The 288,358-nt window shown below is 45.0% G+C and overlaps 4 protein-coding genes, 2 long non-coding RNA genes and 1 pseudogene across 12 annotated transcripts; 4 read left to right on the forward strand and 3 right to left on the reverse strand.

Moving 5' to 3' along the window:
* Positions 1-444: 444 nt before the first annotated feature.
* Positions 445-25,434, reverse strand: ALKBH1 (alkB homolog 1, histone H2A dioxygenase). Of its 2 annotated transcripts, none has more exons than XM_001493933.5 (6): positions 25,219-25,434; positions 22,603-22,711; positions 18,635-18,797; positions 5,946-6,036; positions 2,669-2,862; positions 445-1,631 (listed from the first exon to the last, which is right to left on the reverse strand). In XM_001493933.5, the coding sequence occupies exons 1-6, from the start codon at positions 25,399-25,401 to the stop codon at positions 1,202-1,204; spliced, it is 1,170 nt and encodes a 389-aa protein (XP_001493983.2). In that variant the 5' UTR covers positions 25,402-25,434; the 3' UTR covers positions 445-1,201. The 2 variants fall into 2 exon arrangements, with proteins under 2 accessions (XP_001493983.2, XP_014591230.2); XM_014735744.3 differs by having other exon boundaries at positions 24,639-25,421.
* A 39-nt stretch (positions 25,435-25,473) lies between these two features.
* On the forward strand, positions 25,474-31,643 carry SLIRP (SRA stem-loop interacting RNA binding protein). The gene is made up of 4 exons (XM_001493951.5): positions 25,474-25,603; positions 28,214-28,272; positions 30,938-31,045; positions 31,531-31,643. Exons 1-4 carry the CDS (start codon positions 25,507-25,509, stop codon positions 31,600-31,602), a joined length of 336 nt encoding a protein of 111 aa, XP_001494001.1. The 5' UTR covers positions 25,474-25,506; the 3' UTR covers positions 31,603-31,643.
* Positions 31,644-61,741, reverse strand: SNW1 (SNW domain containing 1). The gene is made up of 14 exons (XM_001492123.6): positions 61,214-61,741; positions 56,849-57,002; positions 54,610-54,771; positions 46,465-46,560; positions 46,264-46,370; positions 44,923-45,027; positions 44,067-44,136; positions 43,028-43,093; positions 41,612-41,728; positions 40,535-40,676; positions 38,157-38,253; positions 36,032-36,149; positions 32,407-32,570; positions 31,644-32,326 (listed from the first exon to the last, which is right to left on the reverse strand). Exons 1-14 carry the CDS (start codon positions 61,225-61,227, stop codon positions 32,128-32,130), a joined length of 1,611 nt encoding a protein of 536 aa, XP_001492173.2. The 5' UTR covers positions 61,228-61,741; the 3' UTR covers positions 31,644-32,127.
* On the forward strand, positions 60,546-75,531 carry LOC138920676 (uncharacterized). The gene is made up of 2 exons (XR_011432266.1): positions 60,546-61,163; positions 73,656-75,531. It is a non-coding gene; the product is annotated as an uncharacterized lncRNA (long non-coding RNA).
* A 12,856-nt stretch (positions 75,532-88,387) lies between these two features.
* Positions 88,388-226,936, forward strand: ADCK1 (aarF domain containing kinase 1). 6 transcript variants are annotated; one of them, XR_011432267.1, is made up of 12 exons: positions 88,388-88,516; positions 96,517-96,662; positions 98,708-98,791; positions 130,893-131,096; positions 159,711-159,869; positions 170,072-170,230; positions 176,898-177,014; positions 188,246-188,395; positions 189,614-189,811; positions 190,359-190,590; positions 223,760-223,912; positions 224,791-226,936. XR_011432267.1 is itself a non-coding variant. In XM_023628190.2 (12 exons), exons 3-12 carry the CDS (start codon positions 96,528-96,530, stop codon positions 196,813-196,815), a joined length of 1,572 nt encoding a protein of 523 aa, XP_023483958.1. In that variant the 5' UTR covers positions 88,401-88,516; positions 91,466-91,640; positions 96,517-96,527; the 3' UTR covers positions 196,816-200,104. The 6 variants fall into 6 exon arrangements, 5 of the variants coding, with proteins under 5 accessions (XP_070106365.1, XP_001494220.4, XP_023483958.1 ...); XM_023628190.2 differs by lacking the exons at positions 190,359-190,590; positions 223,760-223,912; positions 224,791-226,936 and adding exons at positions 91,466-91,640; positions 195,157-195,350; positions 196,644-200,104 and having other exon boundaries at positions 88,401-88,516; XM_001494170.7 differs by lacking the exons at positions 190,359-190,590; positions 223,760-223,912; positions 224,791-226,936 and adding exons at positions 195,157-195,350; positions 196,644-200,104 and having other exon boundaries at positions 88,398-88,516.
* On the forward strand, positions 182,787-183,239 carry LOC111770364 (uncharacterized). Its single transcript, XR_002803588.2, has 2 exons — positions 182,787-182,892; positions 183,122-183,239. It is a non-coding gene; the product is annotated as an uncharacterized lncRNA (long non-coding RNA).
* A 57,170-nt stretch (positions 226,937-284,106) lies between the features above and the next one.
* Positions 284,107-288,358, reverse strand: part of LOC100059614 (cyclin-dependent kinase 1-like) — a 9,129-nt pseudogene continuing 4,877 nt past the window's right edge.

Consider the following 288,358-nt stretch of genomic DNA (forward strand, 5'->3'; position numbering starts at 1 on the left):
CAGCCAATCATCCACACATAAAGCTGGGACGCCTCTAAGAGTACACGTAAGAAAATATTGGCACAAGTTTCTAGAAAGGAGCACTCAATTCTCTTTTATCATTTGAAATATCACTATTCCTCTAGGAAGATGGTAGTAAATATTATCTTCATTTTATGAATGAGGAAACCGAGGTCCAGAGAAATGTAATGTAACTTAGCCCCGGGGATAGTGGGTTGTCAGTGCTTCATGCAATTTCCAAGCTGTCTACCATCAAAGAAGACAGCAGTGACTGGAATATCAAGGAATATTCTCTCCTGGGAGATAGCCACAAATACTTAGGGCAGAGCAGGAGTCTGCAGGGCAGAGACAGCTTAGAGGGCTCCAATAGCATGAACAATACAGCAAGCAAAAATAGGAAAAAAACTAATCTCAGATACACTGACCCTCAGACAGATACAGATCTTTAATTTAAAATCAAGTAAGTTTATTCAGGGAGAAAACAGTTACAAAACACCCTTGGGGCTTTTTTACTCCAACAATTAAAACTGCATTAAAAAGTCAAAGGAAGAGTTTAGAGATCTAAAAAACATCTGGAGAAACTCCTCTTTCCCTTTCCTTGGGTTTTTATATACATTTACCTTTTAGGCAAGAGAGAGAGCTGGATTAATTTCTTTTCTAGGGGATGAGATTTCCAGTTCCATTGTTGTAATACGTATAGGATTCTTCTGTGAAGGCCAGAAAAGATGGAAGAGAAGATCAAGGAATTTGACGTTGACTGGAAGAATTAAGAAGGTGAGGCAAATGGTTGGCTCCTGGAACCAAAATTTTACCACAAATCACCAGATGGGGTGGAGGGAAGGGTATTCTGTTTCCCATTAATAAGATCTGAGGTATTTAAAGACTCCATGGACATGAAAACACTTCTGCCTGCCTCAGAGAAAATGGCAGAGGCTGAGAAGGCTGTTGTGGACGGTCACATCTCCTTGGTCTTCTCACATACATTAGTGCCATGACTGGACCATGTCAAACACTTCTTTGAGCAAGCTGGCTAATCAGTTTATTCTCCAGAATGGGTTCCAAGGCAACAGTGTGATCAATGATGAGTTTTTCCCCGTCTCTGTTTTTGGCTTGTATTGGTGCCAAAGTCTATGGCAATACAAAACAGCAAGGTCATTTACTTACAAGACCCGCTTGAGTCAAAGAATGGGTTCTCCGAGTCTCAGCTGTCAGGGTTTAACCTAGCTCGTTTTACTTGGCTATTCTCGTCATCCAAACGGCAGACACCTTCTGAGGTGATGTCTCTTTTATTCTCCTCCATGGGTTCCAAAGGGAAGTCCTGGTCTGTGGCCAGCACCTGTCGGACAGTCATGTTAACACGAGCGGTTTTCAAGTAGCTGGCGCACACCTGCCAGTCTTCCACAGAACAGGGCTCTACCACTGAATCTCTAGGGAGGTCAGCCGGGAGAGGTGTCTCTAGGCAGCAAGGCAGGCTTTCCCCTGTTGGACTTGGAAGGACCCTTGGGACTGCATGGTTCAACAGGCGGCTGAAACCTGACATTACCATGATGTCACCACTGTGCATAAACATGGCTGTGGGGGCTTCATCTCTTTTGAGGCCACCCAGGAGAAAGATGGCAGACTGTCCAAAGCTACAAAAAATAAGTAAAACAATATACAATTGTAAGTTTCTGTTACTAACCATGGTTGGGAAAGTATTGCCAACTGCATTATTTTCTAATTTCAGCTTAACACTCATTGCTCCCAAATCCTCCTTTTAAATTTTATTATTATTTAAAAATTACTATTATTTTCTGAGGAAGACTGTCCCTGAGCTAACATCTATGCCAATCTTCCTCTATTTTGTATGTGGGACACCACCACAGTGTGGCTTGATGAGTGGTGCTAGGTCTGTGCCTGGGATCCGAAGTTGTGAAACCTCGGCTGCTGAAGTGGAATGTGCAAACTCAACCACTATTCCACCGGGCCGGCCCCTCAAATCCTCCTTTTTAAACTATGCTAAGATCTTTCTCTTGTGGCTTGTGTCTATGAGTGACCAACCCACAATCAGCTACTTCAACTTATCAGAGCCCACGGGATTGCTGAAAAATAAAATCTGAAGCAGTTAAAATAAACCAATTAAAAACTCAGTTTCAACATTACCTATTTAAGTTTTACTGATGCATCTTTAAGACAAAGTCTTCCAATAAAATTATTTGAGTCCTTTACTATATTTATCATTCTTGTTCACTTTAAAGATAAAGCAATTAATAAAAGATTCTGCCACGCGCTTTCTTTGTGAGATACAGGTGCAGTACTTTGCACAAATTTAAAGTTATGGGTAGGGAGGCGAGGACAGTAAACTATTCAGGCTTCTGTGCTGTGTTCTTCTCTATCCCAAAAAGCCTGCTCACTTTGCCTGTGGCCTCCCACTTGTCTCTTCCACAGACACTGACAAGACCTCTCATCACAAAAGGCAGACTCCATGCAATTTAAACAGAAATATTAACTATAATTTGGCCATTACTCTTAAAAGACTTGGATACTTTTACTTACAATACATTGTTAAGATGCCTAGAAGTCCAACATTTTTGAAAGTTTAATGTTTTTACTTTCTCATTTTAGCTTGAAAATGATTTAGAAACAGGAATGAAGCGATAAACAGTAATCCCAAACCCCTAGAACTTACCTGAACGACAGCAGCGGTCTGGAGTGATCCAGCTCAGATCTGTCGACGTGGATCCCCAGCGTGGAGTCTAATCGGTAGTAATTCAGGATCCCTGCTTCGGCTCGGAAACCCTGAAACCCACAGGCAGCAGCCACTTGCTCTGAGAGGAAAGCCAGGTCAGAAGGGAAAGGTGTATAGTGATCTGCTGAGTATTTCTTTGATAAAAGTAGGGAAAATAAGAAAAATAAACAATGATCTCAGGAAAACAGGAAACTGTGGCATAAGATTAATTACCACTTTAAATCATCTAATTTACATGTCATATTAACATAACATGATTTATCCACCCGTTTTCGAGGCATCCAGTAATCTAATCATGAGCCATTCAAAATCCCGGCACCTGTTATACGGCAGCACTGGGCTATGCAGCGATGAATTAGACAGACTCACCCTGCAAGGAGCCTACACCCGAAGCAATTACTACACCTCTCTCCAGTGTACTTTAATCCCAAACAGCATAGTTCTCCTAGGTAAAAAGGCAACTCAAAACTGTCTAAGGAGGACCAGCCCCGTGGCTGAGTGGTTAAGTTTGTGCGCTCTGCTTTGGCGGCCCAGGGTTTCACTGTTTCGGATCCTGGGCGTGGACATGGTACTGCTCATCAGGCCATGCTGAGGCAGCGCCCCACATGCCACAACTAGAAGGACCCACAACTAAAATATACAACTATGTACTGGGGGAATTTGGGGAGAAAAAGCAGAAAAAAAAACTGCCTAAGGAAACACGACACCTAAATGTAACGTGGTGCCCTGGAAAAGGACAGTAGTTAAAACCTAAGGAGATCTGAATCAAGTATGGACTCCACTCCTACGATAATGTATTACTACCAGTTCACTAATTGAGACAAAGGTACCATACCAATGCAAGATGGTAACAACAGGGAGAACTGGGTGTGGGGTATATGGGAACTCTCTGCACTGTTTTTTAAACTTTTCTGTAAACCTAAAACTATTCTAAAATACAAAGTTTATTTTTTAAAAGAAAGGCAACTCAAATACTATAGCCACTTTGGTTTTCAACCCCTCAGCCTGCAACATGGCCTCGTGCCTATTTCACTGGTCAATCTGATGGGATGACGCTCAAAATATCTGAATTGAAACTTATACCATGGTCAAGGTAGGACCTTAAAATGGAAGTAATTTTCAGCACTTACCTCCCTGAACTGCCTCTATTTTTAGCACCTGAGAATCACAAATCTCCTTTTTCTCTAAACAAACAAACAAAAATGCCCAAAGGCCAGAACACCTACTCTTCAAAATGTATACAATTCCTGAGAAGAACAAGGCGCAGCCTTCTCTGCAGAGGAGTCCGAGGGCTCGCTGGCTGTGGAGGCCTGCAGCACCGGACATCCTCCCCTGTCTGGAGGCTCCTCTCTCACTGCTCCCTTTGCTCAGTCAGCCTCCAATGTGACTGGAAAATCCACTTTTGTCTCCTGTCTCTACTCCTGTCCTGATGTACTCCAGCTGGAGCAACAGCCACAGCTGTGGAGAGAACGCGTTTACTTTGGCTGAAGTGAACTTTCACTTCAGGTGTCTGTGAAAGGAAAAGTGAGAAGTCTTGAAGGCATGGTCAAGCCTTTTCAGTTGGAATCTTTATTTTTTTCTTCTCCTTTTCTTGAACTGCAAATAACAAGAGCTTATTTGATTTCTCAAAACTAAGGGTGCAGTTGGAGAACTTTGCAGTTTTCTCTACCATTTTACACTTAGTCTTTCAGAAGATCGACCACTCGGGGCCGCTGTTCCAGCACTAGATGGCCTCGCTGGGATGAATTAATTCCCTTTGCGGGCTTTCGATCCTATTTAAACTGTCCATGCACTACTCTTCTTTCACTTTTCTCTGATTACTCATTCAGAGTTTTTGATAATTTCCACTCCAGGTTTTTCTTAGTAAAAGAGGCTCTAACTTTGAGGTCCTTGAGGAACAATATCAACATTGAAAATAGTATCATAAAAAACGGTAAGCTAACATTTACTGTGTTAGTGTACTTAACTACTTAGGACAGCCAGGTACTGTTGTAATCACTTTGTAGGCATTAATCATTAAAGTGTCACAATCACTTTATGAGGTAGGCATGATCCTTATTGAAGGAGGATTCAAACCCAGGCTGCCTAACCCAAAGAAAATCACACGGCCATTTCCCCAAATACAGGTATCCAGATTTCCATTAAGTCTGTACTGCTGAAAAGAAGAATCACATCATGACTACTTTTGAGCACTATTTATCATTACTTTGAGCAGTTAATATGTTTGTTAATAGCTGAGTTGACTGAAACGATAGAGCTTTTAAAGATTTTATTGTTTCTCCTTTTTCTCCCCAAGCCCCCGGTACACAGTTGTGTAGTTTTTAGTTGTGGGTCCTTCTAGTTGTGGCATGTGGGACAACGCCTCAGCATGGCTTGATGAGCAATGCCATGTCTGCGCCCAGGATTTGAACCGGCGAAACCCTGGGCCACTGAAGCAGAGCGCACGAACTTAACCGCTCGGCCAAGCGACTGGCCCCGATAGAGCTTTTAGAAAGTAAACTGCTTAGGAGGAGGATGGTCTCTACCAATCTGTTAAATTCCATTTTCTCTTAGGATTAGTCCTTCCGCTTGGCAGCAAACACCTCACTGAGACAAGAGGCACTGTGCTGCCAGTGACAAAAGAGGCATTTCCTGAAGCTTAGAGCTCAGGAAAGAAGAAACTGTAGGAAAACATGGAACTTTGTTAACTGTAGGAAAACATGGAACTTTGTTAACTGTAGGACATTCTTTCCCAGCTCTCTCCTGCTCAGATCTTAGAGAGCAGGCAAAGGGATCTAGATCTTGAAAGTTCTTTTTTGAGTTGATGAAACAGAACATCAGAAGTATACGGAGGTTCTTTTACTCCAGGCAGACGTTAAGTAGAAAACAAATGCTCAACAAACACCAAACAATAATGGAAATAAAGATTATAATTGAGAACTGCTCTCAAATGCAGTTAAGAAAAATCTATATCCCTGAAAGCTACTTGGAGAAAGCACTGATGACTTCCGATGACATACGACCTGGGGGCACACGAAGAACTACTTTTCTCTTGCTAAATTATTCACTCCTCTTGAGAGACTGTATCACGAGGATTTTAGGAGGGAGTAAATGAACGAGAGCCTTCCACAAATGCATAATCTGATACTTTAAGTTTGGCCAGGAAGAAATCCAACTATGTGGGGCCCAAGAAGCATAAAAATGGAAAATAATGGAATTAGCAAGAAAATCTGAATACCTTACTGTCCCAGTTATAGTGGTAGCCTAGGGTCACCCAGCGCAGTTTCTCTAGTAAACTTCGGGGTCTCCGTTTATTCACTTCTTTACACCTGCAAAGATTGGAGACAAAGAGGACTTATTCATCTCAAATGGAAGCCATGGCCTTTTGAAGGACCTTGGCATCTAAATTTGGTATTCCATCGTATAAACTGTTAGCCAAGATCTTGATAAGGGAAATTAGAACAGATAAATGAGTTGACCAAGAATATAATAATACTAAAAAATATTTTAGCATTTCTAATTTCTAGTCCTTGGTTCTAAATCCTTTGCTAAATGTGATCAATTTTATTTATTTATTTATTTTTTTGAGGAAGATTAGCCCTGAGCTAACTGCTGCCAGTCCTCCTTTTTTTTGCTGAGGAAGACTGGCCCTCAGCTAACATCCACGCTCATCTTCCTCTACTTTATACATGGGATGTCTACTGCAGCATGGCGTGCCAAGCGGTGCCATGTCCGCACCCGGGATCCAAACCGGTGAACCCCGGGCTGCTGAAGGGGAATGTGCGCACTCAACCACTGTGCCACCGGGCTGGCCCCTAAATGTGATCAATTTTAAATGGCAAGTTTTCAGCATCTCAATAATGGTAAAACAAGAATGACAACAGAAATATCTTAACCCATTCATGGAAAATGGGACCAAGAGCACTATGGGTAATGGAAAATTTGGCTAACAGAACATGTTCGATTTGGTTTCCTAAAAGTAGGGTATCAATCACAGTTATCACTATGTCTATAACGATGGTGGCCTCCCAGAATTACAGGTTGGGGAAAAGTTTGGAAAAATACAGTATACAATCAAAAATAAATGGTTGAACACAACTTTTTTAATCCTGTATAACATAGTTTAGATAAGTGAGGTTTAGCTAACAATTAAGGACCTCTGTAATTGATGTGGTTACTGACATCCCCTTGTTCAAACCATAGGCAGTTTCTGTAAAATAGAGAGGTGCCCTTTCTGCAATTATGTGTTGTCTGAATAAATCTATGGGATTAACTACTCTGTTTCTAAACAGAATGCTTTTTTGATTTACCTCTAAATACCTAGAAATACAAGAATGCTAGGCCTAATCATTTTTTTCCATGTAATTTACATCACTAATCAAATTTTTTTTGGTCCAAGAACCACTGCTGTTTCAAAAAGAAAAGACTAGACTGCTTTAAGGAGTTTACATTCTGATGGGGGATAAGTATAAGAAGAAATGAGGGGGAAATTCAAGGCAGTAAAATCTAGTACTGAAATGAACAGCACAACACTTTGAGGGCCACCAGAAATAAAAAGGAGAACTCAAAGTCAGCTGTTTAATCAGCGCAGCCTTCATGGTGGAGTTGAGAGTTGAGCATGGCACTGAAGAATGGCCAGCATTTAAACAGAGAGTGACGCAGTAGGCAGTACAGGAAAACGGCATGAGCAGAAGCAAAGGATTTATTAAAGGCTCACACTGTAAGTGGCACTCATCTTGATGTCTGACTGAGTTTACAGAATAGATGCTTATCTGTCCTCACAGAGTTTACATTCTAAGGATATCATGACACAGACATACATCAAGACCTGTAGCTAAAAGGAATGGAACAAACCCTGCTTTATTCAGGGCGGCTGTGCAGAAAAGAGGCACAGCAGATCTGACTGCTATCCTTTGAAAGGCCCGCCTACAAGGCTGGCCCTTGGCAGGCAGCTGAAACTTGGATTTGGGGGAGGTTCACCCCACTCCCACACTGTAGCTCACTGTGCAAACAACATGGTTATGCTGAACACCTGCCTTCCTTCTGGGAGTCTGGGATTTTGGTACGTGTCAGGCAGAGACTGCTTATGTGACTAGCCGCTAGTAAAAACCTGGGCATTGAGCTTCCCTGGCAGATAACATTTCTCACATGCTGTCACAACTTGTTGCTGGGAAAATTAAGCACATCTTGTGTGACTTCACTGGAAGAGCACTCTGGAAGCTTGAGCCTGCTTTTCCCTAGGCTTTGTTCCATGCCCTTTCCCTTCGCTGATTTTGCTTTGTATTCTTTCACTGTAGTAACTCTGACCCGTGAGTACAACTCTCTGCTGCACCCTGGGAGTCCTCCTGGTGAATCACTGAACTTGGGTGTGGTCTTAGGCACAAAAGGCCACAGACAACTATCAACAATTTAGGAGAAAAAATATGTAGGAATGGCCAGTGACTGCAAATAGCTGATGTGAACAGTTACTATGTATAATTATCACTATTTAAATTTTCTGTGCGTAAAAACTAAAAAAAAAATGCAATCTAGTTATTAAGATAATCTGAGTTCTACCAACTGTTTCTTCAGCTAAAGGTACAAATAAAAGAACTCCCTGATATTCCTCTGGAGAACATATTCTATTTCAGTAGCCTTCAGACAGAAAAGTAAGTATGACCTCTTATTTCTGGACTCATATGAATCTTGTGGTTAACAGTAACATAAATGTAGTTCCAGAGTTACAAAACTACCCTACAGAGTGATCCATTCTATTTATTTCTCTTTCTAAGAGAGTATTTGGGACCCAAGTCCTTATTTAAAGACAATCTCAAAGACAGGAGAAAATGTTGCTGAAAAGGATGATAATTTCATGTATAATGGAGCTATGTATTTTCAAGGAGGGAAAAAAGGAAGATGCTGAAGTCAGTAGTGTATAAATGGAATCAAGAACTCAAAACAGATGGTGTCCTGAGTATTTAAGAGAAGGCAAAGAGCCGAGCAGAAAGCTTTTACAGAACCAGTGTACCCCACGTAGTTTTTGCCAAGTGGTTTTCAAACATTAATGCTCATCAGAATCACCTAGAGGGCTTGTTAAAACTCACATGGCTGGGCCTAGGCCTATAAATTCTGATCCAGTAAGTCTAGGGTGGGGCCTAAGAACCTGCATTTTGAATAAGTTCCCAAGTGATGCTGATGCTGCTTGTCTGGGGACTACAGTTTGAGAAACAGCATTGTAGGCAAAATTTAAAAACAAAACAAAACACCTCCATCTCTTTCTAGTGCAATAAGAGATCAATTTATTGTTGATGAAGAACTCATACTATTATATCAAACCCAGACCAATCTGAACAAATGCAGATAATAACAATGCAGCTCTGAAAATAATTCAGAAGGTGATGGTATTTCAGACACTTGATATGGCATCAACACGGTGCTTTTCAGGGGCTGGCCCTGTGGCTGAGTGGTTAAGTTTGCGTGCTCCACTTCGGCGGCCCAGGATTTCGCTGGTTTGGATCCTGGGCGTGGACATGGCACTGCTCACTGGGCCATGCTGAGGCGGCGTCTCAGATGCCACAACTGGAAGGACCCACAACTAAAAATAGACAACTATGTACTGGGGGCCTTTGGGGAGAACAAGGAAAAATAAAATCTTCAAACAAACAAACAAAACACAAAAAAACCAAGGCGCTTTTCCATCAAAAGATTCAGTCTAATGTTCTTTAAGAACAGGGCATACAGTATTACAAGTAACAGAGGTTTATGGTATTATTAAATAAAATCATCAAAATGACAGTAACAATCAAGCATGAACAGAACCACCCTATAATACACCTTTATTTATTTAAAAAGATTTTTATTTTTCCATCTTCTCTCCAAAGCCCCCCAGTACATAGTTGTATATTTTAGTTGTGGGTTCTTCTAGTTGTGGCATGTGGGATGCTGCCTCAGCATGACCTGATGAGCGGTGCTAGGTCCGCGCCCAGGATCTGAACCTGTAAAACCCTGGGGTGCCAAAGTGGAGTGCGCAAACTTAACCACTCGGCCATGGGGCCGGCCCCTATAATACACCTTTTAAAATTTAGTTCCTTCTTTCGGAATCCGAAAGAACATCTCTTTTCTAGTTTAACTATATCACTGCAAGAAAGGCTTTGGGCTTTGCCTTATATTACGGAGGGGGATTGGTCCAAGGATGTAAAAAGCCAGCAGAGTCTTACTTTCAAAAGCAGTAAGCCCAGTCTTAATAACAAAAAGAAAAGAAAAAGGCTTAAGATTTGCTTAGTGAAAGAGTTGTGATCATTGAGTGTTTGTGCCAATTTGAGGAGAATTTTTATATATACATTTGTGTAATGTGTTAGACTCACATAGGTATAAGATCACACCCCTCATTTCATATCCTCTTCTGAGAACTCGATTTCAATTCCTGCCTTTGTATAGAATTTCTGGAAGGAGAGCAGCAACAATTTTTATAACACTTGCCTCAAAATGTGAGAACAGGACTGGCCAACACTAAGACATTTCTTGTCTCAGTACTACTCAGGGACCCTTTTGGTCCCCAAATACCCACAGGCCTCTCGGGTAATAAAAACTCCAAAATATTCACTCTTGAACATTGTGAATACTGCAAGGCCAAAACCAAGTTTAACACTTTCCCAGAACACTTTCAAGCAGAAAATACTGAGGGATTAATGCAGGGGGTAGGCTGTCCTCTTTTTAAACCTGACTTGTGCAAAAAGAAGGCACTGACTAGTGCCAACGGAGCTGCGATATCCACCCTAAGGAATGCAGGGAGTATGCTGGCACCTTACCTAACTTGAAATTTTATCCAATTATCCAAAAGAATGTTTTCAAGCAAGTACGACCCTGATTATTGGTTCTCACTGCACACAGAAACACGCTCTGCTCCCTGCCCCTGCTGCTCCTCCAGGCACTGGCAGGAGGATGACAGATGGGTGTGCTGGCACCTTCTCCCCTGGCAAATGTGCCCACACAGCAGTTTGCTCACTTTCTGTCACAGTAAGTGCTTTATGTGAGTGCCGGCACTTCTCTCAGCAATCATGTTCTGTAGCACTTTTCAACTGAACCCTAACCAGGTGCAAATGAACTCCTGTCCTGCTTGTCCGCACTCTGTGCAGTGGGTAGTTACGGTGACATAACTAAGCAGGGGTATCTCCTTTTCTTTTTTGCCTTAAGGGACATTGGCAAATTATCGTGAAAGCAAAAATACTCAGGACAGAAAAATTCTGAAGATTGTTTATGATAAAAAAACCTTAAAAATCCTATTGCAGGTATTTGTTTTTTAATCATTTTTAAAGGCTTGGGAATTGTATCTTTCACAACTCTGAATACTTCCCTCCATGACCACAGCAAGTCCTTCTTCTTTCCCCATCTCTCATTTCCTTTAATGCTAAAGTTCCATCTCCTGACCTCAGAACTCCAATTTTTCAGAGTTTGAGTGATTCCAGGTTTGTCTTCCTTCTCAACCTGAACCCCCAAGTCAATCACTGCAAATGGGCATCCAATTCCACCTTAATCGCTAACATCCTTTTGCTGTCTGCAAGTATTTAAAGCCTTCTCTAATCCTCTACCGCCTGTTCTACACCTTAACTGTTCATCTCAAGTTCTCAGTCCTGCTCTTATTTCCTTCGAGGACAATGAGAATACAGAGGCCTCATCAAATGACCCACAACCATTTCAACTTCCCTCCCCTCCACCTCCTAAACCTTTCAAAATCTTCACCCGATCCTGCCCTCTGGGTTTCAGCAGTGGTCCTACTTCTTTCTACGAGGGCCAATTCTCCACCGATACCGTCTCCCACTTCCCCGACACAGCCTGTGAGGCCTTTCTCCATTGACTATCGTTCTTCTCATATTTTCAAGTCTTCCTCTGCACTTGTTTCTTCCTCTTGATCTGCAAAAATGTGTAACACTTCTCCCTAAGCTGACCTCTCTCTGAAGTACCCTGTCTATGTCCCGCCTAGATGTGCCCCATGTCTCCCGTCCCTTCACAATTAAACTTTCCTAAAAGGACTCAATATTTGTTGCCTTTACTCTCTCCCCTCACTGCAATTTGACTTTTGCTTATACCACTCTACCAAAACTAGTTTCTTAGTTTTAATTATATCACTTAATTGTCAAATTTTAGGTCTATCGACATGGCTGGCCCTTCTCTTATTCTGCAAACATGTTCCTGTCTTGGTTTCTAACAACGTATTTTTTTTAACCCAGAGCTGATGCTCCCCAGGGCCAATGGCCTTCTTTTCTCTGTATGTATTCTATTAAAAAAAAAAATCACATCCCTTCCCACTACTTCACTATGGCCTTTATGTGTAACTCCTATATCTCTCTCACTCTGATTTTGCTCCTAAGCTCAGTTCCATATTTCGAAAGGCATACTAAACATTTCCACCTGGATACTCCACAAGCATTTCAAAAACAGTAAGCCCCAAATTACACTTAGGATTGTCTCTGCTCATTCTGATCTTCCTCCAATACTCATTTCCATTAAAAATATCAGTATATAATGTTGCAACGAACATGAAGATGCAGATAACCTTCTGAGATAGTGATTTTGTTTCACTTGGATATGTACCCAAAAGTGGAACTCCTGGATCACATGGTAGTTCTAGTTTTAATTTTTTGAGGAAACATATACTGTTTTGCATAAATAAATATTGTAGCATTATTTACAACAGCCAAGACATGGAAACAACCTAAGTGTCCACTAATGAACGGATACACAAATGTGGCGTGTATATACACACACATAGTAGAATATTATTGAGCTATAAAAAGGAAATCCTGCCATTTGTGACAACATGGATGAACCTTGAGGGCATTACGCTAGGTGAAATAAGTCAGACAGAGAAAGACAAATACTGTATTGCTCTCACTTATATTTAGAATCCAAAAAATCTGAACTTGTAGAAACAGAATAGACTGGTGGTTGCCAGAGGCAGGTGGGGGTGGGTGAAATAGGTAAATGTGGTCAAATGGTAAAATCTTCCAGTTATAAGATAAATAAGTTCTGGGGATGTAATGTACAGCATGGTGACATGGTTAACAATACTGTACTGTATATTTGAAAGCTGCTAAGAGAGCAGATCTTAAAAGTTCTCATCAAAAGGAGAAAATTTGTAACTATGTGAGGTGCTTGATGCAAACTAAACCTACTGTGATAATCCTTTCGTAATATATGCATATATCAAATCGCTATGTTGTACACCTTGGACTAATACAATGTTATATGTCAATTACATCTCAATAAAACTGGAAAAAACAACAACAAGACCTCAGTATTACCCTAACTGCCACGTAGAAATCTGGGGATAATTCTAACTTCTTTCTCTCACTTCTCATAATCTCTTCGGGCCAAAGAGAAGCACGCGAACTCAACTCCCGCATCACTGGCTGGCCCTCTCAAACTCACTGCTGGCGGGGAATCTTTTTCCTAGCCTCAGTCTTGAAACCAGGGGCTAACTTGCTTTAACTATACTCAGTTAGTCGTCTGTTTGCAAAAGTAGTTAGATAACGCATTACTAAAAGCCACCCTATAGATAGTATCTCTGACCCCTGGGTTACCATGGTAACAGGTGCTTGAGTTTTTCAGGAGCTGAGAGTTGACTCCTTGTCCAGTTCAGGCTGGTTAAGACCACTGACTCATCAGCTGCGCCTGGGTCCAATAGGTGACCTTTTGACATCAAGGAGCTGAAAACTCCACCCTCAGATCACAGTAATGCTGCCATTTTGTGAACATGTGTCCATGAAGCTTTACTATGCTTGCTGATCATCAATTACTTCACTTATCTTTACCTCCAATCATCTATTCCCACTTCAGACCACCCTGCCTCTTTATCCCATAAATATCTCTAATCTCAGTTTTTGGGGAGGTGGCTTTGAGATTGATTCTCCTGTCTCCTTACTTGGCTGCCTTCTGATTAAACCCTTTCTCTCTGCAAACTCGTCATCTTGGTGATTGGCACATCGTGTGGTGGGCAAAACGAACTTAGTTTGGTAACAACCTCTCCCTCTATTGTGTCCCCATAGCACTTTGCAACTTCCTCTATCCAAAAATAAGGCTTTGGTCTTGTACATGCTTTACGTAACCTGAATTCCTCCTCCAACAGTCCCTTCCTCAAAGGCAGGGACTGAGTTTTAATCTCCATATTTGTCCTAGCATCAAACGTTTCCTAAAATACCAATGTGCATTATTTAATAAACTAATGAAAATAAGACAGAAAGGTACTATATAGTCTTTAATTGATCCTTCTCAAATTTAGCATATCAATTTAATGAAAATAATACTTACTAAGCACCTTTCTCATATATACAAAGAATTGCGCTTGGCATCAAGGCTGTAAAAATTTCAAGATCTGGGGGTGGGGGCAGGGGCATGTCAGGCAGTGGGAGGGAGAAGGGCCAGATGACTGGATTCACTATTATAAGTGCTAAAATAGCATCATAAACAAAGCCTTAAAGTAGAAAGTTGAGGGGATTAATTCTGCTTCCCCACTAAGGATATCAATGGAAAAAACTTTCCACATATACAAAAATGGATACAAAGCATTTCATGAGCTAATTTATGGAATAAATAAAGCTAAGCTACTTTATTTAAATTTATATTGCCCCTTGTCTTATTCTTTACAAAGTTATTTTTGAATAGATAATACATTCACAAAATTCAAAAGGCAAAAACGAAAGTATCCATTAACTAATTAATTACACAAATATATATTTGGTGACTACCACGCATTGAAGAATAAAAACACAGGGCAAGAAGATAAAGAGTGAGGGGAAACAGGGGACTATTTTTAATTGAAAGATAAGGGAATCATCTTTTATAAGATGATACTAGAATAAAGACCTAAAGGAAGCAAGCCATCATTATCTGAGGGAAGAGATTTCCAGGTAGAAAGAACAGCTCATACAAAGAATCTGAGCATGACTGATGTGTATAAGGAATAGCATGGAGACCAGGACGGCTGGAGAAGAATGAATGAAAAGGAATGGTAGATGAGGCTGGAAAGGCAGCTGGGGGCCAGATCATCTGGGCCATAGTAAAGACTTCTGATTTTATTCTAAGTCTGATGAGGTTGTATAACAAAGAATTTCACTGGCCTTTGTCCCTGGTTCTTGGAAGAGAGCTAAACTCTTGGAATTTCTGGGAGGGATAGGCGTGTCTTTGTTATTCACAGTGGACCTTAGGACCACACCTGAGTTTATGCTAAGCAGATGACTCTGGATGTAGGTTTGTCAAGCTAGAAAGACCAAACATGTGATTAGAGTCTTGAGGCTTTCCGGCAACTGATATTAGCTGGACTTCAGGGGACAGGTGGGGGGGGGGGGGCTAGAGATTGAATTCAATTATGTGGCTAATGATTCAATCAATTATGGCTAAGGAGTGAACGCCAATAAAAACTCTAAACACTAAGGCTTGGGAGAGCTTCTTGGGAGGATGACACGTCCTGATTCCATAAGAAGAGGACACGGAAGTTCTGCACTTTGGACCCTCTAAGACACGGCCCTATATGTCTCTTCATTGAATGGTCATGATATGTATCCTTTATAATAAAATTGTAATCATAAGTATAATGCTATCTTGAATTCTGTGAGACATTCTAGTGATTTACTAAGGGGGGTCATGGGAACTCACCTGAATTTGTAACCAGTGGGTCAGAAGTATAGGTAGCCTGGGGATCTCCCAAACTTGTGGCTGATGTCTGAAGTGAGGGCAGTTTGTTTGGGGACCATGCCCTTAACTTGTGATGTCTGTGCTAACTCTGGATGGTTTGCATTAGAATTGAATTGCAGTATGCAGATGAAAAACTCCAAGAGAAGTGACATGATTTCTATACTGTATGCAGAAAACAGACTGAAGAGGCACAAGAACAGACACAGGAAGACTGGTCAGGAGGCTACTGCAGTAAATGATGGTGGCTTAGACTAAGATGGTTGTGATGGAGTTGCTGAGAAATGATTTTATTTATTTATTTATTACCATATTTGCTAGAGGGGTAGATTTAAGATTTAAGATTGGCCCTGAGCTAATATCTGTTGCCAATCCTCCTCTTTTTGCTTGAGGAAGATTGTCACTGAACTAACACCTGTGCCAGTCCTCCTCCATTTTACGTGGGATGCCGCCTCAGCATGGGTTGACAAATGCCTGGGATCTGAACCTGCAAACCTGAGAGCTGCCGAAGTGGAATGTACAAACTTAAGCACTATACCACCAGGCCGGCCCCAGATTTCAGATTTTATAATGGCAGCATAGTGTCTATATTCTATTGTGGGGTATGTCATGCTTGATTTATCTGAACTCCGGCTTACAGACACTTAGGTTGTTTCTCATTTTTTCCCGTTACAAACAATGCTGCAATGAAGATGCTTGTACCTAACTATCGTACTCTTGTGCAAGAATCTCTAGCTATGCTTTTCACTGACAATAAACTTTGAACACAGCAGAGAATTGAGCTGCCCTAGTTTTGTGAACAGACCTATTTTTGCTTATAAGTATTTTTTCTTCATTTCCTACTTAGAGTTTCTTCTTCCCTGATAATAGAAACCTAGAAAGCTAAAATTGAAAAGATCTCAGAAGCCCTCTAGTTCAGCAGTTCTCAATGTGGAGGTTATGGTAGATAATCAGAATCTCCAGGGAATCTTTGTGAACCACAGACCCTCTCCCTTTCTCTTACACTCTGGGAAAGTGGCAAGAGCTGCGTGTACTGTCCAGGTGGCTCTAACTGACCATGATTCAACCACCTTGAATATCTTATTCAGTCCAATCCCTCTGTTTCCCAGATGAGGGAACTGAAACACTTATTACATAGTGACAGAAGGAGAACTAGGGCCCTAAGACATGTTCAATGTCACCAGCAATGTCTGAGCACATCAGTTTCTTCCAATCCTTGACCATCACATTTTTTATTTTTGCTAATTTATTAGACCAAAAAAAAAAAAATGTATCTCACCATTGTTTACAGGATGATTTATCAAAGAGATCCATCTGAGCTATCTTAGAAGATGACAACTGGGATTTCTGCAGTTATTTGTCAGAAGGAAAAAATTCAATTACTTGAAAATGCAGGCTGCTTTAATAACAAACCCTAAGCTCTCTTTGACTAATTTCACTCAACTATGATCTTCTTTTACTCTGCCCTCAATTCTAAGAAGACACTACAGTCATGTACTATATAATGAAGTTTCAGTCAACAACGGACTGCATATCCGATGGTGGTCTCATAAGATTAGTAGCATACAGCCTGGGAGGGTGGTAGGCTATACCATCTAGGTTTGTGTGAGTGTACTCTATGATGCTAGCACGGCGACAAAATCGCCTCAGGACACGTTCTCAGAATGTATCCCCATCATTAAGTGGTGCATGACTGCCCCCGCCTATACCATAACCCAAAGACCAAGAAGGCTTTAAAAGAAAAACAAGGAATTTTAGCTTTCCTTTCCCTTTTCAACTTAAGAAAATCTTCTATTTCTCCTGTTAGAATTAGCATGACAGTTTCTGAAAACTGCACCACTGGATCCACTTAAGTCCAAATAGAACACACAAAGCTGGTACAATGCTTTCAACAGGCTGTTCTAAGGATTTCTCACAGAATATCTTGTTTAATCCTCACACTACTAAATGAGGAAAGGACTATTATGAGGCATAGAAAGGTTAAGCAACTTGCTCAAGTTGACAGAGCTGGTAAGAGGCAGGGCTGGGATCCGAATCTAGGCAATCTGACTCTAAACTAGTGCTCTGCATCACCAAACCCTTCACAATCTGGCCCCAAACTACCTTTCCTGCTTCATCTCTGCCAATTCTATCCATGACTTTCAGGAAGCATTTTCCACAATCTACCTCCAATCCAGCCACCTAAGAAACCATTCCCACAGTATCTTATAAACTGTATCCCTCCACTTGCCAAATTGTATTTAATTCTATGTTTATATGTCTCTGTCCTCGACTAATCCACAAATTCCTTGAAGGCAGAAACTGTCTCTTCTCTGCCTTTGACTCTCTAATAGCCAAGCACAGTGGCTGAGACATAGCAGAAACTCGAGAGCACACCCTGTGCTCCCATCTCATGCAACAACTTACTGTCTTAAATATCACCTCTCTGCTTTCTCTACTCAAAACAGCCTTCTTACTTTTCTGACCAGCAAACTGCTCATCATTTTTGAAGACCCAGTTCAAATGGACAGAGAAAATAACAGGAAAATGAACCCAATTAAAAAATCATTTTTTCTTCTTTGACACCTCCTTCCTGCCTGGAAGAATTATTTCTTCCTCCGGCCCCTATGGCACTTTTCTAAACACCTATTGTAATACTTTCTGAACTCTATTACAATTATTCCTGTTGATACTGAGTTCCCAACAGACTTTGCACTCCTGAGTACAGGGACAGTGTCCTATTTATCTTTTTTTCTCCAATGCTTAGCATCATGCCTGGTACACAACTGACCCTCAATAAATACTTATGGAATGAATGAATGTTGAAACATTAAGGTACAAACATTAGTTCTTATGATGAAGAACAAGTGACCTACCATAAAACAGCTGGTAGCACTAACTTCATCTAGTAGAGCAGAAGTAAAGAGCTTTCAGTGTTACTTTTTTCCAGAATATCACAAGTCTTTAAAGGAACTCACTTGAAGTAGAAAAAAGGGCTGAAACTGAATGAAAACGGATCATCTGATGATTAATGAGGATGAACTCAACATCTAAGCTACAATAAGCAAATCTTTAAAATGGATCTCAATTTAATGTAACTGTCAAAGCATCTGTCCAAATGTTCCCGGGGGGAAAGAACGTAACTGTGCCATATTGATGTGGAAAGGAGGGAAAAATAAACAGGTCAGTCACTCTCACCGCACTGTTACAGAGTAGTTCCTTTAAAGATCTGGGATGGCCTGCACTGAAAACTACCACTTTATTGTGACTGAGAAGACTTACCTCAGAAACTCTTTGCTCTGTTCCCACAGATCTTGGGTCTGTTCTTCAGTCATGTGTTTGTCCAGGTTACAAACGTTGGGTTTCTGGGAATATAACTTAAGGCACTGCTTTACCCAGTGCCACTGGTAACCTGGGAGGAAGGGGTTTGGGATAAAAATAAATCCTATACAAAAGATGGGTGGGGAAAAAAGGAGAGGAGGAAATTCTCCATCAGTTATTCAGATAATTTATTTTTGTTGACACTCTTATGCCCACTACTTTATTATTTACTCCCCATCTCCCTTTGCTCTTGCTTCCAGCAGCTTCTTAAAGCAATGTTCACTTAAAAGCAAATGTTCTCATTCCTATCCTCGAATTTTAGAGGAAGAGGAGTATCTTTAAGTCAATGAAAAGCTAAGTTCTGATGATGAATATTAGACATCTATCACTAGGCAAATATCTGGCTTTGTGGGTTATTCCGAAGAGAAATATTCCACAATTATCAATTGTGTTACCCCAAAGCAAACTTTAGGATTGAGAGTACCAAAGTCATCCCTCAAATTTTCACCAGATATCATCCCTTCACGAGGTGGCAGCTGCTTCCTGCAGTGACTACCTTTGTGACATCTCAGTGCTCCCTTTTTGCCTTTTCTGTTTTCTACAATCTGGCTAACAATTCTTTATGTTAAGTTATCCCATTAAAATAATTGGTGTGATTTCTGCCTCCTGACTAACAGGGAAGAAAGACGGTCTGTACATCTGTTGAGTATGGCACGAAGTAAATAGCTGCAGCATGTGTGTTGAAAAGATCTTTCTGGTTTGAAAAGTAATCTAACCTGATTTTTCTCCTCTGTAAAAAAAGAATAAGAATATTTAACTGGAATCCTATGCACGGTAAGGATTCATTCATCAAACACTCAAGAAACACACACTATGTCATGTTCTCTCTTTTTTTTTTTTTTTGGTAAGATGGGCCCTGAGCTAACATCTGTGCCAATCTTCCTCTATTTTATGTGGGATGCCACCACAATGTGGCTTGACCAGCAGTGCTAGGAACGTGCCCAGGCCCCAAACCCACAAACCCCAGGCCACCAAAGCAGAGCGTGCAAACTTAATAACTACACCATTGGGCCAGCCCCACTATGTACTTTCTTAAGAATTAGAGAGATGAAAACCTTTGTCCTTGTGAAGTACCTGGAGACAGGACAGTAGAGACAGCTATACAGATAACGCCTTTTAGAAGCCCTGGCTATGGAAGGAAACAAAGGCTGAGGAGTAGTTGCAGAAGAACAAAGAATTACAGAGACTTTATGGTTTTTAGGGTTTGGAAAGACCTAACCACGCTTATAGATTATGAGAAAAGAGCCAGCAGAAAGGAACTGGCTGAAAACAGGTGAGAGGAAAAAAAGAGAGCATTGCCTGAAAGCTGGAGGAGGTGAAAGACGGTGGGATCAAAAAAGTGAAGGGACTGGCTTTGAACTAAAGGAACTCTTCTCCTCTAAAATTGGAGGACAGGAATGAGAACATTTGCTTATAAGTGTGGAGGCCACTTATGCATTTCATGTATCAGTAAAATTCTCCAAATAATTTAGGAGAGTGACAGGACTGCCAGTATTATGAAAGAAAAAAAAAGATACGAAGAAACCCCCAACAACTTACCATCTGCTATCATCATTATTTTACAAAATCTTATCAAGATTATAATACCCACTAAATATCAGATTAAAGGAAGAATACCTCTGATCTAGTCCAAGATTGAACAGTAACAGGAAATTTAATACCCTTTTAGGCAGTCCATTCCAGACAACTGTTGTCTTCCTTTTGTTGAGTTAAAAGTTTCCTCCTTTTAATTTTCATGCATTGGTCTTAGGTTCCAACACACAGAGCAACCCCAAATCAGTTCTTAATTCTTCCTGATAAATACCTCCAGCTTTACAGTTAACATTTACTGAGCATTTTCTATGTGCCAGGCTCTGACCTAAGCACTTTACATGTACACTTAGATTTAATCCTCATAACAACCTTATGAAGTCAATACTATTTTTATACGCATCTTACATATGGGGAAACTGAGGCCAAGGGAGATTAAAAAACCTGTCCAAGGTCATATAGTAGTAGATGGTAGAGCCAGGATGTGAACCCAGGTATCCTGGCGTCAGAACCTAGGTCTTAACTAGTATGCACTGTTTCCCATCCCTTCTAGTGTACGACAACATTTCAGATGTTTCATGCTATCACGTTCCCCCTCAACTATACTCTTCCCTAAACTGAATTTCTGGTCTTCAGACCCATCATCTTCCCACTCACTCTCATAAGGACGGGTTGTGGTATACTCAGGTTCCTTTAGAATAAACAGGATCCAGAAGTAAACACAATTCGACTGATCCAGCCAGAGTAAGGTGAGACTGTCATCTCCCATGTTTAGGACATGATGATTCTATTAAATGCAGCTTACAATGGCAGAGAAGACAGAATAAAGTCTCTAAGGACATAATGAGGTACCAACTCAAATGACGTGGCTTAAGTGTGAAATACTAGAAAACCTCAAAATGTACATCAACTTGGACAATAGAAAACCAAAGTGGGGCTGACAACTGTAGTCTGAACAATCTGTTAAGGGAAGAAGGCCTGGCAACAGAGAAACACAGCCTTGAAAACAGGAGCTAGGTCTGAAAGGTAAAGAGCAGCCTTCAAAAACAAAAAGTGCATGAAAGACTGCTGGTGATGCATGCTCCTCATTTACCCAAACTCATGGAGAGCAATGCTTTCATACACAAATTCCACCATTCAACTGTCTCCTTTGTGACTTCAGCCCCAAGATTGAAGTCTCTAGTTCTTCAAAACAGAACTAAAGTTCAAGAGGCCTTTTATAGGAAGTATTAAAGCTGTTACACCTTCCCATGTTATTAACAAATACATCAGTGGTCAAGATGTATTAAAAGCTATAACATAGATCTGGCCCTTTGCACAATGAAAACGAATATTTCTTTTTAGGGAATCCTATGTTTTTTTAATCTATATTTGAAATCACAAGTGCAGTGCTAACTTTACATCCTCTAGAAAGAAACAGGATGGCAGATATAAGATTATTTGGCCAAATAAAGCATTTCCGTATTTTCTAAATGGTTGATAATAATTAATCTACAATGACCCCATTATCCTAGAAAAAAGGTTAATAACATTACCCACTTCGCAGTATTATCTAAATTTCTTTATCTGTAAAGTGAGTTATCCAACATCACCAAAGTTCAAAGTTCTAGATTATATAGTTTATTAGGACTTTTGATCATATTAATTGTTCTCTTTTCAAATGTTCAGCCTTGCTGATAGCAACAATTTTTAAGCTATTGTCATGCCATTTGAGAATGCAGGGATTTTGTGAATGGAGTGACCGTTATGAATTATTCTGTCATTCAAAGCGGCTCTCCTGCCAGAATAGGGGTTCAGAGCTGTGGCAGGGAGCCCAGAGTCAATGTCCTAGTTTATTTTTTTCTTAAAGATTGGCACCTGTGCTAACATCTGTTGTAATCTTTCTTTGTTTTGTTTTCCTCCTTCTCCCCAAAGCCCCCAGTACATAGTTGTATCTTCTAGTTGTAGGTCCTTCTGTTGTGCTATGTAGGATGCCACCTCAGTATGGCTTGAAGAGCGGTGCCATGTCCATGCTGGGGATCCAAACCGGCAAAACCCTGGGCCGCCGAAGTGGAGGGTGCAAACTTAACCACTTGGCCATGGGGCCAGCCCCTCAATGTCCTACTTTTTGATTTGTACTTGGTGTGTCACTTTCTGCAATATAAGGCAGGCACTCCTGACTCCTGCTCTATCCTTTGGGAATGTTAAATAAACGGAAATCTTAGACCCCTTAGGAGGGGTATGGGAGTGGAACATTTCTGTTTAGTTTTCTCCTTTGTCTATTCACTTGCTTACTGCTCCTCCTCTGAAATTAGACAAATGATTTGGTGATTTCACCTTCTGAGGTCAGCTGCACTCACCAGGATAGCCTTCGAGTCCATAGGCTCGCCACTTGCTGACCGGCTGAAGTCCTGCTCTGTGTGCATCATGGTCACTCACTGAGGACAAACTTAGCTGAGATCTGACCACCTGGTAGGAAAGAAACAGAAGTCAGAGGGCTAAAGCTATTTTATAGGTCAACTCTGAGAACCTCAAACCTCTAAAGACATTTCTGGTATGGGGCAAAGTTAGGAGTCATAAGTCTAGAGTCCTAAACTTAGTTCTATTACTTAGGTGATGTAAGACTTAGATCTAAGTCACTTAACTTCTTAGAGCCTCAGCTTCCTCATCTATATCCTAACAAACACTAGAGAGCTACAGAAAGTTGAGATAAGAAATAATGAGAAGCAGGCTGATTTTGGCCTTCAAGACTACCTTTTCCTGTGATTCCACATCTTTGTGACTTATCATAGGACTCTGAATCATGAAAGGTGTTTGGTGTACTGAAATACCCTGAGTCACAATACCGCTTGCTTTGGTTAGGGCTAACAATAACGCTTCTGAGGCACTTGTGTACAGTTAAGTGTTTTAACAGAGGTATGAAGAATACCAGGGTGCGGAGGGTGAGAGTATGGAAAAAGAGTGCTCTGACCAGACAGAAAAAACGTTTCAATAAAACACTGGGAATCCTGTCTGCCAAAAGTACAATATTTGCTTTCTTTTAGATGAAACTTCAAACTAAAACTCAGAACTTTTTGTCTTTGTTGATTACTTAATTTGAAATTAAGTTTTTCAGGGGCTCATTAAGTTTTCTTGGCATCTAAGAGCATCTTATGGATGGTTCATTAAATTGGTTAAGAAACCAATATGCAGTCACTAAAGTAGGGACATTTAGGGAAAAAAACCTTATTCTTCCATGAATAATAAACTTAGAGTCTGGCTTGCCTGAGAATAAATCAAAAGTTTTCTTCCAAAGGGATATGACCCCTTATTCTGTTAACTTCCCCAATGTGAAGACTTCCAGAAAATACCAAGTGGCTGGTGTATAAACAGTCTCTATCATAAAATGGCTATTTGGAACTCTCTAGAGTCCTGACCAGCTAACTTTTCTGGGTACGTGGGGGCTGAGAAAATGTTTTTATTTTAAACATTTTGTAATGATTTCTTAAATAGATCATACTTAATACCACACTGTAATTCAGCAACATCCTCAGACCTGAAGTTTATGGACCTATTCTACCATATACTAAGCTGAACAAAACCTGTTTTGTTTTGTTTTTTGTGAGGAAGATTGGCCGTGAGCTAACATCTGTTGCCAATCCTCCTCTTTTTTTTTTCCTCCCCAAAGCCCCAGTACCTAGTTGTATATCCTAGTTGTAAGTCCTTCTAGTTCTATGTGGGATGCCACCACAGCATGGCTCGATGAGTGGTCTGTGCCCAGGATCCAAACTGGCGAACCCCAGACCTCTGAAGCGGAGTGCATGAACTTAACCACTATGCCACTGGCCAGCCCCAATCTCTTGAGTTTTTTTAAAAAAGTTTTTCTGCTTCCTCCTTCACCAGACCATTAGCCATCACTGTCTCCACTGCTTGCATCAGGTGTCTTGTAATAGCAACTTTCTTTCTAATTTGCTACTTTCAATCTGTTTTGAGCAGGGGAACTAAATACTCCAGTTTTTATGTACTCATATTTATTAAGTGCTTACTGTTTTAGGTACTGTGCTAGACATAACATCTCCTCCTCAGGTGGTTTACATTCTAACAGTGTTTAAGTATTAGGATAAAATACAGGCGAAAAGGGCTGAATGAGGGTCTGAGGGGCTGTCCCATGAGTCAAGTATATTATTCTTGGGGTGCAGACTTTCTCTGTTATTTTGACAATTCTAAGACCATTTCTGCTAACGAATGAAGTTTCTAAGAAGCTGAATTCTGGACAAATACAGCATTCCACTTTTATTGAGAGCTGTTACTAAGCTTGGAAAGAATGCCTCAAACAGCCACCTGTGAACAGCACCAAAGGCAAATTAAGGGATCAGGCATCCCGAGTTAAAGCGATTGTAAAAAAAATATACATTACGCTATACTTGTGATTCTTCCTGTTTTCCCGGTCCCCTCTTATGTTACTTTTCTTAATTTCCATGGGGAAAGGAAGAAATAACGATGCTGGATGGATTCGTTTGCCCTTTACTTTCCACTTGAAGAGATTATCTCAAAACCTTTCAACGCCCTCTGTCGAAAAGGCCGAGAGAAGACAAGCACCGGTTTTTCGGACAAAGGCTTAACAACATCCATCCCCCTCAATTCTGGGATTACTCGGGCGGTTGGTTTTCTCCAGCTGCAGAGCCGCTACCCTGACGTCTACGAATACGGTTTAGGGGTTTTTACACGGTTTGAAGTAGAAATGTAGACAGTTAATTGAAGGAATGAACCCCAATTCCCAGGCATTTTTTGACTGAGGCCGCAGCTGGGAATGGCCGCGTGGAGAAACGGGCAGCGGAATCTTCACCGCCATCGTGGCAGTTCAACGCCAGCCCATGGAGGGGGGGGATCGCTCAATAACAGTCAGTCTGGAAGCGAAAGAGGTGAAGTTGAATTGAAGCCCCTCCAACAAGCCAGGCGAGGCGACGGGGAGGCGCGCGCCGCTCTTGTCTCCGTACCTTGTGGGCCTCGGGGCCCGGGCCGCGGGCTGCGTGGGCCGCCGAGAAGTCGATAACCGCTCCCAGGTCTGCGGTCCCGGGGCGGCTCTGTCGGTAGAAGCGGAAAAGCTTCCGAAAGGCATCCTCCCCCGGCTCCGCCGCCAGCGTCGCCACTGAACCCACGGCCGCCGACATCTTCCCCATCTCGCCGCCCGGCCTCCTCTGACCTGGAAGCAGATTCCCGTGCTCCGGATCCGATAGGTTCTTCCGGGGTCGCGAAACAGGTCACGGACATCCCTCAATCTAAAGATGGCGGCTTCGGCGGTGAGGGGCGCTGTGGCTCTGCGTACGAGTGTTGGCCGGCCCGTTGCTTTTGTGAGGAAAATTCCCTGGACCGCGGCCTCGAGTGAGTGATGGAGATGTAGTAGGGGCGAAATTTTTAGGTCCGGGCGGTCCTCACAAGCTCTGCTCTCTGCGGAGCGCTTAAATCAACGTGGCGGCTGTCTTTAGACTGAGTTTGCTCCTGAGCAAGCCGGGCAGCAGAAATTTTGTTCACAGTTGACAATTTTGGGATGCCCTTCGAGCTTTTGGGGCACGTCTTCACGGTCTCCTGCCTTGTGGAATGATTTGGTGGAAAAGTCTATGACTTGGGAACTTTAAGATTTACGATGTAGAAGGAATTATTTTGACTGCCGTGTTGGAGAATGGATTCAAAGGGGCCAGATGGGAGACGAGGAGACGAACTAAAAGGCAGTTTCCGTAATTTAGGTCATAGAGGAGGACCTGAACTAGGGTCATGGTATGAAGAGGGGTCAGGTCGACTTAATGTTAACGACAAAATGGGCCGCATTTCGTGATGGCTTGAATGGGGAAAGAATAAAGAATGAAGGAAGGGGAGGAATGACTTCCAGGTTTTTAGCGTTGGTGAATTTCGTGGTTAGAATGTAGGAGAAGCGGGCCGAGAGAATATGAAGAGTAAAGTTTAGATGTGTTGAGTTTGAGAAACCTGTGAGGTCTCCCCAGGCACTTGGACAGAGGAGCTTGTGTGTCGTTGATTGAGAAGTGCGCTCTGAAGCCATACTGCTTGGGTTAGAATTCTGACTCGACCATTCAATCCTTGTGTAACCTGACTAACAGAAGATAATTTTGGAAAAATTCTCACCACTGTGCGTCAGTTTCATCATCTATAAAATGGAGTCAATGATACCTTCGCCGTAGGCTTGTTGATTGGATTGAATGAGTTTATATGTAAATTGCTTAGACTCGTGCTCGATACAGACTAAGTACTCAATAAATGAGATTGTTTTCATGATTACTGAAGTTGAAGCTCATGGGAGAGGCCTGTGCTGGACATAGAGGGTAGAGAGTAATCAGTACCGAACATGGATTTTTGTCAGCTGCAGGTTTGAGAGAAGGTTTTTACATTTGCTCACCAAAACTTAAAAATCCCCAGTCACCTTTGTAGATATGCATGTATCAGGTCAGCTCCCTTAAACAAAAGCATGGAACAGGGATGACTGTCCTCTTTTTTGTGGCTTCTATGTGAGTAGTAGAATGGGAAATAGATCGGTTTGTGCCCCACCTTCTCGGTACGTGGTGGCTGAAGACCAAGCCCTGTAAAATGTCTTTCTTGGGCTCTGTGAACTTTGTGGAAAAGCAAGGTTTTGCCAGCATCTTGCAGATGCAAGTTTCCAGACTATAATGGGCTAGTGTATAACCCTTGAAAAGAGTCTTTATAACATACAATTTTGAGACAGTCTCTCAGTTCATTCATTCATTCAGCAAATATTTAAGGAGTTATCTATTACGTGGTAGGCAGTTGTTCTTGGTGCTTGCAGCTGTTTTTCCCCAACAATTGTAGGTAATTTGGGAAAAGGGTTACCTTCCAGAGCTAGAATATTTAACACTATGTTATTTATCCTCGAGTAACATGTTCTGTGAGATCCTGATCTTGCTGACTCTTCTGACCAACTATTAGAGCTCTTCAGAAATTTAGTCCCTATGGTTGTTGAAGGATTACCAGACATTTATTCAGTCAGCAACTATTGCCCTACTGTGTATCAATCACTGTGGACATTGTGGACTCAACATTCAAGGAGCTTAGAGTGTATTGGTTGGGGTGAGGAGACTTACAACAAACATAGGCAGTTGTTGAACCAATGCAGTTTAGATGAACTAAGATAAATAAGAATATTTATTTGAAATGTAAATCAGCAAAAGTACAAGCACTGTAGTTCAGAAGAAAAAAGATCAAGTAGTTTTTGACCTTTAAGGTTATCCACTATTCATCTTTGAGGCCTCACAGGGCTAGTATGTTGTTTTGTGTTGCAGTAGGAGCCCAGTAAAATAATTTTCAGTGGATGTCTTTGGCCTGGGTCTTGAAGGATAGTTACAACTTAGGCAGGAGGAGACAAGATTACTGACATATCACAGGGAAAGAACGACATGCAAAGATGGGAATCCACAGGACAGACACAAAGCATTTTATTTGCTGTACTAGAGAGAAACCATAAGCCAGCAATGGGAAATACAGCAGGAATGGTAGGTAGGATCAATTGAACAAATTTTAAGAGTCCCATTTAATCTAGTAAACTTTAAATTATAAAAGCCCAGTAAATTGAGAATTTATTTGGATATCTCTAATATTGCTAGCAACACACTGTACTGCAATTGTTTGTCTTCTATGATCTTCTCACTGGGATTATAATCCATGCACCTAGCACAGTATCTGGTATGATAAAGACACTCAATATTTGCTGGGCGTGAAGACTACAGTCAACTCAGCAATGTATCTCTCCATTCTCCACCCCATCACCTCCCCACATCTGGTACATTACAGCTTTGTAGTCAGTACTGTAGTGCTTCCTAAATCTTAAGGATTTGAGGAAATGCAAAGTAGCTCCTGTTCACAAAAAGTTTGGGGACTCTAGGACCCCTTTTGGTTTCTATCTACAGTCTAGGATGGAGGATATAAAATACATTAATTACTTTTAATATATTTTCTTCTTCTATACAGGTGAGCTGAGAGAACACTTTGCACAATTTGGCCATGTTCGAAAGTGCATCGTACCTTTTGTGAGTATTATCTTTTAAAAAAAGTATTAATGTTATCCTCTAGTTCTTGATTTTTTTGTCAAAACATATCAACTCATGAATTTCTAATGGACTGAAGCTGTTCAGCGTCTTTATTGATAAAATTATGGGTGATACGATTAAACAGTAAAAAATTTTATCCTAGGTATTTGTGTTAGTTTTTTATTGTTGCATAACAAATTACTGCAAACTTAATAGCTCAGACAATGCACTTATATTATCAGTTTCTGCAAATCAGAAGTCTGGGCACAGCCTTGCTGGGTCCTCTGCTCAGGGTCTCCTGATAGTTGCAATCTAGGTGTCAGCTGAGGCTGTGGTCTCATGAGAGGCTCAGCTGGGAAAGACTCATTTCCCAGCTGCCTCAGGTTGTTGGAGAATTTGTTTTTCAACTGCAGGACTGAGGCATCTGCTTTCTTGGTGGCTTTTTGCTGGAGGCTGCTCCCAGCTCCTAGGAACTGCCTGCAGTTTGTTGTTACCTGGCTTCTCTGTAGGCTCTTTCCCAACGTGGCAGCTTAGTTCTTCAGAATCAGCAAGGAGTTTCGTTTTCCAGCCTGCTAAGACAGTCTTATAACTTGGTCTTGGGAGTGACACCCCATTACCCTTGCCATGTAACGTGATCACAGGAGCAGCATCCCATCACTTTTGTCCCGTTCTTTTGGTTAAAAGCATGTCATAGGTCCCATTCACTCAAGGGGAGGGGATTATACAAGGGGTAACAGGGTGGGACACAAGATCATGGGCCATCTCGTAATTCTAGTGCCTACTACAGTATTATAAGGACTTGACATAGTAGAGGATAATTTTCTCATAAAACTGAGGGGCAGAGAATACTTTAACTTTTATCCTCATTAAATTGAATGCCATTTTTTTTTGTTTTTATATTTAATACATTCCCTTTGCTTTCTCATGAAGGTTTAGGCTCAATCTATAAATTTGTTTTACTTTTTCATGGGGTGTATTTTTCTGTGGGCTTTCTAGAATTACTGGTTTTTTGGGGGTATGAATGTGAGCACATGTAGAGTTTACACATGCTTCACTAAAACCAGCCCTTTGTTCCTCATGGCACTGAAAGGCTGTGGTAAAATAGCAGCTTAAAGCAACTTAAACTCTTAACTCTTGATTTAACATTACTTGCCTTCTAGAAATCAAAGATTACTTCTATCTAGTGCTAGTGAAGGTATAGGGAAACTGGCACTGAAATTGTTGAGAAGTTTAACTGCTGTCTTCATTTGTGAAGGGTAGTTTGGCAAAATCTATCAAAATTAAGAATTTGCATTTGCTTTCATCTAGCAATTCCATTTCTAGGAGTTTATTATACAGAAATGTGTGGTCAAGAATGTTCAAAGCAGCATTGCTTAATATAGCTGAGAAGAACCTAAGTATTCATCAGTGGGATTGATTACATATTAACTCATGGTTACAGTGGAATTTGTACAGTTAGTTAAAAGAATGAGGCACATGTGTTACAGACGTGAAAATCTTTCTATAAGCTTAAAAACTACGATTTTACAAGGAGTATGAAATTTGTATTTATTGAAGAGCATTTAAAAATAAAGTTTTCCAAAAGAATGTAACATATTTCTTGGTTGCTGTTTCCCTCTTAAAAAATATAAACAAAATAATTTAGGACCTGGAGTTAACAGATCTTAGATTCAAACAAAAGGCAGCTTTGATTCTTGGTAAAACTAAATAAAATGTAGCAGGAAAAAATTAGTTTCTTATTAACAAATTGTACTCAAGTTAGAAATTCAGGTTTCTTAGATACATATTATGTAAGTTTAATAAACATAACATTTTTAAGGCCTTTACTCATGGAAATAGTAGTCTTGAGGTAGAGCAGAGTGCTTTAGAAATTGCCCTATTTGAGGTAGGGAGTGAATCTCTGGGACATGACCAGAAACTTCCTATCTTCTAGGTTAATATTTACAAAGTTACCTGTGAAGTATGGGGGCAATTTCTAGGAATTTGGTTTTTGGGCAGAGCACAACATAACTTTCTAACGAGATTGATGATGTATATTGAATGACTAGATGTCTTGGTATCTGTCCTTTACATAGGGCTGGTGGGGGAGGGGGCAGAGTGTGTCCAAGCACACTAGAATCATTTTGCTTGTGCACTGATGTAGAGGCTGAGTGATAAGCACTCTGCCTTTTGCACAGGGGAAGTAGCAAAATTGTTTACATTAACCAGAAGTCTGGAACTAGGTAGATAAGGGTAATTTTTCCCTATTTTTCATTAGAAGCTTGATGATAATGGTAGTGGTGGTATTGAGGGTGACTGGGTTCAGAAATCACCAGAAATGCAATTACGTTTTGAGGCTTAATTTTCTAGATTCTAGAAGTGAGGAAGTTAGAAACATGAAGACACTTCTTTATGTGATCAAAATCTCCTCGACTATTGCTGTTAGTGTGCTTTGTATCATTACCCATGTTTTGCTTGTCCAATGGCAGCAGAAAAGCAGAGAATGTTAACACAGGGATTAAGACTTGGGTAACTAGGAGCGTGAATATGTATTAAAGCAAGGTTTTTGACATTAAGATGCTTGTTATACCATTTTGGCAGATGAAAAAGTTGGTAGTTTGATTTGGAGCTCATGGAAACTTTCTCAAGTTCATGATTAATCTTTTCCTAAATTTTGAATTTTTAGGACAAAGACACTGGCTTTCACAGAGGTATGGGTTGGATTCAGTTTTCTTCAGAAGAAGAACTTCAGAATGCACTACAACAGGAAAATCACGTTATTGATGGAGTAAAGGTAAATTTTTTTCTATATCATATGAGCTTTCTGAATATCAATTAAATAAGTCAGAACTGTGGAATGATAGGGACTTTATGAGATTTGTAACTTAAGCAGCCTTACTGTTTGTTAAAGAACGGTGGGTGGTGGTGGTGGTGGTAGAGTGCCCAGTTCTAAAAGGTCTGGGGAGGGAAGTATAGGAAGACCCTTTGATGGTTAGCAAGGTATGTGCAACACGGAGCAGTGGAAACAGCAGTTCAGTTACAAGTCAGGCAGACTAGGGTTGAAATCCTGGCTTTTCTACTTACTATGTGACCTTGGGTCAAACTGATCTACAATTTTTCATTGAAGTTCAGGGAGTCTTAAGAACCGGGAACAAATAACATCCTCTTTACTTACTGACTTATCCTTAATAAAAAGGTAGTCTTAAAGTGGCAATTTTCAGTTTTAATGTTTTTAGAGATATCGTCGTTCCTTATAGTGCTTAATCTTATTTTTTTCAGCTCCATGTTCAAGCTCAAAGACCAAAAGTTTTGCAAGGGGATCAAACATCTGATGAAGAGAAAGATTTTTGAGACTATTACTGCTATTTAAATAAAGTAAACAAAACTGAAAATTTTGTCTAAATGTTTTTATTTGAAACAAATAGTTGCACCAAGCAAGAGCTTACTTTCCCCACTCCAGATTAAAACAGAGCACAACAGGGGCAAACATCATTTGGCTGAACAGTTCCAGTATGCGACCATCCTTCTACTCACTGTGGCTGGGGTAAGTGTGTTGGGGTAAGTTGTTCTTACACAAAATATTCACCCCAAAGTACTAATGTCACACAAAAGGAAGTGGTCTTAGTTTCACGTGTGGGGCAGTAGTTCTATAAATGCCAAAAGGTGGGAGAAGCACAAACACAGCCCACTCTTTAAAAAAACTAAATAGTTTAAAGTAGAATTTTCCATCCCCCCTTTCTCCCGTAATAAAAAGTAATGCTGGGGTCTGACACCCAGATTTGGTTTTTATCCTGGCCATTTACAAAATGTTCCCCCAGATGACTTGCATCATTAGGGTTACGGATAACAGTCCATTCCCTTGGAAGAGAGATGTGTCTATTCCTTCCTCCTCTTCTTGCCTTCATGCTCATGTTCCTTGGGGCGGCTGCTATCTGAGGGTCTTTTAGAGCCACCATGCTGTTTGGCTTCTTCCAAAAACTTGTCCAAACCAAAAGGATCTTCCTCAAACTGAACTGGTCCTTCTCGGCCTCTCTGCCTACGGTCTGAACCAGAAAACTCCTTATCGGGAACAAATCTAGAGAAAAAGAGAAAGGACTATGAACTACTTTGTTTTCACTGATGCAAACATTGAAACTGAGCTGTTTGTCTTGGTACCTGTTGGTCTTTATTCTGGCTTCTAGGTCATCACCGTACATGTCTTTGTCCAGATTTTTACTGGGCCTGTAAATATTCTGGGCCATATCTTTACCACCTCTCCAGGCTTGATCATAAACATTGTAAATTTCATCTTCTCCACCTGCAAAACCACTGTCCATACCCTATGAAAAAATAAATGACATTAAATAAAAATGTATATTATCATTAAAAATTGAACCTGATTATATTCATGTGAAGAATAAACCGCTCATTTATAGCTCACATTTTCAACAATCTGAACTGCAAATTAAAAATCATTAAGAAAAACTCACAAAGCCCATCAACTTGTTCATACCATCTTTTTAGATTAAATAAGGTATTCATTAATAAGTTTTACTACTGTGAAGTACTCATTAAAATTGGTTACTAGTATAAGCAGGCACTCGACAATTTCAATTTGTATAGTGGCAAAAAGATGAAAGAATTGTAAAGGATTTACCTGATGCCATTTAGAGTAATAATGTTATACCTGCTGCCTGAGAACACTTACAGCATGAGATAATAAGGCTCTCAACGAAAACCTAAAGTCAGTAACAAACAAACTTGTTTCATTTATTTGGATGGTTCACTAATACAGGGATGTGCCTTTTTAGAAAAATTTTCACCACAACTTTTAGATGATTTAAACTTAAGCTTGAAAGAGGTGATTGTGTTATAAATATTTACTTAGGTGTAAATTTCATCCCTAACCCCCTTTGCTCAGTGTTTAAGAACACAAGCTTTGGAATCAAGACAGCTTACATCTGAATCTTAGTTCCACCAGTTATTAGCTAAACCTCTGTGTGTCTCAATTTCCCCATTTGTAAACAGAGGTAATAACAGTATGACTTCACAGGGTTTTCATAAGGATTAAGTGAGATAGTACAAGTAAAAGATTTAGAACAATGCCAGGAATATAAAAAGCACCCAATAACTTATTAACTAGAACTTACTCACATGCTACCTTCAAATCTTCCTAAAAAACCTCTAAGTCATAATTAACTTTCCCCCTATATCCCAGTAGAACTTTATACTTCTATATTCTTACCACAGTTTGCCTTGTCTTTATTTATGTACATAATCGTCTTTTCCAGTGAACTTGAGGGCAAAGGGTTGTCTACCTTTGATCCACGGACTTACGCACAGTAAATAATCAATGCTGGGTGAATTAAAACATAAAGGCACTTTCCTCAAGCTTAACATGCTATAAATAGTTAATGAGAACTGGTACTAGAAATCAGATTTCCTGACAACTAGTCTAGTACTTTAATCAAGTTTTACAGCTTTGTTTTTTAAAAGATCCCAGTTTATGTGTCCTATGGCATTAAAATTTTTTCAAAGATCAACAAAAAATAGCCCAAGAAATACATTTGTAGGCCAGTAGCTCTATTTTAGAAATAAAAGATTGACATACCAGAACCAAGTTTTAGCACCTAATTTCTTTCATTTTCTACTAGTGTCGCAAATCTTAGCCAACCGTAAGAGGTCAACATCAGAACTGTTTCATCTTGTCTCTAAAGCTACAACACAACCTCCAATTTTTTTCTGTCACTGTGCCAGCATACCTTAGGCTGATCCAAATCTATGATATCTTTATTTTCTTTTCCCTCAGGACTGGTATTCGTATTAACACTTAAGACACACTATTTCCTTGAAACTCTCGCTGTTTGCAGACGACATGATCTTATATATAGAAAATCCCAAAGAATCCATTGGAAAACTGTTAGAAGTAATCAACAACTACAGCAAAGTTGCAGGGTATAAAATCAATTTGCATAAATCAGTAGCATTTCTATACGCCAGTAATGAACCAACAGAAAAAGAACTCAAGAATACAATACCATTCACAATCGCAACAAAAAGAATAAAATACCTTGGGGTAAATTTAACTAAGGAAGTGAAGGACCTATATAATGAAAATTACAAGGCCTTTCTGAGAGAATTGGATGACAACATAAGGAGATGGAAAGACATTCCATGTACATGGATTGGAAGAATAAACATAGTTAAAATGTCCGTTCTACCTAAAGCAATCTACAGATTCAACGCCATCCCAATCAGAATCCCAATGACATTCTTTACAGAATTAGAACAAAGAATCCTAAAATTCATATGGGGCAACGAAAGACCCCGAATTTCTAAAGCAATCCTGAGAAAAAAGAACAAAACGGGAGGCATCACAATCCCTGACTTCAAAACATACTACAAAGCTACAGTAATCAAAACAGCATGGTACTGGTACAAAAACAGGTGCACAGATCAATGGAACAGAATTCAAAGCCCAGAAATAAAATCACACATCTATGGACAGCTTATCTTTGACAAAGGAGCTGAGGGCATACAATGGAGAAAAGAAAGTCTTTTCAACAAATGGTGCTGGGAAAACTGGAAAGCCACATGTAAAAGAATGAAAATTGACCATTCTTTTTCACCATTCACCAAAATAAACTCAAAATGGATCAAAGACCTAAAGCTGAGACCTGAAACCATAAGGCTTCTAGAAGAAAATGTAGGCAGTACACTCTTTGACATCAGTATTAAAAGGATCTTTTCGGACACCATGCCTTCTCAGAGAAGGGAAACAATACAAAGAATAAACAAATGGGACTTCATCAGACTAAAGAGCTTCTTCAAGGCAAGGGAAAACAGGATTGAAACAAAAAAACAACCCACTAACTGGGAAAAAATATTTGCAAGTAATACATCCAACAAAGGCTTAATATCCATAATATATAAAGAACTCACACAACTCAACAACAAAAAATTAAACAACCCGATCCAAAAATGGGCAGGATACATGAACAGACATTTCTTCAAAGAAGATATACGGATGGCCAATAGGCACGTGAAAACATGCTCATCATCGCTGATCATCAGGGAAATGCAAATCAAAACTACACTAAGATATCACCTTACACCCGTTAGAATGACAAAAATATCTAAAACTAATAGCAACAAATGTTGGAGAGGTTGCGGAGAAAAAGGAACCCTCATACACTGCTTGTGGGAATGCAAACTGGTGCAGCCACTATGGAAAACAGTATGGAGATTCCTCAAAAAATTAAAAATAGAACTACCATACGATCCAGCCATCCCACTACTGGGTATTTATCCAAAGAGCTTGAAGTCAGCAATCCCAAAAGTCCTATGCACCCCAATGTTTATTGCAGCACTGTTTATAATCGCCAAGACGTGGAAGCAACCTAAGTGTCCAGCAACAGACGAATGGATAAAGAAGATGTGGTACATATATACAATGGAATACTACTCAGCTGCAAAACAGAACAAAATCATTCCATTTGCAATAACATGGATGGACCTTGAGAGAATTATGTTAAGTGAAATAAGCCAGCGAGAGAAGGATAATCTGTGTATGACTTCACTCATATGAGGAATTAAAAATTATGGACTAAGAACAGTTTAGTGGATACCAGGGGAAAGGTGGGGTGGGGGGTGGGGGGTGGGCACAAAGGGTGAAGTAGTGCACCTACAACATGACTGACAAACATTAATGTACAGCTGAAATTTCAGAAGATTGTAACCTATCAATAACTCAGCAACAACAACAACAACAAAAAAGACACTATTTCTTTACTCCTTGTACCTTGGATTGGTTGAAGAGCCTTTGGTCATACTGAACTTCGTTGGAAGTCCGAGGATTGGGCACACCAAGAGCAATGACTTCACTGATATCCCGATTTTCATTTCTCTGCAGTTTCGACCTATTTTGAAATACAGCGTTACTAAACTGAACACTCTTTACAGACAACTTGAATTTCAATTTAAATAGAACCAATCTCATGAAGGAAAGGAAATGAATATGTCCTGGTCACATCTTGTGAACATATATTCCCTGATAACGCATAATCGGGTTGGCAGCCCTTACAGCATTTCAGATACATGATCATTAGAAGAGGCAGGGTTTTACAATTAGGCCTTCCTGTTAGCTGAAAAGAACTGCCAAGAGACTTTCGTGTCATTCTTGATACCAAAGTCTTTAATATGAGCAAGCACCTTACAACGCATCCTGAGATATGAAATTGCTATGGTCTATGTTTGCTATTATATGAGGGTTGGAGGGGACTGGATGTAAATTAGATGTGCCACATTAATTATTTTCACTAAGCTAGAATCAGTTCCTTTACTTAACCACATTTAGTAATTTTTTTTTTTTTTGAGGAAGATTAGCCCTGAGCTAACATCTGCTGCCAATCCTCCTCTTTTTGCTGAGGAAGACTGGTCCTGAGCTAACATCCGTGCCCATCTACCCCTACTTTATATGTAGGACGCCTACCACTGCATGGCTTGCTGAGCGGTGCTATGTCCACACCTGGGATCTGAACTGGCGAGCCCCGGGCCACCAAAGTGGAACGTGCGCACTTAACCACTGCGCCACTGGGCCGGCCCTCACATTTAGTAATTTTATCTTACTAGAATTTTGAGGAAAACATGCCAATGACTGGATTACTCAGTATGATTTTCAATATTCAGATAAACTTAATTCCCCCACTGTTTCTGTACGTATGCAATCTATATTGCAATGAAACCACAGTAACTGTCATCATTTATTTTGCCAGAAGCTCAGGTATTAAAATGATTTTTATAGACAATCTGATTTTTATCCTATCACAAGTTTACAGCTTTTCTGTTATCAATTCCCAGAGCCACTTTACTGGTTTTAAGGGCCCAATTTACCTACAGAGCCATTTTGATTTTTACAGCTTAGGAATTTCAGACCAAGAGTGTCATTAACTGCACATTTCACACCTCATTCCTCTCTCTTCTACCCTGCATTTACCCACAACTCTAAATTCAGATTTTCTGCTTCTCCATGACTTCACTTACCTAGGGAGATGAAATATGCCATTAAACCACAAAGACCACCACCAGCAGGAAGCTTCTTTTTCATGTTTAAGATATGATTTGAAAAAAAATGGATTGCATCAGCTCATCGGATGATGAGGGCATGGAAAACTGCTCATTTGAAAGAAAATGTTTTATATTTGCATGTAACCCTCACTCAGAATGCCACTTCCATATTATAGCATGTTCTCAACTTTTCAGTAATTTCAGGCCTCAGCCTTTGGTGAACCACAAATTTCACCAATCTCCACTTTATCCCAAGTCCCCACACATCTATCTGGTTTGTCCTATACAAGTCTGTGTGTATTAAGAGTGCTCTGTCAAGTTTCCCAAGTCATTTTATATGATAGCCTTGTCTTTCTGAATTTTAAGTGAAGCTGCGTACGGGAAGAGGCCAATTTTCACTTCTTACAAAACCTGCTCTTCTCCCCCACTGTACTCAGTACAGTACTCTGCATATAAAAGGACCCCTATAAAGGTACAGCAGCTTATTTCCTGTCTAGAGGAATAGGCACATAATAAATTTGTCTCACCGTTTGAAATAGAAAAAGAACAGACCAGAACATTCCTATCCATTGCTTTCTTTTCGCAAACATAATCTTAATTCCCTTTTCTATCTCCCCATCATTCTCAATTCTGGCTGACTCTACTAGATGATGGAAGAAAAGATTACTTCCAGGGATAGTCAATTCTTCTACTAAGACACAGCACATAACTAAGTGTAAGAAAGTAAGTGCTGATTTAAGTTATCAAGCTAAAAAGGAAAGGCAGAGAAGCAAGACTGGTCATAGTGAACTAACCCTCCTCTCTAACAGGTTCACAAAGGCCACTCCTCACGATTCGCATCTCTCTCAAACAGCACCTACCTCTTATCAGGAGCTGCCCTGGAAAGATTCCGGTCATGCTGTCTCTCTTTTCGTCTGTCATGCCGGATTTCATCCCTCTCACGTGCCTCCCCATCCTCTGTGTGGACAGAGTTGAAAATTACTTCATCACTATATTACTCATTACTATTTTGAACAAGAGAATATTCTTTAGCCTTAGACAGAAAATTCCATGAACTTCTTTGTAGTCACATTCAGCGCTTTTAACCTCTCTTGCAATGACTTTAGATCCAACAGTACTGTGTTAATTTTTGAATGTGAATCCAGAACCATGCATGCAGCTGAAGTGTTTAGGGGTCAAGTGTACTGATGTCTTTAACTTACTTTGAAATGCATCAAAATAGTAAGGTGGATTGACAGATGGATAGAGAGATGGGTAGATATGTGATAAAGCAAATTTAGCAATGTTACTTGTTAAAAAAAAATGTTAGCTGTAGAATCTAGGTGGTGGAGATACAGGTGTTCATTGTACAATTCTTTCAACTTTTCTGTTTTAAAATCATCATAATAAAATGTCAGGAAAAAAGAATTATGCATAAGTGTACTCTTACGTTTTCAAAGACTGACTCTGAATAAAGAACCTTTTGCTTGTGGTCCATAGGGGCTGGCGGCATCTTGATCTCTACCCATTATGCTTATGTCCACCTTCATTTCGTCTACCTTCTCCAGTCTGAAGGGATATACTGTAGTTAAGAGTATGCGCTCTGGACCCAGCCTGTCTAGACTCGAATCCCGTTTCTATGACAGATTAGCAATGTGACCTTGTGAGGGTCTCTAAGCCTTGGTCTCCTGCTCTGTAAAACAGCGACAATAAGAGAACCACTGCAGGGGGCTGCTGTAGGGATTATATGAGGTAACACATGTAAAGTGCTCAGAGTGGTGCCTGCCATAAGAAACACTCAATAAATCTTAGTTTTTATTAATATCTGGCAACACATTTTTCAAAATTTTAATTAATTTCTCAAGAACCTTCTGTTGTTTTTTTCCTATCAGTTTAGAGGGTTTACATACAGGGAAGTTTTACTTTTAATTACCTTCAGAGTGTACAACAGGCAGGTTTTTATCTTTTCTCATTAAGTCACTGATATATGATTCGACGAAGTGGACCATTACTTATGGCCCTGCTTACTTCCCTACAGCTGAACTCTAGACTCCTACAACCAATTGCCTGCTCGACACCTCCATCTTACACTTAACACGTCCACTGATAAATGCCAATCTTTACCTTCTAAACTTGTTCCTCCTGCAGTCTTCCCAATACTGGTAAATGGCAACTAATCCTTCCCAACTGCTCAGGGCAAAAGTTCTGGAGTCATCCTTGACTCCAGTTCTTTCATACCTCTACCTAACCCATAAGCAAATTCTGACTCCTCATCTACTCCCCAGCTTTTGCACTCTAACTCAGCCATACTGGCCTTCCTGCTTTTTCTTGAACACAACAGGTATACACCCACCTCAGGGCCTTTGTACTTCCTGTTCCCGCTATCTGGGATGCTCTTCTAGACAGCCACACAGCTCTCTTCCTCACTTCCTTCAAGGCTTTGTGCTAATATTACCATCTCAGAAGTGAGGCCTCTTCTGACCACCCTGTCCTTCTGGCACTTTTATCTCCCTTTCCTATTTTATTTTTCTCCATAGTGATTATTACCTTCTAATAGACTACATGATTAATTTTTTTGGGGTCTGTCTATATTCATTAGAATGTTCACTACTATACCCCCCACCTGTCTAGGAGAAAACCTTGTATCTAGAAGAGAACTTGGCATAGTAGGTGCTCAGTGCGAACTGAATGAACCAAGAACTGTGCTAGTCTACGATTTACGATTGAAACAAAAACCACCCTCACAATTTTCATGAATGAGAATTAGTCTTCTCACTCTAATTGAATTAATACACCAATGTAAATCACTAAATAAAGCCAGAGGAGAAACACTGACAGCTCTAATGATGGGAGGTGTAATAGCTTAGAGGAACTCTGGATTATTTTACCATGTGGGGAGCTGAATTTTTCAGCTGGAGATCTCATTTCTCTTTCTAAGTTTCAAGAAAATTAAAGTAAGAGAAAAGTCTGTCACTTGAGTGATACATAATTTTTAAAAGTACATTGCTCAGAACTTTAAAAATTGCCAGTGTAGTCCCAAACTGAAGACCCACATTTAATATACTCTTTATTTTCTACTATTTCAGCTTAATAAGGCAGAAGTTACTCTTTCATTTCTACATTATTTCTGATATATCTACATTTTCTTTATATGTGTGTACTACTTTTGCATGCAGAAAAAACAACAGAATTTTATTTTCTAAAATAAAATTTATAGTGTCCACAAAGTAAATTCAATTCAGTAATGAGAAAGTCATACCTTTTTCCACATGGGTTTTGATCCCAGCCCTTCTCTCTCGGGCTTTCTGGGCCATTTCTCTAAGTTTCTCTTCATGTTTCTCCTTTTCTTTTTGAGCCATCTTTCTTTCTACTTGAGCACGCATTTCCACAGCTTCACGAGCCTGTTAGTAAAGTCAGATGTTAAATAAGACACTATCAGGAGATAAATAATTACAGCTATCATCTAACTCCTTGACTAAAGTCTGACTTGAAAGAGCAGTTGAATAGCATTCAGATTTGCCACTGCTGAGTAAAACAAAGATTCTTGTCCACTAAAAGACAGCTTGCCTGGAAGACATCACAAACTTAGCCTTTTCACCTGAGAAATGTTTTAGTGGTTGAAACTACAGTGACTCCAATCAATCTTGTAAGTCAGGGTTTCACTAATGCTTTCTCAGAAACAATCTAAAAAATAAAATTAAACAAGATTCCAATAAAACAATTTTCTATATCAATAACGTAACAGGAACTTGTTATATTTTCAAAATCAATCAAGCTGACACAAGATAAAGCCTTAGACTACATCTCCAAGAGATAATTTTTGTGAGGATGCTCACTGTGATACAGGAAATATACTTTTCTATGTTCCAAAGACCCATCACGATGTATGTGAACTTCAAAATCACATATCAATATCATAATAGACAGCCAATACTACAAACGCCACTTTTCTGTAGCATTCAATTCATCAGAATATTTAGTTGTCCTTCCCTGCTACTGACCTTTTGGGAGACATCTACATTTAAAATAGAGGAAAATTATGAAACCTAAAAACAGCAGCTGGCAATCTTCACAAAATGGGATCAGCCTACTGAACCATTATCCTGGAATGTTGTGAGGAAGGTGGGTCACCAGTGGAGGGGTGTGTGTACGAATCTACAAAGGCTGAGATCGGCTACGGAGCTGCAACTAGCACCTGCCGTCGCTGGCACAGACAGCACAGGCAAGAGCCTCCCTAGGTCCTTAGCGCTGTACTAAAATAACAGTATCTGAGGTGACGAGGAATGGATTTACAAACTACCAACAGCATCAGACAATTTGATTATAACAGACCAACCCTCCGATCAGCAATGTAGAGGGCTTCAGCCAATTTGGCAAAATTTTCGTTGATGTGAACTGTCTGCAGGCCTCTTCCATCAGCAGCCAGACGCTTGTCCAATGGAATTGTGTAACCCTAGTGTGAAAGCACACAGACGAGTCATAGAAGAGCGATAACAGATCCTTTAACATTAGATTTAAATATGTCCATTTTGACGACCAGTTAGTTGAAGTTCTTTTTCTTACATCTTTCTTCACAATTATGCAACAGCAGCAGCAGCTAACACTGAGTGTTTTGTGTAGGGCATTGTTTTAAGCACTTTATATCTATGGTCTCATTTAACCTTCACAATAACTCTGTAAGGCTGGTGCATTATTGTTTCCATTTCATGGATGGGGATACTGAAGCAGAGAGCTTAGGTAGTGTCCTCAAGGTCATACAGTTAATAAGTGGACGAGCCAGGATTTAAACTTGGGTAGTACAACTTTAGAGCCGAAGCTCTGGGAAAACAGATTCTCATGTTAATAATTGTGGATTATAATAAAAGGACATCACTAACATGGCTAAATAGTTGTTTCTCAAGTAAATATAACAGTCATACAAAGATGGAACCGATCACCAAAATCCTAATATCTATAGGTAGTTTGATATGCTGTACTGTTTTCATGACTTGTCAGATTCTTGGAACCCTCTAAGTTTTAGTAAATGGTAAAAAGATAAAGTTGGCTAGACGACTGAGATTCTACGTTCTGAAATTATGCATCCCATTTCAACAACTCAAGGAATATACTTAAACATCCATGTAACTTTCAGGCTTAGCTTTATTTTTCCAGATTTCTGACTAGACTCCCAAATGCTGACCTCTAGTCCACAGTCTTGATTCCTGATACAAGGGAATGTTACAAAATCAGCTCAAGATACCGCAAAGTTACACACACATTAATTAACCCAAATCAGACCACCCAACAATCTTGTTTTAGAATGAATACATGACTCCCTTTAAGGAATAACTTCTATTTACTCCATGGGTGAAAGTGGCCTTCCTCACCCATCAAAAATTGAATCACGAGAAATGATTAAGCGGAAAAGAGCAAACAGTGACTGGGAAATTTAGTCCACGTTATTTTAGATTCTTTAGGACTCTTGGAAGCTTTGGTGATCAGTACAGATAAACAGGATTTAGATAGCTTGTGTATGCATTGTTTCAAACAGAACAAAATAGTTTAAAAATTAAAGCACTGACTATATCCAAACATTGACTCTGTTTTGTCAGAGAAACATTTAAGTTAGTCTAATTTCTTTCAGAAATAATTTTAGATATAAATTTGAGTGAGACGTGAGGTTTCAACCACAGTTACCCAGGTGAAGCTCCTTCCTGCGTGTTTTCCAGTAGGTTCTAACACTAGGAGACTGACTTTACGGCGGCTTAGTTACCTTTGCATTTTTCCAGTTTGAAATACAAGGAGGAATCTTCCACTCTTGTTGTTCCTTCACGGTCATCTGAGTGCAGAAAGAGCGGCAGAAGAGACATTTTTAGATTTATAGTCTAGCTAAAAACCCAAGTGCAATCTTTCTCTTCAAAGACAGCGCAATATACTCTGACATAAGGACGGATTTAGTCAAAGGCTAAAATTCCACTTGTTTGGCAGCACTGTATACTATGTTTCCATATCATGGTTTCTAGCCATAACTTTAATATAAAAAATGGAAAATAATCTATAAATTATTTTTGACAGTTATGAATGCTGGTTAACACTTTTCCATTTTTAAAGTGATGTGACTTCTTTCAGATGTAACTTACTCTTTTAACTGGGTAATAAAACATACCTAAAAAAAAAAAACCACTCCAATTATCCGACTATCAGTCAAAGACCTAATGGTCCCAGGTACTCAGTTCCTTTAACTATGATAACATCCTTCTTATCAAACAGCAGACCCTGTTCATTCCATTAAAAGTAGGGGTTAGGTTAATAATAATAAAATGAACAGCTAACATTTTACATACATTCTCATAAGCACTCTGGAAGCACACATTATAATCTTGGGTAGGTCCCTATTTGATCTTCAAAAATAATTAAAAAAACAGTAACTGTGGTGAAATGTAGCTGTATAGGCATCTAGACTTTATTCTATGGGAGGTTATTTATAAAATGAGAAATCATGAGCACAAAAAAGGATTTTTTTTTTTTTTTTTTTTAATTGGGCTTTTATTTATTTATTTTTTTAAAGATTTTATTTTTTCCTTTTTCTCCCCAAAGCCCCCCAGTACATAGTTGTGTATTCTTCGTTGTGGGTTCCTCTAGTTGTGGCATGTGGGATGCTGCCTCAGCGTGGTCTGACGAGCAGTGCCATGTCCGCACCCAGGATTCGAACCGACGAAACACTGGGCCGCCCGCAGCGGAGCGCGCGAACTTAACCACTCGGCCACGGGGCCAGCCCACAAAAAAGGATTTTAGACTATAGCAAAGATTACCTTTCGGCTAGGAGAATGCATAACAGGCGCAGGAGGAGAAGGTGGTCCCCGGGGAATTTTCTTATTAATCCTGAAGGATAAATCAAAGCATGACCAGAGAGTGATAGACATTTTTCTCTTTTAGTTAATATGTCTCAAGTCTCCCCTCCTCATTTTTTATTATGTAAAGCTTCAAACATACACAAAAACAGAGAGTGTATAATGAATGCCCATCTATCATACACCAATCATTCAGCTTCAACCATTATGAAAACACGACCAACCTTGTCATCATCACTACCCACCTCTCCTCCACAGTATCATTATCATTTCATACAGTAATATACTCTTTTCCTTTTTAAAAAAGTTTTATTGAGGTACAACTGACAAAATTAACTATATATTTATAAAGTATACAATTTGATTAAGTTTTGACACAAGCATATACCCAAGAACCCATCGTCACAATCAAGATAGTGAACACAGCCATCACCTCCAAAAGCTTCTGCATGCCCCTTGCCCATCCCTCTCGTTCCTCTCATCTCCTCTCTGTCCTCCCCTCTTTCTCCACAGGCAATTGCTGATTTACTTCCTGTCACCACGGATTAGTTTGCATTTTCTAGTTTTATACAAATGGACTCATACAGTATGTATTTTTTTTTGTCTGGCTTCTTTCACTCAGCATAATCATTCTGAGATTCATCCACGTTATTGTGTATAATAAAAGTTCATTCTTTTTTGTTGCTCAATAGTATTCCATGTATAAATGCCCCACAATCTGTTTATCCATTTACCTGGTGATGGACACTTGGGACAGTTTTCTCCTTAGATATTTTTTAAAGAACCATGGTTCATTCTCATGAAGCCACCTACTTACTTGAACCTTGGAGGCTCCATTGGATCTTTCTGCATTTCCACCATCCGAATAACTCTCTGTTTAGCTCCAGAGTTGAAAGCCACTCCTTGTTGAGACGGTGTGTATCTGAAGAAAGCAGATGAAACTAAAGGTGTAACTAGTTCAAGCTTTCAATAGGTATTTTTCTTCTATTATAACTCTAAGTGAGACAATGTTGTCAATTCCTTTCACAAAGTGTTAATAGAAAACTGCAAAATATTTAGGCAGAGCAGATAGCCACGGAGATAAAAGAACTAAGAGCAATTATGAGTTACAAGCAAAATGTAAATTTGAGTTGTATTAGTTTGCAAATAATTCATCCCTGTACATTTCCGTCATGGAAGGCATAGTGTTCAATTTCACAGATAAGAGATCTAGAAAATAGTAGTACCTATTCTTTTTTTTTTTGGAGGAAGACTGACCCTGAGCTAACATCTGTTGCCAATCTTCCTCCTTTTTTTTCCTCCCCAAAGCCCCAGTACATAGTTGTATATCCTAGTTGCAAGTCCTTCTGGTTCTTCTACGTGGGATGCCACCACAGTATGGCTTGATGAGTGGTACGTAGGTCCACACCTGGGATCCGAACCAGTGAACCCTGGGCTGCCAAAGTAGAGCATGTGAACTTAACCACTACACCTCTGGGCCAGCCTCTGTACCTATTTTGTAACTCTGCGTTTGAGGAAAAAAACCACCCCAAAATATTCTCAGCAGGTAACTTATAGTCAGTTTCTGACTAATCATAGGTTGTAAAATAGAGAAAGAATAATGGTAGCAGCCCTACCAGCTCTAATTTTATATCTAAATGTGAGTCATCTGTCCGCACAAAGATGTGGCTGAGTGAAAACCCTCAAAATTTAGTATTATAAGGATGACTATTATTATATAAATAATATCAATATATTATTAATCATTAACATTCTATATTATTATATAATTATTATAGTAGTATACATTGCTAATATATTAACTTTATATTATATAAATATGTATTACATAATGTCTACTATATATAAATGAAAAACTATAAATAAATAATAAATAATTTAAATAAATAACTGTGGTTTGGATTATATACTATAAGTAATTGCTAATTTCTAAAAAAAATACGTATTTTGAAAATAGCATAACAGCTAATACCTTAAAAGTGGATACCTTAAGAAATTCTTCTGCTTTCAATTGTCTGCACAACTGTCAATAGGTTTCAAGTTATTATTCAAAAACTGCATTTACAATTGTGACTAAGTAGGATAGTGAAAGAATACCAGGACCCCCAACCCTAACCAAGTTCGACATGAAGCTAAGACTTCCAGCTATAACTCGTACCGGATATACTGAGCAGGAGCCAGTTTATCAGCTGCTCGAACTGGCATGGCTGCAGCAACCTTCTGCGATACAGATTTCTCTAAGGCTACCCTTGTCTTTTCTGTTATCTGAAATAAGAAACACCGCATTGAGTGGTTTGGAAGTTAATAAAGATATATAAAGTCATCTAAAACAATTATTTATATGTCAACGCCCAGTTACCTCTTTAATGGCTTCTTCATCAGGTCTTTGCAGGTCTGGGTCATCTGCATTCATGACTTCCTTGGGAACCAGGTCAGTGTACTTGCTATAAATGACCTAAAATGTTCAAACACAAGCAGGCTTAAGAAAAACAGAGAAGGAAAAGAAGCAACCTCATTAAGTCATTTCAGAAGTCAACATGTCCTCTCAGCACACTTATAAATTTAGGACACAGATTTTGTCTTTTAGATCTTAAAACCAAGGAAGCTTAAAATATATACACAAATCACTGCCCTGGCTATATAAGTTAATAATTTTCCTTTGACCTCATGCATTTAAATTATTTGAGATCTTTTAATCAAGTCGGTATCCAAATAAATTGTGCCAACAAAATCTTATGCATCAGTGACCCCTATTTTTGAGGCTCACTAGGACTTGAAATTAATGATGATATAAATTGCCTATAGCACCATTATCTTGGATTACAAGCTCATTAGAATTTAAGTCAGGTTACCAAACAATTTCCAAATTCACTGGGTCTGGAAAACTTCACTGACCTTACCCTACTTATAATGTTTGTCTTTTCTGGCATCAACTCTACTCATAGACTAAGAAAATGAACACGTGCCATGGTCAAAAACCCAGAACAGTTTCTTCTGTGAAAAAAAAAGAAGAAAAAACAAAATATATTCTACATACACAACTTAATTTTTACATTCATTATCCAAACTTAGGACTGCTATTTGATGTCTGCTAGGCTCAACACAATTTCTATTAGGCTCACACCAATGTGGTAGGCCCCTGACAAACAGAATATTACTTACTTTAATGTCCATCTATATTTCTCGAATACTTTCATAAAAATTTACATAGCAGATTTTACAGAAAAAAAGAGGTACTAGAGATTTAACAAATAAACAACATTCTAGATTTTGCTGCCTGAGTCAGGAATTCTTTGACACAAATACAAAGAAAGGACAATTTATGAATATGAAAGAAAACCAAATACTTAGATATTTGAGATTTTCAAGTTTTCTGAGAAGGAAACTATTTGCTACTATAAGCCAAAGTCTTATATCAAGAATTGCATTCTACCACAACATTCCTCAAAATAGCTTAAAGGAAACGCATGCTATTCTTAATTTCTTACTCCGAACAACAGAGCAAAAAACACTTTAAGGCCTGTAAAACTTGACGTGGCTTTGCCTACAGCTTCAGTCTCCCCCTGTACCTCTTGCTCCCTCATTCATTATACTTCAGTCACATGGGCTCTTCTGTTATTTGAACACAATAAGTGTCACGACACTCTGTTTACTGAGTCAAAGGACTCCTCACGTTATGAAATTATTTATCTGTTTTACTTACCTGTGTCCTCTGGTAAAGTTACAATAATTATAACAGCTAACATTTATTAAGCACTTATTTTGTGCCACGGTTCTTTTGCTCTATACATATTAACTAGTTTAGCTTCCGATCAACCTTGTGAGGCATGCACAGTGACTGTCCCCACATTACTGATGAGGAATCTCTCATTCATTAAAGCGTCTCCAGTGCCTGCAACAATGCCTGGTCCACAGGAGGCATTCAGTCAGAATTTTTTGCACACACGAGTGAATGTATGAATTTTAGAAATGCTCTGTTCCATGCTAAATATGATTATATTTTAGGCCTGCAGAAGGTGCTACATAAGCTGTTGATTTTCCAGAAAAAACCATCTCATGTCTATAGACTGAAATCTCTAGCATGTTTTTCTTAGGAATGAGTAAAAGGATCAGGTAAGAAAGTGTAGATGATTTACCACAAAACATGTCTTACTGCTACCTGAGCTACCAGTGTCCCTAAGCTCTCAGAGGATTCGTTTTGAAGGTCCCTAAAACTGACTCTAGTGAAAAGTGAGGCTCTGTGAGTTAAGATCACACAGCTTGTAACAGACCTCTGAAGCCTTTTCAGGATGGAAAAATCCACACCACGAGAATTTAAATTTCTAGAACATTACTCTAGAAAATAATACCAAGACTATGAAGAGTTAATTACTTTCACACAGCAATCATTACAGGAAGGGATTCTAAGTAAATGGCTCCTGGTAGTCATACATGCTCAACATAAACTCTCAATACTAATTTAGCATACAAGAGCCATTTGCTGTTTCGTATTTGGGTATTCCAAAGTTAATAATCCTTTAAATGAGCATCAATAAGATTCTAGCAGCTCACAAAGCTGAGTGAAGGACATCTGAAGAGCAAGATTCCTCCATGGTAATTAACTATAAAACTCCAATTTTTTATTGCCTGAGAACCAAATGTGCTGAAGAAACTCAGTATATCCCAGGAGGCAAAAAGGCTGGGGAGGGTTATCTGAAAAATATAATATACTCTCGAAGGTATCGGGAGCACAAATGAGCTCTGTGAACAAGATAAAGCAATAACTCATCTGTGAAACAGATTTTTTTATTACTAAAAACTGGCAAAGAACTGGACTGACTAAAAGGATAACCTGTCAACATGTTCACCATTTTAGAGGTAGAAAGAAAACACGATCTTCAGGCTTAGCTAGTTTTGGAATCATATGAAAAAGGTGATAACATTTATACAACTTATCTTGTGGTCAGTTTAAAGCTGTAGGAGTTTTTGGGGGGGGGTGTGTTTGAAGGCATTCTTTTAGGTAATAGTACGTATGTTACATTTCCTATGTAAAGATGTCAGACGGAAAAATGTAAACACCAAGGCTTTTTATTTCAAGATTTATCACTCAAGCGACAATTGGAAAAAAAAAAAACCATTTAGTTCTGTTAAGGTTTACTTCAAGAAATTCTTTTCCTCCCAATTTTGTATTACTGCTAAGTCTTGTACACAGTATTTACATGTAGAGAGATCAGTGGCCTTAGATTTATCCTAGAATATTATCCCTTGGAATCTTGCTTTGTCTTCACCTCTTATATCTAGGGCTAGCACTTTCTATTCCTGCTCTTTTATTACTGATATTTCAGTGAGATCTCCCCACTTCCTGAATACCAGATACCTCTGATTTAAATCAGAAATCTTTGCACTATAGTGCAAATTCAATAATCCAGTAAACTATTTTCATTCTATGTCAAGGACTCTGCATATCAGCCTCCTGAATGATAATGAATTTTTTAAATCCCATTTTGTACATTTAGTAGCCGATTCCTACTTTTAAAACAGGAAAATCAGTGGTTTTAAAAGAGGGCATGGCTGCCACTTCCAACTCCCCTCCTGGGGCCTTTGTAATATGTGAGGTGTTTTGGGCTAAGACACTGGAGGGGGCACTACTGACACTTAACAGATAACGCCACTTATGTTAAACACTATACAATGCTCAAAACAGTCCCAAACAATCAAGCAGTGTCCCCCCTTCCAAATGCCAATGCATAGCAGGCACTCAGTTAATGCTGAATTATCCAATGCATTCAAAAACTTCATGCATTAATCCAACCACTTAAAAAAAATTAAAGTGCACATTTATTACATTTGTGTAAGGAATTCAAATGGATATTCCAGGGTATAAAGTCCAGCAAGAAAATATATCCACTAGAAAAAGAAGATGTGGTGTATATATATTTAAAATGGAATACTACTCAATCACAAAATAAGACAAAATTGTCTCATTTGCAACAATGCGGATGGACCCTGAGGAAATTATGTTAAGTGAAATAAGCCAGACAGAGAAAGATCAACACAGCATGATTTCACTCATGTGTGGAAGATAAACTAATAATACATGGATAAAGAGAACAGATTAGTCGTTACCAGAGGGGAAGGGGGTTGAGGGGTGGGCATAAGTGGTAAAGGGGCACATTTATACGGTGACTGACAAATAATACTCTACAACTGAAATTTCATAATGTTATAAACTATTATGACCTCAATAAAATAAAGAAAAGAAAGAAAAGAAAATATATCTACTAGGAACAATGTTAGAACAGTTCAAGTAGTCACTCTACCACTATCCTCCTTTTCAATTCAGAGAGTACCCTGTACACTTTTTAAAAATCTTCATTGTGCTTACTTTTGTTTTAAGATTGTGTTTTTAGATGAAGAGGAAGGTAGAAAGATTTCTCACACACCTCCTGTCCCTACACATACATAGCTTCCCCCACTGGGGTTAGGGTTAGTATGAACCTGAGTGCGGTACCTCTGTAAACAACTAGTTGGGTTTATTTCTAGAGGTTACATTATAGATAAACATGTAAGGCTTTTACTGTACAAAGGAACAATACTTTAGAATCTTTATTTGGCCAGAATACTGAAATCTACTTTCAATACAAAATAATCACTAATACACATGGTTATTAGACATACACACACACAAAAATTCAGACATTCACTAGAAATCAGATAAAATTCATTGTTTCCAATCTTGAAATATAATGTAAAATGGGCTAAAACTGTATTTCATCCAAAATTATAAAACCTGCCAATGCCAAATTATTGTCCTAAAATGTTGCTTTTTCCTCACAAATGAGAGGAGAGGCAGCACATCCCAACAAAGAATTATGATTATTCCAAAGAAGGAGAGATGCACCAAATCAAAGAGAGCTGGAGCCAAGTGAAGGCCTCCATGGCACGGGAAATTTCAGTATATGTCCTGCATCCACAGGGGCCACCTTTCCTTTTGCAGGAGTGGACTATGCTTCCTTGCTGGCTTCAGGAGAAGTGGTTTTCTGTTATTCAATGAAAATTGCTATCATTCCTCCAATAAACGCTGGTGAAAATGGCTGTATGTCATGCTGTCAGGCACTAAGTTAGATGTCAAAGAGGAAAGAAAATACAAAGATATAATCTCTGTCCTCAAAGAACTTACGGGCAAATAACATAGATCATTGGTGAGAGAATAACTACAACAAAGGTGATGACTGCTACGAGAAAGTAAACATAGGAAACAGGGAGGAGGATGCCCAACCTAGCCAGAAGATCAGGGAGGGTATCTTAGAATAGCGAAGAGCAAGTTGCGATTTGAAAGCAATAGAACATAGTCAGACAAAGAATAGGGGGAGGGCTTCCCCAGGCATAGGAGGACACCCATGGGAAGTTCCTAAGGTTAGAGAATGTGCTACACTAAGGGACCAGCAAGTAATTCCTCACTGAAGACATATATAGGGAGTGTCTGAAAGTTCTTCTTCTCCAACGACCACCTACAATGGTGATTATTTTGTATTGAAAATAAACAGAATAGCTAAAACTAGACTTTTGTGGATTTCAGTATTCTGGTCATGAGAGCTGAGGCTAAGCTAGAAAGGTAAGCAAGGGGTCAAGTATGCCATAAGGAGCTTGGTTGGTTCTTATCCTAAAAGCCATGATTTTAAATGTGCACACTTGTGCATATATGAGAGGGAGAGAGACAGAAAGATAAACAGACAAACATGATGAATTTGTTTTTTTAGGCAGACAAGACAAACGCCAAGGAGATGTGTTCAGACGCTGCTATAGTCAATCAAGCAAGAAATGATGCGGTCCTGAACTAAGTATCAGAGAAGGGAATATACTTGAGCAGTGTTAAGTAAGAGATCACGGTGAATAAACAGATGCAGGGTCTGAGGGAAGCACCAAAGAACGGAAAGACTGCTAAGCAAAGGCTTTTTAGAGAACACGCTGGCAGTACGTGTCACAGCTGAAATCGGAATATCCTTTGACCCAAGAAGTCCATCAAGAATTCATTTTGCACGAATACTGATGTGCAAAAATGTTTGTACATGGATCTTGAATAAAGTACTGTTTACAAAACTAAAAAACTGGAAACCATCAATGCTTAAAAAAAATTAGGGCACAAGCACTTCATGGAATTCTGTGTAGATTTTTTTTAAATGAAGTAGACCTGTATGTATTAACAAAAACCTTCAAAACATATTAAGTAAAAAAAGCAAGTCTATGGAAGTTATGAATATTAAAATTTCATTCATCTAAAAAAAGATGTATACATTTGCACGTGTGTGTGGGGTGTGTTTACTGTATGTAAAGTAGGAATACATATACATAAATACCTAAATCCAGAACAAAAGTCTGGAAAGATATATATCAATGTAGCAACAGTAGTTACCTCTGGGAAGTAAAGTGGGAGAAGTAGGCAGGACTGCATATACTTTTGTACTGTTGATATCTTTGACCATATGAATATATTATTAATGCAATTTTTTTAAAGAAATCAATAAAATAAGGGGAAAAAAGGAGGACTCTCAGGCTTTTAGCAGTCATTTAGGAAGATATCATTACCAATCACTGAGTTAGAGAACATAAGAGGGAGATTAAGTGGAAAATTATGCGTTTAGGTTTGGATTTGATTGAGCAGTACTTTGGGGAAATCTAGATAGATGTACCCTTGTAGACAGTAAGATATAAGGAGCTAGAGCCCAGGAGACAAATTGGGCTGGAGACACAAATATGACAGTCATCGGCATATGAGTGGCAGTTTAAGCCAAGGAAATAAATTAGATTAGTCAGAGAGAATGTGTTCTGAGAAAACAGTCTTAGAGACCTTCACCAGAGAGCTACTTCAGCAGACTGGTTGAGGTGAGGCCACCTGACAGTGAAATGAGGGAAAGGGAAGTGAAGAAATAGAGAAAGCAGAAAACAACTCTTGCAAGAAGCCTGCAGGAAAGTGGAGAAAATTAGGTGGAAATCTGGACGTAGCTAGAGGGAGCCTTGAGAGTAGTCAGGGAAAACTTTTAAAAGATGAGAAAAGCACGCATGTTCAAATGCTACCAGAAGAAGCCAACAAAATAGAGGAGGTGAAAGATGCTGTTGAGAAGAATAACAAAAACATAGGTTATAAAGGAAACGGGAGGGATGAGGTCTGGGATACCCTAGAATACAATGGCAAGAATAGGTGTAGACAGGAGAAGAGATTTCTTATAGAGAAAAAAGGAAAAATCAAGACAAAAAGACAAGCATGGGATAAAGAAAGCCGACAGGGGCTGGCCCGGTGGCGCAGCGGTTAAGTTCACACGTTTTGATTCTCAGGCGGCCAGGGGTTCGCCGGTTCAGATCCCGGGTGCAGACATGGCACCACCTGGTAAAGCCATGCTGTGGTAGGCGTCCCACATATAAAGTAGAGGAAGATGGGGACGGATGTTAGCTCAGGGCTAACAGAGTCTTCCTCAGAAAAAAGAGGAGGATTGGCAGCAGTTAGCTCAGGGCTAATCTTCCTCAAAAAAGAAAAGAAAAGAAAAAAAAAGAAAGCCAACAATTTTCTTCCAGTATTCTTTATGCAAATATATGGGGAGTCACCTGTTAGCTGAGAGGGGCCAGAGAGGAGGAGCTAAGGCCTGGAGGAACACCAAAGGAGCCCAATTAAAACCTGAGATAGGAAGTTGCCTGACTGCATAATTGCTTTCCCCAAAACTCCGCAGCCAAGATGTAGGAGCAAGGGACGGGTTACCATTAGTGCTCTTTTAGAAAGTAAAATAAAAATATTTGGGAGAGAGAAGGGCAAAGCACAGGTACTGAAGGCTCACAAGTATTTTTCAATTCTAAAGAGATCTTTTAACTATTTGGAGTATTTATTTATAAGAAAGAAACTAAGTCTTAAAAACAGTTCCTTGGCTCTGAGTGTAGCTGCTCTGAGATGAGATTATTTTAAGTAAATTTTATTTTTGGTTTTGGATTACTTTTAAGCAGGTTTTTGGATTACTTTTAAGATTATCCTAAATTGAGCAAGTGCCAGTTTCGTACTTAATCAAGGCAGAAAGAAGTCTGTGTAATTTGTTATATTTAAATCAACTATTAAGTATATATGTAAGTAGTTTCAAGTACATGGATGAGAGTGAGAAAAGTTTTTATCTATTTTATAGATAAAACTAAATTTTGATTTTTTTAAGGTGCTAGGATTGGAGATTTTTAAAAATCTACTAGCTTTTAAAAAAATGTTAGTACTATAAAAGAACTGTTTTTAAAAGTAAAACAAATAAGTAAAAACCCTAAGTATATATACGCTATCATCAATTTGGAGAATTTTAAAGGAAAAGTTATCATGGTCATGAAGCCATAACATATTGTTCATATTGTTATGAAGTCACATCTTCATTTAGCCGAAGTATACTTTACTGCTATTTTTAACATAAACTGGCCAGAGATTTATCATTTCCACACAATTACAAAAAACTCTTCACAAAACATTTATCAATGAGAAAAAACAAATCCATGAGAGGATTACCTTGTCTTTTGACTGTCCCTGTCGGGCAATTGCATCATATTTAATTTTTCCTTCAGCATCCACCTGAATGGCCAACGCATTCGACATTTTTTTCTTTCGTCCCATATCCAGTGGATACTGGGCCACATGGATCTCTGGAAAAGCACCTCCATCTCCGAAATCCTATATATTAAAAAGATAAGAAATAAAAAGAACATTTAATAGTAATTTGAGATTCAAGATATATTCATTTATTCAACAAATAATTATGGAGCCCTTATTATGCCAGATGCTAGAGATAAGGCAGCAAACAAAACAGAGGTCCCTGATCTTGTGCAGAGTATATTCTAGTTGGCAAAGATATAAAAAGCTTAATCTCTGCCTTGTGATAAATGCCTGGAAAGTACTAAAGGGACTGGAAGAGGAGCATTTTTCAATAGTGTGCTTGGGATGGCCTCTGTGAACGGATAACATGTGAGCTAAAGCCCAGATGATGAGAAATCACTCATGGGAAGATCTGAGGGAAGCATTTTCTAGGCAGATCAACCAGCAAGTGTGAAGGCCCTGCTGCAAGAATGAACTTGGCATGTTCCAGGAAACGAGAGTCCAATAGGGCTGCAGCTTATAGAGGACAGAGAGAATTCACAAAGATCAGAGGATAGCTGAAGGGAAAAAACCGGGACTACATTAGGAGAAGACATGATCTAGTTGGGTGTCTGTCTTCTAGACTCTATAAAGAGTTCTGGCAGGCAGGGGGAATTCTTGTAGGGTGCTAAGCAACAAGTCGCAATCCAATAAGTACTCAGTTCACTAGGATCATCACTTGGAGATACATGAAAAAAGCTAAGGGCACAAGCCCTTCACATTTGTAAAGTAAAAATCATCACCATATAAAGAGAATACAACAAAATGACAAAATGAAAATAACTGCGCACAAAAATGAATGGTATAGGCATTTAAAGATTTTTAATAGGGCAGGTACATTCCTTGGGATGTGGAGGAGGAAAATTTGCAGGAGTCAGAATGAATACTGGGAGTAAAAGAAAAAGGCTTGATTAAACAGGAGGAGGTCTTGGGGAGGCAAAATAATTAAGTCTCAAACGTTTGCTTTTCTCCCTAGATAAAAAAGGTGGCCAAGCACGGGAAAGTCTGCCCTAGAATGAGGGAAAGGAATATGTGTTGAACTGATGTATGGAATCCTGAGTAATTAGGAGGATAGGTGCTGCCAAGAAGTTTGTTCTTTGGGAACAAGCCAGAGATTAAAAAAAAAAAACCCCATCATTCCAGATTCTTCCTTCTCCCTCACTGCCTCCAAATCAACCATCAAATTCTGTCTCTTATACCTCTTAAAAATTTATCTAATCTGGGGCTGGCCCCGTGGCTGAGCAGTTAAGTTTGCATGCTCTGCTTCGATAACCCAGGGTTTTGCTGGTTCAGACGCTGGGCACAGACATGGCACTGCTCCTTAAGCCATGCTGAGGCGGCGTCCCATGTAGCACAACCAGAAGGACCTACAACTAGAATATACAACTACGTACTGGGGGACTTTGGGGAGAAAGGAAAAAAAAAAAAAAAAAGACTGGCAACAGATGTTAGCTCACGTGCCTTCTAAAAAAAAAAATTTACCTAGTCTGTATATTAGACACGCATTAACATTCTCAAACTGAAGACAAGAAAACAGATCAAGAGAGATCAGGATTGGCCCAGGGTCACACAAATAGTAAGTAGCACAGCTATAATGCAAAACCAGTTATATTTTTTTAACTCCTTGTCAGTGCTCTTTCTACTATACCTAATGGGAAAAAAAATCAGGAAAGGAAATGCTGCTGAAGTTTTTCCTAGAGGTTGTCTCTTTAGGTTTATGTGGTACTGTGCATGTAGGGAGGAGGAGGGAAGGAAAGGCACTCAAACGTGAAATCATTCTTTCCTTTTTTCCCTCTTACTTCCCATTATTTTCCATATACTGTAATCCCTGGATTTATAAAGGGTATGTTAGTTTCTTTTGTACTTGTTTAATAGTTTGACATAAGAAGAGGTGTAAACAGGTACAATTCTCCAGTGATCACAAAGCAGTGACAATAAGCAAGAAGGAAAAGATTAATCTTCTAAGGGGAAGTATATGTCTTGAGAGCTCACAATCAGAATTTCTATCATATTGACATTCACGTGCGGATGTTCTAGGGCCTAAATTAATTTCATAAGGGTGCTATCACACATTTCAGCACAATTTAATAAATCCAGACTGAAGGTCCCTATTTACCTCTAGTAACCGGGGTATCCAGCCTTTCCGGTACCCGTACGGGGGAGGTTCTCTTCGGGAGGAGACCAGTGAAGTCTGTCGTGATCTCTGGGATCTTGCCTTTTCTTCAGCCTCAAGCTGGTCTTGAGATAGCTGAGTAGGTGCAGGTAAAAAGCTAAAGGCAAAGACAATAAAAGTCAGAATTTTTTACAATTCTTACATTTAATTTGATTATTGCAACGTGGCCATCAGACACTATTTTCCTATAATACCTTTTCCCTTTAGCAAAAGAGCAAACTTTTCAATGATTTATAGTAGTACTCAATATCAGTCATTTTGTCATGCCTGGAAAGAAATAAGTACCCAGAGACATACAGTAAAAACATTTGACTAGGATGTACGCAAATGGTGTCCAGAATAAAAAATTAACAGATATTTCACATAATAGACAACAACTGAGTTTTTATGCTTCCACACTTCCTTTCTTGTAACAAGCAAGTAAACATTCTCAATTATCCAGGGACCAAGTGTCCAGCATACGGTTTTCTTACCAACTTTTAAGTATGATAAATGTTGTTATAGACACAGACACTCCAAAGTACCACAAAAGGATTCCAGTAGATGAGTAATAAGTTTAACGGGAAAGTCAGGATTCCTTTGTGATTTCTGGCTCGTAAGCATATTTGAGTAAGCAGTAGAGCTTATTTATTAAAAATATTTATTGATCACTTGGGTGCAGGCGCCGTGCTAGGTAGGCAATGAGACTATAAACTGAGAAAGGCAGCTTACAATCTTGTGAGGCAGAGCAACAATCAAATAATCACACAAACCTATAATTACAAATTATATTAACTGATGAAGGAAAAGAATAGAGTGCTCTGACAGCACACACCAGAGGGATCTGATTAGTCTGGTGGTGGTGGGGGCGGGTCAGGTACTATGATGGCTAAGAGCTCAAAGTTCAAATCCTACCTCTGCCACTTACTAACCTGGGTAAGTTACTTACCTCCCTGAAGCTCAGTTTTCTCATCTGTAATGATGGATCAGAAGATTACCAACCACGTAGGGATGTTATAAATATTAAATGAGAAAATCCATAAGCCACTTGGCACAGTGTCTAAATACCATTCAATATATGTTCCATAAATATTTGAGTATTTGGAGCTGTTCAACGATTCCCCCAGTTTGGGTTAGCTGCCTCTCCTCCATGCTCCCACAAGACCCTCTGTGGACCTCTACTATAACACCTATTTTACTGTATTGCAATCATCTATTCATTTACCTTTCTTTCTGTCCCTAGACTGTGAGCAACCTGATGGCAGGAACCCCGCCTTCTGCTGCTTCCATCCCTAACTCTTCAGGCATTATCTAGCTCACAGCAGGGGCTACTTAAATGTTTGCAGGAGAAATAAATTCACTCTACCCTTCGCGCTCACCATCTTTATGTCACTATAGCTTTTTTGTCTTTCCTTAAACAAGCCATCTCAGGATCTTTACATTTACTATTCCCTTTGCCATAAAATATTCTATTTACTCATTAAGAATATTTTTTCCAGGGGCCGGCCCAGTGGTGTAATGGTTAAGTTTGCGCACCCTACTTTGGCAGCCTGAGGTTCATGGGTTCGGATCCCGAGTGTGGACCTACACACCGCTCATCAAGCCATACTGTGGTGGTGTCTCACGTACAAAACAGAGGAAGACAGGCACAGATGTTAGCGCAAGGACAATCTCCCTCAAGCAAAAAGAGGAAGACTGGCAAGAGATGTCAGCTCAGGGACAATCTTCCTCACCCCCCACCAAAAGAATATTTTTTTCCTTATAGTGCTTTTATAGAAAACTCTTGCCCAGATCTTTTAGTGCTTGCTTCTTAGCATTCATGCCTCTGCTCAATTATATCGCCCTAGAGCAGTTTTCTGACCACCTTGTCCAAAAGAGCACTCTACTGACACTTTCAGTAACTCTCTATCCCTTCCTCTTTATTTTATTCCTCCTACTCACCACCTAAAATTGCATTACTGATTTGTTCATTCATATACAGTCTGTCTCTCCTAGAACATAAGCTCTGTGAGGATAAGGAGTTTGCTTGACTGATTCAATACTGTAAAACCATCACTAGAATAGTGCCAGGCACACGGCAGACCTCCAACCAATATTTTCTAATGGAATGAATGAATGGATGGATGAATGGAGTCAAAAGTTTTGGGCTTCTACCACAGTTGTTTTCAGTAAACCATACATACCCAATACAAAGAAGCGACACAAAGTCAGTTACAAAGAAGCTAAAATATTTACTTATATTTCATTTCTCTTTTCTTTCCTTTACCTTCTGTTGGAAGAACCAGTCACTAAAATGATCAAAAGGCAGGCAGCCTGCCAAAGCAAAGAGTTTGGACAATCCAGTAAATAGGTAACCTGGCCTGGATTAAGGTCAGAACATACTTCAGACTTCCAGAGGGGCATAACTTTGTTGTTGCCTGTAAAGGATGACATTCCCACAAAGAGGCACACTCCTGGGGGTAGGGGGTACGTAAGAGGCAAACGCAAGGGTAAAGTCGACCTCAGAGGTTCTCAACTGGGGGCAAAATATCTACAATGCAGCTATTTGACAAGGTCTGGAGACATTTTGTCAGGACTTGGAGGAAGGGAGGAGAAGGGGAGGTGGTGCCACTGGTATTTAGTGGGAAGAGACCACAGATGCTGCCAACCATCTTACTGTGCACAAGACAGCTCCACACAATGAATTATCCAGTCCAAAATGTTAATAGTGACACGAGGACATCTTAGTCTACCCATTCCCCTTTACTAAAGTAAACATATTAAACGCAAGTGATATTATTAGATACATAACCTTAAAAATACTTGAATTTAGAAAATTAAATCCGTATGACTTTAAATCTTTAACAAGAATCACTGGTGACACCAAGACTGTAACACATCAATATGTCAAGTCCCTGCTGTTCAGAATCCCTGATAGATCTTGGAGATAATAATGCTTCACCTGGAAACTTGAGATCAAGTCTAAAAATCAAACTGGCTAGAACTCACGCAACAAAATCAGAAAGCTAGGATGTCACGAAGACTAGCCATTTAAAGATTGCACTCTGCCACAGCAATTTTAAGCACACAGTAACCGCAACATCTCTGGTATCTCTCCTGTGTGTCCTTTTCGAATTCTACCTTTTCCACAAAACCTTTCCTCCTAACTCTACTCATCTTTGTCACTGTGCCTCCCACCTGGAGGGCACTCAAATGTCTGCTGCCTGTAACATTTACTAAAGGAAACTCTCCAGTTCATTCAGCTCACTTCATCTATTTCTTTTTGCACTTAAGTTAGCACTACACAAATAAATGCAAATAAGCACTTTGTACTGTTCTTTGTTCCATATCTGTATGCCTCGTACCACATCTTCCCTGCAGCCAAGGACCGTCAGATTTTCTTTTGTATACACACAACCCGTGGGATAAAGCCAGGCACTCAAAAGTAATTCCCAAAAGAAATGTCTCATTAAAACATTTTTAGGATTCCTAACTATCGTCAACCAGGAAAAGTACACGAGAGGAGAATGAAATGTGTTTAGGGAGCTCAAGCGGATGTCCTAAAATGATCACTTTCTTTACAACCCGCTTCGACGCTCAACTTTTCCTGCCGCGTTCGCGTGGAAAGTTTTTCCACTTAGAGCAGCCGGGTCGCGGACTAGTAGGAGTTACGTAACTCCTTGGAATCTCCCACTTAAGCATCTTTTTCTCAAAGGCGGGGACCACTTTACGTGCAGTTACCAAGGCAACCGCGAACAGCAAAAAACTGACGTGGTTTCATCTACGGAAGAAATTCGAAGGTCCAAAGTTAAAGTGCGGAGCGGCGGCGCGAATTAGTAGACAGCGGCCACTACTGTGGCTACTTTGAAATCTCTGTTCCGCGCCGGGCCCCTTTTTCTCAGGAATCCTTATTTCGGGACAGAGACAGAAGACTTCGGCAGACAAACGGCCGTAAGCCCGCTTTCACTCCGGCCAAATAAGCCACTGCTCTCCCTGCCCCATCGCGCCCACCCGAGCCGCGGACCCGAGAGAGCGCTCTCCACACCCCCAAGATGCTTAAGCCCAAAACACGTGCGACTCCTCGGCATGTGAGGCCAGAGAACTCTTCCGCCACGCCTCTGCTTTCGGCCCCACCGAGGAGCGAACTCAACCCGGGAAGCCGCTCAGGAAAGACCCCAGCTTGGGCGAGGCCTAGTCGCCCCGGCGGCCGGCGGGAGGGCCTAGCCGTGATCTCGGCCCACGCTGCTCTGCGCCCCGGGCCGGGTCACTGCGCGGAGAGTGTGGGCAGAGAAAAGAAAAGGTGGGTACTCCTAGACCCTTCCGTATCGAGGACCCGAATCAACAACCCACCTGGTGAGCGCCATCTTCTTCCGCTTCTTCCAGCGCGAGCGACAGCGCCGCGGGGCGGGTCTTTCCCCGCGACAAGGAGGGGAAAGGAAGGAGCACGCAACGCGCAGGCGCCTGGCCGAAGGGCCTTCTGGGATTTGTAGTTCCTTGAACAGGCGTACAATCCGGTTCTGTTCTAACCGGACGGAACGGTTACAACGGGGTCAGCGCTTCAGTTAAGAAAAGCGAAGGCGTCGCTTGTACCCTATGACATGATGGGGCATTCTCTGGGCAAAATAAAGAAGTTGAGATGCCTTTTAAGCCGCTTTATTTTATTCCCCACTCAGTTTCATTCTCCTTGTAGGAGTCCCAAACACGAGAGCTTTCCGGGGACGGCAACGTTGTGTGAAAGGGTGATAGGGTTTTAAAACAATAGGAAATCGTGAGACTGGCGAATGGAGAGTTCTTGGACGCTCTGAAAACATTCTCACTCAAAACTTTTCTTTAAGCGCTGTCCCCTACCCTCCTACCCCACTCCCAAAACACTCTCCTGGGGAGGTATTGTGTGATCCTTAGCAAGTAACCTTTAGAACGCTCCTTATGTGTATTATGTATGTGCGTTTTTATGTATGTATGTGTTTTAGATAGATTATGCGTTTTACATAGATTATGTATTAAACATAATCTTTGATGAAGTGATAGGATAAGTTAAATCTGGTTCAAAACATTGGAGAGAAGTGGGTGGAGTATAGGTGAAAGGAGAGTAGCCATCAGTTTTGATCTTTGTTGAAGCTGGATAATGGAAAAATGGATGTTCATTATACTGTTCTCTCTACTTTTGTATGGGTTTGAAATTTTCCGTGATAAAGAGTAGAAACACACTTTTAATTGCAATATAGCACACGTGCAGAAAGGTGCATACACTCTAAGTGTAAAGCTCTTTGAATTTTCCCAAACCAAACACACTAGGTTGAGCAGCAGAAGCACCTCCAACACAGGATAACTCAGTTTCTGGTGTGACAAGATGTTCTAGGTTCATCTAGTACTTTCTCCGCCCCAGACCTGGAATCAGTCATTTCTCCAAGCAGCCCTCCTTTAAGTGGGAAAGTGATATTTTGAGAAAACAATCTGGATGCTGCAAATGTTCACTGTTACTGGGTTGATTATTGTTTGCCTTTTTGGTGGATAGAGCTAAAAAATTCACATACACATATTTTTTGAGAAAATGCATCATGCATTCATACTAATATTTTCAATGCAAATTTAGGATTACACAGTTTTTCTTAACTTTGATTTAAATGCATATCTCTTCTGAGACTCTTGGTCTAATGGCATTAACATAATTACACGTTTGCTTTATCCTATTATGTATAAACTAGTTTCAGAACAACATTACTCGTATGATTACTAAACATATGCTTAATTTTAATAGTTTCTGATTTTTTCAATTCTTTTTGTCCTTGAGTATATCTCTCTAGGCATGTATAGTCAAATTACATTGCTTTAAAGTGACTTAGAATAAGTCCTCTGTGTGATTATGGGGCTAACTTGATACCCTATTAGGCTTACTTATGTCACTCTGTTTTGGATTTTTAGTAGCTGCTTTTTTTAAAAAAATAGTTTTGTGAAACAGTTACATGGTTTCCAAGACAAAATTTACCAAACAGGTAGTACATTTAGAGAAGTCTAGATTCTTTCCCTGTCCCTTCCATCCTTTTCTCTTCCTCTCCCTATAGATAAACTTTAAAAGGTATTTTTTATGGTTTATCCTTCCATTTAAAAATATAAACAAATACATATATATATATATATCTATATATATTTGTATACTTCTCTTTCTTAGACTGGTGGTGGATACCACACACACTTTTCTACACCTTGCTTTTTTCTGTTTATAAATATATCTTGGAGATCACTCTTTTGCAGTATACAGAGATTACATTGGAGATTTTGAACAGAGAAGACACATGATCTGACTTATGTTTTAAAGAGATCATTATGAGTGCTGTGTTGAAAATGGACTCCAATAAGGAAGGAAGGCAACAGGGAGACCCTTGCGTGGCTTTTAGGGGAGAGATGCCGATGGCTTAGGCAGGGAGTTAGTGCTAGAGATGGTAAGAAGAGGTTGGAATCTGGATCTATTTTGAAGGTATAACCAACCGATTTTGATGATGGAATTGATGTGAGGTATAAAGGCGAGTAATCAAGGATGACTCCATGCGTTTTTGCCCGAGCAATTAGAAGGATAGAGTTGCCATTTACTGAGATGAGAAAATTGCAAGAAGGTCATTTTTTTTTTTAAAGATTTTATTTTTTTCCTTTTTCTCCCCAAAGCCCCCCAGTACATAGTTGTATATTCTTCATTGTGGGTCCTTCTAGTTGTGGCATGTGGGATGCTGCCTCAGCGTGGTTTGATGAGCAGTGCCATGTCCGCCCCCAGGATTTGAACCGACGAAACACTGGGCCTCCTGCAGTGGAGCTCGCGAACTTTAACCACTCGGCCACGAGGCCAGCCCCAAGAAGGTCATTTTTGTGAGGAAAGATCAGCAATTTGGTTTTGAACACATTACATTTGAAATACCTGTTACGTGGGGGCTGGCCCCGTGGCCGAGTGGTTAAGTTCGCGCGCTCTGCTGCAGGCGGCCCAGTGTTTCGTTAGTTCGAATCCTGGGCGCGGACATGGCACTGCTCATCAGACCACGCTGAGGCAGCTCCCACATGCCACAACTAGAAGAACCCACAACGAAGAATACACAACTATGTACCGGGGGGCTTTGGGGAGAAAAAGGAAAAAATAAAATCTTTAAAAAAAAAAAAAAAAAAAAAAAGAAATACCTGTTACGTGGCCAAGTAAAAATGCCAAGTAGGCAGTTTATATGCAAATTTGAAGTGTGGGGGAAAGGCTTGGGCTGGAGACCTTTGGTGGCAGATGGTGTGTAAATTCATGATACCAGGTGAGATTACCTAGAGAGTGAGTGTAGGTACACAAGAGAAGTGGTCCAAGGACAGACTTCTGGAGTGAAATCCAGTGTTTGAGGTTGGGAAGATGAGGAGGAACCAGCAAAGGAGACTGAAAGGAATTCCTGGAGGTTTGATCAATAGAACTAGGAGAGAAAGCATTAGTCTTTCTTTTGGATCAGAAGCTGTAAGTTTGTAGGCTTGAGTTACCAGTATCTCTCTTTCCTGGCATTATAGCAGGAACCTATAACAGGGAAGAATGAAGCCACTATGCAAAAAGGAGAGACCAGAAAGGTAAATAGAAGGAGAGTAAGAGATTGATAGATGTTGAGACCTCTGACAACATCATGCAAGTTCCTGGATCCAGCAGTGCCTGAAGACCACACCATCTGAATATTTTTTAATTAATTGAGCCAGTAAATGATTTTGGTGGGTTAAGCTGGTTTGAGTTGATTCTTTATGATTTGCAATGAAAAGGAATGTATACAATGTTTGTTTTCTGTGCTTCCATGAGATTTGTTCTTCCCCAAGTCTTAATATTTATCACACTTTATAGGTTTTGATGGTTTACATGACTGCAAGGAATACTGACTCTCTCTCATCCTTGTATCCATATCATCTGTGCCTGCACAGTTTTGGGCAAGTCCTCAACCCTCACTGGATTTCAGATTCCTCATGTGTAAAAGGACAGAGTGGGCCCAGATAATATCAAACATCCCTTCTAGGATCAACATCCTTTGATTCTCGGTACTTTCTTCTATTTTTAAACTTCTAAAATTAACTTAATAAACTTAAAAATTTGCTTTTGCACACACTAGTGATACACACAACAACTTAGATGAATCTCAAGGGCATCATGCTGAGTGAAAGAAGCCAGGCTCAAAGGATTACATGTGCTTTCATTTATGACATTCTTTTTTTTTTTTTTGAGGAAGGTTAGCCGTGAGATAAATGCTGCCAATCCTCCTCTTTTTGCTGAGGAAGCCTGGCCCTGAGCTAACATCCATGCCCATCTTCCTCTACTTTATACGTGGGACACCTGCCACAGCATGGCTTGACAAGCGGTGCCATGTTCACAGCTGGGATCCGAACTGGCGAACCTCAGGCCACCAAAGCGGAACGTGCAAACTCAACCGCTGCGCCACTGGGCCGGGCCTATGACGTTCTTGAAAAGATAAAACTAAAGTGACAGAGAACAGATCAGGGGTTGCCAGGGATTGGGATGGGGGAAAGATATGACTGCCACAAAGAAGTTTTTTGGGGTGATGGAATTGGTCTGTATCCTGATTGTGATGCTGGTTACGTGCAGCTATACATGTGTTAAAATGCATAGAGCTGTACACCAAAAAAGTCACTTTTACTGTATGGCAATTAAAAAAACAAAATTTAGGGGCCAGCCTGGTCGCACAGCAGTTAAGTTCGCACGTTCTGCTTCTGCGGCTCAGGGTTCGCTGGTTTGGATGCCGAACATGGACCTACACACCGCTTGTCAAGCCATGCTGTGGCAGGCGTCCCACATATAAAGTAGAGGAAGATGGACATGGATGTTCGCTCAGGGCCGCTCTTCCTCAGCAAAAAGAGGAGGATTGATAGCAGATGTTAGCTCAGGGCTAATCTTCCTCAAAATAAATAAATAAATAAGTAAAATTTACGAAATGCCTGGTCTAGCTCTTATTACACTGCTGTTGTTAGAGAGGTCTCCTTAGCCTCATTCAGCATCAGCAACGTTTACTCTACACTTGCTGTGATTCAGAGCACTCCTTGGGTTCCTAGAGCCAGAGAAGTGTTTCATAAAATGTGTATTTTTAAGAAGAGTAAGGGAATAGGAGATGTATTCATTTCTATTGCTGTGTAACAAATTATCACAAACTTAGTGACTTAAAACAACACCCATTTATTAGCTCACATTTTTGTAGGTTGGAAGGCTGGCACAGCGTGACTGGGTTCTCTGCTTAGGGTATCAGAAGGCTGAAATTACAGTGTTGGCCAGACTGAATTCTCTTCAGGCTGACAGTCTGAGAAAAATCCATCTCCAAGCTCATTCTTTTTTATTTATTTATTTTTGCTGAGGAAGATTGGCCCTGAGCTAACATCTGTTGGCAGTCTTCCTCTATTTTCTGTATGTGAGCTGCTGTCACAGCATGGCCACTAATAGACAAATGGTGTAGGACCCCACCTGGGAACTGAACCCTGGCCGCTGAAGTGGAGCTTGCCGAACTTAACCACTAGGTCACTGGGGCTGGCCCGTCCAAGCTCATTCTTGTTGTCAGAATTTAGTTCCTTGCAGTAGTAGGATTGAGGTTCCTGTTTTGTTGGATGCTGTCAGTGGGGCCACCCTCACCTCCTAAAGGCCATTCTCAGGTCCTTCCCACATGACTCCTGTAGGTATTTCACACCATGGATGTTTGCATTCTCCCAGGCCAGCAGAAGCACTTCTCTCTGACTTTCTCTTCTGCCACCAGCCAAAAGAACTCTCTGCTTTTAAAGGGCTTGTTGATTAGGTCAGGCCCACCCAGAGAATCTCCTTATCATCAACTCAGCCGTGCCATATAACATAACACAATCAGGGGACTGATATCTCAGCACGTTCACAGTCCCACAGATTATGCAGGGCAGGTACCCGGAGTTGGGGAGAGGGGAGGAGGAAATCTTGAGGGAGATCTTAGAATCCTGCCTGCCACAGGATGTAAGCCAAAGGAAAAAAAGCTATTTTGGTAAATGCAGGATTATTGATGACATTGTGTAGTGTAACAAGCACGGTCTGGGAGTGTAAAGATATAAATTTGAGCTGGGCTTCCCAACAAGCTATGTTATCATAGTAAGGCACTTAACTTCTTTGGGCCCCAATTTTATTAATTTTAGAATGCTGATCATGTTACTTGCTTTATGTGTATGTATCTTAGAGTGATTGTGAGACTTAATTGAGGTAATGCAGGTGAATATATTTTATTCAACTCTAAGGTACTGTGTAAATATATTGGTTATTAGAGTTAACATTTTGGTTGACAGTGATCTGCTTTCACCTCTGCTTCAGGAAAGTATTATTTCTAAAAAGGGAATAAAAGAGGAGCAAATTAGAGAAGGTCCCAGAAGCCAAGATCAAGGAGCTTAGATTTAATTCAGCAGGTGAATGGGAACTGAAGGAGGATTTAAATAGGGGGTCTGGGTCAAAAACTGGCAAGAAAGATGATTCTTAAGGCAGAATGGGTTTCTATGGTGATGAGAGAGAAAGGAGGCCGCTGAGGGCAAGGTTAAAATAATTAACATGGGAAATCAGTAAGATATAGACCAAGACCTGGGGTGAAAGAAGGGGATGGAGAAGAGTCTTTACAATCCTCTCATTTTTCAGAGAGGCATATGCGTGTGAAGCATTTCTACCAGTCATGGTCCCTTGCTGTCCTTGGGGTGTATAGAGAATAGCAACTGACTTTAATAGCAGTCTTAGCAAAACTTAATTAAGAAGGCAAATCTACTGCAAAAGTAATACGCTATTATACCCCAAGGCCAAGTACTTTATTCAGTTTCGTGGGGGAGGGGGTTTGTGTTCAGCTGTGCTGGATCTTCCTTGCAGCATCTATCCCTCATTATCACAGGCAATTAGCAGCTGCCTGCTCATAGCAGAGAGCCCAGTGCGGGCCAGAAGTGATGCTGCTACAGGTTGCAAGGAACAATGGACTCACTCCGCTGGTGCTATTCCAGATGGAGGGTGGGATTCATCCTCAGAGACCTAGGGCCTAACGTGATTCCTAACCAGCGGTGGCTCCAGAGCCACAAGTGACATAACTTGTGAGGTGGTGGGGTGGAGCTGTTGAACACACGTTCTGGAGTCAGCTTTCCTGGGTTCCCATGCCAAGCTCCTTTATTTACTAGCTGTGCATCCTGGGCAAGTCACTTACCTTCTCTGTCTCCGTTTTCTTACTGGCCAAAAAAATGAGGAAAGTAAATATAACCTATTTTCATAAAGTTTTCGGGATGAGTAAATGAGTTAACCATGTAAAGAGCTTAGAACTCTGTCCAGCATAGAGTGAGCACTCAAAAAATAGTATTTTTTCTGGCCTTAATAACATTTATTAAGCTTGAACTTCAGATTTTGCATCTGTAAAGTGAGGCAATTGAACTCAATTTTATTTCTAGGGTAGCTTCCAATTAATATTCTATTCTTCTATATGATGAATGTTTTTATTTACTGCAATGCCAGTATTTTATGCTCTGATGCCATTATACTTTAGTTATCGCTGCTTTATTTATATTCATTCTCTGGTGAAAAGTAGCATTACCTCACCTCACTTTCATATGCCTTCCCAATCTTTAAAATTTTTTTTTCTTAAAGATTGGCCCTGAGCTAACAGCTGTTGTCAATGTTCCTCTTTTCTTCTTCTTCTTCTTCTCCCCAACCTGCCCCCCAAGTAAATAGTTGTATATTCTAGTTACAGGTCCTTCTGGTTCTGCTATGTGGGATGCCACCACAGCATGGCTTGATGAGCGGTGCTAGGTCTGCACCCAGGATCCGAACTGGCAAAACCCTGGGCCCCAGAAGTGGAGTGCACGAACTTAACCACTCAGCCACAGGGCTGGCCCCTAAAAATTGTTTTAAATCAAAGCATTAGTTTGTATTATAGTTAAAAAGGCGAGACTTATGCGTTATTTAGTACCTGGAAAAGAAAAAGTGTACCTTTATAATGGCGAGATCTGGCCATCATAACTTTAGCATCACTAACAGATGGACAGTCTGACATTAGGTGCTTCCCCAATTGACTGATCAAGTCAGACCTAACTTCCATTTCATAAAAAATTCAGGAGATAGAGGAACAAGTTAAACAGCATGAGGAAACGACCAGAAAAGCCCAGAATGTGAGACATTCTACAGGACAACTGGCCTAGACGCCTCAAAATGTCAATGTTATAAAGAAAAAAAGTTATAGAATAGATGAAAAGAGACTAAAGAGACTTACCAAATGCAATGAGTAAAAGCCTCATTGGATTCTGGTTCAGTTGGGGAAAACTATAAAAGATATTCTTGGGACATTTGGACAAATTTGAATACAGACTCATAGTAGACTACATGATGGAATTTTTGCTAATTTTCTTCGCAGTATTAATGATATTGTGGTTAAGTAGGAGAATCTCCTTATTCTTAGGAGATGCATGCCAAAGGGTTTGGGGATGAAATGTGTGCAACTTGCTTTCAAACAATTCAACTCAACAACAGCAAAAAGTGTGTGTGTGTGTGCGCGTATGTGTTTACAGTGAAGGAGGGAGAGAGGGAAAGGGAGGGAGAGAGAGAAAAGCAAATATAACAAGATGTTAACAATTGGTGTCTAGTGAACCTAGATGGAGGGCTGTATAGGTGTTTATTGAACTATTATTTCAGCTTTTCTATACATGTATCAAAATTTATGTAATAAAAATTACGTAAGAAGAGCAAAGTTAGAAGACTAACATTTCCCAACTTCAAAACTTACTACAAAGCTATGGTAATCTGGAAGTGTAGTACTGGCATAGGGATAGACATGTAGATCAATGGAATAAAATGGAGAGTCCAGAAATAAACCTACATGTCTGTGGTCGACTGATTTTGGACAAAGGCGCTGCTATGGTATGAATGTGTCTCCCCCAAATTCATATGTTGAAACCTGACCCCCAGTGTGATGGTATTAGGAGAGGGGGACCTTTGGGAGGTGATTAGGTCATGAGGAAGAAGCCCTAATAAATGGGATTAGTGCCCTTATAAAAGGGACTCTAGAGAGCTCTCTTGTCCCTTCCACCATGTGAGGACACAGCAAGAAGGCACCATCTATGAGCCAAAGGTGGACCCTCACTGGACACCAAATCTGCAGGTGCCTTGATCTTGGACTTCTTGGCCTCCAAAGCTGTGAGAAATAAATTTCTGTTGTTTATAAACTACCTAGTTTATGCTATTTTGTTGTAGCACCCTGAATGGACTAAGACAGGTGCCAAGACCACTCAATGGGGAAAGAATAATCCTTTCAAGAAGTGGTGCTGGGAAACAATATCCACTTGCAAAAGAATGAAGTTAGATCCTTACTCTACACCATATATAAAATTAACTAAAAATAGATTAAAGACTAAAATATAAGAGCTAAAACTATAAAACTCTTAGAAGAAAATATAGGGGTAAATCTTCATGATCTTGGATTTGGCAAGGGATTCTTAGATATGACACCAAAAGCATGATCCGTTAACCAAAGAAAAAATAGATAAATTGGACTTCACAAAAATTAAAAACTTTTATGCTTCAAAGGACAGTATCAAGAAAATGAAAAGACAATCCACAGAATGGGAGACAATATTTGCAAATCACATATCTTATAAGAAACTTGTAACCAGAATATATAAAGAACTCTTACAAATCAACAACAAAAGGTAAATAATCCATTAAAAGAATGGGCAAAGGATTTGACTAGATGTTTCTTCAAAGAAGATATATGAATGGCCAATAATCACACATGAAAAGTTGCTTAACATCATTAGCAATTCAGGAAATGCAAATCAAAATTGTGATGTGATACCAATTCATATTTACTAGGGTGACTAAAATAAAAGTTAAGATGACAATAACAAGTATTGATAAGGATGTGGAGAAATTGGAACCCTCATGTATTGCTGGTGGGATTGTAAAATGGTGTAGCCACTTTGGAAAACAGTTTGGCAGCTCCTCAAAAATTAAACATGGCATTACTATATGAGCCAGCAATTCCACACCTAGGTATAAACCTAAGAGAATTGAAAACATATTCCACATAAAAACTTGTACACAAATGTTCAGAGCAGCCTTATTCATAATAACCCAAAAGTAGAAACAACCCAGATGTCCATCACTTGATCAATAGATGAACAAAAATGTGATATATGCATATAAGGGAATATTATTTGGCAATAAAAAGGAGTGTAGTACTTTTATATGCTAAAATATGAATGACCCTTGTATGAGTTTGGGCAACTTTTAAAGTTGGAGGGAGCAGTCCACAAGAGATTATTTTCACTTCTAACACCAATTGCAAGTTTGGGAGTTCCTAAAGCTACTCTTAGGTTTGATAATTCATTAGAAGGACACACAGAACTCCTGAAAGGTATTATACTCGTGATTTACTACAGGAAAAGGATATAGATTAAAATCAGCCAAAGGAAGAAGTGCACAGGGCAGAGTCCAGGAGGATTACAAACGTAGAGCATCCGGTTGTCCTCTCTCTGTGTAGCCAGGACAGCATCACTCTCCCAGCATTGATGTGTGACAATTCGCAAGGAGTACCGCCAGCCATGGAAATTCACCTGAGCCTCAGTGTCCAGGGTTTTCACTGGGCCTCCACCACGTGGGCATGACTGATTGCCCATGTGGCTGACCTCAGTCTCCAGCCCCTGCAGACATCCGCTAACTGCGTGACGTGAAGCCCCCACACTAAATCTCATTGCTGGCCTTTCTGGCCAGCCCCTACCCTGAAGCATATTTTCAACCATCTGGTGACCCAAGTCTCCGAGGCAGACAGACACTCCTATTAGACATGACATTTCAAGAGCTTAGAGATTACCTCCCAGAAGCTGAGGCCAAAGGCCAGATCTCTGTTTGGGCAAGGTTAAATTCTTTGCTACAGAAACCTTGAAAACATTATGCTAAGTGAAAGAAGCTAGTCACAAAAGGCCAGATGTCTTATAATTCCGTTTATATAAAATTTCCAGAATAGAAAAATACACAGAGACAAAAAGTAGATTAATAGGTACCTGGGGCTGGGTTGGGTGGGGATGGGGGATGGGAAAGATGAGTGTCTGCTAATGGGTACTGGATTTCTTTTTGGACTGTTGAAAAATTATATAGTGCTGATGGTGGCACAACTCTGTGAATATACTAAAAAGCACTGATCTGTACACTTCAAAAAGGTGAATTTTATGGAATGTGAAATATATCTCAATAACGCAGTGAAAGCAAATTCAAGTAAAGTGCAAAATTAATAAAATGAATAAATAAGTGAATAAAAAGTATGGTGTAATATCCCTTCATTTACTTGTTTTCCAAATGAAATTTAGAATTATTTTGTTGAATTCTTTTAAAGAAGCCTGTAAGGAATATCGATTGCCACTGAGTTGGCCATAAATTAACTTAGAGAGAACTCATATCTTTCCAATTTAATGTCTCAGGAATACTGTATAGGTTTTGCCTTATTAAAATCTTCTTTTATATCTTCTAATAACATTTTGAAGTTTTCTTTACATAGATTGCACACATCTCTCAGGATATTGATTCTTAGGTATTTCCTTTCTTTGTTATCATAAATACAATCTTTGTTTTTATATGATTACTGAATATACAGTAGTCCCCCCATATCCGCGGTTCCGCTTTCCATGGTTTCAGTTACCTGTGGTCAACCTAGGTCCAGAAGCTGATGATCCTTCTCCTGACATGTTGGAAGGTCGATAGTAGCCTAATGCTATGTCAGTCATAATGCCTACGTCATGCATCTCACTTCATCTCATCACGTGGGCATTGTGTCATCTCACATCATCACAAGAAGAAGGATGAATACAGTACAACAAGACATTTTGAGAGAGATCACATTCAAATAACTTTAATTACAGTATATTGTTATAATTGTTCTATTTTATTATTAGTTGTTATTAATGTCTTACTGTGCCTAATTTATAAATTAAACTTTATCATAGATATGTATGTGTACAGGAAAAAACATACTATATATAAAGTTCGGTGCTATCCGCGGTTCCAGGCATCCACTGGGAATCTTGGAACGAATCTCCTGCAGATAAAGGAGGACTATTATAACAGTAATTTTTATTAAATGAGCCAAAAATGTTCTGAAATGTGTCGCTTTATGAGTAGAATCAATATTTTGACTGTAGATGTCTTGAATTTAGGGTCAGCTTGTTTTTGGGGAGAGGTGCGCCTGTGTCTTCTTCCCGGGCCTGCGCAGCTCTTCGGATTGACGCCTGGGAAAGCCGCTTTGCTGTCAGCTTCTTCCCTCCTCGAGTCCTGAGACTTCCTGTTTAAAAGCACTGCGAGACCTGCTGACCCCAATTCTTTCCAGATTTAATTATTCTTTTTGAAAGTTGGCTCTAACCTTAAGGGGATTTGAAACATGAGGCTGCAGTGGGGACGAAGCTGTAGACCCAAGATAACTATTCCTTTTTCTATCGAACAGTCTGGGAAGGGAACAGTTTGCCCCTTGCCCTGAGCACTGTCATTTGTTTTGATCATTTTCATTCCTATCAAGCGTGCTGCCGCCTCAGAAGGCAGCCATCTGATATTTGAAGTGACTCCTTACCTTATTTCCTCATCATTTGTCTAGTAACAAGATAATCCACCAGAAGATGCCTGTTTGTGCATTGAGGAGTTGCAGCGGTGTGTGGCTGCTCTAAGGGGAAAATACTGGGACAATAAGAATAGTTATTGTTTGTTGATGAGCTCCTCTGTGCCAATCTATCTCATTTAACCCTTACAACAGCCTATGAGTAATTAACTCTTATTATCCCCATTTTACAGATTGGAAAATGGAGGCTTAGAGATGTTTTGTGAATTGCCCAAGACTACAAATGGAAAGTGACTAATCTGGACAGTGACTTAAACCTAAAGAATATCGTCTCACCCACTATTCTGTACTGGCTCCCAAGTGGAAGATTCTCTCTCTCTAAGAAATTTGGAGTCAGACCTAACTTTGAGTCCTGCCTTCCTTGCTTCCTGGCTCTGTGACCTTCAGCAAGTTTCCCTACCTCATAAGGCTGTGAGGATGACGTGAGATAATGAATGCAAAGAGCTTAAGTGCTTGGCTCACAGTATTAAATGAATATCAGGTGGTTTTCTTCAGAAATGTATCAAAAATGTATCAAGTGCTCTGTCCATACCAGACCCTCGCTAATTCTGGGGACTCAGAGGTAAATACTGCACAACCCACGTCCTGAAGACCAGGAGGCTGGTAGATCTGGGGCTTGTGGGCTGAAACTGGCCTTCAGAAGTGTTCTGTTTGTCCACACATGCTTTAAAACTTGTGAGTTAGTTGCAGACATTTAAAAATTGGGAGATTTTAATAAAAATCTGGATTTCCAGCTTCTTTTGAAAACCAGGAGAGCTGGCAATATTGGGCCTACGTTCTCACACGACAGCAAGCATCTAGACTGCAGTTTGCCAATGTGGGAATCTGGGCTATGGTCCCCACCACTCCCTGTTGCATCTGAGGGGGTCAGTGGCCATTCATCGTTGCTGTTGCACTGTTTTCCTTATGATAGAGAGAAGTGAAATGGTTCATATATGTATGGTGCTCTCGGAAGAAAAGAAAAGATAGATCAAGGGAACTGAGTGATTGAAGAAGAATGAACAAAGTGTTTGTTTTTGTTTAAAAGCCAGGATTATTATCTGAGAACTTTTTCTTTCAATTGAGGGTTTCCATCCAGGAAGGGAACTAACAGGCCTAGCTGCGACTGATGGAAAGGCCAACTGAAAGTGAAGGACTTGAGCCTATCCTCATTCACAGGTGGGAGCCTATTTCTACCAGGGGTCTGAGAGACCTGGCAGAGGCTGGGTGAAAGATGACGATGGAACAGACTTCCCTTGTGGAGTTCAAGGTCAAGTTCAACCTCCAGTCAAGAACTCTGCTCTAAACCATATTAAGATGCCACTCCATACCACTAAGATGGCTGTAATAAAAAAGACAATAACAAATACTGGTGAAGATGTAGAAAAATTGGAACACTCAAACATTGTCAGTGGAAATGTAAAATGGTGCAGTCACTTTGGAAAATAGTTTGGCAGTTCCTCTAAATATTAAACATAGAGTTTCCATATGACCCAGAAATTCCACTCCTAGGTATATACCCAAGAGAAATGAAAACATACGTTCACACAGAAGCTTGTATACAATGTTCATAGCAGCATCATTCATAGTAGGCAAAATGTAGAAGCAACCCAAATGTCCATCAAGTGATAAATAGATAAACAAAATGTGGTACATCCATACAGTAGAATATTATTTGGCAGTAAGAAGAAATGAAGCACCAATATATGTATCAAGATGTATGAACCTTGAAATATGCTAAGTGAAAGAAGCCAGTCACAAAAGACCAGATATTATATGATTCCATTTATGTGAAGTGTCCAGAATAGGCATATCTATACAGAATGTAGATTAGTGGTTGCCTGGGGCTAGGGCTAGGATGAGAGGAGAGAAAGGGGGACTGGGAAAGCGAGGCAACTGCTAATTGGTATGGATTTCTTTCTGGAGTGTTGAAAAAGTTCTAAAATTAGTTGGTGGTGATGGTTGTACAACTCTGTGAATGTAATCAAAGCCACCGAGTTGTACACTTTGAAAGGGTGAATTTTATGGTATGTGAATTATATCTCAATAAAGCTGTTATTAAAAAAAAAATCTCTGCTCCACGTTTCCTCTGACTCCGAGATAACTGGAAGCCACAATGGACTTTTGCCTGTCGCCCTCCCCAGCCCCACTTAAAAAAATATTCCTGAGCCTCCCTTTACTTCTGAACTCCTTATCTGATGGTTTTTCTTAAGGTTCATCCTTAGACCCTTTTCTAGTGGTCGTGCTCCATGAAGGCAGAATCCCAGCTTTCCCACTAACTAGTGTGATCTTGAGCAGGTTAGTTAACTGTTTGACCTCACTTTTCTCATTTGAAAAATGGGGATAATAATTGTACTTTCTTCACAGGTTAAGGGTGAAGATAAAATGACTACATATGAAGCCTGTTTAGAACAGTACCTGGTGCATGGCAGATTCTGATTAGTATTTGTAATGATTATTTATATATTAAAACCCTAAAACAGTATTTAGCACATGGTAAGTGCCCTAAAAGTATTAGCCATTATTATTATTATTAACTTAGTTTTATTAGAGAGAGTAATGGCGAACTTTCTAAGACTTTATCTGTTCTGCCGTTGATGACCATTTGATCTGTTTCCAATTTGGGGTTATTAATGAATAATGCAGCTGTGAATAATTGAGCATCAGTTTCTCTGGGGTATGCACTCAGGGATGGATTGCTGAGTTGTAGGCTATGTGGATCTTCCTATCTCCAGATAGGGCCAAACTGTTTCCGAAGTGGTTGATTTAGTTTATATTCCTATCTCCAACACTTCATATGCTCTTCCTGTAAAATTTTACATCTGGGATGTAAGAATGGCATTAATTTTAATTTGCATTTCCCTGACGACTAATAATGTCTTTGATTTTGTCTTTGTGAAGTTCCTGTTCAAGTCTCTCGTCCATTTCTTACTGGGTCATATGTCTTTTTCTTGTCAATTTGTGAGAATTCTTCCTATGGTTTGGAAACTAGTCCTTTGTCTATTGCAAGTACCTTCTACTGCTCTGCTTCTCTTTTTGATCCAACAATGCTATCTTTTGATGAACAGAAAATTTTAATTCTTAGGTAAGGCAATTTATGAATCTTTTCTATTATGGTGAGTGCTCTTTGGGCCTTGTTTAAGAATTCTCCCCTGTCCCAAGGTCTTGAACATGCTTTCCTGTATTATCTTTTAAAATTTTATAGTTTTTCCTTTTACACATAGGTCAATTCCACCTGGAATCGACTACTGTGTATGACGTGGGATAGGAGTGCGATTTCAATTGTTTCCACATGGATACTCGATTTTATCAGGAGGATTTATTAAAGTCTGTTCTTTCCTCACCGATCTGCAGGCCACATCCGTCATGTGGTAAGTGTCCACATGCATAGATCTGTTTGGGGCTTTTTATTCTGTTCCTCTTACAGCAAGTTCTCTCACCTTGTTCTCCTTAGTCAACAGTGTGTTTCATCTTGGCTGGTTACCTTGAGAATCGGCTTATTAAGTTCCACCAAAAAAGACAAAAAATGAAAAAAAATTAAATAGTTTTCCAAATCAGTATACATTGAATGGTCCACTTGGAGGGTAGAACGCAGGGACTCTTTCTTTTTCCACCTGGAAGTGAACAAATAAGCATGTTGCTTTAGTTGCATCTCTTTTAATTAACTGCCTTATTCTGGGGACATCAGTATGGGGTTGAAAACAATAGTCAGAGAAGGGCAGAGCCAAGGGAATTGCTAAGGAGACAGTCAGACCATGTCTTCTGAAGAGGTGCTGCAGCCTTATCCATCTGACTTGGGGTTTCTTTAGGATGCAACCAAAACCACCCTACCCTCTCCATTTGTTGTTTGTGCCATCCAGTTGATTCTGACTTCTGTTGGCCCCGAGTACAGCACAGCAGAACCCTGCCCCGTCTTTTTGCTCCATCCTCTCACCTTCTGGCACTCTATCAGACAATGCTTCTCTGCTATTCATCGGGTTTTCATGGCCAATTTTTTCAGAAGTGGGTGGCCAGGTCCTTCTTCCTAGTCTGTCTGAAGCTCCACTGAAACCTGTCCACCATGAGGGACCCTGCTGGTATTTGAAATAGTGGTGGCATAGCTTTCAGCGTCACAGCAACATGCAGCCGCCACAGTATGACAACCAACAGACAGGTGGTGTGGTTCCCAGATGGGGAAAGAAGCCCAGACCGTGGCAGTGAGAATGCCAAATCTTAACCACTAGACCATCAAACTTATCCATAAACTCTCTTAAATACAAACTTGAATGCAGAAGCAAGTAAAAAGGCCTCTTCATGAAAAAGAAAACAGCTGTCACAAAAACTATGAATTTTATTCTATAGGAAGGCAATGTGTAATAATAATAATGATAATGATGATAGTTACAGCTAACAGTTACCAAGGCAGGCACCGTGCTAAGAAATGTACAGATAATACATTATGTCATTAGGTTTATGATTTTATTTAATGGCCATGACCCGCCAGTGTTATTCTTTTCCCACATCCAGACATGTTGAGTAACTCTCACAAGGTCACAGAGCTAATAGGATTCAAAGATAGACCCGTCTGGCTCCCACACTTATCAACTCTTCTTTTGACCTGGAATTCTTTATTAAATAGGGAAAATTAAAAGCTTCCGGAAGAATAACGTTTTCGAAAAAGGGGAATTCTCCTTCCTACTGGCAGGAACACAAATGGATATAACCTTTCTAGGGAGCAGTTTAACAGTATGTATTAAATATCTAAAAATGTTTATATTCTTTCAACTACGAATTCTACTTTTTAAAAATGAGTAGTGCCCCCAAATAAAGATTTTCAAGGATATTCATTGCAGCAAATTTTTTGTTTTTGAGGAAGATTAGCCCTGAGCTAACTACTGCCAATCCTCCTCTTTTGTTTTGCTGAGGAAGACAGGCCCTGAGCTAACATCCATGCCCATCTCCCTCTACTTTATATGTGGGACGCCTACCACAGCATGGCTTTTGCCAAACGGTGCCGTGTCTGCCCCGGGGATCTGAACCAGCGAACCCCCGGCCGCTGAGTAGCGGAACATGCGAACTTAACTGCTGTGCCACCTGACTGGCCCCTGCAGCAAAATTTTTAGTAGCAAAAATAGAGTTTTGATTAAATAAATGTTAGGAACTAAAATACTACTGCAACAATTAAGAACAATGTTTTAGAATTTTTAATGACAAGGAAAATATACTATCTTAAGTGAAAGAAGCAGATTACAAAACAATATTCACAGCAGGATTTCTATTATATATTATTTAAAAGGCTAGAAGGATGTACTGTAAAGTGACAGTAATGATTATCTCTGTAGGGTGGGATTATGGATAACTTAAACTTTCTTCTTTTACTTTTCTGAAATTTTCAAGTTTCAACCGTGAACCTACAGAACATTTTATTTATGAAAATTTCAAACATTTTCAAAAGTAGAGAAAATAGAAAAATGAACCTGATGAATGCACCACTGGCTTTAACAATTTTCAACACAGGGCCAATCTTGTCCATCATAACCTTTCCCACTCCCTCCCCTGGATTATTGTGAAGCAAATCTCAAACATCCTATCTCATTTGTGAAAACTTCAGCATGTTCCTCTAAAAATAGGACTCCTTTTTAAAAACCACAACCACAGTACTGTTATCATACTTAAGTTTAAAAAAATAATTCTTTAATATCATCAAATATGCTGTCAGAGTTGGCATTTCCCTGATTGTCTTAAAATTTTTTGTGTTTTATATGTTTTTAATGTGTTCTTAGTTTTGCTTTTTGAATATATATATACAATAGAGAGAGAGAGAGAGTTTGCTCATTTGAATCAAGATCCAAATAAGGTTGATCCATTGTGATTGGTTGATATATCTCGTATCTCTTTTACTTAGAGGTTCCCTTTCCATCTCTTTGCTTTTTTAAATGCAATGTTTTGTTGAAGAAACCAGGTCATTTGCCTGGTAGAGTTTCCTACCGCCTCAACTTTGTGTCTTTGTAAGCTTGTTCCTCCTGTTTCCTAGGAATTCTTCATTAGCTCTAGAGGCTTGATCAGATGCAAGGTTTTGTTTTGCTTGGTTTTTGCAGTGGGGTGGGGGAGGGGCAAAGTAACTTCGCAGGTGGTGGTGTTTACTTCCGTCAGGAAGATCCAAGTTCTTGTGGTCTTTCTTGTGATGCTAGGAGCCATTTATGATCATTGCTACACCCATAAATCATTAGGAATTGCAAATTGGTGATGTTCTAATTCCATCATTCCTTTTCCATTTCTCAGCTGCAATAATTCCATAAAAGAGGATTGTCCCTTCATCAGCTATTTGCTTACTCTTTGGAACAGATCACAAAGGAAAGAGGGAATGACTGCCCGAGTCTTTCTCTTCAGAGACCAGTTTTAAAAATAACTAGTTTCCTAGCATTCTTCAGAGGTGACAATTTTTTTTTTTTGATTATCATTATAAACTCTTAGAGGTAAAGATACTTGATGTGCTTCAATCCATTGATGTTTTCAGCTGATTGATGGTCAAATTGTCCCACCTTTAGCAAGTGGGAGAGTCTTCATATAGACTTCTGAGCCCTTTTGACCCAACCGCAGTAGTCTTTGATAACGTCCATGCTTTCTGGTATGATAAGATGTTCCAGGATCATCTTATACATTTCCATCTCCAGATCTGGAATGAGTCATTTCTCTAAGGAGCCCTGGTTTCTTTAAGTGGCACAATCTGTGTACTAGGAGGTGGTAAATAAATGATTTTTTTATAACTCTCTTCAGCAAACTTATTTTGTAAGAATGTGTAAAACTTTTTAAAAAGTTATATATGTGGATGAGCCTTAGTTATCTGGAAAATTAGTGCAAATAGAATGCTTCATTTACCTTAATAGTAGTTCTCATGCTTATGGTGCAAAAAGGAATCATCTAGGGAGCTTGTCAAAATACAAATTTCTAGGCCCCCTCCGAACTGTGTGAATCCAGGGAGTAGGGCTTGGAACGTGTATTTTATTTGTTTAAAAGATTGGCACCTGAGCTGACAACTGTTGCCAATCTTTTTTTTTTTTTCCCTGCTTTTTCTCCCCAAATCCCCCCAGTACATAGTTGCATATTTCAGTTGTGGGTCCTTCTAGTTGTGGCATGTGGGATGCCGCCTCAGCATGGCCTGATGAGTGGTGCCATGTCTGCGCCCAGGATCCAAACTGGTGAAACCCTGGGCCGCCAAAGCAGAGGGCGCAAACTTAACCACTTGGCCACGGGGCCGGCCTCCGGAATGTGCATTTTAATAAAACTTCCAAATGATTTTGAAGCAGGTAGTCCTAAAAACTACCCTTTGACATAGATACATAGACTGCCAGATAGATACATAGACAGACAGATAAATAGGTAGATAAAGTGCGGAGGTGGGGGGAGGAGATATGCCTTAAAAGAGAGCACCTTGGAGCATGCTTCTGAGAATTAAACCACATTAAAAAAATTTACTTATTCTCTTTTTCTGATTTCAAAAGGATCTCATTCTCTGTGGAAAATTTTAAAAATAGAAAAGCAAACAGAAGAAAATAAAAACTACCTGCAATCCTATTACCCAGAGACAATGTCCATTAAGTTGATGTATTCTAAAGGGCATTTCAGTCGCTCTTTTTTGCCAGCACACACCATCGATGACACGCCTGGGGTCTCTCAGCTAATAAGTGGGAGGGTCCACACTGGAAACCAGCTGCTGAATCCTGAACTCCATTATGTTCCACTGCAACAGGAACAGAGGAGCTCTCCCCTCCCCCCAGTATTGCTTTACACACGTCCATAGAGCACTTTTAAAACTGATTGTAAAATTAAAAAAATAATAATCTGTCTCCCACCAGGCTATGGGCTTCTCAGCAGGGTAAGAACATCATCTTATTTATGTCAGTATCCTCAAAACAAGGCCTGGTGCTTAATAGTGGCTCAGTACCTGGAGCATAGCAGACACTATAGCTGTTCCTTCCAGGAAGGCAGTGGGAGACACCTAGGTCTCTGTGGCCTTCTCACAGAACTGAACTGCAGGTGTTCGAGACTTTCCAAGACTGACCTGGGTTTCTCCCAAAGAAACAGTTTGTAGCAACCCAGCATTTAGGAACAGAATACCTTGGGACCGGCTTGTGGCCCAGTGGTTAAGTGCACATGTTCTGCTTTGGCGGTCCGGGGTTCGCCGGTTTGGATCCCAGGTGCGGACATGGCACCACTTAGCAAGCCATGCTGTGGTAGGCGTCCCACATATGAAGTGGAGGATGATGGGCACAGATGTTAGCTCAGGGCCAGTCTTCCTCAGGAAAAAGAGGAGGATTGGCAGCAGATGTTAGCTCAGGGATAATCTTCCTCCAATAAATAAATAAATAAAACAAAAAAACAAGAACAGAATACCTTCCTGAAAGCATGATATGGGACTGTGTGAGGGTGTAACCTTCCAGACATTTCCTAATGAGGCAGCTCCCTTCAGCTCTGTCAATTTTCCAGAGAATGGGGCAGTTTCGAGCTGTTAGCAGCCAACACTCATAGTAGCAGAGTGATGGGGGTACTGGCCTGGTACGGGGGCCTCAGCAGGACAATAACTTGGTGTACTACGTCACCTAAAATTATCCACTGTACCTTCATGGGCACTTGTACCATAGTTTCAGTGTAGTCTCAGTCTCAGCATAGAGAATGGCATAGTGAATGGAGCGTTTGAGGTGGTGTTTTGAGGAATGTCTTTGAAGCGTAGGCTTCTGGAGGAAGGGGACCAGATGGAAGTCTGCAGAAAAGTCTAGATATGGGATGCGTGGGGAGCTTGACAGTGCTTGTGTGGTAGGAATGGGGAGGAAGGAAAAGATGGGAGTGTATGTAGAAGGAAGTATCAATAGGCTGAGTTAGCGATGAGGAACTGAGGAGAATGAAGAGAAAAAGGTGACCAGAGTTTGGAAGCTGGGGGCTTGGGAGAAGAGCAGGACCTGGGCAGGCATAGAGATGTGGGGCAAGGAATCTAGCTTGGTCCTTGTGTCAAGACCAAGAGAGCAATTCTGTAGCACTAAAGTTTGTGGGCATATCCTCTCCTTTGCTTTTGTCCAGAATATCCATTGTTAAAGATAAGAATTTGCTCCTCCTCACATTTTGGCAAAAGGGATGTGATAAGTGGATTTCAAACCCCTGTTCCTCCAAAAATGCCAACCCACCCACCTGCGCCATCAGCAGAGTAGGACCAGGGTGTCAGGAGCTCTGCGGGGAAGCTGTAAGACCCTTTCCTCTTTCAGGATTGAATTAGCCCTCGACATGAGTCACATTTCCAATTGCCTTTCTTTTCTGGTGAGAGGGTCCTCGCTGCCTCCTCTGCTCTTCTTTCTTGGCAACAGAAGGGTGGTGTGAAATTTAATTTCTCAAGAAAACTAAAAAAGACACAAAGATTCCCCAGTCTCCATCTCACATGAGCCAAGATCTTCTCTGGGTGTTGAGGGTCAGTGCAGACAAAGGCGCTCTGATCACTTGCGACAGTTTCTCTCTCTAATTATAGAAAGTATTTAGCTATTGTTCCCTAATTGCTTGCTGCAGTTGGGTTTGAGCATTGTTTTTTCTTTTTTCTTTCTGACAAAAGCCTGGTTTCTGATGAGTTGTTCTTTTCTTTTTTTTCTGCCTTGGTCCATTGTTATACCAGCCGGTGGCTACTCCACTGGAGAACTGAAGGAGGTGGTATGGCATTTCTGGAGAAGCCTCTTTACCTCTTCTAACTGTTCTCATAGCTTCTCCTCTCCTCCTGCCAGTTGCCTGATAGAGAAGGGAATTAACATTTACTGAGCATCTATTTAGGATGTGCCAGGCATGTACTAAGCCCTCGCATAGGTTGTCTTATTCAATCCTTACGGCAAGTGTGAGAGGCAGATATTACTATTCCACATTATTATTATTATTTATACATGAGGAATCTGAGGAACTGGAAGGTCTCACAGTCAGTAAGTAGCGGAGCCAGGATTCAAACCCAGGTCTGTCAGACTCCATGTTGCCTCTTTCAGAAGAGGCTGAGAGTTTTTAGAGATTTTGACTAATAGAACGTTGGTGTTGATGCTCCTACCATTAAGGGAAAACTGGAGAATCTGGCTCCCTCCGCTGCAAAGTGTCTATTTCTAGGTCCCCTGCTAGTTGTAGGGCTTGGTGGGGAGGACTGCAGGACTTTGAAAGGAGGTCTGGATTCCTGTGTTGGTTCATAATACGTGGAGAGATTTCCAATGTCATGGTAGCAGTGACAACGAGGAAAGCCACCTAACCACCAAGGTGGCTGCAGCAGTCAGGGTCCTGCGGGGAACAGATGTCACGTTCAAGGGTTTAAATGCAGAGTGTTGAATGAGTGGACTGTTTAGAGGAGGCGTGGGCAGTTAAGGGAACCAACAAGCAGTGGGGAAGGAGCTGGGCTCTAGCATAGCAGGAAGCCATTACCGCCCCAGGTCTAAAGGGGCCCAGTGTGGGAATGGTGTTCCTGCAGCCCAGTGAGAGCTGGGCTAGGGAGAAGTGCCCCAACAGCCCGCAAATGGATATGGTGTGTGCACTCGCCTGCAGATCCTCAGGCAAATGCGAAACTGCCCTCTGGGGTAGCTGGACCCTGACCTTCTGGCCCTGGATCTGGATTGATGCCTTCATCCTGCTGGAATAATCTGTCCTGGGCGAGTGCTAACACAGGCTTCAGCCCTCTAGCTGCTGCTTACTTCTGGGGCTGCTTGTGTGGATGGGATCCCTGCAGGGTGTTGCTCACCTTTAGGATGCTGCTTGGATCCAAATGTGGCTTTCCTGCTTCTACTACTACAGGCCCTAAGGCTTCTTGCTCCTGCACAGAACACAGTCTCCTTATTACTCCCTTTGCAGTGATCTTTTCTCATTGGCTTAAGGAAGAAGCTCGAGCTTTGGCTTCTCTTGCTTTTCCTCTGGTTGGCTGCTGTGTGATGATCCCCCCAGATGGTCCACTTATGGCACAAGGCACACAGCATCCGGCATGGAACCCCTTTTTGGACAGCATTTTAAATACTCAACTTATCAACCCCAGGCCTTGCTGCCCCAGAAATGCAACTGGGACACTGGCAGATTCTGAAATAATTTAGTTGCTTCCCTTTGTGGCTTTGGTTGCTCAGTGCCTTTTCTATTTAGCTTCTCCAGTCATATCCCACTTCAATTTAAAACTCTTCAATGGCTTCCTGGTGCACTCGGACTAAAATCTAAACCGCTGAGCCCTCCAACGGCTCAGTCCCGACTAGCTTCTCCTACCTCCTTCCACACCGTTCTCTCTGCTTCACTTACACTGGGTTCCTTTCTATTCCTCAAACACACTAAGTTCTTTCCTACCCCTGGGCTTTGCACTTGCTGTTCCCTCTGCTTGGAACATACTTCCTCATCTTCCCCTTGGCTCACTTCCTCACGCATCAGGTTGCAGCTAGCTCAAAGAAACCTTGTCTGATCACTCCATCCAAAGATGATATCTCCTACCTCTATCCAGTTACTCTTTACCACACCCCACTGCTTCTTCCCTTCACAGGGTTCATTACATCATGCAACTCTGCTGTTATTTCTTTGCTTGTCTCTTGCCTCTCTCTTCCCCCCATCCCAGCCAAATGACACTCTGCAAGGCCGGGGACCTCACCTGTTTTGTTCACCATTATATCCCCAGCACCTAATACCCACTGTGTGCCAGGTACTGTGGATCTAAACTCCTACTCTCACAGAGCTTATATTCTAGTGGAGGAGACAGATTAAAGCCATCTAAACAAGTGAAGGATACAATTTCAAGTATTAAAGAGTATTGTAACAAAGCAGTGTAAGGGAATAGAGGGTGTCTCAGGGAGGTGGTGGTGGTTAGATAAGGGTGACCAGGGGTGGCCTCTTTGGAGGGGTGACATTGGAACAGATTGCCAGGACAGAGCAGACCTTTGAAGTTATGGGAGAACAGCAAGTGTAAGGGCCTTAAAGCAGTGGCCAGCTTGGCAGGTTGAAGAACAGAAAGGAAGCTGGTATGGCTGGAGTGGAGTGAGAGAGGGGTGGGAAATTAGGCTGGAGACAGAAAGAGTGGGAACAGGCCATGGGAAGCTGGGGGGGTTGGGTAAAGAGTTTGGATTTTCTTCTCAGTGTGATGGGACACATCTGTACAGCAATATTCAGTTTCCAAAGCACACACACCATCTCACTCGATCCTCACAAGGTCCTCTGAGGAATGTAGGACAGATAATAGTTAATACCTTCCATCAAGAAGGAACCTACCATCTTACCAAGAAGGAAATTAAATCTTTGCCAAATTAGAAAACTCGCGTTTTTTTTTGGCTGAGAAAGATTTCCCTTGAAGCTAACGTCTGTTGCCAATCTTCCTCTTTTTGTATATGGGCTGCTGCCATAGCAGGGCCACTGACAGACAGATGGTGTAAGTCTACACCCAGGAACTGAACTCAGGCCGCTGAATTAGAGTGCGCTGAACTTAACCACTAGGCCACGGGGGCTGGCCTGGAAAACTTGCTTTAAGTCACAGAGTTCAAGTGGTGTTTAACCTTGGCTGTGCGTTGAAATCCTCTGGGGAGCTCTAGAAAAATACTTACATCTGGGTCCCGCCCCAGAAAATGGATTGAAGAAGTCCAGGGTGCAGCTGGGGAGGATTGTTAAAGCTCTCCAGGTGATTCTAACGCGGCTGAGAACCGCTGCTCTCAATCCACCCACTTTTTACTACACCAGCTGCTTCCTTGACAGCCTTGCCTCGAAGCTGCCCATGAAAATCACCGGGGGAGCTTTCTAAGAATTATGGCGATCCAGACCCCAGACTAGACTCTAACATCAGAATTTCTGGGGCTGACCTCATTTCCCTGTCTGCTTTGGAGCTTCCCACATTTATTTTTTGATTTCACCTATCTGCCATTTACTTGCTTGTTTTGGGTTTTATGCCTTTTTGATTCCTTTCCTGTCATTTTTGTGGGATTTCAGGAAGGAGTAGATTTAAGTGAGTATACTCAACATACCATATTGAATTGGAAGTCTTGCTAAATTAAAATTCAAAAAATTTTAAAATAATTATATTTTAGTGGGGCCAGCCCCATGGTGCAGTGGTTAAGTTCACATGTTCCACTTTGGTGGCCCGGGGTTCACCAGTTCAGATCCCGGGTGCAGACATGGCACCGCTTGTCAGGTCATGCTGTGGTAGGCGTCCCACATATAAAGTAGAGGAAGATGGGCATGGATGTTAGCTCAGGGCCAGTCTTCCTCAGAAAAAAGAGGAGGATTGGCAGCAGTTAGCTCAGGGCTAATCTTCCTCAAAAAAAATTTTTTTTTAAATTATAAAAGTTACACAAGCATTCATTATTAAAAACTTCAAGTATTACAAAAGGGCATAGAGTGTAAACTGAAAGTACTTTAGCCCCACCTCCCCCATTCCCATTCCCCAGGGTTAACTGCCAGCCTGCTAGTAACAATTTCATAGTTAAACTTGAGGTTCAATTAGAGTAACCATATTAAGTTTTTAATATATTTACTCTCTCTCGTGCTACATTTTCCATTTTTAACTTAAATATCTTTATATGTTTTACTGTATTCCATCGCATCTTTATGCTTTCTTATTTTACTTTTCCTGTGCCCAGGCTGCTCCCCAACACCATTCTCCTGAGGAGCCCCTATTCCACCTTTAATTGCCAGCCTACGAGTCAGTTCTTGGTTTACCGAGCATTTCAAAATCTCCCGGGCAAAACGAATGCTCCCTTCTTTGGGATCCTATACCTCTTTGTTCATATCTCTAACCTAACACTTCTCACATCACTTGGAAATTATACATTTTCTTACCTTAACACTTATACGTTGCAAACTTGAGATGGTGGGGGATGCATTATGCAACTCTATACTACTGCTCTCGCTATCCTACAATGGTCTACTCCCAGTTTGTGGCTTGTCTTTTCTCTTTCTTTATGCCTTTGGATGAGATGCTCTTAAATTTAATGTAGTCCAAATTTATCAAAGTTTTGTTCGTGCTTATGTCATTTAATAAACCCTACCCTGAGTTCCTGGGATGTTTTCCTTTATTTTTTTCGAAAGTTCTGATTTTGCTTTTTCCTTTTAATATCTTTAATCTACCTGGAATTAGTTTTTGTGTGTGGAGTGCTTAGGGTTCCAACAGATAACTATTGTGCTAACTTATCTACTGAATAATCTGTCTTTCCTGATTGGTCTATAGTGCCAGCTCTGTCATATATCAAGATTGCACTAACACCTGGATCTGTTTCTGGGCTTTCTAGGCTGTTTCATTTTCCCCTTCTGCCTATCCCTATACTAATACCACATGGTCTTAATTTTTATAGCTTTATAATAAATGTCGATATATGGAAGGGCAAGTCCTTGAAACATGTTACTCTTTTTCAAGAGTGTTTTGGCTCTGCTTTGTCTTTCGTTTTTGCATATTAATTTTAGATTAGCACGTGAAGGTCCAGAAAAAATCCTGTTGGAAATTTGATTGGAATTGTATTGAATTGTAGATGAATCCCCCACTCCATGTCTGTTCCCCGGGAAGTAGGTCAAGAGATGTTTGTAGAATGAATGAACATCTGATGAATGTCTCCGAAGAATATGGTATAAACAAACAGTCGATAAACAGAGGTCAATGCATGAGTGAAACGGGGCCAAAGATAACTAAGATTAATCAGCACGTTCTTACCATTCAGCAACTGTCAGTAAATTTCTTCCTTGTCTACTTGTCCTAATACCTTATTTAAAATACACAAACCCGCAACTCCATCCTCCACTGAAAGCGAAATCTATGACCTCTTGGAAAGCCTTTTGAAAACAAGTTTTCAGGAGGATTCTGTGTCCGCAGCCCGGGCCATCTGACAGGTAAAGCGTCTGTGATCCCTCTGTCTCCTGCCAGTGGAGCTGCCCAGGGGGACCGCGGTGGTTCTTTGGCCCGAGTCGTCTCAGCTTAGGGAACCAGGAAGGACTACAAGTCCCGGCAGGCCGCGCGGCGCCTCGGCTCAACTGAGCGCAATCAGAGGGTGGAGGAGAGCCAGGTTCCCTGCGAACCCAGGCCGCCCGGCTGCGGCAGGAAGCCCGGCGCCGCGGCTCTGCTTCCCTCGGGGTGAGTAGGGGCAGCCCCTCGGAGGCCGGCGCAGAGCCCGGGCACCCAGGGCCGCACGGCTTGTGGAGCGCAGGGGAGCCAGTGTGGACACTCTGGGCGCCCGCCTCTGCTCGGGCCGCTAGGAGAGAACCCCCCCCGCCAGTGACCTTGTCACCCGGGGCCCAGCGCGCGGTCACGTGGTTTGGGTGACTGGCAGTGCCCCGCCCCCCGGCGGTGACTCTCCAGCCTGGCTTGTGGGCGGAAGCGTGGACTGGCTACTTCGGTGGCGCGGAGCTGGAGGAGGGTTCACCCAGATGTCCTCACCCCCTAGGTGGTCTGTGGGCTCCAGACGCAGGCGGCTGGGGCTGGAGCATGGTCTGGGCAAGAGCTGGGGGCGACACAGATATCCCGGCCCTCGGCCTGGACGTGCGGCGTGCCCCAGAGCGGCCCTTAACTCCAGCGCCTTGTAGGGCCCTTAGTGCTGATGACAGCCCGTGTATGGGGAGCAGCCTTTAGAAGACACCTAGTACACCGCTATCCCCAGGTTCAGTGGCATTTACTTTCCATTAACTAGGAGGTCATGCAAGTCAACAAGTATTTATTGATCACCTCCATGATGCTTGGCGCTTAGTGGGCACTCAAGAAATATTTGAAAGTGAATTAGACTTTGTGTCTTCATACATTTTCTTTAAGCATTCTCTTACTGCGGTAGTTCTCAAACTTTAGCGTGCATCAGAATCATCTGGAGGGCTTGTTACAATACACAATGCTGGACCCCATCACCAAAGTGCCTGACTCAGTAGGTCTGTGGTGCGCAGCAAGAATTTGCATTCCTAGCATGTTCCCAGGAGGTGAGGATGCTACTGGTCTGGGGACATACTTTTGAGAACTACTGTTTTATAGGAAAAAATCCTGTGAATTAAAGCACCAACTCTTTACTCCTGCTTATGGGCCTTTCTGTCCTTGTTTGCCATTTTAACTTTTGGTGTTATTGTAAACATGTGCATCTTACTTTGTACACTGTTAATTCCCCCCACATTACTTTATATACAGATTTTCATGTCGTCTGCACTTGTGTCACTTTTCCTGGATTACATCATATTCTGTCTTATTGTGTCACTATTTGCTTGGCCATTTCTCAACAGCCCTCAGTCCTCACAGATGTAATATTTGACCTCTGCTGGGAGAGTTTACTTTTTATTCCCTTCTGATACACACTTATTTTCTTGTCAGACAAAGGGCCTGTAAAATAAGAACAGTGCTTGGTTCAGACATCCATTCCCTCCTGCTTCCCTCCCCCCCAGCTCACTGAATAAACCTCCTGGGTTTAGATTTCCATGTCAGAGGGACTCTAGTGACCCACCTCAGGGCCCAGCAAGCCTCTTCTCGCCCGCTCTGTGCTCTCTTGGTTGGAGCAGACACACTTGTATTCAAGTTCTGGCTCCATCACTTACTAGCTTCCTGGCCAAGTTTCTTACCTTTTCTGAAACTCGACTTCCTTATCTGTAGAATGAAGCTCTAAGAGTATGCACCTCAGAATGTCGCTGTGCCAGTTACATGAGATGTTTCCGCACTTGGCACTGTACCTCTCCTACTGGAAGCTCACTTACTTTTCTTCTCTTACTGCGGCTCGCTCTTTGCACTTGGCTTTCCATGTTCTCCCCGCGTCCCCCTCTCCCAGGACGCTGCGTGGAGAATTTCTCTTCCTTGCCTGAGTGAGATTTATTTTCCCCGTCTACTTTGGGATCTTGGCATCAGTCAGCTTCCTTTATTTAATCAATATTGATTCAAGCACCTTCTGTGCATCAAATACTAGGAAAAGGAGTGTGATTACATTTGGACTACATGGTTCTCTGTAGGGCAGGGCAGGTCCTAAGACTGCTCAGGCCAACTGGGTGGTCCCTAGGCATTGACTCAGCATCTTTCCAGACTTCAGACATGATGGTATCATTCATTGTGTTTGCTTTTTATCCACATCAGTAGCCGGGTTTCCTTGAACACCTGATCACTGTCTCCAAGGGCATTATTGGATCTTTTCCAGCCTTGGGAGCAGACCAGATGAAATAATGCTCATTTGTCTAATAGTCTCTCTAGGAAATGGGAGGAGGCTGTGGTCACTTTATGAGATTAGTGGAATTAGAGCCCTAAGTTCCTTTTGTAGGGGAGGAAGAAAATTCCTCTATCCACTCTAGGTCCTTTTGGCTGGGCTACAGATTAAATTGACATGAGACAGAATAACAGGAGAAAATCAAACAAAGCTTTGTAATGTGTGTACGTGGGAGAAACCCAGGAAAACTGGGTAACTTCTCAGAATGGCCGAGCTGCCAGCTTAAATATCATCTTCAGCTAAAGACAAAGGAGGATGTTGTGGTAGTGGTTTGGAACTTCAAAGGGGAGGAAGGCAATTCACATGGAGATGGAAAAACAAATGTTTGGTGAACAGAACTTTGATAAGAATGGGCTTAGTGAGGACCATCACAGTCTACGGATACCCAGAGTTATCTATGGTGATGGCCTGTCCTGGGGACAGACTTTCTATCTTAAATTCTTTTAGGCAGTTAGGAGGAAGATCAAAGTTTCTTTCAGTCTTTTGTTCTATCAAGGCAAAGAGACACATTTTGGGGTGGCCAATTTTGATCCCCCACACTTTCCTCTGTGGCCATTCTCATCTGTGTGCCAAGCTGGGAGAGCTGCTTCTAGGCTTATTGTCCTGGAATGTGGCATGGGGAGGAGGCTGCCAATGGGTGGTAACTGAGAAGGCGAAACCCTCTGTGAAGGGTATGTGCTTGGTTCCCCATTTAGTTGTATCCAGGGGATGGAACTTTTGTTTTACCATCAACTTCACATTTGTAGAACTTTCCAGACTCTCCTGTTGCCTTGTTTCATGACCTGCTGGGGTGTTTCCTGAGGTCCAGGGAGATGGATTTCAATTGACCTGACAATAACACAGCTCTCCTGAATGTTTCACAGACTGGAATCGGTTGTTTCTGGTGAGGTGCACTGGTTGATCTTGTGACACGCTGTTGATTTCCAGGACTCCAAGCAGCATCTTCTACATGCCTGGCACTCTTTGAGGTGGAGTGGGGAAAGGGTCAGAAATCTGGTCCCTGCCCACAGTGATTGATCTGGTTACTTGTAAATGGAGGTAAGAATGTTGGTGATCGGAGGTCTTTGAGTCCCTGTCAAGGAGAACGTGTACCGTAAAGAGAAGGGTCCTAGCTCTTATTCTGCCATTTATTATCTGGTCACCTGGGGCAAACCACTCACCCTCTCTGATCCTTGGTTCCTCCTTTATACCTGGGGATGGTAACAATATTTGTTTACTTCTCTGGGTTGTGTGGACCATCTAATGAGATGATGAGTGCAAAGGGCTTTGTAAAGGTTAGTTATTGCTAATATTATTACCTAATTATTAGGTTTTAGGATCTTGGTGGCCTCAGACACTACCTCCCCCCCCCCCCCAAATGTGCTCTTATGAGAGGTAACTCAGGTGAAAGTCAAAAAGACAAGTAAACAGAACAGGGCAGGTGATTCATTAGCAAAGGATTTAATAACGAAAGGTGTTTTTCATCGACAGACATATTTCACGGCTGGCAGGGTCTTTTAAAATACCCGGAGGGAAGCAACTCATTTGCATGTTAAAGACTCGGTGACACCTTATGGAAAACTCCGGCCTCCAGTCTATTTAGATACAGTTTGGCTCCTATATCAACTATTTGGTGTTTTTCAATTTCCACCTCTTTTATTATTGAGGACATTTGCATGAAAACTGGGTCTTGGGAGTTATGTCCGCTTCGCTGCTGCTTCCCGACTCAGAGGTGGTCTCAAGACTAGCGATGGTGCACCAGGAGGATGGGGTTTAGAGGAGGCAAGGGCTGGGAGGTGGTGCTGGGGGTGACTGGGCAGGATGGCTGTTGAATTGTCAGCCCTGGGTATGTGATTCTCCCCTGGAGACCTGTGCTGTTACTGGCTCTGCACAGGCCTCATGGGGTACAGTTTATCCATTCATTGATTCATTCATTCCATAAATACTTTTGGAGCACCTACTGTGTGCTAAGCCAGGGTTGGGTAAACTATGGCTTGAGGGCCAGACAGGCCAGGCCACACCGAAGACTTTATATCTTGTCTGTGGCTGCTATTTGCTTTGCGCAACAATACAGTTGAGTTGTTGCGACAGAGACGTTTGGCCTTTGAAGCCAAAAATATCTACTGTATGGCCCTTTACAGAAATAGTTTGCTGACCCATGTTATAAGTAGGGAGAACAGCAAGTGCAAAAGCTAGAGGCTGGACCGTGCCTGGCATGTTTGAGGAATAGCAAGGAGGCCAGTGCCACTGGAGAAAGTGGAAAGGCCTGAGAGCCTGGAGGGAATTGGGAGTCAGATCAGGTAGAGCCCCATAGGCCATGCCAAAGCCTTGGCTCTTCATCTGAGTGAGGTGGGAGCCTGGAGAGTTTAGAGCTGAGGGCTGCGTAGTTGGACTTAAGTTTCCATGTTGAGAATAGACTGGGGAAAATTCACTCATGCATTCATTCAATCATCTATTTATTAGCAGACTTATTTACTCATTTATTTATTAGCAAACTCGACCCTTTGCCTTTAGTGGAAGAGGCAAATGTAGGACCAGATCATTAGAGATAAAGGCAGTGCATAATAAGACCAAAGAGGAAAGAGCAACACATTCTGAGTGATCGGCTTCATAGAGAAATAATAATGGGTTTAGTGGGGAGGAATCTTTTGGGAGATGAAGTTAGACAGGTGGGTTGAGATGAGAATGTGGTGGGCCTTGAATGCCTTGGTGGAGAATTTGGGCTTTTTGATGGGTGGGGGGGAGGTAGGAGTGATATGAGTGCTCTTGTGGGTTAGGATGTTGTTAGCTCCAGTGGCAGAGTGAGGGTTGGATGGGATGTGGAAAAGTGTTTGGAATGGGGAATGGTTGAGTCATTCAGGCAAGGTATGATGGCCTCCCTCCCCTCCTTTATTAATTGTATAAGGTTATGCGAAATCCTGATCCTCTGGGTGCTAGGAGTTCTTTTCCATAAGCTCTTCAACTTTTCAGAGGAGAAGAAATGATGTTTAAAATAACAATAAAGAAGTCTGGTTTGGTGAGCAGGTTAGGCACTATGTTAAAGCAGCATTTCATTTAGTTCTCACAACGACCCTATGAGGTAGGTACTATCAGGCGCTCCCTTTTGTTGATATTACCCAGAGGCTCCAAGAGGTTGTGACTTGCTCAAGGTTACGCAGCTGGTGAGCAATAGAGCCAGGATTCTTCCTGTCTCCAGAGGCTGAGTTCTTAACCACCAGTCGCTCCGTACTACCTTCTTAACATGGCTTCTCTGCAGGCCCCACAGGAAGGTCCCTGGATCCCCCCTCGTAGACCTTCTTGCACTGATGATCTTGAAGAAGGAAGGTGTGGAATGAGCTGAGGGCTCTCAGCCTAATTTAAGGCCTGCTTCTGGGTCTGATCGGGAACCTATGTCTTGGCAGAAACAAGGTAGAGGGTGAACTGAGCATGCCACCCCTCTCGATAGAAAATACTAAAGGTCGAGGGTGGAGAGAGCAAGGTGAAAGGTGGAGTTAGGGGGCCTGCCAGGATTTTAGAAGTGGGGCATGCAGAAGTCCTCTGGGAGCTGACAGGCAGGGGACTAATAAGATCCTTTACCAAAACCTGGCATTGGGTGAAGAAATAATCATAATAAAAACAACAACAGTGTTGGTGATAATAGTAGTTGCTATTGTGTTCTTACTGTGTAGGTGGCACCTTGCTAAACATGTTGCATGATTTCCTCATTCCTTACCACCCCGCCAAGTAGGCACTGCTGTCGTCATCCCCGTTTTATAGGAGAGGTCACAGTCACGAGATTCAGAGAGAGTCAGCAGCTAGCCTGCTTGCCCAGTGTGTAAGTGACTGTGTCGGGACTCAAACCCAGGCCCGTTGGACTCTGGAATGCACGTTCTCAACCACCGTGCTCTCTTGTTGGAAAGGAATGAGGGATAGTGAAAGGAAGGTTTTCATAAAATAAAGAAGATATAAAGACGGTAAACAGCATGCTACAAAGCAAGGTTTTAATTTATTCTTTTTATTTATAAACCCCTTTCTGGCAGAGTTAGGAACTAATCCCAGGAGTTGGGCCAGAGCATTTGTGTTTAGGGAAAGAAATGAGTTTCTTAAATTATTTATTTAAAAATAATTGTTTGCAGTCACCCTTGTGGGATGAATGCAGTCACCTGGGGTTGGGGGTGGGTAGGATAAACTTAGAAGGCTTGTTTTTTGGGCATGATTTCACTGATGAATTTGAACACATGAAGCCTCTCCTTATTAAAAAGAAAATATTTAGAAGAGTAGTTGTCAAAGTTCAGCTTGCATAAAAATCACCCAGTATCTTATTAGAATGCGGATTCCTGAGCCCACCCCCAGAGTTGGTGATTCGGTGGGTCAGGGGGTGGACTTCAGAAAACTGCATTTTTGAAATGGCACCCAGGCTGATATTTTTTGCAGGTGTTCCTCTGACCATACTTTAGAAATGCTGGATTAGGAAAAGAAGACCACAAAGAGAAAAACACGAATTATAGAAAGTGTTAAGTCCAGAAAGAGTCAGGAAAGGAGAGAAAAAGAAACAGAACAGGTAGGAGACATAGAAAGCATGGAGGATGGCAAAATTAAATTCAAGTACATACGTTATTATATTAAATGCAAACAGAAAAAAAACAACTATATGCTGTTTAGAGAAACAGTATAAAATGTAAGTTGAAAGTAAAATAACGGAACAATCTATCTGTGGATACTTAGAAAAATCCGTGGCTATATTATGCAGCTTGAGTCAAAATAGACTTTAAAGAAAATGAAGACAAGGCTGTTTGTAGCAATAGCTTCCATACAAAGGGGAAACAGAGGCACAGAAAAGGGAGGTGATGGCCACAAACTGAGTCCTAGAGCACAAGCCAACGGAGTGATGACCTGAATTTTCCTGCCCTGTCTGTGCAGGGTTTGCACCTGTGGGTGGCCTGGTGGTGCACTTCTCCTGGGTGGGACTTCTCCCCTGGCAGCTGCAGCTGTAGCCAAGGATTTTCGTCGGATTCAGAATCCCCAGGAATTGAAGGGGAAGCAGTCCATTGGGTGCAAAGGCCCAAAAGAATGAATGAGCAGCCACCTGGTGGAGGGTGGGGAATGCCTTTAGGTATCAGGGAGCCAGGATCCCACTTGATCCCACTGACCAGGGGCATGAGTTTGGCTAAACAGATCAGATCAGCAGGTGAACACTGAATTCCTAACCTTAAAGCCCCCTGCAGGACTGTGAGTGGACAAAGAAGTCAGAGTCTTTGTCACTCTCTCAAGGAGCTCTGCCTAGACAAGGGCAGTCTACTCTAACCGAAATAAATATTTTGAAAACCAGCCAGATATGGAGGGCTTCCCTGGCTGCTTCTGACCAGCTGCCATTTTTGCTGTGGCCTGACCACTTCTGACCTGGGCAGAGAGGCCTAAGGACGCCTGTGTCTGCATCGTGGTATCATAATAGTTTCAAGTGACGATGGTTTGCATTCTCCTGCTTTACTAATCTGAAGTAGCATCCTTCGTCACATATTCCTCATCCTTCCTCTTTCCCTTTTTGATTTTCTTCTTGGCACTTAATAGCAGCTGCCATTCTAATATATTACATGTCCATGTGCTTATGATCTGTCACCCGCTCTAGAGTGTAAGCACCACATGAGCAAGAGCTTTGTCTCGTTCACTCTCCCCAGTGCCTTGAGCAGTGCCCAGCACTGTTGAAGGAAGAAGGGCTTTGAGAGTTGACTTGTGCCAGGTACTATGCTCAGTGTTTTATATACTTGATCTCATGTTATCCCAACAACTTTTGAGGTAGGTATCATCCTGTGTTACAGATGAGGAAACTGAGGCACAAGGCGATTAAAGAGATGACCCCAGGTCATACAGTCTCTTAAGTGCCAGAGCCTGGGTTTGGATCCTCGTCTGACTAAGTATGAAACTCAACTGTTCTTCTTTCCCTGCTTTCCTTCCGCAGGGTCCGGGGACATGGCCAGAAGGGCTCTCAGGCTTGCTTCATGGACCAGCATGGCTCTTGCCGCCTCGGGCTTCTACCTCTACAGCAACAAGTACTTGGACCCAAATGACTTTGGCGCTGTCAGGGTGGGCAGAGCAGTCGCTACGGTAGGTTTTTCTCATTTTAGGGATGGCAAAGGAACTACATTATTACTTGCAGGTGTTCATACACGTGGCAGATGGACACGCTGGGCACACGTGTGTGGAGGTCCATGTGTACCCTTGCATGTGCAAAGCTCCCTCTCCAGAGTTGCACAGGCATGGGTGTGCACCTTCATGCACCTCTATTTCTGTATGCACAACCTCTGCCATGAAGTTAAATGGAGCAGGATTGCTTGGGGTCTGTGTTCTGAAACCTTACATTTTAGGTTCCGTATCTTATTTTTGTGACAGATTCAGGACTGTGCTCCTCAGCAAATGCACGTGGAGGGAGGACATTGCAGGACTTTTCTACCGGAAAACTTGGTCTCTCCCCAGTCGGTGAATAGTTTCTGATACAGGGCTCATACTCGGAGCCTTTAGGTCTCGGAAAACTTTGGGCATCCCCTCTAATCCCCAAACTGGGAGTCTGAGTTGACTCGTGACCATTGGAGGTTTTCTCCAGTGGCTCAGGAAGAACCTTCTGGTGTGATCGTGTCCTCTTAACTCTGCGAAAGGAGGCTCCCCCAGACATGCCCATATAGTTGCCACGTTGGTGGGTAGATTGCCCCATGCTGCATGCTTTCTTTCCTCCTTGGTGTGCTGCAGGATGAGCTCGTCCTTTCCTCCCCCGGATGTAGATATTCTCTGATGCACAGCCTGTTTGAGTGGTTGTCTAACCATTTCCTTAGTAGTCAGCATTGTCAAGTCTTCTCCCTGGCCTGGCTCAGAGGGAGGCCATTGATGTGGTGCCTGTCCCCTGTGGTCAGCTGAGTCATAGCATCAAGACAGACAAATAGGTAACAGGCCATGGAATATGAAATGATTCCTGGGTGTTTACCGAGTGCCTTGCCCAGCATTGTCTTATCTGCTTTTAGGGGTAGAAACAAATTCTTCCATGTAGACTCAGCTTTGAAGGAGCTTTCAGTTGAGAAGTGTACACGTGAATGAGTCAAAAAAACCCTAAAGCTGTGTATGGGTCAAAATGAGTGACTCAGGTGACCACTGCTACGGGACCTCAGACACAGGAGCGAGCCCTGTGGCTTGGGAGTCAGGATGAGTGCCCTAGGGGATGCAGAGTTTGAGAACCTTAGAGATTTGAATAGTTGGCAAGGGAGGAGGAAGGTATTAACCAATGCTTTACAAATCATCCACTAGGCTGTGCTTTCTTTAAAGGTCAAGGGCTCTGGTCTTGATCAGCCTTTGTGCACGGCTCAGTGATGGGCTTGCTGGTGGTTGTGTTCAACAAGTACATGTCAAATGGAATGAAGCTTTGAGGGGTGCAGGCAAAGGAATGAACTCCTCTCCACATTAACCTTCTAAGCCCCTTGACTTCTAGGGGCCTCAGCTGCTCAATTCTAAAAATGAAGGTTTAGGCTGGGTAACCTCCAAGCTCCTCCATGCCTGAGATGTCTGACAGCCTGTAATTTTCTGATTCACTAAGGATGAGGGGCCCTCTCCTGGAGTTTTGGCTGAGGGACCCAGAATGAAAACTTAGTGCTATCAGAGCAAACATAAATATGAAAAGATGTTTATTTGTGATACAGAGAAGTAGGATAAGTTTATCCAACAGCATTCATTCAATGAGTATTTCCTGAGCATTTACCTGTGTGCCTGGCACTGTAAAAGGTGCAGAGGGTACGATGATGAACAGGAGGGACAAGCCCCTGTGCTTATGGAGCTGACCTTCTAGCAAAGTAGAGACAGTCCATATACAAGGAAACAAATGGGCAGGTAATTTTGGACGGTGGTTTGTTATGATAATAATTCAGTGTTCTTGGTGGGGGGGATCAACTTTAGATTGGGGATCTCTGCAGAGGAGGCTTTTGTGCAGAGCCCTGAATGCCAGGAAGATGCCAGCCTGGCTAAGATCTGGGGGCAGATTACCTTAGGAGTGGGACTGTCCACTCCCCAAGCCGTACCCACCTGTGTCAGGGGCCTGCAGCTGCAGGGCGTGGGCAGGGGAATAATATTTGATATCTGGGTGCTAAGCGTTTGTCTTCCTTGGTTAACAGACAGCTGTCATCAGTTATGACTATCTCACCTCCCTGAGGAGTGTCCCCTATGGCTCAGAGGAGTACTTGCAGCTTCGATCCAAGGTAAGGGACCTGTGGGACCCATCTGAGCCGGGCCAGGACTGGATAAGTCCTAAGTGGCTGCAAAGCCAGCAAGCTCCCTGTGTACAGCTGGAGGTGGGCAGGGGGCAATGTGGGGATTGAGGCTGGGGGCTTGGACAGAAGGAAGGGGACCATCTCCTCCTTCAGTTAGGGGTGTTTTAGTGCTGATCAGCTGGGCTGCCAAGCCGACATCAAGCTGGATCCTGTGGTACTGAAGTTATGAATCTACCAGGGGCTGCTGGGGAGGCTAGTGTGTGTTTCTGGGGAGCACGAGTGTCTGGGATGACTCAGGAACGATGTAGGCTCTGTCCCTGAGATAACTCAGCTGGCTCCCAAACTGCTTTGTCAGGCAAAACCCGACTGAAAGAGGTTCATTGCTGTCCTGTCCTCTGAAGGCTGCATGAGGGCCTCTTGTAGGCCTCTGAGTGGAGCTGTTGACCCCACACGTTCTGTCCTCACTTGGAACAGGCCAGTTGATCTTGATGCTATGTCTCAATGTCCCAGAGAATTGGGGGATCAGGCAAGAGGGCATTTTTGTGGATGTAAGTTGAGTTTGGGGTCAAATGTAGATACCTTTGGGTCTTCTAGAGAGAAGCTTGTGATAGATCTGTGTGTCTTTGCTCAGCCTGGAATGCCCTTTGCCTCTTAGAAAATTTCTAGTCATCCTTCTGGACTCAGCTCAAACATTTCCCTTCTGTGACACCTTCCTTCTCCATCTTCTAGGTAGATGGAATAATTAATTTTTAAATTTTTATTTAAACTTTTCATTATAGACATTTCAACCATTAAAAAGAGTAGAGAGAATAGTATCATGAACCCCTGTGTAACTATCATCCAGCTTCAGAAATGATGACGTTTGCCAATCTTGTTTCATCTACTCTCTCCTTTATTTATCTGTTTATTCATTTATTTATTCACTATTTTTTGCTGAAATATTTAAAAGCAGATCTCAGGCATTGTCTTATTTCATCTATAAATGCTTTAGTATGTATCTCTCATAGATAAGGACGTTAACAAAAACTGAACTATGATACCACGATCCAACCTAACAAAATTAAAAATAATTCCTTAATAACCTCTAATAACTAGTCCATATTCAAATTTCCCTTGTTGTCCCCAAAATGTCTTTTTTTTTTTTTTGAGGAAGACTAGCCCTGAGCTAACATCTGCCAATCCTCCTCTTTTTGCTGAGGAAGACTGGCCCTGAGCTAACATCCGAGCCCACCTTCCTCTACTTTATATGTGGGATGCCTACTACAGCATGGCTTGCCTTGCGGTGCCATGTCTGCACCTTGGATTCGAACCGGCGAATCCTGGGCTGCCAAAGCGGAACGTGCGCACTTAACCACTGCACCACCGGGCCGGCCCCCAAAATGTCTTTTTAAAGTTAGTTTGTTCAACTCTGGATCCAAACAAGGTACATGTGTTATGTTTGGTTGACATTTCCTAAATCTTTTAAAATCTCTAATGTTTCCCCTCCCTCCCCTCCTTTTTTTTTTTTAGCTGTTTGCTTGTTGATCATTTATCCTGTAGAGTTTTCCACATTCAGGATTTGGCTGATTGCATCCTCAAAGTGTCATTTAATGGGAAATAGATTTGCGTGGTATACAATTCAAAATAGATAACATTTGATTGTACAAAATGATCCTTCTGTCCCTGTTCCTCAGGTACCCCCTTTCCCTGCCTGGAGGCAATCCTTATGTCCCGTGTATCCTTCCAGAGGTATCTTCCTGTTTGAATTTAATCACTCCATCTTCTCTGTTCTGCACCTGATGATAGTTGGTTACATGTCTTTCTCTCTCTAGACTATAGATTCCTTTAGATCACGAATTGGGTCTTCTTTGTCGTATTTTCTACCTCTAGCGATGATGCCTAGGACTGAGCTGATTTAATGTCTGTTTCAGTGCCAGGCTGCGCCCTGCTAGCTCCTTGCCTTGGGAGAGGCCCCAGAACGAGTGCAGGGTTTGTAGTTAGAAGACCTGAATTTGTGCCTTGACTTTGGGAAGGTCATTTAATCTTTTGGAGCTGCCGTTTTCCTTATCTGTAGACTAGAGACGGTGATACCACCTACTGAGGATGATATAGCTAATATCTGAGTTAGTGCCTTGTGAAATGTAAATGTAAGGCAGGGATCAAAAATAAGTCAGATGTCTGCTAGAAGGTGTGCTCCATGAGGACAGAGACTTGGTCTGTGTTGTATATTTCCATGTCTGCAGCACCTACAGCAGTGCCCAGGACCCAGTAGGTCCTGAATAAAGGCTTGTTGAGTGAATGAATGAATGAAATGTTAGTATTTATTGGAAGATCTCAAAGCCTCTGCCTATGAGACTTAATGCCCCCCTGCTTTTCCCTTGTCATACTGTGGCGGCTGTGTGTTGTTGTGATGCTGAAAGCTATGCCACTGGTCTTTCAAGTAGCATCAGGGTCACCCATGGTGGACAGGTTTCAGCAGAGCTTCTATACTAGATAGACTGGGAAGAAGGACATGGCCACCCACTGCTGAAAAATTGGCCCTGAAAACCCTATGAGTAACAGCAGAGCGTCGTCTGATAGAGTGCCAGAAGGTGAGAGGATGGTGCAGAAAGACCGGGCAGGGTTCCGCTCTGCTGTCCACAGGGTCGCTAGGAGTTGAAATTGATCGGATGGCATTAACAACAACAACAAAAACTTTTCCCTTCCCCCTTTCTCCGTCTAACTAGTGCTGTGGGCTTTGGAACTCACCACAGTGACATTCTGCAGAGAGGCCCAGGCCAGGGCAGGGGGGCAAGGCCCCTGCAGAGGAGGCAGGGAGATGGGCGTTTTGCAGACAATTGCCCTTCGTATGTAAGTCAGCTGAAAGGCGATGGTGCAGCGGCTCCTGGAAAAGTCGACAGCTTTGGGGGATGCAGTAAGGAAAGTGCAGCCTGGCATTTGAGAAGAGGGCAGCACGAGGTGGCTGGCACCCGATAACAGGGTGAAGGCTGCTCCCTGGATCATGCTTGGGAAGTGGGAGCCGGCTGGCACTAAAGAGCACGAGTAAATACCGTAGGAGTGTTTTCCTCCATCGGAATGCTTATCCATTCTCATCCGCGTGACTGATAAAGGAGTGAGTGAAGGGTAAGACATAATTATCTCACTTGTCAAGCCAGTGTCTCCAGGTCCCAGAGTATGCGAGAGCTGGGAGATGAGTTCGGCAGGCAGTGACTTAGAGGAGCACTTTCAAGGTTGGTGCGCAGCTGGCTGGGCTCTTGGTGACTCAGCTCCTCAGGAGCGGGTGGGAGCTAACGTGAAGGAGTGTTTTCTAGGGGTCCAGTGGCACTTTGCTAGGCACCTGAGATGCTTTGGAGAATCAGACACCTGGTGCTCAGGATGCTTATAAACAGAGACGACAGGTGTGAACTGGTCTGTTCATAAAGCAGAAAGAAGTGGTGGCTGGTACAGACATCCAGGCAGTGGGCTGGGGGAGGCAGGACTGAGTTGATTCTGACCAAGGGGTTGGGAAGTAGTGGACATATGTTAATTTTGCAGCTCAGGAGCCATTCTTGTTTTGGGGAGCAACGTCCGAACTTTTCTTTGGGGAACTGCCCATATCTCAGGTCCTCACCATGAGGTGTGAGTGGGGCTCACTCCATCCTCAGCTCTATGTGACTTAGGCGATCAGTGGAGTCCATTCTTCTGGCCCTAGAGATTGATTCAGGGATGGGCATCTGAGCCAGTGCTGGCCAGTAAGCATGCGGTCCAGGACTTTTTAAGGAATAATAACTCTGTCCTTTCTGCTGGGTTCACTGACAGTATAGGATGTTGGCTTAGAGCTGCTGGCAGCCATCTTGCCACCATGAGAGGAAAGCTCATCTGTGAATGGAGCTAGTGTTGTGGAGAGATGTATCATTTGAATCCCTAGGTCAAGCTGAGCCGACTAATGGACTTTTTACTTATGTGTGCCAGGAAGTTATCTTTTTGCTTGAGATAGTTTGAGTTCAGTTTTCTGTTACCTGCAACCAAATGAGTCCTGATACCCTGGAGACTCTTGGAGAAGCCTGCTGGATCTTAAAGCATAATTAGTGTTTTGATAGTTCACAGAGGGACCAGTAACTTATGGGTAGAAGTGAAATTCAGAAATTCCAAAGCCTAGAGAGAGTGAGGAGAGGTTGGGTTGGTGCTGGCTAGAATTCCAGCCATTTAGCGCCTGGAGCAAGATCCTTTGGCTGCTGGTCCCTCACCAAGGACCTCTGCTTCCCTGTTCGTCAAGTGGTGGCAGTGGGCTTTGCCCCAGAAGAGTTTGTAAGAACAGAGACGAGAAGCTTTACCAAATTAAACATTGGATTATTTAATCCAGCCAGACAGGAGATCCAGAAGCACAGTTTGCCTCGATGGCTCCTAATCGTTTTAATGAACAAGTTAATGATTTTCCGTATTCCTTATTTCTACATTTATTAATTGGAATTCTTCTGTTACAAAGAGCTGTCCCGTCTCCCTCAGTTGTTTAATTATTTTTATCTGTGTGAACTCGTGGGTGTTTATTTTATTCTATGGGTTACAATCCAAAATAATCATTATTTTTATTGCTCAAATTGTTCCAACTTTGCCTGTTGGGAGCCCCTTCAGGTTGGCTCCTGTGTTCTTTTGATATGCGGCCATCATTTTTTGAGCACTGTCTTAACTTTCTGATACCATAAGATGCCCCAGGCTCATCTTGTGTTGTCCTTGCCCCAGCCCTGGAATCAGCTACTTCTCCAAGCAGTCCTGGTCCTACTATGGGACAGTGATATTTAGAAACCAATCTGTGGATGCTAGAGATGCATAGTGCTACTGGGGTGCCATTGTTTCCAGGTCCCCCCAGGAGACAGACCTAGGAAATATCTTTGTGTACATTTGCTCATGCATACACACTTCTATCTATTAAAAAACCATGAGTTCAGACCGATATCTCCAATTCCAACCTAACATTGCAGAGTTCATTTTAGTCTTCTCCTTTTCCTTACATGAACATATTTCTCTGGCAGTGAGAAATCTGTCTCTTATTATCTACAATATATTTATTTATTTGTTCAACCCTAGTATACCCCAACGTAGTTTAGACCCCCGAGGCATAGGAGAAACAGAGAGAGTGACCTAAAATGGGTAAGACTAAATGAATTGAGGGTCATTTGAGCTGAGTTTGGAAAGGTAGGTAAGATTGGAACATGTAGCTTTGGGGACAAGCTGATTTTGGCTGAGGTGGATGGTAAAATTTTGGGGATTATCTATAAGAACCAGAGATTACTTCAGTGTTACTGGAGACTAAGGTATGGGTGAGTGATGGGGCATAAAGGCAAACAGAATTAGAGCTAGGTTACAGAGTGACTGAAGGCCAAGTTTTATACCATAGACAGTAGGGAGCCATGGAAAGTTCTATAGTAAACTTTTATTAAGCCTTCAATGAATGAGAATGCATAAAGTTATCAGTTAGTGATTTTTTTGGTGAGGAAGATTAACCCTGAGCTAACATCCATTGCCAATCTTCCTCTTTTTGCTTGAGGAGCATTTCCCTGAGCTAATGCCTGTGTCAGTCTTCCTCTGTTTTGTATGTGGGATGCTGCCGCAGCATGGCTTGATGAGCGGCGTTTAGGTCTGTGCCCAGGATCTGAACTGGCGAACCCCAGGCTGCCAAAGTGGAGCACACGAACTTAACCACTACACCACCGGGCTGGCCCCTGAATATTTTTTGAGCCTCAGCTTTGTGTCAGATCATGAGAAGAAGTGTGAGTGTGAGTGTGTGTGAGAGAGAGAGTGAGTTAGATTACATACGCCTTTTCCTTCCTTAATCAAAGTGCTAATATAGGGAGGGGACCTTGATTGCTGCTGTGACTGGGCAGCTTTTTGGCTGAGTTCACTTTCCTGTTACTGGGTAGGTCACAGGGCTCCCGTGGGATCAGATGCGTCAGGTCGACAGTATGTGAGTGTCATATTAGTTACTATAGTACTTAATATTTGGGCTTGAGGAGGTAGCGATTAATGCTCTTTTCCTCCTTGCCTGAGAAGCAGAACCAAGGTGATGCAGGACTCTGCCAGGTAAAGATCAAAATGTCAGCTTTATTTCTGATAAATGCTGGGCTGGAGCATGTGGCTTGGGTCTGTGAGCAAACGGGCTTGTTGTACTTCACCCTTGAATTTGATAGACTTACCTACCTAGGCACAGATGTGGCTGGACAAGCCTGTCAGATGGGGTCTGCCTCTTAGGGTAGGGAGGAGCCGAATACCAATGCTCCAGGGGAGGAGAGGGTAGAGGATGAGCTGAGTGTGCTCTGTTTCTTCTCCAAGCCCGCCAATCCCATTGGAGATTCCTCTTCCCGCAGGAAGTGAGGGAGAGGTCAGGAGCATGACATCTCTGATGGGCACCCCTCCAGGTGCTCGCTTGAAACTTAGCGATAGGAGATTCGCCTGCAGTGTTTACTTTCCCAAGCGGAAGTAGCTGTAAGTTTGCTGTAAGAACCTTGTGTGCCCATTAAATTCTGCAAACCTTTACACCTGACCTTGTTCAGGGGCTTGGGTATGGGATAACACTTTCAGCATTACTGAAATCTGCATTTAGAGGGAGGGGTCATATGCTGTCACCCTTTAGAACCATGGCATATGGTAGGGTGTTTTTGGGGAAGAGGGACTCCATTTCTGACCAGTGGATATTGGTCAGAGGAGTAGAGGAAGGGGCTAAGGTAGGGTGATGACTCTATTTATAATTATTCCGTTGAACTTGAGAAAGACATCTTTGGCATCAGCAAGCTCAAGTCCCTAATGTTCAGATGTGGAACTGGGGGTCCAGAGGCATGATGTGATTTCTTCAGGGTCCCCCGCCGGTTTGTGGCAGATCACGGACTTGGTCTTGGTCATCTGGATCTTGCCAATCTCATGTTCTTTGCATTTTATAATCGGTTGTCTCTGTTGATCCACTTCTAGCTTGGGGGAAAGCACCAAGTTGGATGGAAAGTGGAACCCAAGATGCCAACTAGCTCCTCCTGCTGGGCTTGCTTCTCTCACTGGCCCATCCCCGCTGTGTGAGGCTCTCGTGCTGCCTAGGTGGGTTTGGGCAACACTGGGGAGGAGGAAGAAGGGCAACAGAGTCTCCTCTCTGGAATTCTTTCACTCATTTATTCAGTTAATTAACAAATATTAATTCAACCAATAATTGGAATCTCCATTCCCCAGTGGAGGGGAGTGTAGACCCTCCAAAGGAATCAGTAGATGCTAGCTCTTTGCTTTGGGAAAGGGTTTCAACTCTTAAGCTATTGAATAGCTGCCAGTTTGGAGGGTAACCATGGTACCAGCTTAGTGATGATATGAGAATTCAATAAGCATTTTAAAGATCTTGTTGCTGTGCAAGGGGAACTGTAGCAGTGTCTGGCTCTTTAGGAATATTCTCTGAAACCTGGGACTGTCCTGGCCAAACCGGGGCATGACATCACTATTCTTACATCCATCTCTTATTCTGACCAACATTGACTGAGCTTGCTATGCGCCAGGTCCTCGTGAGGCACAGGCTCAGAGGATATAAAGGGAACTAAGACTTGCCCTCTGTCTTCCAGTTGCTCACAGTCCAGCGGGGGAAGCAGGCGTGAAATCACCAGTTGCAGAAGGATCGATTTGTCATCATTCCAGCTCTGGCTCCTGACAGCAACTAACTCCCAGCTAAGAGGAGCAGGAGACAGGAGCCCTGCACGAGAGGGTCCCCTAACCCAGACTGGGACGTGGGGTGAGGGCGAGGGGTACATGCCCAGGCAAAGTGTCCTCTGGAGTAGTGGTGTTGAATTGTGCCCCAGTTCCTTTGCACGTGCAGTATCTGTCAATCTGGTGTGGAAGCTTTTCAGTGAGTTTTCGTGCACTCTGTCCCTCAGACCCCCTTTTGCTGCTTTTGCTTGTCACCATGGAATATTTGCCTGAGAATGTTCTGCATAGAGGAGGAGGAAAATTGAATCCTGCTGTCTTGGTGACTGGCTTTCTCAGAGTTTGTGATAATTTCTGCAGGAGCATGAGCTGCATTTAATTTGCTCTGGTTGGGTCATCTAAGGACCAGGCCTGTGGAATAGGGAGTCAGAGCCTGCGATTGAACCAGCGCCTCCTTTTTAGCTTTCTTTGTACCCAAACTTTTCTGAGTACCGCATTGCAAGCTTCCACAACTTTCTGCAGTGGCCCTGACCCCAAGGCCTTTCTGATTTGGGAAGAGTTCCATATGAGTGGGCCCTTGGGCCTTGGTGTGGTCTGGGGAGAGACTTCGTGGGGTCCAGTCCCATCATTGGGGACCCTGGGGGAAAATGTGGCATGACTTGAGCTGGTCCCTGGAGAGTGGGCTCCCTGTGTGCTGGCTTCTCTGTAGTGCCCAGGCAGGCCATGCAAAGCCAAGTTACCCTCTTGATTGCTGTAGACTTGTCAGTGACCTGTGGACCAGGGCCAATAACAGGATCCCATCTGGCTATGTCTGCATACCCCTTGTCTGTTTAAAAACATGTGAAATATATAAGACCTAAGAAAAGGTATGAAAAATAATTTAGCAATGACCCTTGTACCCATTGCCACATTTCAGAAATGATACCTCACCTACAGGTGTAGCCCCTGGGATTTCTTCCCTAATTCCAGCCTTCCTCTTGCATAACCAGAAGCAGGCACTATCTCAAATTCATTGTTTATCATTCCCATGCACTTCTTTGTCACCAACTCTTCATGTATTTGTATGATATTTTTCATTCTATTGACTCTTTTTTCCTTTACTTGGTTTTATCCTAAGCAAACATATCTGAAATTACAGGTTTGATAGGCTAGCTATTTCTTTTTTGGGAGAGCTAATGCACATACAAATAAAAAGTGTCGTGGGTACCACCCGAAATTGCCTCCTGTACGACTTTTCTGCACACCATCACTGGTACTGTCACACTTTGAGAAGCACAGGCTGCACCATCTGTGGCAGATGCTGAGCCAAACTCTGGCTTGCAGCCACCATTGCCTCTGTCTTTCCCCTGCTGGGTTTGGCCACTCTCTTTCCAGCTCTCCTCCTAGCTCACTCTGTTTATCTCCTGGGGCTGCTTCGGGCTTGAAGCTGCCTGATGGGATGGTATTTGCTGCTGTTGCTCAGAAGCGGTGATCCTTTTCCAAAGGCCGCAGCTGAAATGAAACAAAACGAGCCCCTGGGTTTCTGGTGATGGGAGGCCATTGCTGTGTGCTGGGCATCTCTCCATCCTGATCAGTGCGATGATCACCATTAGCTAATTCCTCATTTGCGCATGTCTGTGGCTCGCTTGCCTACATGGGCTGCCTGGACACACAGGGCTGGCTTCCTGCTGCTGCAGAGCTGTTCTCCAACTGCCCTGCCCCCTGGTTCTTGTGGGATGTGTGGAGGGCAGAGCGCCCTACTCCCCAGAGATAGTATTGTGTGCAGGTACTGCATTAACTTGCACCTAATGGGGCAGGAGCTGGAAAGACCCCAGCTTCAGCCTGTCCTTGCCCATTTCAGACTCCATCGCAGACTAACCATGGCTGTGCTTCTCATTGCTGGTTGCTTTTCCCACTGAAGACTGCCCCCAGTTTCATTCCTGCCCTGGACTCGGTGACTCCCTCACATCCAGGCTGTTTCTGCCTCTCTTGAGGGTAGTGAAGGGAAGTGAGATGAAGCTGCATGATGAATGATTCAGGGTAGCTATAACGTAGGACTTCCTCACAGCCAAGGGACTTTAATCCTGGAGTGGGTTACCACAGACAGTTGTGAAATCTGTATCTGGAAGGGTGGCTTTCCAGAAACAGGAGAGATTCTGTGTCTGGCATGGAGGTGGGAATGTGACAGCTCACTGGTGGTTTCCAACGTGTCAGATGAGCAGAGTAACCTGGGGAGCCTTATAAATGCAGATTCCTAGACCCTTTTCTCCCAAAGATTTGTTTCCAGTGATTCTGGGGAGAGGCCTGGAAAACTGTATTTTTAATGAGTTCTCCAGATGGACTTTTTTTTTTTTTTTGCTTTTTCTCCCCAAATCCCCCTGGTACATAGTTGTATATTCTAGTTGTAGGTCCTTCTGGTTGTGCTGTGTGGGACGCCACCTCAACATGGCTTGCTGAGCAGTGCCATGTCTGTGCCCAGTATTCGAACTGGTGAGACCCTGGGCCGCCGAAGTGGAGTGTGTGTACTTAACCACTCGGCCATGGGCCTGGCCCCACCAGGGGGACTTCTGATGTTAAAAACAAGTGTTTACATTGACGGAACGCTATGGGACAGGTTCTGTGCTAAGAGCGCTCTATTATCTCCTTTAACTTTACAATGATCCTGTGAGATAGATACTATTGTTATCATCCCCACTTTACAGATGAAGAAACTGAGGCACAGACAGATTAACTGACTTGTCTAAGGTCCACAGCTAGTAGGCAGATGCTTAAGTTTCCTGTGATTGCCGTAACAAATTACCACAAGTTGGATGGCTAACAACAACTGAAATTTATTCTCTTATGGTTCTGGAGGCCAGAAGTCCGAAATCAAGGTGCTGGCTGGGCCATGCTCCTTCTGGAGGCTCTAGAGAAGAATTCTTTCTGCTTCTAGCTTCTGGCGGCTCCAGGCATTCTGTGTGGCTGCATCACTCCGATCTCTGCCTCCATCTTCTCTTTTCTTTCTTATAAGGACGCTTGTCATTGGACTTAGGGTCTCCCTGGGCAATCCAGGATGATCTCACCTCAAGACTCTTAATTACATCTGCAAAGGCACTTTTTTCCAAATAAGGTCAGAGTCACCGGTTCTGGGGGTTCGGACATGGGCGTATCTTTTGGGATGCCCACCATTCAACCCACTACAGGGTCTTGGATTTAAATCCCAAATAGTGTGGTTCCCAAGCCTGTGCCTGGAACCACTCGACTTCCCAGCTCTCTCCTCTGGACCAGACAAGCTTCCTGGGTTCCTCTAGGCCAGCAGTCGAGGTCTGGATATCCTTGCTATATTGGGGAGTTTGAGCCTGTGTCAAGCCTTGGCAAACCAGTGTCTTCCTCCACCCCTCTCCCATCCCCTCAGCCCCCTGCCATTGCTCCTGAAACCCTTTGGGCTGTTCATCTCAGACTCTGAAATTCCACCACTAATGTGCTCAGGAGGTTAGGCCGCAGGGCCCATGAGACCAAACGCGTTCTGGCTTTGGGCGAGATGCACTTCTCTTGCCTCAGTGGCCACGTCTCCAAAGTGGGAGTCGCTGGAGGAGCAGGGGTGGAGGGAAGGCCCTCAGAGAACTAATAAAGTTGATGGAAGGCGCTCTGTAGCTATGAGGGTGATGGAGACGCTTGTTAACAACGCTAATAATCTAAGAGCCTGCTCTGGATTTCCTGCTTCTCCCTGTCGTGGCCCCCAGCAGCTATTTTCTACCAAATTAAAATCCACTCAGCTCCCTCTCTGTCCCTGAATAAAACTACCCTCAAAGCTCTCGCTTGTTACAGCAAGACTTTTTAATCGACTTCTCCTCGTAGAACTGCGAGACATATGTCCAATTAGCAGAATAACTTCCCTTAAATATACAAATAAACTGTTGACTGATAATAGTGGGACATATGTGAGGCTAATTTAAGGCAACGTGGTTCGGGAACTGGGGCGCTGCCCCCTCCCCACCCCCGGTCTGTCTCCTTCCCTTCGATTTCTTGCTTATGGGACCGATCTTCATGCCCCACACTCTATAGGATGGAGAGGGATGTGCTGGGTCACAGCACAGAGTACCTAATACCTAAGACACTCACTATTCATACAGTCAGTTGTGTGGCAAATATTTTTTGAGCACCTACTATGTGCCAGACACTGTGCAAGGTGCTGGGTGTACAATGGTCTGTTCTCGAGGAGATGAGAGATAGTTACCAGTGGATGGAACTTTCAAGAACGTCTGCTCCAGGAGGGCAGGGACTCGGTCTGTTTTGCTTGCTGCTGTATCCTCAGCACTTAGAACAGTGCCTGGCGCACAACGGGTTCAGTAAATACTTTTTCATGAATCAGTGAGCTAAGTAAACAAGGTAATGTCAGCCCTTGCCGAGTGCCCTAAAAGAGGTAAAACGTGGTCATGGGGTAGAAAGTGACCGACAGGCTCTCAGACATGGGATTTTCAGTTGAAACTGAAAAGTGATGAAGGAACCAGCAAGTGAAGAGCTGGGAGGACATTGCTAGGGGAGGAGGCAGGGCAGGCTACGTAATTTACAGGGCCCAGTGCAAAGGAAAATGCAGGGCTCTGGCTCGGGGCGGAGATGTCAGTCTCCCCTTCCCGTGGCCCTGCACCCCGACGCGAAGTGGATGGGCTGCTCTCAAGAGACTGCAGCCTCCGTGCTGGGAAGTGTTCAGGCTCTGGGTTGCGGGTCGGGGAGAGGTCCCTGTGTTGTCACCTGTTGAACTTGCCGTGGTGATGCTAGTCTGGGATGGGGATGGATGCTGCAGGACATGTGTATGACCCCAACCCTTCCTGTGCCTGCACCCAGGGCCCCAGCAGGGACGAAGGGCAATGGTGGAATGCAGGCCTCCCTGACCAACGCGACCTGGTTGCCACCCTGGGTGGAGAGCAGCCTTGATTGTCGGGTGGAGGTGAGGAGGCCGGGTGGAGCCAGGGTAGGGGATGCCGGTGAGGAGCGGGTGGCTGGGAACTCAGAGGGGAGGTGGGACTGTGCGTGGGCTGAGTCCCCCAGCACATGCTCCGTTGTCCCATCAGCCTCCTCTTGCAAAACACAAATTCAAAGATAAAATTAAGAATTTCAAGACAGCTACTGTATTAGTTTCCTATCGCTGCTGCAACAAACTAACACAAACTTAGTGGCTTAAAACAATACGAGTTTATTCTCTCCCAGTTGTGGAGGTCAGAAGTCTGAAATGGTTCTCCCTGGACTAAAATGAGTGTGTCAGCGGGGCCGCATTCCTTCCGGAGGCTGCAGGGGAGAATCCATTGCCTTGTCTTTTCCTGCTTTGGAGGCCCCCTGTGTTCCTTGGCTCATGGCCCTCTTTCTCCATCTTCAAAGCCAGCAGCGTCTGGCCAAGTCCTTCTCATGGGGCCATTTCTTTGGTTCTCTTCCTGTGCCTCCCTCTTCCACTTAGAAGGACCGTTGTGATGACACTGGGCCCACCTGGATAATCTGAGATAATCTGTCTCAGGGTGAGCTGGTCAGCACACCTAGTTTCTTCTGCAGTCTTAATTCTCCTTTGCCATGTAAGGTAGCATGTTCAGGGGTTCCAGGAATTAGCTCGTGGGCATCTTTGTTGTGAATGGGGGGGGGGCATTATTCCGTCTTCCACGTTAAACAGCAAGTGTGGGGCCCAGTGTGACCGTACTGCTCACATGCCCATGAAGCTGGCCCTGGGAAGAGGAAACTGCGAGCCTAAAAGCCCTGAGATGGGAACCAGCTGGGTTTGTTCAAGGATCTGAAAGGAGGCCAGCACGACGGACTAGAGTGAATGACAGGGCGTGTGGTACAAGATGCGACGGGAGAGGCTGGCTCAGGTCAAGAACACGGGGCCTCCTAGGCCACAGTGAAGGGTTAGGAACAGCAGACTGGGATATGCCTTTAAATCTTTAAAAAAAATCTCTAATTTTTTAAATGAAATAAAAAATTTCCAATGGAATAAAAAAGTAGAGAGAATAATATGATGAACCCCTGTACCTGGCACCTAGATCTAAACTATGTTGCCGTAATTCTTTCGTTTGTTTATTTTTTTGCTGAAGAATTTTAAGATATAGAAATCATGACATTTCCTCTGTGGTGTCCGCGTGCATCTCTAACAGCTGACGTTGTTCTAAGTATTCACGTCATTGTCCCACTGAATGAAGTGAATGAGTCTTTTAACTTCATCCGATTCCCATGTGTTTCTCTGTCCCCGAGTCCCCTGCCTGTTTATCTTCATGTTGCGCTTCAACTTTGTCCCTGTTCCCTCTGTCTGGGGTTTTCCCTCTGTCTTTCAGGATCTTGTTTGCTGTTCCTTCCCACCAGCCCCCAAGATCTCAAGGCTGGGAGGAAATGAAAAGACTGCTGTCCCACACCCATGGCCTGAACGGGGATGAAGGGGAGGGGACTGGGAGCAGGCTGGCTGGATACGTTATTCTGCTTGTGGCCTAACATTCGTTTTTCTTGCCTGTAATTGTCATTCCAGAAATGCCCTCGCTCTTCTAGCCACAGAGCGACTGTTGAGAACAAATTAATTATGCATCTTCTCAGTGTGTGTGATTAAGGGCCAGATGGAGGGAAGGGTTCTCTTCAGTTTTTCTGGCAACGAGGTTCCCAAATGGATGCTTTCCAGACCAAAGAGTGCGTGTCCTGGGCTCCTGTGGGCATCTGGGTTTGTCTGTGTAGTGGCAGGCTTGCTTACGGGCAGGCAGAGTCACAAGTTGCCAGTAATAATGTTATTAATCCCTTAAATTTGCAGCACATTCGCTGTTTGCTGAGGGCTCAGATACTCACATCAGCTCATTTGCTGGGATTTCAGGAATGCGGGAACAACTTTTTTTGCTTAATACCTCCCTAAATCATTGCCGATGGTTGTAATTCCACCATTAGAGATTAATTCCTTTGGCCTAAACTCTGTTCCCTATTAAAATGCAAGTATCCTTGGCAGCTGCGTAGCATGTTTTATTCATTCAGCTTTCTCAGCCACTGGCAGCTGCCCTCCCCTTCTGCCCCCTCCTACAACTTTCTTTTATGATGGCCTTCTCTGAAACAGAACCTATATTTGGAACCTAGCCTGTTCCATAGAACTCTGCTCTCAGTTAGTTGCTGCGGCTGGAAAAACAGACAGGTATGGAAACTCCTGCGAGGTGACGATGACAGATAATTTCCTATGTTACCACCTCTAGGGCGTATTTGCGTTTTAACTGGAACTTTCTGGAAACACAGTGCGTTATGCAAAGGAACGTGTACCCCTTCCTCCTACCATGGCAGTGGCTCTGGCCTTAGCTCTCCCCTTTATTGGGCTCCCTGAGAGACACAGAGGAGAGGGGGCCTGGCAGGACCACGCTGAGAGCAGCTCGAGTCTGTGTAACTCAGATTGGGCATTAGCTTGGCGTGTCCTTCATCACAGCAGGGGAGAGAGTGGAGCTGACCACGTGGGACATAATGTCCATTTCACAGAATTAAGATTGATGCATAATGACACCAACCTAGTTGGAGAGGGGCTAGAATTAGAATTTTGTCTTTAGAACCCCAGTCACACAGCTGTAGATTGTTAGGCTCAGAAGACACCTGGGAAACCATCTAGCTCTGGGAAAGCAAACGCATTTCATTTGCAAACTCCAGTCGATAAGCAGTGGTTGTCTGAGTGCAGGGTGAAGAATAAGTGGGTCTTCACTGGGGCTCAGTGAGTGCACGTTGTGGTTGATTAGTGATGTCTGATGTGTGCCCTGGGTGTGGTAATATAGGGGAGGTGCGTATGCCACACCTGCTATTCCTGATTCTGTGCAATCTCTCATTTTATAAATGGGCCAGTTGAGGTCCTGAAAGCTGGGACGATTTGTTCAGGATTACAGAAGTAGGAGCAGTAGTAGGGGCACAGTTGCCTCAGGATCCAGGTCTCTTGAGTCCTGGTTCAAAACCTTTTCTTCTGAAGCGTCCAGGTATTCTTTTTTCTTTCTTTCTTACTTTTTTTTTTTGAGGAAGATTAGCCTTGAGCTAACTGCCGCCAATCCTCCTCTTTTTGCTAAGGAAGACTGGCCCTGAGCTAACATCTGTGCCCGTCTTCCTCCACTTTATATGTGGGACGCCTGCTACAGCATGGCTTGCCAAGCAATGCCATGTCTGCACCTGGGATCTGAACCGGTGAACTCCGGGTCACCGAAGCGGAATGTGCGCACTTAACTACTGCGCCACCCGCCGGCCCCCCAGGTATTCTAAGAAGCATTTCACTGTGGTTAAAGAGTGCTGTGGTCTTGGAGTCAGATTGCTCTGCCACTAGTTAGCTGTGTGCCCTTGGTCAGGTCAACCCTTTTGAGCCATAGCTTCTTCATCTGTAAAATAGAGGATAATGATTGTGCCAGCTGTATAGAGTATAATGGAATTAAATGAGATAATACACATAAAAAGTGTTTACAGTAGAGCCTAACAGATAGTGAGTACTTAATAAATGTTGGTAACTTAATTAAAATGTTACTTTTTATTGCCTTGTCCTTCTAGATTCTTGCTGGGTCTGGACATGAAGCCCTCCCGGGTCACCCCCTCTGCAGTGTCCCTCTGTGTTACCCCGCAGGCGTCTGCTTCTTTTCCTTCCCTGTTGAATGCTCTGGGATCTTCTGGGTTTGAAGGGCTCCTGGAATTTGTAATCTGGTGATGAAAAGTCCTGTAGTGCTAATAACCATGTGTGAGACGTGGCTGGATCTGTCACTGCCTGCCATTCCAGGGCAGCTTTGGCTGCTGTACTTCACACTCCATGCAAGTTTGTTCTGGTTTGGGGCATGGGACCCTGGAGGCCTGGTGTGGTTCTCCAAGGACCAGCTGCCAAATGGGCCTCCGTGTACGTTTTGCCTGGTCTCTCCTCTGACTGGAACAATGCTGTAGCATCTCCCGCCAGACCATCCCTGCTCCCCTCAGGCACTGAGACCCCTACCCCGACCTAGTCTGCAGACTTGACATTGATGTCCAGCTGGTGCCAGCCCCCTCCCCTCACACCCGCCTCTCCCGTGGGCTTAGAAAGCAGGGTACCGTCAGAGCCCAGACCTGAAAGCTGTTCTGTGGTCCTCTCCATGTCTTAGTCTAGTCATGTAGGCCTTCAACAGTGGTTCCCTTTGGGTGACCTTGAGGGGGACTTGACAGCCAGGAGGAGTCCTTGACAGTCCCGGGTGTCTGGCCTGGGTGATGGACTTTGAGTTGACTCCTGCTGGATAAGTGGTCTGCCCCCTGCACTATTCGGCTTTGCCTCTTGGTGGCATGCTCATTTCCTCCTGGAAGCAGTGCCCCGTGGCCCCCCTTGGAGAGCGTAGGAAAAGGGAGCAGCGGTGGTGGGGAGGGCTCTCCAGGTGCCATGTGGCGATGGGTGTGAGGCTCTTGTTGAGTGAATCATTCGTGATTCCAGTTCTGACTGGTTGTGGGGGAACAGCCTCTGTTCCAGATCCTCAAATAGAGGCCTTCTTGGGGTCTGTCCATCTGTTCCAGAGAAAGGGAGGAGAGGGGGCTGTGGGAAGGAGGCCATCCTCACTGGAGGGCGGTCATGCCATTGTCCCCAACATTTGGAAGCTCTTTTGCTCTGGGCCTCTCACCCAGGGTCATGGCCTAGTTTGGTTGCAACCTGGCTGTGTCTGGGGTTGCTTCCCTGCTTTTCATTGTCTGAGCCCAGAGCAGAGCAGATGTTCAGAGTCGCGAAGCTGCAGCATGGGCAGGAGCCCAGATTTTTCCAGGGGAGGCTCAGACAAGAGGAGGATTGAGAGCCATGCTGGGGATGGAACTTCTGGCTCCGCTGTTGCTTCTGGGATGGTGGGAGGCAGTAGCATCCTTTGTGAGGGGGAGTGGAGGGAGGAGAGGAGATGGGCCAGACTGGGACTAGGAAGAGGTGAGGGGAGGGAGGCCTGGGTCCAGGCTGCAGAAGATTTTGACAGGTGAGAAGGAGAGAGGAGTGGCGAGATTTTGGAGCCACCTGTGCAAAGGCTTGGGGCAGGGGATGGCACAGGACTGGTCGCTGTGGTTGGGGGATAGAGAGTGAGGTGGGAGGGTAAGAGACGAGGCCAGAGGGCACCGGGGCTGCATCATGGCGGGCCTGGTAGGCCCGGTTTGGAGTTTGAATTTCATACCGAGGGCAGTGGGGACTTTTGGAGGGTTATCATTGACGGCTGTTCCTCTTTTCCCACCATGGCCAGTGTCCTGCCCTTTCCTGGACCTGCCTCCTTGGGCTGCATAGTCCCATGGCTTTGTCCAATGTCTGCAGTGAGAAACCTTAAGCCTCCTGGGCCTCTCTCGCTTCCTTCTCCCAATGGCTCCCCGATGTCAGTTTGTTTGGGTGACTGGTGCTTTCCAGGCCCATGTGTTCATGAATTTGTTCCTAATCTTGGTATCATTAGCTGGCTTACTGGAACAACTCCTGGGAGCCCATATGTGGCCAGGCGCCATGGCGGCCGTGTGGCCCAGCTGTGGGAAATAGCTGGGGCTCAGCTGGGGGCAGGAGTGGGGAGTTGTGAGCACGTGGAGAAGGCGACACTGAGGGCCCATAGCGGGCACGGCCACCTGGCTTGTTTCCTTCTAATTCATGAGGCATGTTTAACAGTGTAGTTGGAGAGGCAGCAGAGTCAGGTAGAAAGAGATGGATTTTGGAATCAGAAGACAATGACTCAAACCCTGGATCTACTGCTTACTGGCTGAGTAACCCTGGCAAGACCCCTAAATGTTTTAAGCCTCAATTCTTGCATCTGTGCAATGAGGAGAATGATAGTACCCCTTCAACTCTTACCTGGATAAGGTGAGATAATGTATGTGAAAGGTTTCGTGTACTATAAAGGACCATGCATTTGCTATGAGGACCATGGTTACAGAGTGTGTGATGAACAAGGTTTTGTTTCTCAGCAGCTTATATCGTATGCTGGTCCAGTCAATCAACAATTCAAATAGAAACTAATGATTATGGAGAAGAGAATGTGAAAATTATAAATCAGGGACCTATTTGTACTTGCATTGTGCTGACATGTCATTTGGAAACTTAAGTTTCATCCTCATTTTAATATGAGATTATTAACTGAGCTTGAGTGTTAGTAAAACATAAGACGATAGCGAAGTCATACATACTTGGGCAGTCGCAATCTTTATCATCTATTAGTGAGTACTGATAAATTGAATGAAGACAGGAGTCTTTTATTTCAAAGACTCCAGGTGGATTATATGTAAAGTGTGACTAAAATAATTGAATTGATTTTGAAAAATAAAACATAATTTGGGGGCCGGCTCCATGGCCGAGTGGTTAAGTTTGTGTGCTCCGCTGCGGCGGCCCAGGGTTCGGATCCTGGGCGCGGACATGGCACTGCTCGTCAGGCCACGTTGAGGCGGCGTCCCACATCCCACAACTCGAAGGACCCACAACTAAGATATACAACTATGTATGGGGGGATTTGGGGAGATAAAGCAGAAAAAAAAAAAAGATTGGCAACATTTGTTAGCTCAGGTGCCAATCTTTAAAAAACAAACAAAAAACACCACATAATTTGCATGTTCTAGAATTAGATAGTGATGTGACTAGAGTAAAAACTACTGAATTGTACACTTTAAAATGGTGAATTATATGGTATGTGAATTGTATCTCAATTAAAAATCAAAAGCAATTTATTAAAGCAGTAACTGTATTATAAAAAATTTAGAGATTCAAGAAAAAATTTTAATTTCACCAATTCAAACTCATTATGATTTTGCTATACTTTCTTCTAATGCCTTACTATTATGTCCATAGTGTTCTATCAATATAATGAACTATTTTTCTCATTATTCTTAGCATTTTTCCATGCTGTTACATAGTCTTCACTTAAAATGGCTATTTAATACTCCATTGTGTGACCGTTCTATAATTTACTTAACTATTTCCTTTCTCTACTTTTAGGATGCATCTACATATATTATTTTCTATTATAATCAACTCTGTGCTGAACATCTTTATACATAAGATTTTTTCCCATGTCTTGGATTATTTCCCTAAGAGAAATTTCTAAAGTTATGTGTATGAATCAAAACATGGCTGAGAGAAATTGAAGACCTAAGAAATGGAGAGAGACATCATGTTCATGGGCTGGAAGACTCAATATTGTTAAGATGTCTGTTCCCCCCAAATAAACCTATGGGTTCATGGCAATCCCAATCAAAATCCCAGCAGGCTTTTTTATATAGATTGACAAGGTGATTCGAAAATTCATGTGGAAATGCAGAGGCCCTGGAAAATAATACTGAAAAGGAACAGCAACTTGAAGGACTAATAGTACCTGATTTTAAGAATTATTATAGAACTATAGTAATCCAGACAGTGTGGTATTAATGTAAAGATAGACAAAGTGATCGATGGAACAGATTAGAGAGTCCAGAAATAGATCCCGACATATATGGACAATTAATTTTTAACAGTGGTGTGAAGGCAAGTCAGTGTGGAAAGGTTTATCTTTTCAACAAACAGTGCTAGAACAATTAGGTATTCATATGCAAAATTGAACTTTGATCCATGCCTCACACCATATATAAAAATTGATTCCAAGTGGATCCCACACCCAAGTGTAAAGCCTAAGACTATAAAACTTCTGGGAGAAAACAGGAGAGAAAGTAGTTATGATTTGGGTTAGGTAAAGATTTCTTAGATATAACACCAAAAGCATGACCCATAAAAGAAAAAGTGGTAAATTTTACTTCATTGAAATCAAAAGCTCCTTGTTTTTGAAAGATGTTGTTAAGAAAGAGGAAAGATAAGCCACAGACTGGGAGAAAATATTTGTGAATCAAATATCTGGTAAAGTACTTGTATATAGAATATGTAAAGAACTCCTGTAACTCAATAATATGAAAACAAACCAGTAAAAATTGACAAAAGATTTGAATGGACATTTCACCAAAGAATATATAGAGATGGTAAGTAAGCACATAAAAAGGTGCTCAACATCATTAGTCTTAGGGCAATGCAAATTTAAACCATAATGAAATACCGTTATACATCTTAGATTGACTAAAACGAAAAAGACATTATACCAAGCACTGGGTGGATGTGGAGGAACTCTCATACGCTGTTGGTGGGAATGTAAAATGGTACAACCACTTTAGAAAACAGTTTAATTTCTTAGAAAGTTCAACATAGCTGCTATACAATTTGACCATTACATTCCTAAGTATTTACTCATGAGAAATGAAAGCATTTGTCCATACAAAGACTTGGACATGAATGTTTATAACAGCTTTATTTGTACTCAAAAACTGGAAACAACCCAAATGTACATCAACAGATGAATGAATGAATGAATTGTGGTATATGCATGTAATGGAATATTACTCAGTAAGAAAAAAGAATAAACTGTAATAATAAAGAATATTGTAAAAAATATATATATATAATAAAAAAGAATAGTATACTTGCAACAACACAGATGGATCTCATAAAAATTATGTTGAGTGAAAAGCCAGACCAAAAAAGAATATGGGCTGTATGATTCCATGTATATAAATCTCTAGAAAATTCTAGTCTCTACTGACAGAAAGCAGGTCAGTGGTTGTCTGGAGGTGGGAAGTATGTGGAGAGATGGGGCTGGAATTAACAAGGAACACAGAACTTTTGGGATGATGGATATGTTTACTATCTTGATGACGGTAATGGTTTCATAGGTGTATAAATATGTCAAAAAGTATCAGATTCTACATTTTAAATATGCGTAGTTTATTGTTTGTCAAAATACCTCAATGAGGCTGTTAAAATGAACAAGTAAATTATAGTAACGGATTATGATCCATTAAAAAAAGTAGAAATCTTTGAGTCCAAACTGATATAAATAAATGAATAAATTCAAAGTTTGATAAAGAACTGGTTATTGACAAAATTTGGAAGTACCTTCCCACAAAATACTTAACTACAAAGTGAAAACAAGTAACTTTAAGTGAGGAAGCCAGGTGGATAACCATCTTAATGAAGTGATCAAAATTGACCACCAGTAGGAGACAAATCAAAATTTTATACCACTTGATAGGGTGTAATGAGAAGAATGGAGCCTTTTTATAAATTGTTGGATTTGATTTACTAATTTTTTTTTTTTTAGGATTTTTGCATCTATGTTCACAATGAATATTGGTCTGTCCTGTTTTTTTTCATGTATTTTCTGTCTGGTTTTGTTATCAGGGTAATGCTGGTCTTTTAGGACGAGTTGGGAAGTATTTTGTCTTCAACTTTCTGGAAGAGTTTATGTGGAATTGGTATATTTCTTTCTTAAAAGTTTAGTAGAATTCACCCATGACACCATCTGGGCCCGGAGTTTTTCTTGTGGGAAGGTTTTTAACTACATATTCAATTCCTTTAATACATAGAGGGCTTTTCACATTATGTATGTCTTGCGTGAACTTTGACAGTTTGTGTCTTTCATGGAATTGTCCATTTCATCTAAGCTGTCAAATTTATTGGCATAAAGTTGTGGTTAATAGTACCTTGTTGTCCTTTTAATAGTTGTAGTGATGTAACTTCTCTCATTCCTAAAAGTGTTAATTTATGTCTTCTCTTTTTTTTCATGATCAGCTTGGTCAGAGGCTTATCAATTTTGATCTTCTCATAGAATCAATTCTTGGTTTCATTGATTTCTCTTCCTCTCTTTTTTCTGTTTTCTGTTTCATTGATTTCTGTTCTTATCTGTATTATTTCCTTTTTTCCTGCTTACTTTGAGTTTTATTTGCTCTTCTTTTTCTAGTTTCTTAAGGTAGAAGCTGAGGTCATTGATCTGAGACCTTTCTTCTTTTTCTAATATAGGTGTATAATACTATACATTTTCCCCTAAGTACTGCTTTATGCCATCTCACAAATTTTTATATGTTGCATTTTCATTTAAACTCAATTTAAAATACTTTCTGATTTCCTTTTTGACTTCTTCTTTGACCTGTAGGTTATTTAAACTGTGTTATTTAGTTTTCAAATATTTGGGGATTTTCAAGAGTTTTTTTGTTATTGATTTTAATTCAGTTCCCTTATGGTCAGAGAACATATTTTGTGTGCTTTGATCCTTTTAAATTTATTGAGACTTGTTTTATGACCCAGAATATGGTCTCCCTTGGTAAATGTTCCTTTTGCACTTGGAAAGAATGTATATTCTGCTCTTGTTGGGCAGAGTATTCGATAAATGCCAATTAGGTCAAGTTGGTTGATAGTGGTGTTTGGGTCTTCTATATCCTGACTCATTTTCTATGTATTTGTTCTATCACTTATTGAGAGACAGGTATTGAAATTTCTGTCTGTTATTGTGGATTTGTCTATTTCTCATTGCAGTTCCGTTAGTTTTTACTTCCTGTATTTTGAAGCTCTGTTGTTGGGTGCAAATCTTTAGGATTGTTATGTCCTCTTGAGGGATTGACTTCTTTATCCTTATGAAATGATCTTTATCCTGGGTCATATTCTTTTCTCTAAAATCAGTTTTGTCTGATATAAACATAGCAATTCCAGCTTTATTTTGATTAGTGTTGGTATATCTTTTTGTATCCTTTTACATTTAACCTATTTGTGTTTTTATATTTATGTAGATCAGTATTTCCACCTGGTGTCATTTTCCTTCTGCCTGAAGGCTGTCCTTTAACATTTCTTATAGTACAGAGAGATTAATTCTGTCAGCTTTTATATATTTGAAGGACTTTTTGTTTTACTTTTGTTTTTGATGATGTTTTTGCTGGGAATAGAATTCTGGGTTTGCTTTCAGTGCTGTCAAAGGTTTTGCTCCATTAACTTCTGCTTGTATTATTGTCAGTTAGAAATCTGTCATTCTTATCTCTGTTCCTCTGTCCATAGTGTATCTTTTTTCTCTGGATGCTTTTAAGGTTTTCTCTTTATCACTGATTTTGGACAATTTCATTATGTAGTTTTCTTCATGTTTCTTGTGCTTGGGGCTTGTTGAGATTCTTGCATTTGTTGGTTTATAGTTTTCTTTTTTTAAAGAAATCAAATTTGAAAAATTTTCAGCTATTATTTCTTGAAATATTGTTTTCTCCATTCCTCCCATCTCCTCTCCTTTGGGGACTCCACCTACATATTTACTGGGTTGCTTGGATTTGTCCCACAGCTCACTGATGCTCTTTTCATTTTTAAAAATTATTTTTTCTCTGCGTGTTTCATTTTGAATAGTTTCTATTGCTAGCTCTTCAAGTTCACTAATCTTTTCTTCTACAGTGTTGAATCGACCGTTAATCCCATCCAGTGTATTTTTCATGTCACATGTATGGTTTTCATCTCTGGAACTTTTGTTTGGATCTCGCTCACTCTCTCTCTTTTTATTGCCTGTGTCTCTGCTTAACTTTTGAACATACAAAATACAAGTATAATAACTGATTTTATGTTCTTCTCTACTAATTCTACTATAGGTTTTAGTACTATATTGGTTTTGATTGATTAGTTTTTCTTCTTTTTACCTGTTGTATTTTCCTGCTTCTTTGCACGCTTGATAAGTTTTTAACTAGGTGCCAGATATTGCAATTTTATCTTTTCGGGTGCTAGATATTTTTGTATTCCTATAAATGTTGTTGAGCTTTCTTCTGGGACACAGTTAAGTTACTTGGAAACAGTCTGACTTTCTTTCAAGTTTTTCTTTTAATATTTGTTAGATGGGAATGGAGCAGTGTTTAGTTTGGGATATTCCCTATTTCTGAGGCAAGCCCCTTCTGGGTATTATAACAAATGCCCCATGAATTATGAGATTTTCTAGTTTGGCTGGTGGAAATAGGCCCTGTGTGAGCTCTGAGTACTGTGAACCCTAGTCTTTTTGTTTTTTTTTTTCTCTGGACTCAGGTAGTTTTCTCATGTGCATGTGTTTGACTGGTACTCAGCTGAAAATGTGAGATGGACCCTCCTCAGATCTTTGGTGTTCTTTCTTTGTATAGCTCTCGCCTCTCCAGTTCTCTGTCCTGTGAACTCCAGCTGCTTTGGTCTTCCTGGACTCTTAGCTCCTTCTCCTCAATTCAGGGAATCCTCTGGGCACTGCCCCGATCCCCCCTCCCTGCATGGTGGCTTGGAAACTCTCAGTGCAGCAAACTGGGGCAATCGTAGGGTTCACCTTGTTTCCCATCTCTCAGGAATCACCGTCCTTCATTGCCTGATATCCAGTGCCTTAAAAGCCAGTTTTTTATTTCAGACAGAAAGGTAATTTTAGTCCTTGTTTTGGAAGAGATGTCAGGATGACAGAAGACTGATAGCTCAGCAGCCTGAAGTTTAGAGTTTCAGTGTCCTATGATGGGGAAGACTGTGGGAGGAGCAGGTTTGGTGGTGGTGGGAATGGTGGGAAAGTCATGATAAATTTGAGGAGCTCATTGGACATTGGAGTGATATCAGAGAGGCAGTTGGATATGTGAGTCTGGAGTCAGGGGAGAGAGTTAGGCAGGGGATGTGCGTTTGTGTCTTATTAGTATGTAGATGGTATTTACAACCGTGATACTGGGTGAGATCCCCAAGGGAGTATAGCTAGAGTATTGTATTAATCATGTTTCTTTTTCTTGTACTTTCTGATCCTTTGACATGGTGGGGCCTTGCTGACACTGGAAGAACTGCCCCTCTTAGGGTTAACTAATTCCTGGAGATAGCAAACAACTCTCCTGGGAGCATGCCTTGCATATGCAAACCAACCAATCTAGGGCCTACACCCACTAACCACCTCCTCTGTCGGCTCTTAGACTCTGGACCACTATCTGTCTGCCCTTATCACCCCAGGGCCATGAACCAAACAACTAGGGACAGCCCCTATGCCCCAAAGCCCACTAAAATTATTCAAAATAGCCAATCTTAAGCCTGCTTACCCTGCCTCACCCATTCTTTCCCATGGAATCCACAATAAAAGCTCTCACCCACATTTTCCCCTTGCTCCCTGTGTCTCGTGGCCAACCCTGGTGCTTCTCCGTGTGGCCCTGCATGGCATGCCAAGCCTCCTGCGTCAGGGAACTGTGAGTAAAAACTTCTTCCTTTATGACAGTCATTTCTGTGTCTATGTGTCTTTCCATACTTGATTAAACCAAATCCTAGGTGCCCTTGCAACAAGCACAGAAATGCCAGCTCTGTCTAAGTGGAGAACATGCATTACCTCACCTCTTTTAACCTTCACAGCAGCCCCCTGAGGTAGGTACTGTTATTATCTTCCTTTTATAGATGAGAAGACTGAAGTACACAGAGGTTACGTATCTTGGCCAAGGTCACCAGCTTCTGAGTGGTGACGTTGGGACACAGACTCTGCTCTTGACCAGGATCTACCCCACGTGTGGTCAGAGGAGAGACAGAGAACACTCCTAAGGATTGGGATTAAATTTGTTGTCAAGCTCCTTCAGAACTTTTATAAAGTGCAACTTGTTTTTTTCCCCAAGACATGATTAATTTTACTTTGTTCCCTAAACGACAAAGCAAAGGGTGACATCTGGAAAAGAGACCCTGGAGACAGTGCTGGTCTCATTTCTTGGGGATGAGGGAAGGGTTACAATTCCATTCTCACGATGAAGAAGACACACATGGATCACAGCACCCTGCCAAATTGGGGAAGAGATGCTGGACTCCTCTCTCTGCACCAAAGCTGGTTCAGCCTGCATGGCAGAGTCTTGTACAATGAAAGTTGAAAAAAAAAGTCAGATGCACTTTTCTATTCCCAGAAGATCTTGAAGAAGGATGATTTAAAAAAAAAATTCTCCCTCATTATGGACATATTTTAGTTTTAATAAATTTGAAAAATACAGAAAAACCTCTAAAGAAGAAAAAATACTCTTGTAATCTCACAGCCCAGAGATACCACTGTTAACATTTCAGTGCATTTCCTTTGAGTTTTGAGCTTTTGACTAGAAGAATTAATCAAAGGTCTTTCTCTCTTTGGGGGTCTGTCACCTCTTTCACTGTCTCTTTCTTTTTTCCTGAGTTGTGTGGGGTATGTATGTGTGTCTGTCTAACTGCCTCTTTCCTTCTGTCCTACACACACCCCTAAACCCCACTGGAGATATTGCCCCGTTCTGATGGGGAGCCCCATTGATTCTGTCTGACTTTGGCACCTTTCTGCCAAGTTTGGGGGCCGAGGCCACTGCTCTTGGGGGTTAGACAAGAGTAAAGAATTGCCCTCCTTGGGCTTTTGCTCCATCCCTCCCAATCAATAATTAATCAGCACTGAGTTGTTCTTATTAGCTATTCACTGTCCCTCTCCCAAACCCCAAACCAAGCTGGCTAATGACAATGCTCTTAATTAATATGAGGCAGATTAAAACTCATTACAGCAAGGTTATTGGTAATGAGATAATCATAAGGCAAGTTATTGAGCTGGGAGTGAAAACGAAGTTGGAGGAGGGGCAGGGAGACTGCGCCAGCTGTTCCTGCCACATTTTGGCAGGGATGGAAGTGGGAGTGTGGGGGCTCTGCAGTGAGGACATGCTGCAGGGACATATCTACCCAGCCAATGAAACCAGGTGCCGGGTAAAGACAGGACTTGGGTCTAGTGAGCAAATGGGTGGTCAATGTTGAGGTGGTAGGGAAAGTATGAAGAGAACCTAAAGTTGGTGTATTTAGAATAATGCTCTATAGCTATTTGCATTTCTTATGCACGGATGCTTTGCAATTTAGATGGCAAGAGCATGAAATTAGCTATTGTTTCTGTTCGATTGTGGTCCAGACTTCTTGGACTGAACAAAGTACAGGGAGTGTCTGGGTCTGGAGTGTTTTATTTTTTTTTCCTAAATTTCATTTTTCTAGGAAGATTGATTTTTTTTCCCTCTCTGTCTCTTACCATCATTTATTGAGCACTGATTATATGCTGGGCCCTGTGCTAAGCTCTTTTTTATGCATTGCTTTGTTTAATCATTACAGTGACAGTTATTTTTATCCTCCTTTTACTGATGAAGAAACTGAGGCTCCAAAGTTAATTCACTTGCCCAAGGTTATAGGCCAAAGAAGTGGCAAAGTAGGATTTGAACCCAGGTCTTTTTGATTTCAAAGCCAGTGCTATTAACCATTATGTTATATGATCCCTTCTTATTATATTCAAGACCAACTACAGCTTGCATTGGCCTTTTCAACTGTATATACTTGATTCAACTTCCGTGGCCACCCTGGGGTCCAGGCTAGTGGGCGTGACCTCTCCAGCACATGTCATAGCTGGGAGTGACAGGGTACCTACCTTTGTTGCCTGCCACTTGAGCTTCTCGTTTCATGGATGCATGTCCACCTCTAGGTCTATACTGTGAGCTCCTTGCCCGTGAGGACCGTGGCTGTACTTCCTTGCATCCCCACAATGCCTTGGACATAGAGCAATTCAGTTGATGCCTGCTTCCTAGTACATGGTTGAACACCAAAGTTTCACTGTTTAATGGCTCCGGGACCTTAGGAATGTCATGGAACCTCTTTGAGATTATTTCTTCATCTTAAAAGCCCCACAGGAAGATCTATTTTACAGAGATATTGGACAGATTTAAAAACAATAACTACTCCCACCACCATATTTGAGTGTTCACTGTAGGCCAGGAATAGTACTTAGAATTAATTTATTATGGTTGTTACTAACTTATAAACCTGAGCTGTCCCATATGGTAGCCACTAGCTATAAGGGGTGATTTAAATGTAAATTATTTGAAATGAAATAAAATGAATAATTCAGTTCCTCAGCCACATTTGCCACATTTCAAGTGCTCAGTAGCTACGTGTAGCCATGTAGCCAGTGGCCACATATTGGACAGTGCAGAACATTTCCATCACTGCAGGAAGTTCTACTGGACAGCACTGTTATGACTGACTCCCACTTACCTGCGTATCCCTTCTGCTGCTTATGCCTGTGTAGGTGCTCAAAGATGTGTGTAGTAAGGAGGAGTAGATTCAAGAGAATGCAGAGGGTCAGGAGATTCTGGAAGCTTGGCCTTTTCATTGAGCACACTTGCCTGAACAGGGGTAGGAGAGAATTGTGAGATTCCTGTATAGGATCCTTGCTGCCAGCAGGCTTAGCTCCTTACGGCACCAAATTAAGTGATGCCGGAAGAGGGAGTTTGCACTAAGCCAGCAGTTTCTTGAAATTTTGAGTGGGACCTGCCTTCTGATCCCAAGTGGAGCTGTCAGAGCTGGAGCTGGAAGGGGATCCCGGAGATCAGAGTGCCTGCTCTGTTATTCAGCATTTGTATCTTTTGGCCTTAAAGGAACATTTAAATTTTTTGGTGAGTGGCAATGTCTCTCACCTCCATATGACAGAGAGAAAGAGAGAGAGAGTGTGTGTGTGCATTTATTTGGAAGATGGTTGAAGGTGACCTTGGGGCTTCTTTAGTTGAAATGTGGGTGCCATTTACAGTAGATGCTGACTCAGTTTCACGGAGAATGGTTTGGTGAGAGTATGACCCGTAGTCGTCATCAATCTACATTTCTGGCTCATGCGCGGCTTGCCCTGAGGTACACAGAGCATACAGACACACATGGTGTCTGTCCCCGCTGGCTGATGTGCCAAGGAACCAGTGAGTGGGAGGTAGACCTGCCTTACTCGGCTTGTGTGACTGGAGAAGGCTCCTTGCATTGCCCAGACAGTATCCTGAAGGAGACCAGCACTTTGTGCCTAGAGACACCCTGCTTGGGACTGGCTCAAGCCACAGGTGAGGGCCAGCAGAGCTCTGATCCCTAGTGAGAGGGCTTGGCAGGGTGAGGCTGCTCCTTTTTGAGGGCTGCCAGCGACAGAGACAAATGCAGATGTGAATCCAGACCAAAGGAAATGGTGGGGCAGGTTTTCAGCAACACACGTGTACACGTGCATGTTGTTATGTTGTTCTCTTGACCTGAAATGTCCTCCCTTTTAATCCCAATCTTTTCAGATTTAATTTCAGGGGCTAATCCTGTGTATCAGCCAGGGGCCAGTCATGCCAGTAATTTGATGGGGGAAACTTTAATATAAAGACCTATTAACTAGTAAAAGGTAGTTAACTCCTACAAGGAGTAAAAGAAGATTCCGAGGGTACAGAAGTAATACATGCATATAGCAACTCTCTCTCCAGGGCGGAGGGGTAGTGAACAAGGACAGAACTAAGGGCTCAGCTGAGGGCCTCCCACCCACAAGGCGGAGAGTCAGGGCTGTCCTGGTGGGGCTTACCAGGTAGTGAAGAAATTCAGTGAGTGTCCACTGGTCTGTGAGGGCCACTGACCCCAAGCCACTGACCCGCTGGCTGCTGAGCTGAAAACGGCACACGGGCACCAGTAAGGGAGACTTCTTGCTCCTGCTGTGGCCTCACAGTGTCCCTCCAGAGCTGCCTGTTGACAAAGCCTATTAGCAAGCCATCTGACAAAGAAGAAATAATACAGGGTCCAGCTGCCACATCACAAAGCAGGGCAAAGAAGGGTGCATTTGTATCTGAGAGGCCATAAATTCACGAGTGGCCCACACACTGCTGCCCCTCCCGGGAGTCAAGCCTCTCTATCCAGCCCTCTTGTTTCTTCCATCTGTAAGATCCTGCAGGACTCAGTGTGATCCTGCTGCCGTGTGTCATTCTCTGTGCACGAGTGGCTCTGTTGCTTCTCCCCGTGTGATAGACTCAGTAAGTCCCACGTAAATACCTGGTGGTTGATGTCTTTGCTGGGAGGGGAGGAGAAGTGGGGTGTGTCTTCACCCTGTCTTCTAGTCCTCACTTCCATTTGGCATTGACCCCAGAACAGCTTTGGCGTGGGGTTGATTGAGTCTTCTTGGGGGAGCAGGCCTCTGGGTGCCAGGGCAGCCCGCACTGGGAGCATCTGGCTTGATTTGGGCTCTGGTCCCACCATACCTTAGGACTAAAGGATTGTGGATGCCTTTCTGGCTGCTTCTTATTCTGGTGACTGTGATCTCTCAGCTGAGTTGGAATTGAGGGACAATTATTTGTGCTGCAAAAAGTCATTTGTTCATAGCAGTCTGGACCCTGGTACCATGAGGAAATGCCTGGTACCATGTTTGGCCATGTTTGCCTTCTTTCTCACATCCTCAGAACTAGGGCTTGAGTGTGGCCTTGGCCAGCCACAGCACTGACCTTCCACCATCTGACACTGGCCAGCTCCATCCCCCGTTCCAAATTCTTAAGAAAGAAGATCCACTCCTTCCCCCAACATCCTTTGATTCATCTAGGGGCTTGCTCTCTCTCTTAATTCTTAGAATTAACTTTCTTCTCCCTATACCCTCCTTTCAGGCGAAAAAGACTCTTCTTGGCCCAGCTTGGACCAGGTATTCACATCAAGGCTGGAGGGCTCTGCCTAGGGGGATGGAGTCATGTGTACATAGGGTTCCCCAAGAGTGTGTTGGGGTGGGATGCAGAGGTATCCAGCAGAGCCGGAAGTGGGCAGGGCCTCGAGGGCCTAAGGATAGCCTGCTGGTGTCTGGAATCTGGGCGTCCTCTCTGCTGTGGTGGGAGGGGGCAGATGGGCTCCCTGGCTGCTGGGACAAGGGTGCTCAGGGCTATAGTGTTCTCTTAATTTCTAAAGTAACAGTTTTCTGTATGGTTCACTTGGCAACTAATTATGTGGGCTCTTTGAACGTTTCCTCCATCTTTGTTCCCAACTGTTATTTAACTCTTCACATGATTGCCTCCAATATGTGTGTAATTACGTCAGCATCTTTCACAGCACTTACGAGAGGGTGAGTCCGTTAGAGATGTTCACCTTCTCTTGGTTGACTCCACGGGTCAAAGAGGGTACCAGGTTTCCACAGGGCGCTGGGCTCCCTTGTCTTGTGTGTGTGTCCATGGCCCCATCCTGCCTGAGATGCTGTTGCTTGGTAGTTCCAAGATCCTCAGCTGAGCTGGGGTGATGCCTGGGGGGATATCTCCCAGCTCTGGAAGGACAGACAGGCATTGGGCTGCAAGTTAAGGCTGCCCTGTCTTAGGCAGCCTGCCCAGCTGCCTACCCCATGTGCCTGATACCACCCAGTTAATAGGAGACTCCTGCTAAAGTTTGCTGAGTTAAAAGAGCCCTCTGTTTGGAGTATTTTCTAGACTTTCCCTTGACATTGATTAGCTATTTCTTTATAAGCAAAACCTCTGAGTTTCTTATCTTTAATGATGCCGATACCTGCCTCCCTGAGCTGCTGTAAGGATGAAAAGAAATAATGTATATGACCATGTTTTATAAATTGTAGACCTCCAAGCAGACAGTCTGTGAGTTGAGTGGCAAATACATTAACTCAACGTACACTTGAATGAATCATGAGTAGGTTAGATTTGGTTAAAAGCTTTGAATGAATGCTCTTTTCTGAGAGAATGGGACCCGGATCAGGTAAGTTTTGATGGAAAGGAGATCAGAAGCTTTGTGCCGTGTGAGAAGGCCGGCCTCAGTGTGAGGTTGGAATTGACTGCTCTGGGTACCGACACTGAAGGAGAACATTGAGGGAGAAGGTGAATGAAGGGGTGTGTGTGTGTGTGTGTGTGTGTGTGTGTGTACGCAGGGGAGTAAATCAGGATTTTCAAGCAGAGGGGACGGGAAAAGGGAACAAGGTTCAGTGGACAGTGTGCACTCACACCTTTCGGGCCCCGGCCTCTCTCCCTGCAGGTGCACCTCCGTTCTGCCAGGCGTCTCTGTGAGCTCTGCTGTGCCAACCGGGGCACCTTCATCAAGGTGGGCCAGCACCTGGGGGCCCTGGACTACCTGCTGCCCGAGGAGTACACCAGCACGCTGAAGGTGCTTCACAGCCAGGCCCCGCAGAGCAGCATGCAGGATGTCCGCCAGGTCATCCGCGAGGACCTGGGCAAAGAGGTATCTGCCTCTGCCAGGCGGGAGGGGCCCCAGGCCATGTGCTTTGAAAAAGCCCAGGCAGAGCTCTGGCTGCCGGGTGCTGGGATCCACCGCTGGTGCAGAACCACACTTCACGGCAATGTTCAGTGCTGAAATCAGAGGTGGGAAGGAACGTCAGTGGCCCTCAGTGAACCACATGAAATAGTTGATACTCAACTGTTTTTGACATGCAACCTAATAGGATTTGTATGGTTCAACCTAATAGTATCTATCAACTATTGAGGGTTTACTGCGTGCCGATGGCTGTGCTGTGTTCTGTGCAGTCTCTCACTTAATCCTCATGCAGACATGAGGTAGGTTCTATCATTAACCCCATTTTGCACGTGAGAGATGGAGGCTTAGCTGGTAAGGTAAAATGTCCAAGGGCTCTTCCATAAGTGATTCCAGCGCACTGCTCTATGATGCCATCAGTAAGCTGCCCAAACCATTCAGTGCATTGGCTTTTCTGGAATGTCTCTGGCAGGCAGTCATCCAGCCACTACTTGATTACCTCTAGTGACAGGAAGCTTGTTCTGTCATCTGCTGCCCAACATGGTCCCTTGTTTGGTCAGTTGTATCTAATTGTAAAAGTGTTTTCTCCTGAGGGCTAAGCCCTGCCTCCTCAAACCTTACTTTTCCAGTCTTCATTTTGCCCCCGGAGCAACAGAGAAAGGGGCTACGGGCCCTTCTGTACACAGCCCTGGTCACACTCCTTTGGACTTGTGCCGTTGTCTGCAGGACGTGTGGAACCCACACTGGGCCCAGTGGTGTGGACCCTCGCTGGCCTCTTCTGGTCATCTTGCTTCTGGGGATAGCGAGGGGACTGAGCAGCCATCGGCGGGTTGCTGAGCTGCAGGGTCAGGCCCAGCCCTAGAAGTTGTGTGCTGTAATTTGAGGAGACCTCAGAGATCTCTACTAAACAAACTTCCTCTCCCCACTCACCTATTACTGTATTTGAAATTCTCCTCTTTGAGAGAGAATCCTTTGGGTCTTCTAGACTTTTTCTGAGCAAAATAATCTTAAAGTCAAGCCTTGATCAGCTGCTGCCTTTCCTGAGATTAGTTTAGAACCTTTGATGCCTCCTGATTACCCTAAAATGAAATGCTTAGCAGGGCTTTCCAGGTGCCCCCCATCCGCCTTCCACCTGCCTTGTGTTTCATGTCCATAACCTGGTGGGGCAGAGTGGCATCAGAATTTGGGCTCTGGAGCCAGGAGCTTGGACCTTGCACACATTATTTATCCTCTTTGATCCTCACTTTCTGTATCTGTAAAATGGGGCAGAGTCGTGAAGATTAGAAGAGATAATGAATATAGTAAAGCACTTAGGGCAATACCTGACCTGGAGCAAGTGCTCAACAAATCTTAGCTACTGCTGTTATTGTGATTACTTCCCTGTGCCCTGGTCACACTGCACTGCTTATTGCAGGTTCACTGTGTCCCCTTAGCCCTCAGTGCCTATGCCGTGCTCCTCTGTCTGTCTGGAGCATCTTTACTCCATTCTCTCCCTGTTAAGTAATTCTTTGTGTTTCTAGGCCGTTTGTCCATCTACCCATCCATCCAGCAAAGGCCAGGCACTGTGCTGGGAGCGAGGTGTCCTGGCCAAATCCCAGCTCTTCTGTGAAGTCTACTCTGATCCTCTGCACAGCTTTGCTCCCGCCGCTTGTGCGTCTTGTGGCTTGGTTAGTTGTGTCTAGGTGGTTCCACTGCAAGTAATAAAGTCTTTGGGAATGAAGACTGTGATGGTCCTTTTACCCTATAGCTACAGCACCAGCACGGTAGCTGGTATACACTGGGTGCCAGTGTTTGTTTAATGAACCAATGGATGAACAAGTGGCAGCTTCCTTGGGCTACTCAGGGCAGGGCAGAGAGTAGGGGCAGAGGTTTCATAAAGATCAGTTGTTCTGTTTTTGCTGATCTGCAAGGAGCTGGCCCTGGCCGTTGGTCCCTTAGTGCAGAGCTGGTGTCAGGTGCCCAGCATCCAGCCAAAGATGTCCCTCTCCTCAGTGACAGCCTGGCCTGGAGGGGGCCTTATTAAGTGACTCTCTGAGGGGCCTGAATCACACAGAAGGTGAGCATAGACACCTAAGTGGACTCTCTTCCCACTGAGGAGCATCTTCAAAGTGGGGGAGATTGAGTGAAGGGTAAACCTGATTTCAGGCTGGAGTCAGGAGCAGACCACAGGCTGGGTGGGAGGAGCAGGGTTAGGATGCACGGACCCCAGGCAGAGGGGACAGGATTGGCACATGCGTGGCTTTGCCTCTTGCCAAGACTATTGGCCTCCTGCTTCCTACAGCACGAGATTCACCCCCAAATTAAAACTAAATAAATCACTGTAATAACAGTGTGAGGTGCATCATTGCTGGCATGTGGCAGCTCAGCGGGGGCGGATGCAGGGGAGGGAAGGCAGCAGATTAACCCTTGGAGGCCGATTTGTTTGAGGAGAGCTGGAGGGGGAGGCAAGAGCCGCTCAGTGGCTTCCTCCAAGCCAGTGAAGCAAGATGGGAAGTTCAGGGTGTCAGCAGTCATGGTGGGCCCACCCAGCTGCCCAAAGCATGTTTGAGGTTGGAAGATCTCATCTGCGTCTTCAAGTCCTCGTCTCTAGGCACCCCTGGCCAAGTAGCCCTGAGTGTGGGGGCCTGTCGCTCCTGCCCCTCAGGTTGTCCCGAGCCCTCTGAGAAAGGGAGGCTAATGTCAAGGTCGCAGTTCTGAGGGGGCGTCCCTCACAGCTGAGAGGCTCAGAAACCTCTAGTTTCTTACCAAGGCCCCTGCAGGCACAGGATCAAAGTCTTCCTTCCCCCTTTCTTCCTCCTCCTCCTCCCTCCCGCGAAGATGGCGTTTGTTCCCTGTGACACGCTTTCTCAGGCTGTGGGTGGAGGGAGGGGAACGGGGCTGTGTGGGAAGCAGGGTAGGTGGGTGTGGGGGTGGGAGGGCGGGGCAAAGTCACTCACTTTGCACTTCCCTCCTCCTCCAGCCCCTCCCGTGATGCTTCTCAGGGAGCAACCCTTCTCCCAGGAAGATGTTTGAGCAGGCCCGCTAGTCCTGTTCTCCACACCTGCCCTGAGACCCTCAGTGGAAAGTTCTGTTTCATTCCTGGTTTCAGGAGTGTGGTTAAAGGAAGCTGAGTCTGTCACGCCTCCCCATCTTCTTTCCAGGTCCAAGTCCTTGGGCGGGCTGTGAAGCTACCCGGAGCTCCAAGTCTGCACAGCTGCCCTCAGTCTCAAACTGAAGAGAGCGGAGTGGTGGCTGGGGAGGAGCTCGAGGCTGGTGTGTTCCAGCCCCTGCTGGTTGGTTCCATCTAGGCCTCTTGGGGACCCTGCCCATCAGTAGAAGCCTTGGAAGGTCACTAGTGTCCTCAGACCAATCCTGGTCCCATGTCTAGGGCTGGCCCTGAGGGGCGTCCCCAGCACAGAGGTGGGGCTGAGAGTGAGGTTGTAGCTCCTCTGGATCCCATGACTTACATTTGATTCTGGGTTAGTCCAGATCCCTGGGCAGCAGCCAGTGCCATCAGTGTGGAGGTGAGGGCAAGGGAAGGGGCACCATCCTGGCGTAGGAGTTGGCTTAGGCAGGGTGTATGTGGCCTGGGGGTTGGGGGGCCACATAGTTGAGGGAGGGGCATGGGAGCGAGAGGACGAGACCTCACACCTTCTGATTCCAAGGCCTGTGCTTTGTCCCCCATGGAACAGAGCTTCTGTTGGGAAGAAATTCTTTAGGTAATCACTTTTCTATGTGTCTGTGTCTTGAAGTTTTCTCAGCTAGTATTACCAGAAAGAAACTTACTTTTCCCTTTTATTTTGAATGTTAGGCTTAAGTCCTGAAGGACAGGTTCTGAGAAGCAATTAGAAGCCTGAGCTCTAGGAGATAGGGTCATTTCTGCTGCCCCGAATGTGACCAGTGTCTGGAGTGGGTTAGGGATGGTCTCAGCTTTGGTCTCCTGACTGCCCTTGGGGCTGTGGGTCCAGGTGCAGTGCTGACCTTGGCCAGCAGATGGCGCTTGAGCCTGAGAGTCAGGGAGGGGTGTTGAAGATCTACGTCCCTTCCCTTCCGGCAGAGGAGAGCCTCACAGGTGGATGAGACTCAGGTCCTGTCTACACCTGGGCATGGTCCATGCTGTGGGAGGAGCCCGGGCTGACACTTCTGGACCCTTACTGGGGCAGACACAGGCCTAAGCCATGAGGCTACTGACTACCCTGGTCCCCAGGAGCTCTTGGCTCCGTGCTGGAGGAGCTGGCAGGGTTCTTCCCACTGACCACCTGCCCATCCTTACAGCTTTCTCATCTAGCTTAGGAGTCCTCAGAGGCCCCCTGCAGCTCCAACAGCCTGCAGTTCTGTGGTTTAACACCTTTTCCTTCATGCTTCCATTCCTTCTCTCTTTTGCTTGTCCAAGCAGCTGGTATTTAGTGAAAAAAGGCACAGTGCTGGAAGTTGTGGGTGCAGCCAACAATGGTCAAGACCTCATTCTGGCCCCTGTAGTCTGGGGTCATTGGGAGGTCCCCTTATCACCATAATACCTGGCCACGTAAATGTCTTGGGGTTTGCAAGAGAGAAAATGGAGAGAGAGGGGGAGAGAGGTTACATTTGGGTGCATGGGGGCTTTGTGAAGCAGCTGACATCTGACCCAGGCTTTCAAAGATGCCTGAGGCTGGAGGGGGCGGAGGTTGGAGGGGAGGATGTAACTGATGAATGAGATGGGTGTGGCAAAGTTGCAGGCCCTGGAAAGCACAAAAGTATGGAGAGTACATGGTGAACAGTCTTGTTGATTAGAATATGGGGTTCAGGTCAGTGAATAGTGGAGCTGAGGTTGCAAAGTTGGGGCTGAGGTCACATTATGAAGGGCCTTGGATGTTCTTTCCATAATGTGAGCCTGAGGGAGAGGACAACTGGAGAGGGACCTGAGCAAGGAAGAATGGAATGGGGTGGGGTTGGTGGTGGAGGGGGCAGTTGAAAGAACTCACCTAAGAGTTCCGTTTATAGGAATGTGGGAGATGAAGTCCTCTTTTACAGGTGGGGGAAGGTGGAGGAGGGAGTTTTGAGATGCGTGGAGAGCTTGGGGATAGGAGTTACAGTGGGACTTAGGAAGAGATGATGGAGATGTCAGCTGCACCAGTAGAGTTGTCTTTGGTCATGGACACACACACATCTCACCCCCCGCCCCAACACATACAGACAAGTCAGATCTTATTACAATTTATTTCAAGAAATGATCCAGCTTTGTTTGTTGTTCTGGAATATAGTTGTATCAGATAGGTCCTTTCTAGCCCTGAAATTCTGAGAAACACTGAAGGAAGTGAGGTCTGTTGGAATAGAGCACAGAAACACCTTTGTTAGGGACAATGCACATACTGGTGTTGGGGTGTTGGGGTTTGGCTTGTGTACTCTGAAACATGTTTCTTCAGTCTTTTACCCCTCAGCTCCCACAGTGGGGTGAGGCTCTAGACTTGACCTTATTTTGTAACTTCCCATAGTCCCCGGGGCCGGGTGCTGTGTGTCACAGGTGCTCAGTGTTCTTGATGGACCATCTGACTGGAGTGGCTGTGAGAATGCGGAAGAGAACCATTATGCATCAGGTGGGAGGATGCGTATCCATTGTTTCATATGAACCTACAGGTACAGGTGGAGGGCGACGTTTTTGTCTCGGTTCACTCAAGGTGTAAGCAAGAGTTCAGAAAAGAGGTAAAGAAGCTCTTCCGCCAAGCACATCAGTCGTGTATCCAGCTCGGCTGGGGTGGCAGAGAGAAGGCACTCTAAGCGCAAGGACCAGGAGGAGCAGAAGCAGCAGGTGGAGGAGAGACAGGAGACCTGGCCTGTGCGAGGGCTTCCTGGTGATGGGAGCACTGAATAGATGCAGTGCAGAGACTGGAGGGGGAGCTTTTGTGGAGGCCTTGGGGCCCTGGGGAGGGGGCGGTGGGCATGGATAGTGACGGCCGACTCTGGGATGACCCTTATCATTTCTGCATGGCTGCACATAGGACCTCTGCTGGCATGTGGAGAACTCTGTGAGAACTAGGAAAAGGTACCCTCTCAGGGTATCCCTTCTTCCAGGTGGTGGCAGCTCTACTAGGGCTGGATTTAATTATTTTAGGGTTCTCCAGAGAAGTAGAACCAATAGGATGTGTGTATATATATAAAATAAATAAAGATGGATTGATTGATTTTAAGGAATTGGTTTGTGTGATTATGGAGGCTGAGACGTCCAAAAGCTTCAGGGTAGGCCATCAGGCCAGAGACCCAGGAAGAGCTGATCTTGCAGTTCAGATCTGAAGGCCTTCCGCTGGCAGAATTCCCTTTTGATGAGGAGGTCAGTCTTGTTCCATTCAGGCCTTCAACTGATTGGATGAGGCCCACCCATGTTATGGAGGGCAATCTGCTTTATTCAAAGTCTGCTGATTTAAATGTAAATCTCATCCCAAAGCATCCTTACAGAAACATAGAATAATGTTTGACCAAATATCTGGGCACTGTGACCTCGCCAAGTTGACACATAAAATTAACCCTCATGGTTCCCCACATGGCCCGTGGTGGGGTCTGCACATTTGTACCCTCAGTCCTACTTTGACATGACACTTGAGCCTCATATCAAGCCTCTGAGGTGGGCCAGAGCCAAACTGCCTGTGGTTTATTAGCTTTGTGACCTTGGGCATGTGACTTACCTTCTCTGTCCCTCAGTTTCCTCATCTGTAAAACTGGGACAGTAACAGTACCAGCTGCGTCGGCTTGCTGCGTGTGTTAAACGAATTCACGAATGTGGAGCATGTAGAGCATGCCTGGCACAGAGCAAGCGGCCAGTGAACATCAGCGGTTATTTCTGTGTTTGTCAGATGTTTTATATTGCGAGGAACTAAGGTTCTGAGAGACTCGAAATAGTCGGGTTGGGTCTTCCACCAGGTTTTCTGATACCTGGTACAGTTCTCTGGCCCAGACGCTATTTTGCTGGAAGAATCCTCCTTTCTCTTCCCCTCCCTGACCAGTACCCCGCATTCCATCTAGTGGCCGGCCCCTTCCTTCCCACTGTTAGACTCTCCCACACGCTGCCTTGGGAGCCTGTCCCCTGGGCTTCTTGAGCGCCCCTCCCTCCATGACCCCCATCTTGGGGGGCTGCTGGTAGCTCATCTGGGCATGTTTACTGCTGCAGTGCCCTGAGGACCATCAGCAGCGCCTGCTTTGTGCTCTTGGTCCCCAGGGCTGACTCTGTGGATGAGGGGGTGGAGGTGGAGCCAGGTCCCCAGGGTCACAAGTTGGTGGCTGTGTCCACCCAGCCCTCCTCACTTGCAGGATGGTAGCCGGACTCAGCTTACCTTGTCCTGAAGGAGCTGGATGCAGGGCGTATGCAGGACAGACACACCCTGGGCTGGGGAAGTGTTAGGGCAGAGGAGCCCCTCCGGCCCCCAGGGCCAGCTCTACCTGGAGGTCCCCGGCTGGCAGAAAGCTTTCCCTCCCCTGGTGTCACATGCCTCCATGCTCTTGCATCCCTTACTGCCTTCTCTCCAGGGTTGATCCAGCTTCTCCTGTCCTTCTCTTATTAACTCTTAAATATTTATTGACACTCCTCTGCACCGGGTACTGTGCCAGCCCCTGGGGGTCCCTGCCCTCTGGAGCTCTTGTCCCTGTTCTCGCACACTGGCAGGGGCCTGGCTGAGGTCTGACGGCTTCCCCTCTACCACCCCCCAGGCTGCTCCACCGGTGTGGAGCCAAGGACCACCTTGAGGGCTTCCCTTGTCTTTAGATTTGCTTCTCTTGGTCCTGAGTCCCACCGTGGTTTGTGCTGGCGTCTGGTTTCTTTGTCTCTCAGACAGTCCCCGAGAAGGCTACTGTGTGAGTGTTCTGGGGAGGGAACCGAAGGAGCTGGTGACCATGAAGCCGTGTGCACGGAAGACTGGGGAGCAAGGGAGAGCAATGACTCCCCCTCCTGACATGGCCTCATCCAGCCTTCCCACCAGCTCTCAATAAAAAATACATTTATATTAAAAACATAATGAAGAATAAAAAAACATTTTCCTCCCAATAATGCCGAACATCAAAAGGAGATTTTTATCAATTATGAGAGAGATTTGGGCCATAAAATGGTAATTTAACGAGTGGGAGATGGATGGCGGGAAGCATTAACATCAGCTGGGACGGATGGTGTGCCATTAGTCACTGGGGGACAGACTGGGCGGCCGTGGTGGTGCTGGCTCTTCTTCCCCGGCCCGCCTGGCCTGGCCTGCGCCCCTCTCCCGGCCTGCGAGGCCTGCTCCTCGGGGGCTCCTGCTCCAGCCTCTGAGGCCCCTTCAGTCCCATTATTCTGTAGCTTCCAGATGAGTCTTCCATAGCTTGGGCCACGTCCCTCTCAGGCCTGGGGAATGGAGACCCCCGGAGAGCTCCTCAGGAGCAGCTGCTCGATTTCAGTGCAGCCTCATCGCCTTCTCCACTCTTCCACAGCGCTGTCCTGGCCGCACAGGGGTTCACTCCATTAACCTGTGGTTGCACCCCAGGCCTGTCCTCCCTTCACGATGCTCTCTCATTTCCTTTCTTTACTCCTGGGGCTCTTTCTCATCCTTTAAGCTCCAGGTCTAACAACAACAACAATGACAACCAGACACATTCACATGCTCACTCTGAATGCTTGCCAGGTGTCAGGCCTTGATTTAAAGGCTTCCCATGGATCAACTCACTTCTCGTTAAAACCCTCAGAGGTGGGTACTGTTACTACTTTTTTTACGGATGGGAAACTGAAGTACAGTTCTGGTGGAATCATATCCCTCCAGCTCCTCTTGCACCCCCAATCAGGATTAATGGCTCTCTTGCATTCCCCCCCCCCGCCCTCCCCCCCCCCCACCGTACGTCCGTCCCCTGTTTCAGCTCTTACGCAGCTATTTGTTATGTTGAGGTTGGTTGCTTCCCCATCTTGAATCCCTCACGGGGCCTAATGTGTGCTTTGCAGGTAGTAGGTGTTAGCAAATGTGGTTGAGTGGAATCACAGAATTACTTTGAATGCTCCTGTCCCCTGCAAGCCATCACTGACCTCCTTGGCCACGTTGGACTGACCCCCTGCTGTGAATGTGGAGCACTTGGTTTTGGCCTGTAGGTGGTCCTCTTGCTTCAGCCTGGTCATCTGGTCAACTCAGTGCTAGGTTTATGTTCTCGGGATGGCAGGTCTCCTCCCACTCACCTTGGGGTTCCCTCAGTGCACTGCCCAGTGCCTGGCACATAAAAGGGGCTCAGTGATGGATTGTCACTTGCGCCGAGACACTCTGTCTGACACAGGACATCGTGGCCTGGTGTTATGGGGCCTGGAGTCCTCAGGTGGCCAGCTCTGCCCCTGCCTCCATCTTATTTCCATTGTCCGCTGGGACATTCCCGTAGGAGCCTGTGGAGGGCTGCGCGACGGTGTGTCTGGGGCTGTATAAACTGCAGGCTGAGGGCAAGGGCAGGGTCTGGCTTCTAGAAGGAGCAAAAGGATCACTTCTGAGGCAGTATGGTATAGAGTAATAAAACAGCCTTTGGAGTCAGAGAACCTTGCATGAAGCCCAAATGCCACCATATCCTAACTGTGTCATTAGTTCTTTGAGCCTTAGCTTCCTCGTCTGTAAACAGGGATGATAACAAGCCATCACATTAACAGGGCCCTGATGTGGACTGAATGATATAACCCATCTAAAGTGCAGAGCCTGGCATTCAGTAAATCCCAGGAACCGTTAGCCATGGTCGTCATGGGCAGAGTTGTGAGGATGAAATGAAGCATAAGTCCAGGACCTTCAGACTATATCCGGCACCTGGCCTGGTGCCTGCATCTTCCTGGGGTTTGACAAGCACTGGCTCTTCTTGTTCAGCTGTTGCTGTTCAGTGGCAAGTGCTTTAGACAAAGCTATCCAAGAGAATCACTGACTGATGGGTTGTAAGGGTTTAGAAATCATCTTGTCCAACCCCTGTGTTTCTAGGTGAGGAAACTGAGGCTCAGATAGGGAAGTAACTCGCCAGGGTGGCACAGCTGCATGGCGGTAGAAGCAGGACTAGAACCCGGCTTTCCCTGACTCTCGACCCAGCACTCATCCACGTGGACCCTTCCGTTCAGGGGTGGAAGCTTAGTGCCTGGAATGAGAGGGTCAGCACTCGAGAATGAGGCTGGTCTTGCTGTCACAGAAACCCATGGAGCCTCAAGTAGCTTCCACTCCACCTAGAACCTTGTAGTTTCCTGTGGATTTTGAGGAAGCTGTATTTTCATAGGTCTATCCCTCATGGTGATAGGATTCTGGGGTGTCCTTTGTATCGTTCTGCCAGCCCTCCCACTTGCCAGTGGTCTGGGGCGATTATACCCATGTGCTGACCAGTTCACCTTCCACAGACCATGCTTGGGGTACGCCCCCTCTTTGGGGTCTAACCTGAGCGTGGTACCTAAACCCTCTGCTCGGCTGCTGGGTCTGGGCTGTTCCGTGGAGAAATGGCCTTGGCTCATGGTGGCCCCATTCCCTGACTTGGGAAGACTGGCCCACCACTTGCTTTCTTTGCTCACTCAGAAAATACAGATTTGTTGAGCAGCTGATATGTTGTTGCCTCTGTGCCAATGCTGTGGGGGATCTAGAAAATGTCAAGGCGGCGTCCCTCCCTCCCTCCCAAAGTCAGGCAGACAGAACAATACATAGAGGGAGTAATTAGAGAACAATTAAGGCTCAGCTGTGGGGCTGATGCAGGGACGTTCACGGGAAGTGCAGAAGAGGGTTCTTGGAGGAGGTGGGTCTTGAGCTGGCCCTCGAAGGATGAGTAAGATTTAAGGAGCGAACATTTGAGGGCACACGAGGCTGGGCAGTGTGGTGGCGAGTGCTGAACACAGCTCGTTCAGTGCCCGAGAGCAGACTGGGATGGAGGGAGCCTTCCTGGGGGTGTCTTCGTTTGCTAGGGTTCTTGTAACGAAGTACCACCAACCAGGGGCTTTATACAACAGAAATTTCTTGTCTCACAGTTCTGGTGGCTGGAAGTCCTAGATCCAGGCGTCAGCAGGGTGGGTTCATCAGAGGGCTGTGAGGGAGAATCAGTTCCAGCATCTCCCAAGCTCCTGCTGGTTTGCTGGCAGTCCTTGGCATTCCTTGGCTTCTAGAAGCATCACCTGATCTCTGACTTTGTGCTCACCTGGCGTTCTCCCTGTTTTGATGTCTCTGTATCCAAATTTCTTTTTTTCATAAGGGTGTAGTCATATCGGATTAGGGGTCCACCCTATGCCAGTATGACCTCGTCATAACTAATTATATCTGCAGTGACCCTACTTCCAAATAAGGTCACATTCTGAAGGACTGGGGGTCAGGACTTCCACATACAAATATTTGGAGGACACAGTTCAAGCTGTAACAGGTGGGTGCCTTAGGTGTTTTGTGGTTGTGAGGATCAGAACCCCAAGTTGAACGAGCTGAGGCAGAAAGGATGTACTGTGTCATGTAACCACAGTTTAGGAAGCGCTGGGGTAGAATTGGGCTTTTGGGGGCCTCTTCCAGGATTCCTGTCTTTCAGCTTCTCCCTGCAGGTCAGCCTCAGTCACAGTTGGCTCCCTCCATGACCAGCTGCCATCGGCATCTCTCAGCCTCGTCTCTTCCCACCTTTGCCCCCAGGAGGCCACCCCGACACCGGTTTCATTTTATAAAATTCCAGGTCACGACTCTGACCGACTTAACCTAAGTCAGACGTTGTACTGGGTTGAACAGTGTCCCCCGTGCTCCTCCACCATGTTCAGGTCTGCCTGGAACCTGAGAACATGAAGTAAGGTTTTTGTGGATAACAAGATAACTTAAGATGAGTTTGTACTGGATTGGGGTGGGCCCTAAATCCAATGGCTGGTGTCCTTAGAACAAGGCCATGTGACGATAGAAGCAAGAGATCGGAGTGACGCAGCTACAAACAAGGCACTACGAAGATGGTCGGCAGGCATCAGGAATGAGAAGAGGCAGGGAAGGAGGCCCCCGGAGCCTTCAGAGGGACTGCAGGCCTGCCAGCACCTTGATTCCAGACTTCTGGTCCCTAGAGCTGTAAATTTCTGTTCCAAGCCACTCAGTTCTTCCAGCAGCCCTGGGAAACAGACAGATGTCCATTCTCAGACCAATCACTGTGGTCAGAGGAGCGGGCGGTGGGGTCTGTAAGATGTCACCCCTCTCATGGAAACCCCAAGGTTAGAGTTGGGTGGGGTGGAACAGAAGAAGGCGTAAAGATGGGTAAGGCAGACCAAACTGTAGATCATCTCGGTGGCTAATAATGTTGCAGTTCCTGTTTATTTGGTGCTTGTTACGTAGCATGCGTTGGCTGGGCGTTTTACAGATATTGCTTCTAACCCTTGCCATAATTCTGCAGGCTAGGTAGATTTTGCCATTCCCAGTTTTCCATCTGAGGAAGCAGACGCCCTGAGAGGTTAAGTCACGGCCATAGTCACAGAGCTAAAAGAAGCGGAACTGGCTCTGAGCTCTGTTCCTAAGTCCCCCCACCTCCCGCTGTGCCACTGCTGGCCCTGAGGAGGGGCTGGTTTCCTGAGGGCAGGAGAGTGGGCACAGGCGTTGTGTCTTCGTGTGCAGGCTTCAGGGAGTTGCTGCAGGCCCCTGGTCTTAGAAAAAATGTTAGGTCACGTCAGCTATTAGTGTGTGTGCATGTGTGTGCAAGCCCCCACAACTGATGAAAAGAGACATTTCGGGCAGAGTCAGCCAGCAGTGCAGGATGGAGCGGGGGCCCAAGGCAGGAGCTCTTTCCATCGTCCGCATCTGGCAAAGGTGAGCTCTCCCTATGGGGTCTTTTTCAGTTGTCTCCCAGAGTTGGGGCAGGGCCAGTTTTTCTCCCCTCGCCATCCCCCTGGGGCTCAGAGTGCCTGCCCCAGGCCGGGCAGTGAGTTGGGAGGCCACAAGCCAGCGGATGAATGCCACAGCCACTGCTCTTGAAGGAACTGCCCCGACAGCTGACCCCTTGCCCTCTGAGACTGCCAGAGGGGCTGCAGGGTCCTTCTCGTCTCCTTGAATGGAACTCATGGCCTTCCTTCCCATCCTCAGGGAGAGGGGGTGGGTCTCCCCTTGCAGGCTGCTCAGGCTAGGGTAGGCATCGTGGGCAGGATGGGTGTGATTGCTGTGGTTCCTGATGCCATTTCCCTGTCTCTGCGTGAGCCAGAGAGTTGTGTTTACTGGTGATGGCTGGAGTAGAGGTGATGATTTGGAGGAGTCCCAGGTCATGCCCTGTCTTACAGTGAACGTAACTGCCAACCTTGACTGAGTGCCCACTGTGTGAGAGGTGCTCATTCTAGTTGGGTGTTCCCAGAAGATGACTCCAAGACAAGGATCCAGTGAGGGTTTTGTGGGAAGCTCAGGTGCTGCCAGTAGGGGTGTGGGGACGTGGTTCAGGGAAGAGCAGGCAGTGGTGACTGTGTCTCTCAAACCAGCTGCTACAGTGCCAAACTCTCACCTTAGAATCATCCCACCCAAGGGCCAAGGCGGGAGGCAGGGTGTTTATACAGCAACATCGTAACTTCAGGAGTAATGGCCGAGCCCTCGGGCACAGAGGCAAACACTGAAAATTGGGAGCAGGAGGAAAGATCTGAAGGAGGTGCTTTGTGGGCATCGTGTCCTGTAATCCTCACAGCTGCCTTATGAGGGGAAATGCTATTATTCCCATTTTACAGAGGTGCAAACCAAGGCCAGAGAGGTTGGGTCACATGCCTGAGGTCACTCAGAGAGTACGAGGCTGAGTCAGGGGCGAAAGCCAGGGCTGACTCCGGGCCCCAAGCTGCTAACCCCTGCATTCCGTTGCTCTCTGCCAGGAGCTCTGTGCTTTTCCCAAAGTTTCACATCCTCACAGTTTATGGCTTCTCCCAGCATTCCAGAGTGGGAGGCGGGACAGGCCAATGGGGAACCCTAGCAGGACAAGACTCTGCATATTTATTACGTATTTTCTCCTTCCCCAGCATGTGTTAGATGTTTTGAAACATGAGGTCTCATTTTAGTCCTCACAGCAGCTCAGCGAGGTAGGCATCCCCTTTCCCGTTTTTTTCCAGAGGTGGAAACTGAGGTTCAGAGATGCTAAGTAACTTACTCAGGATCCCACAGCAGGATAGAAGCTCCGCTGGGAGCTGAACCTGGGTGTTGTCTGACTCTAGAGTCAATTGCATGGGCTGCTTCACCAGGGGGAGGGCCTTCCTCTTTCCTCTGATGTGGCACCAGTCCGCCATTTTGCCTTCAGCCCTGGGCTGGCCCTGTGTTGCCTCAGGAGCCAGTCAGACAATGGCTGAGGAGCTGCTCTAAGAAGCTGCCATGAGGTTTTAGTCTCCTCTCCTCCATCTCACGTGGAAAAGGTGCTGTTCCTCTGTGCTCGCAGGCCAGGGCCGGTGACAGCGGTGAGGCGTGATCTGCGCTCCGTCCCTTCCTGGCGCTGGGCCCTACTCCAGGTAAGAGGCGTCCTCCTTCCACTGCCCCGGTCGCCTCTCCCCACTGCTGTCCACCTGATGCTGCTCCTTGGCAGCAGAGGGAGGCAAGTACCCTCCACGTCTGGCCGATTTATGTTCATCATTGAAACAATAATGTTTAATCTGGAAAGGGCTAATCAATTTTTTATGCTGATTATGGATAGGCCAGCTGTGCCTGCTGCTTAATTCATAAAAGCTTCAGGAACAAGCCCATGTCCCAGGCCAGGCTCCCTTGGTGATCTCTGCTGTGGGGGGCCCTGTTTCGAGGAGAGCCCCTCCGTGGCCTTGCCTGTGCCACTTTGGAGTGATTCCTGGTGTGTGTGCACCTGTGTGCGTGTGTGTGTGCCTGTGTTTGTCACCAGGGAGGGTAAGGTGACTCCAGGTGGAGAAGCAGATTTGAGTGTGGATGTGTGCACACATGTGTGTAGAGGGGGCTGGTATGGGGCTGGGGCACAGTTAGGGGAGTGGAAGAGGGAAGGTAGAATTAGAGGATCCCAGAATTAGGAAGGCCATCAAGGGTCGTGTACTCCAACACCCTCTTTTCACAGGTGAGGACCCTGAAAAGATGAAGCAACCTCCCTAAGGTCGCATGGCTGGTTGTTGGCAGAGGTGGGACTAGACCTCCAGTCCCCTTACTCAGAGGACAGAACTCTTTCCATAGTAGTACGAATGGGGTGAGAGAGTCAGGGAAGGTGCGTGTAGGTGGCTCTGCTTCAGTTACTGACTCATCCCACGCCTCTGGCATCTCTGAGGAGCTTAGGTTTTAGGTACAGAGTGAACTGGGGACATAACTTAATAAGAGGTCAAGACCAATGAGAGAAAGTCATCCGAGGTTCGGGCTACAGCTTTCAGGTGTTCTTGGAATCCACAAATGGGGTCACAGAGAGAGGTGAATTAGGGCTTCCTGGAGGAGGTGGAACCTGAGCAGGGCTTGAGTGCTGTAAAAAGGAGAAGGAGCAGAAAGGCCTGGAGAGGGCGTTTTGGGCAGGTGGAGCAGCCGGAGCTGGCGAGTGGAGGCAGGGCTGAGGATGTCGTGTCTGGTGGGCATCACCTCAGGGAGGTGTCTGAACCTTGAGCCAGACCAGGGGGCCCTGTACCGCCTGGGCCGGTGGGGCAGCTGCTTGGCCTGGATGGCTTGGATGGCACAGCCCTCTGTTGGGCTTCCTCCCTTCTGGGTCCTCACCAATCATTTGTTTATTCATTTCTTGACTCAGCAGGTGTTTATTGAGCTTCTGTGGTACAGGCCCCAGGGGTTCTGTGGGTGACCCACCTGCTGGGAATGGCAGATGTTGAACCAGTGATGAGAAAAATAAGAGTCGAATGACACTTGTGATAAATGCCATGAGGGAAAAGTGTAGGGTGCTCTGCGTTTGGGGGACCCGGGTGACCTTTCTGAGGAAGTGATTGAGCTGAGGCCAGAGGATGGTTAGAGGAAGAGAGGGCAGGACTGGGAGAACAGAGAGTGCAGAGGCCTCGGGTGGGAAAGAGCGTGGATCTGTCTGGGGCAGACTGGGGTGATGGTGGCAGGGCAGAGAGACACTCTGAAAGGCGAGGCTGGAGGGATGTGCTGGGCATGTTCAGGGGATCTGAGGCTGTAGCACCTGACGGGCTCCATGCAGAGAACGGTGCAGTTCAGTCTGCAGGGCTTGCTTGGGGCATGGGGTGGAGCTGGGAGACCAGTTACGAGGCTATTGTGGTCATCCTGGCAAGAGGTGGTGGTAGCTTGGACAAGTTGTGGATGGATGTATCTTGGACACTGAATCAACAGGCCTCAAGGATGAATTAAATGGGGAGGGGCTGAGGGAGGGAGCTACCAACGATCGAGTCCCAGGCTTCTGGCATGAACAGTGGGGGACCAGCTCAGAACTGACCACAGCACTGGAGGGGCTGTGGCCAGGAGTGTGTTAGCAGGTCATCCTGCCGGCAGGTTGCAGAAGGAGTTTTCTACAGGGCTGGGATTTGCACAGTGGCCCCCTCTCTCCTTAGAGTTGGTGGTCAGAGAGGGCTGGAGGGTCCACGTGGGACTGATCAACTTGGGATTCAGCCTGGAGAGGCTGGGACCCAGCACTGGGCTTCTGGTTTCCAGATATTAAAAAAAATCATCAGCACCCTGATCTAACGAGAGGTCTGGGGCTGTGTGTGTGTGCATGTGTGCATGCGTATGTGTGTGCATGTGTATGTGTGTGTTTCCCTGTAACTGGGTTTATAGAAGGAGAGACTGTTACTTCAACTGCTGGAGCTGCTCCTGCAAATCACCTATGTCGTTGTAACTGTCATGAGAAGTCTCTCACGGGCCCGCATTGCTCTTCCCATCTTTGATGTGTGAGCTGATGGCTGGTGCCTCTGTGTGAGGTTTAGCTAGGGGAGCAGAGGACCCCTTGCCTAGGAGGGGAAACAGGACTGGTTCTAGGTGTCGTCACCAGGCACTGTGGAACCGGAGCCGTGATGTGCCCTTCCTGGTGCCACATCTTGGGGTTCACACTCGTCCTGTGCTCCTCACACTGCCACTGTAGCCCCTTGTCTCATTTCCCAGCTTTCCAGCCCCACCATTACTCTGGGAAATAGGTCAAAGAATAAAAACCGACATGTTCTGAGAGTGTTACGTGAATGCTTTCCATGACAGGTCAGCAACCTTTTTCTGTGAAGGGCCTGTATGAGGTTCCTATTGCTACTGTAACAAATTACTACAAATTGAGTGTCTTGAAACAATACACATTTATTATCTTATTGTTCTGCGAGTCTCAAGCTCTAAAATTCAGGTGTTGGCTTGGCTGCGTTCCTTCTGGAGGCTCTAGGGAGAATGTCTTTCCTTGTCTTTTCTGGCTGCTAGAAGCTGCTTGCATTCCTTGGCTTGTGGCCCCTTCCTCCATTTTTAAAGCCAGCATAGTAGCATCTTTAAATCTCTCTCTCTCATCCTTTCATCTCTGCTTCTTTTGTAGTATCTCTGCTCTGACTCTGACCCTCCTGCCTCCCTTTTACAAGGACCCTTGTGATTACGTTGGGCCCACGTGGTAATTCAGGATTCTCTCCCCATCTCAAGAGTCCTAACTGAATCCCACCTTTGAGGATTAGGACAGGGACTTCTTTGAGGGGCCATTTTTCTGCCTACCACAGGGCCAGATAGTAAATATTTTAGGTTTTGCAGGCCACACACTCTGTTGCAACTGCTTAACTCTGCCGTTGCAAGATGAGAGCAGCCATGGATGATATGTAATGAACGGGCATGCTGGGTCCCAATAAAACATCATTCATGGGCATGGAAATGGAATTTCATATAATTTTCACATGACACAAAATATTATTCTTTTGATTTTTTTTCAAATACTTAAAAATGTAAAAAAGCATTCTTGTACATGAAAAGATGTTCAACATCACTAATTATTAGGGAAGTGTAAATCAAAACTATAGTGAGATATTACCTTACACCCATCAGAATGGCAATAGTTAACAAGAGAAGAAATAACAAGTGTTGGAGAGGATGTGGAGAACAGGGAACCCTCATACACTGCTGGTGGGAACGCAAGCTGGTGCAGCCACTATGGAAAACAGTATGGGGATTTCTCAAAAAATTAAAAATAGAAATACTATCTGATCCACCTATTCCACTGCTAGGTATTTATCCAAAGAACTTGAATTCAACAATTCAAAGAGACTTATGCACCCCCTATGTTCACTGCAGCATTATTCACAATAGCCAAGATGTGGAAGCAACCCAGGTGCATATCAATGGATGAATGGATAAGGAAGATGTGGTGTATATACACTGTGGAATACTACTCAGCCATAAAAAAGACAAAATTGTGCCATTTGCAACCACATAGATGGATCTTGAGGGTATTATGCTAAGCGAAATAAGCCAGATTGAGAAAGACAAATACTGTATGATTTTACTCATATGTGGAAGATAAACACAGGAATAAGGAGAACAGATTAGTGGTTACCAGAGAGGAAGGGGCTTGTGGAAGGGGTAAAGGGGTAAAGGGGCATAATATGTATGATGACGGATGAAAATTAGACTACTGGTGGTGAACACGATGCAGTCTATATGGAAACTAATATATAACAATGTACACCTGAAATTACACAATGTTGTAAGCCAATATGATCTCAATAAAATAATTAACAACAACAAAAAAGCATTCTTAGCAAGTGGGCTGTACAAAAACAGGCAGTGGCCTGAATTTGGCCCACAGGCTATAGATTGCCCCACCGACCCCACTCTAGATGCATAATATCCTTTAACATTTAGAATTCCCCTACCAAGTGGGTGTTGTTATTATCATGCCCCTTTTGCAGAATGTTGGTGAAGCTGAGCAGTTTGCCCAAGGCCACCCGGCTGCACCTTGGCAGATAAGGCAGCTGACGCCAGAGCCGGTGTTCTTAAACACTGCTCCACTTTGCTGGGGTTGGCCAGGAGTGTGTGTGGTTTCCCCCAAATGTAGGCTTTGTCTTCTCTATAGGTCCAGAAAGTCTGGGTTTACCTCCCTTTAAAATCCCTGGGCACTGCTGCCATCACATGCAGAGTGAATCTGGAAAACTTCTTACTGGGTGAAATGTGCTCAGGTGTTCTAGAAAGATCACACGGGCTTTGGTACCTGAACTCTCTTGTTTGGGCCTCTGAGGCATGGGGACATAGCTTAGGCTCATTTGCTGGGTGGCGTTGTGCCACTTCCCAGAGGCTAAGTGACAGCAAACTGGAGTCTGTTGTGACAGCAAATGGTGCTGCCGTAAGCAAAGGATGCAGCTGCTTTATTTTTTCCCTGCCTGTATTTTTGGGTGTAGAAACATCTGAAGGTTGTTGGAAAAGGCCTTTAGGGTCTTGTGAGGGTGAGCCCATCAGGTTGTAGAATCGCTGGGCCTCACCAGAAATGAATATGAGTCACTGTGGCCAGGCTTTCTCCCCCGTGGGCATGAGCTGTGGGTGAGGACCCTCCCCAGGGGGAGACCTGGGGAGCCCAACTCAGCCTTGGTTCCAGGTTGGGAGTTGCTGACCATCTTCTTTCCGGCTCTCTCCTGTCGCCATAACTTATTCCTCTTATTTATGATTCACACAAGCTGTTCTCTCTGCCTGGAAGGCTCCTCTTTTCTTTCTTCAGCCAGTTAACTAGTTAACTGGTTCCTTATCCTTCAGCTATCAGTTCTTTGTCACCTCCTCCAAGAAGTTGTCCCTGACCAGGTTTAGTTCTCTGAACACACGCTTTTATGGTACTAGCTACCTCTCCCTTCATGACACTTATTAGAGCTGGCCGTTTACCGCTACTGTATTTGTGATTACTTGGTTAATGCCTGTCTCCCCACTGGACTTCAGGTTCTAGTAGTGACTGAAGGGTGGTGGCTGTACCCATTTTGGACTTCCTCCCCCTTGAGTCCCCAGTGACTAGCACAGTGCCCTGCATATATTAGTCACTCAATAAACATTTGTTGGATGAATAAATGAATGACCTTTAGTGAAATATTCCTCTCTATAAAATGGGGGCAGTTATATCCCTTCTTCCTAACCTCAGAGAAGGTTGAGACTTACCTAAGAGCACTTTGAGAGCAACAACCATTTGCAAATATAAGGAAGTACCATGGTTGAGCATTCACTCCCTGCAGAGCCAAGATACCCTGACATCTCTCACACCAATGCTCAAGTTCAAGGACGAGGTGGTCAGTCCTGATGTGGGCAGACTTGCTGTGGAGGGTGCAGAGCTCAACCTCCCCAATTCTTGGGTTTGAGCTCCTGGTACCACCTGTCTGTTGGCCCTGTGATGGGGTGTGAGCCCTTGGCCCCCAGGCATCCTGCAGCTCCAAGGACGGCTCATCACCTCTGTACTCTCATCACCCCGGGGGTGGGGGTACCTGCCCAGGCGGGTCCTGGTCTGGGGTCCTTGGCTTCATACTGTACTATCTAGGATCTCTAGTTTCCTCTACCTCAGAGATCTCTGTCCCAGGCAGAGATGTAGACATGTCACCCTGTGAGGCTGTAGAAGTTATTAAGATGGGGAACATTGAAAGATTAGATTTATGACAGCCAACGGTGGATTATGAAGAATAATTTATCAAATGTCAGTGCCTGCAGCCTACAATTTGCAGAAGGTTTGCTTAAGCTGAGGAGATCTGATCGGACTGCGCCCTCCCCCACCTCTAATGAATGACAGATCTAATGGATGGCTTCCCAGGCTGGCCAGCCACATGGGGTGTTTATCTACTTTTTATTAATCATTATTATCACAACATTTCCATAATGTCCCTCCATCCATGGCTCTCGAAGTGTCCAGCACCAAGGAGGCCCCTTTGGCCACTTGAAGGAACTGTAACCACTTCTGGGAGGTGTTTTAGCTACCTGGAACAGCCTGGGGGCCCAGAGTCCCCTCACCAAGAAGAGGATAGGGAACCTCACCTCCATTCTTTCATTAGGAAATACTTACTGAGCACCAATTATGGGATGCAATGCTGAGCAAAACCAGAAGTCTATTGTCTAGAAGGGAAGAGAGAGATTAAGTGGATATAAATTGAGGCCAAAGTTCAGCCATGTGGTTGATCTTAAGGAGGGTGCGTGAACTCTAGAATGTGCATAGGGAGGCTTCCCTGAGGAGGTGACAGTTGAGCTGTGATTTGAAGGATGAGTAGGAGTCCCCTTGATGAGGAGTGGGAAGGGGAGCCTTCCGGGCCAAGGGGATGGCATGTGCAAAGGCCCTGCAGTGGGCAGGGAAGGAGTGTGCTGGTGGTTGAAAGAGGCCATCTGGTCCAGGTAGAGAGAACTGAGGGGCAGAGGGAGGGGATGGGGCAGGAGAGGTAGGCAGGGTCAGACCCTGTGGGTCATGTTAAGGATTTTGACTCTGGGAAGCTGGTGTGGTGGTTTAAGCAGAGAGAAGTGACATGATCAGCTTATATTTGGAAAACTCCCCTTAGCTGTGTGCAGAAGTTGGCTTGGTGGAGAAGGGAATGCAAGTGGGTGGGCTGGTTAGGAGGCCATTACAGTCTTTGGGTGAAAAGGATGGTGGCTTTTACTCACTGACAGAACAGAACCGAGAGCCTAGAATTGCTGACTCTTTGTCCAGTGCTCTTTTCATTATCACCTGCCCCGTCCTCTTCATGGAGGCATTAGATGGGGCACCCACTACTCCGGCTACAACTATTGGGGGTCTTCTATAGGCTCTATTCTCAACCCTTTATGTATGTTGTTTCATACAAGAACTCTGTGAAGTAGGTACCAAAATTCCTATTTTACAGATGAGGAAACTGAGGTATGAGGGGGTTATGTAACTGCCCAAGCTGGTGCACCACGGAGCCAGAATTGGAGCCTGGGCAGTTGGACCTATAGCTTCATCAGAAACACTATGCCTTATTGCTCTCGGGTCCGACTGTCCTGGCCAGCTGGTGGGCATTCCCAGGAAGCACACCCATGGCCGTCCTAGCGTGTGGCTGCTCCTGGCTTCTCGCTTCTCTTTCTGTCAGCTGCTAGTCGCCACCCTGCAGGAGGAAAGAAGCTTGGTGTGACCTGTGATGCCCTTGGCAGAGCCAGGTGTACGATTATCCGGTGCCTGGAGGCTCTTCAGCAAATTGGTAAGAATTGAGTGTTGCGTCAGCCTCCTTGCAGAAATTTAGGCAGAAGCACCGTTTTGTGGTTTCTGGGGTTGACCCTTGTCAAGAAGGGCCTCCAGCTCTGCCACCGGCCCTTGGTTCTTTCTTCTGTGCTTGACAGTAACGATAGCGAATGGCTCTGCGGAACCGACAGTCTGATCTTTCTGAACCCCAGAAAGAACACAGATCCCACAGAAGATAGGATCTATGCATCCTCGAGCTGCTATTATCGTTATTATTTTTATTATAATAAATTGCTCTCAGTGGGAAGCTGGAGGTGAGGGTCCTCCCACCCTGAGGCTGAGCAGTATTGACGGAGGAGAGGGAGAAACACTTGGATGTCTCTTCCTGTCCCCTGACCATCACCCCTAGGGGCCATGTGGTGATATGGGAGGTCTCCTCTTCTTACCTTGCCAGAAAGTCCCTTCAGTGGGTGAAGCAGCACTGGGCGGGGGCACTGTCTCCAGCAGGCCCTACTAAAATGCAAGTGTGTTTTTCAGAGACTGGGCCTTCCTCCCTTAGGACATTCTGCTGGACTAAGGTCTCCTCCTGGCTAAAGCCTGTGTCTGTGTTGTTGGCCCATGTGTTTAGCATGGCTTCTGTCATGTGATGGGTCTACAGTAAATGTTTGTTGACTGATTGGCTTAGACTAAGGAATGGCAGATTGGTTTCATTTCATATGTTAACTCTAGTCGATTGGTAGTGACTTCTTGGAGTACTAGGTTGAGAGAGATTCTGAGGCACTATCTGGGCCCAACAGGAATGAATGCTGTGATTGATTAGTGATGTCTGACAGGGTGTGCTTGAGGTGCATCAGTTAGCTATTGCCGTGTAACAAATAACTCTAAAACTCAGTGCCTTAAAACAACAAATATTTGATCTCTTACAGCGTCCATGGGTTGGGAACTTGGGAGTGGTTACAGGGTGGTTCTGGCTCAGAGTCTCCCATGAGGTTGTAGCCAAGCTGTCAGCTGGGGCTGCAGTCACCTGAAGGCCTGAATGGAAAGGGGGATCTGCTTCCAAGATGGCTCACTGTTGGCAAGAGGCCTCAGTTCCTACCACGTGGACCTCTCCACAGGTGTCTTGAGAGTCCTCCTTTCATCATAGCTTGCCTCCCCTGGAGCAGGCAATCCAAGAGAGAAAGCAAGGAGGACATCATGGTGACATCTTGGAAATCAAACACTGTCACTTCCTCCGTGTGCTGTTAGGAATGGGTCATTAAGTCCAGCTCCCACTCAAGAGGTGGGGAATAGGTTCCACTTTTCAAAGGGAGGAATATTTAAAACTTGTGAGCATATTTTAAAACCACCCCAGGGGAACGAGAGTACACATGCCACCTATTTGCTGTCACTGTCAGGTGTCACCGTGGAAAGCACAGGAATGACCCTGAAGAGGTGGGATATAAACCAGGCATGTTTAAGAGGGAGAAGCAGGAATTGCAGCAAAATGCGGTATCAGCTGGTAGGGCGGCTGAGATGTAGGGGTCCCTGGGAAAAGGTGTCGAGAGGAGGGGATGGCTTTTAGGTAGAGGCACAGAAGAGGTGATGGTGGGTTTTGTGCCTAAGGCAGACATCACTGTTTTGTGGGGTCCTAGCTGGCTAGCGCTGTCTTGTCTGCGTCAGGCTGGGGGTGGGGCAGCTTCAGTCCAGCCACTCTATTAGCGCGGACCTTGTCCCTTTCCCCATCAGGCTGCAGTGGATGGCAGCTGGCACCCAGCCAGGCATGGGGTGGGCCATCTTGAGACCTTGAGAGCCATTGCCAGATGCTGTTTGCTGTCGATGCCATGGTAACCTGCCCCAGGTGCCCTGGGCAGTCTTCCCAGCTCCCAAGTGGGAACTGCGTGGACTTGGCCTCAAGGCTGGACTTGCCTGCTTTGAAGCAGGCTCCTGCCTTCATCTGGAGCCGGCCAGTTCAGGGTTGGTTCGGTTTGTTAGTGTTATCTTACGGGGATGTAGTTTCTGAACCCAGAATAGGTCTGATGTGAGTGAGCATGAGGACAACAGGATGGAATATTTGAAACTGGGCCTTCTTGGAAAATCTGGGGCATTTCCCATCCTGTGACTGGTGAGCCACTCCCCCTGAGGCTGGCTGGGCTGCAGGCTCTGATGGGGCTGGCTAAGAGACTCGAGTGAAACTCCCCCAGGAGTCATAGCATGGCTTCTCCAGAAGATCCTGACTTCCTGTCACCTTATTTTGGGCTGAATGAGAACCCTGGCCAGGGCAAGTGAGTGGCTGCTCAATGTGGCATTTTGGAAACATTGACCAGTAACCTGGCTGGCTTTGTGGGGATCCTCATGGCTGACTTCCTGGAGCATCTCTCACTCTGCCCTGTGCTGGGGTATAATGTCACGTGGTCTCCAGATTCCAGCTAAAGCCAGCCTGCCGAAGTCTTTTTTCTCCAGTTTTATTGAGATCTAATTGACATACATCACTGTATACGTTTAAGGTGTACAGCATCATGATTTGACTTCCATGCGTTGTGAAATGATTACCAGAATAAGTATAGTTAGCATCCATCATCCCACGTAGACCTGCTGAAGTCTTCCCTGAGCCCCTGGTCTGCCAAGCCCCTCTGGGAAGGCACATTTCTTCTTGCGCTTCTTGTGTTTTTCTGCTCATGAAAAGCAAACACGCCCCCTCCTCTTTATACACATACACACCCCCCTAAGAAAACCAGACCACGCAAAGCTAGAGAAACTTTTTTCCTGATTATTTTTCCCTTTCAGACAGGGACATCGATAGATTTGAATCATGGGCCTACAGTAATTAAAAAGCACATAACTAGTCATTTTAAATTGCCATTGTTTTACTTAATTGATTTTGCCGCCAGACCCAGAGAAAAAAGAGGAACGGAGGAACGAAAGCCTTCGAAGGGGAGAAGGTTTCTGTGAGCGACTGGAGGCGGCGGAGGGCTCTGCTTGAATCTAATTGCTGCAAATGCTCCAGTTTGTTTCTGCTAATGGTTTTCTGCTGAAAGGCTGGGGAATGAGGCCTGACTGGGGGGTTGGGGGTGGGGCTGGTAGGCATTTGTTTCAGCTGCGTGGGGGGTGTAATTCTGCTTTTGGGACAGGGTCTATTTTTCCTTACTATCTATCAGCATAAAGTACTTGCACTGAACACTTTGAATCAAGGTTCCATTTAGAGATACTTTATTCATATTTAATTACAGGCCGCAGCACTAATCTTTAATTACCTTTTTTATAATCCAGCTAGGAACATTCACTAGTAATCAATTATTGTGTGTGTGCATGTGTGTATAAGCACAGGAGGGTGTGGGCGTTTGACTTGCTGCCTCATAGAGATGGAAAGGATGCTGCGGAGGCACTGGGTCGGGGGTGGGCCCGCAGGGGTGGGGTGGGGGTGTATCTGCTGGACAGGTTCCTTGTGCGGAGTGAATGGTGCATCCTCATTTCCCATGCCTCTCTTTGCTTCCAAATTGGGGATTTGGGCAAATCCTTGCAGCTGGGCCTTGTTCAGGGTGTGAGTTGGCAGCTGGGCTTGGGTGGTATCTCGGGACCTCCTCCATGCCCTGGTGGGAGCAGGGAATCATGGGAAGCCCCCTTCCCATCCCCTGGTGATATGGCGGACCAGGCTTCCTCTTACCCCGCAGATTGGAATATTGTCGCCTCGGGTCCTTTCCTTCCTCCACCTCCCCCTGGAGCACTCCTGGCAGCTGTTCTCACCACACAGCCCTAACGATGCCACATCACTCCTTGGTTGCAGTGAGTCTGCAATGTCCCTGCAATGACACTGACTTGAAGACGGGTTGTCCTTCTCAGAGAATGAGCAAATGTTCCCAGGGAGCCAGGCGGAAGCTTGGGGTGTGGAGTCAGGTCAGCTGACTTCCCAGTCCCTTTGTGGGGGGCACTGGGCCATTCTAGCTGCCTGGGAGGTGAGGGTTCACAGCTCTGCTCCAGATGACATTCTTCTTGCTGCTCCTTCAGGAACTACCAGAGGGTTTCCAAAGGAAGTTGGTGTTGATCTTGCTATGTGAAGGCTGGAATTGTTGCTGAAGCTCTACTTCCCTTCTATTCCTGGGTCCCTGTCTCAGCAAGAGGTGGGGAAGGGATGGAACTCATACTTACTGAGTGTCTTGTGGGTGCCGGCACCATGCCCACGTTTCTTTTATCTGTCCTAGCTGGGACCTGAGAACACAAGTGTGTTAGTCAGAGCCCCTTCAGTTGTGTGTGAAAGAAAACAACTCAAACTTCACTTAAGCAAAAAAAGGAATTAATAGGGTGGGCATTCAGGCATGGCTAGATCAAGGGGCTCAACCATTGTGACCAGGAATGACTCTGTCTCTTGGCTCTGCTTTCTTCTTTGTTGTTACTGTGTGAACCCTGGTAGCTCCACCCTTCAAGTTCAATTTTTAGCTTCAAGTTCAGTAGAAAGAAAGAATTCCTTCTCCTACAGTTCAAACAAAAGTGACACAGTTGAGTCAGATTGGGCCTGTTGGGTCCCGTGTCCATCTCTGAACCAGTCAGTGTGGCCTGGGGTATTCAGGGTTCTGATTGGCCAGGCTGGGGTCTCACACCCATCCTGGAGTTACAAGTGGAGTCCACCTAGGTAAGTCCCACACGTGACATGTGCTCTTACATTTGCGGTCTTTGGATTATTAAGTGTGTGAGAGCAGGAAGGTCCAGCTGTTCAAAGGGAAGAGAGAGTTGACTCAATTCTCCGATGGGGAGAATAGTGGATTCAATCTTTCAATAAATATTTGTTTGGCACTGACTAGCTTCAGTCCTGTTCTACATACAGGGAATTCGGTGAACAAAACAGACAGAAATCCCTGCCCACTTGGAGCTGAGGTCTGATGGGGTTTATAGGGTTGGTGGTCCTTGTCTTCTAATCCAAGCCCAGGTCCAGGACAAAGGGTTCTGTGCAGAGGGACCCAGGGTGATTCGGGGTAGATATCCTGGGAAGAATCTGGCCCTTAGGGAGCCTAGAACTCACGAAGGTGGGAAGAAAGACAAGTGTGTGGTTGGGGAAGAAGGGGAGAAGTGGGCACTGGGAGGGGTACAAGTAAAAACCCAGTGAGGAGGGAGGGGGACAGGGAAGCCAATCCGTACCCATATCCCGTGACAGAGAAGTGTAGGCCCCCCCGATGTTGCCTGGACCTTTGGCCTCCGCAGGATGTTGATAAATGGGATGGAGTTTAGTGAAAGCTACAAAAATGATGACAGGGCTGGAGGGAGTGATTTATGAGAAGAGATTAGCAAAGCGATGGTGCAGCCTAACAAACCGGGGGATGGGATGGTGGCTATGGGTCAGGTGACTTCTGAAGTCCAAGGAGAGGACAGGGGCTGGGGGGCAGGGCAGAGTGGCTACTGCAGAAGTGGGGACATAGGGAGGCAGGGGGCACAGACTGAATAGGCCTCGGCCTGAGGGTCTGGGGGGATGTGAGAAGCGGGGAGGCATCTGACTATACATCTACAGATTTGTGCATACGTGGATGTCTGGACTTTGCAGAATTGTGAGGCTATATAGGGACTCAGGAAATAGGGGGCGGGGGAATGAGAATTTCATCCTTGGACAATCTTGCAGAAGACTTTTGGGGGCCTTCTTCCCGTCTGGTAGAATATTCACATCTGGACCATGTAGGTGTGACCACTCAAGTCAGAAAGACTTTTTCCTTCAGGAAAATTGGTGTAACCTTTCAAGGAGGGAAGGAGGGAAGGAAGGAGGGAAGAGAAGATGGAAGAGTAAGCACTATACATCCCTTTTCCTAGAGCGAGAAGGTGAGGCACAGAAAGGGCAGGGATCTGTCCAAGGCTACCTTTGCATGGCATTGCAGGTGAGGACCAAAAGCATGGCTGGGCTTGCAGCCCTGGGATCTCTGCCAGGTGGCCAGGCTGAGAGTGGGCTCAGGGACCCATGTTGAGGCTGCTACTCGGACAGGAACAAAAGGTGCCTATTGCGTTTGGAGCCCCCAGCCTGGGGTTCCTTGAGCTCTCCAGGTTGGTGGGATTGGAATGTCTTCCATCTGATCCATGTCTTCGGCTGCCCTGGGCCCAGCTTCTCTTAACATTTTTTTTTTTGCTGAGGAAGATTGGCCCTAAGTTAACATCTGTTATCAAGCTTCCTCTTTTTGCTTGAGGAAGATTGTCCCTGAGCTAACATCTGTGCCAGTCTTCCTCTATTTTGTATATGGGTCACTGCCACAGCATGGCCACTGATGAGTGGTGTATGTCCACACCAGGGAACTGAACCCTGGGCTGCTGAAGCAGAGCATGCCGAACTTAACCACTAGACCACAGGGCTGGCTCTGTCAAGTTTTGATTATATCCATATATGAGAGCCTCAGAGGCGTAGTGTAGATAATTAAATAGGTGGATAATGCACAGTTCTGAATGTTCTAGACAGCACTTCTTTGGCCTTAAGTGGAAGTGCTGAGGGCACAAGCACACGTATGAGGACACACCCTCCACATGTGTTTTCTGTCTCACTCTCTCCATATGCCTGGCGTGAATCTCCATGGCGGCAAAGGGCCCAGGCAAGATGCTGGGTTGGCCTACGACTGATGGAGCAGAAAAATCTGTCGTGGGGGCATCGGGCAGCACTGCTCTGACCCATCCTCCTGGGCCCTCTCACTGGACTGAATCCTCTTCACTGCTCTGTCCTCTCTCCACTCTTGACAGATCCATGATTTGTTTGTGAGCTTCGACGACACCCCCCTGGGGGCTGCCTCCCTGGCCCAGGTCCACAAGGCAGTGCTGCGTGATGGGCGGACGGTGGCCGTGAAGGTGCAGCACCCAAAGGTGCAGGCTCAGAGCTCGAAGGACATTCTCCTGATGGAGGTGAGAGCCGACCCCTTTCTCCTTCCTCCTTGCTCACTCTATATTTCCCTGGATCCAGGCAGCCCCAGTGAAACTGGTGTGAGCCTGGTGGGTGGAGGGTGGCCCTTTGAGCAGCAGAGGCGAGGAGAGCTTGAGACCATGACAAAGGAGGCATCATGACAACGCTGTGACCCTGGCACCCGTGGCTGGGTGGGTCAGTTCTTCTTGATGGTTCTTGGGGACCATCTGTGGGTGGTCCCAGAACCTGCTGAGCGGCTGCTGGGGCCGAGGAGGCCTCAGGGGCACGTTGTAGAAATGAGAGGAACCAAATGTGTTTTCCTTAGGGTAGAAAAAGTTGCATCTTAATTTGTTAAATTACAACAAAAGGGAGCATGTGGTCGACCAAGGAATGTAAAAATGACAGCAGAGCACATAGAAATATTTATGCAGCTTGCTGGTTTACTTATCTGATGTGTGTTTTGAATGAACAAACTTACACGCTTAGAAATGGCCCTGGGAAAGCTCTGGTGGAGACGGTGCTTTGTACCTGGAGAGAGGGAGAAAGGGTGAGCTGGCCACTGCTCGGGGGGGTAGCCAGCACCCCCTGTGGGAGGTCAGCAATCCATTTACCCTGCCAGATGTCCCTTCCTCCCCTTTCCTTGCTCTGGACTCATTCTTTCAACCCACTTTGACTAAACTTAACACGCACATTGAGGGTCTCTTCTGCACCATGTGCTGGGCGGGCCCTGGGGACACGAGAGTGAGTGAGCTCCATGCTCATCCTCAGGAGCTCCCTGTTTAGTGGAGCAGACAGGTCTCTGCACAGACAGCCACAGTGCGGGCACGTGAGTTCTGTCAAAGGGGTGTTTGCAAAGTGCCGTGGAGCACTGTGCCTGGACTGACGGGGGCATTGCAGGGGCTTCACCGAGGAGCCCATGAGACGGCCGGGCAGGGCAAGGCCAGGCCAGGTTGTGTGAAGGCCCTGAGTCTTAGAGGACCGGGGTGTGCGTGGAGGACTTCCACTGGTTCGGATGGTATGAGCTGGGAGTGGTTGCAGATGAGGCTGGGAAGGTAGGCAGGCCCGAACACGGAGGACCTTGTAGTCCAGACTAAGGCACAGAATGGTCTACACAGGAAATACGTATTTACTATGGAGCTGAGCAGATCTGACTTTCTCTTGTAGACAGTGGGGAACCATTTAAGAATTTTAATCAGGGGAATGTCATGATCAGATGTGCATTAGAAATAAAAATCTGCTGGCGGTCTGGAGGATGTATTGGAAGGCAGAAAGACTGTAGCCGGGGAGACTAATTGAGAGGCTGCTGCCCTGGTCTGAGAGAGAAGTAATGATGTGAACCAGGGCAGTGTAATGGGCTGGAGGAGAGGGGAGGGTTCCAGGGCTGGAATCATCAGGATTCTGTGACCAGCTTTACATGGGGTGGGGGCCAATAGTGGTATGAATGAGACGGAGGACTCTAAAACAAATCACAGGTTTCTGGCGTAAATGATTAAGTTTGGGTACCTTTCACCCTGTGTATCGGTCAGGGTCCGGGTGGGGAAAAAGAAATTGCTCTAGATATTTCATGCAGAGGGAATTTAAAACAGCAAATGGGGCTCAAAGGGGATGGAGTTGAGAAGTCAAATGGGATGGCGAGACAGTTCCCAGCAGCAGGAAACCACTGCTGCCCTCGGGGTGGAGGGTCAAAGAGAAGGGGTGGTTCTCTGGAGCCCAGGAGCTGGGGCCACCTGGTGGAAGCTGGGACCTTGGTGACCTGGCCCGATGGGAGGCACATCACAGATGCGGGGCCTGTCACCTGGGCGTTGGAGCCATGGATGCTATTGAGGCAGTGGGTTTTCACCTCATCCTGTTCCCCAGTATTCCACCAAAACTAGCTAGAAGTCAGTTAGCAAAGAACCCTGGGAAATGTAGTTTCTTATGAGAGAAAGGGGGTTGGGATGGATCTCAGAGCAAAGTGAAATGGGTGATGGAACCACCAAGTGGGCTAAGATATTGCTCTGAGGAGTTTTGATGGCATCTCTCTGTTGGTGTGGAGTTCAGGCTGGACAGACAGCTTCAGGACTTCTCAGCGAGGACACTCACAGGAGCTGAGTCTGGGAGAGTCCCTGACATCAGTTAGAAAAACTGTGTAGAATAAAAAAAAAACGAGGGGGTGGAAAGAACTGTGAGGAACATCCTGATTTGAGCAGAGGAGTGTGTCATGAGGATACATTCCTGAGAAGAACTGAGAAGGTGTGGTCGGAGGGGAGCAATGCTGCCACATCCCATGAAAAAAATTTCAAGAAGTGAGCACTGTCACTTACCCAGCACTGCATAATGAGCTACCTCAAAATGGAGTGGCTTAAACCGGCAGTCGTGTGTTTTGCTCATGAATCTGCAGTCAGAGCAGGGCTTGGCAGAGAGACTCATCACTGGTTTATGCAGTGCCAGCTGGGGTGGCCTGACTGGAGCTGGAGGACCCACTTCAGGATGGCTCACTCACATGGCTGGCACGTTGGTGCAGGCTGTTGGCTGGGAGCTCAACCAGGATGGTGGGCCAGGGCCTTAGATCCTCTCCATGGCCCTTTGGGCTTCCTCACAGCATGGCGGCCGGGTCCCAAGCACGAGTGTCCCAAGAGGATAAGGCTGAAAATACATCACAGTTTTATGTCCTGGCCTTGGCAAGCGTATGGCATGACTGCTTTCTCACTCTATTGGTGAGAGCAAGAGTCATGAAGGCCCCCTAATTTAAGTTGGGGTTTGGGGGGGAATAGACCACCTCTTGATGGGAGGTGGCACAGTTCTAGAAGAGTATTAGAACGGGAGATGTTGGAGCCATTTTAGAAACTATAGTCTGCCAGAATTACTCGACGTTGCCAATGGGATATAAAATCAATAAAGCTCTGAAGAGAGGATTTTGGATATGGCGATTGAAGTTTCTTGGGAAGAGCGGGGAGAGTGGGGTGAAAGAGAATGGAGGCCCCGGGGAGCAGAGACAGTTCAGGTGGAATACTCTTTTCATGTTTACCATGGATGGTCGGGGAGAGGGAGGGTAGTGGTTAGAGCAGAGCGCAGGATGGACGGCGGGGACTCGACAGGCTGTAGGTGGTGGGGAGTGTGGCAGCAGAGCGGGGGCGTTGGAGATTCAGGAGAGAGAGGTAGCTGATAGATGCAGGCCACGGGGAGACTAGAGGGACTGCGCTCCGGGATTGTAGGGGGAAACGTTAGCCTTTGGTCAGCCTTTGCTTTGAGGCGAGAGGAAGGTGGTAAGTCTGGGTGCAGATGAGTGTGTGGGGCAGAGAAGGGAGGCGGAGGGAAAGTGGGCAGCTGAGTCGTACCAGCCTGATAGCCTCTATTTTTTCTCTGCAGTAGGAGGCAGAACCATCTGCTGAGAATGAGGGGGTAGGAGGTGGCATTGGAGGCTTGAAGGGGTGAAGGTTTGGAACAGTGGCTGGGTGCAGTGGAAAAGGGACTAGGGAGCAGGGGTGCCGAGTGGCAGTGGCCGTGCACCTGAGTTTTCTGGAGCACCCGTCAATGGCTATAGAATAGCCACTCAACAGAGAGAACTGGGAGTCTCAGAGGATCCCTGGGTGTTCTGAGCCCCGGCAGCCACTCCTGCATCAGGCGGGCACCTGCCTCTTCCCATCACTTGGTGCCATCAGGAGCCACTCGGGCTGCGAGGACAGCTGATACCTTGTCTTTGCTCAGAGGCTTCCTGCTCCCTAAATAACAGTGGCTGTGAGGTCAGTAGCAATAATAACAGTAATAACGATTTGGCATCTTCCTCCCTGAGATGAGCATCAGATGCTTTTTCTGGGAAGTACAGCCTAGTGGCTGTGTGCAGAGTACAAGGTGGCTCCTCACCAGTGGCTGAGGAAGTGCTGGGATGGCCAGGCAGCCCCGAGACCTTCACTCACAGCCTCAGGAGAGACGCTAGAGGGAGGCCCGAGGTCCCAGCCCCACGGATCATCAGCATGAGCGGCAGCACAGAGTGGCACTGCCTGCTCGCTGGGCTTGGTCTCTGGTGGGAAGAAGTTTCACATGGTCACTCTTCTCTGCTATAAAACTAAGAAGTGCCCAACTGGAAAGCTCGTTTGATTTTATATGTGAAATAGTATTATTTTTTTCTAAGTCCAGACCCAATGGTGCCTTGATTTTAGGAATGACAGCCCTAAAAAGGTGCTCAGGCATGCTTGGCAGGAGAAGAATGATTTCTAGGAGGACTTAGGGCTACCGAATCCATCAGAAACCTGGAGATAGAGGGGAGACAAAGCTACTTTTCTGCATAGCCTTCTGGCACTTTCTTTCATGCCAGTTCCAGGTATTATGAGCCCTCATGCTTCTCTCTCACTGCCCACTGTTATCCCTCTCTCCTCCCCAACCTTGTGATTGATCCCAACCTGGTCTTGAGAGGAAGACAATCTGGTTAAAGTAATTCATACTAAGGAGAGAGTGACTAATAGGCTTAAACTTTAATATTTGCAGTTTAAGAGGTGAGCCTGTAAATCCGAACACTTAATGACTGTACGGATAGAGGTATGTAGGAGTAAGACTTTTGAGAGTGAGGAGGTGGGGACTACTGGTTGTATCAGTTAGGATGCTTTTGGTTGCAGTATCAGAAAATTCAACTAAAAGTGGTATAAATAATAGTAACCTGTATTATCTCACATTTCAGATATCTGGAAGTAGGTCGGCTGTTCCAAAGTTGACTAATCTAGCACTTATTGTTAAGGTTTTTAAACGCCTGGGTTCTTTTTGTCTTCCATTCTGCCATCTCAGGTTTCTGGCATGTCCTAAGGTAATGTCCCTCATGGCCCCAAAACAGCTGCAGCAGTTCCTGCTGTTATAAGTAGATGACATCCAGATGCCAGAGAAGGCCTGTTTCTTCTCTCATATTCTTTATCAAAAAGGAGGCCCCCAGTAGAGTCCCCTTCATTTCTTATTGGCCAGAAGTACGCCACAGGCCCAAAGCCGAAATCACTGTTGGCAAGAGAAACGAGACCACTTTGATTGGCTTAGACCAGTCATGATTTGCCTTCTCAGGCTAGGGCCTTCCTTCCTTGAAGGACATGAAGGATGCGCAGCATTGAGGTTCTGTTAGCCAGGAAGGTGAGAGAAATGGCTTTTGGATTGGCACCCAATAGCACGTACCACGCTAGTGTTCTGTATCTCCTGTGAAGCTGGGACTCCTCTTGGGGAAGGGGACAGTCTCTGGGATAGACTGTTGAATGGTGGCAGAGAAATGGAGAATGGCTCTCAGCAAATGGTATTGGATGAACCTGATGATGTTGTGACTTTGCACAAAAGAGAAAGGCACAGCCAAGGGTGCTTTCCAGCTTTGTCATTATCACCTGATATGGTCCCTCTAATAGTTGGGGCAACTCTACTTCTAGATGCAAGGCCAGCGACTCTTATTGATTTGAGTGGCTGTCCAGAGCCAGACTAATTGGGCCCAGAGATTGGAACAATGATTCAGCAAGAAGGGGTGAACTGACAAGGCAGAGTCCGTCTGTCTGCTGGTGGCCTGACTTTGCAGCAGCTCTTTTCTGCCCATAGTAGCAGGGAGCTCAGGGGGCCGGATCTCACTGCCCTTCTCACTGTTTGAGAGGAGGCAGAACCCGGGTGACCTGTGACCCCAGGTCCCAATAGCACCACCCTGTATCACCCCCTGTTATCTCTCGAGCCTCTGAAGTTGATGATGAACACCCCCTTGCTCTATTACCCCCCTTAAAGAGTCTAACTCGTGGCCAGGTACCCTGCCCTCCACGTCCCACCTGTCTCCAGGGTGCTCTGCAACACTGGGGTGGGAGTCTGGCCTAAGCCCCAGAATCTGATCTGCTGTTTGATGTCATCCGGCCCATCCCCAGGGTCTCTAAAAATAAAGCCCCGAGACAGCCATGTTTTTGACTTTTTTTGAACAGCAGTTTTAGTGCGTGCTGTCTGTCATCCTGTTTCCTTTCTGAATGTGTTGATTGAACAGTGGGTGGCTAGGTAATGTTTGTGTTGGCACAGAATCCAACAGCTGATTTTATTTTTTAAAATATATTAAAAAAAAAAACCCGGAGATGTAGACTATCCCATGGAAACTTCTCTCCACCCTATAATTTTGTTTTCTAAAAAGTGTGCACTTTAATAACTTAGCAGAACAAAGATAAACCCCATGAATGGCAAGCTGTTGACGTCACTCTGAATTGATTTTCGATCCTTGTAGAACATCCATTTTACCAGTTCGGATCTGTGCAGGCGTTCTATTTAGTGTGCTGTTTTCCCGTAGAACATTATTTCTTTTATAATATATAATACCTTGATAACAGTAACTTGCATTTCAGTTGCATTTTACAGTTTACAAAGCTCTTTTTATGCCTTATCTCAAGCTTCCTGTTGTATTGTCCTGTATTGTATTGCATGAGGCAAGGCTGCATGGAGGGAGAAGCAAAAAGCCCTGGGTCCAAGTCCTGCATTTGAAATTACAAGCTATGTGACCTTGAGAAGTGCTATGACCTCCTGGAACCCATCTCCTCTGTAAAATGGGCAAGAAGAGGATTAAATGAGAGCATGTATGTGAAGTGCCTTGTAGCACAGTGCCTGACATGTAATAGGTACTAAATAATGATAATTCCCTTTTTTTTGGTTATGATAAATAGCCATCACTAATTTTCAAACTTTTATGTGACTCTCAATTTTTCCATTATATTTCTGTGTGGCCCACAATTGACTTTTCCTCCTATGATCCAATGACGCTATAGAAAAATAATTTCATTATTCTACCTTGAAGGAAGTATTAATTGTTGAGTATGCCTTGATTGAATCATCAAGTTCCAAATCAAGTAGAAAATTCTCAGGCATTCCAAAACTGTGGTTCCCGAAAATTCAGAGGTAATCCCTTTTCCCACCAAAACCTCAGAAACAGAAAAACTTAATCCATTTGGATAACATACAGGTGAACATATAATTATCTCTGGGGAGAAGACAAACCCTCTGAAATGTGCATCTCTTCATTCATTTATTCGTTCACTCACTCATTTGTGTGCGTATTCAATAAACATCTGCCGAGTGTTGAGTATGTGCTAGGCACTGGTGAAAACATTGGCTGTTGGAAGAATTTTATGGAGAAGATGCATTTTGGGAGAAAAATCAAAAAGTCAAATTGATAACAACATCTGTTTTATTTTAGTCAATTGCATCTGTTGTCAAAAAAGAAAAACTTAAATGAATCTACTTAGGGCAGGCTCTTAAGAAGGGAATTGAACGAAAACAGAGTTTTCTTTTATTTTCCTGAGCCAAGAAAAATCTCAAGTGGCAGCAGCCCAAACTGTTTTAGACTTGGACCAGACGACTCTGGCCCCTCTCCCCACGCCCTTTGAAGTTCAAGGGGTTGGTAAACTCCCTGAATGATGTACAAAATGATGGGAGTATGTGCATTCTCTGGCTTCTTAGCTGGCATTGAATTTTCAAGTTGGTGACCTCCTATAAACCAAAGAATCACTGGGCACCATTCAAACAGACTTTCTCATTTTAAAGTAACTACGGGAATGCGTGAGCCACTACACTCAGAATGCTTCAGAAACCAGTTTTATGGGTTCTGTAAAGTTTTTTGGGTCATGAATTAGAATTTACTAATTACTTATTAGCAATTAATATCAGTCAATAAAATCTATGACTGCTTTTATGATTAATGATATTAGATATTAATAATAACCAATAGAACCAGTAATGACTAATTATATAATTGATTAGTAACAGAAAAATCTTTAAAGTGCCTTTCAGTGCTCTTTGGATATTAATAATAATTAAAAATTTCACATATAACAGTGACCATGCAATAAATGATGAGGATTTATTGTTTGGCCAGAAGCCTCATCTCCAGGTATAGACCCCACTCGGCTATGGGTAGCTCCCTGTGTATATCCACTACTCCCTGGGGTCATTACCTAGGAGGTAATCAGTAAATCTTGGTTGAACAAATGAGTGAGCTCCTTCCCTTGTCTCTCCTCGGTGAGAACCTCTGGGGTTTAGGCTGGAGCGAAACACCCAAGAGATTTCTTGCCTGAATTCGGGGCCCAGAGAATGGAAATCAGGTGTCTTAGATGATGGGTGTGCCCTCAGCGTGGGCCCAGGCAGATGCTTCTGTGTCTTGGGCACCAGCTCTGCCTCCCCTTTGGTGGCAGCTGAGGGCCGTCTGAGGTCACGGTGTTGAGATGTGGCGCCTGGAGGCTGCAGTACCCACGTGTCTGGGCCTCACTGTTGCCACCTCTCCCTTCTAGTTTTGTGTGACACAAACAGAAACGAAACATAAACTAAATTGATTATCATAAGGTCACACGTCTAGCCCATGAAAGACTAGACGAGACTTAAAAGAAATTAGACTGCAGCCGAATGTAATTAAAAAGGGTTTTGAGAGAAATTGAATATAATAACCCTCTGTGATGATTCTCTTACAGTAGTGTCTGGTACATCACCCAGGACATGGGGTTTAAAAACAAAGCCGTAAATGCCTTGTCATTAATGGCCCTGCTTTAGATTTATTTCTTTTATATCACACGTGCCTGACACAGTGTTGGGCATGATGTCATAGACCAGGGCAAAAAGAAGCATAAGACAAGGCTCATAGCTGGGCTCAGTCAGTCCTTCTGGATAGACTGGAGGGTGTCTCAGTCTGCTTGGGCTGCTAGAGCAGAATACCACAGATGGGGTGGCCTAAACAGTAGACATTTATTTCTCACAGTTCTGGAGGCTGGAAGTCCGAGATCAAGGTGCTGACTGGTTTGGTTCCTGGTGAGGACTCTTTTCCTGGCTTGTAGACAGCTGCCTTCTCCCGGTGTCCTCACATGGTGGAGGAGGGTGAGCTTTGTCTCTCTTTCTCTTCTTATAAGGACACTAATCCCATCGTAGGGGCCCCACCTTCGTGACCTCATCTAAACCTAATTATCTCCCAAAGGCCTCACCTCCAAACAGTGTCATATTGGGGATTAGGGCTTCAGCACAGGAATTTGGGAGGCATTTAAACTTTCAGTTATAACAGATGGAAAGGTCTTTTGGTACCAGTAGGCCCATCATTCTTTAGTTCTTGCTCACTGATGTTTGCTATAGCCAGGGATGAGCTGGGTGTTCTCAGAGAACTTGGACTGTAATCTATACCAAGAATTTCTGGGAGGATCAGTCACTTTGAACACTGACTGGAGGGCTTATGGGAGATTTGCCTTCTCTGTGTCCCTCCTGGAATGCTGGAACATCTCCCACCTCCCTGGCATCACCCTTGCTCACCCATTACAGAGCCATTGTCTGTGAGCTTGTGTGACTGTCTCAAATTCAGAGCCCCCGTGATGGGGTGGCCTCAGAACTGAGTCCCTGCCCACAGAGGGATCTTGGCACGCTCTGCAGATGTCACTGGGCTCTTGTTCTCTGCCAGTGACATTTAATTTCACATCATTAAGCAGACAGCTGAAAGGCCAGATAAGTCCTATAAAAACCCCCTTTTCATCATGTCATCACTCGAGAATCCACAATGGGGCCAAATCGCCAAAAATCCAAGCTTTTCATCCAAGTGGTCAAATCCCTGTCTCTTGCTCCTCTTGTCTTGTTTTCTCATTCCGATTTAATTTTTTTTATCATGAAATAGTTTAGACATACGAAAAGCATACAAAATAATATTATAAACACTCAGGTATCAACCACTCAGCTTAAGAAATAAACAAAATGACAGTTACCGTTGCAGCACCCTCCGAGCTCTTTGTAAACAGGACCATGAAGAACAAATGTGGGAGCGGCAGAGACAGCAGTTCAGTGACAAGCTTGTAAGCAAGGGGTTTGGGGCTGGGTAGGCCCGAGAGAAATTCCACCTCAGTGCTTCCTTCCTGGGCAAATTCAGGAAAATTGTATAATCTCTCAAAGCCTCAACTTCCTCATCTGTGAAATGGGTAGGATAAGAACGGGTACCATGTACCACCCAGAGTCGTCGTGAAGACTAAATGGAGTAATAATGTAAGTAAAGGGCTTAGTCCGGTGCTGGGCACATGGGAAGTGTTCAGCAGATGGTCGTTGTTACTATTGGCCACTGTTGGGCTTTTATCATCTTGGATTTGGACCCAACAGAATAGTTTCCCACCCTCCCTTACTCCAGGGGAGACCCAGGAGTTGTCAATGCCCAGACCCAGGCAGGTGGGCACGGAACATGCTCCCCTTGATGGGCACCCTGGGCTGACTGATGGGTGCTTGGTGATTTCAGGTGCTCGTCCTGGCCGTGAAGCAGCTGTTTCCAGAGTTCGAGTTCATGTGGTTGGTGGACGAAGCCAAGAAGAACCTGCCTTTGGAGCTGGATTTCCTCAACGAAGGGAGGAACGCCGAGAAAGTGGCCCAGATGCTCAAGCACTTTGACTTCTTAAAGGTAGGAGGGGCAGGACAATGGAGGCATGGTGGTCTGGCAGAAGAGCACAGGGGAGGATTGGTCCCGGTCCCGAGCGTCCCCCTTGCAGGGCATGAGTTGGGACATCTCCATCTTGAGTCTTCTTTCTGAGGATGAATGATTTGTCCCTGGTGATGCATGTTGAAGCCCTTGAAGGCAGCGTTACAAAGAAATACCAAGTGTGACTGTTGGCCTGTCAATCAAACAGATGTTTATTGAGTGACCTACAATTGCAAGACACTGAGCGCTGCCCAGGGGCCTGTAAGCCGTGGTCTCTGCTTCCATGAGGCATGGGACGATGACTTGGATGAAGATGATGATGATGATAAACGCTACTGTTCTCTGACACTGTTCCTGACGCTTTATGTATAGTATATTAGCTCGTTTAATACGTAGTCAGTTCTGCTGTAACACAACATATGTGTTCCTACAAATCTCCCCACTGTGCAAAATTGCACAACAGAAACCACAGGGCTTATGGGGAAAATGGGGTTAAGCTTACAACACTCCAATAGGGCACCAGTGACGCGGAAAATAAAGAGGATAGGAACCTAATAAAATGGTAGTGTAGCCTTACACACATTAAATGGCTGAGAAACACACAAGACCTCAGTGCACTTGGCTCTTGATCTTGCCGTCTGCTTGCAGAAGTGGGCGTCAGAAGGGTTGCCACTTGTGAGTTATTGTGAGGTGGTGGAAGGGGGTCACCTGAAATTGGACAGAAAGTTGTAATGAGTTGTGGGTGGGAGGGACCCATAACACACATGGTGATGTGTGTGGGGTGTACATTTTGTGTATTCCCATGTGGTGTGGTTCAGCTGAATGCGGTTTTCTGCCTTCACATGAAGTATCTTGGAGGTGATAATGCACGTAAGTGAATGCAAAATTTGGGTTATGATCAAACTGTTCCATGACATATCAATCACATTGGAACAGATTTGTGTTTTCAAGTGTTATAGCAGAACTACCTGTGTGATGGAAGACATTCACTGTGGGAAACGATATCAAATGGTAGAGTCACAGCTTTGTGAGCGGTCCTGCTGGTCCGTACTCTAAGGATTCAGAAGAAGGGACTGCATGGTGGATGGGGGCAGGGAAGGCTCTGCTGAGGAGTTGGCCCTGGAGCTGACCTTTGAGGACTGTCCTCATGGTCCCTGTGGGGCACATGGAGGTTGGAGTGAGAGAGATGCGTGCCAACACCGCTGTTCTTCCACCACATTTTCTCCTTAGAGGGGTTTGGACCCATCTACCCAGGGCAACCTCTTCATGGTGCAGGGGTTGGGCCCCTCTGGTAGTCTACACAGAGAGCTTGGCTTTCACCTCTCAGAAGAGATCAGCCCTTCTCTCTTCACTCAGGACTGGAGAATGCGGGAGCGGGAGTCACAGAGCTTGGGCACTAGTTGCAGAGCAAACAGTCATGTAGCATCCTTGGAGAGAGCGTCTCAGTGCATTGAATGGGCAGGTCTCTTGCTCTGGACTAAAGTGTTCATGTGGCTTCTGAAGACATAGTCAGAAACAGGGGTAGTGTTTGTACTTCTGCTATCTGGATTCCTTAACAGAGATGGGGGCACTGAAGTGTGTCTACACTAGCTACCTGAGAATCATGGGAGAAAAAGCCACAACTGTGGTGATCAGCGTGTTGTCCTGATACACTGATTTTGGTAGCCATTGGTGAAGTTTAGCTCTTTGAGTGAGTTGGGAGTCAGGTCTGTCAAGATGCCCCTAGGGGGCTTGACTGGCTTTTCCTCGGCAGCCATTGTAGACATGGATATACAGACCCTCTCGTGTGGGTAAATCCACACGTGCGGACTAGATCTGGTAACACTGCCCCAGCCCCAGCTCAAACCACCAATTCAATGACAACTTGGCTCTCTCAGGCAAATAATAATATTAACTAATTAGCATAATGCTGTGGAGTCTAAACTATGCTTCCATTTGCGTATCCCATTTCCTTCATTCCTTTATTCCACATTTATTGAACCTTTCCTGGAGCCTCTTGCTGTGCTGGGGGCTGGGGGAGTGCCTGGGTAAGTAAGAGATAGTTGGCTCCCGCCCAGGAAGACTTCCCATCTCGTAGGCGACACACACACGTATTGTGACAGTAGAGGATGGTCATGCTGTGACCGGGACTCACCTGTGTTTCTGTGGATGCCCAAGAGGAGGTACTTAATTCCACCCAGGATTTGGAGCTCAGAGGGGACTTCCAAGAAGTATTGATTGTGCAAAGGGATAGCCAATATTTACTGGATGTTTCTTCTGCTGCACTGAGCACTATGCAGATACTGTAACATTGAATCCTTCTAACAGTCATCATCCCATTTTGCAGATGGCGTCAGAGGGTAGAGGAGCTAGGGCTATGAGCCAGATTCTCTGACTTCACCTCTGGTGCTTGTCTAAGGACGTTCTGCTGCACCTTACCTGGCAGAGGTGCTCCTCAGAGCTAGAACTGTGAGCCAGACGTATAGAACCATCTCCTCTGCCGTTCCCATGGAAACAGCAAATCCTCCCCTGGCTGGGGCCAACTAGCATCTGCCAGACCAAGACATGTAATAATAATAATAACACAAATTTTTCAAACGAGGATGCCAAATGGGTAAATAATTAATGTAACGATTTGACCTGCTGCTTCTAAAACCTGCACACCATTCCTAAGACAATGGTGGAATTAAGGCTCCTGAGTAATTAATTTTGCCTAAACACATAACAAATGGAAAGCGAATTTTGCACGGCGAACCCAGTTCAGCTCTTAAAACTGGAGATGGATTGCTTTTGCATACTGGCACCCCATCACAACATCTGTGCGTAATTAAGCCTCAGCAAAGAGTTTACCTCTCAGAGTGTGAGGCATCTTCCAGTGGGTTTAATAACCTCAGCCCTATGCTATGAATCTCTGAGCCTCAGACAAGGCCTGCATGCAAATGAGGTGTTGGGGAGGCTGGGAGAGGGAGAGGGGGCAGCCAGGCCGAACGGTCAAGATCAGGGCATTGGTGGACTTGGCATCAGAGAGCGTGTGTGCTGAGGGGAGGGGACAGGACAAGCAGTGAGGTTGTGACTGACCTGAGGGACAATTGGGACAAGGTAGGAGCGAGAAGCCTTATAACCACAGAGTTTGGGACTGGAAGGATGTGAGTTTATCTCTATATGTGGAGGTGGGGATGGGTGGGGGGTCATCTCTTGAGTAAGGCCACTCCAGGGTTTCTTAGTGCAAGGTAAGGAGGCTGGGACCCTCCAGAAATTGTGGGCAAACCTGAAGGGATGTGGATGCTTTTGGAGAAGTGCCATAGCTTCCTAAGAACCTCAAAGATGAAGAACCACTGATGTATAATAATTAATATTAGTTAACATTTTTTACATGCTTAGGCTGTTAGACACTTTTTAAAGGGCATTAAAGGGCATTAAATTTACTCTTTAATTCTTATAACAGCCCCACAAAGGAGAGGCCATTATTAGCTGCCTGTCACCAGTGGGGAAGTGGGGCCCCAGAGGGATGAAGCATTTGCCCAAGGTCACAGCTTCCCAGGAAGGGGCAGAGGCAGGCTCTGGATGAGGTCGTCTGGCTCCGGAGCCTACACGTTAAACCACGGTGCTAGTCTGCCTCTGTAATAATTGGTGGGGAAGATCTGAACTGCGCTGGGCTGCATGTAGCACTAGCTCTCAGCCCTGGTTGTGTATCCGAGCCACCTGTGACACTCGACATGATTGTCACCTGGCAGCTGATGTTGGTCCAGCAGGCACTGAATGTGTGCTCTTGTGTCGAGCACCAGGACTCCACACATGCTGATAGGAGGTGAGGAGTGTTGTTTCCATTTTAATAGTCATCTCCGTCTTACAGGTGGGGAAATTGGCACTCAGAGAAGTTATAAAACTCACCCATAGTCACAGGAGGTGGAGGCGGCAGAGCCAGGACTCCAGCCCAACAGTCTGACTCTGGGTCTCTGCTCGGCTCCGCTGGGCTCAGGTGATGGGAGGCGTGTGGCCCTGGGTGATGGGCACTGGCCCGTACAAGCCAAGGCTTGCTTCACAGGTGCGTTGACCAAAGCACAGGCGCAAGGCAGAAGCACAAGGTCAGGGCCGGACTGTGAGGCTGAGGCCCAGAGTCTTGGGTTGGAACTTTCCCTAACCTGTGCCCTCCTTCTTGGGGTCAGGATTGGTCCCAGTGTAGGGGGCAGGAGGAGCCCACAGGAGGGGGGGCCCCTGCTCTGTGGCAAGAAGGTAGACCCTGGGCTCTGAGGTCTTGATGGCCAGGATGTGACCCTGCCTCTGGGGTCAGTGGGCGCTCTGGCCATGAGCCTCCCAGGGTTTAGTTTTGTTTGGGGGTGGGGTGGTTCTTCTTATGGCCTGTTTGAAATGTTTCTCTTCCATCTTTCCCTTCCTTGATGGAAGAAGCAGGGCAAGCAATGGTGGTGAAACGTGGGTGTTGGGGTGAGGTGCGTTTCAGCTTATACCCCCAGACCCTCCTGCCCACATGGTGATTAGGGGCGAGTCACTTGACCTCGTGTCCCCCTGTCAAGCCAAGTTTCTCCTAACCGGGCAGGGAGCAGTTTTGCATTTGGCAGTCATTTCTTTGTCGTGGCCGTGGTCCTCCCTGAGCTCCCGTGACAGACTCTCTGTCCCCTGGTTTGATGCCTGTCATTTCAGATCTGCGCAGTTGGAGCAAAGGCACGTTCTGTTGTCACACTGGGCTGGCTGCGCGTGGAGGGAGACTGGGGGGAGAGCTGGAGGAGGGGCAAACTCAGCTCACCCGCGATGCTGACGAGCAAGCCCGGAGACTCTCCAGCTTTTGGGTTTTCTCTCTCCCTCTCTGCCTCCTTCATGGCTGTTTTCCACGTTGCCCCAGGCAGGTCCAGATGAGGGTCTCACCGCCCTAGGGACCCACAGCCAAGCTTTGGTTTCCAAACAAACACAAGGGAAGAACTTAACCCCCAAACATGTCCCTTTCGTTTGGAAGCTACAGACAACAGCGGCAGGCTTGCACTCATATTTTTAAAGGTGCTTTTTGAAAAATGCCAAGCAAGACTGAATTTTAAGTTCAAAGTAGCAGAGAGTCACAGGTTTCTCTATTGTCCCAGATTTTCAAATGGCAAAAACCACAGGAAAGTCGCAAACCAAAATAGCACCTTGATTTCTGCTGGAACCTTTGTTTCCAGGAGCCCAGTGTTTCACCTGGAGGCGTGGCCCCGTTTATCCTCAGAGCTCCTCACTGAGACGGGCAGGAGCCACCTCCTTTCCAATGAGGGAACTGAGGCGTAAGGAGTTGAGTGGCTTGATTAAGACACAGCAGTTATGAGCAGAACTAGGAACAGGAAATGGGTTCCTTGACTTGAGGGCACTGTCTTACTGTTAGATGAGTTTTGGGGGTTGGGATAAAGGGAAGTCCTTATTCCTCAAACCCTGGAATTAGCTGCCCTCATTTCTTTATTCATCAGTGGGGCTAAGCCCGTTAAGTTGCTGGGGAAACGTGGCATGCTACTGTGCGATAACTCCTCCTTCCTGGCTGTGCTGGGACTGGTGGCCATCTCTCACTCACCTTGGTGCAGTCCAGTCTCTTGTCTTCTCCTGGGGAAATCTGTTCTCTTTTTGGCTCTTGAGTGTTCTCAGAGTCAGAGGGGTTTGGAGACGATGTCAGTTAGGAATCCCTTTGACTGCAGGTAACTGAAAGTCCAATTTAGAGTGTCTTAAACAAAAGGGATTTGTTTTCCTCACATAGCACAAAGGCTTACAGCAGTTACCTGCTGATATTGTCTTAAGGGTTTGACAATATCAGGGCTGGCATCTCTGAGATTTTCTTGGACTTTTCCTCATAGTTGCAAGATAGCTGCTGCAGCTCCAGGTATCACATTCACTTTCAAGGCAGGAAGAGAAGGGTAAGAAGAGTGGCTCCATCTGTAAACATCCCTGTTTATCAAGAAAATAAAAACCTTCTGAGATCCCCTAGCAGACCACTTATGTCTCATAAGCCAGAACTGTGTCATATGGCCATACCTACTGCAAGGCAGGCAGGGAAAGTATTTAGTTTTTTCTGTGTCTGGGGAAGAGGAGGATTGGGGATAGTGTTGGGTTAGGCTTCAGCATTGTCTGCCACAGGAGACTTGCAGAAAACGGACGTGAGAAAACTAATGATTTCCCAATGGAAAAACTTAGTGTCCAGTAAAAATTCATTCATTCAATCATTCATGCATACATACGTACATACAATACACCCATTGCTCAGGTGTAGAAACTGAGGCAGAGAGTTTAGAGTCACATGAGGAGCCTGAAATAAGCCTGATGAGAGAGAAAAATAGCTTTTAATGCCAACTCTGTCTCAGGTATGAGGGGTTCCACACATTTTCCCCTCAGTCCCAATTTTAGTTTGGGCTCTTCATTGTGTCTGAAGGCACTGAGGAGGGTGGGGAAGCCGTTCTCTGGTCCCCAAGCCGAGGGGCCACTGAAGGAGGGGCCGGGGGCCTAGCTGGTGGAGGCGGGCAGCCTGCCTTTCTCTCTTGGCCTGCCTCCTGCCTCCTTACTGTCACTGCCGAGCTTCCTCTCGGGCCTTCCCTCTTGTTCCTGGGAGGAGCATCTGCTGATGTCTGGCTCACCGTGCCTCTCTGTGGTCCTCACCCCAGCTCCCAGCCCCTGGGCCCTTCTGACCTGTCCTTTCCTATTCCAGGTCCCTCGAATCTACTGGGATCTGTCCACCAAGCGGGTCCTTCTGATGGAGTTTGTGGATGGCGGGCAAGTCAATGACAGAGACTACATGGAGAGGAACAAGATCGATGTCAATGAGGTGAGGTCGGGAGTGCATGGCTGCCTGTGAGGGACACGGGCTTGTTGGGGCTGCCCGGCCAGGGAGATGTGTCCAGATGAGGTCTCACCACCTTGAAATGGGGCCTGTTGTCTGAAGAATTATAAAGTCTCTGACCACGAAGCATCCTTCCAGGTCATCCAGTGCAGCCTCTGCCCTGCTTCCTGAAGCTGGGGGTGGCAGCATGCAGTGATGCAGGCATGGGCGAGGCCCTCCCCGCGGCTCCTGCCTGGACATGCAATTTCCATCTGTCTTCTGTACCGTGGGAGCCCCACAGAGCTGAGTGGCCGCAGAAGACAATGGTGCAAAATCCACAGAACGTAATCCTTCTGCCCAGTGGGGCCTGGATACAACTTCCTTCCTCTCCCTGCTCCTCCCCACATCTCAAGGGATCAGGCCAAAAGGGGACAGCAGTAGCCAACTGTATCTGCTTCACAGACCTAGGAAAAAAGGGGAGGCTTCTGTCTCCCACCTCCCACCCCACTGGTGTCAGGGAGAATGGGCCAGTGGTTAGGGGCTGTACCCCATTTTCTTCTTCTTGGTCGCCACAGGTCCCCCAGGTAAGAGTGGAGTTGTACTTTTGCAACAACATTCATCATTTTTATAGTCCCTACTCTGTACTGAGTGTGGGGATTTAGAGGGGAGCCAGACCCAATTCCCGTCTTTGGGGAGTTCACAGCCAAGCGTTGGAGTTAGACACACAACTACATCCTTGTAACCATCTCTTAGGCAGCAGGTGGTATGAGCCAGACCCCAGGGAGCCACAAGGAAGAAGCGTTCACCTCTGCCACAGGTGGCTTCCCAAGCAGGACGAGGAGGAATTTGCCAGGGGTGTGTGTGTGTGTGTGTGTGTTGGGTAGAGGATTTGGGGCATGGAGATGGCGCTGCAAGGAAAGGGAAAGGAGTAGTGAGGTTTGGCAGGGCTAGGGGCAAATTTCTAGGTCAGTGTGGAAAACTAGGGTGGGAGCCAGATGGTGAAGGCCTTGGGTGTGACCCTGGAGGACAGGGGAGTCACTGAAGGGTGATGAGGAGTACAGTGACGTGATCCACCACTCTGGCTGGGTGGGAAGAAGGAATGGAAGGGACCAGACCCAATGGAGGTCAATGCTCTTTCCTATGCCTCCCAGACAACACATGAAGATGAGTATGTGGTCCCAGTGGTGGGATGGCCCAGAGGAGAAAGCCGTACCTTGGCTCAGCAGATGAGCCAGGTGGAAGGCAGGAGAGTGTGCAGATCAGGAGCCCAGGCCTCTGGGTGCCTGTGTGGCCTTTGTTAGTGGGGACAATGGTAGCACCTACTTCCGAGAGGGTTGTAAGGACCACACGAGTTAGTGCTCAAACAGTGCTTAGCACAGTGCCTGGGGATGCTTAGCTCTCCAAAATGGTAGCCAAATGATTATTGTTGTTGTTTTCATTATTATCATCATCGTTGGGCCCTGTCCTTTCCTCCTTTACCTCCTCTTACCGTTAAGGTTAACCGACTGCCCAACTCCCCGTGCCAGGCCATTTCTGCGATATAAACTCAGGAGAGAGGTCTTATCGTCTCCATTTTGCAGATGAAGAATGAGAGACTCAGAGAGGGAAGGTAACTTCTGTAAGGTCCCATGTCTTAATGGTACTCCCAGTGAGTTTTCATATGGCTGTAGCGTGTAGTCACCAGCCAGGTAAAGAAATCATTTCTAGCACTCTTGCAGCTTCCTCACACCCCCTCCCAGTCGATACCCCACCCCCACCAGAGCTACTGCTATTCTGACTTCTGTCACCATAGATCACTTTGGCTTATTATGGAACTTCATATAAATGGAATCATACTGTAGAATCTTTTGGGTCTGACATCTTTGTCATCAGTTGGCTGTGGGTCTTTTCTGGAAGGTCTGTTTTCTTCCACTGGTCTATCCTTGCAGTAATGCCACACTGTCTTAATTACTTAAGCCCTTAATCCCGGTCCCTGGCTTCTAGGGTTTGCATGACCGGAAGCTCTTTGGTATTCTGAGATGATGTCATTAAATACTTCCACAGGAGCCTGAGGCTGGGCCGTGGGCGGTGGGCCGTGTGCTCTCCTGTGCTGTCACCAACCATGGGTGATGTTGGGAGTAGATCACCCACTAGGCCACTAAGGGTGGGCCCTCCTTTACAGAAATTAATCTATTATGCCTCTTACCAACCAGCACCAAAGCCACAGGCCTCGTGGAAGACTAGTGGTGAGTGTGTGTGCACGTGCACGTGTGTGCATGTGTGGAGTATGAAAGACACCACATTACTGAAAGTTTCTAACAGACTTCTGAGGCTCTAAAGTCTCCCGAGGACTGTGGGCCTCAGTGGCCAGCCCCTGGAGCGGCTCTCCCTCCTCAGGACAGCCTGACTCTGAGTGTTCCCTGGGGAGGGAAGTACAAGAGACAGACAGAAGTGACAAGGAGCTAAGATCTCACCCCAAATCCCAGGGGCAGGGTGGTTAGTGGCATCTTGGCTGCAACAAGCTGGCGACCCAGCTGGAAGGTGGGGCTCAGCAGGAAGTGGCTCTAGCAGGAATCACTCCTGAGGTGGGTGGGGATGGCTCCAGACCCCTCCAACCACTTGTTGAGTCATCCCCACTCCACTTTGAAGAGGGCCCCTCACCCTGTAGCATCCCAGCCCAGCTGGGCCTAGCATGTGAGGACTTGAAGACCAGTTTAAGTGGCCAATTCCCAACAGACTTGGGTAGGGAAATACCAGGGTAAAAGGCAAGAGCCCTGGGTTCAAGCTCAAGCTCTGCCAATGACTTGCTGTGTGACCTTGGACTAATCACTCCCCCTCTCTGGGCCTCAGTTTTCTTATTGAAGGCATTGGACTGGCTGGACTCTAAGGGTCTGCCCTTCTTGGATATTTTACAGAACCGTGATTCTCAGCTTGCAGGGAGCTAAGACTTGAACCATCTATTTCAGAATCACTGGAGGAGCTTATTTAACAATGCAAATTCCTGGCCCCCAACCCAAATTTACTAATCAGAATCTAGGGTGGGAAGGGTTGCTGGGTGGCGGGGGAGGGGAGGCGGTTTGCAAGAATCTGCATTTTAACAAACTCTCCAGGTGGTTCAGACATTCACGAAAGGTCAGGAACCACCTGCCACAAGGCCGCACGGCCTGGGCTGCGCACATCCAGGCACGAGGCAGCCCTGCCCAGGTGCCTCAGGGAGCCAGCAGCCTGCAGGGGCCCTCGTTTGTTTGCCTCTGATCCCAGAAGCAGCATATTACCGAGGGCCTGACCCGGTGATCATATTTGCCAGTCACTTTAAGAGCTGGCGACAGTGACTGTCACTGATTTCATTAAAAGTAAAGGTCGCGTGGGAGCACACCTCCCCGGGCTGGATGGAGCCTCCTGAAGCCACAGGACAATTATTGATTGCAGAACCATATCGGAGGTTAATTGGATTTCAGTGAGTGTGTGTTTAAGACCCTGCCTGGGCTGAGGCCCAATTGAATTTGTGTGAAATTAGCCGAGAGAAAAGTGACAAAGTTGGAAGTTTGGGGTTGGTGGTGACGGGGACTGGAGGGCTGGTGGGCAGACATCGGCTGTCTGTGAAGAGTGGGGGTGGGTGCAGGGATGGGGGGCTTGCAAGGGACACCAGCCTGTCCATCCCAGAGGCCTGGGAGCCCCTGAGGAAAGAGGGCTGGGGTCTCCCAGGGGTCATCATGAGGACTTTGGTTCAGTCCTCTGTCCTTGGGATGGCCCTCCTGGTATGTGTTGTGGCCTTCAGAGCCTTTTTACCTCCCCAGAGAGTAAATCTCGTCTCTTGTCAGGGTCAGGAGGGCATCTGGGGGTTCAGCTCTTGCTTTGAAAGTCTTTCCTTTGCTCCTCCTTTTTCAAGACCCCGACTCCTGTTTTCCAAGGTGCCGGAGCCCTCAGAGGCTGAGCCTCTCTGGGCTCAGAGGTCAAGGTCCCCCACTGCCGGCTTAGGGTTCCCTATTGTCTAGCCTGTTAAGTCATTTCTCAGTGGCTCTCTGCCTGGACCCCCCCCCCCGCCATGGAATCTTGCTAATCTCTTTTTGTCACTGTGGCTGTCGTGGGCCCTTCTCCTCCCTTGTTGGGGGGGGGGGGTCTTTGTCTTTTTGTTTCTATTAGAATGATTTTAGTGGGGGTGCGGAGGGAGTGGAATCAACGCCTGGGTTCAGTTGGCCACATTCGGCAAGAACCACTTGCCACGCTTCTTTCCATTCGTTTTAAAATCCATTCCGTGTGGCTGTAGGAGCCATGGAAGGGTCTCAAAAGCATCTTTCAGCAGATGTCTGTCGGGCACCCACGATGTACTGTGCTGCATGCAAGCGCTACAATAGAGGTGTGCACGGATGTGGGAAGTGGGGCTGGGGGAGGCTTCCCCGAGGCTGGCACTGTGCCGGGCGGGGCAGAGGGCTTCAGAGCTGGGACCTCTGGGGTTGTGTCTGGCTCTGCCATATATTGGCCAAGTGCCTTGGGTATGTTACTTAAACTCAGAGTCTGAGTTTCCTCATCTGTACAGGAAATAACAACACTTCGCAGGGTCGTGGTGCAGACTTTGCAGGCTGTGAAGTTCTGTAAAAAAAAAAAAAAAAAAGTCGTTTATAATTCACGAGGTGATTATTCACAGAGGCATGTCTTCCTCTTCAGATCTCTGAGAATCTTCTTTGCTCCCCTCCTGTCCACCTACCTCTGTTGTCCGTGAATGTCTAGACTGGAGGGCAAGCAGTGGTCATCGGCTGAGCATATGGGGACTCCCCTTCGGCCTCTCTAAAAGCCATGCTGCAGTTAGGCCAAGTTTCCCGTGTCCCCCGACACCACCTTGGGTTGAATAGGATGTTTACTTTCTGCTCTGCATCCTCTCCCACTTACTGGGGCTCTCTGGCTTGGTGAGAGAAGGTGCTCAGAAGACCAGGGAAGAGAAGCTGGAGAGCCATACAGACGCTAGCTAGTGAAGTCACTAGAAAGAAAACCTCCTTTTACCGTCCACCCTCCATGGCTTCTCAGGCCGAGTTTTGAGAAGCTCGCGATGTTAGAGAGGTCCCATCACAGGATGGGTTCCTGGATATTTGTTTCCCCAACAGCTAGGGTGTCAGGAGTGGGGAACAGTGTTGCTCTAGGATCAGCCTTCCTGCATTCTGCTGCTGGCTGTGCTACTTACAAGCCATGCTACCTTGGCTTTGTCACCTTTGGAAGCCCAACTTCCTATTGTAAAGTGGGGTAGTAGCCCTAGGATTGTTTGATGGTTGAAACATGAAGTGTTTGGCACAGTGCCCACGGTATAATCTCAACACAGTACATGTTCAACGTTGAAATTCCAACCCTTGGCCCTCTCTGTGGTGCTAGCAGCAAAATATTTGCCAGAAGAAGGGGAAACATGTAGGGAAGAAACCCTTTCCCCATTTTTTATATTGACCCAGGTAAGATGGAAGGATGTGGAAATATTTCTTTGGAGTCAGTTCTTGCCTGAGGCAAGGGATGTCAGCTGTCAACAGCTCTTCCTCCCTTTGCTATGTCTTCCAATGGCCATGGCCCTAGGACCCCATCCCTCTGGTAGCCATGACCCTCTGAGTCTGTCTGGCCAGGAGACCTGCGGAGCCCTGTTGGCCTTGTGGATGCCCCATGCCCTGGCTCTCAGGTGATGTCCCAGTTCAAGCCTAACCTAGAGAAGCTTTCTCCAAGCTGCCCAGAAGCTCCAAAATTAGAGTAACTCCCCCAGTTTCCTGTAATTAACCCGGCACCTCTTCTTTCTTCCTCGCCACCTCTCCTGGCACCATGTGTGGCTGAAGAGGTTCTCTGTGTCTTCGTGTTCAGGGATTTCATCTCAGCGTTTCTGGTCCAAGATTGACCCACTCACCCCGTGAATAGATTTGGCCTTGTGCTGGGCAGTGTAAGTAATCTCAGGTTTATATATCCCAGGGGTGGGCTGGGGTGGAGGGTAAATGCTCAGGGCAGTGGTCTGGTCTAGTCTTTCTGCCTCTTGTTCTGCCTCAAGAAGCCTGGGCAGAAAGTGGGGGAAGAGCAAAGAGAGTTTGAATTATTAACCTATTTATACTTAATATTGGGCTACTTATGTGATTGCTAACATCCTGCAACACCCACCCCCTGTTTTCTTTCAGAGCTCTTGGCCTTGCTTCCATGACAGCCCCCAAGAACATAAGTAGACTTTCCCTTGGGGGTGGGAATAAGTTAATCCATGCAATTATAGAATAATTAAAGTACTTTCAGCCAATTCAAGATTTGAGAAAAATACAAAAATAACTCCTTGATTTCAGTATTACTTACTAAGTTAATTCTTTACTTAGCCTTTTTATAGATTCCTGTTTCTTCCCCCCTCCCTACGGTTAGAGAATAAAGGCATTGCATAATTATTGAAATCACTTACATGAGTGGCACATTCTTTTTATACGGCGGGAGTAAAGGACTCATCACTGACTTTTTTCCTGAAAAGAGCTATACTATGGCTTTAGTTCACAGAGAGTTTTTGGTTAGACAGACAGTCCTGGGTTTCCCACTGACTTCTCCACATGGCATGCCTTCTTGGATGCTGTGGGGACCTTCAGAGAGTTTTGCTGCAGCCCCTGCCTCCAGCGGGGAGCTTCCCTGTGAGTGGAGAGGCAGGATGGCCTGGCGATGAGAGGTTGTCCCCTGGACCCAGGACACCTGGGTTCGGAGCTGGTTTCCCCAGCTGCTGGTCAGGTGACCAAGCTTCTTCCCCTTCTTGTGTCTCGCGTCCTTCACCTGTCTACCGCAGAGGATGGCTGGGAGTCCATGTAAAGTGCAGGAATGGTGCCTGGCACAGAGTGTTAGCTGTTACCTTTCTAAAAGGGTGGTGCTCCTTTGTCTTTATGTGGATGCCACCGTTGACAGGGCAAGGGACAGCCTGAGAGCAACTCAACTCATTTTTCCAAAGAAGTCATACAAATGGCCAACAGGTACATGAAAAGGTGTTCAGCATCACTAATCATCAGGGAAATGCAAATGAAACGCACAATGAGAGATTACCTACCCGACACCTGGCAGACTGGCTATCATCAGGAAGACAAGAGATAACCGTGCTGGTGAGGATGTGGAGAAAAGGAGCCCTTGTGCACTGTGGGTGGGAATGTAAACTGGTGCAACCACTATGGAAAACAGCATGGAGGTTCCTCAACAAATTAAAAATAGAACTACCATATGATCCAGCAATTCCCCTTCTGGGTATATATCTGAAGGAAATAAAATCAATTCTCTGGAAGAGGTATCTGCCTCCATGTTCATTGCAGCGTTATTTACAATTGTTTGTTCTTAATCACGGGACATAGCTAAAGTACTATGGAACGGGAGGGAGAGAGGGTTGTGGGCCCAATGATGCCTTTAGGTTTCTCCTGGGACCCTTGCTGCATCTTTAAGTAGGAGGGGCTGGCTTCTTTTCTCTGGGCAGATTGGTTCCCAGGACTATTTAGTGCAACTCTGGTAGACGTTAAGAAAAATTACCCAAAATTCCGCAATAAGGCCAAGAATACGCAGTGTGTCCTTTCAAAGTCATTTTTGAGTATTGTTCAACCAGCCCACCCGAGGATTTTTAATATCTAGGGGAATGTACTTTTGTTTGACTTTGCTATTGACAATTAATTAAGGGCTCAGACTGAAGTCATATGTCAGCCTGTAGATCTTATCCAGTAGAGATGCAAATAATTTCTATGCAGTAGGAAAGATAACCCCAAAGGTTATGATTTCCTTATTGCCCTGTAGGACAATAACCAGTTTTGTATCTAATCCAGGAATCTTGGGTCTCTTGTTCCTGTTTAAATGCCCATAAATACCCCGTCCTTTAAAATTCTCTTTGAACCAGCTCTACCATCTCCCTTGCTCCTTTATTGATGAGTTAAACAATCTTTGACGCGTGTTCATTCCATATCTGTAAGAGAGTAGTGTTTTTAACTTTTAGAAAATTACACTTTGACGGTGATAATGGGTATATTTTTTTCCAAGTGTAAAATAATAAGCTACCACATTACAAAAACCCTCACATTTGTGTGTCTTATGGTGTAGGTATAAAGTGCTTTCCCATATGCATTTTGATCACATTTTGACCTTGAGTCTTGAGGTTGCTCTGTGAGGAAGTAGAGCAGATGGGGTTAGTCCCACTTAACAACTAAGGGAGTTTGGACCCAGACTGAGAAGGGAGGTGACTTGGCCCCCAGGCCACCCACGCCCTAAGTGGCGGTACCAGGAGGCTCCAGTGGGAAGCCAGTGGCATAGGCTGGTTCCCCCTTCTGTCTCTGCCTTGCATAGCTGCCTATCCTGGTTAAATCTGGTTAAAACGAGCATCAGGAAGAGCCCCCACATGGGAAGACACCCAGGGAGGGGCGGCCGGCTGTGGTGCTGAAATGGGGGGCCGCTCTGGTGGCTCCGTTCATGGGTATCTGAGCTGCAGTTGGCAGTGCCACCATGTCCTTCCCCTCCTCTGGCAGCAGCAGCTCACTCCTCGTGGGCATCGGCTCCCCCATCCCGAGTCCCCAGACCCCTGGGGGCCATCTTTCAATGTAGTAATAGGGAGCCCAGAACGATTAGCAATATTTCAGAAGGCGTAAGGGAGATCATACATCTCCCTATGACAGCTTTGCCCAGACTAAATGAAATGTCATTTCTCCGCTTTTGGCTGGAATTCCATCAGCTCAGTCTGGCTGCACAGCTTATCTTGGGCCGATCAGGAGCCCTGATTAGACCTTTTATGCGTCCTTGACAAATAAAAATGAATTATTACTTAATAAATGCAATTGGTTTGGCAGATACCGCCTTTCAGAGCGTGGCTCCTTGGAGCTCCAAAGAGCCTGACAAAAGGGGTTCTCAGTGGCCCAGCATGGGGACCTGGCCCACCCAGGACCAGCTCTGGCTGGGGCCCCTCTCTGAGGAAACAGAGAATGGTGGCTCTGGGACACTTGACGTCTCAGCCTGAGTCTGAAAACTTGACCCAGGGCAAAGTCTTGCTCCGAATGCTGACATTCATCTTCCCCCGGGGAAAACCCAGTCAGGATCTGAGAGCTGGTGTCATGGCAGGGCACAGTGTGACATCGGAGAAGTCTCAGGACTTTAGATGCCTCTTTAACCCCAGAGGCACATCTTAAAAAGGTACAATGAAACCTACTCTGCCGCCCTCGCAGGAACATTATGTGGAATCAGTAAGAACAGGGGCACCTGTGAGAGGTCACTAGGCTCCAAGCCCCGTGATATTCTCATTTACCTGCAGTGGCCCTTGAGAGCGGCACTATGATGATTTCCTTTTTGCTGAAGCTGTGGGTATAAGCAACTTGTTTAAGGTCACTAGGTTCACTTGAGAAGTGCCGCAGTCGGTGTGAGCCAGTGTAACATCATAGTTACTAGAAGGCTGGGGGCGGGGGGGCTTGTCACACCTAGTTTGAATCCTGTCTCTACCTCTTTATTGTCATGTAGCTCCAGGTAAGTTAAATATTGACAGGTTTCAGTCCCTCATCTGCAAAATGGGGATCATAATTGTACCAACTTTTAGGGCTGTTAATAAGGATGTCAGTTATTGTTGCTAACATAGGGTTATTCTTGATGATGCATTTTGGGGCCAATTATAATCAGTTGGGATTCAGAGGAGATTAATGGGGCTAGGATGAGCGTCAGAGGTAGGAACCATGACATCTCAGAAGAACACGGAGAGACAAGGTCTCATGTTGAAGGCAGAGTCCTTTGTTCACACGTTTGGCCTGTTACAGGCGAGTGGGTGCATAATAGAGCCATTTTATGGTATGTAAATTACACCTCAATAAAGCTGTTTAATAAAATAGAGCCAGTCCCTGCCATCTTGGGAGCCTATGATTGCGGGCTAGGTGGCCATTATCAAATAATGACACAGATAGAGTACTAGGGCCATGAAAGGAAAGTACCGTGTACTATGAGAGTTTATGGCAGGAGAACCTCATCTGGTCTTGGAGGTCAGGGAAGGCTTCCCCAGGGAGGTGATGCTGAACTGGGGTGGGAAGGAAGAGAGGAGTGAGTGAGCCAGGTGAAGGGGAGAGGGGAGGAATGCTCTTAGCAGAGGGAGTATCATGTGCAAAGGCCCTGAGGTAGGAAGGCACAGGGATCATTGGAGGAGAGAGAGCAGATTTGGCTGGAATGTCATTGTGGTACAAGATGAGACCAGGGAGGGAGGCTGGGCCTGGTCGTGCAGGACTTTGTAGGCCAAGGAAAGGAGTTGAGTCTTTATCCTAATACCCCACCCTGTGTTCCCCACCCCAGCTCCTCTCCTCTGGCTGGGATATGTTTGTTAGTGACCATGGGATGCAGCTGAGGCTAAGAAGAATGCCAAGGGCAGCGTGTGTCCTGGGGTGTCATCTTTCTGGGTTGAACATCTCTTTGTCCTGTGGAAACCCATCGGCAGACCATCTGTGGGCCCAGGTCTGGCTCTTTTCAGCAGCTGTTCCCTAGCTGGGAAGCGGCTTTTAGCTCTAATAAAAAGGGAGTAGAGATAAGAAGACCGCCTCGGCAGAGAGAGCAGCAGTGACAGGATGATTTAAACGGCCTCTCCAGTGTCATTTCTTCTGGGCAGACATCATAAATCAGATTAACATTGGGCTCTGGCGGGGAGGGGAGGAGGGAAAGGGGCCTGCAGGGCAAGGGGAGAAGGGCTTGTGACTCCCGTTTGCCTGGGACTGGCCTGGAGCTGGGGGGAGGGGAGCAGCCCCAGAGGGCGGTGGGCTCACCTCTTCCTGGTGCTCAGTCCCCTAGTCTTGCTCTTTGGGGAAGGGGCACGTGGAGCGACTGCTCCCTGCCTCCCTGTCCCAGCTCTCCATTCGGCTTTGGGGGAAAAATGAAGAGGGTCTCGTAAGAGACTAGAGGAGAGAAAAGTGGGGCAAGAGTGGAGGGGCGGGTGTGCGAGGTGGGAGTTACAGCCATTGGAAAAACCAGAAGCAGAGGGTCTTCTACCTTGCTATGCATTAACATCATGTGGGAACTTTAAAGAAAAATACTGATGCCTGGGTACCACCCCCAACATTTCTGAGCTCCAGGTGATCCTAATGTGCGCCTAAAGTTAAGAACTGGGTTGGAGCTTAGCTTCTACCTTAAACTCAAGAACGCAGAGTCTCAAGCCATCACTTCCACCACGACTGCTCAGGCCCCCTTGGTCCCTCTGGCCTTCCTTTTGAGAGTGACCAGGTTGAAGGGCCTGAGTAGAAGTCTCTGAGACGGGTATTAATGCGACACAACTCCCACCCGCCTCCCTTCTCTTTCAGATCTCGCGCAACCTGGGCAAGATGTACAGCGAGATGATCTTTGTCAATGGCTTCGTGCACTGCGACCCCCACCCGGGCAACGTGCTGGTGCGGAAGCGCCCGGGCACGGGAGAGGCAGAGATTATCCTGTTGGACCACGGGCTCTACCAGGTAGGAGACGCCTTTCCCACCCAGCCAGCCCCAGGGCCTGCTCTTTTCTGGGCTCAGAGCCTGCTGAGCTCCTCTATCGACTACAGAAACGGGAGGCAGATAGACAAGGTGGTCGGAGAGGGCCCTGCCATACCCTTGGAGATGGCATTCCGTGCAAGTCACAGTCCTACGAGTCCAGCCTCAGCTTCCTCCCCAGTAAAATGGGTTGATGATGCCTCCTTTATAGGCGCTGTGAGGAGGGCATGGGAATGTGCCTGGATGTGTGAAAATGCTTTACAGCTATAAAAAGCCCTGCTTCCCAGGGAAGCCCAGGCTAGCCCAGATCCCGGGAAGGGAGCCGCCTGAAGGTGAGCTGGCACTTCAGGGGAAGGGGTAACTCAGCCCCGGTGAGGATGTCAAATGTAGTGGCAAAGGGAGCCTGGAACTGAGATGGGCTGGATGGCCCCACACTCTGTCCTCTGGAACTTGGGGTGCAGAGCTGGTTCCAGTGAGCCACGAGTTCCTGCCTGGAAGTTGGGAAGTTCACTGCCAATCCTGGTACCTGGGGCCTGGCTTGATTCCATGAGGCAGACGGTCCCAGGGAGTTTTCCTGGATGGTCTCCTGCTCCTCCCCTCAGGGCCCTGATCCCATACCCTACAATCTTGGCCTCTTTTGAAAGGCTCAGTGATGTTGGGATTGTTAGTGGAAGGTAGGCTAGCTACTGTCACACACAGCCCCCAAGCGAACCCTGGCCCAGACACAACAGACGTCTAATTGCTTGCTCACAGACCAGTGCTGGGTGCGTGGAGGAGTCTGAAGGCAGGGGCTGACCGAGGCCCTGCCTCCCAGCCTCCCTGGGGCTGGTCCCACCATCCGCCAGGAGCAGGGGTGAGGGTTCAGAGAGCATGCATGGGAAAGTTTTCATGGGCCGGGCCTGAAAGTGGAGCTTCTGCCACATTCCATCGGTCAAAGCTGAGGCAGGGCCACATCTAACTAGGAGGGAGGCGGGAATGTGGTTTTGGTGGGTGGTTGGCAGTCTCTGCTACTCAGGACCAAGGCAGGCCGAATAGTAGCTTTGAACTTGGACCTTCGGGGGGCTGCACTTTGGGGGAGAAGCAGGCATTGTTCAGGAGCTGCCATCTTCATCCTCCCCCCTTCACAGTGGCCACACCAGCCAGGGACTAGGTCTCTCCTGGGGTGAGGAGGCTCAGGTCCTGCCACGGCTGCCCCCACTGTAGGTGCTCACGGAAGAGTTCCGCCTGGACTACTGCCACCTCTGGCAGTCGCTGATCTGGACGGACATGAAGAGGGTGAAGAAATACAGCCAGCGCCTGGGAGCTGGCGATCTCTACCCCTTGTTCGCCTGCATGCTGACCGCCCGGTCGTGGGATGCCGTCAACAGGGGCATCGGCCAAGCTCCAGTGACTGCCACTGAGGTAATGGTCCCCTCCTGGCCCTACCCTCTCCTGAATTTAAGGGGTAGGGTCGGAGATGGCCTTTGGACCCCTTCCAACCCAGAGTCTAAGGTTCTAGACTGGTGGGCTGTGGAGATGTGTGGTGGGCAGAATTGGAGTTATACTGGATGAGAAACAGCGAGAAACAGTGTCCCTGGATGGAAGGAGGGAAAGGGAACCTTATCCCACTGTATCCCTCCTGGCCTTATCAACCTGGGGTATAAAAAGGTCATGTTAACCGTGTAATCCAGACTTCTGTGGTTTTTGCTCCAACCTGCTCCCATAAGATTTCAGGCTTCCTCCAAGTTCGCACCCAGGACTTCTGGGAGTCCCCGGGGACTGTCTCGTAAATAAGTCTGGCACCACTTCCGCCATCTCCTGGTGGGCATTGTCTCCCCCCTTGTGGTCCCTCTAGGGCACCCTGCCTGGGGGAGAGCTTCAATTCTTCATGTCGTACTCAAGCAGTGCTGCTTGTCCCATTGTCCTGTGGGGTTTTTAGTGAAATAGCTTTTTTGGTCTTCCTTTGTAGCTCATTTTTCTACTGGATCTAGACAAGAGTCCCATGGAGGCTGAGCTGAGACTGGTCCTAGCGGCACCTCCTCCTCGTACTCATCCTAACCTCTGCCCCCACAACAGGGATTTATGGGGTATCTCATTCTTCCTGGCTCCGCATGAGCTCCCTCCCGGGCTTCTCAATCCCTCGTGGACTTGACTTCTGTCTTCCCAGGCTGTCAGGTTGCAAGACCCATGCAGACTTACCTGTATCCACGTGGGGACGGGCTTGGGCTCAACCGAGGTCCCTGCTCACCACAAGGGTCGCGGTCCTGCTTATGCAGTCAGAAAGCCCTGGGTTCTAGTTCCAGCACCTGCTCTTCCTGGTGGCATGACCTTGGATAGTTCTTGTCACCTCTTTGAGCTTCAGCGTCCTCCCCTGTAGGCTGCCTTATGATAGGGGGCTTGAGGAATGACTGGATCCAGAATCTCAAATGATGTCACCAAAGGGATCACCTCTCGCCATCTCTTGGCTCTGCTTTCCTCCAAGTTGATGTCATTCCCCAGCAAGGTTGGGGGCAAAGATGACCAGCAGTTGCTCCAGGCTTACAGTTTAAAGCCTGTCGTCTCAGAAGAAGAGCGACAATCTCCTTCCTTTATTGAATGGAGGTGATAATTTCGGCTTTATTGATAATGCATGTGAAGTGCTTCCCTATAGTTCCTGAAGTTTGTTCATTGAGCATACATTTGTTTTTGCTGGACCCTGGGCTAGGTGCTGAAGATCCAATGATGAACAGACAGACAGGCCTTCCATGTAATTTGCACTGTGGTTGAGGGAGACAGACAGTAAGCAAGTGAACAAGCAGGTAGATGGAATAATTGCAGGTTGTAGGTACCAGGAGGAAACAAGCAGGGTGCCGTGGTGGTGAGTAATGGGGGGTGCTGTAGATTAGATGCTCTGAGAGCATCTCGCTGAGGAGTTGACATTTAAGCTGAGGCCCGAAGGACAAGAAAGGCACCAGTCACAGGAAGAGCTTGGAGAAAGCATTCCAGGCAGAGGGTACACGATGTGCTAAGGCCAGGGACAGAAAGAGTTTAGTACAGTCTGGAATGTGGAGAGGTGGATGGTGGAATGAGAAGAATTTGGAGTGCTGGGCAGGGAAAGCATCCTTCATAAGTCATGGGAAGAAGTTCCGATTAATTCTCAGTACAAAGCGAAGGCTTTCAGTGGGAGAAGGACGTGCTCAGCCTTGCTATTTTAAGTATCTCTCTGGAATGGGGCAAGATGAGCAGGAGGGCAATTAGGAGGCTGGGGCAGGACTCCGGGTGGAGAGATGATGGAGGCTCAGACTATGCTCATGGCAATGGAGCTGCAGAGAAGCAGATGGAGCTGAGGCGTGTTTTGGATATGAGATTGAGAGGCCTTTCGGTTGGCTTGGGTGTGCAGAGGAGTCAAAGTTCCATCATAGCTTTTGGGGGTGAGTTATAGGGTGGGCGTGGTGCCACTTCCTGACATAGGGAAGATTGTGGGAAGGACATATTTTGGGTGGGGGTCGTCAGTAGTTCTCTTGAGCATTCAGGTAGAGGTGTCAGGGCAGTTAAGCCTGGAACTCAAAGTAAGAGATCCAGGCTCGAGATATCAATTTGGGGATCCTCAGCGTATAGATGGTAGTAAAGCCACAAGATGGAGAAGATCACGTGGCACACAATAGGGACTGAGTAAATGCTATTCGTTTTTATTGTTAGGATTTTGTATTTGCATTCTTATTCATTCATAAAGACTCAGCATAAATCCTACTGTATTAGTTTGCTTGGGTTGCCATATAGAATACCATCGAGTGGGTGGCTTAAACAGCGGAAACCTATTTTCTCACAGTTCTAGGGGCTGGAAGTCCAAGATCACGGTATCAGCAGGGTTGGTTTCTGGTGAAGCCTCTCTTCCTGCTTGCAGACGGCCGCCTTCTCCCCGTGTCCTCACATGGCCTTTCCTCTGCGTGGACACACTCCTGGCGTCTCTTCCTCTTCTTCTAAGGATGTCAGTCCTGTTGGATTAGCACCCCCTACCCCATGAATGCACTTATCTTTCATTACCTCTTTAACGACCCTGTCTCCAAATACTGTCACACTGGGGTTAGGACTTCAACACAGGGATTTGTAGGGGACACAATTCAGTCCATAAATGAGTCCGGGAAGCGTCTCCTCATCGCTTTGCCAAAAGTGATCCCTTAATACTTGCATCACTCATGTGCGGGCCCCTCACTCTCCCTTGCACGGTAGTTATTTGTATGCTTATGTGAGCTCTCTAACTAGTTGCTGAGTTCCTGGAGGGCATCAGTCCTGTCTTGTCCATCTTTTTATAATGTCCCTGCAGCCCTGGGACCAGATCCACTAGAGAGAGGCATTTGTGTAGGTTCTGGGGACATGGACCCCATTTCCTCACTTTGTACAAAAACCCAGACAGAGAATGAACTTAGCCACTCCAGGCCATCCTCCAAGCTGTGAGGCCTCAGTTTTTCTGAGTCCTAGTCTTATTAAAAATTAGGGGAACCTCCAACATTGTATCAGAGGGGATGTTTTCCCAACTAAGTGGGGCTTAAACAATTAGGGATTTGTTCTCTCCGTTACAAGACACCTGGAGGTGGGTGTGTCCAGGTTGGTTAATTGAGCAGCTCGAGATCTCAGGGCTCTGGGCTGACCCCTCTGTGATTCTCTTGGCGTTCCTCTCGTGAGTCCAAGATGACTGTGGCAGCTCCAAGCCGTACATCTTTATTCTGTGCTGTCCTGAGGTGGGAATAAGGGGCTGTTTCTTCTCATGTATCATTTCTTAAGAGCAAGAAAACTTTTCCCAGAAGTCCTCCAACAGACTCCGCCTCATGTCCTGTTAGCCAGAATCATGTCACATGTCTGTGCTGAAACTGATCGCTCGGCGGAGTTGTTGAACTCAGAGCCGACGTTGGCTGAGATCATCGGGACTCCCCCATGGGGCTCGGGAGAGGCTCCGGCTCCCTGGAGAGCACAGCCCCAAGGACTCAAGTGAACCAACATGGGGTCCATTTAACAAAGGAGACTGGGGGGATGGCTGTTGGGTAGCCACCCAGTGGGGTATACTGCAGACACCCACCATCAGGAGACGTCCAAGCTTGAAGGTGGTGCCGCTCTCACAGATGCCCCTGTGAGGCAGCCTGGCTGGGCACAGGTGCTTTATATTTGGGCTGAGAGGGGCTGTCAACAGGCCAGTCCTGACCTTGCTAGAGGGGGGTCCCTGTGGTGAGCAGGGCCTTGATCTGGCCTTTACCCTCGGGCAGGGTGACCTGCACTGTGGTGGGAGGCAGCAGGGAGCCAGACAGCCTCTTGGTGTCTGGCTCCGTGTTGAGATGTTCCAGTCTGATAGCTCCTGCCTGAGGGACTTTCAAGTTGCACAGTGACGCAGTTATCAGCCGTGCACAGGTGTGCCTGACAGGGCTGAGAGGAGGTGGCCGGTGGGGAAGCCTTTGGCAGCACCGCTGGGCCCCTCACTGTGACTTCAGTTGGCGCCTTGCACCTCCCCATACTTTATTTCTGATGACCCTCCCTGTACCACTAGGTGATGGGCACAGAGGGCATTAGCCTTCCTGTTTTTAGGTGAGGACACTGGGTTGGAAAAGATGGAAGGACTTACCCAGGGTCACACCATCCACTGTGAGGTGAGAGGCAGTATACTCTGGTGGTGAGGGCGCAGGCTTGGGAGCTGGACTGCCTGCGTTTGAACCCTGACTCACCACTTATTAGCTGTGCCCCTTGGGCAGGTTATTTAACTTCTCAGTGCCTCAGTTTCCCCCTCTCATATAGGGGTAGTACACTCACCTGATAGGGTTGTTGTGAAGATTAAATGAGTTAATCCGTGCAAACATTGTACTCCGTGAATGCTCGGTATGTGTGGGCTATTGTCGTTGTTGTCATCATCATTGTCTCTCTGGAGACTGAGAAGGAATCGGAGCCTCAGTGTCATACTCAGGACTCTGGCTAGGGGCACTTATCTGCCCAGAGCCATGCAGAGCTCAAGGATGGGGAAGGGTGGGAAGGCAGACCCCAAACTTACACACAGGATGGCGCGAAGGCTAGCCCTGGATCCTGCTCCAGGGTATGAGGACCTCGGGCACTGGGTGGGCTGAGACAGTGATGGGCGGTGGTTGTGTGGGCAGCAGGGGCTCTGGGTGGGTCTGGTGGGGCAGGGGCTCGGGCAGGGTCTGGGGCAGGACTCTGAGCTGGGTTGGGGTCAGGAGCTCAGACCTATGAACTGCACCAGCCTGGGCTTGGCTGAGGGGGTGGGGGACAAGACAGCCAGTAACAGCTTCCAGGGCTCTTTCCAGGCCTGGTCTGAAATTGGCGGTCGGGGAAGAAGCCTTGGAGAGTAAGGCCAGGGTGGACCCCTGGGCTGAGAGGCTGGTTACTTCCAGCCTCATCCAATGGGTGATGGGGAGCTAGACTTCCTGCCTCAGTCACTCCTGGCTTGGGGGCTTGGGCAATGGGTACTGGTGACTGTGGCTGTGGGGAGCCAGGGATGGCAGAGGCGGCAGAAATGCGGCCCAGCCCCTGTCAATGTTCTCCTGTACTGTGTCCTGTGATTGGCCAGAAGTTGGGGTGAGACATCCCATCTAGGTTTTTCAGGCTACAAAGCCCCCTGTGCTAAGCTGCCCTTTGGCGAGGGCTCCTAGTGGTGCCGAGGCAGCCCTCCTGAAGCTCCCTCCTGGAGCTTCCTTGCATCCCCTCAGGGCACAGGCTGCCTGGACACCTGCCACCCTGGGCCTCACTTGCCACACCCACCATCCATTTCTGTCTCCCTGTTGCTGCTTCAGGACTCAGAGATCCGCAACAATGCGGCCAACTACCTGCCCCAGATCAGCCAGCTCCTCAGTCACGTGCCACGCCAGATGCTGCTCATCTTCAAGACCAACGACCTGCTGCGTGGCATTGAGGCCGCTCTGGGCACCCGTGCCAGCGCCAGCTCCTTCCTCAACATGTCACGTTGCTGCATCAGAGCGCTGGCCGCGTGAGTGTGGGCTCCAGCTTCTCCTCTCCTTCTGGCTCCCTGGCCTGTCCCAGAGGTCCCACTTACCTCCACTTCCTCCCGTAGTCCCCAGGGCCCTGCCTGAGCTTCCCAATCTCCCCATCTCCCTACAGGGAGTTAGTGAACTGAGTGATGCTTTTGGATGCTCCAGAGAGCCACCTGTACTTGTTAAAATAATGGATTCTAGGATCCCACCCTACCTGTCAAGCTTTACCCTTAGTAAAGTTTGAAATGTTTTCTGAGAGTTTCAGTCCCATCCGAGTGTCCCCTGGGCTTGAATTCAGGAAGCCCTGATGCACATCCCACCTCTAACTGGTCCTGGGACCCGTCTCCCCAGGATTGGCCAGGCAGCAAGGCCAGTATCCTTTTCCCTGTCAGTGTGACTGTGACTCCAGGAAAGTGTCACCAGCAGGCTTTCTTGGGATCTCAGATCTTTTTGGATGCCTCATCACCCTTGGGGTGTTGATGAGGAAGGGAATGGTGCTTCCTCAGGAAGGTAGTGGCAGAGGAATAAGGGTTCTAGGCCTTTCCACCTGAGGGTGGTGAATACATGGGAAGGCCCATGCTGTGGCTGCATGTTCTCACCCGAGAGGGGAGGCCTGGACTGTGGTCAACTCCGAGCCTATCCATCCTAGGCGAGGAATGGGTCATTCTGGGAAACTGGTGAAGGAGAGTGGACCACATATATCATGTACCCACTATCAAGTATGGAATTAGATTACAGCAAAATAGACGGTATGAGGAAAGGGCGGAACGTGATTTATTCTTCCTCTGAGGGTTCAGGAAGCAAAGTCCTGAATAGGTTATCACCGTAACACCAATCTCATCGTGGCCTTTTGTTGGTGCAGAAGGGCTTGAGCTGGGCTGAGTCTCAGGACCAGCCTCCCAGGACCACCTGACCAAGTTTCCAGGTGACTCTTACCCATAGAAAGTTTGGGAAAGCTTTTATATTTGAGTCTGGGGGCTTCTGGATTGGCATATATTCACTATACTTTTGGAAGAAGAGAAACATTGGATTGTTCTACTCAGTGGGTCCACTAGGCCCTTGATACCCTGTGAAACTACAGCATTTGCTTACCTGGCTTATCTGGAAAACGCCTTTGGTACAGTTGCGTTCCGCTGGTCCCTGATTGGACGGTGGTATGATCACGTAACCAGGAGTCGTCCACTGGAACAGGGAGCTGGCGAGTTGGCAAAGCCACCATCTTCCATTTTTCTAAAGGATACTGAGTGTTTCTTGCCTCTTTCTCTCTTGTTGTCTTCTTCCTCCTGTAGGCACAAGAAGAGGAATACCTGTTCGTTCTTCAGAAGGACCCAGATCTCTTTCAGCGAGACCCTCAGCTTATGGCAGATCAACCTTCATGAACTCGTTCTGCGTGTGAAGGGGCTCAGGCTGGCCAGCTGGGTCTTGGCCCTGCTTTGCTGGCTGTTGCCTGCTCCACACTGAGTGGACTTACTGCCCTCTTCCCCTTTACAGTGTGACCCTATGGTGGGCAAGAGGTCTTCCTCACTCCTCTCTTTCCTCATGTCTCAGTTGCGCCGTTTCTGCCACATGGTGGCCTGGAGCCCCACGGTCACTGTCCGTGGCCCCGTATATTCCACCTCTGGAATTCCTCTCCCCCACTGTAGCCCTTGTCTCTGGGCCCACATGCTGTACCATGCAATAGGTTTCTCTGCTTATCCAGGGAGAAGGTACCGCTGTCTACTTTCCCACTCCTGGTATGTGCCATTGGGTTGGATGCCTCCCACTTCCGTTAACCGTTCCTATTGTCAGGAGGGACCATGATTCCCACTGAGAGCATATTTAACTTGTAGGAAGTTTGACTTTGTTGGAGGGGTGCATGGTCTCTGAGCTCGCTAGAGAACAGGTTCCCTCTCCTTGCCCTTCACTCCCCGTAGGGATCACCCCTTCGCAAGGTGCTTGGCACCTGAGGCAGGCTCTGTTGAGTCGTGGTGACCCCTTTGGTGTTTTGTGTGCTGAATTTCAATAAAAACCCTTCAGGTTGCAGGGCAGGGCTTGGTCAGTGGGATTTTTATTCTAGGTTGTGAGTGAATCCTCTGTGGCCATTAGGTAAGAGTTGACCTGGACGCCACATGCCATTGTGATCTGCTTGGCTTCTTGCCCCTGTATCCTTCAGCCTTCCACTGTGGGGCCACTTCCTGCTCCTTGTAGGTTCTGTCCCTTTCCGGGACTGAGCGCTTGGTCGGAAGAGTTGAGGAGACCGAGGCCAGGAACTCGGAGGCTCAGCTGAAACCATGGACTTTCGTTCCCGTGGGTTCTCACCTCATTCTCTGTGACCTGGGCACCCGTCTTGTTCTACTAATTGCTTCCTGACTTGACCCTTTGGTTCGTCATTCGAAGCACCCAGTCCTGAAGACTAGTCTAAACCCGTCACTGTGACTCAGTCACTCTGAAACCTGCTTGTCCCCTGCCTGGACTCTGTTCTCCCACCTTATTGCCTGCTGTCAGCCTGCCCCTTGCCCAGCTCGATCATCTGCTCCTGTTCCTGGGAGCCCCAGACTCCTGCTCTAACTCCTGATCTGTGGTCTCAGGTCCCCAAGACCTCAGATTTGGCTGGTCCTCGCTCCCACTGAGCACCCATGCTCACAGACAGTAATTGTATTTGAGTCTCTCTGACCTTACTTCACCCCACTCGTGGGACACAAAAACCTCGAATTTGAGTCTCATTTTCTGTTCTCTTTATTCATGATACAACAAGCAGATTTTCCACTGACCAGAGATGATTGCAATCCCTTTATTTCCTGAAAGAATTAATTGTTCTTAGTGACCAGTTGGATGCACCCAGGGACCTGAGAGAATAATTTGCAAGATCTGTTGTTAATCACGGGGATGCATGCTGCATATTATATTTTATGGTGTCTTTTATAGGCACTGAAGTAAATATAAATGTCCTTTTTGTTCAAGGTAATTGTTACTTGCTTTTCGCTTTTGGTTTAATGGTTGGCTTCCTGCTGGCCTGGGATCTAAAACATCAGCATGTTGCCAGTGGGCCCAGCACCCAGAACAGATATCCAGGGAGAACAGAGAGGCTGGGAGAGTTTGGTACAGGGCAGTTTGAAAATAGGAAGAGAGTAGGCTGATGATTATTGAGTGCCTTCCACGTGGAAGAGAACACGCTACGCTCTGTGTAAGTAAGGTATACCATTGAATTGTCCTATTAACTCTATGAGGGGGAGGGTCATTAGCCTTATCTTACAGAGATGGGACCCAAGGCTCAGACGGGTTTAGCAATTTGCCTGAAGTCACACAGCTGCTAAGTAGTGGTCCACGCTTTGTTTTTTATTCCATAGTGCTGTAGATATAGATTATACTTGCTCTTTGGGCTGTCATATGTGCCTTAATTTGGGTCCCAAACATCCTGATTTCAGAGGAAATTGGATTTTCACTGGAGGTGGAGGAGTGGATGGGTAAAGGAGACAAAAAGTCCTGGAAAATTCAGACAGTCCAGCATTTTCTCTGGGGCCCAAGACAGGATGGACCTGGACCACTATGATCTGTAATGCAATTCTGACACTGACCACCCAGAGTTAGTGCAGACTCCACAGGCTTAAGGGCATCATTCCCCGTAAGACTGCCCTCACTTCAGACACAAGCTGCAGGTTTGGGGGTCCCAAGAACACTTGCAATTCTGAGAAACTGACTACAAATTCAGAGGTTCCCCTAACCCCTTCAGGTTCAATAATTTGTGAGAATGACTCACAGAACCCAGGAAATCACTATATTTGTGATTACAGTTTTATTATAAAGGATACAAATCAGGACCAGCCAAATGAAGAGACACATAAGGTGAGGTCCAGGAGGGTCTTGGATGCAGAGCTTCCATGTCCTCTCCCACAGAATCAGGACGCAGCACCCTCTCGGCGTATCAGTGTGTTCACTGAGCTTCAGTGTTCAGAGTTTTTATCAGGGTTTCATGACAGAGACACTGTTGAGTGAACCATTGACCACATGCTTGAACTCAATCTCCAGCCCCTCGCCTCTCCCCAGAGAGATGGGGCTGCTATCACCTCCATCCTGAGTCACCTAGTGTAAACTCAGGTGTGGTCCAAGGGGCATACCATAGATATCAGAGATGCTCCTATCACTGAGAAAGTGCAAAGAGTTAGAGGTTCTTTCCCAGGAACCAGGCACCAAGACAAATTATTATGTAACAGTCACTCTTGTGTCTTCTCATCCTGTGCACTTGGCCTGATCTGCATCTTTATCCACTGACCCCTGGCCTGTGCCTTCTGCTCAGCCTGGGTGGAGCTATCTCTGGAGCCCAGAGCCATAGCAGGAGGTTCTCTCCTGGTGTCTATTCTGTGCTTCAGAGATAGCTCGCGTGAGCTTCCATGTGGGACCTTTGCCCTGCTCCCTTCTTTGTCCTGGGGAACTTGCCATGAACTCGTTTGGGTGTGGTGCTTCCCAATAAAATCCTGCAACTTTTTCTCCTACAGTGACAATGTGTCAGGAAGGCACCACCAGCTTACTTTGAAGAGTGTTTTCTCTTTTAACACAGGATACTTAGTCATTTCAGGTGTTGGCTTCTTTGATTTGGGGAACGTGGCTATTTTTCCTCCCTTCCTCTTCCTCTTCTCAGGCGGAGGAGAGAGGAATTCTAACTCTACATTCCATTTGGTCGGGAGACTCTCAGATATATGCCCAGCTCATAGTAGGAGCAAATGTCCTGGCTTGTAGTCAATACTCAATAAACAAGCAAATATTTAGAATCTCAGAATACTTTGTTATTTTCAGGGATGTTGACATCTGTGTATTTAAAAAGCTGCACGTGCCGCTCAGCCTCCGTGAGGGATGCTGCCTTGTTTGATGGTTAGGTTAATTTCTGCACAGCTCCGAGCCCACTCCCAGGCTCAGAGATGTCACTTTCAGCATCACAGGCTGCCCAGCTCTCTCCTGCCACAGCTGCAGGGCTTTGAGGATGCGAGCATCTAATGACATCTCAGAAAACCAAAGTGGCTCCAAGAGGCACCCAAGCAAGTCCTCAGGGGCAGGACTTGGGAAGTTTAGAATTACCCTCAGTGTAAGCAAATGCGAGAAGAGTTCAATGGAGCCACTCAGGGTGATGCTTGGGGCTTCAGTGGTCTCAAGGTGTAGCCATGAGGAGCTGGGGTCTCAGCTGGGAACTGGTGATTGGGCAGTTCTTTTTTTTTTTTTTTTGAGGCTGATTAGCCCTGAGCTAACTGCTGCCAATCTCCTGTTTTTGCTGAGGAAGGCTGGCCCTGAGCTTACATCCGTGCCCGTCTTTCTCTACTTTACATGTGGGATGCCTACTACGGCATGGCTGGACAAGTGGTGCCATGTCCTCACCTGGGATCTGAATCGGCGAACCCAGGGCCACTGAAGCGGAATGTGCGCACTTAACTGCTGCACCACCGGGCTGGCCCCTGGGCAGTTCTTAATGGACAGGACTGATAAAGCCACAGAGTGTGGTGTGTTCCTTGCAGCCTGGGCTGTTGGAGCGATGATGTTTGTCGGGCTGGATTGGGAGGGCTTTTGCTTAACGAGAGGCCTCGAATGTCAAGTGACCTGCTGCCACTGCTACTGGTAACTGGCCAAGGGGGACTGTGGGAGGCCCAGCCTTAAGTCTGCAAACATTTTGGTAAAAGCCCGTTTGTTCAAAAAGGCTCTGCTCTCACCTCCTTTCCTCCCTCCTTTTCTCCCTGCTTCCTTTCCGTGAAGTAATGCCTATTATGAAGCTGCACAGACTGGCTGGACTCTCTCCTTTTCTAAAGGAAGGATGAGGTCAGCCCTCAGCAGAGTAAATATGAAACCTTGGGTGGTAGCTGCAATGTCCATCTTCCTGTGGTGAGTGCCTCCTGGCCTGGTTTCTCTGGAGGCTGCCTTAACCCCCACCAGCAGCTAGCTCCCCTCCCAGCCAGGTCACTGTGCCCCTGGACAGCACGCCCGGGGCAGAAAACGCTCTTTCTGCTTGGTTTTGCCTTTCGTTTATTAGTTGCATAGTTCCTCTGATGTTTCTTTCTATTTTTCCCTTTCCCATGTGTGAGAGGGCAGGCTGGGCTGGTGAAGTGATGGATGTCAAGCCCCTGACCTCTGCCAGGTTGGCTCCATTTCCTCATCCCCTCTGCCTGCACTTTGTTCTAGAGCAGTGCTTCTCAAACTTTCATGTATAAGCGAATAACCTGGGCTCTTGTTAAAGCACAGATTCTGATTCTGTGGGTGTGGGTGGGACCGGAGTCTCTGCATTTCTGACAAGTTCCCAGGGGATGCTGCTGCTGCTGGTCCGTGGACCACACTTTGAGCTGCAAGGATCTAGATCGGTGGTTCTGAGGGTGTGGTCCTGGGACCGGCAGCCTCAGCATAAGCTGGGAGCTTGTTAGAAAAGCAAAGTCTCGGACCCAGCTCCACACCTGCTGAATCAGAAACTCTGGGTGCGGCCTAGCAATCTGTTTTAATAAGCCCTCCGGGAAATTCTGATGTATATGCTCACAGTTGAAATCTCTGCTGGGTGGTTCTGGGCCCTACGTGCACATTGTGATCACCAGGAGAACTTTGAAAGGCATGATTCTGATTTAATTGGTTTGAGTGTGGGCCAGGCATTTAAAAAACTTTTCTTGTTTTATTTTGAACTTTTTATTTTGAAGCAACCTTAGATTTACAGTAGAATTGCAAAGATTGCAATTGCATATACCTGTCACCTAGCTTTCCCTTGGGTTAACATCTTATATAACCGTGGTACCTTTATTAATACTAAGGAGTTAACGTTAGTACAATACTATTTAGATTTCACCAGTTTCCCCACCACTGTCCTCTCTGTGTTCCAGCATCCAATCCAGGACACCACATTGCACCCAGTTGTCCTGTCTTCTTGTCTCCTCTGCTCTGTGACAGGTCCTCAGACTTCCCTTGTTTTTTATGACCTTGACACTTTGGAAGAGTACTGGTCAGGTGTTTTGTAGAATGTCTCTCAGTTTTTGGTGGTCTAGTGGTTCAGACTCAGTGCTCTCACCCTTGCGGTCCAGGTTCATTTCCCTGTCAGGGAACCACACTATCTGTCTGTCAGTTGTCGTACTGTGGTGGCTGCGTGTTGCTTTGATGCTGAAAGCTGTGCCGTCGGTATTACAAATACCAGCAGGGTCACCCACAGTGGACAGGTTTCAGTGGAGCTTCTAGACTGAGACAGACTAGGAAGAAGGACCTGACCACCCACTTCTGAAAAAACTGGCCATGAAAACCCTATAAACAGCAGCAGAGCACTGTCTGCTGGAGACTGGAGGGTGAGCGGATGGCGCAGAAAGACCGGGCAGGGTTCCGCTCTGCTGTCCGCAGGGTCGCTAGGGGTCAGAACCACTTTGATGGCACTAACAAGAACAACTCTCAGTTTGGTTTTCTTGTGATTCGACCGGGGTTATGGGTTTGGGGAAGTCTACCACAGAGGTGAAGTGCCCCTCTCATCGCATCGTATCCGGGGAAACCTGATGTCAACATGACTGACTTGTTTTTGTCCTTTCAAGTTCCCCAGGCAGGGTTGGGATCCCTGCTTTAGGCTCACACAGCTTCCCAGTGTCTTGTGGAGACGGAAGAAGTGCAGCTGAGGGACTCTTCCGCATGTGGGCATGAGGCACAGCCTCTTTGAGATTAAGGAGGCCTGGCTGTTTCTAAATTAAAAGGCTCCCAGGAAACTGAAAAATGCAGATATTCCCACACAAGGTAATAAAGGTGGTAGTGTAGTGTAGTTTTAATGTTTACATTTAACACAAATTAACGTTTTAAGTGTACACACAAATGTCATGACAAATGGATGTAACTTCAGAAGCATGGACATCAAGCTCCATCCTCCAAGATGGGCCTGGCACTACGGATTGTGTTTTCCAGGTGTATCTGAAACTCTAGAAACAGACATCATCCTTGGAGGGTTGGCAGGGACCCCTCTGGTCAGTCACCCCTGAGTGGTGGACCTGGTGCCCTCTGCACCAGCCTGACCGGGCAGCCACTTCTCAGGGCCCGGAGGGGTGAAGTCAGAGTCTCGCTTAGGCTGGTGGTTGACCGTTTCAAACGTGACCCCTAGCCCTGAGTGATGGAAGTGGGGGGTGGCCCTTTCTCTAGGTGGGTAATAACGGAGAGGGTGGATTGAAGGATGGAGTGTCAGCAGCATGGACTATCCTCTTTCCGAGGCTGATGCTGGTGGGGACATAAAGTCCTTCCAGGCTGGTGAATTAGGGACAAAGGTCAAGGGCTCTGGCTGTTCCCTGTCCTCTTGGAGCTGCCAGGGCTGTGTGTAGTTGGTGTTGGGGGGGGGGGGTCTCCTTCCCTGGCCCTTTTTTGGGCCCAGTGTAAGCATGTGTGCATCAGAGTGTCCACAAATGTCCGTGGACAGTGGCTGCCCCCATTGCTGAGGCAGGCCATGCAGGGGAGTATTTAAGGGCCTGGCCTCGAGAGTTGGCCTGAGTTCAAATCCTGTTGCCCTCAGGGTTCTGTGTGATCTTGGACAAGTAATGCAATCTCTCTGGGCCTCAATTCCTCAGTTTGACAAGTGGGGATAATAGTACCTAGCTCATAGGGTCATTGAGAGGATCAAATTAGATAATATACGCAGTGTACTTATAGAAGTGCTTGGAGAAGAGAAACCACAGTAAGTGTTCAATAAATGGTGTTTATTTTTATTATTAGCCCCCATGGCAGACTCTTCCCAACCCCCTTAGCTCTTGCCTGCCCTCTACTTGAAAGGCTGAAAAAGTGAGGTCTTGCTTTCCCTGCCTTCCTTGCAGCTAGAAGTGGCACATGACATTAAAGGGGAAGGGGAAGCTTATGGAGGGATTCTGGCAAGTTTTTCTTCTTTTCTTTTCTTTTCTTTTTTTTTTGAGGAAGATCAGCCCTGAGCTAACATCTGCTGCCAATCCTTCTCTTTTTGCTGAAGAAGACTGGCCCTAAGCTAACATCCGTGCCCATCTTCCTCTACTTTTTATATGTGGGACGCCTGCCACAGCATCGCTTGCTGAGCGGTGCTATGTCCGCACCCAGGATCCGAACTGGTGAACCCCGGGCCGCCAAAGTGGAACGTGTGCACTAAACCGCTGCGTCACCGGGCCGGCCCCTAGCAAGTTTTTCTTTGGAAATTGATAAGAGTATAGGTTGTTAGCGTTGCCTTTCCTTCTTCCTTCTTGCAGGGGGTGCTGGCATGTGGTTTTGGATGTCTGGAACTATAGCAGTCTGTTTGTGACTTTGAGGCAATAAGTACAACATGATGTTTTATTTGGGCATGTAGCATCCCCTTCTGGATCCTGGGTAGCCCCCCTCCTAGGCATTTATGGGTGTTGGAATGAATGACACACTGGCAGCAATGACTGTGAAATAAAGTTTATTGCCTACATAGTAACTAGCAAAAGGATTCCCCGAGGAGAAGGGCTCAGGTTTGGTCTGAAGTGAAACACGAACAAGGCATTGTGGGGTGGCTCTGGTTTTTATTGCTGTTAGGGGGTAGGGACAAAGATGAGGGCTCCCCTGTGGGGGCCAGGGTTTGCATGGTTTGAACTTCTCTGCCAGCACCAAGGGAGGGAGCCCTTGGGCTTTCTTGTAAGCTTGCCCAGACTAGGGGCAAAAGGGAAAGGGGAGGGGCGGGGCTTTAAAGCTGTCTGCGGTCAACGTAAAAAATGCAGTCAGACTCTCTATCACCCATGAAAATCTAAGAGGCTGGGGATAGCTCACCAGAAAGATGGAAGGAGCCTGTGTCTCAGCCGAGCCCCCTGCTGAGTGGTGAGTATAGCCATGGGCTATTTGCAAAACTAGACGTATGATAAACATGTGTTGAAGAAATGACTGCGGACGGGGTGCCTTTAGAGCATGCCGAGGCTGTCTCTGAGTGCTCTTTAATCAAATGCTCCCTGTGCCCATGGCCCGAAGGGGCTGGTCAGGAGCCCCATGTCGGGTTACAACACAAATTTGCTATTTTAGGTCAGAAGTCCAAATGTCAAGGTATCAGACAGGCTGCGTTCTTTCTGGAAGCCCTAGAGGAGGATCATTGTCCAGGTTCTAGAGCCTGCCTACCTTCCTCGGCTCGTGGCTCTGTCACTTCTACCTCCGCTTCCTTCGTCGCAGCTCCTTCTCCGACTCTGACCCTCCTGCCCACCTCTCCTGAGCGCCTGCGATTACTTTGGGCCTGCCTGGATAATCCAGGAAGCTCTCCTCATCTCAAGAGCCTGAACTTATCCCTCCTACAAATCTTCTGACCACCATGTAAGGGAACCTGTGCGGGTCCCAGGGAGTAGGAAGAGGCCATCTTTGCGGGGGTGGGGGGCACTAGTCTATCTACCACACCGCTGAATCCTGTGGTAGCCTTGGAAATGCTGAGCTAGGCTTTGTTCTAGGGAGAAGAATTAGCTGTCAATAAATGATAAAACAATAGCAAAAAGAAGAACAGCTAATACTTACTGAGCACTGACCAAGTGCTAACTTCTTTGCATGGACTCAATTTCACTTAATTCACGTGACAACCTGATGAGGTCTAGGGGCCACTATGATCCCCTTTGTATGGGTGAGTAAACTGAGGCACAGAGGGCTTAGGTTGCTTGCTGGAGGCAGAGAGGGAGTAAATGGTGGAGCCAGGCTTTGCACCAAAGTGGTCTGCAGCTAGAGCTTGGGCTCTCAACCCCTGACTTCTTATTTCCCTCTGAGAATGGACTGCTGCCACCCTGCCCTCTGGAGGTTGCACCCTCCCTGCCTCCCTGTGGCCTCCTCAGCCTGGAGCTGGGGGGCTTCTGCAGTGGTGGCTTCTGTGCCTCCTACAGTGCGTGCAGCTGGGCAGGAGCACCCATGAACAGTCATTTCTCTGCAGAGAGTGGGCCTGTATGGCCAGAGCTCACCCGGCCAGTGGGGCCTCGGACATCCAGCCCCTTGGGGCATTGAGGATGCTGGGGTACATCCCCTTCTAGGGAAATCCTTGTAGTGGAGTTAACATTGGCAGAGACTCCATTTTGCCCCTTAGTAAATAGGACTATACAAGAGGTTCTGCCGTTTTTCCTTCTCTCTTTCCCAAGGCTGCAGGGAGAAATGACAAGACTGTGAGGAGATTGAGCAGAGAAACCGTAAACACTCAGGACATTTTAAGGAGCTGACGAGAAGTGAGTTCTGACTTGTAGCAGTTTATGTCCATAGTAATCTGATGGCAGGATGTGTCCGGAGTAGGCTCTGAGCTTTTTCCTACCTTTGGCCTGGACCGGGTTCTCCGACCAGGGGCCAGTGCCACTCACACTGGGCCAGGCAGCTGGAGGTCAGGCCCGTTGCTCTAGTTCTGCTGTCCCTGGGCAAGTTGCTTTAGCCTCTGAGCCTCGGCTTCCCCTGCTGTGAAACGGGGTGGTTGTCCATGGGTTGCTCTACTCAGAGGGCTGTGGTGAATGTGAGTAGACAGTGCCAGGGAAAGTGACAGGGAAAGGCAGCGCTAAGAACTGACAGATACACAGTGTGCGAGTGGACAGTTTATCTACCCAGCATCCCTTGCAGCTTTAACAGAATTGCCTTTTCCTGCAGGGATGCCCGTTCTTGGAAGTGTGCAGATTCAGCATCTCCTACAGGCTTTGGGAGTAGACAGAAGGCCGTCTCTCTGGTCACAGAGCCTTGTTCTGGTATGGGCTCATGACCCAAGGACCTTCCTGTGACTTTCAGCTAGAGCTATGGAGAATGACGGCCTTTCCACTAGTTGCTAAGCTCCAGTGGCTATCTTGCCTGCCTCATCCTTTGAACCCCTGGATTCAAAGTCACTCTGCAGTCATTCCTGCAGGCCAGATCCATCTTTCATTTTTCAGCATGAGCCAGTTAATCTGCCTCCCCGTTTTCTGTGTAAGTTACTTTAAATCGAGTATCTGATTTTTAATCAGGAGAGTCATTATCATTGCAGCTATTAACTTTAAGACCCCTGGACCCATGTTTGGAGGATGTGCAGGGCCTAGAGGAAATCTAGAGGAGAATGATAGAGATGTCTACAGGGATGGAAAATAAAGAGACAAGTATAGACTGGACACTCTCCAGAGAGCTGAACGAGAGCAAGCAGGGCTAAATTATAATAAGTTCTTACTGTTATTGCTATTGTTGAGACAAGGAGAGTAAAGGCTATTGGGTTGGCTACATTATATGCCATTTTCTGGTCAAAATCAACACAAAGGCAAGTGCCATCTGGCCGGATGCCAGTTGTATGGATATGCTTTTATTTTTTTGAGGAAGATTAGTCCTGAGCTAACATCTGCCACCAATTCTCCTTTTTTAGCTGAGGAAGATTGGCCCTGATCTAACATCTGTGCCCATCTTCCTCTGTTTTACATGTGGGACGCCTGCCACAGCATGGCTTGATAAGCAGTGTGTAAGTCCGCGCCTGGGATCCGAACTGGCGAACCCTGGGACACTGAAGTGGAGTGTGCCAACTTAATCACTATGCCTCTGGGCCAGCCCCTGGATGTGCTTTTTGTAACAGTCAAGCCTGTTTTCTAATGACCCATGGGGTTCTTAGAAACTGGCTGTTTGCCTGAAATAGGCTTAATTTCTCTTATCGATTCTGCCAGTTGCTGTCCACACAGGTCACCCCCAGAGAGCTGGCAGGAGCTCGCTCTTTAATCACCATGTTAGTTTGATAGAGACATCCCTGGGAGCATCTAAGGTAGAGACAGTCTCACACAGGAGTTCCCCAAGAGCCTGAGAGCTGGGCTGGCAGTTCACAGAACCCATGTTTGACCAAGGACAAGTTTGGGGACCGGACTGTGCGTGCGGAAGCTTCTCTCTCGCCTCTGCTCTCCTCGATTTCACACGTCTGGTTGAGTGAGATGAGAGCTCCTCTGAGGGTTGTCACCTCTCTCCCTGTCTGGGTTGTGAGACTCCTAGACGGGCTGATCTTGACGTTTTACAGACACCAGGCTCACCCGTCTCCATGGCCGTCTCTCCCGCTTTGCTGTGCCTCTCTCTGCTTTTCCTTGCATCCAAGCCCTCTGCTCTGTACACGCGTGACAGCTCTAAGTCCTGTCTTCTGTACGGAGCCTTCCAAGACCACTGCCCTCGTTGATCTGCCTCCTCCTCCTTCAGTTCTCCTGACCCTTCTCTCCACTCCCGCCGTCCACACTCAATTGTCTACCTGCCCTGCGCAGTCCTTGGAAGGCAAGGAACACTTATTTGTCTCTTGCATGCTCTTGACACCAGGACAGTGGAGGTCATAGTAGGCCTTTCAGCGGTCATTGTGTGGCCACTTACACATGCATCGATTCATACATGTAGCGTGCATTCCTTCAATGCCCATTTATTGGGGAGGGGAGTGGAGAGACAAGATGAATCAGACATGATACCTACCTTTAAGGACCTGTAGTCTCTCTGACAAAAGGAGCTGGCTTTGGGTAAGGAGGGAGACTGCCGCTGGTGAGAGCAGCGGTGATCTGAGAGTCTGTGGTGTGGGAGGAGGAAAACAGATTTAAACAACTCTTGGGGACCAGTGATGCCAGTCAGCAGCTCCACCTGGAAGCGACATTTCATGAGACCATCTCTATGTGTCTCTTTTGGGCCAGTGTCTCCCTAAATTTCATTTTGACCAAGGGACTTGCATTCATTGTCTCAGTGAATGGCACCACCAGCAGTCACCCAGGTCCAAAAGCTGGGAGTCAGTCTTTACCCATCCTTGACCTTCATAGCAGCCCCCCATGGACACTACCTCCTTGTGTGTCTTATATCCACCAATTCTCCTCTACCCTTCTACCACCGCCATCCTGGGTCACATCTGGTCCCTCACTGGTCTCCCTGCCGCCCACCGTGTCTCACCATACTGCCTCTTGTTGGGTTCACCTAAAGCCCACTTGCCCGCAGTCACATTGCCAAAAACCTGTTTGCCTGAGGATCAATTCTCCCAAAGACCAGTTGACCTCAAATTAAGTATTCTGGAATGTTTTCAGATCCATTTGACCTTCCTATTATTTCTTGCCTTTTTTTCATCTTAAAGATTTTTACAACCAATGCATGCAAGAGCATTTGACTTAATTTTGTATTTCTAATAAGTACTTATTAAACAGGCAGCTTTTTTGAATGATTATTTTATATTCTTATAAATGTCTTTTTCTAGATTACCTACTTTCATTAACTTTAAAGATAACCAATATTTAGCCATTTTGTCTGAAGATAAAATATTGTCCTAGGAAGAAATATTCAAGGCATTAATTACAATCAATTCTTATGCACTGTGTCATCTTGATCCCTTAACTAAGGGTACATCAATTTCAGATGGAAAGTCGTGGGTTTTAATGTTGAGTTGTGTGATGCATATTATTTTATAAATTAGGGACCTTGAAAAAGGATGATTATTATATGTGATGCGACAGGGTTGCTAAATCTCCCCGCTGCCAGTGACTGGTATATAGCACGTGCTCGGCTCATGTGTACTCAGCGAATGGGTGAGATTCTGAAATGAGGTCCTAGGACTAACACTTGTAGCAAAGCAATTTATCTCACTATTGAACTGTGTCAACCAACAGGAAGGAGACATTTGCCTCAAATTTTAAACAAAGAATCCATTGGAATGAAATAGGCTGTCATTGGCAAAACTAATGGGCTTTTAACCTAGGAAAGTGGATTGGATTTGTCTGGGGTTCCAAAACAGATATGGCAAATACCTGACATGGTGCTGCCACGTTCTACTGTGGACGAAAGCAACTCTACAAACCCATCACTGCATCTTTTTGGGTTGAGCTGGGATATGACTCCAGAATCCTCCCTAACATAGCATACCAGTCAACTGCTATTGATGGAGCAGTGTTGGCATGTGATGCCCAGTTGCTGTTTTTGCTCTCAAAATAGGATCCTTTCTTTACCTGGAATAGTTTCTGGACTCATAAATGAAGGGAGGAGGATGAGTAAGCTAACTTCTCCACAATGACAGAGCATTCCTAGCTTTCTGCTGATGGGGAGGAGACATCTTGGCAAGGCTCATTTGGGCAGATTAAAGGCCTTGAGATGTCATTCCCTAGCTTAGAGGACTTCATGGATACTGTAGGACCGTGTTTCCTTTTGCAGGGAGCTTGATCTTCTGGGGCGTGGGGAGCCATCCTGAGTCTGTGCATTGGAACCCAAAGGAGTTCTGAGTAAGAGCCACTCTCCTCCCCCGTGTTCAGCGGGGGAAGCTGCAGCATGGAGCTGGGAGGGGTCCTTGATGGGAGTCCAGAGACCTGCGTGTGCTGATAAGCTGGTCACCTAGGACAAATCTCCTCCTCCCCTACTCTATGATTTCTTGCAAATTAAGGAGATTGGGTTCCATCAGTGGTTCTCTAAGTCAGTAGTGCTACTATGTCCAGGTGCTTTCTAGAAATGTATGGGGACATTTTGGTTAAAGTGACTGGGGGATGGCTACGGGCATTGAGTGGGTAAGGGGTCAGTGACGCCAGCTGCCTTCCTATGGGCAGGACAGCTTCACTCAAAGAATTTTCCTGTGGCCTGTGTGATTTCCAGGTGTCCCACAGGATATTTGTCTGGTGAAAATCCTGTTTATTATGAACCAAATCTACAACCTAACTGTTTTACAGGTCAAGGCAAAGCGTTTTTCTGTATGGTTTTAATACCTGTTGAATTTTCCAGGAATGCAATTACCGTGAAAGTTGAGGGTTGGTTTGTTTCTTTAGAAATTATCGTTCCATTGTGGAAAAGCACATAAACACTGGCATTGCAGAGCCTGTGCAAACCACCTGTATCAATGTGACTTTTAAAAATGATGTAGGTAGATTATATATATATGACATAAAATGATATATATAATATAAAATTATATAAATTTATATATATAAAATTATGCAGGTAGTTTATAGTTTATATGGATTTCATTTCAGGACAGTAAGGGGGCAACACAAAACATTTGTTGTAAAAAATGTGTGTTAGGTCTCAAAGGGCTAAAACCCAGGGGTCTAAATATCCCCAAAGATCCTTTTTTTAGCCCTAACATCCTCTGAGTCTATGAGAGTCTAGACGACACTCATATGGCATGAAGAATGGAAAACATACAGCAATGGAAGCAAAGGAAAGCAAATGAAAGTCAACAAATTGAGTAGACTTCACTGCTGAGAGTGCCACTGCTGCAGAGCCCCTGTACCATAGGGAAGTCCTTGATTTTGGGGTCTATGTCCAAATGAGATTCAGGATCAGAACCTCCTAAGTTATGTAGCTGAGTGAATCTTTTATCGTTGGCAAGGGATCCAACTCAGTGTGAGCCTACTAGCTATGGAAGCTTTACTCACAACTCTTTTCCTTCTATCTGTAATCCTTCCTCATGCCCTGTTTTCAAGATGTAATTTTAGGAGAATTAAACTTGAACAGCCCAAAATTATATAATTAATTACATTCAGCTTCAATTACCATCCCTAATTGATCCAAGCTTGCTAACACAACACTTTCATTATTTGGCACACAATTATTGAGCGCCTACTTTGTACTGGGAATAAAGTAGGAAATGTCAATTTCTCCTGAGGAGGGAGGAGAGAGGAGGGTGAGGGTGGTTAGGAAAGGCGTCTTGGGGACAAGGGGTAGTAGTCAGGCTTTGGTGGGGAAGCAGCAGGCAGGTAAGTCCCGCTGGCCTTCTAGTTCACCCAGGAACATATGTCCGCTAAAAATCTCATGTGGGCCACACTCTGGGATCAGGCAGGCTGGTTTTGGCACCAGATATCACACGTTGTACTCTAGGTCTCTCTGGTTTTCTCTTCCTTTGACTGTCAAATAATAATTAGTTAAGAAATTAATAGGTACAATGAACAGCTGCCACCCAAGATACTCTTAATCACCTCACCCGTCTTCCCTCCTAACCCTCTCTTGGCGTCCTTCCCTTTCTCTCTGTAATCGAAGGCCTTCCTACCAAAACCTGAATATGCATTCTTGTTGAATGCTGACTCTGATTCAGCAGGGCTGGGTGGGGTCTGAGATTCTGCATCTCCAACAAGACCCCAGGTGACGCTGATGCTGCTGGTCCAGGGACCATACTTTGAGTAGCAAGGCACGAAGGCCATTAGATTACTCTTCGTTCAGGTGCTGTCATTCATTGAGGGAGAAGCCAAAGCAAAGTGATTAAACAGCTGCTTCAGGAGAGTGGGCAGTCACGGTTCTCCTAGAGTGGGACAATTACTGCCGAATTGCAGTGGGGGAGGTTACTTCCTCTCTATCCTCTGTGTTCTTTTTGTGGAACAGGGCCCATTTTTTTTACTTCTGCTGGAAGTGATTGTATGAAGTAGCCCACCACGTGAGTTCAGAGGTGGTAACAAAGGTGACATGGCCCAGAGGTTGGTTCCACGGCGTTTGTTAAGTGATTTATGCATGGAAGACTTCCTCTCCACCTAGAAGCACTGGGTCCCACCAAAGAAGGCGAGACAAAGGAAAACAAAGATATGCCTGGAGTGGGAAAGGCAGGCATGCAAAGTTATGGTACTACCACGTGGTCAGCACCCTGTGTGGAGCGACCAGCAGGGCCCTGGCGCCGTGGTGGTTGTACGTCCACTCTACCAGCGATGCAGGCAGGCTGCTCCACTTGGGAGTGTGAGTCGGAGGGCGCTCTGGAACCACCCTCTGTTTTCCTTCTTGTCCACTGCCCCCCTCAGCTTCCAGCAACACCAAGGACTATAGCTGCTGGGCAATCGAAAAGGAAAGGGGTGTAGGCAATTGGGCTGTTTCTCAAAGAGGAAAGAGGAAGACCTGTCTACTGTCATCTCAGGAGGTCTGATGCAGCTCATCAGGCTGGGCATCCTGGAGCTGGGGGACCCCTTCTCCTCCCTGCAGCTCCCTTCCTGCTCAGACTCTGCAGCACAACCGGAAGTGCTTTGCCCTAGAAGTGCATCTCAGCCTCCGCCTGCCCCTCCCTGCCTGGTCCCCTCCCTGCCTGGGCTCCCTAAACTGTTATCCAGAGCCATGTTCTGACTCTCACATGGAGGCTGCGGTCAGCGGGGCCATTGGCTCTCCCCACTTCAGACTCGAGCCCATTCAGCCATGAGGGAGTGGTTGCATCATAGTCCCTTCTCCCCTGAGGGGCTTCTCAGGGTTTCCGTGGGGCCAAGGTATTCAGAGGGGCCATCTTGCCCTTGATGTTGTCCGGCCACGCAGGCATCCACTGGGCTGGGCTGGTCCTGATCAGTCTGAGCCACTGCGTACTTCCCGGAACTTGCAAACCTCTAACATTGTGTTTCCTTGGGTGATGACCCTCCTTCCTCCCTGCTTCACCCCGTCAGTGAGGGCAGCTCTGTCATGACTGCTGTGCGCAGCAGTCACAGAAGTGCTGTTCCTAAATCACACTGGGGCATGAGGAAGCTCTGAGATTGTAAACCTAGAGATGTCATGTGACCATTTCTTTTCTGGAGTCTTGCCTCCAGTCCAGAGGCAATGCTCCCTGGGAAATGGTCACAGGCGTACTCTCACCTCGCACCCCTCTGGACTCCTGAGACTTAAAATAGGAGCCAGGAGGAGGGTGTAGGGTTCCTTCGCTAGGACCTGGTGATGGCTAAGCTTTTGTAGTTTCCCCCTGACTGTCCCCTCTTCTACCAGCCTGGAAAATTTTTTTTTTTTAGTTGCGGCTGGGTTGGGGGAAGTGGCGGAGGGCACAGGGGACGGAGGCAATCTTGCTCTTACTCCTAATGTTTCTTCCCAAATCCTTTGCTTAAGTTTTGAGTCTATTCCATTTCCTGAAAGAAGATCCAAAGAGCTAGCTTTTTGAAATCAAAAGCCAATGAGGGACTCCCCCATGGCCCCTTCTGCAGTCTCATCTCTTCCCAGGCAAGGAGCAGAGAGAAGCCTGCTTGCTGCTGGATGGTGGGGTGGTGGAGAGGGAGTTGAGCAGGGGATGGGGGAGTGGGCATCTCATCCCTGAAGAGCACAAAAATCTTCATCTGCTGCAAATACACCGAATCTTCCATTTGCTAACGAATCAATAATGGGTTACTTCTGATTTTTTAGTTTTCTTTTGGCTGGCAGGACCACCCAGCTGCCAAAGGGGAACTCTCCCTTCCTTTTGGCCCTTTTTCTCCCCCAGAAGACATGCCCGCAGGCTGGCCTCGCTCACAGCGGAGCCTTGTGGTGGTCAGGCAGGAATGTGCACGGTTGCTCGCTGGGAATTTTGTTTTCTTTTTGTACTTACAGGGATTTTGAAGTTTAGGCATTCTCTGTCTTCCAGTTATGCTGAGGGTGTGGTTTTTACGTGGCTTTAATTTTTCTTGTTCTCTATTGTTTCTGGAGGAAATCTGGGGAGACGCAGGCCTGGGCAGCCACCACTGGCTCAGTAAAACAGAAGGGAGAGGCGTCCTCTGGAGGTGGGGGATGAAGGGGCTAAGAAGCAAAAGGGACCATTTACTATCCCACGAGGTAGCAGGTGTTCACCAGAAATTTATCTGCATGGACTTTGCCAGACAGAGCTGGATTAAAATTCTGGCTGTGCCTTCTACCACCTGTGAGTCCTTGGGCGCGTTGTTTACCTTTTTATTCCTCTGTCTCTTCCTCTATAACATAAAAGTAATAAAGATATCGACTGCCTACCTCTTAGTGTTGTTGTGAGAGTTGAATGGAAGAGGCACAGGGAGAGCTTAGCACATTGCCTGGCACAAACTAAGCCCTTAATAACATTAGCTGTTATTATTGTTATCATTACTACTATTATTGTTAGCCATTCACTATCTCAGAGAAACTCCTACCCTTGACAAGCATAAGCTCTGATAAGAACGGTTTAAGGAGACCTTAGATTTTTACATTAAACGTTTCCCCTTTAAGGCTCTTAGGTAGTAGCTGTAACAAGTTTCCAGTTTTGGCTTCTGATCCTGATTAAATTCCTAGTCTGTTGCCTTGCATACAGTAAGTAGGCGCTCAGTAAATACTTGTTGGATGAATGATAGTCCATATTTTCAATTACAATCCAAAAATAATGGGGCCATGTTTTAAATCATTCTCTCTCTCTCTCACACACACACACACGCACACAAACACACACGCAGGCACGCTCCATTGTTAAACAGAATTCAACAAGGCTTTAAGCAGACATAGGATGTATTTTGGTTTTCTATTGCTGTGTAACAAATGGCTGCAAACTTAGTGACTCAAAACGACACACATTCACCTCACACTTTCTGTGGTCAGGAGTCCCACAGCTTAGCTGGGTCCTCGGCTTGGGTCTCACAAGGCTGCAATCAAGGCTGAACATGGTGTCAGCCTGGCTGTGTTCTTTTCTGAGGCTCAGAATCCTCTCCCAAGTTCATTCAGGTTCTTGGCAGAATTCAGTTCCTTGCGGTTGTAGGACTGAGGCCCTCAGCTCCCAAGGCTGTCTGTCTCCACAGGCAGTTCATGATATGGCTGTCTGCTTCTTCTAGGCCAGCAAGAGAGTGTCTCTCTGACCCCAGAAAGGACCCAGTCCCTCTTTTAAGGGCTTTCACCTGATTAAGCCAGGCCCACCCAGGAAAATCTCCATTTTGGGTAACTCCAATGGTGCTGGAAAATCCTTCCACCTTTGCTGAGTAATGTAACCAAAGCATGGAGTGACATCCCATCATATTCTCAGTCTCAGCCACATTTAAAGGGAGGAGATTATATAAGGTATGTTGAGTTGTATGTGGGGGGTGAGGGGGTGAGAATCTTGGGGGCCATCTTAGAATTCAGTCTATCACAGAATGTGTTTTCCACGTGTCTATGTCAACCCAGAAGATATTTTTACAAATAGAAACTCCACAATGTGTTTCTATATCTGAGTTGGTATAAACTCCAAGAAGGTGGAGACCAGGTGAGGGCAGTCCCCGATTACAGCACCGTCAAGTCAGTGACAATCATAGTTTCGACCTGCCAGGCGCTGCTCAGTCCTTTAACATCCATTAGGTTACCTAATTCTCACAGCCACGGCCTTTTACAGAGGAGGAAACTGAGGCACAGAGAGGATGAGCGCTTTGCTGGCTGAGTTGACAAAGCTGGGATATGACCTGTGCAGACAGACTCTGAGGTCTGCTCTCTTAGCTCCTGTGTCCTGAATAGAATTGAGGACAATATTATGCACCAGACAAACAAATGCATGATAAACGATTGAAAATGACGATCCGATGGTAAATTTTATGCCCACACTTGATTTCTCTCTGTCTCCTGCTCTCTGATATTAAACGCTTGGTTACTCAAGGCCATAGTTACAGGATGTTAAGTCAACAGTCCCCTTTCCCCCTTTGATTTCAAGATGAGAAAATGGAACAGAACAGCAGGGAAGGACTTCGCGGCGTCTCGGAGCAGCTGGCCGGCAGAGGCGGTGGCTGCGCGGATGCTGGGGTGGCCTCCCCGCCACCCAACGCCGTCACCTCCGGCCGCCCAGGCTGCTCTCGCCCAGGGGACGCTGCCGGCTGCTCTGACGGCCAGCGGCTCAGAGTCCGCCCCAAACTCCTCCCTGGGCGTCAGGATGTCCCCGCCCCAGTGCGTGTCCGGAATAGGCGTCCGAACAACGCCAATCCTGGGGTCTCTCCCTGGTCCCCGCAGAAACGGACTGTGGGGCACAAAGGACCGGGAGGTCAGCCAGACAGGGCTCGTCACTGCCTCCCTCCTCTTTCATGCCGCTGTCTGCCCTCAAACCAAAGCTCAGCTTCTCCTCCCCGCAGCCTCTCGAGACCCCACCGGAACGGGCTTTCCCGCTTTCCCCTTTGTGGAGACTTTCCCCTTTGTAGCGCTGTGCCTGCTCACCAGGGGTCGCGAAGTCCCCGCGCGCCTCCGGGGCAGGGGGGCACCATTTCTGAGTCCAGCCACGGGGAGAATTTACACGCATACACATAGTGCTTGCATATAAAGCCAGTAGAAATGTATTTTCTTTTGCTTCCGCAAAGAAATACGAGCTCTGCTGTTTTTTTTTTTTCTAGAAACATGCCGCTCTGTCTTTTATTTCTCTGAGTATACTTAAAAAACAGGCAGTCCTTTTCCACTCAGAAACTCATTCCACGTGGTTTGGATAGAGCTAACCCTTATTTCCTCCCGGTGCCTCTGAGCACGACTCAGGCCTCACCAGTCAGATCACTCATTCCTCTGGCCACAGCCATTAGCTAAGGGATGGTTGTGTGAGCTGTGCTGTACCAATCAGAGTGCTCCCTGAGACTTTCCTCCCAATTTTGGGAAAGAGGAGCTCTTCCTTGTGTGGGCTAAGCTGGGGTCTGGCTGCTGGCAGCTCTTCTCATGCTTGCGAAAGTTTGTGTGAGAAATAGAAATACAGGCAGAGCCCTACCGATATCAGTTGAGCTCCTGGATCCCACCAGGCCTGAAACCTACTACTGCTGCACTTTGGGGTTGTATATACCAATAAATCCCCTCCCCCGTTTTTTTGCTTAAGTGGGGATCAGCTGGGATTCTGTCACTTGTGACTTAAAAGTCCTTATCCAAGAACCAACATTCTGGAAAGTTCTACCATGTATCAGCCACTGTGCTATGCACTTTAAATTCATGATCTGTTTTAGTCTTTTGTTTAAGGACCTTGCATGGTAGGCATGATTCCTTCAGTCTTACCAACTGGGAAAGAGACTCAGAGCAGTTAGTAAATTTCTCAGGAGCACACAGCAAGTGGCAGAGCAGAAATCCTGCACTTTCTGCCCTGAACTCCTATAACACATACCATACCCAGCTGATAGCATTATTTCATTTCTCCATGAACTTGTATCTGACTAACCATCTAAACTGTAAGGTCCTCCATGGCAGCGATCGTGACCACCACACAGGCCCCCAGCACCTCGCATCGGGTGAGGCACATCATAAATCCTGAACAGACCCTTGCCGAACTCATGACGTGCCCATGGCCCTTCACAACAGGCTCGTCATAACCCGAGTCATGGAAGAGAGACGTGGGGCAGAGGGCACAGTTGCACCTGCTGAGCTGAACATGCTCTTTGCGATTACGACAACCAGTTCTCCCCGGGAGCTGACCCCATGCATCATCCATCCATTCACTATCCATCCATTCTTATAGTCAACAAACACTCTCTGAACATTTATCATATACCGAACATACTGTAAGCCTCAGGATACTAAGTGAACAAGACTTGGCTCCTGTCCTCAAGGATCTTATTTGTAATTGCCTTTTAATCACCCTGAAGCAAATTTCCCAAAGCATGGGCAAGTTGCTGTTAGAGTTGTTGAGCACCTTTCTGGATGGTTCATCATTGCAGCTCAAGTATTGTCCAGGAGGTGGACATCAGCCCATACTTCGCTTCCTCAGCCAAACTGGCCCCACTTCAACCAACAGGGCTGCCACAGTGCATAACTCCAGGAGGCATCATTCACACAGACTAATGACATTCTCAGAAGTTGAGCAGTGTGCAATCTGTACAGCTGTACGTGGCACCCTTATAACCCAAACAGGACCCATTAATGATACCCCTTTCCATTCACAGTCACGTCTGTGGAGCACTTTACCATTTACAGGGAATTTCACCTACGTTACATCAGTTCAACTGAGAAATTCTATTTTGCTTCTCATAATGCAGTCTCTCTCTTCTGCTCTTCACCCTGTGGGGTTCTCTGTTGGCTCCATGAGCTCCCTGTAGCCCCTTCTCAGATGATGACAGCCCAGCTGAACTGGTGACAATTACCAAGCACCAAGTCCCATTACCAGCCCCAGGCTTTCTCCCCACCTACAACACTTACCTGGAATTAGCAGTGGTCGCAGCTCGGCGGAGGGCACGGTGCTGGTGATTATGAACACGCTTCTTGTTCGTCTTTTCAGCCCCGAAATCCTGTCAGTGAGCAGAAGCGATAATAACACGTTATTAAGTTCTTTCTGGGTAATGTAATTCAGGAGTCAGGAGGCAGTGTGGTCATTTGTGTCTTTGAAAAACTTAGAATAATTTTCAGTGTCATTATCCCCCATTGTAAAGAGCCAGGCTCCAATGTATAAATATATATCTGGCCACTCCTGTGGGTATCTAGACTCACACATGTACTCTTAGATGTGCACGTGTGAACGGATATACAGGCGTGTACACATAAGCACAGGGTGTGGGTAGGTGCTTGTAGAAATCAACACAAGCTTTAACATATTTATAGCTCTATGCGCAGGAATAAAAACTCCTTTTTTAAAGGATTGTGGCTTCTACAATCCAGGTTTTCAGGAATTAAATTTGACTCCTGCCCTCTCCCTCGACATGGAGAGGAGTCTCCCTTGTTGCTCGCCATTGTAATACTCAAGGGAAGAACACTGCTCGTACTACACCTCCATGGCGTGCGGAGCCAGCGTACAAGGAGGGCGTCTCAGTGGCCCAGTCCTCTCTGTAGCTCCCCTTTTCCAAGTCCCTAGTTCCTAATAACTTTCTCAGACCTTTGATTTCATCTGAAGAAGTCTATCTGGCAGGCACCAATTATTCGCCAATTTTTCCCTAACGCCTTGGACCTGTGTTACAGGAAAGGTGCGTCTATGGTATGTGCTAATCTCCCTCGTTAATGGACTTGGTGCCTTAACTGTAGACTGGAATTTCCAAGCCGGGAGAAAGTCGTGAGATTCTGTGAGCTGGCTCCCTCTTTGCACAATGGGGAAGGGGATGGTCAGAGTGGGCAGTAACTAGTCCGAGGCTCCTGAGTGTTAGTGGCAAAGCCAGGACGCGAACCTGTGCCTCCTGGTCCTCCACCCAGAGCTCTTTCTGGTAACGTGGTTCAGCCTCCACAGAAGGCCACTTCGCCTCACTCCAAGTATGCTCTGCCTGTATATCTTGGTGAGCACAGAGATGGGGATTGGGGACGAGATTCTCTATAACCTTGCTCCAGGCCTGACCAGCTCTTGTCAAAGCAGTTATAGGGCAGGGGTGAAAACATGAAGATGAAAGCCCAGCTTCTGACCCCAGCTTTGCCAAATAGCCCTGGACAAGTTCTTAAGCCCTCTGTACTCATGTAGTTGTCTGTAAATTAGGAATAGTAATAGTGTTGAGCTTATAGGGTTGCAGTAAATTAATACATATAAGGTGCCTGATGTATTTGATGTGTTGACTATTACCGTTAACCCTCATCTGCCCTACAGCATTTTCATCTTGTCCCCACTAAACTCTTCATCTCCATTTTAGACATTGAACTCTTTTTTTTTTTGCCGAGGAAGATTGGCCCTGAGCTAGCATCTGTACCCATCTTCCTCCATTTTCTATGTGGGATGTCACCACAGCATGGCTTGACAAGTGGTGTACAGGTTGGTGCCCAGGATCCGAACCCACGAACCCTGGGCCGACAAAGCAGAGCACGCAAATTTAATCACTATGGCACCGGGCCGGCCGCTAGACACTGAACTCTTAATATGGCTTGTGACTTAATATTTCCCATCTATAGCTTTACCTCCTCCCTTCAAGGTAATTTCATTCACTCCCATGGCTCCCCAAATTTACAGCTCCTTACCCCATTTACGTGAATTTACATTCAGTCATTTATTCATATAGTGCCTATCATGGCATTATATGAGTGCCTATTACGAGTGCACTCAATATGAGTGTCTATTATGTGCCAAGCTCTGTTCTAGGTGCTGGGATTTAGCAATGACTACAACTGCCTCAAATCCTTGTCCTCACAGAGCTTACAATCCCAGTGGGGTTGGGGGTGGACAGAATCTCAAATTGTGATCAGTGCTGTGACAAGAAAGCAGGAAAAGGGCATAGGGAGTTCTGGAGGGAAGGTAGAAGTTACTATTTTAAGTAAGAAATGCCTCCTCGATAGGATGGCATTTGAACACCAAGGAGAGTAGGGAGCCAGCAGCTTGGCTATCTAGGAAATCATTCCAGGCAGAGACAACAGCAATGAAAAGCCTAAGGCTGGGATGTGCTTCGTATGTTTGAGGCCCAAGGAGGCCTCTCTGGCTGGAGTAGAGTGTGTGAAAGGGAAAATAGTAGAGTTGAGGTCGGAGAAGTGTTGGCCAGGAGGGCAGATCAAGAAGGGCTTTGTAGACTATTGTAAGGGCTGGGTATTACTTAGAGTAATATGGGAACCCAATGGAGCGTTTTGATTAGAGTGACTTGATATGACTTATGTTTTAATGGAATCTTTCTGGCAGGCATGCTACGAGGAGATTGTAGGGAGCAAGAGTGGACACAGGGAGACCATTTGGAGGCCACTACAATAAGCCAGGACCATGATGGGACTGGGGACATCATGTTCTGGATGAATTTTTTTTTTCTGCTTTTTTCCCCCATATCCCCCCAGTATACAGTTGTTTATATATATATTTTTTAGTTGTGGGTCATTCTAGTTGTGGCATGTGGGATGCTGCCTCAACATAGCCTGATGAGCGGTGCCATGTCCTTGCCCAGGATCTGAACCGGTGAAACCCTGGGCTGCTGAAGCAGAGCTCGTGAACTTAACCACTCAGCCATGGGGCCAGCCCCTGGATGAAGTTTTAAAGTAGAGCTGATAGGTTGCTGAGGATAGGATGAGGGGGTGTTGAGATAGAGAGAGGAGTCAAGGACGACTGCCGGGTTGTGGCCTGGGCAACTGGAAAGACGGTGTTGTGTTATTAACCGAGGTAGAGAAGATGAGGGAGGAGAAGGTTTCATTTTTTTGGGAAGGGAGGAGTCGAGTTTGATTTGGACATGGTTAGTTTGAGATGACTTTTAAACATCCAAGTGGGGATTTTGAGTAGGGGAGAGGTTGAACCTGGAGATATCATTTTGGGACGCTCAGTGTAGAAATGCTTGAAAGCCATGAGACTGGACAAGATCTTGTGTGAATGAGTGCCAATAGAGAAGGTCTGAGGACTGATGCCTGAGGCCCAATGCTGTAGAGTTGGGGAGATGAGATGGAACATACGTAAGGAACGGTGAGCTAGGAAGAAAACTAGACCCTGGAAGCCAAGTACAGCAAGAATCTCAAAGAAGAGGCATGACCATCTTTGTTAAACATTGCTAATAGTATAAATAAAAGAAAGATTGATCATTGGATTCGGCAATGTAGAGGTCTTTGGTGACCTAGCCTGATTAGGGGCCTGGGGTTGAAGCCTTGTGGTTGCAGCTGTGTGACATAGCAAACTAGTGGCACAAGGCACAGAAAAAGAAATCCACATGACTTCTAAACATATGAAAAGATGTTTGCCCTCACTGATAAAGGATGAAATGCAAACTAAAATGACACTAAGATACTTTTACACCTATCAGATTAGTCAAAAGACAAAAAATTTAATACTACACTGTGTTGCTTGGGGCATGAGGGAAACAGGCACTTTCCAACTTTGCCGATGGGAATGCAAATTGGTACAAACTCTGTGGAAGAGTGTATCAGAGTTAAATTCAGGGAATCAGAAACCATCTTAGGTATTTCAAGCAGAAAGGGATTTAATATGGGGACTTAGGTGATGGTAAAAACCACTGGCAGGACGGGAAGAGTTAAAGTTAGGATTATAGGGTTATATGGCTATTTTTTTTTCTTTTTTGATCACACTGCCCCAAGCTTTGATCAAGAGGTCTGGAAAGCTGTTGCTGCTGCCCAGAGACTAGGAAATCACAGCTGAAGTCACAGCTGCCTTGCAGCTGGGAAGTCAGTGATTAGCTGGCTACTGCAAAAACTCACAGTGGCCAAAGTCTGGGTGTCAGCTGCCATCAGAATCAGACTAAGAATGGCTTCTACCCACTTCAGTCTTTTGCATCCCATATTGGCAGAAACTAACTGTATTCATATCCCAGTTGGGAAGGAAGCCTGGGAAATGTAGCTCCCAAGCTTCTAGCCCCCATGATCCATATCATCTCCCTATGGGAGAGTATAGAAGGGGACTAATGGCAGTGCTGAGTGCCAGTATATAGCACCTAATTCTGTCCAGCCCTTGGGCTTCTCAGCATCCATACATACCCCTTGTCCATATTTAAATTTCCAGCAGCTACAATAAGAACAACAACATGCTTCCATCTAAAAAAGCATGGTTACATAAAATAAAGCAGATGAGAAGGTAGCCACTCTCTCCCTGAAAGGGAGGGACCCAAAGTCTCATTGGTCATTGCGTCCATCTCTGGCTGATGTTCTTTTCCCTTCTGGTTCAGTCATAATTCCATTTAATATTCTGAAGACTAAATTATAAGATTAGCTGCCACTAACACTCTTTGTATAAAATAATACAAGAAAGATAGAGGAATAAAATACCTAACAAAGCAAGGAAGAATATATGCATATATACTACATTTTTGCAACCAGCCTTTGTTGGCTATTAAACTTCCTTATTCTGCATTATCCCTCATTCCTTGCCCTCCACCGGCATTCAGCTGTTCAGGGTTCTCTCTCTGGTGGAATGACCCAATCCTTCCTTCCTGAAGGATGTGCTCTTGGTGGTCCTGCCTGTGTTGGGTTACTGTTGTCTTCCATTAACACTTACTAATGGACATAGAGGCACTAGTAGGCATCTGAATGAACCCTCTGGGTTCCAGACATATTCCTCTCAGGTCACCACGGACTAGCATCTGTCTTATTCTCCCTTGACAATCAAGAACAGTCAGAACTGAATTCTGCCAAGAACTTTAACGAGGTTGAAGAGGATCTCGGGCTCCAGATGAGAATGTAGGCTGCCGACACCTTGACTTTCGCCTCGTGATATCCTGACCAGAGAACCTAGCAACGCCATGCCAGACTTCAGGGCTACAGAACGGTGAGCTAATTAGTAGATGTTGCTTAAAGCCCCCAAGTTTGTAGTAATTTGTTGCACAGCAAAAGAAAACTAATGCACATTCAGAGATCAGAAAGCTATATGAACCCAATGTTCAAAATTGGTATTATTAATAGTGGGACAACTAGACGTCGTGTGCCTGTGGCTGTGATAGAATTGCAACAGGAAGTTCACAGTGTCACTCTAAACTAGTTTGACCAATCGTGTTAAATTGGAATCAAACCATCTTTTAGATTACATGACTGCTTGCATTTGTCAAAACGCATAGAACTGTCAAGTAAAAAGGTTGATGTTCTCTATATACAAATTATACCTCAGTAAACCTGGCTTAAAAAAAATAAGCCTTTGGATATATCTCCTTTTCCGGGAAATACTAGGAATAATTGAATGACAGCATAAGGAAATCGATATGTTTAAAATATGGGACATTCTACATGACAGCTGGCCTGATCTCTTCAGAGTCAATGTCATGAAGGGAGATTGTCCTAGATAAGAAAAGATTTAAGAGGCATAATAAACAAATGCATTGCATGAAACTTATTGGATTCTGCTTTCAGAGAAACAGCTATAAAATATGTTTTTAGGACAATTTAGAAATTTGAATATGAAGTGAGTTTTAGGTGATATTAAGGAATTTTTGCTATTTTTTGGTAGGTATAATATTGGTATTATTGTTAATTGGAAAAATGTCCCTCCTCTTTGGAGATACATGCTGAAATATTTGGGGGTGAAGTGTCATGCTGTATTTAATTTAATATGAAATGATTCAGTGATGAGGCAAAAAATGGCAAAATATTAATGATGGTTGAAACTAGATGGATGATACATGGGTGTTCATTGTATTCTTTTGTTTCCTGCAGGTTTGAGATTGGAATTGAAATTATATTGAAACAAACAAACAAACACGAGGAGAAAGCTGTTAGTGGACCCACATAGCTGCCCTATACAGGCTGGAGACCCAAAGTGGGTGATGGGCTGAAGAATATGGAGCCTAATGGCCACTGCAGAAACTCATGTCTGCTGGAAATGCCGCCTCAGCAACTGTCACTGGCAGAGGAAGAAGGGCTTCTCCCTCCCTTCCACCTTCTAAATCACGTGTGTGTGATTGACCAGCCGAATCCCGAACCCTGCTGGCCAGGGCATTTGATCATGCAGGTAATGGAGCTTAAGCTTCAGAGCCCCTCACGTGCACACCCATCTTCCAAGGCCCTGGGAGGGCCCCAGCAATGTGTCCACGTGGTCAAAGTAAGACATTTCAACTACAGATAGTTAAAACTACCCGTCTATTTCTACTCTGATTTTCCTTGTGTCACACTTTCCCTTGTATTAGATGGTATTGTAATGGCCATGGGAATTTTTGGGATCCAGCTTAGAAGTTGAGCTGGGGATGCATTTAGTTGGTGTCTAGAGGGATATGCTTCATGTGGCTTGCAGTCCTTTGCTAGTTGTCCTGTTGTAGGAATGGCTTCTGTGAATACCCCTCCTGCTCACTGGGCCAACTCCCCCCGCTTTATGAGACCAAGGGGCAGGGACAGAGGTCATATCACGATGTGAACATATCATGATGTGAACGTGTCCTGTGCCCAGTGTCAGACGTACGTTGGTAGTGGAATAGAAGAAAGGTTAAAATGCACAGACCCAGAAGCTAGTCTGTGTAATATTCTTCCATTTATTTTTGAGATGTATAAAATTGTAAGTAGAGGATTTGGTACTCACTGATGCCTAGTAAAATGGAAGCTCTCTCCTATCAGGAACATGCTCAATAATGTAGCTTATACACTTATAAACACAGCAAATATTTTTTTGATGGGCATTATGAATCATAGAGTTTTATCAGAATTCTCATATTTGTAGGGCAAACCTGTAGTAGTACTACAAATAGCATGTCTCATATGTTTTATGCATATCAACTATCAACAATAAAAATAAATTTTTACAAGCCATGCTGAAGGAAAAATTCAATTATCTTTTTATTTGTTCTCCAAAAGATATCACAAAATTTTGTCCTATGGAAAAGTGATCAGAGATCATACAGCCAAAAAAAGGTAGGGAAAACAACCTATTATAAAGATGTGTTGGCTGTTGAATAGTTCTAATATTATTTTCCCGGATGTTGTGATGTTTATACTATTTCAGCCTTTAAAAATTTACATTATATTATGATTTTTTTCTTATTCTAAATAGGTATTTGTAATTTTGTATTCTTTTACTGAAAGAAGGTCTTCACAATTGTATAAGCTTTCGACAGAGGATGGCAGAGCAGAAAGAATCTTGATCCCTCATGACACTTGGAAGCCCAGGGCAGCTCTGGATGGCCCACCTCCAGACTCCTTTTATTTGAGGGAGAAATAAATCTCTATCTTGTTTAAGTGACTGTTATTTTGGCTTTTCTGTTATGAGCAGCCAAACAGAATCTTAACTCATATGCCCTTTGACTCAGCAGTTCCACTTCCAGGAATTTGTCCTAGAGATATACCAGCACATACACAAAATGATGTATGGTTAGGGTCACTCATTGCAGCAAAAGATGGGAAACAATCTATATGATTATCAGTGGAGACTGGTTAAGTAAATTACGTACATCCACACAGGGGACTAGTAAGCATTGTACGTTAGGAGGAAGCTTGCCATATTGATATGGAGTTATCTCTAAGGTATATTGTTAAGAGAAAAAAATAAGTGCAGAACAGTGTGAATACTGTGTTATTATTTGTGTAAATGATCTATCTATCTATTATCTATCTATCTATCTATCTATCTATCTGTCTACATGCCATTGGTTGCCTCTGGGGGCAACTAAGTGGCCGAGGACAGGAGTGGGAGGGAAACCTTTCACTGTGTCCCTTTCGAATAATCATGTGAACTTTTAATCTGTTTTAAAATATATAAAATTAAAGTGAAAATTAGAAAACATTCTTACATTTAATACTTGTATAACAAAACGTATTATTTGTTTTTTTTTTTTAAACTCCTTTCAGATTAAAATAAAACCTCTTAAGTCACCCGTAAGTAGACATGCTCTAGGCCTGGCTCGCCCAGGACCGCCTCAGTTTATGCCTTGTGTTCTGGTGTAATTATCAATATCGTGTCACTTCACTCTCAACAGTGTCTTGGTTTGGATGACATATGTCATGACTCAACTCTGTAGAACTTACCACGTTGTATTTGCAATCTGCTTCTACGTCCTGAGCTGTGAGCTCTTTGAAAGCAGGGACTATGTCTGATTTTTCCCGGTGTCTTGGCACACAGTCAAACTCACTAAATGTTTATTGCATGAATGAATGAACTCTGTGGAGACCTACGCTGACATCTGCTACTCTCTTCTCCACGGATTCTGGTTATCATATCTTGAAGAGTGTAATCTTTATGAAGGTAGGAACAAGACTTAATTGAATCAACACTGGAACTCCAACACAGCACATTGGGATGTAGTTAGCGTTAGTAAGTTTATCAGTATATGCCTGGAATATAGTGAGTACTAACAAATATCAGTTTGATGAATATAGGAATGAATGAATGAATGATTCAGTTTTTGTCTCAACCACCTGAGGACCAATCTCTTATACTGATCGTTCCCACCACTGGTGTTATGTACTGAACGTCTGTGTCCCTCCCAAATTCATATGTTGTAGCCCTAGTCCCCAGTGTGATGGTCCTTGGAGATGGAGCCTTTAGGAGGTAATTAGGGTTAGATTAGGTCATGAGGGTAGGGCCCTCATGATGGGATTGGTGGCCTTATAAGAAGAGGAAGAGAGATTCTCTCACTCTCTCTCCACTTGCTCACACCAAGGGAAGGCCATGTGAGGGCATAGCAAGAAGGTGGCCATCTGCAAGCCAGGTAGAGAGTCCTCACTAGGGACCCAATCTGCTGACACCTTGATCTTGGACTTCTCAGCCTCTAGAACTGTGAGAAATAAATTTCTGTTGTTTAAGCCATGCAGTCTATGCTATTTTGTATGGCAGCCAAGCTGACTAAGACAGGTGGTCTACCTGGCCCTAGCATAGGACGGGAGAGTTATCTCACACTGGTTCAGGGAGGAGGGGGGTTTGGAGACCTTGAATGAAGACCTTCTTGAATGAAGCTGTCAGAGCTCCCTGTGTGTCTTGGTAACGCGCTTTTCTGTGCCTGCAGTTTCTTTAGAGCATCTCATCCCAGCTGTTGCATTTTTGATGGATCACGTTCCCACACCAGGGAACACACTCCCCTGGGGATACTCAGGTTTTGATAAAGTCTGAAAAAACTGGGAGAAAGTAAAGTGCTATAATAATTCCTAAATGCCACAATTACTAATCCTACACCAGTCCTAATTATGCTCTTGGATTGTGCCGTGTTCACAATAGGTTGTGAGTTACGTAGTTACTAGTGAACTAGCTGTCATGCCATCCTCTCTCTTCTACTCAAGAATGCATATCAAATTCAAGTGACTGGTGTTGTTTTAGGGAAGATCTTGAATTTACCCTAGTTTTCCAAAAAGCAGCTAATTCACAAATTTTAGTGTTGATAGTAACCAGTGATTTTATAACTCATTGAGACACTCTAAGGTAGAGAACCAACTACTCCTTTGTTTTGGTGTTGCCTCCTTCAACATCCACTTTAAAACTGTAGATATTCTTGAAGAATAACATATCACAAACTCCCTAGCCACTTCTTTACATAACGATGGAGTGACGCCAGTTGTGATGTAGAGTTCCTTGTGTGTGTGTGTGTGTGTGTGTGTGTGAGAGAGAGAGAGAGAGGGATGTGGGGTAGGGCTTCTAGAAAAGGGATGGGGCATAGAAGTGGGGCTGAGTGCTCTATAGCTTTACAATTTTGCTTTGGGCCCCAGGACAAGACTTGGAGCAGGCATGGGGTCATCTGTGATGGGGTGATTCTGTGTTGTATGTGGCAGTGGTCACCATTTCTCCTTACCTGTGTATCATCAGGCCATATTGTCCTTTGATGACTGATTGGCACTGGGGCACCATCTTCTGAAGAAACATTGATGCCTGATGTACACTTGGCCTCCTTTTTGGTGTCCGGGTCCTGGTTGATCTCTAAGAAAGAGTGACTGGTTTGGTGGTGGGAGGCAGTTGAGAGCTTGGGCACCTGGGCTTGACTTCTAGTTCTAACACTTACTAGCTGCATGGCCTTGGGCAAGTCACTTGACCTCACTAAGCCTCAGTTTCTTCATAAGTAAATGGGGTTGACAATAAAAGTTTCTATCTCATAGGATTGTGGTGTTAAAACCAATATAGTGTTTCGCATAGGTCTTGGCACATAATAAGCCTTCAATAAATATGAACTATTATTTTTTCTATATGTTTGCTCATTCTTCTGAAACACTGAAGACCAGGTATAAAAATACATTGCTTGGGACACCACCCAGTCATCATTGATAGTCTGCCATTCAGTTTGGGATGAAGTTTATTGCTGGGACCAAACCCAAAATGAGTGAGTGTAGCCCAGCACAGTGTCAACTGGGGGAGCTTGCCTTTATTGTCTGAGTCACATCTGGATGCACAGAGCATCCTGGGGGCACTAAGCCTCTTTGAGGAATCCTGAACATGCAGGAATAAGGCAAGAGTTGAACTCTGAGAAGGGTTGTTGGAATCCAAAGCCTGAATTCTAGAAAGTGGGAGTCTGGGTGGTCTCCCCAGGGCAGTCCTTCTGGGCGGGGGGGAATTAACGTGGGAAGGTCAGGCTACAAGGAGAGGGGTATAACCATCCTACAAATCACTGATTGCTGATACAGAGCCTGGAAGCCATCTCTTCTAGAACAATAAGCTGTGAACGGTTGAGGGCAGTGGTGTGGGAAGCTGTGCCTGCAGCCTGGAACGGGCCAGCCTGAGGCTTGGGTTGTAACAAGCAATGAGCAAAAAGCTCAGTGTTTGGAAGCTTGTCACTATTCCTAGGACCTTCACTAGACCAAGGTGCCTCTCTGGGTCTTGCTTTTCTCACCTGTGAAATGGGAGAATAGATGGTCTCTTAGATACCTTCCATCACTGACATTCTGTGGCTGGGAGATGGTGGAGGAAGAAATAGTTTGCTTTTGGTGGCCTGCCCTTTCTGCATCTCACTGTTTCTCCCCCTTTCCACTCTCTCCGGGCCCCAGGGACATCCTTGCTGCTACCGGATAGTCTAGGACTCCAAAGTGTGTGGTTGTCTCGGCCACTAGTACTGTGAATTTTTTTTTCCTTATCTGCCTCTCTCTGTCCATCCACAAGGATGAGCTTCTCATTTCTCCTTTTAATTTTCACTCATGACGATAGTGTCCTTAGGTCATTCATTCATTCCTGTATTCATTCGTTCACTTGGTGCCAAGCGCAGGGATAAGGGCAGAGAATACAGTGAGAGCGAAACACACATAGTCTTGTCCTTGTGGAGTGAGCATGATGGTGGAGGAGACCAATCTCGTGACAGGTGTAACGAGAAAGCAACCAGCTCTGTGGGGTCAGTTACTGGGGGGGGGGGGGGGTAAGGGGGTAACCCTAACCCTAACCCTAACCTCCTAACCCTAACGAGTCTTCTGGACGTCAGGTACTGTTGTAGGGGCGGGGACTACAGCAGTGAATGGGACGAGGTGAGGGAGAGACAACATCGAACAAATCTATAACATCAAGTGAGGAGCGCAGAGCAGACAAGCCAACGGGGTTAGCTGAGTGATGGCTGGACCGCGAGGACGAATGTGGGGATGGAGGGAGGGAAACTTGAAAGACAAAAGGAGCCTGACCCGGACAGTTTATGGGAGGCGAGGCAGCCTCTCCCTGCGCTGGTACCGCGCCATCCTCCCCTCCGCGCCCGCCCCCGGCAGCTTCGAACTACCGCTTTTCTTGGCCACGATTCCTGGCCTCTTTGCAGGGGGTAAGAGCAGCCCCCCTCCCGTGAGAAATCTGCCTTGGAACTCTCTGCTTTCTTGTTGGCGGCAGCCTGGGGTTTCAGGAGTTGGGGAATGGCGCGAGGGGAGGAAGCTGGAGGTTGGCACGTCTTCCCGCTGGCGCTGCCACCTTCCATCCGCAACAGCTGGCACAGCCTCGGGCCTGATCATTAACCCAGGGAGGGGCCTGGATTGGAAGAATGGGCTGCTGGGCCCAAGCCAGCGCCGACACTGTATGTGTGTGTGTGTGTGTGTGTGTGTGTGTGTCCGCACTCACGCGCTCCTGCCACCCCATTCCTCCGTCGGTCTCACCCTGGGCAGGTGCCTGCAGGGGCCCGATCGCGCCGTCCCCTGTAGGGGGCCAGGGATCGGGGAGGCCTCCTCAGCCAGGACCAGGCTCCACCTGCCCTCCCCCAACCCAAGCCCTTGTGTTAACAAAGGAGGGTCGAGTATCCCAGCCGCGGGGGGAGTCGGGCCACCGCCGGTGTGTGCGCGATCACGGATCATTACAGCCGGCAGGGCGGCCGCAGCCGGGGCCTGGCCAGGGCCGAGGGCCGAGGGCCGGGGGTCGGGGGCGAGGGGTGCAGCCCGGAGCGCCCGCAGTGTTCGGCGCAGCGCCCCCACGCGGTCCCCCTGCTCCCGGCAGCTGGGGGCACCGTCCGGCGAGGAGGGTGGGGGGGGCGCGGGTGGCGTTCCGGATCCTCGGCTTGAGGCTCGGATTTATCATCGAAAACAACAACAGTGAATCAATTGACACCAGTCTCTCTGTTTGTGACATGTCGGGCTGGTTTCCTGATGACTGCAGAAATGAAGCGGCAGCAGGGTGGATGTAGACCTCTGGAGGCCCCGGCACTTGGACAATAAGTGAAAAAAAGACAAAGAAAATTCTAACTGGTGGTGGTGGTGGTAGTGGTGGTGTGGCTGCTTTGCGGCTGCCCAAGTCAGATTCCCAAACAGCCCTGGGGTGGGTGGGTCCCTCCTCCTCTCTATCCCTCTCTGGCTTCCTTGGGGCTGGGCTGGCAGGGGCCCCTGGACTTTTTAGTGTTGTTGCATTTTCCAAATAAAAGTATAGGACACCCAGTTAAATTTGAATTTCAGATAAGTGACCGATTTTTCAGTATAAATATGTCTCATGCATTATTTGAAAATTCATTATCTGAAATTCAATGAAATTTTTAAGTATAAGTATGTCTCAAATAATATATGGGGCATACTTATATTAAGAAGTCGGTCATTTATCTGAAATTTACCTGAAAGTCCTATTTAACTGGCATCCTGGATTTTATCTGGCAGCCCTACCTGACAGTTACCTCTCCTGGGGTCCATCATGTCCAGGGAGCCAGCAAGGGAGGACAGAGCCCTCAGGCCTTTTGTATCCTAACCCACCCCACTCCCAACATCCTAAGTGCTCCTTGAGCTGCTTCTGAGTTCAGGCTCTTGCTCAGAGGTGGTGGTGGGTGTCGAATTAGGAACCGGAAGACCTGAGCTCTGAGTCCCTGCCCTTCTGACACGGAGGCACAGTTAGCCTCTCTGAGATCAGTTTCCTCATCTTGAAATGGGCGTGAGAGCAGGTGGAAAACCCGCCAGGCGAACGTATGGCTGGCACATCATCCATCCTAGTACGTTCAGTCTGTGCATTTTAGAAAGCACAGAGTGGGATTCTCAAACTCAGATGCCTATGGATGCTGGTGGAGGGTGGGGGCGGGGGGGGGGGAATGAGAGCAGTCCACCAAAGGGCATAATCTGTGGAGGGAGGTAGGGGTCAGCTGTGATCTGGTTCCAGCTGATTATTGCCACATGGTAAAGTGAGGTCAAATCTTTCAATTTTCCAAAACAATCTAGATATCTGGGTTTTCACGCAAACATATGATTAAAATATATTGCCAACTAATTCATCTTTTTCTTTAAACAACATTTTAAACACTGTGTAGCCCTAATGAACAAATAAAGGAAGCTAACAGTCACACGGTGCTTACCACGTGGCAGGTGTTATTCTAAGAGCTTCGTGAGGTAGATGTTGTTATGAATCCCGTCTTACAGAGGAAGGAATGGGGGCACAGAGAGGCCAAGAACAGATGCCATATTTGGCCTGAAGGCGGTCAGTTTGTCATCTTTGAAGACTGTTCCTTTCTGAGCTTGTCTGGCACTGGTTATACTGAGCGATACTGAGGGCAGCACAGCGGCTAAAATCACAAGCGCAGGAGTGAGAGAGTCGTGGGTTGAAGGCCCAGCCTCTTCATGCTCTTGCTAGCTGTGAGGTGGTGTGCTGGAAGCCTGGGGCCTCTGCTGGACTGGTTCTGATCTCAGAGGAGGCAACATAAATATCATGACAAATGGCTGGACTGGGGTCAGAAAATCTGAATGCGGGGTCTTTGCCTGAGCGCTCTTAGACAAGTTACTCAGCCACTCTGAGCCTCAGTGTTCTCATCCGTAAAATGGAGGAATTCAATATGATCTCAGAATGCTTCTTCCATCTCTAAAGTACTGTCTGTTCTTTGGCCCTCTTCCTCTCCTGGTCCTGGAGGTCAGAAGAGATAGAGGAAGCTGGAGTTGTACAGATCTCCTTTTTGGTTTCTGCCCACCTAGGATGTTAGCAGCTGATGAGATCGAATCTATCAGGGACATGTTGCTGAGCGATAGGGAGGGCCTTCGCCCATTTGTGAGGAGCAGAGAAGAGGAATGGTAGGTGAGAGCTCATGGCAAGAGAAGGGGAGGTGGGAGAGGAAGTGTGATGAACTTCGGGCACATAGCTGAGGTGCTCATGAGGGACATCAGCTCCTTGGGGTTTGCTCTGCGTCCTTTCCTTTGGGAAACTGTCCTCCAACACCTGTGTTTCAGGTGAGGCTGTTATCCATGGAGCTCTGCCTGTCCCTGCCCAGCAGTGGGGATATGACCCAAGCTGGGGATTATAAGTCATTTTCAGGGACCAGGATGGGTGGTGAGGGAGAGAGGGGCAGGCTCCTTTCTCTGGCTTCGCTGGCTGTGTGAGGGAGGTAAGCCTGGAACTGCTTACATCATCTTTGTTGCCACGTGGAGAGAGCCTGCCTGAAAATGGAGCAAACTGGAGGGGAAGCAAATAGAAACAGAAGGTCATAGTGACAGAATGTGAGCTCTTAGATGCAGCCATACCTAAAGCTAGCCCCATCCTTGGATTTCCCATTTATTTGTACCCACAAATTCCTTCTTTTGATTTTTCCAATTTGAGTTGGATTTCTATTGATTGCAGTTGACAGAGTCTTGGCAAATGTAGTGTCCAATAAATGTAGAAGCACTTCAGGATGGTATGTTAGATCCCTTCTACTCAAATTGGTCCAAGGATCAGCATGGGCATCCCCTGGGAGCTTGTTAGAAATGCAGAATCTCAGGCCCCTCCCAGACCTGTGGAAACAGAACCTGCATTTTAATGAGATCCCAGCGTGTTCACGTACACACTGAAGTTTGAGAAGTATTACTCGAGACCAGTGATTCTCAGCTCTAGCTACACACTTAAGGTCCCAATACCCAAGCCATGCTCCAGAGCAGTTAAATCAGAATCTCTGGAGGTGGGCCCTGGCATTTACAGTTTTCAAAGATCCTCAGGTGATAACAATGTATAGTCGAGGCTGAGAACAACTGCTCTCATGTGATTTTCTTGGTGGGAGCTGAAAAGTCTAATGCTTTGATTTAGCTCAGAGTAGAAGCCTGCTATGTGGAGGGCAGAGCAAAAGAAATCCTTGGTCATGGTGGGGATCCCTTAGGAATGCAATGGGAGCTGCCCCTGCTGGGCAGAGGAGCCAGACTGGGCTGTATCCCACAGGCCCCCCAAGAGGTGTTTTACCAATTCCTGGAATAATTTATTTTCCTACCACAGCAAAATATCTTCTTTTCCCCTGAATTCATAACCCAGGGCTATGTGAAAATCTCTTAAGCTTTTAAAAATTCAAGTCCATCTGACACAGGAACTTGAACATAAGCACAACCTGAATCCCAAACTGAACTCAAATATTATTTTTTTTATTGAACCATGAACTACCCCCAAAATATGTCATGGGTTTTCATTTTCCTTCTAAAAATCATTGTTGTGGTGAATCAATTCACTCTGGAACTAATCCAGATGCTTTCTAAAACCAGTCAACTGGAAGAAAATGAGGATATCGAAATATTCTCTGAATTGAACCTGAGCAAAATTCTTTGCATTGGAGACTTTGCTCCGACTCGTTGCGGTGGGAATCTGGCCTGTGGTCTCATGTTTCCAGTGGCTGGTCAGATGCTGTGTTCTCCCACCTTTCTATCTCTCTCTGCCTGAGGACGTTGCCAGGACCCATGGGGCACCTGTGACCAATTATGGATAGGTCCAGGTGGCATCATTAGGATGTTAGCAGGTGGCAGCGGTTGATGTGCATGGAGAAATGAATAAGACCGAGGCATCCTTCTAGGGAGAGGGAGAAGAGAGACAGGCAGGGGCTGCTTCGTGTTGTTCTTTATGGTTTTAACTGCTGGCAAAGAATGCTCTCCTGCTTGGAGCTCTGCTTGGGAGCAGGAAGAGGTGTGAGAAGGGCTGGGGAGAGAGCTGGAAGCTGGCCTTCCCCTGCTCACCATAGTCAGCAGCTCATTAGGGATTCTAATCAGGCAGAAATATTTTCCCTTCAGCTCATTACAAACTCTAACAAGGTCCCAGCTCCAGGTCGTGGCTGCTTTTCTCCTGCCGGGGATAACGACGAGCAGCTTGTTGGAGCCTTTGGTAACTCATTTGTTACAACCCGAGATGCACAGCAGCAGGAGGGCTCCGGGGTGGAGGAGGCGGAGGAGAGAGCCCGGCATGAGATGGAGGGGGAGTCCCCTTTGCAGAGGACAGGAAGGTAAAAATGCCCCATGCTTTGGGGAAGTCAAGCCCACACCCTAATACGCATGGACCTAGAACCTTCTGGGAATCTGGGCCCAGCTGTGTGTGTGAGATGCAGACCAGCTCCAGTTCTGTATGGGAACAGGTGCCATCATGACCACTTGCTGGCTGGGGACAAGGGCACGTTTTTAATCCTGTGGGTATAGTCCTCAGGACCTCTGCTTTGCATGTTTTCATGGCCCCAGAGGCCAGTGCTTGAACTTACTCAGCAACCTAAAAAATATTTGCATGCCATAATTTTCGAGCTCGAAACGTATCAATGGTTGCCTAATTCCCCTTGTCTTACATCTAAACTTCTTTACTTTTCTATCAAGGCTCTCCGCAAATTCTACTTAAACTAGCTGTATTTCAAATATTTCCTCCCTCCAAATGCTCTATTTGAGACTCTTGAGGGCCTGGTCTCTTTGGTATCTCATAAAAATTGTTAATTCTACCTTCTTGATTGTTCTTCCTTGATATTCAAGTTGTATCCATTCATCAAATCTTAACCAAAGCACTATGTTTCTTCTGTAAATCCTTTCATGATTATGCTAACTTTCCCTGGATGCCTACAGCATGGCTTAAAACACGGACCAGCCAACTGCAGCTTGTGGACCAAATCTGGCCCACCACCTATGTTTATAAATAAAGCTTCATGGGAACACAGCCATGCTCAATGTCTATTTATTTTCTGCGGCTGCTTTTACACTGCAACTGAAGAGTTGAGTAGTTGCAACAAAGACCATATGACCCTCACAGCCTAAAATATTTACTATCTGCCCCTCTGCAGAAAAAGTTTGCCTACCTCAGCTTAAGCTATAAAATTTATAACAAATTTATATTATGCCTCTTTAAATTCTTCCTAAAAAGCCTTCTCAGATTCTTCTTTTTTCCTCCTCTCCCTATCTGCTCTGCACCCTTCCCATCTTTTCCTGCTTTGAACTTCCATCACGTTTTACCTGTTTGTTTCTTGTGATGCTTTTCTCTTTCTAAAATTTTCCATAGTCACTTATTTAAGTGCCTATTTTGTGCAGTCCTCTAGTCTGTAACCCCTTTGAGGGCAGAATCTCTTCAGATCCATCTCTGCGTCCCTTCAGCTCTTAGCACAAGGGTTGAGTAAGTGGGGAAAGAACCTTGTTGGTTGCAAAGTCTGCCATGGCTCCTAAATGGCTCCCTGGAATTGCCATGAGGGACGTTACCATCTTCTGGATGTTCTGTGCAGGGGTATGACATCACGAAGAGCTGTGTTCCCTGGACTAAGGCTTTCTGATCCTGCCCTTGAATTGGGAGACAGATCCTCCTTCCTTAGCAGCGAGACCACCATTTCATGGAGGGAGGGAAGCCCTGCAATTTTGTGGATGAGTTATGGGATGCTATTGATCCTGGTTCATTTCCATCCCTCCCTTCTTCTTTAACAGGAGCCCATTTTATAGAATTCTGGATGAGGCCCGTCAATTCTATGGAGATATCCAAGGAAAAGAAAAGCTTCTTGTCTTTCAATCCTTGTTATACAAAATCACAATGAAATTGTGGTAGGCAGAATAATGGCTCCCAAAGATGTCAATGTCCTAATTCCCGAAAACTGCGACTACATTGCTTTAAAATGCAAATGGGAGTTTGAAGATATGATTAAGGTTAAGGACTTTGAGATGGGGAGATTATTTTGGATCTGATTGGATCCAATTTAATCACCTGAGTCCTTAAAAGTAGAATAGGGAGGCAGGAGAGTAGGTCAGAGAGATGTGACACGAGAAGGACTCAATCCCTTGTTGCTGGCTTTGAAGATGGAGGGTGGGGCCATGAGCCAAGGAGTAAGGGAAGCCTCCAGCAGCTGGAAGGGCAAGGAGCAGATTCTCCCCTCTAGCTTCCAGAAAGGAAGGCAGCCCTGACAGCACTTCATTTTTAACTCAGCGAGACCTATGTCAGACTTCTTCTCAGACTTCTTCTCTAGAGCAGTCAGATAATAAATTTGTGTTGTTTCAGACACTAAGTTTGTGCTAATTTGTTAAAGCAGCAGTAGAGAACTAGTACACATACCCTCCTTTTTTTAAAATCCTGGAATGGCTGACCCCTGCCACTGCCACCAAATGGTTCAGTGACTCAGAGAGCAGAGTGGGGATGTGGAGGCCAGATGGGCATTTGCCCATCCATTCCAGAAAAAAAAGCAGTGTTGTCCAGAGTCCTGGAGGTAAAGCTGGGCTGGTTGTCTTGGAAATCATGACCTTTGCCCCTAAGAACAAGTTAAATTGGGCAAATGTGAATGTCCTTTTGCTGGCAGTCTGTTTGGGGAAGGGATGGACTGGCCTTGTGTTTTTTTCTGTTGCTTTTGTATAAACTCCAGGGTTTTAGCACCAGCTGGTAGAACTCTGGTCCTCAGAGAATTAGGAAGCCCAAAGTTCAGGGCCTGGGGTGATTTCCCCTGGGCATTGCTTTGCTTACTAAAACAATTGGATGAACCCTGTATCAATTATCTATTGACATAATAATGCTACATAAAAAACCACCCTCTAAACCTCACTGACTTAAAACAATAACTATTTATCATTGCTCACAGGTTTATGGATCGGCTGGCCAGCTCTGCTGATCCAGGCTGGGCTCAGCCAGGCTCAGCAGGGCTTGCTTATGCATCTGTGGTTAGTTGGCTGGTTGGCTGGAGGCTGATTGGTCTAGGATGACCTCAGCTGGGAAGACTTGGCCCTTCTCCACCTGCTCTCTCATCTTCCAGAAGGCTAGCTGATCTTGTTCTCGTGATGGAGGTGGAGAGAGAGAGAGAGAGGAGGAGGTGGGCACGGCCTCTTGAGGCCTAGGCTTGGAACCCATATGCTGTCACTCCTGCTGCTACAGTCTATTGGTTGAAGTAAGTTACAAGGCAGCCTAGAGTCAAAGAACAGGGAAATAGACAAATAGACTCAACCCCTTGATGAGAAGAACTATCAAGTCACATTGCAAATGATATGTGCAGGGTGCAGAATTAGGGCCATTTTTGCCGTCAATCTGCCACAAACTTTCTGAGAAGGGAAAAATGCCCTTGATCCCAAATAGCCCCTGAAGGCTGAAACGATCAAGGCCACTGCCCACAACTGGGTCTTCTCCGTCTGTGGGAGCCATCAGAGCCTCCAGATCCTTTCTCCTCTTTACTACCTGCCCCCTCACTCCCCATAAGAAAGCCGTAATTCTCCATATGAGTTACCAGCCGCCAGCTCCTCCCTCCTCTTTCTCTCTGCTCTGAGCCTGAGGGATGTCGTGGGCGACCAGCCGACTTGATGAATGCCGCTTCTGTAAACCTTCCTCTGGCCTCTGTCGCAGCATCAGCGTGAAATGAACTTGCTAATACTCCAAGAGCCACAAACCTTTTCCTCTTCCCCAACATGACGCATCGAATCGATCTGGCTGGGTGAACCATGACAAACCCCACAGAAAAAAGCATCAGCAAATTTAAAGCCTCGTTTGAGGTCTCGATTCACCATAAACCAAGTTGCAGGTAGCAGGCATTGACACTTCTTCCACTGCAGTTGATACTGGGATTTATCGACGTGCCGGAAGATGTTGATATTGACCAAGACTGAGTTCTAAATGAAAAGGCCCATGGCAGTATATCTTTATTGCTCAAGTAATCCGAGGACTTGCTATTCCTTCCTTGTCCCACTCAATAATGTTGCAGAAATTCTTTTAGAGCGGAGAGACCATCACTTAGACACAATAAGATGCTCTTTCTCCACAAGCCTCCTGAAATGGGAATGGAGGTACAAGCAGTGTGTTGAGAACACGACCAAAGTGTTGTAAAATCTACTCATGCCCAAACCTGACACTCTAAGACCTTTAACTTTTTAGAGATCCAGCTCTCTCCTCTTGGAAAAGCCCAGAAAAAACACACGAGCATGGCACCTGCTCGTGAACAGTGTCTACTTCCCTTTCCCCTCTGTCCTCAGCCTTGGCTACCTCCAACACAGGCTAATGAATCCCAGTCCCAGGGGACACTATGATGTCACCCGTTAGAGCTGGCCCTTGACAGTGAAATTAATGTGACATTTGGTTCTTGTTAATTTCAAGGCCCACTAGGAACACAGAGAAAGAAGGGAAAATTTATTACCTGCTAATTTATTTTCTCATTGAAATACAGTCTATAGCCCTCATTTTAGGGGAGGATGTGTTTGCAGTAGAGTGTGTATGATGACTTTTGAGTTATTTTTGGTGTCAGGGTCCCTGAGAAAACCAGCAAGGAGAAGATGAGCAGGCAGAACAGGGCCAAGGAAGTGGCCTGGAGTGGCTGGGTCATGGAGTGAGCCAGAGGGGCAGAATTTCCAGCCCAGATTTCTTACTCAGCTCTGTTCCACTTGATAGTCTCTAACGGTCTGTTCAATGTGGAAAACTGAGGCCAGTGGGGAAAGGCCATGGAAGACAGAACAACAGGAAGATGGAGCTTTCACAGACGTGCTCTCTCCCCTGCCTTTAGGTAAGCAGGTGCAGGTGACCCAGAGGCTGATCCACAGTGGCACTCTTGCTCTGTTCTTTCTTCTAAGACTTGGGTTGTCATTAGCAGTGCCATCCTTGCTAGCCCTCCTGGCCTGTCACTCCAGGGAGGGAAGGAATTGATCACAACAACAAACACATCCCAAAGAGGTGCTAACACAGAGATTCAGAGCCCAGGCTTGGCAGTCACACAGCTTTGGGTTTGAAACTTGGCTTCAGCCCTTTCCAGCTGGGTGAGCTTGGGCCAGTCTTTTATTTTTTCTAAGTCACAGTTTTCTCATCTGTGAAAAGGAGGAAATAATAACAGTGCCATGGCAGACACTGTTTATTGCCTCCCTTTCTTCCTTGCCAACAGAACGTCAATTTTTCTCTGGTATCACTTCCCATGGTCTTTGGGGAGGTGGGCCCAGTTTTTGAAACAGGCGTGAACATGTGCTCAGTCTGGTCAATGAGATGAAAAGGGAAATTTTCTAGGGTGGTTCTGGGAAAGATTTTCCTCCCCAGTAAGAGAAGTCAGACAAAGAGTATCTCTCTGCTTTGTTTGACACCCGCTTCCTTCTTGATATGAAGTTGGTGGATGGGAAGAACCTTCCTGCCTATACTGCCCCCTGCTTCCTATGATGGAAATTTGTTCAGTAATGATATAGCTTTGGCACCCATTTTATTGCCGAGAGACCAAGAGAATGTGGAGACACGTATCCAGGGTCCTGCCATCATGTGGCAGAGAAACAAAGCCATTAACTGCCCATGTGGCATGTGAGAAAAATGGACCCTTGTTTGTTAGTGCCGCTGTGAATAGTTATTCTGTTCCTTGCAGCCAAAATCATTCCTAAATGATACTAGTACCTATTTCATGATTTGATGAGAGAATTAAATGAGATACTCAGAGGGTCTTCTAGATAGAGACGTGAAAGTTTTTCCAGTCTCTGCAAAGTCTTGACAGTAGATTTGTGAGATTTACTCCTTAGGAATAGTGATGAAAGAGAGAGGCTGGGAAAAGGAGTGAGGGGTGGGGTGGTGGTCACTCCACTTTCTCTTTCTGTTTTGAGAAGGCAATTCAGGTCTTAGCGGGGTGATTCTCCATCCGCTGGGCATGTGCTTTCTGCTGGGTCAGGCACCCATCAAATACATCTTGCAGCCAATGGCTAGATTTTAAAATTTATGTATATCTCAAATATTGGTAAATTTCAACCGATTTTCTCATTGCTTTACCTACTAAGTTTAGAACTCTGTGAATCATTTTAGTTTGAGTTCAGGAAGCAGTGGTTCCATTGTTTGGGTTTTTTATTTCTTTGCCGTTAGGTCTGCAATGTGTACAGACTCAAGGGGACTAGATACTTCCCTTTGCAAAGGAACCTTTAGTTAAGCGAAGAATCATTTTCTAATGCTGAGAATCATCTTTCAATTGACTTATTTGCTAAGATTTTTGGGAACCCAATAGTTGAGTTCTCAGATAGGGAGATTTCTGCCCCACAATGGCTTCTGAACTCCGAGACTCAACGTGTCAGGCTGCTCACAACCTGAGGGAAACTTGCAGGCTGTTTTCGAGGACAAAGGCAGGGGCTGCGAGGTGATGCATTCATGGCTTTGAGTTGATATAGCTTGTCTGTCTCATAGGTTAATATTCCTTTTGTAAATTTTATTTTTAAAATTATTATATAGTGAAATTGATGTTTTGCATGTGTACAGTTCTATTAATTTTACGCTTATATGGATTTATGTAACCACCACCACGATCAGAGCAGTGCTCCCTCGGGCCAGCATCTTCTAGTCACATTCTTCCCCCACCTGTAAACTTATTTGTTTTCCATCACTATAGTTTTGTGTTTTCAAGAGTTTCATATGAATGGAATCATATAGTATGTGAACTCACACAAAAACATGAACACAAACATTTATGGTGGCTTTATTCATAATTGCCAAAAACTGGAAATAACGTAAATGTCTTTCAACAAGTGAATGGGTAAACAAACCGTGGTACAGCCACATGGTGGAATACCGATCACTCAGTGATGATAATACACAGATTTTAATACACACAGCTACTTGAATGAATCTCAAAGTCATTATGCAAAGTAAAAAAACATAAAGAACATAAAAATACTCTCCCAGCAGGGTGGGAGAGTTCTATTTACTCCACATTTTCATCAACACTTGGTATTTTTGATGTTTTTAAATTTTGTTTTAGCCATTTCATAGGTTCATAGTGGCATTTCACTGTGATTTTAATTTGCATTTTCCTAATGTAGTTTTTTTTGACATCCATGTATCCTCTCTGGTGAATTGTTTATTTTAGTCCTTTGCCCAATTTTAAATTGTGGTGTTTGTTTTCTTATTGTTGAGTTCTGAGAATTCTTTATATATTCTGGATACAAGTCCTTTCTCGGAGATGTGATTTGAAGATATCTTCTTCCACTTTGTAGTGAGTCTTTTCATTCTCTTAACAGCAAATTTTGCAGACCCAAAGTTTTGAAGAAGTCCAATTTTCAAGTTTTTCTTTTACGGCTTATACTTTTGGCATCACAGCTAAGAAGTCTTGCCTAACTTCAGATCTCAAAGATGTTGCTTATGTCTTCTACAAGTTTTGTAGTTTTATATTTTATATATAGATTTATGATCCAGGTATTTTTTGTATATGGTATCAAATTTAAGTTGAAGTTCATTTTATTATTTTTTTAAGGTTCAGTTATTTCCACATCTTTTGCTGAAAGACTATCCTTTCTCCATTGAATAGCTTTTGCACCTTTGTAAAAAGTCAATTGGTCAAATTGTGTGGATCCGTTTCTGGACTCTATCCTGTCTATTTCTTTGCTCTTTCCGTGTCTTGACTGCTCCAGCTTTGTGGTGAGTGCTAAAATCAGGTAGTGTGATTTCTCCAATCTTATTCTTCATTTTCCAAAATTGGTTTAGCTATTTGTCTTCAACAGTTTGGGCTGCTGTAACAGAACACCATAGACTGTGGGCTTAAACAACAAACATTTATTTCTCAGTTCTGGAGGCCAGAAGTTAGAGATCAGGGGGTCAGCACAGCTGGGTTCCGACGAGGGCCCCCATCTTGGTTCATAGTTGGCTGCCTTCTTGCTGTATCTTCCCATGGAAGAAAGAGACAGGAAGCAAACTCTCTCCTGTTTCTTCTCACAAGGGCAGTCATCCCATCGTGAGGGCTCCACTCTCATGATCTAATTACCTCCCGGAGGCCTCATTCCCAAATATCGTCACATTGAGGATTAGGGTTTCAACATATGAATTTAGGGGAACACAAACATTCGGTCCATAGCACTGTTCTAGTTTCTTTGCTTTTCCATATTAATGTTACAGTTAGCTTGCCCAAATCTATTTAAAAAAATGCTGCTCAGACTTAGATTGAAATTATATTGAATCTATAGATGAATCTGGGAAAAACAGGTATCTTTACTCTATTTAATTTTCCAGTCCATGATCATGGTATGTCCCACCATTTCTTTAGGCCAAATCATTAGCGTTTGGTTATTTTTTGCATACAGATCCTATGCATATTTTATTAGGTTTATACCTAAGTATTTCATTTTTTTTGAGCTCTTGTAAATAGCATGTAATTTTGCCAGTATCTAAAACTATGATTGATTTTTGTGTGTTGACCTGGTAGCTTGTGACCTTGCTAAACTCGCTCATTGTTTCTAGGAGTTTTGTTGTTGTTGTTGTTGATTCCTCAGAATTTTTTTTTTTAAGATTGGCACCTGAGCTAACAACTGTTGCCAATCTTTTTTCTTTTTCTTTCTTTTTTTTTTTTCCTGCTTTTTGTCCCCAAATCCTCCAAGTACATAGTTGCATATTCTAGTTGTGGGTCCTTCTAGTTGTGGTATGTGGGATGCCATCTCAGCATGGCCTAATGAGTGGTGCCATGTCTGATCCAGGATCCGAACTGGGGGAACCCTGGGCCGCCGAGGCGGAGCTCGCGAACTTAACCACTCGGCCGTGGGGACAGCCCTGCCTCAGGATTTTTTATACTGCTTGTGAATAAAGATTTATTTCTTCTTTTCTAATCTGTATGTATTTTATTTCTTTTTCTTGCCTTGTCACGTTCACTGTGGTTTCCAGTATAATGTTGAATTGGACTGGTGAGAGTAGGTCTTCTTCCTAATCTTAGGGGAGAAGAATTCAATCTCTCACCATTAAGTATGATGTGAGCTGTAGGGTTTTTGTCGATGTCCTTTATCAGGCTGAGGGAGTCCCCTTGTATTTCCAGTTTGCTGGGGTTAAAAAAATATGTGATTAGATGTTGAATTTTGTCAAATGCTTTTCTGCATCGATTGATCTGATCATCAAATTTTTCTTGTTTAGATTGTTGATATCGTGGATTGCATGGATTGATTTTCGAATATTGAATCATCCTTGCATTTCCAGAAAAAACTTCACTTGTATGTGATATATTATTTCTTTTTATTTGCCTGGATTTAATTTGCTAATGTGTTTTGAAGATTTTGTATCTATGTTCACGAGAGATATTGGTCTCTAGTTTTCTTTTCTCCTTTCCTTCATTTTTTTATGAGGCGAGTACCAGCTTTGGTTTTTGGTATCAAGCTAATGCTAGCTTCATAAATTGAGACAAAATGCTCCCTCTTCTATTTTCTGGAAGAGATTGTCTATAATTATATTATTTCTTCTTTAAATGTTTGCTAGAATTTGCCAATAAAATCATCTAGTCCTGTGGATTACTTTTTGGGGGAAGATTTTAAACTATAAATTCAACTTCTTTAATAGTTATAGCACTATTTGGGTTATCTATTTCATCTTGGGAGAGTTTGGGTAGTTTGTGGTTTTTGAAGAATTGGTCCATTTTGCCTAAGTTGTTGAATTTATGTGTGCAGAATTGTTCATACTGTTCCTTTACTATCCTTTTAATGTCTGTGGGGTTTATACTGATGGCCCCTAGTTCAATCCTGATATTAATAATTTGTATCTCTTCTTTTTTTTCTTTGTCTTTCTAGAAGTTTTTCAATTTTATAGATCTTTTCATATAGCCAGCTTTTGGTTTTATTGATTTCCTTTTTTTTTCTGTTTTCAATTTCATTGATTTCTGCTATCATTATTTCCTTCCTTTTGCCTGTTCTCTGTTTATTTTGTTTTTCTTTCTTACTGTGACAACTTAGATTATTGACTTGAGACTTTGCTTGTATTCTAATATAATCATTTAATGCTATAAATTTTTCTAGAAGTATGGCCTTAGCTACTCTTACAACTTTTGATATGTTGTAGTTTCATTTTTGTTTAGTTAAAAATATTTCCTAGTTTCCCTTGAGTCTCCTCTTTGGCCCATGGATTATTTGGAAGTGTGTTGTTTAATTTCAAGTATTTGGAGATTTTCCTCTTACTGATCTGGTTTAATTCCATTAGTGTTAGAAAAACTTCTGTGTATGGATTCAATTCTTTTAAACTTCTTAAAGTTTATTTTATGACCCGCAACATAGTCTATCTTCGTGAATGTTCCAAGAATGTGTATTCTTCTGTTCTTGAGTGGAATGCTTCATTGAGAAGAGTGTGTGTTCTTCTGTCGTTGGGTGAAGTGCTCTATAAATGTCAATTAAATCCAGTTGGTGGATGATGCTGTTTAGTTTTATGTTCTTGCTGATTTTCCATTTACTAGTTCTATTTATCATTAAGAGTGTTGAAGTCTCCAGCTATAATTATAGATTTTCAGTTCTTATCAGTTTTTGCTTCATGTTTTTGAAGCTCTGTTGTTAGATACACAGTTAGAATTGCTGTTTCTTCTTGGTGAATTGACCTCTGGTAATTTTCTCATTTCTGAAATCTGTTTTGTCTGATTTTAATATAGCCACTCTGACCTCCTATTGTTTAGTGTTTTCATGGTTTACCTTTTCCCCTCTTTTTATTTTTTAAGCTATCTATATCATTATATTTGAAGCAAATTTCTTATACACAGCATATAGTTGGGTCATGGGTTTTAAAAATTCTATTCTGACAATGTTTGTCTTTTAATTGGCGTGTTTAGACCATTTTCACTTAATGTTATTATTGATGAGTTTTGATTTAGGTCTATCATTTTATTATTTATTTTCTGTTTGTACCCTCTTTTTTCTTCCTCTGATTCCTCATTTTGCCTTTATTTAGACTATATAAACAATTTTTAGGGTTTTATTATCATTTATTTTTTGAGTATTTAACTCTTTGTACATTTTTTTTAGTGGCTGCTCTGGGGATTACAATATACATCTTAACTTTTCACAAACTACTGACAGTCAATATTCTACCACTTCAAGTGGAATGTAGAAATCTTGCCACATCAGTCTTTCTGTTCTCCCTGTTTTAGGCTATAGTTGTCTTACACAGTACATCTATGTACATTGAAAACTTCACCAGATGATCTTATAATTCTGTTTTTGATCATCAAACATATTTTAAAGAACTTATTAGATGAAGAAAAGTTCATTATACTTAACCAGACTTTTGCCTTTGTCTTCCTTTATTCTGATGTTCCAAATTTTCTTCTGGTATTATTTCCCTTCTGTCTGAAGAACTTTGTTTAGCAGTTCTTTTAGAGTAGGTCTGCTGGCAATCTTAGTTTTCTTTCATCTTTATTTATAGAGATATTCATTTATATAGGCCTTTTTAAGAAGGTCTTTATTTCACCTTAATTTCTGAAGGATATTTTTGACGAGTATGGAATTCTAATTGACGGTTCTTTATTTTCAGCACCTTAAAAATGGTGTTGCACTTTCTCCTGATCTCCATGGTTTCTTACGACAAATCCGCCGTCACTTGAACCATCATCCTCCTATAGATAATGTGTTGCTTTTCTCTGGTTGCTTTCAAAACTTCTGTTTGTATTTAGTTTTCAGCAGTTTGACTATGATGCATTTGGGCATGTGTTTCTTTGGGTTTATCCTGTTTCGGGTGTGCTGAGCTTCTTGAATTTGTAGGTTTATTTCTTTTTCCAGGCTTGCAAAATTTTCAGCCATTATTTATTCAAAAAATTTTCAGCAGCATATTATTTCTCCTCTCTGTTTGGGCCTCTAATAACACAAATATTAGGACTTCAGGTAGTGTCCCACAGGTTCCTAAGGCTCTGTTCACATTTTTTTTCATTTTATTTATCTTTGTTGTTCATTTTGGATAATTTGGATAACCAGTCTTCCAGCTGGTTAACTCTTTCCTCTGTCGTCTCTATTCTGCTATTGAGCCCACACCCTATACTATATTTTTTTAGTTCTAAAGTTTCCATTTGGTTCTTCTTAATGTTTCATTTCTCTGCTCGGATTTTCTATTTTTACATTAATTTTCAGAGCGTTAGTGATTATTCGTTGGGGCATTTTTATAACAGCTGCTTTAAAATTTTTATCAGATAACTCCAACATTTGTGTCATCTAGGTGTCGACATCTGTTGATCGTCTTTTCTCTAATGAGTTGAAAATTTTCTGGTTCTTCACACGTCAAGTAATTTTGGATTATATCCTGACTGTTTTTAATATTTTGTTATGAGACTCTGGGTCTTCTTTAAGTTTTATGGAGAATGTTGGTATTTTTGTTTTCGCCGGCAATTGATCTGGTCAGGTTCAGGCTGCAAGTTCTAACTTGATTTCTGTGAGGTGTTGTTCCATGCCAATTTGATTTCTAAATCCTTTGTGTGCTACTTGAATCTCTGCCAAGTGTGTGCCACTCGGTGGCTAGTCTGGGACCTGGGTGGTTGTCTATATGTTAGTTCAGCACTCAAAGTCTTTGCTATGCTGGTTGAGATCAGATCCGTGCATGCACAGCTTGGAGGCAAGCCCAGGAGTTCCTAATAAGTTTTATGAGGTCACTTTCCTAAGCTTCTCCCTCTCCATGATCTTCTTGTTATTTTCTGGGTCTCTGGGACCTTTCTGTCAGAAATCTAGGGCTTTATTTACCCTATTTTGCCACCTGCTTTTACAAGTGTGCCCATGTCTGGGGCCAAGGACTGGAAAGACAGGGAGAAAAAAAGCAATGGAGGTTCACTTCATTCTTTTGGGACCATAACTCCACCAATCATAGAGGAAGGTCCCCTCTGTCTGAGTTTTGGTTCCTGTGGGATTCTGTTGCTACCAGACAATTGTTTGGGAGCTGGAGTGTGAGAGAACGGGGAAAAAAAGAAAAAATCTGGGGGATTTCTGTGCTCTCTCTGAGCATTAGAAGTTTCCTTTCTTGATCCCCAAGTCAGAGCTAGAGGTTTGTCCTGGAGCTCAGTCTCGGTGCCTCAGTGCCCTCTCTGGGTTTTGGGTTGCATTGAGTTCAGACTCAGGGACACCAGATGGAAAAAAGTGGTATGCACACAATTTACGTTTGAGAGTACTCAAATAGCTGCTCCCTGCCTTCTGTCCAAAATTTAGAGTTGCATTCACTGGGAGAAAAAGGGTAAATTGTGCTTACTCCATCTTACCTGTAACTGGAACCCTTGTATTCTCTTTCAGATTTAATAATAACTACCATTTCTGCATACCACGCTAAACACTTTACATGACTTATCCTGTGTTTTCACGAGACTGACTAATATAGGGCCTCCTTTTAAAGGAAAAGTGCTCTTTCATGGACCCCTAGAGTTGATTTAAGTTATTTTTATCATTTTGTTTCTTAAATATGTATTGACACACAGCTAGGTCTCAGCTTCTTGTGCTTACAGTGTTTAAACAACTATAAAACAAAATGAAATTTGTAAATTAAATGCAAACAAAAGTACAACACAAAACAATTCAAATCAGCATCGTTTACTTAATGTGACAGATGATGATGTCTGCTGAAACGAAATAGCTGTTCATACTGTGAACTGTAGTGGATGGCTGTGGTGGGTGTTCTTTTGTCTCATCGCTGCTCCCTCGTGCTGAGTGATGACTCAATTCTTCCCCTAATTTCTCTATTTAACCACTGCACCACCCTGACGTTTCCATTTGTACAGTGTGATGTGACATCATTGGGCCTATCTTTAACTCAAAGCAGCATTTACATATTAGGTCTCTCTCTCTCTCTCTCTTTTTCTTTACCAGCCTAAGGTCATTAAAATAGCAGTCATTGGTGCCCACACTTGTGCAGTGGCATCAAGAACTTTGATACTGAAATTTCCCAGCAGGGCTTAGTTATGAGGTAGTCAACCAGATGGTCTGGAATATGTTACTATTAGAATTTGAAGCCTGCTATCCAATTGAAGACTCTTACATTAAAAAATGCAGTTTTAGAAAATTCTTAAGACTCAGAAAATATATTTGTGGATCCCCATTTGAGAAACATTGCAATGTTATTTAATTTAATCCTTTCAACAAAAATTATCTCCACTTTACAATGAGGAAACTGAGGCTTAGAGAGGTAAGTAAGTTGGCCCAGTTCTCATGGCTGATAAATGGCAGGATTGGGGTACACAGAGAACAGCCAAGCCTGTCTGTCTCCAGAGCCTCCACTCATAACTGTGACTCAGTCAAGGCTTCTGTTTTCTTCATAAAAGCTCATGCCTTGATCTTTCTTCAAAGTTGGCAGAGGCTACATGGAACTCCCCAAACTTCCTTACACAGTCTCCCTTCACTCCTTGGTCTAAGTTCTTTATATTCCCCTAAATTAAAGAAAGATCTGTTTTACTATGCCCTCAAGACAAGAAAGAATATGAGGAACAGAGAACTGTATTCATTTTATTACCCTGATTTCCCTTTATATCCTTGTCACTGCACAGAAATGCATCTTTCCATAGGTGTGATCAGTGCACACATTCATATCCCCTCTGAGAAGCTTCTCTGTCTTCCCAGACACAATTTATCACTCCCTTTTCTCTTCAGCATATAGCACTCTGCTCACAGGCCAAATGTGGCTCTTTATACATTGTATCATGTTGGTCTTTCCTCCCCCAAACTGTGAGCACCTTAGGGACAAGAAGCTCCTGTTCTTCATCTTTGTAGCATTGGAGGAGCACTGACACAGTTCAGCATGCATTTACTGAGTTGAATTATGTCATGATCTCATATGTTAATTGGCGATATGTTAAAATAAAACTAGTCTCTTGATTTTCTCCCTGAACATTTTCCTCCTTTAGTCTTCTCCATCACAGAAAAGGGCATCGTATCCACCCCACTTTAATCTACCATCATTTCTTGCCTGAATGACAGCAACTGCCTCTAACTGGTCTCCCCACATCTGATCCAATCGATGGGGAACTCTGACAACCAAGTTTCCCTCTGTCTTTCATTTTTCCTTCTCTATGTGTATCTGCTTCATTCTCTTCTCTTTTCAACCTGGCTTTCCTTTCTCCTTCCCTGCAGACAATTTATGAGTTATCTGTTGCCGTGTAACAAATTACTCCAAAACTTAACGACTTAAAACATCATTTATTATATTACAGTTTCTGTAGTTCAGGCATCCAGGTACAGCTTAGCTGGGCCTTCTGCTTCTCATAGGCTGCAATCAAAGGCATTAGCTGGAACTGTACTCATCCCGACTCAACATGGGAAGGATCTGTTTCCAAGCTCAGCACGTGATTGTTGGCAAAATTCAGTTCCTGGACATTTGTTGGATTGAGACCTGAAATTCCTATTGGCTGGAAGCCATCCTCAGTTCCTGCCCATGTGTGTGCTGTGCCATAGGGCAGCTCACAATATGGCAGCTTGCTTCATCAGAGCAGGCAAGTGCGAAGAGCCGGAGAGAGAGAGGGAGGAAGATAGAAATAAAAAAAGTGACATCACTTTTTCTATATTGTATTTGTTAGAAGCAAGTCACTAGGTCCAGCTTACACTCAGGGGTAGGGGATTATACATGGGCGTGAATACCAGGAGGTGTAGATCACTAAGAACCATTTTAGGAGCAGCTGACCACAGAGCAGAGCATAGGCCAGAAAACGTGGCTGTTCCTCAGCTCTCGCATTTATACTACATGTGCGGCTTCATGGAGATTCAGTTCTTTCTCAAGGTCGCAATTCTAGATTTCTCAGGGAGAGAGGTCTCTGATTGGCTAGCTTAAATCATGTGCTCACTCTTGGTCCAATCAAGTGCGGCAAATGTAGCTAAGTTGAACAAAAATGGCGACTAGAGTCCAATGCTGTCATGTGGACTGATTGTGGAGGAGAAAAGAGTTTGGTGGTTTGTCAGCTGTGGACAACCAGCAGGTACCCACTGTAGATGTCCTGGCCCTATTATAGGGTCTATAATCACTCTTCTTGCTTTTCCCGACTCCCTAGCTTAAACAGCATCTAAAGAGGAAAAGACATTGACTTATATTGGACTCCCAGGGACATAGATAATTCTGGAAGCTTCCCAGAAAGAGAAGTCAAGACTGTTGCCTTTAAGTTGCAGTATAAGCTCCCGGTTTTGGAGAAGTTAGCATGTCCCCACTGGGCTGGAGTCTCTTAGGTCAGAGTAGAGAAGAAAGGAAAGCAGAGGCAGATTCAGAGAAGTGCATCCTTCTGAAACGTCTTGGGTGGAGTCTCTTCTCCCTTCTGGTGTGCCAGGCCCCTAGGCAGGTGTCTTGTCCCAGGAGCATGATTTTTCACAAGCTAAGTGACAGCTGCCTTGATTGGAAGACCGTTGAGCAGAGTCTGTACTAAGCTGGGGCAGTTAGAGTGCTTTGTCTCTGGCCCTGTTCTTCTTGCGCCTAATGTTTCCACTCAGCCATGGTGATCATATCCCAGAAAGCAGTCTTTGAAAATGCCCTTCTGGTGCCCGGCCCTGTGGCCGAATGGTTAAGTTCGTGCGCTCTGCTTCGGTGGCCCAGGGTTTCCCTGGTTCGGGTCCTGGGCGCGGACACGGCACCTCTTGTCAGGCCACGTTGAGGCGGTGTCCCACATGCTACAACTAGAAGGACCCACAAGTAAAATATACAACTATGTACTAGGGGATTCAGGGAGAAAAAGCAGAGAAAATAAAAGAAAGATTGGCAACAGTTGTTAGCTCAGGTGCCAATCTTTAAAAAAAAAAGAAAATGCCCTTCTGGGGGTCCCTGGACCTCTCTCTTGGGCATAGTCAGACTGTGGGCTAGCAAACTTCAGGCTTTGCCCTGTCTCTCCTGCCCCAGTGCTGAGTCGTGTTGTCTCTCGCCCCAGACACTGTGTTGGGTGCTTAGAGGCTGCGATGGGGCTGAGGGTGGGCTCCCTGTACTCGACAGCTCACCACAGAGTGGACAGGCTCCTCAGGGTAGATGTGGGGATCCTTTCTTTCTTTTATTTATTTATTTATTTTTAAAGATTTTTATTTTTTTCCTTTTTCTCCCCAAAGCCCCCCTGTACATAGTTGTCTATTCTTCGTTGTGGGTCCTTCTAGTTGTGGCATGTGGGACGCCGCCTCAGCGTGGTTTGATGAGCAGTGCCGTGTCCGCGCCCAGGATTCGAACCAACAAAACACTGGGCCGCCTGTAGCGGAGCACGCGAACTTAACCACTTGGCCACGGGGCCAGCCCCTCTTTCTTTTATTTTTTAAAAATTGAGGTGAAATTCATATAACATACAATTAACCATTTTAAAGTGTGCAGTATAGTGGCATGTACACATTCACAATGGTGTGCAACGCCCATCTCTCTAGTTTCAAAACTTCTTCATCACCCCAGAAGAACATCCTGTACCCTTTAAGTAAGCAGTCTCTATTCCCCACCCCCACCTCCAGCCTCTGGAAACCACTAATCTGCTTTCTGCCTCTGTAGATTTGCCTATTCTGGACATTTCATATAAAAGGAATCATACACTATGTGCCCTTTTGTGTCTGGCTTCTTTCACTTAGCAAGTTTTTGAGCTCCATCCCCTTGTAGCATGTAATGGTACTTCATCCTTTTCATGGCTGATTTCTTTTAAAATGAGGTATCTGTACTTGTGTTTGACACATTGTAATATACCTCTCTCACATTTCTCCTCTTCTTTCTTTAACCTTTCCTTCTTCTTGAGGAGGCTATGGGGAGATCCTTTTAACTTAGAGAGGAACAAGAAAGATTTTATGGTTGGCCTTGATCAAGATTTGTTTTTAATCAAGATCATATAGCAAGATTATGGTCAACAGTGTTTTTGAAGTCCCTTCACTAGTGACTGTGGAGGGCAAAGGTCCTCATTGATCATGCAGTGACATTTACTGAGCTCTCACTATGTGCTGCTAGAGGTAGGAGACCGTGTTGGTTGGATCACAGAGTGAAATAAGACAATAGCCCGTCCTCACAGAGCTTGCCTTTCAGAGGAATGACAGGGACGTCAGCCTACCATGACAGTGCATTGCAATAAATGGTTCTGTTGGGTGTCTGCTCAGGGTGCTGTGGAAGCACACAGCCAGGGTGTTGTAATTGGTAAGGCTTCCAGGAGGGACTGATGTTCGAGCTAAATCCTGGAGCCAAGAAATGATTGTCCAGAAGGAGCCGGCCAGGAAGGGAACAGCTTATGGTAAGGTTCTGTCATCATGGTGAGCCCTATAGACCCATGAACACATGTAATGAAACGTACAATAAAAAACAAGAAAAGGGGTTGGCCCAGTGGTGCAACTGTTAAGTTTCTATGTTCCACTTCGGCGGTCCAGGGTTCGCCTGTTCGGATCCTGGGTATGGACCTACTCACTGCTTGTCAAGCCATGCTGTGGCAGGTGTCCCACATATGAAGTAGGGGAAGATGGGCACGGATGTTAGCTCAGGGCCAGTCTTCCTCAGCAAAAAGAGGAGGATTGGCGGCAGATGTTAGCTCAGGGCTAATCTTCCTCAAAAAAAAAAAAAAAAAAACAAGAAAAATGCCAACTAGCCCTGACTTCTTTGCAGCAAGACAACATAGGGAGGCCCATTCATTGGCTGGTGAGCTTGTTCCCACCAAACAGGTCCATGGGATAGGCACATGGGATGTATAGCAACATGACTCTGAAAACACAAGCTGTTTGTATATTCTATCAGAGGTAGTGGAGTGTGGGGATTAAGAGCTGGACTCTGGAGCCAGATGGCCTGAGCTTGAACTCTGATCCTGTCACTTATTTGCTGTGTGACATTGAGCGAAATATTTAATGTCACAGTGCCTTGGTTTTGTCATCTATAAGATGGGAATCATAATAGTACCTGCTCCTTAAGATTTGATGAGGATTGCACGAGTTAACACCGTGGATGTAAAGCACTTGAACAGTGTGTGGCATGGACCAGTGCCGTCATTAACCTAATAACTCAGTAAGTCTCAGCTTTTATTGTTCCTCAGGGATGAGAGCCACGATGGCTACTATGTGCCAGGTACTGTGTGATCTATACGTCGTCTTATTTACCCCTCCTGACAACCTGGTGAGGGATGTTAAAAAGAGGGACTTAACAGGTGAGTAATCAAGCTTGGAGAGATCCTCTCCCAAGACCCACAGTCAATAAGGGATGGAGTCAGCATTTGGACCTGGGTTTGCCTGGTTCCAGAGGCCTGCTCTTAACCACTCCTCCATACTGCCTCTCTTAGGTGGGGCTTCTAGAACGCCAGTGGTACACATGCCTCGGGATTGGGTTGTGTGTTGGAGGGGCAGGATGACTTCTGAGGTCACTGGGCATTTCAACACGTGTTTGGGACATTTGGGGATTTATCCTCTTCCTTTACTACTCAAACTAAAATCCTCCAGTTTGAGTGTGACCCTCCCTGATCCATGACCCGCTCTCTGTGTGTATCAGATTAATTTCATGTTTGTCCCATAAGCCAAAATGCAAGGGAGTCTCTTTGTTGGGACAAAATTTCACTGGGCAGAGGGGCCATGCTTTGGTTCTGGGGAATGTGGTAGGGCATGCCAAGTAGATTCAAATGTACCCCTGGGATCTAATCACATTGGCCCGAGGAGGGGTAGCTTTAGACAAGACACCAGCGGCAGTCACCTAACTGGAGGGTGCACAGGTCTCCTGTGAGGGTTGTAGGAACATCCTCTGGGATGCAGACATGGGCACCTTTAGGGACTGTGGGGCTTTCCAGCTATTAGAGGTCTGGGTCAGCGTCTGAGGGCTCCCAAGAGTTAACGCTGCAGGCCATGTGCTGCAGGAGTTGGCATTCATTTGTGGCAGCTGTTTCTGCCTTCATCAGGATGAAGAAGTAATTTTTGCTAAGAGCTCTTGGAGTGCCCGAGCCAGTAATCGGCTGGAAAGAGTGGGCATCATCACGCTTCCTGCTTCTATCAGGCCCTTGGATTCTGCAAGACACCAAAGCATCATGCTGGAGGCCTTCTCAAGTGGGAGCTCTCAGGAAAGGCCCAGAAACACAGCTATGGGGGCTTTGTCCATCCTCCTTTGTGGTCTGCAGGGTCTGGGCTGAGGAGGTAAAGTTCTTTAGAAACTTGGAGGTTGAATACTGTCTATTTGCCACTGTTGATTTGGGGATTGGAGGAGGCAGAGAAATGGGAGATCCACGAAGGGAGTTTATATCTGCTTAGAGACTGTCCACCCTGGGGAGGTATGAGCTGGGTGAGCAGTGGTTCCTTGAGATGCGTGGTGTGAGCAGTGAGGGATAGAAGGCTCTGGGCCCTCTGAGGACAGAGGCGATATCTTGCGAATCTCTCTGCAATTAGAAGAAGGGAGGAAGGGAGGTGCTGCTTTTACCTTCTTTCTTCTCTCCCTCCCTTCCTTCTTTATTTTTTCTTCAAGAATTTATTGAGCACTTACCATGTGCTGGAGTTGGGTGATATACTTGTGGAGAAAACACACCAAGGAGTTCTCCACTTAGCAGGGGAGGCAGCAGACAGTTACAACGCAGAGTGAAGATAAGGTCTGTGCAAGGAGCCAGAGGAGTAGAGGAGGAAGCTTAGAATGGGAGGTGGGGGCCAAGGATGAGAGGATACAGGAGGGTCAGGGAGGGGTTCATAAAGGAGCTGGCATTTGAGATGAAAACTGGAGAATTTTGCCAGGTGGTGAAGTGTTTCCCAGAAAAAGGAAACAATGTAAGGAAAAATTTGGAGATAGAAAGAGAATTGGATAGGTGTTCAGGAAATGGGGTATGCAGTGTTCCACTAAAATGTATGCACTGGCAACACAAACTAAATCCTGCTCTGTTGTAGACCATTGTCAGTAATATACTAGTCTTGGTTTTGGGCATTTGACTGTGACTTCAAGGAAACCAAAATCGGTATTAGTTAAGACAAAATATGTGTTAATAAATCATGAATGTATTTTATTAGTTAAGCATGGGTTTTGGTGTATCTGGAAGATCACATGTCAGAGGGCGAGAGAGAGAAGAATGAAATGAAGATGCGTGGAGCCAACTTGATGCTTGACTTGCCACATGTGTTAAGGTTTTTTCTTTACTTTTTTTTTTCTTTGACTTTTTATAATAGAAAAATCTCAAACACATATAAAAGTAGAGAGACTAGTATAATAAAGCCTTACACACCCAGCTTTAATGACCATCAACTTTCTTCCATTTTTGTTTCACTGATTCCCTCTACTTTCTTTTTTAATCGCTGCGGTATCTTGAAGCAAATTCAGCACCCATAGATTCTCCAGGATAATTTCTTTTTTAGAAAAATATAACCACAAATATATACCAGATAATATCTTTTTAAAACTATAACTACATCATTTGCGCACTCAACAAAATAAACAAAAACTCATTAATATCATCTCAAATCCAGTCCATCTTCAATTTTCCCCGATTGTCTGAAAAATGTATTTTTACAGTTGTTTTTTAAGTCGGAATCCAAACATAGTCCACATACAGCACATGGATGATTCATCTCTTAAGCCTCTTTTAATCTCTATTAGTTCTCTACCCACCTGCCCCTTGACTTAAAACATTTTTTTTTAATTAAAAATGTTTGTTCGAAAGCTGGGCTGTTTGTCCTGTAGAACTCCCAAAGTTTTGGTTTGGCTGATTGTGCTCTCTTAGTGCTCTTTAATGAGCTCCTGCAACCCCCACATTTCCTATCAACGGGCAGTTAGAGCTGGAGGCTGGGTCAGATTCAAGTGCTCTTTCTTTTGGCGGGAAGACTTCATAGGTGGTGGTGTGTGCTTCCTGTTGAATCGTTAGTTGTTCCGTGGTAAGTGCGGCTAACTTTAGTCACTGGGTTCAGGTGATGTCAGACTAATCCATTCATTCTAGAGTTTATATTACAGTTTTTAAGCAGGAGTGGCAAAAACAGGTTTGTTTTACAAAGATCTACCTGGTGACCAAATGGAGCATGAGCGAAGGAAGTGATCTTGGAGGGAGTGAGACCAGTTGAAAGCAATCGCAGTGGTCTAGGTGAAAGATGAAGATTCTTTACTAAGATAACGGTAGTAGGGAGGACGGGAGGGCCCACATTTGAGAGATACTAAGTAGGAAGTGGGTGTCTACGAATGCAGGAGTAAAGGAGGAGAACACAAGTAATCACTTAGCCTATTTGTCTTCCTTTCTTTAGATACATCATACCTTAGGTCATCTCATCCATTCCTATGGTTTTAAATACTTTTATATGCTGATAACTCCAAGGTTGTGTCCCTGGCCTTAAACTTTCATGCTGAAACTCACACTCATATCCAATTGCTGCTGAACATCACCACTTGGATCTTATATGTCCATGTCCAAAATTGTACCCTTGTCCCCACTAACCTGCTTCTCCCCTAGTCTTCCCCATCCTAATAATGGCACTCCTACTTGTTCAAACAAAAAGCTAAGAGTCTCCTTGTTTCTTAGCTTTCCCTCATACTTCCACCATGTTCTGTCAGCTCTACTTTCAAAACATATCTGAACCTGAACAATTCTCAGCGACTTTGGTGAAAGTCATCTTTCAGCTCATCCTAAGATGTCACCGTTTCCACTCTTGCCGTAGTGCAGGTAAGAGGTGCAGACCTGGAGATTTAAGGCTCAGAGGATGGTGCCTTTTATTATTCCTCTTCAATTCTTGGCAAAGACAAACAGTGCTCATTCTTCTTTGCTTTATCTATACTTTCCCTCTAGTCTCAAGGCATGAAACACAATCTCTACACAATTGTGATGTGGTAGATAACAAAATGGCCCCAAGTCTTCACCCCTCCCTGGATCTATGACTTTTGCCATGTGACTTTGCATTGCCTTCCCACTGACTCTGGGCTTAGCTATGTGACTCGCCTTGACTAATGGAATGTCAGCAAAGTACGATGCAAGCAGAGGCTTGAAAAATGCTTGGGCACGTGGGCTTGGTCTTCCTTTCTTGCACCGCTCCTGCTACTATGAGCATATCTTTGGGTTAGTCTGACGGAGGATGGGAGATATGTGAAGCAGAGAGCTAAGGCTGGCTTGGATAAAAGGACAGCCAGCTGACTCCCAGACATATGAGTGAGTCAAGTCAGAAAGCCACTTAGCCAGCCACCACAGATGCAAGAGCAATTGGGATTTCGTGGTTGTGTGTGTGTTTTTTTAATAAAGATTTTATTTTTTTCCTTTTTTCTCCCCAAAGCCCCCTGGTACATAGTTGTATATTTTAGTTGTGGGTCCTTCTAGTTGTGACATGTGGGACGCTGCCTCAGCGTGGTTTGATGAGCAGTGCCATGTCCGCGCCCAGGATTCGAACTGACTTAACACTGGGCCATCTGCAGCGGAGTGCGCAAATTTAACCACTTGGCCACCGGGCCAGCCCCTCGTGGTTGTTTTTTTTGTTATGCAGCATTGTGGTAACAGATAACTGGTGAATTGCTCATGGATGTTTCCTCTTAACTTCAGATTGTATATCACACTATCCGTCAGACAACTCTATCGGATATATAACTGACAGTTCCAACAAAACATGAACAAAGCCTTTGACAAGGCAGCTCCATCCATAATTGTTCCCATCTCTTGATGACACTATCATTCATCTAGTAGCTCAGGTCAAAAAAGTAGGAATCATTCTTTATTCCTTAATTTTCTTGGTATGTCTCATCCAAGTTATCAGGTTGTTTCTATTTTATCTTCAAAATATATCTAAATCCGTCCTTTCTTCTCCATTCCCACTACCAACCACTTTAGTCCACGCCCCCATAAACTCTGTTCTGTATCATTATAGGCACCTCCTACCTGGTATCTCTGTTTTAATCTTTGACTTATTATAGTCAAGTCTCAGATGGCAGTCAGAATGATTTTTTAAAAATATTCCTCAGCTATAACACCAGAAGTACAGACAATAAAAGAAAAATAGATAAATTGAACTATATTGAAATGGAAAACTTTTGTGCATCAAAGGGCACTATCAACAGAGTGAAAAGGCAACTTATAGAATAGAAGAAAATATTAACAAATCATGTATCTGATACGGGGTTGATATCCAGAATATATAAAGAACTCCTAAAACTCAACAATAATAAGCCCAAACAGCCCAATTAAAAAGTGGGTGAAGAAACTTGCATAGATATTTCTCCAAAGAAGATATACAAATGGCCAATGAGCACATGAAAAGATGTTCAACATCGCTAATCACTATGGTAATGCAAATCAAATCCACAAGGAGATATCATCTCATACCTGTTAGGATGGCTACTATCAAAAACCCAGAAAATAACAAGCAGTGGCAAGGATGTAGAGAAATTAGAACCCCTGTGCCCTGTTGGTAGGAATGTAAAATGGTGCAGCTGCTATAGAAAACAGTATGGTAGTTTCTCGAAAAATTAAAAATAGAATTACCATATGATCCAGCAATTCCACTTCTGGGTATATACCCAAAATAATTGAAAGGAATTTGAACAGGTATTTGTACGCCCATATTCATAGCAGCATTTTTCACAATAGCCAAAAGGTGGAAGCAACCCAAGTGTCTATCGATGGATAAATGGATAAACAAAATGTGGTATATCCACACAATGGAATATTATTCACCCTTGAAAAGGAGGGAAATTCTGACACATGCTCCAACATGGATGAACCTTGAAGACATTAAGCCAAATGAAATAAGATAGTCACAAAAGATCAAATACCATATGATCCCACTTATGTGAGGTACCTAGAGCCATTAAATTCATAGAGAAAGAAAGTAGAATGTTGGTTGCCAGGGGCCGGGAGAGAGGAGAATGGGGAGTTGTTGTTTAATGAGTACAGAGTTTCAGTTTTGGAAGATAAAAAAGCTCTGGTGATGGATGGTTGTGATGGTTGCACAACAATGTAAATATACTTAATGCCACTGAATTACACACTGAAAAATAGTTAAGATGGCGTATTCTCTATTATGTATATTCAGCCCTGATTCTTAAAAATGGCATGGAAAAAACATTTCTAAGACATTTAAAATATATTTTAATATTATCTTCCTTTGACCAAATTGACAATATACCAAAAACAAAGCAAAACAAAAAAAAAAGGAAAAAAAAGAAAACAAATGTAGGTGTAGTGAAATAAATTATTGGCATTTTTAGGGCTTACTATAAGGAAGTATACCTTTTTTCAGACTCTCTTATTCTATATCCAGACTATATTCTATATTCTGGATACACTACAGCTCTCTAGCTCCCATCTTACATCTAAATTATTTTCTGACAACACAATGTGCTTCATGCCTAATTAGTTATCCCATTTTGTATATTTTAAACACAATCAAACTTACAGTAAAATTTTAAAATTATTTAATATTTGACATGTACAGTAAAATATATGCATTACACATACAACACATGAATATTTATAATGGATGATTATATATGTAAGTTATATAAGAATACGCACTATATTTTAAAATATAAATGTCATATAATTTCACTCCCCGATCAAAAAGGCTTCAAAAACTTCCCATATGAGCCCTCTTCCCACGGCCTCAGGCTCCACAGGACCCTCCTTGGTCTATCTTTCCACGCTCGTCTTTTACTCCCTTTCTCCTAGCTCATTTCGCCCTGGTGATGTTGGTCTTCTTGCTTGGACTCAAATTCCCAAGTTTGGTACCACCTCACTGCCTCTGTATTTGCCATTCCCTCTGCCTGGGATACTTTCCTTACAGATATCTGCAAGTCTCATGTCCTCACTTCAGTATGATCTGGACTCAAACGTCAGTTCCTCAGAGGCCTAGCCTACTGTCTAAAACAGACCCCTCCCTCCACTTCATCGCTCCTCACTCGCTACCTCCTTGTTAGCTCTCTTATTAGTGCTCATTACTGCATAAGGTTACATTACGTTCTTATTCCTTGAATATCTCTGTGTTTTGTCTACTTGTTTACCACAGCATTCCCAGCTCCAAGAAGAGTGCCTGACACGTTGATGACGCTCAATCGATGTTTGCTCAATGCATCGAACATTTGCTCAAGGCAGATGTTTATTGAGTCCCTACTATGTGCCAGACACTGTGGGTTTGCTTTTGGCATCTATGTAGAAGATTATTGACTGATCCAAAGTGCTGAGAGAGGGAGGCCTGGGGACAGTTAGGTTGTTTAGATGGGTTGGGTTTGCGACACCTTGGGACTAACAGGAGATGTAGATGGAGAAATGCAGTTGTAGCCCTAGTATGGAATTCAAGGCCTCTGAGCGATTGCCAGGAATGCTTCATAGAACATACAGAATTCTACTCTGCAACTGACTACCAGTCTGTCCAACCTGGGAGTCTATCTCTGATGGGGACAAAGAGGGTGTTGAGGGATGAATGGTCATGATGGCTGTAATGTCAACAGTTAGGTCCATCCTAAACAGAGCCTTAAGTGATGTGGCTTCAGGAACCATGAGGATATGTCTGCCCCAGAACCACAGGCTTCCCTGACAGCTACCTAATGTTGGAAATTCCCTTAGATGGGAAAATTGTTCACTTGGTCGCTAGAGAGAAGCCAGAAAGGCAAGCACTCCCATAAGAAGGACAGGTACACTGCAAGTTACAGAGACATAGAGATGACTCATACTGGAACTTTCCAGAAGCTAGATTTTGGAGGTTGGTTGGAGAGAGAATCTGAGATCTGGGGCAAAAAGCAAGGAAAGTAGGAAGATGGGCCCAGAAATTTCACATACTGAATTGTCTTAACTTCTTACTTATAACTTGTTGTCCACCAATTTCCCGGGTAAAAACTGCCTTTACATTTGTATAGCACTTCATAGTTTATAAAATATTGCATTGAAAAGTCAGGTGCTCCTAAATTTGAATTCCACTGACGACCTGTGGGACCTTTGGAAAATCTGCTTAACCTCTCTAAACGTCCTCCTCTTTAAACTGCAGGGAGTAATATATTCCTCACGGGATTGAATAAGACAAGGCATGTGATGAGCTTAGCCCGCTGCCAGCACATACACATTGAATAAGTCTTAGTTTTCTGTCCTATTTCTGTAACTTTATCTCCTCTGAGCCTTATACCAACTCCGGGAGGTAGGTTTGGCAGGTATTGTTATCACCCCATTTTGCAGATGAAAAATTGAGACCAGAGAGATTTATCCCAACTTTCCTAAAGCTATAGGGCTTTCAAATGGGAGAGCTGGGATTTGAATTCAGGCCTTTGGTCCCCATGTTGTCTCCTCACTCCTTGCTGCTTCTAGCTCCTTTCTGATCATGCTGTATTGATGGTGTCACCTGGTGCCAACACTGGAGGAACAGAGGCTAAACATTTACCACGTGGCCTGTACTGGGCCAAGAGGTTGCTGCCACCTTTGCTTTTGTCATAATACACTTTTGAAAACACATAGAAGCAGAATGTCTAAAAGCTGAACGATAGACTTACATGTTATCAACGGTATTCTGATCAAATTATATAACCCCTAATTACATCTTGTCTTTTAGACATAACCTTTGTTACTCTATTTCTAGCACCTCAGAATGTCTTTCATTTCACTTTTTTCCTCCACAGTTGAAGACAAAATTGGCTGGCTGGAGGACGCTGGGTGGCCAGTCAAGGCTAATGATTCAACTTTGCCTCCATTGTCCTAAGTTTATGAGAATTCTACCTTCTCACTAGTATCAACACTTTCCCTGTCATTAAAAAAAGGCAAATTCAACACAACATTTAGACAGTTGTCCAGCTACCTGTGGCCATACAGACAAGGGTGGTGATCTTGCTGACACTAAATGTTGAGTGGTGTCAGGGTCATTTTACCATGGCCCAACAGAGTCTGCTAATTTCCAAAGCCTAGAAGGGTGGCTGTAGTGTAAAGCACTGAAGATTGGGCTGCAGTTTGGAAGGTGTGACTTGGGTCATCAACTACCTGTATTGATCCTAAATTCATGTCTAGCCAGGAGGTGGCGCCCTTTCTCTGCCCAGTTGGTGGTGGTTGGTCATTACTGTGGGGAGGGAAAAGGCTGAGCTTGCGTAGCTTGGACTGCCACTTCAGGGCCTCCGAGACTCAGCGGCTGTGCTTCCCTCTTCTAAAAAGACATGCAATTCCCTGATGAAGGAAACCGCGTGGGGCTTCACTTCTGCAGCTGCCAGAGCCACTTCTCTGCCCGGGGATTGGCCTGCTTCCTTAGTCCCTCTAGAGGTGACCCCACCGCCTCTGTTTCTTTGGGGTTCTCTCCCCTTAGAATGAGCAGCTGGTTCTGGGAGCACGTTCAGAACAGAGGATTGGAATGAGGATGGAATGGAAGTGGAAAAGAGGACAGGATGGCGGAGGGGCCGCCTTTGCAGTGGCTGCTTCTCTCTCTTGTGCTCTTATTCCTGGAGTAACAAAGGTGCCCTGTCTTCCCGCACATAGAACTCAACCCCAGGCAGGCTTGTCACCTGGGCTGGCATTTGCCCTGAGCCCTTTCTTTTGTTTAAATGGATGGTGGGGAATCTAAGGTCTGAACTGGGAAGAAAGAAGAAAAGGATAGGAGAAATGAAAATCAGAGAAAACAGGGGAAAAGAGGCAGCCAAACAGACATCAGAGAGAAAGACACAGAGAGAAACACACACAGAGAAAGACAGAAAGGTACACTGAGAGACAGTGACACGTACACAAGGCGGGGGAGGGCGGGCATTGATTTGGAGGCAGAAGAATGGATTTGCACCCCAACGCATCTACTTGGAGCTCTGCGAAGTTGGGAAAGTCATCTGACTGCTTTGGGCCTCAGTCTTCCTGTCTGAAAATGGGAATAATTACACTTCGTCTACACCAAGTGAGGTGCCAAAGGAAAGGCAGGGAGGAGTCCATTTGTCGGTGGAAAAGCTCTGGTTAAAATGGATGTTACCTGATGTCAGTGAGGCCTAGGAGAGAGGATGTGGTGGCCATGCTGCACCCTAGGGGTGGGGCATCGTGCTCTCAGCAGCCCAGGGAGGAAACTGAGTCCCCTGCACCCCAATCCCATTTTCTCAGAGGATCTCCTAAGAGGGGAAGTGTGCTTGCTTCCAGCTCCTGGGCAGAGAAGCCCTGCTGCCCGGGGTGGCACTGGGGTGTGTGGAGGCACTTCTAGATTACTCCCTCCCAGAAGTAATACTCATCACCAACACGTTATTGGGTTTACGAGGTGCCAGGGGCTTCTCTAAGCGCAGTACATGGATGAACACTTTATCCTCATGACCGTCTTCTGAAGTAGGCACTACTCTTAGCTTCATTCTACAGGCGTGGAAACTGCAGCACAGAGAGAGTAAAGGAAACTGTTTGAAGTCACACAGGAAGTGGCAGAGGAGATGAAAACCCAGGCCATCTGGTGCCTGGGTCCTCGTCCTAACCACTCTGCTACACTGCCTCTGCAGTAAGGTCCGTGTCCCTCACTCTCTCATCTGGCAGGAAGCAGGAGATGGCCTCAGAGGGGAATTTACCTGGCATTGCATCTCATCTAGGGGCAACTCTGGGGGCCTGTGCCTGGACTTGGGGTGTGGGGGGGGTGCCCCAGCCTCCACTGCCTCTCTATTGGGGCCAGACATGCTGTAATTTTTCTTGCAGTGAGGTGGCAATTTCAGCACTTCAAGAGACAGATGGGGAAAGGCCTTCACATGCCCTTTGTTCCCGATCAAACGCAGCACCCAGACAGTGTCTAGACACTGCCAGCCACCCTGCTTCCAGCCTTGCTTCTGGAGTTGTCTGAAAGACCCTGGACTCCAGTGCTGGGCTGGGATATGCAGCAGCTGGGAGCAGACAGTAGGGTTTACAGGACAATTGTTCTCACAAAACGAAGGGGACACCATGATTTCAGTAATTTTCCTTAAGGCAGACATTGTGCGCCCAGAGTGAAATCCAATGGCAACTTCACTTTGTTTTGTTTCATATCAGAAAGTGACCAGGTGAGCAAGATCCTAGACAAAGAGGCATCAAGGAAGGACTGTGCAGGTGGCCTCAGTTTGCTTCCACACAGATGCACTTGGCTCCCACGGCCTGAAAACAAGGCTCAGGTCCATTGGTTGAATTTCTCCCCCAGAGAAGGGAAATCTCCACGTGGGCTCCTGGGCTGGAGATCTACGACCCCATTTAGGGGATATTCCTGAGGGTTTCTTCTAACACACTCACTGCCCTGGTCTTCTCTCCTTGTTTCGTTGAGTAGTTTTAAAAAGAAGGTGCTACAGTGCTCTATTCCCTGTGTTCTGTCATGTTTGGGAACATCTGACTGTGACTTTACATTTGAACAGCAATCGGTTCCAATTTGTAGTTATGTCAAACTTGCTTTCCCTCACTCCCCTGTAGACATCTTCTTACTGTCTTCAGGCATTGAATGTTGCTGTGAGAAGCCTGAAGCCAGCCTGACGTTTTCCCACTGGCTTATTCTGTTTACTCTTTCTTTATCTCTGAAGTCCAGTACTTTAACTAGGATGTGTCTTCTTGATGTCTGTCATGACTTATTTATTTTGATTATTCTTTTTCTTTGATGTTCAATAACTAGGCTATATCTTGATGTCTATTATTCTGGAATAATTATTCTTGGTATATATGATGTACCATTTTGAATTGCTGATTCTTCCTTAATTTCAGTAGAAGTTTCCTATATTATATTTCAGAATATTTCTTGATTCTTTTTTTTTTTTCTTTTTTGCTGAGGAAGATTTGCCCTGAGCTGACATCTATTGCCAATCTTCTTCTTTTTGTATGTGAGCTGCCACCACAGCACGGCTGCCAAGTGGTATAGGTCCATGCCTGGGAACTGAACCCAGGCTGCCAAAATGGAGTGCACTGAATTTAACCACTAGGCCACTGGGGCTGGACCTTGATTCTATTTTTTAAAACCTTAGTGGCACCAATTATCCTTACGTTTGACAATCTTTGTCCTCTACATCTATCATTCCCTGTCTTATTGCTCTAATCTCTTTCTCTTATTTTCTCCTCATTCACTGTGATTATGTCAGGTTTTCCTCCAATCCTATTAATTCTATTTTTTCAGCTGGGTCTGTTCCATTTCATTCAGCAGTTTCTAATTTATTTAGTAGATTTGTAATAAGTTTATTTTGGTTCACAGTTTGTTTCCTTAGCTCCGTGAAATTCCTTATAATTTCATTTTATTATTCTATCATCTCCTATTTATTGAGCTAATATTTTTATTAAGTTCATCTATAGAATTAAACTCTCATGGGGAAACTAGTTCTGTTCCTTGGGTTATTCCCCCTCTCCCCAACTGTCAGATTGGGTTTGTAATCTTTCTTTTTCCTGTTCTCCCTCTCCCTGGAAAGATAGGAAACCCTGGTGGCCCTTCCTGCCTCTGCTGAGGCCCCATGGTGGGATGGACGGGCTTCCACTCATCGGAGTTTTCGTGTGGATTTTCACAGATCTGCTTACTTACTCTCTCAGGCCATGCCTCCTCAATTGCAGGGTATTTGTGAGAATGCTCCGCAGTCTTTGCACTCAGTTACTTTCCTACATTCTACTTTTGTTAAGAGGGGTGTATGGAGGTATTCTGATCACAACAGAATATTCCATTTCTTTTCTTGGCTACCATTTCGGAATTCTGTGGTATAAGGTTCTATCCGTTTCCTTCTTTGGTTGCTGCTCATGACTTTTCGCTGGTTTGTCTCACTCTTTCTGCTTTATTTCATTGAGAACTTGAAGAGAGGGATTCTGTGTTCTTACTCTACTCAGTGATTCCACCCAGAAGTCTGCTTTATTTTTTTTATTTATTTATTTTTTTTTAGATTTTTTTTTATTTTTTCCTTTTTCTCCCCAAAGCCCCCGGTACATAGTTGTGTATTCTTCGTTGTGGGTTCTTCTAGTTGTGGCATGTGGGACGCTGCCTCAGCGTGGTCTGATGAGCAGTGCCATGTCCGCGCCCAGGATTCGAACTGACGAAACACTGGGCCGCCTGCAGCGGAGCGCGCGAACTTAACCACTCGGCCACGGGGCCGGCCCCTGCTTTATTTTCATATTCAGAAAAAATGCTAGAAGGCTACTAAAATAAGGCAAAAAGATCTTGGTTACCTCTGGTTTCTCAACCAACTGTTCAAGAATGCTTTCTGAGTACATTAAAATCGGCCTGTATGAATGAGTTTAATAAGACCACCCTTTGTAGCATGGCTGCTTATTTGAAAACAGATTGGGACAATTATGTAGCGGGCAAGGTCGGACCACATTTTCTCTCCTTCCATGAGCTTCCTCTTCCCAGACAGCTCTGAAACTGGCTTCACAAAGGGCTTCGAGCAATGTGTAGATTTGCTAATTTGATTTTGCTTTTCATCATATTGGTCCCAGCTAACATTTCTCTTCTTTTAGTGCAGAAACTTTGGAGATTTTCTGTCAGTTTGCTTTTTGTTTCTGAATGTTGCTGTGAGATAGAAGCCTACAGGCAATCATTGCTCAGGGTTTTCTCACACAGGTAACATCGATGTTTAGGCCCATTTGTGTTTCCTCAATAGTAAGACCCATATGATGGACCTATTTAATGAATCCATATGATAAACCTAAGTACATCTTTACACTTTTGAGACTGCCTGCTGGTTATAACTCACTGCCAAAGTCATCAATGGCAGCCTAAAGGATAATACCAAGTCTGTCACCACATTGGACGAGTTTTAGAATGTTTTGAATATCTACTTTTCAAGTTAATGTTTCAAACTTTTGGATTTTGTCTATCCAAGTTCTGAGTTTCAAATAAAATTTCATAATATTAAACTTTGAAAAGACACATACAAAATTCCAGAAATTTTGGAACTTCAAATTATTGAGGAATTTACTCCAACAGAATGTGGGGGCTAACTTTGGCTTACTTTGGTAAACAAAAATAGTCGGGGTGGCTCATTGAGAGGGGAAGTTGAAATGATTTGGAAGAGCTGAACTTTTTCTGAGTGATCAGAAGTAAACAACAACAACAATGCACAACTGGATCATAAGTGATGAACACCTTATTGTGAATCTTTTTTTTTTTAAAGGCATGCTTTTTTAATTTGGTGAAGAAGAATGGCCCTGAGCTAAGATCTGTTGCCAATCTTCCTCTTTATGCTTGAGGAAGATATTTGCTGAGCTAACACCTGTGCCAATCTTCCTCTATTTTATGTGGGACACCACCACAGTGTGGCTTGATGAGTGGTGCTAGGTTCGCACCTGGAATCCGAACCTGTGAATCCTGGGCCTGGCTGCAGAATCAGAGTGCATGAACTGAACCACGACACCACTGGGCTGGCCCTTATTGTGAATCTGAAGCACATCTTTATTTTCCTTTGAAGAAATTTAATTTCCATTTTCAGCCCCTATCCCTAACCCCAATCCTTTTAGCATTCTCCTATTTCCCAGTGCTATGTCAAGGTCTTCAAGAATCCCATCCACATGGCCCCTTCAGGTCTCATGCTTCTGGGCTGGGGATGGCGTGTGTGAATCCTTGCTTGGTCCTGTTGGCCTAGAAGAATCATGTAGCCACACCCACCCTGTGGGCTTGCCATCTCCCCTGGGCCCTCGGAAGCCAGGTACTAGTGCCCTTTTCTCTGAAGCCCCACAGACATCTCTAATCATGGTAATTTGTTTTCCTTCTCCCAGCCCCAGAGCATCTCTTTATGGTTTATGAAAAATCCCCCCTCCTTGTGTTGGCCAATACCCTTTGTCTCTGTATGAAGATTTCCTTCCAATTCCCTCCTCCACAATGCTACATGCGCCAGAGGCTCACACTTTGGGAACAGACTAGCCAGGCACGTCTGTGTGCTGCTTCCTGCCGGTTTGAATGGCGTATCAGTCAGGGATCTACCAGAGAATCAGAACCATAGGATATATATATGTATATAGCTATCTCTCCGGCCATCACTGTTCCCTGCTGCCTGCCACCCTGCACTCACGCATGCGCACACACATCCAAGGAGCTGGCTTCTGTGATTGCAGGCAAGTCCAGCACGCCGAGCAGGCTGACAGACTGGAAAACTCTGGGGCAGGAGCTGCCACTGCCATCTACGAAACGAATTTCTTCTTCCTCAGGGAAGCTTCAGTTTTGCTTTCAAGGCTTTTCAACTGATTGGATGAGCCTCCCTCACATTTTTGAGGATCCTCTCCTTCACTAAAAGTCGCCTGATTGAAGATGTTAGCCACATCTACAAAACACCTTCGGCACGCCTAGATGAGCGTTGAATTGGATGACTGGGTACCACAGCCTAGTAAAACTAAGCATCACCAATGAGGAGGGCGGAGTGCAAAAGAGAAAGGGCAAAATATCAGAGGGGTCGATTTGGCACATAGCTCCCTCCCTCCAGAATTTGGTGGGTTAGAAACATGTTCCCGCTCCTCCGCTCTGGCTGACATGACCAGCAGTGAGAACAGTCACGTGGACATAACTCAGCAAATGAGTTCGTTGGGAACGCTCCACCATGAAACCACCCTTGCGAAGGCATTCTGTGGGCAACTCGGCATGCCATACTTCTCTGTTGGAGATTCATAATGCGCATCGCTATATTGAAAACCCTTAGAAATTCCACAGCAAAGAAACTTGCTTATCTTTTTTAAAATCCAGCTTTTCCCAAACTCATTTGATCAGGCAACTTTTTTTTCTTTCCCCCATATGACATCAATCACCAGAGCATGCTCAGGGACAGGCTGGCTGAATCCCCTCTCCCTAAAGTAATTGCCCAGTTCACCTGGATACCACTGAGGTTTCCCAGATAACACAAAAAGAACAACTTTTTCAATGACTTGCTTCTCATAGACATTTACTGCTTTGCCGGTGTTTACAAAAAGTGCAAGATTGGCTGACACAGGAAAGTGGAATATTGCCGCTTCTGTCTTGTGCATATGACAAAACCTTTTAAGAGATAAACAATTCAAAACGCTTTTTACCAAATCTTTGGGCAAAATGGTCTCTAGGAAAGTGCTGCTTTGCATATCACTTGACTCACCACGAGGAACGAGGTATGTCAGGGGCATCGGAACCCTGTGGGGAAGCTTGATCTTGCCCTCTTGGGAGCTGGTACCCCAGGAGCAGGGAGCAGCGATGCCAGGAAGGTGCACTTGAGCTCATCCAACAACAAACTCCTCAACTAGTTCTTGAGTATGTACTGGGGGTAGGCCATGGTGCGTGTGTACATGTGCATGTGTGTATGTTGTGTGTGTGTGTGTGGGGGAAGGGGGTGGGTATGCACACGGGAATAAAGAGCTAAGAGTTTAAGTTAATGCATTTTTTTGGGTAGGATTTAATCTAGTAATAGACACCCTTCAAATAATAGTGCCTTAAACAAGACTAGGGCTTACTCGCTAGGTTCTGCTAGGCAGACCAGAGCTGGAATGAGGTTCTAAGGTGCCAGGGACCCAGTTTCTGCCATTTCTAAGGTGTTTCTCTCGTCTGCATCATCCCAAATAGCTCAATGCCACGTCCTCATTCCACCTAAGGAGGAGGCAGAAATGGTGCCAGCAGGGCACACTGCCTCCCTTTAAGGACACAACGCAGAAGTTTCATACATCACCTCAATACATCTCATCGGTCACACAGCCACACAGCACTCCAGGGAGGGGGAGGCTGAGAAACATAATCCTTATTCCAGGTGGCCATGAAACCCAGCCAAAAATAAAGGCTCCTGTTATCCTGGGGAACGGGAGAGTGAGGTTTTGGGGACAACTAACATCTGTTTCCACAGTTATGCAAAATGTGAAAAGATGTTTATTAAGCCCTTGACCTTCTCTGAGCAAGCGTGCACCACAGGCCTTTTATTCCAAGGACTGGACTAAGGGATCTGCATTCCGAGAGCTGAGAGCCGCGAGGTGAGTAACATTTATTCCTCCGAGTGGACAGGAACCATCCCAGCAGATGAAACATTTGAGACTGACACTCCTGACTTTTCCCAAAGTACTCCCAAAGTACTTTTATTTTTAATAGCAACTTAACCTATTGCATTATAATTACTTTGGCATGTGGCTGTGTCTGCCTCCTTCTACTGTCCTGTTCTAGGGCAGGGACTCTGTTCTGTGTCTGACCCATGGTAAGTACTTAGTAAACTTGGCTGAATCCAGTGTGGGGAGTTGACGTCCACTCCCATTCCCACTTCTGCCTCCAAAATGACCTGGACTCTGACCTTCTCTTGTGAATTAATTGGAAGTACTGGGGTGAATCCAAATACTAGCTGAGGACTTAGATTCACGGCATCAACTTTATTCTTGAGATCCCTGGCTGTGGGTTATGGGGAATATCTACTCCAGCTTCTGGGCACCACCTGTTCTGGCTATCCACTGCCATGTGTCAAACTACCCAAAACTTAGTAGCATGAAATAACCATTTGTTATGCTCACACACTGGGTGCGTCAGTAATTTGTACAGGGCACATTGGGGATGGTGTTTCTGTTCCACAATGTCAGGGCCTCAGCTAGAAGACTCAGAGGCTGGGGGTGACTCAACATCTAGGGGGTGGAATTATCCGAAGGTTTCCTCGCCCTCGTGTCTGATGATTGATGCTGGCTGTCGGCTAGGACCTCGCTGGGGCTATTGCTGAACAGCTACATGTGGTCTCTCCTTGTAGCTTGGGCTTCCTCACAGCATGGTGGCTGGGTTCCAATGGTGAGCTTCCCCAAAGAGAGAACCAGGTGGAAGCTGTATTGCCTTAGTTCTAACTTAACTTTTGAAGTCACGCAGCATCACTTCCACCATAGTTTGCTCTTTGTGGAAATCACAAAGGCCCTTACAGTATTGAGAGGAGTAGAAATAAATTGTACCTCCTGATGGAGTGGCGGTGGTGGTGGCGGCAAGGTCCTGGGAAGTGCACACGGGATTGGAAATACAGTTGCAGCCCTTTTGGAACACACACTCCACGCATCAGGCTCATCTAGACGACTGAGGAGCGAGGATGCCTAGATTCACGGAGGACTTCTGGCAGGATGATGCCATCAGCCACATTCCCCTCACTGCAGAGGGGCCCAAAAAGAACGAGGAGCTTTGGCAACATCCCTGGCATCCCCCTGGCACCCTGACAAGTGGCATGGAGTCGTGGAAATCTCCCTCGACTGGGAGTCAAGAGGCCTGTGATCTGATTGTCCTGCGATACAGGACGGGCTACTTGATGCACCTGAGCTTGTTTCCCCTGACTGACAGATGAGAAGTGTGCACTAGATCAGTTATTTTCTAATCCTTTAGAGCAGAGGATTCTTCTCCTTTTTAATTTGTATTATTTTCAAACAAAAGTTTAGGTGGAACCCAACACATGAACTGGATGAAGGTCACTGATAGGGGTTTTGGGGGATACACACACCCACTTGTCCTTTCTCGCTCCCTGGTGATTCTCCATGGAACCTCAGCATTCCTCAGAGCACGTTGCGAAAATCCTTGGACCAGGATGTTCCCTGAGGGTCTCCAGGATGGGACTGGGGTGAGAGAGGAGAGACCCACCACCCAGCTCTCAAATTTCCCTCCTCAGAGTACTTTCTGCTTCCTTCTTGCTCCTACGTGAGCCCCTACTCCATTTCTCCATCGGATGCTGAAGTGTGGGGCAGCTGTTCTGGATGAGCCCAGGTCCCATAGATCCCTGGGGAGAGCAGTATTTAAGGAGCAGGGATATTTTCTGGTATTGTTTGAATTTGGAGCCCTTCCAGCTTCCTGTCATTTGTACCAGACCAGCCTGGTCTGGGAGAAGTTGTGGACTCTGTCGAAAGGCCTGAGGGCTGTGGAGACGGTGGTCCCCACAGTTCTGCCTTAGAGGCGTGGCTGGCGACTCTGGGGGTCCCCCGGCAGAGGAGAGGCGCCCTGGTCTGCTCTCAGTCCTTTCCCTCCGCTGATGCGCTCACTCGCTTCTCCCATCACTCTCCTCCGCCTGTCTCCCCCCCACCCCCTCTTTCAAGCCCACTCTCACCCCCACTTCTTCTCTCCCACATTTTCTGCTCCCTATCTTTGTCTCTCTGTCCCGTTCTCTCTTTTTTAAAAAAATCAATCCACAGAGCGATTAGATTTGCAAATGAGCGTGCAGGAAACTGGGAACAAAGGGAAGCAGAGCCGAAGAGAGAGCAGGTATAATTACTGTAATTAACTCAAGCAGCAGGGACACATCCCCTCTCGGCGGCTGCTGCGAGGCGCTGCAGGGGAGGCCGAGGGGGAGCCGGTGCTGCCAGGAAACTCAGACGGCTCCCCCCAAACCGCCCCAGCGCTGGGGCGTCCTCACGGGGCCATGGCTGGGAAGCTCCTCCTGGAGCAGGTGCCTGTGTGAGGATCCATCTCATCAGTCTGGGGCTCTGTGGGAGCAGGTAGGAGGGGATCCAGGCTCAGAGGACACGACATGGGCTCCTGCCTGGCAGAGTGCAGCCAGAGTACAAAGTCCTCTCTTTCATCTCTTACCTGGCCACTTAGCTCTTTACCTGCTTTATGGCCTCCTGAGAATCTGCTCTGGTTTCCCCTGGATCTAAACATTTCTAGAGGTCTTGGAAGAGGAACATGTGTCTGATCCCAAGAAACTGTCATATCTGTGTCCTCAAGCATCCCCAATTATATATACACCACCTGGCGCTTGAGGCCTTCCAGGGCACCTCCGCAACCTTACCTTTCACAACTGCCCCTCGTTGCCTCGTCCTCTGGCCAAATCTGACAGTGTGCTGCACCCTGACCATGCCCTACATTCTTCTATTTCTCTGCCTTCACCTGTGGGTGGTCCCTTTCCTCCTGGGCTGCACTTTCCCACATGCCAGTTGGTGAAATGTTATCTACCTTTTGAGATACGTTTGAAACTAAAGCCACTCCCACAAAGTCTATACTGATCTCACCCTCCACAGAAACCCATAGCCCTTGTCTCTTTTATGGACGTTACCCACTATACCTCCTCCTCAAATCCTATCCTTTGGAGAAGGCAGACAGACCCCAACTTTGGATTCCCGGAGCTTAACTACCACCTTTGGGGCTCTGTGCCAATCAGACTCCTGTCACTTGACAATGAGAGAAACCCCGTACTCAAACTGGCATAAACAAGAAAGGGAATTTAGTAGGTGGAATAACTGAAAAATCCAGAGATGTTTGCAGTCAGGCATGGCTGGATCCAGGGCCTCAAACATTATCATCAGATCTCTCTTCCTCTGTTTCCTTTCCTCAGTGTGGGTTTCACTCCCAGGCAGGCCTCTCCACTGGGGCCCCCAGAATCTCCAAGCTAACATCATTCCTAGAGCCAGCTATCCTAGGGAGAGAGTTCCTCCTTCCCAAAGTTTCAGCACACCCCTGAAATTGTGTGCGAGATCACTGGGCTTGACAGATGGTTCTGGAGCCAATCACTGCATTGGGGGAAATGAAAAAGTGATTGATCAGCTTGGCATCAAGTGCCCACCCCTGGAATCTGAGGGAGGAGTGGGGCCAGCCTATCCAAACCACATGGATTCCCAATGGGGACGGGTGGTTCTTCGAAGAAAAATAGAAGAACACAGCAGAGATGCTACAAGGTGGAAACAGCAGAAGGCAGTCATTGGCTCAGAGCACCCAGGTGAGGGCCCAGTCCCTGGAAATGCGGCATATCCTCCGGTTTTATACTCGACCTGTCCTTCAATATCCAACCCACTTCCACCTGCTCTGTGACACTTCCTCACCTGCTCTAGGTGCCCAGAGTCTGTGCCACTTACCCAGGCACACACCTCTATGCTGCCTTATCATGATTTTTATGTTTTTATTTGTTAGAGCCTCATTTGAGCAACAAGATTACAGAGCCACTGAGAGCAAGAGTGTGACCATCCTTGTGTGTCCTCCTCCCACCCTGACACAGCCCTGGGCACCCGGACAGTGAGCCAAGCACAGAACACAGATCATATCCAGGTCTGAGAACTGGATGGGTCACTTAACAGCCGTATGACCTTAGGGACTCCCCTGACCATTCTGAGCCTCAGTTTCCACATGTAGAAGTAGGGGATATGAAAACACCTGTTTTACAGAACCGTGAAAGATAAAGGAGATACTATGTGTGGAAGTACCTCCCACTCTCTTCTCAGCTGAGCCTGGCCTGTCGTCCTTGAATTACACGATTGGGTATTTTAATTACAACCGAGGTGAGAAACAAGCGTTTGCCTTCCTTATTTCTGTGACACTGCGCTCTCCAGGTTGCTCTCTGCCTCCTTAGTCATTTGTTTTTGTTTTCCTTGGCTAGTTCCTCTTATGTTTTTTGTCTACCTTTTAAACAACGCGCATGTGCAAGGCAGCAGAGTATAGTGGTCAACAGCATAGGCCCGGTCCCAGGTGGCCACCATTTGGGTTGCAATTATACCACTAGCGAGAGTGTAACCTTGGGCAAGTTATTTAACCCCTCAGCAGCCCAGTTCCTCATCTGTAAAATGAGAAATCGCAATAGTATCTGCCTCATGGGGCTGAATGGAATGAGTTAATTTGTATAAAGCACTTAGAACAGGACTCGGTGGGGGAGTACGTGCTATAAAAATGGGAACTATTATTCCTATTTTAATGTTCCAAACTGAGATACGTTATCCTTCAGCATCAGGTCCAGTCAATTCCTTTGCCTTAAAACTTCTCAAATTCATGCTTTCATTTCTCTCCATTTCTACTCCTAATTTCTTAATTCAGTCCCGCATAATTTCAAGCATGGATTCCTCCCACATCCTCCTAGTTACTCTTCCTTACCTGTCTTGCCTTCTAATCTATTCTCCACACAAAAATCTGGTCATATGTCTCCCCTGATTTAAGCCTTTGAGCGGCACCCCAGAATGATCAGGATAGACAAAGTTCAAACTCTAAGGTGTGACATACGAAGAACTTCATGGTTTTTTCCTTCTCTGCTTCTTTGGTCTCATCCCTTTCTGCCACCCCCTCATGTCTGCCATCCTTCCCTGAACACGTCTGCTTTCTCTCACCTCTTTGTCTAGAATGTTCTTATTTCCTCTTTTCTTGCGGCCACTTTTTCTGCATCCAGGGAACCTCAATTTAGGCATCACCTCCTCACAAGGCTTCTTGGATGTCTAGCCCTCTCCTCCCAGGATGCTGTAGATGCCTCACCCAGAGCACCCTGGGAATGTCTCTATCCTAGCAGTTGTCGTTTTGCAGGGACCTCATATTTGAATGCCTAGATCTTGGCATAGTTTCTGGCACCTTATCTGAGCTCAGTGCTTGCTGAATGAATTGAATAATGATAATCCCTAATGAATTGAATAATGATGATCCCCACTGAATTTGTCAGTCCTTTTTGGGTTATAAGTGACAGAAACTGGCTTCAGGCATGGCTGGATCCTGGTACTCGATTGACATCATCAGGACCATTGCTCTCTCCATCTCTAGACTTTGCTTTCCTCTGTCTGGATTTCATCCTCAAGCTGGCTCCCTGAAAATGACCATCAGCAGCTTCAATCTACTCACTTAGCAACCTCAGTGAGAAAAGGACATCTCTTTTCCAACATTTTCAGGGAAAGTCTCCACACCACGCTCATTAGATCAATTTACTTACTGTGCCAGGGGCATGAAACGTGGTGACTGGTCAGACCTGAGTAAAATGTCCATCCTTGGGGCTGGAGGATGGAGTCATGATCACCTGAAATATATGGATCCAGTCCAGCAGGGATGTTTCCTCAAAAGAAAAATGGGGTGCTTATGGGTTAGAGCGAAACAAACAACATTCGCACAGGGATGCCAGGTACTGCTAGTTGTCGTATAAACATTTCCACTCATCTGTACAACGATCCAAAGAAGTCCGTCCCACGGATGGGGAAGCTGAGGCTTGGAGTAGTTGAGTGACCCGCCCGAGTTTACACAGCTCACAAGAGGAGGAGCCCAGTTCTTGCTCTGACAGCCTGCCTCCAGAGGCTTCCCCCTTAAAAATATTTTTTAAAAAGAATATATAGACAGTAAAAATTCCAAACAGTGCACAAAGGTGTGCAGTGAACAGGTAGTTATACTTCACGCCCCGACCCTGAGCCCCAACCTCCCCCTTCCTGTCCCCAGTCGTCCAGCCCAGAGACCCCACTTTTAAGCTTTATTATGCTGGTCGAGAGTGGTCTTTAGGGCTAATTTGTCCCCACTTCTGCGGATTTTACCCCATGCCTGGTGTATATGAGGTCTTTCCACTCGAGTTGGTGGGGATACGAACTATTTCTAGTCCTGCGTGAAGGCGGGAAATTTTGGGGCTTAAACTGCTTTGCGCTGGTTCGTTCCCAGCCTCTGGGAGCTTCACACGCATGCGCCGATCGGTACTCAGGCCAAGGCTAGCGAGGACCTCTCCTCGGATGCTCTGCCCCCCCAGTCTAGCTCCTTTGGCGGCTCTGCATGCGATCTGTCTCCTTCCCTCAGGGAGACCATGGGGCTTTGCCTCGGGTCCCCCTCCCTGATGGGTGGCGGTGTGGAAGGGACCTCTTGGCAGTAAGCTGGGGCAGTTGTAGGGCTCACCTCCTTCCTTTCCCTTCTCTCACCCTTCCTGCACCGTCTGCTGCTCAGCGTGTTAAACCGTTGTTTCATTTTCTCTGCGTGTTTTTGGTTTTTTTATGCTGTTTAAGGAAGGAGGGTAAATCTGGTACCTATTACTCCATCACGGCCAGAAGTGGTGCCACTTTCACCAGTTTTTTATGGATGCTTCCAGAGACATGCTATGCATGAACAAGCACATATATCTCCTCTTCTTTATGCCTGTGATACGCCCTTTGCCGCACAGTTTTGTTCCTTACATTTGTCACTTATGATCCTCCAGATTGTTCTATATAGATGGACCTCACTCTTTTAAAGGCAGAGCCTGCACTCCTAACCCCTCCTCTGTTCTGCCTCAGTGAATGACAGCTGTTATTATCAGCTATAATTGATGCTCGGTAAATAGTTGACGAGTTGAATAAATTATGGTGAAACTGCACCCAGGTGGCTGGACTCTCATGTTCTGATGACTGGAGGAAACAGGATGCTCCATATTCAGTTTGGGGTCTTTTGTATTCCAACCTCTTCTGTCCTCTCCTTTCACTTCTCTGTAGAGATTCTTCTTGCCTCCTGGACTTGGGTAGGCTGAGACGTAGTAATGTTTAAACCTCAGCTCTTGTCTCTTCTCTCCTGTTTCATAAGGATTCAATTTACACAACAAAGTCACATCCACTGTATAAAAAGAGGCCCCGGTATCCAATCGGGGAGGCACCGTAAGGTGATATGGAAGTGTGCCTGGATAGAGCCTGGCATCTAGAAGCTCATAAAATACTTTTTGGATGAACTTGGGGTTCACTTGTGTCTTGTGCAGTTATTAACTAGCCTCCTTTCCCACTCTAAAAGTCCTGGTTATGTAACATCTAGTTAGGACCTATTAAGTGATGCTGTCAAAGATGAGTATATAGGGATATTCACTGACTCATAATTTATCAAAGTAAAGCATTGGAAATATCTTAAATGTTCATAGCAACAGAATAGTTAAATAAACGGTGAAAGATTGGCATATAGGGTTAGTATTAGTCTGGTTGCGTTAATTAGTATATAGTCTTAGTCTGTTCAGGCTGCTATAATGAAAATACCACAGATTGGTGGCTTATAAACAAAAATTTATTTCTTGTAGTTCTAGAGTCTGGGAAGTCCAAGATCAAGGCTCCGGCAGATTCGGTGTCTGGTGAGAACCCCTTCGTGGTTTACAGATGGCCATCTTCTTATGGTGTTCTCATGTGGCAGCTGGGCTAGGGAGCTCTCTGGGGTCTCTTTCCTAAGGGCACTAATCCCTTTCATGAGAGCTCCATTTTCATGACCTAATCACCTCTCAAAGGCTCTCACCTCCTAATACCACCTCATTGGGCATTAGGATTTAGTTTATGAATTTTGGGGGGACATTCAGTCTATAGTAAGTATATAGCTCTTAAAAACGTGTGTGTTTGTGTGTGTGATATCGGTTAACATGACCTCCAGATGCAAGTCAACCTCTTGGTCTGGTCTTTAGCTGACTTTTTCCCTAATCACAACTTTGGAAGCTAACCCAGCATGAGATATCAATTCACTATTTAATATCTTTTCTAGTTCTCGTGGCAGCCCCACAAAGTGACTTTATTTGCCTCATTTCTACAGAAGAACTAATCGAGGCCATAAAGCTGATGTATAGAGGAACTAAGATTTGGGTTCAGGTCCTTCTGACCCTAAAGCCTGAGATCCAGTTGCCCATGGGGTTAAAGCATTGTTCCCAAAGTGTGCTCCGCAGAACTCTCCTCCTAGGAATGCTACAGGGAAAAGGGCTCCCTGTTCTCAGGGATATTTGCCTTGGGTCTCAAGGTATTTGCATTTCTGTTGTGATTTAAAGTGGGAGACAGTCTCTAGCAACTGCCTAGGGTTGAGGGAGGAGTTTTTTTAGATGGGAGCTGGGTTGACACCTTGGAATCATTCCATGGGAGCTGATCTATTACTTGACCTGAGTATGAAGTAGCCCTTTCTACAAACGCCTGGGTCATAGAAATTTGGAATATTGAGTGAGGAGGGCTTCAGAAACAGTAATTTAGGCCTATCTCTTCATTTTACACATGAGGAAACTGAGGTAAAGGGAGATTACCTTGTCCAAGGCCAGCACTTGGCTTGGCTGAGAGAGGGCTGGAACCCAGCACCTACGTCTCCTGATTCCTAGTCCAGCCATCTTTCCTCCTTCTGCGAATAAGAGAACTATTTTCCACATTCCCTGGCAATCAATGGGTGGTTTTATATATATTCTCCCTCTGTTTCCATTTCTCTGTGTTTTAGCTGTGTTTTTACTCTCTCTGTCTCAGGCACCCCCTCCTGATTGTATTTGAGTTCACAGCAAGATGGCAGGTTGATCACATGGACAAGGGGACAAGGACTAGAGAGTTAAGCAGAAGGAGCCTTGGGATATAGGGTTATAGCCTTGCATCAGCTCTGATGGGGATAGTCGTGTGTCATTACACATTAGATTTGTGGTGGAAAAGGCATGTATATAGGTAAGATTTTATCATATTGAATCATATCAGGGGTGCTTCCTATTTAAAGACCACCGTGGCCAACCGTTGCCTTATCCATTCCATCTCTAGCAATTTATCTTACAAAGATATGTGCATAAGGATGTTTTTTAAAACATTGTATGCAATAGCAAGAGACTATAAACAAGCTAATATCCACCGATGGGGGGGATGGTTATAAAAACTATGGTACCTCCACGCAGTGAAGTATGTAGAGCCATGAGATGCAACATGGCGGATCGTATGGGATGATCGGTGAAACCTAGAAGATGGATTAAATGAAAAAATAAGGTATGTGCCTGTCTTGGTTTGGGTTCCCTTGAAAGCAGAGCCTCAGGCAAGGACTTGTTTACAGGTAGTTTTTTGGGGAAGTGATCCCAGAAAAAATAAATGAGGAAGTGAAGAGAGTGAGACAGAAAATGCAAATAAAAGGTGTATTATTGAGTTGTTGCTGTAGGTAAGGGAAGCCCAAATAAGTCCAGACCTTTGAAAAACACAGGTCTCCCAGAGTTGTCTGTCTGTTGGTAAGAAGGAAGGCTGGGGCATTTATTAACAAAACCCATCCTGCATTGGTGCAGGTTGTTCCAGGGGCTTACCTGCCTTCTACTTCTGTCTGCATTTCCCTGTGGGCTGAGCAGGCTCCTGTGCCTTTGGAGAAGGCCCTAGTGTTCAAGGTGGGACTGACAGTGTGCAAGGAAGGGACTGTCCATGGGAGTTGTAGCAGAAAGCAGAGGTGGTCTGAGGATGCTAGGCACCAAAAGCATCTACTATAAGATAAAAGATGTTGATTTGCACGTAAAGAAAGTATATGTTGGTGTTTGTGTATGTATATCTACATACATATCCATATCCAAATACCAATAGAGAGGTGTATACACATATACACACAGGCAATTTTTAAATAATACATAAAATCACCAGGAACAGTGGTTACCTTTGAGAGGAAAGATGGGGTTTTTGGAGGTCTGGACATTTGGTGTGGGAGAGGACTAATTTTTCAATGTCTAACTTTTTGTACTAGTTGCTGTTTTTTTCAACCATATGAATGTATTTCCTTAGTAATGTTTTAATTAATTTTATTGAAGTATAACTGACATATAATGAAATGCACCTATTTTAAGTGCACAGTTTAATGAGTTTCAGTGAGTGTATACATTGATGTAACCACCATCACGGTCAAGATGTAGAACATTTCCGTCGAGTTCTCTGTTGCCCTTTTGCAGTTAACTCCCTCCTCTCGAGGCAACCACTGCTCTGCTTTATATCATCTTAGATTGTTTGTTTTTTCTAGATTTTCTGTAAAGGGAATTATACACTGTATACTTTTGTGTCTGGCTTATTTTGCTCAGCATAACGTTTTTGAGAACTATCCATTATATTTTTTATATCAATAGTCTGTTCCTTTTTACTGATGGGTAGTATTCTGTTATAGAGATATGATACAATTTATTTCCCATTCACTTTGTGATGGACTTGTAGATTATGTCTAGTTTTGAGTTATTGTGAATAAAAGTTATCATGAAAAAGTCATGAACATTTGCAACATGTCTTTGTGCAGACATATGTTTTCATTTTTCTTGTGTAAATACCCATGGGATTTCTGGGGCATATAGTAGGTGAATATTTCACTTTATAATAAATTGCCAAATTTTTCCAAGTTGCTGTATTATTTTGCATTTCTACCAGTAAAGTATGAGATTTCCAGTTGTTCCACATCCTTGCCAACACCTGGTGTTGTTCCTCTTTTTAATTTGAGCCATTCTAGTGGGTGGTAGTAGTATTTCATAATTTCAGTTTGCATTTCCCCAATGACAATGATGTTGAGCGTATTTTCATTTGAATATTTGCCATTTATATTTCTTCTTTTGGGAAGTCTGTTCAAAATTTTGCCTAGTTTTAATAAGGTTAATATCTTATTATTTAGCTATAAGATTTCTTTGCATATTCTAGATATGAGCCTGTTGTCAGATATATGTATTGCATATATTTTTTTTGTGGCTTGCCTTTTCTTTCGTTTTTTTAATGCTGTTTTTTCAAAGTGTAGGAAGCTTTACTTTTGATATGGTCCAATTCATCAATTTTTTTCTTCTAGGGTACATGCATTTTGTGTACTATCTAAGAATCTTTGCCTATACTAAGGTCATAACATTTTTCTGCTGTATTTTCTTCTGGAAATTTTTAGTTTAGCATTTACATTTAGGCCAATGATCAATTTTAAGTTAATTTTTGTTTATGGTATAAGGCAATAATCAAGCTTTTGTTGTCTTCCTGGGGTATTCAATTGTCCTAGCAACATTTGTTGAAAATCCTTTCGCATTGGATTACTTTGGCATTTTTGTCAAAAATTAATTGACCATATATGAGTTGGTCTATTTCTGGACTCTATTCTGTTCCATTGGTCTGTATGGCTCTCCTATGTTAATAGCACACTGTCTTTATTATTGTAGCTTTATGGTAAATCTTAATATAGTATAGTTCGTACACTATTTTAGGATGTAGCGTAGGAGGTAGTCTAAGTCCTCCAACTTTGTTCTTCTTTTTTGAAGTTGTGCTGGCTATTCAACGTCCTTAACATTCACATATAGATTTTATCACCAGTTTGTCAATTTCTATTAAGGAAAAACCTGGTGGCATTGTGATTGAGAGTACATTGAATACCAATACACTGTGAAGTATTGACATCTTAACAATATTCAGTCTTCCAATTCATAAACATTGTTTTTATCTTCATTTAGTTAGGTCTTCTTTAATTTTCTCAGTGATTGTTTTGTCATTTTCGGTGTAGAGGTTTAGCATATATTTTGTTAAATTTATCTGCAATGTTTTATGTCTTTTGATGCTATGGTAAATGATTTTTGTGGTAGCCAGCCTCCAGACTGGCTCCCAGTCATCCTTCCCTTCTGGTATTAATGCCTTTGTACACCCTCCCTCCCCCAACACACACACACATTGTATCAGAGTTGGTCTTAGTGACCAATAGAATATGGTAGAAGTGATGGAATGCCACTTCTGAGACTTGGTAATAAAAGGCATCCCGACTTCTCCTTTGCTCTCTCCTGCACTGCTTACTCTGGAAGACATGGGAACAGCTCTGTTGGGAGATCCAATGTGGTGAAAAATGGAGACCTTCATAAGTGACGAAGTGAGGCCTCCACTAACAGGATGTGAATGAGTGGATCCTCCGGCCCCAGTCATGCCTTCAGATGACAGCAGCCCTGGCTAACATCTTGACTGCAGCTTCCTGAGAGACCCTGGGCTGAACCACCTAATGGAACTACTCCCAGATTCCTGACTCTAAGAAACTGTGGGAGATAATAAATGTTGTTTTAAGCTGCTAATGTAGTGATTTGTTACACAGCAATTGAAAACTAATACAATATTTTTAAAAATAATTAATGGTATCTATTTTATTTTGATTTCCAATTCTTTGTTTCTAGAATAGAGAAATTCTATTTTTTAATAGACCTTGTATCTTGTGTCCTTGCTAGAATCAGCCCTTTTGCAGATATCTTAGGATTTTCAACATAGGCAATCATGTCATCTGTGACAAAGATAGTTTTATTTCTTTTCAAATCTGGATGCCTTTTATATATTCTGCTTTATTAAACTGGCTAGGACTTTTGGGATAATGTAGAATAAAATGGTGAAAACAGATAGTCTTGCTTTGTTCTTGATCTTAAGGGAAGTTATTCAGTCGTTCACCATAAGTATGATGTTAGATGTAGTTTTCAAGAGATGCCCTTTATCAGATTGAGGAAGTTTTCTTCTGTTATTAATTTACTGAGAGGTTTTTTTAATTTTTACCAATTCCTGTCATCAATACTAGATTTATAGTTTTATTAGAGTAACAAATAGTTGTTACAGTGAGATCTACACATGTACACAGAATTACATTTAAATTCCTATAGAACAATATTTACATTTTAAGTTACACTTGAAATTAGAAGATGATGTACAGCTGAAGCTTTACAACAAAGAAAAGAAAAACATATGAGACAGAAATAGAGTTAACAGTAAAAGTATAGCTATCTGTTCTTGATACAACACGTGGAAACTTTTTGTCGGAAAGCTACATCTTCTTAATCTGATTGTCTGAATCATTAAAACATGGATGGTTCAGGGCTATTTTGCCAGCAACTTGTTTGGCAGGATCATAAACTAACACTTTTGAAAGCAAATCCGAGCCATTTTAACCAAGTTTTTGACATGAGATGCTGGACTTCCTGTTTTCCACTTGGGAAACATATTCTTATAATTTTATAAAGATCCCACTTCCGGCCATGCTTCATTGTTGAGGGTGTCCAAAGCTCTGAAAATCCTGAAGAGTCGATCAACTTCTGAATCCCCATGGCAAAGTGGCTACTTAGTTACTAATTCTGCAAATATGGTGTCTAGACTCCAAATGTCAACTGGAGTTGAATAGTGAGTTGACCCCAGCAATACTTGTGGAGGTCTATAGCAGAGAGTGACTACCTCATGTGTGTATACTCTAAGAGGTATTCCAAAAGCTCCGGCAAAGCCAAAATCAGCTAGTAATCGTTCATTTGTTATCAATAGGTTTTGAGGTTGTTAGTCTCTGTGAAGAGCTCTTCTAGGGTGATAAAACACAATCTCTTGGAGGATTTGGTACAGACAATCTTAATAAGTGAAGAATCCATGAACTGACCAGGAGGGATAGAATCCAAGTATTTCTTAAGATCCAAGGAATTCAAAGATGAGATATAACCTAGAATCCTGCATAAGCACGTCTGGAAGACTGACTATATTTGGATGACAGAGTTCTTTTAATAGAGAAATTTCCTGAATTGCAGTACTAGGAATCCTTCCTCTTTGCACTCTAGTCTGATTTTCCTCATGGCTACCACTTGACCTGTTGTATTGTGTCTGCCCTTATACGTAACTTCATAGGTATCTTCTCCAGTTTTCTTTATTTTGGTATAACCTTCCCTAGTTACTCAATAGGTATGGTAGAGCCCAGCTTATTATTCTGTGATGGTGGCAGGGTGGGGTTGGGGGTGTTGGAGTGATAGAGGCAGGTACCATGTCTGTGTCACTCTTTCCTCAACTTCCAAGAGCCCTGAGACCTTTTATTACAAATCATTTTCTAATAATCTTTTTGAGTCTATTGAGATAATTATATGGTTTTTCTTCTTTTTTGTTTTGTTAATATGGTGAATTACATTGATTAATATTTGAGTGTTAAAACAGCCTTGCATTCCTGAGATCAACCCTCCTTGGTCATCATGTATGAATTGTTTTTGAAAATATTTGATGAATACTTTTCTCTTTTCTGTTATTTGAGACACATCTGCGCTTTGTGCATCTGAGAGCGGCCAGGAGACTCTGCTCCCCATGGGCTGCTGTTGGGATCACAGTGGTCCTTTGGTGCCTGAAACTTGGGCAAGTGGATTTTTGTAGCCCTCTGAGATCCTTGGGGGAAATGTCCAGACTGAGATGTGGAATCTTGGTGGACTATTGATCATTTGCTACCCGCTTCAATCAATATATTTGTTCAAACCAAGTATTTGTTTAATTTGGAAGAGGAGCTGAAAATTGGGATAGTGAGTGGAAGAATGAGAAGGAAGACTGCTGATAGAAACCTCAAAATAGGGAGAGTATTAAGATATAGCTACCCTAAAATGATAGATATTCACTATTGAAAACATGGCCCTTAGGGGTCTTAGGCACATCTTCAGGATCATTTTATAGTATTCCTTTAACCACAAACTCTACTTTTCCGGAGAAGTAAAAAATGTGTGATTTGAAACCGCATTGTTTTCCTCCATGTCCTTAAGTTTCCAGTGACGTACTAGCCACTGGTGATGTGTGAGCGTACCTTTCCTCATGTATTGACGCTCCAGGGAGCTGCCTGGCAGACCCATTCCTTAATCTGACTCTGGCCTGACTATTTCCTCTTAGTGCTTTGAGCTCAGAGGGGGTTTGATCAGTATCATTGAAAGCTCAGTGTCTCCTACTCTGGGACTTCAGGGAGATGGGTATGAGATATTATGACAATTTATTTTCACTCAAGAATGTTAAGACCAGGAGAAAACTCTCTTGGCCTGCCTCAGAGGCTGGGGTCAGTGTCCATATTTATGAGCAGGGAGGCTGAGACATGGGATTCGGAAGGGGGAACTGTCAGTGGATGACATGTTAGGAAAGAGTCTGCGTGGCTCCATCAAGTCCCCAGTAGCTGCCAACTTCTCAAGGTTAATCTGCTGAAAAGGGCTAGACCCTCTTGGCTTTCTCCTGTATCCAGTCAGCGATGCATCTTGGAGTCTGTGAAAATAGCTGGCGAGCAGAGTAGGGCAATGCAGTCTCTCTTTCTCCTCTATCTCATTTTTCATTCTCTCTCTTCTCTCCCCCTGTAATCTAGACTGGGACAATCAGATGACAAAAGAGTTCTACTTTAAAACAAGTGCACTCAGGTATTTATAGTAAGGAAATGGACTGAATGAGCCAGCTGCTAAAAATAGAAGGTCTGACTTAATCCATTCAGGAAGACTGTGGCCCAATGCATTTAGGGATAAAATAAATCAATTCAGATCTAATATTTAGAAAACTTATCCCAGATTGGAATGGTTGGCCTCTCACAAGAAATGCTATAGATTTTTCCAAATTGGCAGCAATGGTGGGGATGGGCTTTGCAGGCAAAAGGCTTGACTCTTAGCCTGGACCTCAGAAGATCTTCTAAAGTGTGTTCTAATTTCCCTCCAGAAGAATTGGGCTAAGTCATCTAAACTTAGCACTAGACAAATTTCAGTGAAGCCTGCTGAGCCCATAAGGGAGTTTGGGGGTCTGATTTATGTTTGGGGAATACTAAGTCTGTCAATTTTATGGTTGGTGCTCATTCAATTTTCCCACACGGTAAGTTCTTTGAATGAATAAACACTTGCACAGCATTTGTTGAGCACTTACTGAGTGCCATGCACTATGCTAGGCCCTTCTCATGCTATTTTATTTAGGCCTCACCATAATTTTGCTGATTTACAAACTGAGGCTCAGCTAGGATTTTCCAAAGCCACGTTGCTAGTGTATGGAAGATAGAGATTTGAACTCATATCTAGTGTTGGGGATGGATACCGAGTCTTGTAGTATTTCTGCAGTCCTCATGGCATTTTATTCTGGGCTGTGCACTTAGAGGCCCTCAATCAGTGTTTGTTTATGATGAGGGCTTTCTTGACTATTTCTCTCATTCTCTCTCCTCCTTTGAGTTCAACAGCCGAATGGTGCTGGTCAGCTTCACGTCTACTTTATGTTATCTTATATCATCCTTTGTACCAATTAGGAATGTGTTAAGTTACAATGGAAAAAACCTCAACTGATGTGGTGGTTTAGAAAAAAATGGGTGCAAGTTCTTTGATACTGCTCCCCTTGAGAGTTGGGGTCTGTGTCTCCTGTCTGGTGACTGCTTTGACCAACCAAGTCCTGCAGAAATGACACTGCGTGACCTCTTCATGAGGCTAAGTCATAAAAAGCTGTTCAATTTCCACCTAGGTCTCTCGGAACACTTGCTCTCAGAACCCAGCCATGATGCTGTGAAAAGCTTAAGGCATCTGGAGAGGTCATGTGTGTAGGCACTCTGCTCAACAGTCCCATCTGATTCTAGTCTTTGGTCATCCCGGCCCAGGTACCAGACATATGAGTGAAAAAGCCATCTTGGAAGTGGATTCTCCAGGTCTAGCTGTTCTGGTTCCTAGGTATTTGAGTCATTCAGCTGTTTGAGTCTCCTCAGCAGAGGCCCCAGACATTATGAAGTAGAGGTAAGCCATTCCAACTGAACCCTGTCTGAATTCTTGACCCGTAGAATCTATGAGCTTAATAAAATGCCTTTTTATGTCACCAAGTTTTGGAGTAACTTGTTATACCGTAAAAGTAACTGGAATATCCAACTAACATTGGTTTACAACAGTAGAAGCATATGTGCATGTTTTATGTAGTGGGAGTCTGGAGGTGGGCTCTTGTTGGCATTAGTTCACTGGTCAGCTTCAGGACCCAGGATCATTCCATATGTCCTTGTACCATCCTTAGTATGTTAACTTTTGTCCTCATGCTTGTTGCCTCATCATTTTAGCATAACTGCTGTAGCTCCAGACATTGCATCAACATTCAAGAAGAACAAGGGACAGGCAGAGACAGCCTTATCTATATGGTTTTATTAGGAAAGTGAAAGCTTTCTCAGAAATCCCCGGGTCTTATGTCTCATCAGCTAGAATTTTGTCACATGGCCACTTCTAATGGGAAGGGAGACTGAGGAAATGAGTATTTACCTGGGCATCTTGCAATCCTAAACAGAGTCTGGATTCACTTAGGAAGGACAC

The sequence above is a fragment of the Equus caballus genome, chromosome 24 (assembly GCF_041296265.1).
Source record: "Equus caballus isolate H_3958 breed thoroughbred chromosome 24, TB-T2T, whole genome shotgun sequence".
Taxonomy (NCBI): domain Eukaryota; kingdom Metazoa; phylum Chordata; class Mammalia; order Perissodactyla; family Equidae; genus Equus; species Equus caballus.

Excerpts from the sequence above, each read along its gene's own strand:
- ALKBH1 (XM_001493933.5), bottom strand. The coding sequence starts at position 25,401 with ATGGGGAAGATGTCGGCGGCCGTGGGTTCAGTGGCGACGCTGGCGGCG. Across the intron at positions 18,798-22,602 it reads TGGACTCGAAGGCTATCCTG|GATTTATTTTTATCCCAAAC; the intron begins GTGAGTGCAGCT and ends TCTTTTGTATAG. Across the intron at positions 1,632-2,668 it reads AGACCGCTGCTGTCGTTCAG|CTTTGGACAGTCTGCCATCT; the intron begins GTAAGTTCTAGG and ends TATTTTTTGTAG.
- SLIRP (XM_001493951.5), top strand. The coding sequence starts at position 25,507 with ATGGCGGCTTCGGCGGTGAGGGGCGCTGTGGCTCTGCGTACGAGTGTT. Across the intron at positions 28,273-30,937 it reads GAAAGTGCATCGTACCTTTT|GACAAAGACACTGGCTTTCA; the intron begins GTGAGTATTATC and ends TTGAATTTTTAG. Across the intron at positions 31,046-31,530 it reads ACGTTATTGATGGAGTAAAG|CTCCATGTTCAAGCTCAAAG; the intron begins GTAAATTTTTTT and ends TATTTTTTTCAG.
- SNW1 (XM_001492123.6), bottom strand. Across the intron at positions 40,677-41,611 it reads TCTACATTGCTGATCGGAGG|GCTCGTGAAGCTGTGGAAAT; the intron begins GTTGGTCTGTTA and ends CTTTACTAACAG. Across the intron at positions 32,571-36,031 it reads GGCTCTTCAACCAATCCAAG|GGTATGGACAGTGGTTTTGC; the intron begins GTACAAGGAGTA and ends ATTTTTTCATAG.
- ADCK1 (XM_001494170.7), top strand. The coding sequence starts at position 96,528 with ATGGCCAGAAGGGCTCTCAGGCTTGCTTCATGGACCAGCATGGCTCTT. Across the intron at positions 98,792-130,892 it reads ACTTGCAGCTTCGATCCAAG|GTGCACCTCCGTTCTGCCAG; the intron begins GTAAGGGACCTG and ends CTCTCCCTGCAG. Across the intron at positions 195,351-196,643 it reads TGCATCAGAGCGCTGGCCGC|GCACAAGAAGAGGAATACCT; the intron begins GTGAGTGTGGGC and ends TTCCTCCTGTAG.